This window comes from Oncorhynchus keta, chromosome 30 (assembly GCF_023373465.1).
Source record: "Oncorhynchus keta strain PuntledgeMale-10-30-2019 chromosome 30, Oket_V2, whole genome shotgun sequence".
NCBI lineage: Eukaryota > Metazoa > Chordata > Actinopteri > Salmoniformes > Salmonidae > Oncorhynchus > Oncorhynchus keta.
Genome location: NC_068450.1, coordinates 57,510,092 through 57,798,449, shown reverse-complemented (window position 1 = coordinate 57,798,449; position 288,358 = coordinate 57,510,092). Strand labels below are relative to the sequence as shown.

At 44.2% G+C, this 288,358-nt stretch overlaps 5 protein-coding genes and 2 long non-coding RNA genes across 19 annotated transcripts; 2 read left to right on the top strand and 5 right to left on the bottom strand.

Moving 5' to 3' along the window:
* Window positions 1-1,193: 1,193 nt before the first annotated feature.
* LOC118363805 (ras-related protein Rab-9A-like) lies at window positions 1,194-11,990 on the bottom strand. 8 transcript variants are annotated; one of them, XM_035745040.2, is made up of 4 exons: window positions 11,716-11,990; window positions 4,690-4,809; window positions 2,773-2,810; window positions 1,194-2,272 (listed from the first exon to the last, which is right to left on the bottom strand). In XM_035745040.2, the coding sequence occupies exon 4, from the start codon at window positions 2,122-2,124 to the stop codon at window positions 1,519-1,521; it is 606 nt and encodes a 201-aa protein (XP_035600933.1). In that variant the 5' UTR covers window positions 2,125-2,272; window positions 2,773-2,810; window positions 4,690-4,809; window positions 11,716-11,990; the 3' UTR covers window positions 1,194-1,518. The 8 variants fall into 8 exon arrangements, with proteins under 8 accessions (XP_035600933.1, XP_035600935.1, XP_035600930.1 ...); XM_035745042.2 differs by having other exon boundaries at window positions 1,194-2,205; XM_035745037.2 differs by having other exon boundaries at window positions 1,194-2,209; window positions 11,716-11,986.
* A 46,906-nt stretch (window positions 11,991-58,896) lies between these two features.
* Window positions 58,897-70,645, bottom strand: LOC118363803 (ribose-phosphate pyrophosphokinase 2-like). The gene is made up of 7 exons (XM_035745036.2): window positions 70,342-70,645; window positions 65,456-65,639; window positions 62,451-62,549; window positions 62,081-62,205; window positions 61,576-61,749; window positions 60,839-60,998; window positions 58,897-60,576 (listed from the first exon to the last, which is right to left on the bottom strand). The coding sequence occupies exons 1-7, from the start codon at window positions 70,461-70,463 to the stop codon at window positions 60,484-60,486; spliced, it is 957 nt and encodes a 318-aa protein (XP_035600929.1). The 5' UTR covers window positions 70,464-70,645; the 3' UTR covers window positions 58,897-60,483.
* A 1,287-nt stretch (window positions 70,646-71,932) lies between these two features.
* On the bottom strand, window positions 71,933-138,102 carry LOC118363173 (FERM and PDZ domain-containing protein 4-like). 2 transcript variants are annotated; one of them, XM_052488639.1, is made up of 16 exons: window positions 137,939-138,102; window positions 89,995-90,111; window positions 87,899-88,062; window positions 86,110-86,212; window positions 85,092-85,137; window positions 84,869-84,973; window positions 81,885-81,992; window positions 81,510-81,641; window positions 79,900-80,019; window positions 79,379-79,515; window positions 79,088-79,214; window positions 78,645-78,734; window positions 78,220-78,402; window positions 77,626-77,761; window positions 76,412-77,446; window positions 71,933-76,188 (listed from the first exon to the last, which is right to left on the bottom strand). In XM_052488639.1, the coding sequence occupies exons 1-16, from the start codon at window positions 137,980-137,982 to the stop codon at window positions 72,653-72,655; spliced, it is 6,183 nt and encodes a 2,060-aa protein (XP_052344599.1). In that variant the 5' UTR covers window positions 137,983-138,102; the 3' UTR covers window positions 71,933-72,652. The 2 variants fall into 2 exon arrangements, with proteins under 2 accessions (XP_052344599.1, XP_052344600.1); XM_052488640.1 differs by lacking the exons at window positions 89,995-90,111; window positions 137,939-138,102 and adding an exon at window positions 89,249-89,439.
* On the top strand, window positions 97,587-98,923 carry LOC118363141 (uncharacterized). The gene is made up of 3 exons (XR_004821360.2): window positions 97,587-98,148; window positions 98,394-98,528; window positions 98,781-98,923. It is a non-coding gene; the product is annotated as an uncharacterized LOC118363141 (long non-coding RNA).
* Window positions 138,103-149,967: 11,865 nt separating the features above from the next.
* Window positions 149,968-159,522, bottom strand: LOC118363802 (male-specific lethal 3 homolog). 2 transcript variants are annotated; one of them, XM_035745034.2, is made up of 12 exons: window positions 159,270-159,522; window positions 158,485-158,567; window positions 157,922-158,017; window positions 157,721-157,818; window positions 157,521-157,621; window positions 157,253-157,375; window positions 156,808-156,968; window positions 156,378-156,536; window positions 155,793-156,106; window positions 155,280-155,489; window positions 154,866-154,950; window positions 149,968-150,966 (listed from the first exon to the last, which is right to left on the bottom strand). In XM_035745034.2, the coding sequence occupies exons 1-12, from the start codon at window positions 159,366-159,368 to the stop codon at window positions 150,867-150,869; spliced, it is 1,629 nt and encodes a 542-aa protein (XP_035600927.1). In that variant the 5' UTR covers window positions 159,369-159,522; the 3' UTR covers window positions 149,968-150,866. The 2 variants fall into 2 exon arrangements, with proteins under 2 accessions (XP_035600927.1, XP_035600928.1); XM_035745035.2 differs by having other exon boundaries at window positions 157,253-157,372.
* Window positions 159,523-162,196: 2,674 nt separating this feature from the next.
* On the top strand, window positions 162,197-248,127 carry LOC118363172 (rho GTPase-activating protein 6-like). Of its 3 annotated transcripts, none has more exons than XM_052488635.1 (13): window positions 162,198-163,121; window positions 226,670-226,829; window positions 229,347-229,418; window positions 236,294-236,571; window positions 236,705-236,900; window positions 239,089-239,144; window positions 240,802-240,952; window positions 241,481-241,629; window positions 242,791-242,970; window positions 244,856-244,947; window positions 245,135-245,388; window positions 245,585-245,656; window positions 245,743-248,127. In XM_052488635.1, the coding sequence occupies exons 1-13, from the start codon at window positions 162,570-162,572 to the stop codon at window positions 246,351-246,353; spliced, it is 2,823 nt and encodes a 940-aa protein (XP_052344595.1). In that variant the 5' UTR covers window positions 162,198-162,569; the 3' UTR covers window positions 246,354-248,127. The 3 variants fall into 3 exon arrangements, with proteins under 3 accessions (XP_052344596.1, XP_052344595.1, XP_052344597.1); XM_052488637.1 differs by lacking the exon at window positions 162,198-163,121 and adding an exon at window positions 198,638-198,990; XM_052488636.1 differs by lacking the exon at window positions 245,585-245,656 and having other exon boundaries at window positions 162,197-163,121.
* Window positions 237,736-238,439, bottom strand: LOC127914027 (uncharacterized). Of its 2 annotated transcripts, none has more exons than XR_008087655.1 (3): window positions 238,392-238,439; window positions 238,170-238,206; window positions 237,736-237,800 (listed from the first exon to the last, which is right to left on the bottom strand). It is a non-coding gene; the product is annotated as an uncharacterized LOC127914027 (long non-coding RNA). The 2 variants fall into 2 exon arrangements; XR_008087654.1 differs by lacking the exon at window positions 237,736-237,800 and adding an exon at window positions 237,810-237,874.
* Window positions 248,128-288,358: the final 40,231 nt, after the last annotated feature.

Below are 288,358 nucleotides of genomic sequence, written 5' to 3'. Positions count from 1 at the left end.
GGCTTCGGGGGCACTCGTTCGCATAATGAGTGACTGTAAATAAATTAAAGCTAAATGTTTTTGTAGCTAAATAAAATCTACATGCTTCAGTGAGCTGACATTCCTATTGAACACACATTAACATGGCTATAAAAAGGCTTTTGACGGTTGATCTGGAAATGGGATGAGATTAAAATGTTAAAGCTCTAACAGTCATTATGAATGCTGGACATACTTATGGATGTTGATGGGAGTCCATTAGACGTTGGTCTGCACTATAGACCACGTGATCCAGCCAATGAACGGCTTCGAATTCACATCGCCCATCAAGTGAGAATAATCAGAGCACTGGTTTTAACTGGAATCTTATTTCCATTTGGACAATGATGGAGACTGGACAGAACCATCTGGTTTTACCCCAACACATACTGTCGTTCAGTTAGCCTGTGTACTGAATACCACCACTAACGTTAATTCAAAATACGATTTAACAATCAACAATATTAATTTGGCACATTCAGCCCATTTAATAGATGGGATGACAATGTAATATTTCCCATGCGGCTCAATTGGCATAGCATGGCGCTTGCGGGGTTGTGGGTTCGTTTCCCATGGGGGACCAGTATGAAAAAGTACATCACATGTACTGCACTCACTACTGTAAGTTGCTCTGCATAAGAGCGTCTGCTATGACCAAAATGTAAATACTTAGTCATTACTTGATTACTGTATGTGTCTGTCAGCACAGTAGTAGTGCAACTCTTGGGAGGAGGAATGCACAACAAAGTAATCTCTTGATCGTAGTGGTCACTGATAACACACACACACACACACACACACACGCACACACTCTCTCTCGCCAGCACAAAGGAATGTCAAATAGCAGGCCCAACTATGTACACTCCCGTGTATGATGAAACTTATATAGCCTAAGTGGGTCGGTGTGTATGACGTTATGAACAGGCTGTGTGTCCGCGTGCACATGCAATCGTGTAAACCAAGGGAGGAGCACAGAGCAGAACGAATGCATTAACCACAGCTAAAAAAGGAGAATTGGAACCAAGTGGCCGTTGATATCATCAGTACTCACAAGTTACAGCCAATTTGGCCAGAATTGGGCAGCAGAAGTTCAACTGAGCTCCTACTGTCTCTTTAAAAAGGCCCAGTGCAGTCAAAATTCATATTGTATAACAGCTGATTAAACAAACACTAAAAACTGTGAAAAAATGTGATCAGTTTATTTCCTGATAGTTGGTGGTTGAAAATACAATCTCCACAGGACATTATAATCAGCAGGTATGCATGGGCGGGAGTTTCAGCTTTCCATGGTGACATCACTATGCGGTTGATTGGTTAATAGACCAATAACAAAGACAGTTCCAAACCCCTCTTCCAATAACAGCTAGTTTTCCCATTCTTAGTCATATTCTTGCTTGAGAAATATTTGTTTGCTAAAAATCCATTTTTGCCCATTTTAAATTGAGATAAACAGCTTCATTGGGCCTTTAAGAGTCAAATAAAGGTAATCACCCCTACATCTCAGCAGCAGGAGTCGCCAGAGCGCGGCTTCCTGTGCAGGTCCATTGTGTCCGTCGGGATGAGGTGCTCCCCCCCTTCCTCCTGCGCCAGCACCCTCCTCACCGCCTCCTCAAACGCCGCCGCCACGTTGGTCGAGTCCTTGGCGCTTGTCTCAAAGTACGGGTGGCCGCCGTTGTCGCGGCACCACTGGCGGGCGTCCTCGCCCGAAACCTGCCTCTCTGGCACATCCAACTTATTACCCAGGATCACGAATGGGAACTTCTCGGGTTCCTTGACATCAGCGTAGTAGGCAAACTCCTTCTTCCAGTTGTTGAGATTGTGGAAGCTCTGGTTGTCATCCATGCTGAAGGTTAGGAGACAACAGTCGGAGCCACGGTAGAAAGGTGTCCGGAGCGAGCGGAAGCGCTCCTGGCCCGCCGTGTCCCAGATTTGGAGCGTCACGGTGCGCCCGTCCACCTCCAGCTCCTTGTTTAGGAACTCCACGCCAATGGTGTGGAAGAGATGCGTGTCAAACTTGTTGGTGACGTAGCGGTTCATGAGAGAGGACTTGCCCACGCCACCGTCCCCAAGGAGGATCACCTTGAGCAGGGACGACTTGGCTGTCATGGCTGGGCTTGGGCTTGGGCCTGGGCTGAAGGGTTGGTGGAGTAGCTGGCTAGGGGGGAGATGGTCTGGGAAGCGCTGCTGCTACCTGACAAATAGATGACAGTCATTCAGGTTAATCAATCAACTGATTGATTGCTCTGTTAACCGTCTGTGAAAAGAAAATGAGATTAACACAGATTAACAATATGAACGCAGTAGCTCATCTGTAGTCAGCTAAAGTCAAATCAGTCACAATGCTATACAGTCTAGTAGTTGATATCTTATCCAATGAAGACTTAGCATTCTCCTGCCCGACATTAACTGTTGTAGGAGTTGTAATATTCTCAGCATGTGTCACATGGACAATGATCAGATGAGCAACTCTTAGAGAATCACATTAGCAAAGCTGTTGCCAGAGGCCACACACACACACACACACACACCACGAGACCGTTTTGCATGCATAAAGCTCTGCTTCAGAGCAGACACTTTGCATTAAATCTGCAGGGTGAGTTTGGCCGATCGTAAAGTAGACAACGATAGGTCTAAAACTTAGTTTATCCTACCACAATACAGTAGTACAGTTGAGTATAGAATGCATTGTGTAAGGACACAAGAGACAGTTCCAGTAATACATTCTTAATTGTTGCAACACATGCCATTTCTTACCGTTACATATCAGGGCAAACCATAGCCTAATTCAGCACCTGTTAGGAAAAACAGAAGGCATGATGTCAGACTAATTCCATGATGATGAACATGTCAAAGGATTCCATGACGTGCATTTAATGAAGCCTTTAAGTTCCTGTAATTAGAATGAATGTCGTTCATTTCAACCCTATTAGTCTAATGGATGTCTGGTATGGGTATTACAATTCCAGGTTGTCGTAGGCCTTGGTTAGTAATCCAGTAACACGCAAACACACTGACGGGTTCAATGTTTCTGCTATTAAGCAATGACCGACGTTGCACGCTGCTGAGAAAGTAAAGAAGAGTGTTATCCTTAAACAAACAAAGACCCAAATTTAGTCCAAGAGACCAGGTGGGTCAACCCACTTGCAGTTCTATGAATTATATTTCTATTTTTTCTATTTTTATGTATGAGAAGAAACAGAAAATCTGATCATCAAATTCCTGACATCCCTGTGAGACCTGTTTGAGCCTTCTTCCAGAGTGACAATTTTAAAACAGGCCTCCACCTGTTATCTGGTTGGTGATGAAGGGGTTAGAATGTGTAGAGAAATATGAGCTTATCACCCCCTCAATGCCTCTCCATCACATAATCGATCAATGTCTCGTCTCGGATTGAGGTAGTGTTCAGCAGGCTCCTCAAATACTGTGACAATACTGTGTCACTAAATTGAAATGACTTGCACCACTGACCTCTAGTCAATGGAGTTAACTACTTCAGAAATCTTCTCTAGACCTCTATCCATTTCCATAATGATCTAATAACATCCAAAGGGGTAGTGAAATGGGCAAATCAGCCCAAGTAGGTCAGAGACATAGGTAACAGACGCACATCCTGTTCGTCAAATTGGTTGAAGACTTTGCCTATTGTTAGCCGCCTCAGCCAACTACAGTGAATTTAATGTGCCGGAATATATCTGGACAAGGGAGGACACTGACTGACTGCACCTTTGTTATGCAGCCTTTCTGCAGCTGTGGCACACACAAACACACTTTTTAAAAGGGGAAGTAGGCCAACTGTTCAGTTAGAAAAAATATACACTGTTTGAGCATTATCATCAGCATGGTAATCAATGGTATTCTGTTTTACTATGTTAAATAGATGGAGCGTTACCATTTACCAGAGAGCCCTACGAAAATATCACACCACTGATTTGTAGAACAAGCCAATCTGGTCCTATCCCCAGCATTACATATATCACTAGCCAACAGAGAATTTGGTTGGATAGGACATGCGCAGAAGCTTGGAATGTTTGCTTGATGACACACTTGGATAAAAGTGAACACCTATCCATCGCGAAGATGATCTGAAAAGAGACGTAGGCTATAGCTATAGGCTATTTGAAACAAACTTGCTTTGGTAGTACTGTAGGTTGATTAGTAGGTAAACAACAAGACTGTCGTATGGAATAAGTATAGCGGACTTCCATGGCCTAAATAATAAACAAACAATATGAATAAAGACTGCTAGTAAATATACAGTTAATCTGTCCGCGTTCAAAACAACTCTGAACTCGGACATCCTTGACTTCAATGCGTCCAAGACAACTGGGGAAAAACGAGCTCTGACTTGGAAATATCGTTTTGAACTGTCATCCAACTCGAAATTACAATTCGGAAACGTGGGCAGCTTTTTTAGAGCTCCGACTTTCCGACCTGAAGATCATCGACTCATGGTTTAACTTCGTTTTTTTCCAGTTCCCAGTTGTCCCGAAAGCACCAAATGCTCGCTTGCCATGAACCACGTAGTCTGAGATCATGCGCGTCGTTTAAACATCAACTGGCTTAATGTAGCTGGCTAGGCTAATTGGTTAAAAATATATATATATAGTTAACATTACATGTGAAAGTCTGAAATATCTAACTACGAATAGTAGCACTTGGTTACAACTGTACCTTGCTGTTTATAATGTACTTCGGCGGTGCCATCCCTTTACCAAATCCTCACGAGCGGCCGAGGTTTCCCGGTGACATGGCGCTACTGACGCTCATATGACCGATCGTTTGTCACGCCTACTGTGGGCAAAATGGATAAAAGGAAGATATTAATGTGTGTGTAATTGTGATTTTACTACTGAAAAAGTATATGAAAGTATAGCAGGAAATTGACATTCTAAACACTGATGCGTCATGGCATTTGAATGTGGCCATGGCAATGCCCATACAAAACAGCTCTGGCAATATTGTGATGACGTCACTGTAATATTCCATACAATGGGCGCGTTCCTCTGCCCAGGAGTTGCTTACACATATCAGATCTTACAACGCAATGGGTCGTTTAAAAAAAAATCTAATTACATAATATGTTATAGCAATCTTTTAGTCAATGACACAGTCAATCACTCAAACGCTGCACTTTGTCAGGGATAAGCCAAGCCCCATTGTGACAAGAACACGGTTTCCACTAGATAGCAGAACCACAAAGTCAAAATTGTCTACAAAAGTCCAAATTCAGGTTAGGGTTAGGCATAACGTTAGCGGTGTAGTTAAGGTTAGGTTTAAAATCAGATTTTAAGAAGATAAATTGTAGTATGGGGTAAGTTGAGCCCCGGGAGAGGGTAAATTAAGCCGTCTACAAATGTCTGTACTGAATTAAATATTACCACTACCTTTTTAAAACCATGTCTACACAATTCACATTGCAGGCTGAACACCTTAACACTTTTAACATAACAACAGGGCCTGGTCTCATATCTCATATCCAAGCGATAATGCCTTGCATTATGCCTGGAACGAAAACACTTCAAGTTGCTCAACTTGTGATTGGCTCAACCATTGGCTCAACTTACCCAAAGGCAAACATTTGACTATTTTAGCCCACACAGCTTCAAGGGTGCAATTTCATGCTAGGTTTAGGACCTCATATTGACCCCAAATGATGTATAGAACAGTCGTAAAATTATCTACTTTGGTCCTAAATATTTGGTAAAAATATACATTTTGTGTATGGTTTCCCTAGAAACAAAGGTGGCTCAACTTACCCCTTTGGCTTGAACTTATCCCACTCTCCCCTACATTGTATTCTGCTGTACCTCAATGTACAGTATCAGCAATAGTGTGCTCTTTGAAAGATAGGAGAATGTGGACTTTCCACTTGATAACGTTTATCTATTGTAATATTATCAGTGTGGGGATGGGCAGAAAAGCCTGCATAAACTATGTATTAAACAGTGTGAATGTGAATGATTGTGAAGGTGTGTATATTTGTAAGTACCACCATGCACAGTACACACATACTGCCCAACCGCGCACGTGTGTGTGTGTCTCAAAGAAAGAAAGTTATCAGACAACGATTGAAAAGTTAAAGGCTATAAATAGGGAGACTATCAAAAAGATAGGGAACTGCATGGACTTTGGAAAAGCCACTCCTTGAAAATACATTTGACATACTGACAGTGAAACACAAACTTAATTAAATTGATAAAACATAATGATATCTCCAATGACTCTGATACAGATGTCTCTGTAATGTGTACAGACACATTATAAAAACACAGAGGAGAACAAATCATATACTATAATCTTACATTTCCTGCTGTTCAATGGTCATTTCAATGAAAGATATACCCATTTAGCAATGTAACCACTCATTATAATCTTATCTGATATGAAATGCTGCTACCATTCCATATATCTTCAAACCCCTATCCCTGCCCACGGAGAATAACTCATTAAGCTAACTTTGTCCAACTGTCATCACAATGATGGGCTGCTGAGTCATTAGCACTGGCTGTGGGCTAGAAAGTGAAGGATCATGGGAGATCAGCAAGCCCCCGGTCAGAGGGTTTTTTCTGGATCTCAAAATTGAGATCGTAGCAGGTTAGGATAATTAGGTTGTTTCAGAAAACAGATAGCTAAAATAAAATACAAATCTACTTTTGACATCAATTTGACATAAGCTGTATCCCTTCTAGACATGACCCTGCCGGAGCTGTATCTTGGGCTGATTCATGGGTCACATGCTCCTTGTGCTGCTCACAGGGTCACATGACAACAGGAAGGCCACATGGGTCTTACTCTGCAGCTCAACAGAAATGTCAACATAGGGACTACATCTTGTGTTCTCACACACAGACAGACCCCATGCTAAACACACGGTACCTATTAATGGCAAATGAGAAAGAAATTGTAAAAGAAAGAGAAACACTTTTGTATTACAGTATGTAGCGCAGCAAGTTTAATGACAATGTAATGCATACAACACATGTGGTAAAATGTTAAATGGAATTCTTAATTTTTGTCATTAAAACATGACATTATTCCGTTTGATAGGGTGAAGACATATCAGCAGGATCTCGACAAAAACAAAGCAGGCATTTTACATGTGGTGTGGTGAGGATGGCATATCAGAGGCACACCCAGACGCTGTGGTACCACTGCTCCCCACACCTGCTACAGGTCACAAAGGTCATGGCATCCTGGTCTGCAGTGGTCTGGCGAACCCACGCTGGCAGAAACAGTGTGCCCCGGGACACCCGCGTCACCCTGCAGTCCGACCCCTCGCACCGCACCTTCTGGGTGGGTGTCCCCTCCAGGTCCTGGGGGAGCTGCCTATCACTCACACCCCACGACGAGTACTCCTCCCTTTGCCGCTGGAGCACCTCGTTGGCCATCTCCTCCACAGACATCCTGGCGAAGACTTACAGCCCCAGGCTGCCGCCCAGGAGACCACACCGAAGGTGGCCGTTTTTGGGGTTTGTTAAGTTGGCCACCTTACCCCTGATGCAGGCCTTGTATTTGGCCTCGTTTGCACGGTGCAGCGCGTGGATGTGCACCTCTATGACGCGGGCTGCACATCCGCGTCATAGAGGTGGATGTGCAGTCCTCCTCCCCTCTGCCTCCTTGGAAGTTTCTGGATTGAGGGCACCAAGGAGGAGCTGGATGCACTTTGTCCTCAAAGCCAACTCAGAGGAATCCTTACAGGGGGAGGGTTACCCAGGGAAGTGGTGGCAGGAGTTTCTGACTGCTTTGAGAGGGTGGGCAAAATTGACTCCGAAGACAAATCACCAGCTGCCTGCCATGATGTCACCCCTTCTCCCTTAGCTCTCCCACACTTGGTCCCATCTGTGAGTGTTCTGTCTTCGGACCCAGTATGGAAAACCACATGTTCACAAGACGCACCCAACTCCACTGGTTTACTAGCGTCACCAGCAGCTAGGCCACCTCTGTCTGCCAGACAAGCTTTATCAGCCAGCATACTCTCTCCAACGACAGTGAATTCTTCTCTGCTTCCCTTCTCCTTTGAGATGTGATAGGGGTGGCTGTAGAGTTTCTTCCATTTTGACAACAGGTGCTTGGCAGTTTTTTTTCACTGAATGGTCTGAGCAGGTATTGAGGAGTCTGTAAAGGACCCTGACGATATCTGTGCCTTGCAGCTGCTCACAAGTGACACAGGCATTATCAAGGGCAGTCAGGAGAGGCATAATGTTGCCATAGTTGCCTTCCCTGTTAAATTTGTCCATTTGGAGAGCATGATGAGTTATCTGTTTTGTGCCCATGGTATGGTGGTCATATTCTTAGAGACTGGCCGGAGAAAGACTGATATGTAAATGCAATTTAGGCTACAGCTTTTGTAGGGCCATGACATTTTGTTTGATATTGGCATTGGAAACCCTTGGGCCTGCAAACATTTCTGCAGTTAATACATTTTTTATGCAATGCTTTGAAGTGTGGCAGACACATTTGTACAGAATTTTGAAATCACATTCTAAAATGCAGCTAATGCACTTCAAGACAGGCTACACTTAAAAAAAGAAATTTATTTCACCTTTATTTAACCAGGTAGGCTAGTTGAGAACAAGTTCTCATTTGCAACTGCGACCTGGCCAAGATAAAGCATAGCAGTGTGAACAGACAACAGAGTTACACATGGAGTAAACAATTAACAAGTCAATAACACAGTAGAAAAAAAGAGAGTCTATATACATTGTGTGCAAAAGGCATGAGGTAGGCGGATAATTACAATTTTGCAGATTAACACTGGAGTGATAGATGATCAGATGGTCATGTACAGGTAGAGATATTGGTGTGCAAAATAACAGAAAAGTAAATAAATATTAACAGTATGGGGATGAGGTAGATAAAATTGGGTGGGCTATTTACCGATAGACTATGTACAGCTGCAGTGATCGGTTAGCTGCTCAGATAGCAGATGTTTGAAGTTGGTGAGGGAGATAAAAGTCTCCAACTTCAGCGATTTTTGCAATTCGTTCCAGTCACAGGCAGCAGAGAACTGGAACGAAAGGCGGCCAAATGAGGTGTTGGCTTAAAATGTATATTGGGAAACGGAAGCTTTGATGCAATGTGTTGGGTAAATTATATCACATCAAATATAATTTAAAAACCCCAAACGTTATTCATACCCCTTTTCGGTTCGAAAATTACACCACAGACTTCCACTCGAATCGAATAGCAGTTCTCGAGATGTCAACCGCCATTTGTTCTGTTTTCCAAACCAGATTTCTGAAAGAGGGCGCCGCTCAGCCAGGCCGTGTCCAACTGTTACTTATTGCAATATTTTAACAGGAAGGAAGAGGCTAAGCGAGAAGGTTTACTCCGCCCAAAATATGTCCAAGAAAATAAGACATGAAGTGAAACATTTTTATCTGGAGGTCAATGAGAGTGTTGAATTTGCTAAAACAAAAAAAATAATATATACTTTGCTACGTGAATCTTAATTGATAGAATATAAGTTTCGTAATTGTTATTTTGTTACAAATATATTGATACAAGCGGACGCACATGGAATTTATTTAAAAAAAAACAACGATTTTATATCAGAGTTATTTATCCCTGTTGTTCACACGCGTGAATCTGCCCTCTCATTGGCTAGAATGGTCCCACCTGATCGTGACTCCTCCCGCTTGCTTCCATCTTTGAGGAAAAGTATCTCCATTGTTAGAGCGTTCACTCGACTATCTTGTCAATATAATAGAACATCTTTGATTGTAATATGTCCATGTGACTTTTTGCCATGTTTGTTTACATTTCCATTATATGAAATATATTGTAGGCAAGGTTGAAAAACGTATTAGTTGGAAAATACATAATAATAATGAATATTCTATAAATAAAGCCATATCTTCCCATATCACATTGTTTTAAAGTATTGTTTTGAGGTCACAACTTGGTCAGCCATAATAGTGTTTGTTGCGGAGTTGTTTGTGGAGTAGATTACATGTTGCTGCCAACACACTGACTCAACTCCAGCCACTTTAATAATGGGAATTGATGTAAAATATATCACTAGCCACTTTAAACAATGCTACTTAATATAATGTTTACATACCCTACATTATTTATGTCATATGTATACGTATATACTGTACTCTATATCATCTACTGCATCTTTATGTAATACATGTATCACAAGCCACTTTAAAACTATGCCACTTTGTTTACATACGTATATACTGTACTCGATACCATCTACTGCATCTTGCCTATGCCGCTCTGTACCATCACTCATTCATATATCTTTATGTACGTATTCTTTATCCCTTTACACTTATGTGTATACGGTAGTAGTTTTGGGAATTGTTAGCTAGATTACTCGTTGGTTATTACTGCATTGTCGGAACTAGAAGCACAAGCATTTCGCTACACTCACATTAACATCTGCTAACCATGTGTATGTGACAAATAACATTTGATTTGAATAAAATTCCCTTTGATTTGATTTGATGTTGGCAAATTCTCTCAAGCAACAGTGCTGAAACCAGTTACTCTTTCTGCAATGCGGCCAATGAACGAAAGCTAAGACAAGGAAGTATTACAAGCAAGATGAGGCAAGTCTGTCAGTTGTGAAATGAAATAACTTTATGTTATGTAATAAAGTTAGAAAGTTGAGGGAGAACTGTGGAAATGGGCACATGACATCTGGGATGTGAAATTGTGGCTAGCAAGTTTGCCGCCAGGCAAATAGTAGAACGGTTCAAGTAGAATAGGCATGAGGATCTTTTCCCCTTCTCTCGCTTGAGAACTTTCAATGCTAACGGTTTGCAAAGCGACAGGTGTTAGATGAATGGGGTTTGAGCTATTCCCTGTTTGGTATGACAAAGAAGAAAGGCAAATGTTTGTGTTGCATTAATATTGGCAGCCACATACTGGTAGGTCTACAGTTCGAGCAGTAGGCCTTGCTAAGGTGTGGCATCGTACAGTAAACCTGTACAGTAAACCAGGATCAAGTTTAACACACAATGACTCTGAATGTGGCATACATTATATTATTCATGTGTTATAATTTTGATTGATTTGATTTAACCTTTATTATTGATTGGGCAGTGTGTTTAATGGTATAACTTACCTAGGCTACATTACACAAGTAGCTGTGCACAATGTGTTTAGTCTGTTAACAGAGAATGGTTTGTATGTAACTACTGACTTTTTTTTTTTAAATGTAAAAGAACAAAAACGACAATAGTAAAATAAATGGGAGGGAAAAAAACTCTGACTTCAACCTTTGGCATTGCTTTTCCATGACATGGTTTGCATTGAAGAGAAATAGATTTTTTATATTCATGCCGTTCTGCTCTTGAGCAGGGATTCCCAAACTCGGTCCTGGGGCCCAAATTTGGGAATCATTGGCCATAGAAGTTAAGCAGAGTAAAGGTATTGGGAACCTGTAATTGGTGTAGTGAGCCCTTGTGTTGTGGGGATTTAGCTCCATTTTTTACTTTGATTAATACAAGGTGACCTTTTCAATAAACTAAGGGAGAGTTTCACCTTTTCTCTGAAAGCCTACATGCAGGTGATAGTTACAATACTCAATGTTCTCACGAAATCTTGCCACTCCTATATGTTTAGGCCTCCTATGTACTGTTTACAGCAGGTATACAGAGGTTATGTGTATGAATACTTTTTTGTAAAATACAAAAGATCAGTGGGGAATAAAACGGAATTCTCAGAACACGTTAAACTCACCCTTATCATGCTACAGTATGGGGAAGGAGATGGGTGGAGTCAGGTTGGTCTGTTGATTAGTCAAGGGGAAAACCAGCTGTAGGCCTACCACAACATCGACTGGCCCCAGTGTGCTGATCTAGATCTAACTGCAACCAGGAATGATTGGACTTTCTAAAAACCCGCACCAGGCTCCTTTGGATCTTATTGAATAATTTGCTTGGCCCGCTACCGCAGTCCGTCCTCCCTGCACTCGTGCGTTCCTTGTACGAGGGAATGGAATTTTACCAGCTGGTAGTGATGATGATAATGATGCTCAGATATGTTATGGCCACAAGGAGGCGCTCTCTGCCTTATGATTATATCAGATAGACGTGATGGCGTAATGTGCTTTGTCACATTGTCTCCTCCTCCATCACACAAATGCGCACACACAACCACATCCACCGTCTCTGCTTGACACCTCATAAGGAGGGAACTTGTTTTAAAGCATGAAGATTCTCATACAGAATGAGCAGGAAGAAAAGGAATGTGGCCAGTCCCCAAGCCCCCATCCCTTACACCCAAATATTACCATTGCCTGCACCAAGGTACCTCCCACAAATGTTTCATTTTCTCCCTGCTGCCAGCTTGCTCAAGTACTCTGACAGTAGTCATTCTTTAAAAAAATGCAACCTATTCTGAAAAGGATTTATGTTATTTGTTAATCACATTTAGTGAAAGGATTGTGTCTATGTTGAATGTGTCACGTCTGTTAAGCCAGTTCACTTTAGACTCAATTACAGCAGTGATATAACGGCATCATCGCTGCATCAGTCTGTTAGGGGAGACTGGAGAGATGGATTCAGTCAGTATTGCAGACAACACAGTGTACAGGAAGGGAGGGGGAGGCTGACTGTTCCGGCCAACACACACACACACACACACACACACACACACACACACACACACACACACACACACACACACACACACACACACACACACACACACACACACACACACACACACACACACACGCACACGCACACACGCACACGCACACACACACACGCACAGTGACCTTGAGAGCAGACAGACAACAGGGATGGGGAGGGCGTGGGTTAGTGTGTGTGAAAGATTTTGTTATCCCACAAGGGATTCACCCCTGCTCGCCGAGCCTGAACTCTACGCCTCCGTGTGTTTGCTAACAAAGAGTCTCACGAGACACTAGTACATCACCTCAGGATACTATTGGACCGCCCGTCTGTTACTGTATGTTCATAATTCAGAAGACGATATCGAAACAGTTCATGGGAAATCTCGGTGAAAGTATGACTAATTTCAAGTGCGCTGCACAATTGATTAACATATTCCATTACTCCCTTGACTGAATGCATGTATACAGATGCTTACTGCCTTTCCATTGTCAAGTGAATGTGAATGATTGCACTTAGTATCGAAAGTATGGATCTCTGCCACTCTCACATTGTTTGAATTATGTATTTTGATCCATCCTGCTCACCGTAGGCCTCGGATCACAGTAAGGTATTTTCTGGGAAGGAAAATGTTGATGATGTTCCTGCTCAGCCACTGCTGTGGTTTTTAACATATGTCCATCCGACTGGCTGTACAGTGTATTTACGATTTGCCACTGTGGTGACTCATAACATTGTTTTCCCATGAACTCCCATCGGAGAGATGATTGGTCTCACGGGAAGCCGGAGCCCACCAGAGTCCTTATAGACACAATCGCCCACATCCTCCCACAATGCTTAGAGGTATCCAAAAAGGGCATGCAAAGGAAGTTAGTAATGCCTCCTATGACTGATGGGTTGGATAATACTTTTCTCGTTAATCATCTTGAAAAAAATGTATACTTAAAAATGGGAAATCAACCAAATCCTTCATCGTTAATAAAATGGAAAGGTCAAATGCTTTATTATCTAAATGTTGGGTGTGAGTAGGTGTGATGTCGTTGATGTTTGTGTGCGTCTGTGTGCTGTTGTTTGCATGCGTTTGTTTTGTATTGTTTGGAAAAATATATATAAAATCGTACACAAAGAAAGGTAATGCCTCCAATGCTCGTCATATGATGTATCCAGAGGTTTACGGTTGATTCATGGTCACTGTGATGTGGTATGAATGAAATGCTTTAGGGGGGAATCTGTCTGGTACTGTGTGTGTATCAGGTGTCTGTTTATTTTGCATACTCCAACCATAGTGAGACCACAGGCACCCTTATTGTTTCAACAGACACCCAGTCTACTGTTGCTGCAAATTACAACAATACTTTTCCCACACTCAAGTCATTTGACACTCATTTGACACTCAAGTCAAATAACAGGAGCCATTAGGGTTAAGATTTCTTTCACCTAGGTGACTGGGATTTGAACCAGCGACCTTTCGGTTACTGGCTCAACGCTGTAAACCGTTAGGCTACCTACTCTTACTACACAACCTTCACTTCTCCTAACTTGAAGAGAACAGAAAGTCCAGTGACATAGAAGGACCTTTATCAGTTGTGGTAACACATTTACATATATGAATGTGTGTACACAGGTGTGATAACCAAGGTCTGATAAGAGGTCTGACAGTGGCACTTTGTTTTGTACGGTCACACCCTGTGTGTCATAGACTATTTCACTACAAGTAACATGGTTGTTGTATTATGGTTTGCATTGGCCCGTTACTTACAGTCACTTTAGAATGCAAGCACATTTTATATTATATATTCATACAGTATGAGGTATGAGTAACAGGGGAGGGGGTTGGACTTCAAATACCTTTGTGGGCAGTGTACTTGAACATATCAGAATTTGCACACATAAAAGTGTTACAAAATGTTTATACTGTAGGAGCTGTAAGCATTAGATGTGTGAAGCTGTATATGATGACTGTAGAACATACAGATTGAAAGGTATCTGTCTGTATATCTAGTACCAGTCAAAAGTTTGGACACACCTACTCATTCAAGGTTTTTCTTTATTTGTACTATTTTTTACATTGTAGAATAATAGTGAAGACATCAAAACTATGAAATAACACATATGGAATCATGTAGTAACCAAAAAAGTGTTAAACAAATCCAAATATATATATTTTTTGAGATTCTTCAAAGTAACCACCCTTTGCCTTGATGACAGCTTTACACACACTTGTCATTCTCTCAACCAGATTTATGAGGTAGTCACCTGGAATGCATTTCAAATAACAGGTGTGCCTTGTTAAAAGTTAATTTGTGCAATTAATGCGTTTGAGCCAATCAGTTGTGTTGTGACAAAGTAGGGGTGGGTATACATAATATAGCCCTATTTGTTAAAATACCACATCCATATTATGTCAAGAACAGCTCAAATAAGCAAAGAGAAACGACATTCCATCATTACTTTAAGACATGAAGGTCAGTCAATCCGGAAAATTTTGAGAACTTTGAAAGTTTCTTCAATTGTAGTCACAAAAACTAATGAGTGCTATGATGGAACTGGGTCTCATGAGGACCACCACAGGAAAGGAAGACCCAGAGTTACCTCTGCTGCAGGGTATAAGTTAATTAGTTACCAGCCTCAGAAATTGCAGCCCAAATAAATGCTTCACAGAGTTCAAGTAACAGACACATCTCAACATCAACTGTTCAGAGGAGACTGCGTGAATCAGGCCTTCATGGTTGAATTGCTGCAAAGAAACCACTGGTAAAAGACACCAATAATAAGAAGAGACTTGCATGTGCCAAGAAACACGAGCAATGGACATCAGACTGGTGGGAAAACTGTCCTTTGGTCTATTGAGTCCAAATTTGAAATTTTGAGTGTCTTTGTGAGACTCAGAGTGGGTGAACAGATGATCTCCGCGTGTGTGGTTCCCACTGTGAAGCCTGGTAGGAGGAGGTGTGATGGTGTGGGGGTGCTTTGCTGGTAACACTGTTTGTGATTTATTTAGAATTCAAGGCACACTTAACAAGCATGGCTACCACAGAATTCTGCAGCGATACGCCATCCCATCTGGATTGCGCTTTGGGAAAGGGGGATACCTAGTCAGTTGTCCAACTGAATATATTCAACGGAAATGTGTCTTCTGCATTTAACCCGACCCCTCTAAATCAGAGAGGTGTGGGGGCTGCCTTAAATTACATCCACGTCTTCAGCGCCCGGGGAACAGTGGGTATTGCTCAGCATTGCTCAGGGGCTGAACAACAGATTTTGGGATTCGATCCAGCAACCTTCCTGTTACTGGCCCAAGTACCTAACCACTAGCTTAGTGGGACTATCATTTGTTTTTCAACAGGACATTGACCCAATACACCTCCAGGCTGTGTAAGGGCTATTTGGCCAAGAGGGAGAGTGATAACCTGGCATCACAATCACCCAACCTCAAACCAATTGAGATGGTTTGGGATTGTCAAGTTCTCCCTAGGGGAGGTGGGTGTGGAGTCAGGCGCAGGAGAGAGCGAATTGCAAGAAAGGATGTTTTATTTACAAGTCCAAAGAACAGGAACTGGACCACAACAGTAGTCACAAAACAACAGTAACGTAGTCCCGAAAAAAACACGTTTTCAGCAGAACAAACCAAAACGCAACCAAAACAAATGACAGCTACACGAACAACAAGACAGATAAATCGAAAACTAAAAAGAAAAGGGATCGGTGGCAGCTAGTAGACCGGCGACCACGACCGCCGAGTGCCGCCCGAACAGGGAGAGGAGCCACCTTCGGTGGAAGTCGTGACAGGGATGAGTTGGACCGCAGAGTGAAGGAAAAGCAGCCAACAAATGCTCAGCATATGTGGGAACTCCTTCAAGCCTGTTGGAAAAGCATTCCAGGTGAAGCTGGTTGAGATACTACCTAGACTGTGCAAAGCTGTCATCAAGGCAAAGGGTGGCTACATGAAGAATCTAAAATATATTTAGATTTGTTTAACACTTTTTTGGTTACTACATGATTCCATATGTGTTATTCCATAGTTTTGATGTCTTCACTATTATTTTACAATGTAAAATAGTAAAAATAAAGAAAAACCCTTGAATGAGTAGGTGTGTCCAAACTTTTGACTGGTACTGTGTATATATTACTTTTCTCAAGAGGACAGGACAAAGGCTGAATGTACTGTACTGCTGTCTGTTTTGCCCCCCCCCCCTTCTCTTTCATGGTGATTTCCATTGGGTGATTGCGCATGAAAACCAGATATCCCACAGTGAGGATTCTTTGGCATGCATGTGGCATGTGTAGGACGCTACTCAACCGCCCCTTCCCTCCATCTCTCAGCACCCCCAGCCTTCCCTCCACTGCAGATTTCCCAACTGTGCATTCCTTGGGCCCCTGTTATACTCCCAGCACCCCTCCTCTCCTCCACCGGCAGATCCATGCATGATAGACAAACATGCAAGAAGAAGAAAAATGGAAAAAACAACAGACATTCACGTGACTTAACAGGGTTGGTACAGTGAAATAAGAGAAGAAAGATAGTGGATAGGGAGGGGTTAAAATAGTGTTTTGAAAAACAAGGGGAGTGAGTATGAAGGGAGAGAAAAGGGAGAATGAGAGAGAGGGAGAAACGGAAGGTGGGGAAATTTATTTCAGTTGGACTGGTTCTTCACTTTTTGATGTAGTTTCTAGGGCCAATCGTCAACTGGGCAATGGTATGCGTGTAGTAGGGAGGAGCTTTGTTTCGTGGGTATGTGGCGGAGAGTTTGTTTGGCTTGTCTTCAATGCAACTCCATCTGCACACACCCTTCCTAGCCACTATGAGCACATCATATTCCTGCTTGCTCATGTGGCAAAGGCATAAACAAAGAGGAGGAGAGCCCTCTCTCTCTCCTCCCTGAGTGTCTTCAGGAAGGACCCTCAAAGATGTCCCACTCCTGCACCAGGCCTACCAAACACAGCTGGTGTGTGTGTGTGTGCTAAGGGGAGTTTAGCCTTCTGGGGGTAGTAAAACAACTCAGGAGGACATCCAAAGACACATTACGTCTTACCATCTACAACCAGTAACCACTTCAAGCTCTCTCTCAAATGTATAGATACCTCTGACCCAGTGTTAAGGCCATCTGTCTCCAAAAAGGACTAGTAAACAGACAGAACACGTGTTCAACTTAGACAATCAGACATGTTGTTGGGGTTGGGTTTTGAGTAGATGGGAGAATGGGTTGGATGTACAGTATTGGTAGGATGTAGGCCCACTGTACCAATCCTCACTTCTCTTGCATATCTCTGGACTGAGATCAGTGTTTGGAACCGTAAACACCAGAGCCAGTTATGAAGATTTGTCTGATCTCTGTTCTCTCTGTTCACTCCCCTCATCAGCACTTTGCTAATTTCAAGGGAGTCACGTAGAAGTGACAAGTTTCATTTAGAGAAGCCTCTCTCACTCACTTCCCTGTGTGAACGTTTCACATGCAACCTCATCTCATCGCCGAACTGGAACTGAGATGATCAAGTGAGAAATCAACATCTCATGTTTAAGGAGAATCGTTAATGCTGGTCTATAGTAGCCTACATATAAACTACTTCGACTAGGCAGATCATATGCCCGTAGGGCAGAGAGAAATGGAAGTGTATGTATGTTAGGTGTTCGAATGGCCAAGTCAAAGTCCAGACCTGAATCCAATCGAGAATCTGTGGAAAGAACTGAAAACTGCTGTTCACAAATGCTCTCCATCCAACCTCACTGAGCTCGAGCTGTTTTGCAAGGAGGAATGGGAAAAAAATTCAGTCTCTCGATGTGCAAAACTGATAGAGACATACCCCAAGCGACTTTCAGCTGTAATCGCAGCAAAAGGTGGCGCTACAAAGTATTAAACTTTTCCACTTCATGATTGTGTCCCACTTGTTGTTGATTCTTCACAAAAAAATACAGTTTTATATCTTTATGTTTGAAGCCTGAAATGTGGCAAAAGGTCGCAAACTTCAAGGGGGCCGAATACTTTCGCAAGGCACTGTATATATTTTTATGCAAACGCCAACCACAGGATCCTGTTTTGCTGTGGAACAGAGAGTGATTTTAGCCGTTTCAAAGCGAATTACCTGCAATTCTACACATTTTGTCATGACTTATGCCATGTTAATGATATCTGAGTGTTTTTTTTAGAGTGAGAGTGACTAGCAAAATCAATACGGGCCCCCTGGAGGTAAAATCAATCAAATCAAATCTTGCCATGCGGTTGGTATTCGGCCAAGTTTAGATAGCTGGCTTTACTAACTTACCAATCAAAAAATTGTTAGCTGACAAGGATAATTGGGTGACTGTCAGTGACTGACATAACAAGAGAAAAACTGCTGATGCACAAAAACATTTTGAAATGACATCTTTCGGAATATCCTACTACAGACACACATTGTGCAAGACTAGTTGTAGGGCCACTTTTCCCCAAACCCAGTCAACACTCTCCATTTTCCTAATTAAGGCTTTGTTATAAAACCGTTTTTAAGTGGAAATGCAAACTCTGCCCAAAATAAAAATATGTCTATTTCTTGTTGACGTTCTTTACTCACACATAGAAAACTAGTGAAACAGAGCAACTGACTGCGGAGTTGAAAAGGGGAAAAAGAAAGAAACGTTTTCTCTGAGCAGTGCAAAGGTTCACTATCTCCCTGGCCAGTATAACAGAGTTACATTATACAGAACATGTAAAAATGCGGGACAGAGGGACAAAAAGGAGGGGGGAGAGGGAGAGAAAGAAACAACAATGTCATTCATTTCATTGTACGTGGCTGGGGTCATATATCATAGCCAGCAGGGAAAACAGTGAACACACACACATAGCTTCATATTTCAGCAAATGTGGTAAGCCCAGGCCATATTTGGCATCATGGCGGAGAGGAAGGAAGCTCCAGGGAGCCAAAACTCCACCGCAGGTTTTTTTCAAACCAAGAGGAACTTAGCATTAGTTAGCATAGCATTAGTAGCCTATAAACCCAAGCCTTACCAAGGGGTGTCTGCCGAGCCTAGGACTTAAGAATGACATACCCTGCGCTATCCGGATCTGGCATCTTAAAGAGCACAATAATTACAGTGTGTTTGATGTCATAACATGGCTTCGGGTTAGGCCACTGCATACCCTAAGAAAGATTCTTGACCTCAGTTAACTCGGAGTGGTCGACTGGGTTAATAGCGACAGCTTTGAAGTTGTGTCTTGACTGGCAGAGTGACTAAGGGATAGGAGGGGGCAGGATGGTTTAAGGCAGGGCGGCACAACTTAAGTGCGCGAGTGCCAAAGTCCCGCTGGGTATGATTTCCCTCTGGCTCTTAATTGACCGTTTAATGGCCCTGCTTAGCCAGGTCTGTTTTAACAGACTGTGGCTGTGCCTCGAGGACAAGAGTTGTGCATCAAAGTTTTAAGAGAGTGAAAATAAAAGTGATATGGTACAAGGTACAATAGGACACACACACACACACTACACACTACTCCGCTGAGCTAGTCTGACACTATTTCCTGTGTGAATCCAAATTCTGTCAGTGCAATACACCAGACAGCCTTTCTTCACATGACCATATGAGAGAATCAGCCAATCTGCACAGGGCATACGAGAGACAATGCCATTTCCTCCTCTATTATCTTGTCTGATAAAGGGTTTGAACTTTGAAGCTGCACTACTGGTTTCTATTAAATAGTGTCTATCACATGTCTACCGGGTCCAGGCGTCAGAATATTGCAATCCTGCAATCCACTCTAACACAGCAAAACACCACCCTTTGACCTATCTCAAACTATAGTCCATCTGCTGACAAGCAACAAACAGGAAACATAAAGGACACATCTCTGCCTACCCTGTGGTCAGTCCGTCTGAAATAGTCACCCAGTATGACCCCTACGTCACACTTCCTGTAGCTCTGCCGCCTGCTGTGGCACAAGGGGTTCTGGGTAGTAGAGGAAACGTGGCGTTCATCACCGCGACAGGAGGTCATTGCTCCTATTTCCTCTGCAGCGGTGAATGCAGAAGTGGACAAGGCTCGGCCACGAGGGCTAGTGTTCTCAGTTCTCCCTCCAATCCTTCTCTTCTTCCTCCACCTTCTCCCTTTTGTGTTTACTTTTCAGTCATGTGCACGGAGAGGAGTTTGTGAATAAAGATAGGCTACTGCATAAAAATGACTATGGCAGGTTTGGTTGCACCTTCGTTCAATATAACATGTTCATGAAATGCAAGAGAATATTTGTGATGGACAGAGTACACCATTTCAGTAATATTGTACCATAGACTATCACCATCATCATTAACAGTTTAAAACATCCAATCCTTTCAGGTATTTTTTGATAAGGATATTTGTAAAAGTGGTTACAATGTTAATCGCACTGATCGAGTTAAGAAAGGTGGGGGTGTGGCTATATATGTAAAAACTAAATTCCCTGTAAGTGTGGCAAAGTCTGAAACTATTTGTAAACAGTTGGAATTTCTTGCTTTGAATATTGAAGTTTCAAAGGGCCTCTCTATAACTGTGATTGTCTGTTATAGACCCCCCTCTGCTCTCTATGACTGTGATTGGCTGTTATAGACCCCCCTCTGCTCTCGGTGATGCATTTTCTTCTCTGATGAACCTTATGTCTAAACTTCTTTACAGTGAAATTATCTTGATTGGTGATCTCAACTGGTGTTGGTTAAAGCCGGTGTCTGATGATTTAAAAATGTTTTGTAATTCTATGAATCTTACCCAGTTGAATCTTACCCATATCTTAAATGTCCAGTAAAACCTACCCTGATTGATTTGATATTGACAAATGTTCCACATAAATATTCTGCGGTTGGTGTTTTTTGTAATGATGTCAGTGACCATTGTGCTGTTGTTGCTGTTAGAAATACTGAGGTTCCTAAAACAAACCCATGTTTTATTCGTAATAGAAATTTGAAGTGTTTTAAGTGTTTCCTTCATAATTAGTTTTATTTTGACTGGAGCAAGATTGAGCTTATCCCTGATGTGGAAACTGCCTGGAAATTCTTTCATGATGGTTTTACCCAAATAGTAAACAAACATGCCCCAATCCGCAGGTTCAGGGTTAAAGGGCGGGATAATCCATGGTTTTCTTCTGAGCTGTCTTGTATTATTCACGATCGTAATCTATCCTGGGCTAAAGCAAGGAAATCATGTTCTGATGCTGATTGGCTTGTTTTTAGGTAGCTACGAAATAAGTGTTATTTTCTTCCCAGGAAGGCCAAGTCTGAATATTTTATGTCTGTTACCACTGATAACCTGAATGACCCTAGAAGGTTTTGGAAGGCTATTAAGTCTATGTCTGGTAACAGTAATGTTAATGAATTGTCGTCGTGTGTATTGAAGGATTTTGTTGCTGTATATGACAAGATTGAAATGCTGAATTGTTTCAATGAGCACTTTGTATCATGGTAGGCTGTTTGATTCAGTGTCCTCTGTCTCTGTACAACCCTGTGTGGATGAACCAGTGAGAGCTGGTCAAACTTTGAGCTTTTTGCCATTCTCAGTGCAGGTGGTACATAAAGCCCTGAAATCCTTAGATCAGAGAAAGCCTGCAGGTCCTGATCTTTTTGGATCCCTGCTTTTTAAATTTGGCAGCTGATTTCATAGCTTAACCACTTACATATCTGTTCAATCTAACCCTGGAATGTAATGAAATTCCAAAGGTCTGGAAATCAGCATTTGTCCAACCACTTTTAAAAGGGGGAGATCCAACTCTCCAACTCTAATTATAGGCCAATCACAAAGCTGTCACCCCTGGTGAAAATACTTGAAACCCTTGTGAGTGAACAGCTAAAATAGTTTTTATATACTAACTCTATTTTATCAATGTACCAATCTGGCTTCAGGAAGAAGCATAACACGATTACAGCAGCCATGAAGGTTTTAAATGATATCACTGAAGCCCTTGACAAAAAACAGCACTGTGTCTTACTTTTTATTGATCTCTCTAAGGCTTTTGATACAGTTGATCATGCTATACTAAGGCAGAGATTGTCGAGTGTAGGTCTTTCGGAGCATGCAGTTGCATGGTTTGCTAACAATCTGTCTGATAGAACTCAGTGCACTCAATTTGATGGGCTCATGTCTGTTCAATTGTCTGTCTGTAATGGTGTGCCACAAGGCTCTGTACTTGGTCCTTTCTTATTCACTATTTATATAAATAATGCACAACTTCATTTTTATGCTGATTATACTGTTATTTACTGTTGTGCCTCGTCTCTTACAAAAGCTTTCCAGAACTTGAAAAATTATTTTTATACTGTTCAACATACCTTGTGTCAATTGAAGCTTAACCTCAATACTGACAAAACTAAACTAATGGTGTTTTCTAAAGCAAGAAACAGACTTCTGAACTTTTCACCTATTCTTACCTGTCAGGGCATTGAGATTCTTGACAACAAGGTTGACGAAATCCGAGCAAGGGTGGCATTCCAGAGGGACATCAGAGACTGCAACGTTCTCTGCTTCACGGAAACATGGCTCACAGGAGAGACGCTATCCGATGCGGTGCAGCCAACGGGTTTCTCCACGCATCGCGCCGACAGAAACAAACATCTTTCTGGTAAGAAGAGTGGCGGGGGCGTATGCCGCATGACTAACGAGACATGGTGTGATGAAGGAGACATACAGGAACTCAAATCCTTCTGTTCACCTGATTTAGAATTCCTCACAATCAAATGTAGACCGCATTATCTTCCAAGAGAATTCTCTTCGATTATAATCACAGCCGTATATACCCCCCCCCCCCCTCCAAGCAGACACATCGATGGCTCTGAACAAACTTTATTTAACTCTTTGCAAACTGGAAACCATTTATCCAGAGGCTGCATTCATTGTAGCTGGGGATTTTAACAAAGCTAATCTGAAAACAAGACTCCCTAAATTTTATCAGCATATCGATTGCACAACCAGGGGTGGTAAAACCTTGGATCATTGTTACTCTAACTTCCGCGACGCATATAAGGCCCTGCCCCGCCCCCTTTCGGAAAAGCTGACCATGACTCCATTTTGCTGATCCCTGCCTACAGGCAGAAACTAAAACAAGAGGCTCGCACGCTGAGGTCTGTCCAACGCTGGTCAGACCAAGCTGACTCCACACTCCAAGACTGCTTCCATCACGTGGACTGGGACATGTTTCGTATTGCGTCAGATAAAAATATTGACGAATACGCTGATTCAGTGTGCGAGTTCATTAGAACGTGCGTCGAAGATGTCATTCCCATAGCAACGATAAAAACATTCCCTAACCAGAAACCGTGGATTGATGGCAGCATTCGCGTGAAACTGAAAGCGCGAACCACTGCTTTTAATCAGGGCAAGGTGTCTGGTAACATGTCCGAATATAAAAAATGCAGCTATTCCCTCCGCAAGGCTATTAAACAAGCTAAGCGTCAGTACAGAGACAAAGTGGAATCTCAATTCAATGGCTCAGACACAAGAGGCATGTGGCAGGGTCTACAGTCAATCACGGACTACAAGAAGAAACCCAGCCCAGTCACGGACCAGGATGTCTTGCTCCCAGGCAGACTAAATAACTTTTTTGCCCGCTTTGAGGACAATACAGTGCCATTGACACGGCCTGCAACGAAAACATGCGGTCTCTCCTTCACTGCAGCCGAGGTGAGTAAGACATTTAAACGTGTTAACCCTCGCAAGGCTGCAGGCCCAGACGGCATCCCCAGCCGCGCCCTCAGAGCATGCGCAGACCAGCTGGCCGGTGTGTTTACGGACATATTCAATCAATCCCTATACCAGTCTGCTGTTCCCACATGCTTCAAGAGGGTGACCATTGTTCCTGTTCCCAAGAAAGCTAAGGTAACTGAGCTAAACGACTACCGCCCGTAGCACTCACTTCCGTCATCATGAAGTGCTTTGAGAGACTAGTCAAGGACCATATCACCTCCACCCTACCTGACACCCTAGACCCACTCCAATTTGCTTACCGCCCAAATAGGTCCACAGACGATGCAATCTCAACCACACTGCTCTAACCCACCTGGACAAGAGGAATACCTATGTGAGAATGCTGTTCATCGACTACAGCTCGGCATTCAACACCATAGTACCCTCCAAGCTCGTCATCAAGCTCGAGACCCTGGGTCTCGACCCCGCCCTGTGCAACTGGGTACTGGACTTCCTGACGGGCCGCCCCCAGGTGGTGAGGGTAGGCAACAACATCTCCTCCCCGCTGATCCTCAACACGGGGGCCCCACAAGAGTGCGTTCTGAGCCCTCTCCTGTACTCCCTGTTCACCCACGACTGCGTGGCCACGCACGCCTCCAACTCAATCATCAAGTTTGCGGACGACACAACAGTGGTAGGCTTGATTACCAACAACGACGAGACGGCCTACAGGGAGGAGGTGAGGGCCTTCGGAGTGTGGTGTCAGGAAAATAACCTCACACTCAATATCAACAAAACTATGGAGATGATTGTGGACTTCAGGAAACAGCAGAGGGAACACCCCTATCCACATCGATGGAACAGTAGTGGAGAGGGTAGCAAGTTTTAAGTTCCTCGGCATACACATCACAGACAAACTGAATTGGTCCACTCACACTGACAGCGTCGTGAAGAAGGCGCAGCAGCGCCTCTTCAACCTCAGGAGGCTGAAGAAATCCGGCTTGTCACCAAAAGCACTCACAAACGTCTACAGATGCACAATCGAGAGCATCCTGGCGGGCTGTATCCCCGCCTGGTACGGCAACTGCTCCGCCCTCAACCGTAAGGCTCTCCAGAGGGTTATGAGGTCTGCACAACGCATCACCGGGGGCAAACTACCTGCCCTCCAGGACACCTACATTTATATTACATTTACATTTAAGTCATTTAGCAGACGCTCTTATCCAGAGCGACTTACAAATTGGTGCATTCACCTTATGACATCCAGTGGAACAGCCACTTTACAATAGTGCATCTAAATATTTTAAGGGGGGGGGGTGAGAAGGATTACTTTATCCTATCCTAGGTATTCCTTAAAGAGGTGGGGTTTCAGGTGTCTCCGGAAGGTGGTGATTGACTCCGCTGTCCTGGCGTCGTGAGGGAGTTTGTTCCACCATTGGGGGGCCAGAGCAGCGAACAGTTTTGACTGGGCTTAGCGGGAACTGTACTTCCTCAGTGGTAGGGAGGCGAGCAGGCCAGAGGTGGATGAACGCAGTGCCCTTGTTTGGGTGTAGGGCCTGATCAGAGCCTGGAGGTACTGAGGTGCCGTTCCCCTCACCTACACCACCCGATGTTACAGGAAGGCAATAAAAATCATCAAGGACATCAACCACCCGAACCACTGCCTGTTCACCCCGCTATCATCCAGAAGGCGAGGTCAGTACAGGTGCATCAAAGCTGGGACCGAGAGACTGAAAAACAGCTTCTATCTCAAGGCCATCAGACTGTTAAACAGCCACCACTAACATTGAGTGGCTGCTGCCAACACACTGTCATTGACACTGACCCAACTCCAGCCACTTTAATAATGGGAATTGATGGGAAATGATGTAAATATATCACTAGCCACTTTAAACAATGCTACCTTATATAATGTTACTTACCCTAAGAGCGTCTGCTAAATGACTTAAATGTAAATGTAAATTATTCATCTCATATGCATACGTATATACTGTACTCTACATCATCGACTGCATCCTTATGTAATACATGTATCACTAGCCACTTTAACTATGCCACTTTGTTTACTTTGTCTACATACTCATCTCATATGTATATACTGTACTCGATACCATCTACTGTATGCTGCTCTGTACCATCACTCATTCATATATCCTTATGTACATATTCTTTATCCCCTTACACTGTGTATAAGACAGTAGTTTTGGAATTGTTAGTTAGATTACTTGTTGGTTATCACTGCATTGTCGGAACTAGAAGCACAAGCATTTCGCTACACTCGCATTAACATCTGCTAACCATGTGTATGTGACAAATACAATTTGATTTGATTTGATTTGAGATTGAGACTGTAACCTCATATAAATATCTTGGAATTTTAATTGATGACAGCCTCTCTTTTAAATTGCATATTCAACAACTTACAAAAGAATTGAAGCTGAAATTGGGATTTTATTTTAGGAATAAGGACTGTTTTTTTTAAGCCAGAAGGAGGCTAGTATCAGCTACATTTATGCCTTTACTAGACTATGGGGATATTTTATATATGAATGCTTCCGCTCAGTGTTTGAGATCAATTGACACCCTTTACATGGCACTTTGAGATTTATTTTAAACTGCAAAACCCTTACGCACCACTGCACTTTGTATACCAGGGTTGTCTGGCCTTCTCTAGTCACTCGTAGGCTCAGTCACTGGTATACTTTTATTTACAAAGCCATTTTTGCATTTACTACCTATTTATCTGGGCATTTTTATTGTTCAGAAATGTGGTGGGTACTCTCTTCGTTCGCTGGACATTATCCTGCTAACTGTTCCAAATATCCGAACTGAATTTGGCAAAAGGGCTTTTATGTACTCTGCGTCATCGTCTTGGAACGCCTTACAAAATACTTTTCAACTGGAAGAACTCCCGATTGGTATTTTTAAATCACTGACTCCCTGACCTGTCAATGTTTTTAATTTACTGTGTTATGATTTTGTTACACTCTTGTAAATTCTATGGTTTTTACTAGATTACTTGTAGTTTTTCATGTTGTTTGTCTGTAATTTTTGTAATGACTTGGTGCTGCCTATCTTGGCCAGGACGCTCTTGAAAAAGAGATGTTAAATCTCAATGAGCCCTTCCTGGTTAAATTAAGGTTTAATAAATAATAATAATATGGTGAAGGTGAAAAAGAGGGGACAACGTTTTGAAGTGAAATGCTGCCTCATGGTTTCAGCATAATGCCCTCCTTCTAATCCAAACATGTTCTGAGGAGGCGTGCTCTGCTGCTTACGACTGCACTACAAACTAACAGCTGGAACAGAGCTGCTGTGGCAAGCCTCTCACCAAGATTTTTCTCTAAGCGGGTATAGAGTGGGGCTCGTGTGTCTAAACTTTAAACCAATCACTGTAGGTTTAAACGATGAAGTCAGAGCTAAAGAATGTGGGCCGTCCTCATTATTCTGAAAGTCGACAAAACGGATCTGTACAACCTGTCCGTTTTAGGGACTGTGGTTTACCATGGTTGTGTCCCCAAAAGTAGTGCACTATGTAGGGAATAGGGGGCCATTTGGGACTCAGGCTACTTGTAACGATGTCAACAGAGGTTTTATCTCTGGTCTGTGGGTTACAACACTGCTGATTTGGTCAAAAGTGCATTATATTTGGAAGAATGTAGGAATGTTGTGTGTTTGGACAATGACAAGAGAGCTTCCTCACTGTTCTAGATCTACCTAATTTCATCCATGTTGCTTAGACCTAACCTGTCCTATCAGATCTGTGAAGAGGAGGGAAGGAAGAAGGAAGGGGACAAGATTTTGGCATGAAATCCAGGCTCAGACCCCTCCCTAGATCTCTTTCCCTTGGTTTCTAATATTAGTGCCTAATGGAATAATATGTATCCATCTCCCTCACTCGCTTTCTCTTTTCCAACTCTCTCTCTCTCTCTCTCTCTCTCTCTCTCTCTCTCTCTCTCTCTCTCTCTCTCTCTCTCTCTCTCTCTCTCTTTCTCCACTTTCTCTCTCCCTCTCTATGCCCCTCTCCTTTCTTCTTCTCCCCTCTCACTGAAACACAGTGCTGGCTCTTGTACCCAGCCAGAATGATCTGTTATCATCTACACTCTGAGTACTGGGAGATAAGGAGCTGAACTGAGAAATTCCTGTGCAGAAAAGGGCATGTTCTTTCACATCCTAATATGGCTGTGTGTGTGTGCTAACACTTGAAGAACCAGACAGGGGCAGAGAGAGAGAGGGGGGAAGAGAGAGAGAGAGAAAGAGAAAGAGTTGGAAAGAGCAAAGCAATAGGGCTACAGCTAGCATGTGACGTTCTTAGAGCCATATGTTTCTTCGAGCTTGGTGAGAGTGTGGTTGTCCGATAGTTATTTTGCATACAACCTTCCCATAATGTTTCCTACAGGTTTTCTCATGGTTCTAAGAAACGTTAAGTAACAACGTTCTTCTGTGAGAATTTCAGTCCTTCAGCATAACGTTTTCTACGGGTTTCCCCATGATTCTATTTAAGCTCATGTTCTCAGAACAATCGGAGAACATTAAGAAACAACGTTCTTCTGTGGGAATTCCAGTACTTAAGCATAATGTTTTCTACAGGTTTCCTCATGGTTCTATTGAAAGGCATGCTCTCGGAACATTATGAAAACTTTCCATTAAAACCACAAGAAAACATTAGTAACATTCAAAGAACGTTCAAAGAATGTTATTTAAAAACATATACATTCTGCATCGACAAAACTCTCTCTATCCTCTATCTTGTGTTTAGGTGTGTAGGTTTTAATGAGTGCTTGTTTCCTTTGAAACAGGGTCCGTTTAAATAGGCAAAAATGATGTGTATGAGTACAAAAAATAACATGGCATGCTAGCTCCATCCTCGTGGCGCAGTTGACCAATTCCATAGATAGAGAGCAGAAGATCCTAGGTTTGAGTCTCACAGACACCATGCCACAATAAACAAATGAATGTATTCACACGATTAACGCCTAATCAAATACATTTATATCTGTGAGATTCAAAACAGTTAACCCAAATTATGCTTGCAGTGTAATTAAAGGTAAAATAACCTATAATTTCTCAGCAAAAAATTCAGTGAACCATAGAAAGACGTTCTCAGAACCTCCCTGCAACCTGAAAATATAAGCTCCCAGAACAGGCGACATTTTCACTTCAGTTCTCAGAACGTTTAGAAAAGTACATTTTAATGGTCAGGAAACTCATGGCTTAATTCCCAGAACAAATGGGAAAACAAAAACGTACGTTCCCACAACTTCCAAGGAACCAAATGTGCTACCTGGGGAGAGAGAGGAAAAGAGCAAGAGAGAAAAGAGACACCAGAAGTGAGAAGTGAGAAGGGAGATTGGAGCCCATGTGGTGAATGTGTTCCACTCAGGCCTCCCAGAGGAAAAGGTCAATTTAAACTCCTACCCCCGAAAACAAGGGAACAAGTCTGTGGCCTCAGATGTCACTACAAAGAGTGTTGAAAGAATCTGAAAGGGTGTTGAAAGGTGGAATACTCCAGCTGCTGGATAATCAGTATGTTGGAAAAACAACTGCCTGCATCTATTTTCAGTTGGTCAAATGCCCTATGCTTCCCCCTGACTCTTTCTCAATCTCTCTCTCTCTCTCTTTTTTACTTACACACACAAACGCACACATAAACACACACACACACACACACACACACACACACACACACACACACACACACACACACACACACACACACACACACACACACACACACACCACACACACACACACACACACACACACACACACACACACACACACACACACACACACACACACACACACACACACACACACACACACACACCACAACACACACACACACACACACACACACACACAAACCCACACACAAACACACACACACACACACACACACACACACACACACACACACACACACACACACACACACACACACACACACACACACACACACACACACACACACACACACACACACACACACACACACACACACACACACACACACACACACACACACACACACACACAGTAGTAAAAATGAAAAGCATCAGATTTAGCTTTGAAGCCTCCTAGAAATGTAAAACAATTATACGGGAAAAAGAGAGACTGGACTGACAGCATGATGCATGATGCTTTACCTGATAATTCCCACTGTACTGTACTTTGTGGTTACCTTGTTGGGCGATTGAAAAATAACTATGTGCATCAGTAATGCACATTTATAGTGCATCATATGCACTAAGGTTAGGTCACTGTTCTGACCTAACCTTAATTGGACAAGTCTCCCACTTCCATACATACATACTATGAGGACGTCAGTGGAATAGTGGAAGTCCTGCTGAAGCTTTAACCTGAGACGCAGGCCTGGGTTTGTGGTGTAATGTTAGTAATTATATCTGGCCTGAGCCAGGCAAAAGTGTGTGTGTGTGTGTGGTGTGTGTGTGTGTGTGTTTGTGTGCTGACTGCTGTACTATTGGAAGTTTTGGGTACTGTACAGAAACAGTCATTCCCCGTTCCTAGGCCTCCCACACCAACGTCCAGGGCCTCTCATTCACAGATCTTTTCAATTGAAAACAATTGAAGTCAAACACTTTTAGGCAGGGGGAACAGAGCTAGGGAGTGTACAGTACAATGGTATGGGAAATAACCGACCCAGCATGTCCAGCAAAATAACCGTGGAACAACTACTGTCCAACTATTCCCACTAAGTTAGCCCTAGTTATTCCAGGAGCAGCTGTGATAGCCACAAAACTCAGCAGAGTAAGTCACACCCACATTACTGGAGAAGAGATTCGAACCCATGTAGCTGGGTGATAAAGACAGTAACACCTGTGCATACTTGCTCTCCCTCACATACTCTAACAGACTTGGGAAAGAAATAGCCTGTGCAGGCTGTGTAGAGAATAGTCGTGCACTCCTCCCTCTCTGGTTCGAACTGTAAGCAAGCTAGTGTGTTGACACGCTACCACTGATTTCACATGCCATCTGTTGTATGTTGGCTCCATATCCAATATCCATTCCCATGGCAACACCGATGCATAGAAAGATATAGGCTACTAATTCAACCCCAATGGAATCTGTTCACTATTCGCTAAACAACTAAGTCTCATTTCCATCACCTCCTTTTGTAAAATGTATTTTGTAATAAAATATTTGTAATTGATAATGTGATTGGCTCTCCATTGTTTTTCATAATAGAAGACGGATTTGGCTGTCCTCCCCTCTTTTCCCACCTGAGGAATTCACGATGGTAATATGCAGCTCTTCAACCAGCCGCTTGCATGATAAGATGCAAACGATCAATAATAAACCACTTACAAACTATTGTGACTCTATTGCAAGTAGAACCTGCTACAAAGGTGACCCTATTCCAGATTAGGCCAGAGACAGCTAAAACAGAGGTGGGAAGCCAGAAGGAAGTTCCTCTTCGAAATTCCTCAACGGTGATTTGCATAAAAAATGTGAATGCATAAAAACCAATACAGTATACACTGCATGTGGAAATTGAATAGAAACGATACTCTCTCACACACTGCTCAGTAACAGAGGCTGCATACACGTACGAGCATGAGAACGAAAAAGGACATGCTTATTATTGTATATTTCCTGTAATGATATAGAATGGAAACTTCTGAGCCTTTTAAATCCGGAACATTTTACTAGCATACTGACTGAGCAATATAGTTGATTTGCGTACCGTATGCTCATGTCATCAATATGACATGCTCCCTCGGCAAGTTATTTGAATTCATTTGCCCTGACGACCTGGGACATGCATTTGCCCATTGAGGTTGCAGTGGCAACGCCCAATGCCGTATACCCCATCCCTATTGAGTCTCTCTCTCTCAGCAGAGAGAGGGCACAACGTTTTCCACCACTGCGCTGGCTTCATCCATGACCGCTCCGCTGTTTATAACCCGAACCACAGTGATGTAGATCATTAGGCAAGGAGACTGCTCTCCTCTCCTCGCCACAGGCCAGAGTAAACACTGAGCAGAGTAAACACTGAGCAGAGTAAACACTGAGCAGAGTAAACACTGAGCAGAGTAAACACTGAGCAGAGTAAACACTGAGCAGATAAAACACCTAGTAGATAAAACACCTAGTAGATAAAACACTGAGCAGAGAAAGAGGCTTAACCACACCTTCGAAAGGGGGAATAAAGTCACAGTGAGTTTCTGAGTCAGCGTTAGTCTCATGTCACCTGTTTAGTCTCCACCTCTCCTTTGTTACTTCTGATTGGGATTCCTGGTCCGGTCACATGGTCAGGGAAACCTCAGGGCCTCTACTAACTTAGAATTGATATTTATGACAGGCTATTTGTACACCATAATCACTGTAGAGTGAAAATTTGCACATCCATTGAATGACACTTTGAGGTGTAGTCTAACCTTAACCGCATTTTGATTCCTATTTGCACTGGGACTATTTTCTTCATGGCCGTGCTAAAAGTATCACCGCGCCAACGGGGGTGGGGATGGAAGGGGGGATGTTTGTGTCACATTTGGCCTGTGAGGTAGGAAATAAGATGACAGAGACATACAAGATTGGAACCTTACCAGGGCAAACCAAAACGTTACTACTCTCACAGCAGTTCCCATGAAAAAAGAGTTGTTCCCATTGTGATTACATCACTTCCTCTGACCTTTCTCTTCCTTTATCTCTTCACAACCTTGTTTTCCTACAGGGTTCCTCCTCTACACCTTGTTTTCCTACAGGGTTCCTCTTTCACACCTTGTTTTCCTACAGGGTTCCTCTTCCACACCTAGTTTCCCTACAGGGTTCCTCTTCCACACCTAGTTTTCCTACAGGGTTCCTCCTCCACACCTTGTTTTCCTACAGGGTTCCTCCTCCACATGTAGTTTTCCTACAGGGTTCCTCTTCCACACCTAGTTTTCCTACAGGGTTCCTCCTCCACACCTAGTTTTCCTACAGGGTTCCTCCTCTACACACCTTGTTTTCCTACACCTTGGGTTCCTCCTCTACACCTTGTTTTCCTCCTCCTCACACCTTGTTTTCCTACAGGGTTTCCTACACCTCTACACCTACACCTTGTTTTCCTACAGGGTTCCTCCTCTACACCTTGTTTTCCTACAGGGTTCCTCCTCTACACCTTGTTTTCCTACAGGGTTCCTCCTCTACACACCTACACCTTGTTTTCCTACAGGGTTCCTCCTCACACCTAGTTTTCCTACAGGGTTCCTCCTCCACACCTTGTTTTCCTACAGGGTTCCTCCTCTACACCTTGTTTTCCTCTACACCTTGTTTTCCACAGGGTTCCTCCTCCACACCTAGTTTTCCTACAGGGTTCCTCTTCCACACCTAGTTTTCCTACAGGGTTCCTCCTCCACACCTAGTTTTCCTACAGGGTTCCTCCTCCACACCTAGTTTTCCTACAGGGTTCCTCTTCCACACCTAGTTTTCCTACAGGGTTCCTCTTCCACACCTAGTTTTCCTACAGGGTTCCTCCTCCACACCTAGTTTTCCTACAGGGTTCCTCTTCCACACCTAGTTTTCCTACAGGGTTCCTCTTCCACACCTAGTTTTCCTACAGGGTTCCTCTTCCACACCTAGTTTTCCTACAGGGTTCCACACCTTAGTTTTCCTACAGGGTTCCTCTTCCACACCTAGTTTTCCTACAGGGTTCCTCCTCCACACCTAGTTTTCCTACAGGGTTCCTCTTCCACACCTAGTTTTCCTACAGGGTTCCTCTTCCACACCTAGTTTTCCTACAGGGTTCCTCCTCCACACCTAGTTTTCCTACAGGGTTCCTCCTCCACACCTAGTTTTCCTACAGGGTTCCTCCTCCACACCTAGTTTTCCTACAGGGTTCCTCCTCCACACCTAGTTTTCCTACAGGGTTCCTCCTCCACACCTAGTTTTCCTACAGGGTTCCTCTTCCACACCTAGTTTTCCTACAGGGTTCCTACTCCACACCTAGTTTTCCTACAGGGTTCCTCCTCCACACCTAGTTTTCCTACAGGGTTCCTCCTCCACACCTAGTTTTCCTACAGGGTTCCTCCTCCACACCTAGTTCCTCAGGGTTCCTCCTCTACACCTAGTTTTCCTCCTCCTCTTCCACACCTAGTTTTCCTACAGGGTTCCTCTTCCACACCTAGTTTTCCTACAGGGTTTTCCTACAGGGTTCCTCCTCCACACCTAGTTTTCCTACAGGGTTCCTCCTCCACACCTAGTTTTCCTACAGGGTTCCTCCTCCACCTAGTTTTCCTACAGGGTTCCTCTCCACAGGGTTCCTCCTCCACACCTAGTTTTCCTACAGGGTTCCTCCTCCACACCTAGTTTTCCTACAGGGTTCCTCCTCCACACCTAGTTTTCCTACAGGGTTCCTCCTCCACACCTAGTTTTCCTACAGGGTTCCTCCTCCACACCTAGTTTTCCTACAGGGTTCCTCCTCCACACCTAGTTTTCCTACAGGGTTCCTCCTCCACACCTAGTTTTCCTACAGGGTTCCTCCTCCACACCTAGTTTTCCTACAGGGTTCCTCCTCCACACCTAGTTTTCCTACAGGGTTCCTCCTCCACACCTTGTGGGGTTGGGTTGAATGAGGAAGACACATTTCAGATGAAGACATTCAGTTGTACAACTGACTAGGTATCCCCCTTTCCCTTTCTCCACACCTTGTTTTCCTACAGGGCTCCTCCTCCACACCCTGTCATAGGTGTGAATGGTCTCCAGTCACTACGATTAATACCTTTGTGCTTCTGTGTATGTGTGTGTGAACTTGCGTGTGTTCGCAAAGACTGTGAGTGCATGTGTGTGTGTCTGTGTGTGTTTGGAAAATGGACGTCCCTTCCATCTTTCAAATGAAGCTTGGTCAAATGTGAACGTCAGACTTGACCAGGTAGCAGATTAGCTATAGCTAGATGTACTATGTTAGCTGACACTCCCCCTCACGAAGGGTCTTTCTATAAGCTTAAATACAACAGTTATCTTCCTGGTCGGGTCATTTGGGCCCCCGAGTGGTGCAGCGGTCTAAGGCACTAAATCTCAGTACTAGAGGTGTCACTACAGACCCTGGTTCAATTCCAGGCTGTATCACAACTGGCCATGATTGGGAGTCCCATATGGCGGCGCACAATTGGCCCAGCGTCGTCCGGGTTCGGCCATCATTGTAAATAGGAATATGTTCGTAACTGACTTGCCGAGTTACAGAAGAACACCAGGCCCTAGCAAAGCTTTACTGTATGAGTAGGCAGTCTCATATGGCACTGTTTGAAACAAAGGCCCATTAACTTGGGTTCAACAGTTCATTCAAAAGAACAAAGATTTTCCACTTTGTTAACACTTTACATTACAGTGTCCATGTTACAGTGTAATGTATTAATATTGCTATTCACAGACAAGCTGAGTTGAATGGGGTTATGTTTGACTTTCGGGAGAGTTAACATACCCTGCCTCAGGCTCATGGATCCAGCCTGTCTATTATGTAACCTGTCGGTTTCCACCCAATTCTAAACCCTCGGGAAGTATGGAAGTTTGAGTGACGTGTACGACTTGTGAAGCGTGCCATCCTGCACCATGAGAGCTGTCGGTCTATCTGTCATGGTGCAGGATGAAACGCTTCACACTTCGGAAAATGAACGCCATGTCAAAATAGAAGCGCTTGAACACCAGATCAGATGAGTGGGAGAGCGCAAAGTAATTAACACGCAAGCCTGGAATTCCCTTGATTAGATCTGAAAAATTCATAAGAACCACTTGGCATTCTCTCGATATTTGATGATAATAACACTCTGGATCGTTTGTATTTAAAGACAACTCTTGAGGAGCGTATTAAAACTAAAGATAGTGAACCTCCAAACACCAACGTCCAAACTCCCAGACATGGCAGAAAACAAGGTTTAAACATGGAATTGTTTCACTTATATTCAGACTGAAATTACATTGTTATTGTAGCTATAGCAACACCAGTTGCCCTATATTACTGAACCGAACACTCAACTAACTCAATGACCCCTCTGGGTTCTAGCAGCCTTCTAACTGTACCCATCCACCCTGACACTGCCATCACATCCAGAATGTGACACTGGGTGGACACATTTAACAGGGTTTTTCCCATCCCTGTGCAAATTGATTGGGTTCTTAATAGGTCTGAATGGATGTTCAGTGGGTCTATCTCCATCTATCTGACTACACAATGCAGGAATGCCAGAGGCGGCTACCAGCCAGCTAGCCCATAACATTAGACCATTGTTTCAGTATCTCATAGTGCCCATCTGATAGAAACGGATAGAGACTGATAAAGAATGCATTGTGCTGGATCTTGTTGTGACTTGGTTAATCTCATATACATATATCTGCCATGGGACTGTTCGAAGAAATGGAGTTAGGAGTGTTCATGAACATGTTGACGTCCACACTTGGGCCCTGGGACGAAAAAATGCCAATGCACGCCCACCGCTCCCTTCTATTGTATTCTGTTCTATTCTATTCAGTTCTATTCTATTCTGTTCTATTGTATTCTGTTCTATTCTATTCAGTTCTATTCTATTCTGTTCTATTGTATTCTGTTCTATTCTATTCTGTTCTATTCTATTCAGTTCTATTCTATTCTGTTCTATTATTTTCTATTGGTTGGTTAGTGTTGGTCTACCTCTCTGCTGTTTAAAGTACCCTCTTTGTAATGCTATTGGAATCTCATGTCTACGAGAATGTCAGCATGCAATAACTGAGGCCTTTTCAACCCTGTTACTAAAAAAGGACTCAACTTCAAGGAGATTTGTTTGACACATTCTAGTTTTTCATGGACATCTTGGAGGAGGTCTTGCCCTGAAAGCTTGTTTTACCTCGTAAAATGAGTATGTTTGATATGTTTTTCGTATGATTATTTTTTATTTCACCTTGATTTAACCAGGTAAGCTAGTTGAGAGCAAGTTCTCATTTACATCTGCAACCTGGCCAAGATAAAGAAAAGCAGTGCGACACAAACGACAACAACACAGAGTTACACATGGAATAAACAAGCGTACAGGCAGGTAGATTGGGTATACAACCTTACATTACTGGAACACCACACAAGCCTCTGTAAAATGACCTTTGGTATGACCCCGGCCTGCCAAGATGTTAACCATTACACACATTCGGTGAAAAGTGTGAACGGGAGGGACTGAGCAGTCCAGCCCACGGCCTCTGAATGCTTGTGGCTCTAACAAGCACACACACACACAAGACACATGCACATATTTGCTGTTGCTAAAGACTAGCTATTGCTAAAGTACCTGCAAATGGCTGCTGTGGTTTCAAACAGACAAATATATGCCCATAGTCGTGCACAAACATAGAAACACATGATGAATTCCACATGAAACACATGATGAAACCTTCGTAATAAAGCCAGTTTAAGTGGACTGAGTCGGATGAAGACTAGTGCGGTAGCAACAATATGAAATCACAAATCCTCACCAGATGGTTTTGATTTAACATTGGTCCACACTTCCTGTTTTCCACGTAGTACACATAGTGTGGTAATACAACCCTAATGTTTGTATGATCCTGTCCTAAAACACATTAGAATTCAGTATTATCCTAATCAGTATTCCAGAGCTTTGTTATGGAGAGCTGTGGAGGGTGGTACCGTTTCTGTGAAGTAACCCTGAGTCTGACCTCCCTGAGAGAGAACATGGGGGTTTGGAAGAATGCTCTTTGGAGGGAGGGAGGCCATTCTTTCAACTCACTCTCTCTCTCTCTCTCTCTCTCTCTCTCTCTCTCTCTCTCTCTCTGCTAATCCTCTGGTATTGCCTGTAGGTACTGGATGCAAATTAATGTTCCAAACCAGGAGCGTATCCCCAGCCAATCTACTGAGAAATACACTCAGAAAATCCACAAAGGCTGTGCTCTCTGGGATTCACTCAAAGTTGATCTGAAACGCTTCAATTATGTTTGGCTCAAGGAGTTGGTACACAGCAGACTACTCAAGTCGACTTCAGTCGTCAACTGATGCGCTCTCTAGAATATCAGAACATCTCATTCTGAACCTCACATTTGATTGAAAATATATCCCCTGAAGTCATGGGGGGACTTGAAAGATGAAATCATTCTAACACTGTCTGTGTAGCCCACAGCTGAGGCCTCCCAACACTCCACTCCACTGCCTGCACAGACATGTACAGAATCAGCTACCTTCAGGGGACAGACAGGCCGTGAGACCTCATCCTCTATCTCATTTGTCATCTGTCTCCTTCGTGCTGTGAGGTGCCTGGGAGAAATATCTGTTGCAACACCTCCCTGTAGGGTTCTCCATGGCTGACGTTCCCTCTCTTCCACCTTTTTCTCTCTCTTCCACCGTATTCTCTCTCTTCCACCTTATTTTTTCTCTTCCACCTTATTCTCTCTCTTCCACCTTTTTCTCTCTCTTCCACCGTATTCTCTCTCTTCCACCTTATTTTTTCTCTTCCACCTTATTCTCTCTCTTCCACCATATTCTCTCTCTTCCACCTTATTGTTTCTCTTCCACCTTTTTCTCTCTCTTCCACCGTATTCTCTCTCTTCCACCTTATTTTTTCTCTTCCACCTTATTCTCTCTCTTCCACCTTATTCCCTCTCTTCCACCTTATTCTCTCTCTTCCACCTTATTCCCTCTCTTCCACCTTATTCTCTCTCTTCCACCGTATTCTCTCTCTTCCACCTTATTTTTTCTCTTCCACCTTATTCTCTCTCTTCCACCTTATTCCCTCTCTTCCACCTTATTCTCGCTCTTCCACCTTATTCCCTCTCTTCCACCTTATTCCCTCTCTTCCACCTTATTCTCGCTCTTCCACCTTATTCCCTCTCTTCCACCTTATTCTCGCTCTTCCACCTTATTCCCTCTCTTCCACCTTCTTCCCTCTCTTCCACCTTATTCCCTTTCTTCCACCTTATTCTCGCTCTTCCACCTTCTTCCCTCTCTTCCACCTTATTCCCGTTTCCCCCCATATTCCTATTATTATACTCCACTGAATCTTATCTGGATGCTTCTATGTTCTCTCTGCCATACATGTCACCCCCCAGACACACACCCGGTAGACTACTCCCTCTCCCCCAAGCCATCCCTGTTAAATTGATTTAATATGAATGGATTGAAAAAAGTAATTTGTTTAAAATGAAACAAAAGACCCAATTGGCGCAAAGACCCTTCATAACTTGACTGTGTCCGCTCCGCACTCTCCTGTCTCTCCTTTCTCTCCTTTCTCTCCTTTCTCTGTCTATGCTTGAGTGGGTAGCCTATTGTTGTTGGGGACAGTCTGGCACCGTGCCCACATTGGGATGGGGTTGATGGGGGGCATGGGGGAGGGGTTGGGCAAAGGGAACAAGTGTTAGTGGGGGAGTTTGGAGCACGGCCCGTCGGACCAGGTGCCAGACCGGGTCATGCTACAGGCCGGCAAGCAAAGAGGGCGAGTTGGGCGCAGAGTTTGACGAGAGGCCGGCCCCGGGGGTTGGGAGAGAATGCAGGCACACGTCCGACCTAAGACCTCTCTGTTGATGGGGGGCTCAATGGACAAAGAGATACACAGGGGATGCCTGTTTTACCCGCCAAAGCTCAAGGTATCTGGATTCCTTTCACCGAGGCAAACCTTGTTGACTTTCTTTTAAAATAATTAACACATGCTTAATTCATACATTAACAGATGCATGCTGGAAGCTCGTTTGCAGTGGTGTAGAGTACCTAAGTAAAAATACTTTAAAGTACTACTTAAGTAGTTTTTTTGGGGTATCTGTACTTTACTTTTTATATTTTTGCCAACTTTTACTTTTACTTACTACATTCCTAAAGAAAATAATGTACTTTGTACTCCTTACATTTTCCCTGCCACCCAAAAGTACTTAAGTTTTCTTTACTTTTACTCAAGTATGACAACTGAGTACTTTTCCCCCTACTGCTCGTTTGTAGTGGTAGACGAAGTACTGTCATCATCAACCCTAGAGTGTACCATTTGTTTTGACTCACTCTTGTCCCTGAAAATCCTTCTTTTTTTTTTATCGTGTGGGGCAATTGAGTATTTTTAATCTCGGCACCCAGAACCAGCTACTTGATTATAATGTTGTAATGTTTGACCCACTCTGTCACAAGAGACTTAAGTATCTGAAGTTCTGAAGCGGGTTGGCCAATGCTCAGTCGACTGCACAACCGTTCAACAGTGTCTTCCTCCCAGCATGAGCCACCTGAGTCACCACCTCTGTAGTGGTTTACATTTTGATATTTAACAAGGAGGAAACTGGTCCGAAAGGAGAACAGCTAGGTGGCCAAAGAATCTCATCCAAAACAGGAAGTGCAATCAGCTCCTTGAAGCCGACTTCCTTGTGCAGAGACGACAGAACTTCAGACACCTCACAGTGCGTATTGTTTTAAATGCACACAGAGAGGAACAACAAGGGGCTTCTCAAGCTCACAGTCACACAGACCTGAGCTCAGGAAGTCTAGAGGAGGACCAACCTCAAATCAACAAAACCTCTCAGAGAAACAAAGTACTCAATCACATTACTCGCTTTGTATCCATGTAATCTTGAAGAGCAGGCAGGATTCAGGATTCAGGTTTTTTAGCAGGTTTTTCACATGGGAAAAGATACTATCTGATTCACCTTATGCATTATTCAAACTCAGTGGAGGCTGCTGAGGGGAGGACGGCTCATAGTAATGGCTGGAACGGCGTATATGGATGGAATGGCATCAAACACATGGAAATCACGTGATTGATGTATTGGATACTATTCCACCAGTCAGTACCAAGAGCCCCGTCCTCCCCAATTAAGGTGCCAACAACCCCCTGTGTTCAAACTTCATTATGTTAAGCAATGCCTTATCAGTGTAGCACGAATAGTTGCAAATCTAATGATTTCAATACCAGCCACACCCTGACATAAAGTGTATCATTGGTTTCACAACGGTTCTGAATATGTGTACGGCAGAGGAGGCTGGTGGGATGAGGTATAGGAGGATGGGCTCCTTGTAATGGCTGGAATGGAATGAATGGAGTGGAGTCAAACATGTCGTTTCCATATGTTTGATGTGTTTGTTACCATTCCATACTGCTCCCACCAGCCTCCTCTGGTGCACGGAGTCAGGCACAGTCTTCCAGTCTTACCTACATTGATATCAGATTGGCCTACATGGCTGCTATATTGTGGGACAGTGAGTTCCAGTCTAAAATAGATTGCCTTATCAATTTCATAGTCAATGACTCATAGATAGGCCTACTTGTAATGTTGCCATCAAGGTGAATTAACGTATCACGATAGTGCATGGTGTATACACTGAGTACACCCACTGTTGCCCTCAGAACAGCCTCAATTCTTAGGCGCAAGGACTCTACAAAGCATTCCACAGGAATTATTTGTATTTAAATATTTTGATTTAACTAGGAAAGTCAATTAAGAACAAATTCTTATTTACAATGATGGCCTAACCTGGGCAAACCCAAACCCGGACGACACTGGGCCAATTGTGTGCCGCCCTATGGGACTCTCAATGACGACCGGTTGTGATACAGCATGGAATCGAACCAGGGTTTTTAGTGACGCCTCAAGCACTGAGATGCAGTGCCTTAGACCACTGCGCCACTCGGAATTGAAGCCGATGTTGATTCCAATGTTTTCCACAGTTATGTCAAGTTGGATGTATGTCCTTTGGGTGGTGGACCATTCTTGACACACACAGGAAACTGTTGAGCGTGAAAAACCCAGCAGCGTTGCAGCTCTTGGCACCATCAAACCGGTGCGCCTGACACCTACTGTCATACCCTGTTCAAAAGTCACATATATTTTGTGCCTTGCCTATTCAACCTTTGAATGACACACAAACACATATCGAAGCGAATTCAGACGGGTTCACACCTGAAATGATTGCTCCACCAGGTCAGATTAAATACATTACTGCCCCCAGGCCTATCACAGCTATCAGATTGAGATGCACATCATCAACACGTCTTGAGGGGAATAGCTGGTCTGTTGCCATGGAGACAGCACTGAGGCCCAGGCAGTCACTCTACGGATCTGAGAGGAGATGGGCAGTGACACAAAAAAGGTCAATTTTGGAGCTCCACTGCTGTGCAACTTCCTGTTTTGCCTCCTATGACACTGGCGTCTTTGAGAATCACTCCACCCCCTCTGAATTTTCTAACTTGAATGTCTTTTGCTTCTCGGGAATTATTAAAACATGCAGCATTCCGTGTGTTCCTTTCCAATGGACCGCACAACATATAACATATAGCGCAATTGCGAACTGTATCTGAATAGCTCCTGTTACTTTTAAACTGTTCAACTGATATACCCTGAGAGGAAGTGATATCCTGTACTTCTTCTTTTTGTTTAGATGGAGCTGACAAAAGGCCTCATTCATCTGTGATGGAGGAAGAGAGAACATTCAGTCCTCTGGTGTGAACGGAGGAAGCTCAGCAAGACATGAGAGAGAGAGAGAGAGAGAGAGAGAGAGAGAGAGAGAGAGAGAGAGAGAGAGAGAGAGAGAGAGAGAGATTATTTCAGTCACACCATATAGCAGCCATGTGGGTTTTTACTTTTGTATATATGCAGTTTTCAAATACTGGTAAACACACTTAGGTTCGTTTGAAAACTTTAAAGTGCACATTTAACTGGCCGGCCTTCTGACAGACAGTAGACGATTCTCACTGGTCCTCTTGATAAAAAGCATGGTGAGGTCAGCAAACACCATTCATTATGGACCAAAGATAACACACGGTGTGTCTCAAACAATTGCAAACTCCAACTCAATTTCAGCAACAGACACATTTCTAAGGAGAACATGTCCTTGAATGTCTTCTGTGGTTAAATTGGGTCCAGCTCTATGGCCAATTCCCACAACGTCTGTGTGGATCAATAAGAGAATTCACTGACCTCAGAAAAAAAACAAAATGTGGCTGAAATTCCTAAAATGGCTGCAAAGTAGTGAATGAAACATTGTGTATACGTTGTGTGTACGTTCTGTGTGCAAACGCGCACGTACATGACCTTGAGCGTGATGAGAGGTTCAGGAACCGCCAAGGCTGTCCTTGCAGAGAAAATAGATCAATTATCAATTCTGTTTATGTTTACCAAAGCCGGATAAATATTTACTTAGCAAGACCCTACTGTAGATTAACTAAGACAAATCCAACATCTTCATTTGAGTATTTTATCGTCCAAGTTATCTACTGGACAAGAGATTTCCTTGTGCTGTTTCTGGAGGCCCATCATTATACAGCCTACCGTTGGTGACTTAATTTGAGGTAATAAGGACAATGTGCCCCTCTTGGTCCCTTGCCATGGCGTACCCATGGTGTGTGGGTGTGTTTGTGTCCGTGCATGAGGTGCGTGTGTGCATGTGTTTGAAGAGTGGGCGGGGCTCTAGAAACGTGTGAATATAATCAAAAACATCTCCTTGATGCAGCTAGAGATGAGAAACAAGATATAGGAGATCAATGACATCGTTGTTTTTCTTCCACTTGCTCCCCTGTCTCCTATTTCAAGATTTATGTGAAACTTCAATAAACCTCACGAGGGTGGTGTACAAATTGACAGCTAATGAGAAAAATATCTGCTAATGTCCCCTTTTAAAATCTTTCATGCAACACAGCCTGTGCGTGTGCCTGTGCCTGTGCGTGTGCGTGTGCGTGTGCGTGTGCGTGTGTGTGTGTGTGTGTGTGTGTGTGTGTGTGTGTGTGTGTGTGTGTGTGTGTGTGTGTGTGTGTGTGTGTGTGTGTGTGTGTGTGTGTGTGTGTGTGTGTGTGTGTGTGTGTGTGTGTGCGTATGTATGTATGCATGTGAGACATTATGTACTTGCTGCATGCTATACAATCCTTCTCACATTTCTACCTGGTTTAGTTTAGTGCTGTTCCCCTTCACTCTGCATGCACTCCACTACAGCTAGTTACCGCTTAGTGCTGTTCCCCTTGACTCTGCATGCACTCCACTACAGCTAGTTACCGCTTAGTGCTGTTCCCCTTGACTCTGCATGCACTCCACTACAGCTAGTTACCGCTTAGTGCTGTTCCCTTGACTCTGCATGCACTCCACTACAGCTAGTTACCGCTTAGTGCTGTTCCCCTTGACTCTGCATGCACTCCACTACAGCTAGTTACCGCTTAGTGCTGTTCCCCTTGACTCTGCATGCACTCCACTACAGCTAGTTACCGCTTAGTGCTGTTCCACTTGACTCTGCATGCACTCCACTACAGCTAGTAGTGGAGTGCATGCAGAGCGCACGCACGCACGCACGCACGCACGCACGCACGCACGCACGCACGCACGCACGCACGCACGCACGCACGCACGCACACACACACACACACACACACACACACACACACACAAATGCATCCGGAGTATTCTGCGGATGATCCCTCCTGGCAGAATACTCCGGATCCATTTGGACACTTTGATGTCATTGTATACAGTTTGCTTAAGGGCTCCCATCTAAAATCTAGAAAGTCAAATCTTTTCTTCCTCGTGTGTGCGTGACTTACAGCTGGAATCCTTAACGGTGAAACAGCCACGTCCGTTTGCGATATTACAACTCCTAGTTCTTGTGCTGTGAACAACAAACACAGTTTTTTCTCCCTCTCGGACATCATTGCACACCTGATAGAAGAGCAAAATATGTATGTACCGCAACAAATTATGTACTATGATGTGCGACGCTGCTCAGCTCGGCAACAACAACTATAACAACGGTGGTGGGGCGGTCAGTGGCGCTGCTTCACCCTACTGTGGATTCCAGCCACATGACTCAGGGATGGCCTCTGGCGTTGTAGTCCGTTGTATGTATACATTTGAGGAGACCAATGATATACTGTACAATACATGTCTTTCAACACATCTGTCATCCGTACGGCCCACACAAGTCCAATTTTTGATGTCTTAGTCAATGAATGAATTATGATTTCAGACTTGACATGCGAATGAGAACGTTATCAACCTCTTAGCTCAAGGGCTCTGGCAAGAGATGATTCATCGATAAGGAGCCACACATAAGGCAGTTTTATATGTCCCTATTCGTCATCATTACACTAATAACCATCCCCAGAGGCAGCAGACAGAACCAGGCTGAAACATATTCGACCTAGACAGAGATCAACATGAACACATACCATTGAGCAATGTTTGGGCCAACCATGTAAGACTCCTGGGTTCCACTGCTTTAGTTAAAGCTACAGTTTGGGATCTGGGAATCTGTTCAACCAAAACAAGTGAATGGTTGGTTCGCTATTCTGCTCTACAACAAATCCCAGATCGGAGCTTTAAGGGATAAGAAATAGCACATGGTTCCAAACAACAGATTCAGGCGGATTGATGCCTAATACTTATTCCTAATTGCAGGAAGAGTGTTATAAGGGAACATAATAGCATTTTGTGGCACATAGTTTGTGTTATAAATCACAGAAACTTTGACTGAGTATCCTGTAAGACTGAATGATTGGATCACCAGTTAGCGCTTAGTGCTCCTGCCCACACAAGGAGACAGTAGCATTCGAGGTGAGCAATGCTACAGTGGGTTGACACAGTATTTGCCTTGACAGACAAAACACACACCACACATTCATGTGCACAAACAGGCACTCAGACAATGGAAAAAGGGCCCCGTTTTATCCTTTGGAAATGCTCATAGTGAACGTTCCAGTTCCACTCAGCTGTTCCTTCACATATTCCCACACCAGCATGGCAATTCTGCTAGTTGTATTATCCCAACTGTTAGTGGTTGAGAGTCTCCACGCTGTGTCGATCCGACGGCCAAGAGATATTCTGGTAATAGTTTGAGTGTTAAGCAATCACACGAGACTTTGTCCACTGCTGTATGTTAACTAAGGTACATAGCACTTCACTTCAGAAAGCATTCACACTCCTTGACCTATTCCACATTGTGTTACAGCCTGAATCCAAAAATAGATGACATATATATTTTCTCACACAATACCCCATAATGACAAAGTGAAAACATGTTTTTAGAACATGTTGCACATTTTGTGAAAATTAAACACGGAAATATCTTATTTACATCAGTATTTACATCCCCCGAGTCAATACATGTTAGAATCACCTCTGGCAGTGATTGCAGCTGTGAGTCTTTCTGGGTATGTCTCCAAGAGCTTTGCACACCTGGATTGTGATTCTTCAAGCTCTGTCAAGTTGGTTGTTGATCATTGCTAGACAGCCGTTGTCAAGTCTTGCCATAGATTTTCAAGCCAATTCAAGTCAACACTGTAACTATGCCACAGGAACATTCAATATCGTCTTGGTAAGCAACTCCAGTGTATATTTGGCCTTGTGTTTTAAGTTATTGTCCTGCTGAAAGATGAATTCATCTCCCAGTGTCTGGTGGAAAGCAGACTGAACCAGGTTTTCCTCTAGGATTAGCTCTATTACTTTTCTTTTTATCCCAAAAAACTCCAGAGTCCTTGCCGATGACAAGCATACCCATAACATGATGCAGCCACCATCATGCTTGAACATATGAAAAGTGGTACTCCAAACATAACGATTTGCATTCTGGACATAACATTAAATTCTTGGCCACATCTTTTGCAGTTTTACTTTAGTGCCTCATACAGGATGCATGTTTTGAAATATTTCTATTCTGTACAGGCTTCCTTCTTTTCACTCTGTCATTTAGGTTAGTATTGTGGAGTAACTACAATGTTGATGATCCGTCCTCAGTTTTCTCCTATCACAGCCACTAAACTCTGTAACTGTTTTAAAGTCACCATTGGCCTCATGGTGAAATCCCTGAGCGGTTTCCTTCCTTTCTGGCTACTGAGTTAGGAAGGACACCTGTATCTTTGTATTGACTGGGTTTATTGATACACTATCCAAAGTGCAGTTAATAACTTCACCATGTTCAAAGGGATATTCAATGTCTGCTTTTTTTTTTTACCCATCTACCAATAGGTGCAATTCTATAGTGAGGCATTGGAAAACCTCCCTGGTCTTTGTGTTTGAATCAGGAGTTGGCACCAGGGCTGGTAATTAACCAGAGCTCTCTCTCTCTCTCTATCCTTCTCAGGCCCTACTGTGACAATATAATTAATACTGTGCCTCCACAGTCTCACTGCAAACCCAACACCAGACACACAGTCTCACTGCAAACCCAACACCAGACACACAGTCTCACAGAGACAAATCTGAAAGTGAAGTGAGCTGCATTGTCTCAGAGGAAGAAGAAGTGAGAAATGGCTCAGATATCTCTGTGGTTTGAGGCATGAACACACAAACACTGGCACACACTTATTTTTAGCGTGTCGGGCACAGTTTCCTGCTCAGTGGAAATGTCATCACTGTCACTCACTGCAGTTATAAAGAGAGATTGTTTATGTTTACACCTCCCACCTCTTAATGAGGAGTGGAGGAACAACGCAGGCAGGCAACGCAGGCAGGCAACGCAGGCAGGCAACGCAGGCAGGCAACGCAGGCAGGCAGCGCAGGCAGGCAACGCAGGCAGGCAGATGTTGCTAAATGTGACTTTTACACTTGAATGCAGAACATGAGACTTGATCACATACACATGTTTACATGCAGAGGCACAGACATACTGTACAGAAGGACAGACAGACATGCGGGGGGGGGGATCAAGATCTTTGAGTCAACATCAACATCAAAGTCAACATCTTTGTGTCGATAACTACTGTCAGCAGCACCAGCATGCCACTTCATCAAATCACCATGAGTCGATCTGCCATGGGTGGACTGATGCTGTGCTTAGCTTTGCTGTCCAAGCAGTGCCCATCGATTTCCCCTCTACTTCAGCTAACGCATTACAGTACAGACATGGAATGGAGAACAGTCAACACCACTAGCCATCATTGATCTCCAGCCCACTGGGGCTAGTCTAATAGAGTAGGGTGTAGTCTACAGGAGTGCGGCACATAGTTCGGCAGCAATCTCTTTACTATAGCCAACTATATAGTACCACACCCAGCATGTAGAGACAAGGGCAGACCCAATTCTCCCCGACTTGTTCTGCAGAGACAAGCATTAACACACCTTTGATTCTTGGGGCAGAGCAGAGAAAACAGAACATATCTCTTATCTATGAGACCAGAGCCAAGTCAGGATACAACTGATTGCAGAGATGAAGATGTCAGTCATGACTCCTGCTTAAGTCCAGGACATGGTTTTAAAAATGACATTTGATGAGGAAGACACAGACAATCAATGACACGGTGACAGATACTAGATTGATAAGCGGTTGTATCACATAGCAAAGGAACGAGGGTAATAAATGCTGACAACAGTGAAGCCTCAATTTCCCAACTGCATTGTAAAGGGGTTGTATAGCCTTGCCTCCCTTTTTTTTTGCATGAATTCACATGATGAAAATACCTATCACCTGGCAAGACAAGGATTACTGGCAGATCCCTGCAGTTCACATGTCTTGAAAGGGTGTACGAAGTCACTTCCTGTGTTCGCAAACCAACATGACCTTCGACCCCATGATGGCATCCTACATACTGAAGCTCTTATCAAGGCTAATACCGTACAGCTCAATCACAATCTATATGAAAGAGACATGTTAAACATTAACCAGTGATGTTGTAATCCAGGTAACAGTCGCTCTAGACAAGTAGGCGTAGGTCTTGCGGAGTGCAGAGCAGTTCACACTGTATCTTGGTAGATGGATACGGATCCATCTACCAAGATAGCGCTACTGTCAGGTCTTTGGACGAATGCAGTGTACTTCCACTTCAGAGTCATTACTGATACATACTACTGGGCATACGACTGTTTGCTCAGACATACTGTCTGGGTGAGGCGATAAGAAGATAAAGGCCTCAGACAAATCAAATCAAAGTTAATTGGTCGCGTATACAGATTTATGCAGGTGCATCGAAATGCTTGTGTTTCTAGCTCCAACAGCGCAGTAATACTTAGCAATAATAATGATAATAACGCATAAAAAAACGATACACCAAAAAATAAATTGTTATATAGGACAAGCCATGACTAGAATACAGTATATACATACAGTGCCTTCAGAAAGTATTCACACCCCTTGACTTTTCGCACATTTTTTTGTGTTACAACCTGAATTTAAAATATATTAAATTGTGATTGTTTGCCACTGGCCTACACACAATATCCCATAATGTCAACGTGGAATTATGTTTTTCAAAAGGTTGACAAATTCCTTAAAAATTAAAATATGAAATGTCTTGAGTCAATTAATCCCTTTTGTTATAGCAAGCCTGAATACATCCAGGTTTTAAAATGTGCTTAACAAGTCACATAATACGTTGCATGGACTTACAATAAATTGTGTTTAACTTGATTTTTTGAAATGACTACCTCATCTCTGTACCCCACATATACAATTATCTGTTATGGCCCTCTGTCGAGCAGTGAATTGACATTGAATATCCCTTTGAACGTGGTGAAGTTATTATCAATACACCCAGTCACTATAAAGAGAGAGGCGTCCTTCCTAACTCAGTTTCCGGAGAGGAGGGAAACTGCCCAGGGATTTCACCATGAAGCCAAAGGTCACTTGAAAACAGTTACAGAGTTCAATGGCTGTGATAGGAGACAATTGAGAATGGATCAACAACATTGTAGTTACTCCACAATACGAACCTAATTGACAGAGTGAAGAGAAGGAAACCTGTATAGAATAGAAATATTCCAAAACATGCACCTGTTTGCTACAAGGCACTAAAGTAAAACTGTAAAAAATGTGGCAAAGAAATTAACTCTATGTCCTGAATACAAAGCATTATGTTTGGGGCAAATCCAACAAAAAACAGTACCACTCTTCATATTTTTAAGCATGGTGGTGGCTGCATCATGTTATGGGTATGCTTTTCATCGGCAAGGACCAAGGATGTTTTTTTATGATAAAAGGAAACGGAATAGAGCTAAGCACAGGCAAAATTCTAGAGGGAAACCTGGTTCAGCCTGCTTTCCAACAGACACTGGGAGACAAATTCACCTTTCAACACAAGACTGGAGTTGCTTACCAGGGCGACATTGAATGTTCCTGAGCTGCCTAGTAACAGTAAAAATATGTAAACAATATTAAAGTTACCAGTGTTCAATGACTCTATGTACATAGGGCAGCACACTCTCAGGTGCAGGTTAGAGCAGCGGGTGGTAGCTGGTTAGAACAGTGACTAAGGTTCAGGGTCATGTACTGGGCGAAGGCCGACCGGGGGTGACTTTTAACAGTCTGATGGCCCGGAGATAGAAGCTGTTACTCAGGCTCTCGGTCCCAACTTTTATGCACCTGTACTGTCTCTGCCCCTTAGATGATAGCGGCGTGTACCGGCCGTGGCTAGGGTGGCTGAGCTCTTTCATTATCTTTTTGGCCTTGCTGTGACACAGGGTGCTGTAGATGTTCTAGAAGGTAGGCAGTGTGCCTCCGGTGATGCGTTGGGATGAACGCACCACCCTCTGGAGAGCCCTACAGTTGCGGACAGTACAATTGCCGTACCAGGCGGTGATACAGCCCAACAGGATGCTCTCAATGGTGCATCTGTAGAAGTTTGTGAAAGTCTTTGGGGCCAAGCCACATTTCTTCAGCCTCCTGTCTGTGTGGTTGTCAGCGATGTGCACGCAGAGGAACTTGAAGCTTTTGACCCTCTCCACTGGGATCTCACCTTATCCCTGTAGGCTGTCTGATCGGTGTTGGTAATCAGGCCTACACTGTTGTGTCGTGAGAAAACATGATGACTGAGTTTGAGACGTGCCTTGCTACGCAGTCACGGCTGAACAGGGTGTACAGGATGGGGCTGAGCACTCACCCCTGTGGGAGAGTTGCTGCCTACCATCCTGTCAGGAGGTCCAGGACTCAGTTGCACCGGTAGGGGTTCAGACCCAGGGACCTAAACTAAGTGATGAGCTTGGAGGGCACTATGGTGTTGAAGACATTGACTGTAGTCAATGAACCACATTCTTACATAGGTATTCCTCTTGTCCAGGTGGGATAGGGCAGTTTGCAGGGCAATGGTGATTGGTTTGTCTGTGGATCTGTTGGGGCGATGTGCAAATTGTAGTGGATCTAGGGTGTCGGGTAAGGTGGAGGTAATATGATCATCAACTAGCCTTTCAAAGCACTTGATGACAGAAGTGAGTGCTCCGGGGCGACAGTAATTTAGTTTAGTTGCCTTTGCTTTCTTGGGTACAGGAACAACACAGTGGGTGACAACAGACTGGGATATGGAGAGATTGAATATGTCCGTAAACACTCCAGCCAGCTGGTCTGCACATGCTCTGAGCACATAGCTTGGGATGCCGTCTCGGCCGTCAGCCTTGCATAAGGTTAACACGCTTAAATGACTTACGTCGGCCACAGAGAACAGGAGCACACAGTCCTGGTGAGCATCTAGAGGCCTCTTCGGCGGCTCGGTGTTGTTTTGCTCGAAGCGGAAGCAGGCGTTTAACTCGTCCGGGAGCAAGGCATCGGTGTGGCTGGCTTTCCCTTTATAGTCCGTGATGGTCTGGAGTCTCTGCCACAGACGTCTTGTGTTGTCTTTGAGGAGAAAGAAGTCAAGCATCCATGAACAATCATTGTACGATTAAAAACGGATTGTTTGTTATTTATCATTATCTCAATGGAGCATGTCAACGCTAGCAAACACAAATCAGCCAAATAGGTCACAATGATATGACATAGTTGAACACATTTTATTGCACACCATCTACAATCATATTCTGTAGCCTACATACCATCTTACAGTCCCCAATAAGTAGCTATGCCTGCCTATGGCACAACAACACTGCTCTTGAGAGAGAGAGAGCAGCGGGTGCTGTTCGCTTGTGCTGCCGAGCATCGACACCCACTCTCACACCCATCTTCATTTATCTATTTAGTGCCCGCTGTCCCGGACATTAAAGAGCACCAACCTTGTGCAACCGCCTGTGAAGAGCTAACTGGCCTCCCATTGGCCTCTGCAGGGTATGTCTGCAGCCAGGGAAGGAATGATTGTACAGGGACCATTAATGAATCAATCTATCAATCCATCAATGAATGTGGCCATCGCTCTATCTGTGCCCAGTTTCAAACAATAGATGACTTCTGTGGAACTGGACCCAAGGAGGCAGTCCACAGTGGAGAGAGGGATGAATTTAAGAGATGGAATGAGCTCGTTCTAGATGGGCACCCCTAAATGTTTGGCTGTGTATTTCTTTCTAACAGAACTCTTTAAATTACCAATATGGGATATTTCCTGCTGTTCAATGATCATTTCAATGAAAGATATGGGACTACCCAACCCATTGACTGCAGTTGGAATGAAACATAAATCCAGATTGTGGCTTTAAAATGGGCAGAAATAACAATAAAGGTTTTTCTATTTAGACTGCAAACCCATGGAATGTGCTTGGTAGGACACTGTGATCATCCACAACAAGCATCAGAGTGACAAACCAGGAAATTACTCAGCAGCAGTCCCATGCAGTTGTTACCATGGGTTATGGGGTAGGTCATCCCGGCCCCGTCCTCAGTCACCCTGGTGACACATCTGGCCCGATGTACAGCCCTGTCCCCTTTCCGCCCCCACCTCATTATGCACGGCCCAAATGCACATCACATATGTACATACTAAGACATAAGATATGAGTCACCACACTATTGGATTGCTAATATTACTTCGAGATTATTATACAGTACATTCATCTTGATAAATAACGTCCTTCAATAGGGTTGGTCAGTTGGTGACTACGAACAAAGAGAGAGAGAGACAGAGAGAGACAGAGAGACACAGAGAGAGAAAGAGAGAGAGGGAGAGACAGAGAGAGAGAGAGAGAGAGAGAGAGAGAGAGAGAGAGAGAGAGAGAGAGAGAGAGAGAGAGAGAGAGAGAGAGAGAGAGAGAGAGAGAGAGAGAGACAGAGAGAGAGAGAGAGAGAGAGAGAGAGACAGAGAGAGAGACAGAGAGAGAGAGAGAGAGAGAGAGACAGAGAGAGAGAGAGAGAGAGAGAGACAGAGAGAGACAGAGAGAGAAAGAGAGAGAGAGAGAGAGAGAGAGACAGAGAGAGAGAGAGACAGAGAGAGACAGAGAGACAGAGAGAGACAGAGAGAGAAAGAGAGAGAGAGAGACAGAGAGAGACAGAGAGAGAGAGAGAGAGAGACAGAGAGAGAGAGAGAGAGAGAGAGACAGAGAGAGAGAGAGAGAGAGAGAGAGAGAGAGAGAGAGAGAGAGAGAGAGACAGAGAGAGAGACAGAGAGAGACAGAGAGACACACAGAGAGAGAAAGAGAGAGAGAGACAGAGAGAGAGAGAGAGAGAGAGAGAGAGAGAGAGAGAGAGAGAGAGAGAGAGAGAGAGAGAGTTAGTTAGTTAGTTAGTTAGTTAGTTAGTTATGGGGTTAATCCAGGGAGGTCACGGTGCCCATGCATGTGAGCAGCGTGAGGCGTGAGAATGAGGCTCTGGCCTACTCTCTCTCTCTCTCGGACTGTCTCAAGAGTCGTCAGCCTTGTCCAGCCCGGGCAGCAGATTAAGGCCTTATTAAGAGTAACTGATTTAACATCAATCTACTTACACTGACGTGTGATTAACCTGCTGTTAGGTTTTGGACATCTTTTGTGGACACTGCAGGCCGGAATGAGGAATGGATTGAAATCCTTATACAGTACTCAGTGTTCTTTCTCTTTTCACCAGCATATGGCCGATGGACAGAGATGTCCACAGAGTAGACTGCAGTATTCATCTCAAGATTTCATTATTTTCAGTCATCGTAATTGATTGCAGTTGCAACATACAATACGAACAGTGTCATCATTAAAGGCCCAATCCGCAACTTGTCTTTTTTTTTTATATTGATAAGGAAGTGGAACAGGCCTGGGTTGTGTATGGATGGAGGTGAGTATGTTTGTCATCGGTCTGTCCATCTCCAGGAAGTGGAGTGTCTGATGTCATGATAATACCATTAGGCTTTGCAGGGGAACACTAATTCAAGCTGAAGGGAGTTGGGCTGAATAAATCCCCAACTTAGAGAGGCAACACCCTATTGACCCCACCGAGGACAAAGAACTGCTAACTCATACAAAATCTAATTGAGAGGTGAATCTTACTCACGTTTATTATGAGCTTATTATATTTCTTTGAACGTTTAAAAATAGTCTTCTGTCAAGAGTTTACATCTACACTGTGCCACAGATATTTGTACATCCGTACACACTTGTTCACATGGCTTACAAATACTCTATAAATGTGTCTTTCATGAATAACAGTAGATATGAACGCAGCCACTCCTTTCTTCACTCAACTAAGTGTCTACGATGCCTGAGCTGATACCGAATGTGTGTAATAGTCAATGCCGAGTCTGAGATGTCTTATTCCCCAATAAACATGGCATAAAAGGCCTTAATCATCATGGATCTTTCTGGAAATAGAGAACTGCATTCTTAATTGAAATGTCCTGGATATGCCTTTAAAAAGGGTACATTTACTCAAACTCTCTTTAAAGAAAAAAAAAGATGTGTGTTAGTTCACTGTTGATAGTCCCAAATATTTTGCATGTCAGCAGTCAAGTTTTCCAGATTTAGGATTTTCAAGAAGCAAAGTGTCACCTGCCACATCATCACGTTGATTCATTTTGAAAACTTGACTGCTGACATAAAAATGTTGGGACTGTATCAACAGTGGACTAATGAGTAAAATACCCAAAGATATTGGGGCAGCAGGTAACCTAGTGTTTTAAAGTATTGGCCAGTAATTGGATCGAATCTCCGAGCTGTCAAAAGTAAAAATGTGTTGTTCTGCCCCCAGAACAGGGTTGTTAGCCTACTAGGGAGCAGGTTGTCATTGTAATGAACAATTTGTTGTTAACTGACTTGCCTAGTTAAATTTGTAAAATACACCAATCAAAATATTGTGGTTTTTGAGTGGATTGTCCCAGTGCAAACAGCCTCATAGCCTTGCAGGTTCAAGGGTCATCGCCCATGGGTTGTGTAGAGCACGAAATGTGGGTTAGTCGGCAGACCAGAGATTTGGCCTTAGTTGACACATACAGAATGTGGGTGGTCCACCAAGTTTAAAAAAAATGCATGGATAAAGAAAGCATGTCGCAATTCACTTCATAGAAACAAATGTTTTTTTATTACAACATTTCACTGTTTCCATTATTGGTAATGGTATGTGGTAGATTAACATGACTGCTGGGAATTTAGAAAACTCCAAATAATTTGATCGACTGCAGAACACATGGAATTCATTTCCAGTAATGATCTTTTTTCCTTACAATATTAAACAATTCAGAGACAGGGTGCAACACAAAAAGCTTTCCCAAATCACATCGATAAAAAAGGTCACCGTACAATAAACGCTTTAAAAACATCGACGTAAATAAAGTCCACACGAGTATCTCCCAAGACTAGATGGATTATGTTTTTTCATCCTTGGTTTGATAAAAAAAATATCTGACAGAAAACTTGTATTAACCGATGGGTATGTTAATCATATTACCAGTGTAAAAACAAAAAAAGGTTTTGCATTTTTCCGAAACTAAAATATAAAAAGCCAGAGACCGTTGGGGCGTGTGTTACCAGGTCGACAAGAGGCCAAACAGGAAATTGGATGTCGAACAAGAGATGCAACTTCCTAGATCCAAGGCCACGCCCACATCCTGTAGCCCTCTCTACCCCCGTATTGATGTTTGGACACTACACCCGACAACTTTGGTACCGTTCACCGTACCGCCCCTGGTTGGTTGGTAGTACTTCCTCATTCCTGGCCTGGCGAGGGCCTGCTCCTCTATTGGTGGAGGTGGTAGGAGGGGCGGGGTCAGCTCCTGGATGGTCATCCATCGCAGTGCAGCTTTGTGTTGTTGGTCGGTTTTTTCTTGACAAGTTATACAGCTAAAAAGAAGTGAGTGAAAAGAAGGCAATGCAGGAGGAGGGGGTGTACAGTGCATGACGGAGGGATGGTCTTCACGACGACGCCTGCTTCTCCTGTTCAATGGCTGGGAACAGTGAGAGAGAGAGACAGAGAGACAACAAAAAAAAGTGATGAGAATCTCACTGGCAACACCCTTGAGGCATAAATGGTCTTTCACTTACCCTAGGCCTGTCATGTCTACTGTAGCATAGCTTAGACACACAATGTTAATATTGAAAAGGTAGGATTATATTCTATCTATTCTATCGGAGTACCCGTAGGCCTACAGTAGCCTTCTTATGATGCATCCCACTGGGCAGACATTGGTTCAACAATTTCATCGAAATAACGTGGAATCAACGTTGATTCAACCAGTGTGTGCCCAGTGGGATAGGTCTATTAAGAAAAAAGAAAAAAAAGACAAAAGTTTTAAAATATAGTATTCATGTGTCATATCATAATGTCAGACTATTGCATAAACGTCTGTATCCTTACTTTCTTTAGTCGGCAGCGGATTCTTCTCCTGCGTCTCGGTCTTTTTCAGCTTGGTCTTGTCGAAGCTGGCGACCTCCTCGAGATTTGGCTTGTCAGACATGATTGCGAAGAATCTGTCAAAACGAGAAGCATTGTTTTAATTAAACATATGCGCAGACAGTACTGCAGCCACAATATATTTTCCTCAAGTGCGCAACTAGGGACGTGACCAAAACGTGCAAGTAGTGCGCCTGCAATTCTTTTGTTTGCCTCAAGCAGAGCCTGGTGCAATTTGCCTCACATCCCGTTACCCAATTCAGGGACCATGTCACACACAGGGGCACAAAACCGCACCCCACAATGAATGGCGCCTAATATTCCCCAAAATGAACATTTACATAACAATACGCGTTCCCATGTTGAGAACGCCGAAAAGAGAAAAAGCGGTTGGCCACACATAACCAACTATGCGTTCAAATCAACCGTTAAAGTATAAAGATACTGCATATATTATATGCATTTAAAAAATATTTGTCTACAATGCTGATCAGACGTCAATTCCACATGTTTGGTCTAAGACTCGCCTCTCCCCTGGGCAGCGCAATCTGGAGAACCACCGCCCAGATCCGCTTTACCTTCGAAGATAGGCTCCCAAATTGTACCGCGACTCCCTCAAATAGGCCCATTCATGACTATACGTGTGATAACATACTATCTAAAAGGCACATTTCAAATGTTATTACGCATGACTTAGACAATTGACTGTAGCCTATCGCCACCACAAACAATCTGAACAAAGGATATAGACTGATATGGCTAGTGTTACACAACGAACCTCAAATAGAACACATATCCAGTCGTTTCTATGTTACTAGTTAGATGTTTATTTTTAAAAAAAGAAAAGAAAAAAAAGAGGTTGCACCCATCCAAACATCTTTCTCGTCGCACCTTTTGTCCTTGGCATGGTACAGGTTAGAATGTTCTCGCAAGGATAAATTCAGGTTAGTTACACTATTCTGGCAGCATTTCAGCAGATATCAGGTATCCTACTTTTATATGACCAATACCATAAAGTTAATATGAATATCAGTGCTTACCAAAGTTGGGACTGATTGACTAATTGTACTTCTCCAGGCTTCGCGTTGCAGCAGTGTGTCCCGCCTTTGCGCAAGCATAGGAGATATAGTGAGCAAAATGCAAATGAGTCTGACGTCACACAGCTTCCATCCAGGAGCGATTTGGAAATTAAATACGTGCTATATTAAAATTAGAATACAACATTTGAACCTCATTTTTCAACGGCGGGAATTTGAACAAATTATGGAGACGTGATACGTGTCCAAAATTTCAGATGTGTTTTTAATCACTTTATTCATCGAGTTTCAGGCACCACAGAGAGAAGTATGCACAAGACGCCACCTGTCGGAAAATGGAGGTATGTACCACATACTGTATTTATCACCATTATCATGTGACCTTTTCTTACACCCTTTGATTTCTAAAAGAGAAAAAAAACGTCCCTTCTATTAACTCTGTTCGATCCAGTAGTTATATGGTCTATATGAACAAACGCTTATGATTATTCCCACTGGCAAATTGTATCTATTGTTAGTTATAGCAACTAATAGCACTTATGTCTTATTTGCACCTGATGATCCTTTGTGAAGTATGTTGTTATGGTTACGTGATAGTTTGGCCTGGTTCAGATTAAATACCTAATAAGCACGTGGACGCCAGCTATAGATCTTTTCATCAGCCACTATCCATCACTAAGGAATATAAAATGAGTCCTTATGTCTGAGAAACTGTTGCCAACTCCCCATACAGAACGTGACAAGGCAGTATTAAGGCAACCCCCCACCGTCAGGGTAGTAGGCATATATACATATATTACACACACACTATATATGGCTGTAGCCATCAGCCACACCAACAAGCATCTCCCTTGTTGGCAGTTGTCTCAGTCTAAGCCTAAGCAAGGATATTCGTTCTGGTTGGTCCTTGGATTGGAGTCCATGGCAAAGCGTCTCAGACTCGGAGTGCTGATCTAGTACCAGTTTAGCCTTTTAGATCACAATTAATAAGATTACATGGTCAAGGAGGACCTGATCCTAGATGGTGGTTGGGTGGTAGTGTTGCATGCCCAGTTTGGTTAACTTGCTTTTCTAAAGACCTGCAATTAACAAACATTAATTCAACCAAGGTCCTTGCTCTCACATGGCACTGCAATAAGATTATGGTGCAATGAGTAGCAACACATGCTCCTCAAATGGCCACCTAATTACTCACATCTTCCAATGGGATCACCCCCCCCCCCAAATAGGGAAAATAACAGTGTACTATAACAATTCATCTGAGGATCCTCAGTAACCAAAGGTGAAAGAAAAGAGACAGTCAGCATTACATAATGTCATTGTCAAAGTTTTTATTGTCAATGAAAACCCTGGTGGTGTAAAAAAAAATAAAACGTGTGGCTGCCTGTCCGCCAGCAGCTTTCAAACCATCCGCTAATTCATTCTGAAGACTGCCTTCGGCGCACACTCACCGTACAACAGGAGAAAATGAACGCAGAGGAGTTACATTATAACTTTTTTCTCAACTAATACTTGAAAAAAAACAAAAAACATTCAAGACATGAGGAAAGTAGAATTTGTATACTTCATGACCTTATGGGTGTGGGTTGTTCGACCAATCACCCTTCGAGAAGATGGATAAACTTGATATACAGAGGTACTGTCCCCAGTTTTTTCCAAGTTATCGGATCGGATTTCAGCAATCGGATCGGATTAAATTGACATAAATACAGCGGGTGTATCATTGACTTGAATTTGGATACCCGTTCTATTAATTTCATCCTATCCGATTGCCGAAATCTGAAAAGATAACTTTTGAAAAACTGGGCAGCAGGAGATTAGTAGTGGTGTTGGAGTAGTAAATGAGCAATTTCAAGATGGTAAATCAGAAATAGGAAAGTGAGCATGAGGCCCTGCAATGACACCAGTCCGTCACAAGAGGGAGTGCACCACCAGGGGCATACTAAAATGAAGGAAAATAAAATGGCAAATCAGATTTGGCCTTGTTACGTGGCACTAACGAAATAATGTTTTAACTTAGAATGCCAGAAATTGTGGAAATGCTTACAACGGTCTCTCTCATATCTCAAATTCAATTCCATGATTACAATATTGGGACGTTAAGAAGACAATGCTAGATGCTTAAACATTATGTAGGAATCTATTTGCTGGTTGAACAAATACAGCCTCTACTCTGGGTCCCACACTAACCAAAATGTTGCTGGTTAAAGAAATAAACTAATCAAAAACAAATCAGCTGTTGATGACTAAACAACCCTAGGTGGCATTGATTAGCACACACACCGTTGCAAAAAATCCTGCAACAGAAAATGAAGACAGGCATTTCTTATTGTACAGATAGTCCCTCCCCATTTGCTACAGTTTTTAGTCTAGTGAATAGGACCCTGGTATTTCGTAATCGGCGTGTATTGATGAAACAAAGGTGCCTCTAAATCCAACAGCGTTGCAGATTCTCCAGAGCAGGTTAGAACAGTCAGATGAATCAAGAAGTGACATCACACAATGGAATGCTTTCATTTATAGTGAAATGGAAGGAAAATTAGGTAAAAACAGGAACATCGTTAGGCAATGGACCTTCGGTTAAAACGACAGCCAGATGCCTTGGGTGGCAAGGCTGGCAAAGCATGATATTGAAACAAACACAGTAAGGAAATCTTAACATAGTAATACGCATAAATAGAAACTTGCTGGTCTAAGAGGAGGTGATACTCTTTCTTGGGTCTCCACACGGAACAGAGCTGGGAAAGTGGGCGTGGCCTTTAGGAATTGGTCACATGTAATTGGCCCAAACCGTCAGGGTTTAAGGACTTCCGGGAGGGCGGGGATCATTGAAGGTGCGAGCTGATTGGACCATGAGGAGAGGAAATGGCTGCTGTGGCCTCTGCTCGTGGCCATCCTTTACAAGGGAACGTGGCTGAAGAGGTAGGACACCGACTCGCCGTTGTGGGTTCTCCTGATCGCCTCGGCCAGGATCATGGCTATATCTATGATCTGGTGAAGACCATAGAAATACATCATAATAGATACATCACTATAGCAGACCGCCATCAACCAGTGCCTCAGGTCAGGTAACCTATAGGGCAGCCAATCAATCCTGGTTGGAATGGTTAGCTCTAACAGCAGCAAGCTAGTTTCGAGACATGGGAGAGGCAAAATGCTGCATGTATCAACAAAGGGATTCCTCAAACCTCATTGGCTAAAAGGTACAAGGACGAGTGAGTAAACAGGAAGTGCCCATCTGGACAGTGGGTACCTGTATCTTTGGGCATGACTTCATCTTCTCCTCCTGGGGTATGGTGTTGGTGACCACCACGGCCTCGAAGGGAGCATCGTTGATGCGCGTGATGGCCGGACCGGAAAATATGCCGTGCGTGAGGATAGCATAGACCTTGATCGCACCGGCATCAATCAATCTAGAGAGAGATATGAGCGGTGTAATATAAAAAACAATGTGACAGTAATATGGAAACTGCATTTGAAAGTCAGATAAAATAATGCATATGAGCAAAGTAGAACAATGAAATATGCACAAGCATCAAATAGAAGAGTGAAATGTTGAAGAGTTTCAGAGAGACAATGAAACGGGAACCATGGTTGAGACTGGAACAAACGATAGACTTCCAGGTTTTTCCCCCTTTTCAAACAGTAAAATCAAAATAGCAGAAACCTTGCTTTAAAAACAGCTACGTGTTGTAACTGCAGCAAACAGGAGGGCTTCTACATTTGGGCAAGCCCCCATTCTGATGCAGAAAAAAACCCTGAGTGGATTTTGAGTCTCCACATCACTCCTCACCCTCTACATAATCTATCTCATTAGGTTTGATACAGTGGTTCAGGTCAATAACCAATACGGTGATTTGAGATCAACGGTTGCTCAACAGATGAGACTACATAGCAACCAGCTATAAATACTGACTTGTATTGACACCACAAGCCAAACACAAAAACTAGATCAAGGCCATGGTAGAACACACACACGTGGTCGCTCACTTCTCAGCAGCTTTGCAGATGGTACCGCAGGTGTCGGCCATGTCGTCGACCAGGATGGCCACGCGGTCCTTCACGTCTCCGACCAGGACCATGCGGTCCACCTCGTTGGCCTTCTTCCTCTCCTTGTGGATGAGGGCAAACTCCACATTCAGACGGTCAGCGATGGAGGTCACTCTGGATACAGGAATTTAAAACAAAGAAATATGAGAAATATGAGATCTGCATGCCAGCGCTCAGCTGAAGTGGCATCTCATTCGCATGACCTCCAGAAGTCGAGCAAAACTCATCTAAAAGATGGACAAGTACAAACAAACTCCAATGAAAGGTTAAACAATGGAGGGATGAACAGGTCCAAACATTTCTGACTTTCCCCATAGCTTTTCCACATTGTTGAAGACCTCAGGACCAGCCGTACCTGGTTCATGTGACCCTGCCACATTGTTGAAGACCTCAGGACCAGCCGTACCTGGTTCATGTGACCCTGCCACATTGAATTGGTTATTACCGTTTGGCTCCTCCAGCGTCAGGGGACACAATGCAGCTGTTCTTCCACTCTGGAATGTTCTCCCGGATCCACTGGAGGACCGCGGGCTCTGCATACAGGTTGTCCACGGCGATGTCGAAGAATCCCTACAGAGAGAGATCAGAAAAAGTTAAAAACATTTCCCCTTTAACATAATATCCAGCCTCTCCGATTAGCCCAATATTGAGCAAAAACATAGCGACAACTTCAGACTTCACTGCAATAACTTGGAATGAAACTAAAATTGAGCAACTACTACTAGTCGTTTCAATTCAATATAACTTGATTTAAAATCGACAGGGGAAACTGCACCCCGCAATTGCATTGCTGTGACGTGTCGGATGCTGCCTACCTGGATCTGCGAGGCGTGGAGGTCCATTGTGATGATGTGGTCGGCGCCGGCTACAGACAGCATGTTGGCCACCAGCTTGGCTGAGATGGGAGCACGACTCTGGGACAGAGGGAGTTACAGGCTCTTTCAAATGAAGCACACAATTTAATTATTCAGCGTGGCAACAACTGTAGTACTACAGTAAAATGCCCTGGACTTGAATAACTAATGAAGTCTAAATCCTCTGCTCCTCCACAAGGAGCACAATCCTTGTTGGCTACAGGTTGTCACGTGTTCAACACAGACATCTTAGTCTTCTGTGGTTAATGCACACACAGCCCTCTGTAGCCAAATAGCAGCACAAGGTGACCGTAGAGATTCTAGTTTCAGGGGACAAATCACAACTCACAGGTTACTTTATTTACACACACAAGTTCAACTCTGGAAAGATGCTTGTTTCAACTTGTTTCAATTTTGTACTAGGTCACATTCCAAGGTGGATTTAACATGCCTCGGGGAAAGGACAACATGTGGTATTAAACATCCATCATTTGGTATAATCAAACATACACCGTCTAAATCCTTCTTGTATTGAACTTTGATTTACAAACGTAAGTAAAGCCTCTGTCAGAAATCTGTTATGTCCTGTTCTAGAACTTGTAGTTCAGAGTGTTTGTATAGGCTACAGATGTATTTCCCAACTTGTCCTCCAGTAACCCCTACAGCACACATTTTTGTTGTAGGCCCAGACATGAACACCTGATGCAACTAATCATCAAGCCCTCAATGAGTTGAATCAGGGTTTCTAGATGGGATGCCCCTGATGTCAGAAGTGACTTTTCAAAGCAGGTTAGGAACATTGAAGTAAGGTTAGGAAAAGGGTTCGCTAAACTGCTAAAAAAGTTATGACGTCACTGACATTAGCAGGATTCCTGCTAGACATGACCTTGAATCAGTTAAGTCAACCCGGGGCTACAGCAAAAATGTGTGCTGTTGGGGGTAGACTGGAGTACTGGAGCAGGGAGAGACTGGGCTACAGTATGCCACTGCGATAGAGGGGCCTTTGGGGTCTGGCACGTTACACCTTAGAAAACATAACAGGGCTCCCGAGTGGCGTAGCGGTCTAAGGCACTGCATCTCAGTGCCTTACTAGTACCTGGTTCGAATCCAGGCTGTATCACATCCGGCCTGTGATTGGGAGTCCCATAGGGCGGCGCACAATTGGCCCAGCGTCGTCCGGGTTTGGCCGGAGTATGCCGTCATTGTAAATAAAGGTTAAATATGCTCCAAAACGTTAAGAGATCTCATGCTTAGGGTCTCACGATAGTAGCTGGTGCTTGATACACTGTCTTTGGGTTGATGGAGAGAGAAAGAGGGAGAAACGGTGGAATGTTGGATAGGCCTCAGAACAACTGGCTTGCTACATGAGGAAACTGTTGTTACTTTATTAACTGGAACAGTGTGTGACAATCATTCACCAGATAAGCGGTGGTCTGTGAACCCTTTCTCCCCTCTTGGAATGCCCGACGTCAACTTTCAGTTAAGTAACATTAGCAGGAACTGTTAACGAGAATTAGGCCTAATTGTTGTTGGGTGATGAACCATGCTCTGATTCAAACCTACAGCTATATTTGGTAGATGCTGTATTTCTCATATGCTTTTTGTGTAGTAACACAGAAGTTATTGGATGACATTCACATCTGAAGAATCTCAAAGTAGCTACCCTTTGCCTTGATGACAGCTTTGTACACTCTTAGCCGTCTCAACCAGCTTCACCTGGAATGCTTTTCCAACAGTCTTGAAGGAGCTCCCACATATGCTGAGCACTTGTTGGCTGCTTTTCCTTCACTCTGCAGTCCAACTTATCCTAAACCATCTCAACTGGGTTGAGGTCGGGTGATTGTGGAGGCCAGGACATCTGATGCAGCACTCCATTACTCTCCTTGGTCAAATAACCCTTACACAGCCTGGAAGTGTGTTGGGTCACTGTCCTGTTGAAAAACAAATTATAGTCCCTCTAAGCGTAAACAAGATGGGATGGCATATTGCTGCAGAATGCTGTGGTAGCCATGCTGGTTAAGTGTGAATTCTAAATCAGTGTCACCAGCAAAGCACCCCCACACCACCTCCATGCTTCGCGGTGGGAACAATACATGCAGAGATCATCCGTTCACCTACTCTGGGTCTCACAAAAACACAGTGGTTGGAACCAAAAATCTCAAATTAGGGCAGATTTCCACAGGTCTAATATCCATTGATTGTGTTTCTTGGCCCAAGCAAGTCTCTTCTTAGTAGTGGTTTCTTTGCAGCAATTCAACCAATAAGGCCTGATTCACGCAGTCTCCTCTGAACAGTTGATGTTGAGATGTGTCTGTTACTTGCATTTATTCAGTCCTCATGAGAGCCATTTTCATCATAGTGCATGATGGTTTTTGCAACTGCACTTGAAGAAACTTTAGAAGTTGGAAATTTTCCGGATTGACTGACCTTCATGTCTTAAAGTAATGATGGACTGCCGTTTCTCTTTGCTTATTTGAGCTGTTCTTGCCATAATATGGACTTTTACCAAATAGAGCCGTCGCCTGTATACCACCCCTACCTTGTCACAACACAACGGAGGAAGGAAATCAATTCCACCATTTAACTTTTAATAAGGCACACCTGTTAATTGAAATTAATTGCAGGTGACTACCTCATGAAGCTGGTTGAGAGAATGCCAAGAGTGTGCAAACCTGTCATCAAGGCAACGGGTGGCTACCTTGAAGAATCTCAAATATATTTAGATTTGTTTAACACTTTGTTGGTTCCTACATGATTCCATATGTTATTTCATTGTTTTGATGTCTTCACTATTATTCTACAATACAGAAAATAGTACAAATAAAAACCCTTGAATGAGTAGGCGTGTCCAAACTTTTGACTGGTACTGTAAATATGCTACGTTTTTCACTACATACTGAACACCACACAGTGAATCATAGTCGTGACTTATTTGTGCCTAGGAGCAGCCCGGAAGGTAAGCTTACCTTGTCTTTTTTATCCTGCCGGGCGTAGGGGAAGCAGGGGATGACGGCGGTGACGCGGGACGACGAGGCGATCTTGCACGCGTTGATCATGATCAGCAGCTCCATCAGGTTGTCGTTGATCTCGCCGCAGCCGCTCTGCACAATGTAGACGTCCTCGCCGCGCACGCTCTCCCCGATCTCCACGCTGACCAAGAGAAGCAGCATTATTATTTAGTGGCATCTTAAGGAAAGGACGAGGATCATAATTCTTACCACCACCACGGAACCTCACACTCACCTCCACACTGAGGTAGAGAAGATCAATCCTTCCTCCTCCTCAGGGGCTCTTATCGCTCTACGCCTATTGCTCCTAAACCCTGACGGAGAAGGCTGATCATAATCTTCTCACCAAGGCCCTTTATCAACTAGGCCATCTCCCCTCCCCCTACAAGGTATGCTTAGAAAAAAGGGCAACTGCTACTCAACTCATGAAAGATACTGCACCAAGAATCACTTTCCAACAACACAGTATCATAACTGCACACCAAAAGCGGAGGACTGATGGAGGTCTGGTACAGTAAATTGGAGTGACCGGAACGAGCTTAACTTTGACTAACTAGCCTCACATGAGGACTCTCATTTGAAAGTGCGTGTGGAAAAGCAGACTTACGGGAATCAGTGCACACACACACACACACACACACCTCCACAAGCTGCAGGCATCAAAACAAGTAAAAAAAAGAAACGTCAAACATTCCAGACAGGACAACCCCCTTTCCCTACCTCCGCTGGAGTCATGTGCTCACATCTGACCAAGAGAGGCAATTAACGCAACAGTCGGTCTACCCATCTGAACCACCCAGAAGAGGAGGCACGAGGGAATCTGTGTTCTAAGGGGAGAGCGTAAGCAAGACGTGAGGAGACACGAGACCCACCGCTACTGTACAGACTAGGACTGTCGCAGAGTATTCCAAAAAATGTGACCGACCGAGAGTGTTCTTTCGACCAATTGATTGGTTTTTAAAACGTGTATTTCTCCCATATATAGGCACACCCTAAGTTAATCAAATCAACAGTATGCACTGAGCTTGTCTGATGCTTTAAGCGCACTGTTTGATTAAATAATTAAGACACAGAAGATAACCAGCTAAAAAACCTGTTCCTGACCTCCCCCCAAACATAAAAGGTTAAGAACTAGAGGTCGACCGATTACGATATTTCAATGCCGATACCGATTATTGGAGAACCAAAAAAAGCTGGTTAATCGGCCAATTTGTATTTATTCATTTGTAATAATGACATTTACAACAATACTGAATGAACACTTATTTGAACTTAAATGTAATACATCAATAAAATCAATTTAACCTCAAGTAAATAATGAAACGTGAAAATAAGGAACGGTGGGTTAACTGCCTTGCAGTAAGCCAAGGTAAGCTGCGAACTAACATTAAAATTATCTTATAAAAAACAATAAATCATAATCACTAGTTAACTACACTTGGTTGATGATAATACTAGATATTATCTAGCTTGTCCTGCGTTGCATATAATCTGAGCATACAAGCATTTAAGTATCTGACTGAGCGGTGGTAGGCAGAAGCAGGCACGTAAACATTCATTCAAACAGCACTTCCGTGCGTTTTGCCAGCAGCTCTTCGTTGTTTGTCAATCATTGCGCTGTTTATGACTTCAAGCCTATCAACCCCCGAGATGAGGCTGGTGTAACCGAAGTGAAATGGCTAGCTAGTTAGCGCGCGTTAAATAGCGTTTCAAACATCACTCTCTCTGAGCCTTCTAGTAGTGGGTAACGCTGCTTCGATGGTTGTCATTGTGTTGCTATACTGTTACACTGGCAATACTAAAATGCCTATAAGAACATCCAATAGACAAAGGTTAATAAAATACAAACAGTATAGAGAGAAATAGTCCTGTAATTCCTATAATAAACTACATCCTAAAACTTATTAACTGGGAATATTGAAGACTCATGTTAAAAAGGAACCACCAGCTTTCATATGTTCTCATGTTCTGAGCAAGGAACTTAAACGTTAGCTATTCTTTACACGGCACATATTGCACTTTTACTTTCTTCTCCAACACTGTTTTTGCAATTATTTAAACCAAATTGAACATGTTGTTTCATTATTTATTTGAGACTAAATAGATTTTTATGCATGTATTATATTACGTTAAAATAAAAAAGTGATCATTCAGTATTGTTGTAATGGTCATTATTACTTATATATATATATATATATATATATATATATATATAAAAAATGGGAATTTTTGGGGGGGTCTCCAATAATCGGTATTGAACAATCATAATCGGTCAACCTCTAATATGAAGTGCAACTGGCTCATCCATGGATGTACGGAGAAAATGCCCTTGTTTTAAAAAAATATACTTTTTGTTAGCTCCCCACGCGGGGTTTGTGCTCTCTGATTAGCTCAGTCAAATTGAGGGCCACTGACGAGCGTTGCGATTCTACAAGTAGAATGAGTAGGTTCGTAGTTACAGGTTCTGTTTTTGTTCTTGCAAGAGAAGGAACGGCCTCCCACTGTGTTAAGTACCTATAGGCAGTGAGATTCTCGGTGTGTTTTATACTTTATTTATTTAACGAGGCAAGTCCGTCAAGAACAAAGTCTTATTTACAATGACGGCCTCCTGCGGAGGCTGGGATGAAAAATGACAACACGACAAGAGACACCACAACATAGGACTCTCTATGACAACACAGCATCGTAGCAACACAACACGGTAGCAACACAAAACATGGTACAAACATTGGGCACAGACAACAGCTCCAAGGGCAAGGTAGAGACGACAATACATCACACGAAGAAGTCACAACTGTCAGTAAGAGTGCCCATGATTGAGTCTTTGAATGAAGAGATAGAACTGTCCAGTTTGAGTGTTTGTTGCAGCTTGTTCCAGTCGCTAGCTGCAGCGAACTGAAAAGACAAGCGACCCAGGGATGTGCGCTTGGGGGAACTTTAACAGAATAGGATTGGCAGAACAGGTGTTGTATGTGGAGGATGAGGGCTGCAGTAGATATCTCAGATAGGGGGGGTATGAGGCCTAAGAGGGGGAGTGAGGCCTAAGAGGATTTGATAAATAAGCATCAACCAATGGGTCATGCGACGAGTATACAGATATAACCAGTTTACAGAAGCCTATAGAGTGCAGCGATGTGTCCTATGAGGAGCAATTGGTGGAAAATCGGATGGTCGAATGGTAAAGTATATCAAGCCGCTCGAGAGCACCCTTACCCGCCCATCTATAAAATCACATCTCCGTAATCTAGCACAGGTAGGACGGTTATCTGAATCAGGGTTAGTTTGGCAGCTGGGGGAAAGAGGGGTGATTACAATAAAGGAAACCATGTCCAGATGTAACGTAAACTATGCTATGTGCTGAGTGAAGGACAATGTACCATCTAGCCTTACTCCCAAGTACTTGTATGAGGTGACTACCTCAAGCGCTAAACCCTCAGAGGTAGTAATCACACCGGTTGGGAGAGGGGCATTCTTCCTACCAAACCACATGACCTTTGTTTTGGAGGTGTTCAGAACAAGGTTAGAGGCAGAGAAAGCTTTGGTGTAGAGCATTTAACACAAAATCCAGGGAGGGGCCAGCTGAGTATAAAACTATCCCCGGCAATGATCTCAATAGTTATTAATACTATGTCCTTGCAAGGAGGACATCCCACAATAAGATCTTATTTAATAGGTGTCCCACTATCAGGCCAATCTTTTTCCAAAAGTATCCACAAAATGCTAAAGCAGATTATTGTATTAATACAGCTGATAAATACCCACTATTGCACATAGGGGACAAAGTCATGTAGCTTGGCTAAATCAATAGGGGACCTTAGCTCACCTTGGTTCATGGGGCAGTGCAGTGAACTCACTCTCACCCATTGCATCATATTGCAAGTATTGTAACGTCTACATGCACCAGCGCAGGTTTATGTAGTTACCATATCTACTGAACAATTAGGTCAGTTTGCTTACTGGCTGGAAATGAACCTAGATTAAGCGCGTGACATCATTTAGGCTAAAATGAACTGAGGGTGGCAACAGGGCAAACAATTATAGGAATAAATCAGATAAGGAAAATGTATTAATGAAAAACATTTTATTTTCGAATCATTTTAGCAGAGGTACATATACAGAACAATTTACAGGTGCAATTAGGATGAAGTGCATGACAATGTAGGCGGAAGGAACCAGGGGTGGCAGCAGGGCAAACAATTATAGGAACAATTCGGATAAAAAAACAAAATAAATAATCATTATTTTAGCAGAGGCTCTCTGAAGGTACAATTAGGGCACATCGACCGATTTTTCACTTAGTCGGTTAGGGGATTCAAACAGCCGACTTTTTGGTTGCTGGCCCAACCCTCTTTTACCCACTAGGTTACCTGCACAGATATCACTCATTTTCATTACATTTTGTAACTGCAACGTTTCAAGACGTTTGCATACTGAACGTGGCCTTGTTCCCTGTTGCTGCGGAAGTTGGTTCTGTTTACACGAACTGTTGGCTATTATCAAGTCACGTGAGTCTTTTCGCAAACTAACTAGCATGTATCTTTCAAAGTTACGACTCAACAATGAACACCAGCATGCGCGACCATTTGTGATTACATAACTAGATATAACTAGCCAATTTAGGGATTGATGTAATAACGTCAGCAAGCTAGTGTTATTCAGTGACGTTCGCATAGCTGGCAAACTTACTACTCTTGCGCACATGTGCATGCATGACCCAGGCTGCAGTAAGTTAACGTCCAGCGCCTGCGAGCTTGCTAGGCTAGCTCAGCTAACGCAGCTGGTAAATTAGCTAATCATGCACCTATCTAAAGACAGACGAGAAATGAGTAAAAAAATAAACCTACCATGTTTCTTGGTTGGAGAATTTCTTCGTTATCACTTTCCCCAATTCCAGTCCGAGGCGATCAGCCACTTTTTGTGACAGGTCTTGGTGGGAGCTCCCGCTGAAAAGCACGATGTTCGGCATGTCCTAAATATTTCTGTGCAATTTGGTTATGCGAGTAGGAGATTTTGGATGCAACAATTATCCCTCGAGGGGCAAGTTAGCTAACAAGTTAACTTATTATCGTTGTACCCCACGCATAGCAGATCAGCACGAGAGGAGACCTAAAACTGAAAAGGAAGTGAGAATCGTGTTTGCATGGTAGAGCGGAAATGCCGCTTCCTAATTCTTCTTCTTATTATTTGGGATTGTTTTGGCGGCTCGCATCCGATTTAAGGTGCATGCACTGCCACCTATTGTACCGGAGTATGAGGCTATTCACGGCGTACCTACATAAAATTGATTTGTGATACAGTAGTATACAGTCGGGGAAAAGGAAACATTATCCTACCAACTATTAGCCCTTAATAAAATGATAAAGAAACACCACCCTATTCCACTATTTACCCTATCTAATCCTACTCAACACCCCCTGCAACCTTACAAACCCAAGTATTTCTCTGCGGCTGCCATCCCCTTCCTCATTGGACAAAATCGATGCCTTTCTTCTTAGGTGTTTTTTTTCTGCGGTTGGCATCTGACGTTATGGTCCATGCTATTTGGAAGACCAAAACTCTTTTCAAACAGTTTTTATACTAAAATGATATGATCATAATTTTCACAATTTCACAGTATTATTCCAACCTCATACTGTGGAAATATATATAAAAGTGGGGGAAAAAGTGTTTTGTCTGCACTGGGCATTAAAAAATAATCATGTATTTGCTTGTCCTGCCACATATACATCAGGCCTACTATGACTTGACTAACGCCTCAATCACACTGACAGCGTCATTGCATTTTGGTTACACCAGAAGTACATTCAATTCCAAGTAACGCTGCGTTTGCCTTGCAGAGGCATTTGCAGTGCGTTCTGTGTGGTGCATATGTTGGATTTATCGAACGTGTGCGTCAAACTGTATGCATAGGCGGCTTAACAGAAATGGTTGCAGAAGGTGAGGGTTGTACTTTTGTTGCACACATATCCAAATGATGACACTATTGGTGGGATCAAGGCATAATAGTTACAGGTGTTGGTTGAAAAGCACATTGGCCAGAGAGTCGGAGAGGAATGGTCCCTTACAGATTGTGGTCTTTCAAAATGTCCTCACAGCCCCCCTTTACCCTTTAAGGCTTTTCGATCTGTGTGTTTTAACTTGATTTAACTCTGAGATTGTAGTCAGATGATACCTCAAGTGCCTCTTTTATCCACACACAGAAACCTTTGTCAACGCCTTGGTGATACACTCCCTCTTACTATTCTCACATGAGAAGCATCACGCTAGGAAAGAAGGGCCTCCTGTTCATTTTAAATTAATAGATTGTTTTTATATCCAAATGAATAAGACGTCATTCAGAATGAAACATTTTCCATGTTCAAAATGGCATGATCATTTTGTTTTTTGTAGATAGAGAAAGCTACTAGGCCTAGGGTGTAGAAAAACGAGGCAGTGCACAAGTGAATCTTTTATTTTACTGGAGTTCTTCTACAAGATATTAGTGGAGCAAATGAAATAGCAAGTGAAGACACACCATGACCCTCAGATATGTAAAACGTTTTAATGGGTCAGAGAAGCTGAACAAAATATTGAGTGGATTTTTATGTTTTATGGTCGGGGAAATAAAATGCAGTCTGATACATAAATGTTGAAGGACACCATTTAGTCCAGAGAGGGTCATATTAAAACACATACAATGAAAGGCTGTAAAAAATGATGAAACAATTACACACCTGCCTGATCGACTTAAAAGCTCTTTAATAAGATACTTGCCTACTTATTTGATATCTTTTCAGTATAGTTTTATGCCCTCTGTATTTGTTTAAAAAAAAAAACATGTCAAAATAATTTAGAAATAAGGAGTATTAAATGCAGTACAGGTTCAGTGCTGTATGTCAATCCTCTCTCTCCACACTGCAACCTAGAACTGCATCATCAATATCACATTAAAGAGTACATGTCTTCCCAATGACCTCTCAAAATGTCTATAGCAATTTATATATTCATATAGTGTATCATATGTACTGTATGTACATTATATACATGGACAATAAATTGTACACAAGAAGTAGGGTGTCTATAATAACATCAGTTCTTATTACAAAGGCCGGGTCTTGTATGGCTTTGTATAATGTACATAACACTAAAAGACGTTGCTGTCGGCTGGACGTCCTACTACTTGCTAAGCAGCGTTTTGAGGGAGCGGGTGAGTGCGTTGGCGATGGCTGACATGGTGCTGGAGTGGCGGACCAGGGCATTGACGTTGTGGTCGCTGGGCGCTCCGATGGACGCCGCCTCGGCTGCGCGCAGCAGGCAGATGTAGTTCATGACCAGCTCGTCCACCTTGGCCACCACCTCCCTCTGCTGTTGGGCAGCTGATGCCCTCAGGCCCCTCACCAGGCACATGCAGGCCTCAGACAGGCAGCACAGCACCTGGAAACTGCAGGTGATGGCCAGCAGCATCTCCTCTGGGCTACCGTGGGCCTGGGCCATCCTGCGACATGCCCGCCCCAGCTCTTTAGACTCGATGGACAGCAGCTGCTTGTATTGGGACAGGTCGGCTGTGATCTGTGGCACCTGGCCGCTGCGGTCCCCCCTGCCTACGCTTGAGCGCACTAGGGCGATGAGCTCGCTGGCGTCGCGGCGTACATCCGAGAAGCCAACGGGGAAGATGTACATGCGGTCTTTGAGCGTGTTAATGCGCGACAGCCGGTCGCTGAAGCTCATGTTGGTTAGGACCTCGCTGTAGAGCTGGTCGCCTGCTGCGTCCGTGGCCAGGCCGTATATAGACGCTGCTTCCTCCATTTCCCTGCCATGGCAGCGCCTGGAACTCTCGCCCCTCTCGCCCATCTCACCCCCCTCTACCTCATCCTCCTCTGCCTGGCTCTTCCTCTTGAAGAAGCAGTAGCTGAAGGGACCGTTGCACCTCCAGGGGCTGCTCGAGTCCATCTTCTGCGAGCCCTTCATGTGCTTGGCGTCCTTCTGCAGGGGAAACATCACTGAGGCCCTCCGGCTGTCTCTGCCCCCAGCCGACCAGCACGTGGATGCTACTGAGCCCTGCGAGTAGCTCTTCGACAGCCTCTTCCTCGTGGGTCTCCTCTGTAGTTTGGGGTCAACTGGTCCTTGCTGGCACTTGGTTCTGCCTTTGTCGAAGAGCACCTCCACACTCCCGGAGCCCGCCGTTACATTACTGGTGCTCCGTCTGAGCTCCCTGCCCCGCTGCAGGCTATTGATGCTGGGCTCCCTGTCCCGCTGCAGGCTGTTGGTGCTGAGCTCTCTGCCCAGGTGGAGGCTGTTTATGCTGGGCTCCCTGCCCAGGTGGAGGCTGTTGATGCTGGGCTCCCTGTCCCGCTGCAGGCTGTTGGTGCTGAGCTCTCTGCCCAGGTGGAGGCTGTTTATGCTGGGCTCCCTGCCCAGGTGGAGGCTGTTGATGCTGGGCTCCCTGTCCCGCTGCAGGCTGTTGGTGCTGGGTTCCCTGCCCAAGTGGAGGCTGTTCATACTGGAGTCCCTGCCCCTCTGGAGGCTGTTCATATTGGGCTCGCACTGGTGGTGGAGGCTGGCTGTGACTGACTGGATGTGGTTTTGTCTGTATGTGATGGTGGACTGCTTTGGCACAGTGGAGTTGTGGGTGCTCATGTTGGCTGGTAGGGGAGGTGGAGGAGGTGGTGGAGGAGGAGGGGGTGGAGCCGTGGCACAGGCTCGGGCCTGCTTAGTGAAAGCTGATGGGTGATCTCCTGCTTCCGCTCCCAGTGATGTCCCCAGCTGCTCTGTGCGAGCTACACTAGGGGCAGTAGAAAAACAGAGATAATCATTAGGAGTCTGTCGGATGGCATGCTTTGTCCTGCAGTCAGATCTGAGCCAGTCCTCTGGGCCACAGATGCTGGCACCGCTTTGGGACATCACACTCCGCGCCCTGGAGGGGGGCCTGTGGACCATGCCCCCACCCCCACCCCCTCCATGGATGTTGTCCCTCAGGGACAGGAACCGCTCGACCTCAGGGTCGATGGCGCCCCTCTCTAACTCACTCTCGAGGCCCGAAAAGGAGCTCCTCCTCTCTGTGCCACTGGGCCTTACTTCAACACTGTCAGCGGGTCTCTGAGCATGCAAGTCAGGATTGCTCTTCAACTTAGCGGGCAGGGTGGTGGAGTGATAGGGCCGGGGGCCTTTGTCACCCCGTGAGGTGACTGCATTGGGGTTCACTAGACTCGGGCTGAGGAAGGGTGACGAGGACGAGGGGGGCATGCAGGGATAGCGGTGAATGGTGTTCCCTTTACTCCTAACCATCTCTATCAGTTGGGGATTACTGGTAATATATCTCCTAGTGTCCTTCCTGACTCCCCCTCCCAGGCCTGCACTATGCAACCTGCCTCCCTGGTGCATCTGGCTCACTGTCAGGTAGTTAATGAGCTGTCTATAGGACTCGTTCCCCTCCTTGAGGTTAGCACCCCTTACACAGGCTGTCTTGGCATGCAGATCATTTTGAAGGTTACTCCTTTTAGCTATACTACCTGTGGTTTCTTTCATCTTGGCCGACCGGAGGGAACCCTCTATGCTGATGTCTGACCCAGGAGGGTGTATGTTGGGCAGCATCTTCCGCAGGAGTGTGGGGTCTGCTTGGGGGTGGAGGTCCCTGCCCACAGGGATCTGGCCCGGGGTGCCATGGGGAGCCTTGTCCTCATAGGTGAAAACCCTGAGGGATGTGGAAGATTCGGAGAGCGGGTGGTGGTTGCCGTCGGGGGCACAGAGGGGCGAATCCGTTGGGGTGCCACAGGCGCTGCTCCCCGTGCTGCAGCCCGCGTCCAGTGATGAGCACTGGGAGCCCTGCAGGGAGTTGTGAGCCTCGCTCTGAAGGGACGAGATCCGTTTGGCTAGGTGGTACTCACACAGCCGGGCAACCCCTTGCCTCACTTGCTGCCGCTGCTCCCCTGGGGCATCTCCCTGTCCACCGGGGGGGTCCCGGGTCTTCTTGGTAGGGGAAGAGGGGAAGGGACCTGCCGCTCCCCCCAGGTACTCTTCCTGCTGGCCGCCCATAGCCCCAGTGTCCCCCACTGCAGCCTCCCCCGGTTCCTCCTCAGGCTCTGTCCGTTCAGGGTGTGGGGGAGGGGGGCGCGGCAGCCTGCGGTGACTCTTTGGCAGGCTGTTCACCGCCAGGTTCTCCGCCATGATGGAGATGGAATTCTCTGGTAGAGGAAGAGGTGGCCTTCTCTGCAGCCTATCGCAGAACGAGGTACGCTCCACATCCAGCTGGCTCCCCCTGTGGCCGTCTCTGGTACTGAACGTGTTGAACTTCCCGTTGGTGTCGGCCAACTTTTTTAGCCGTTTCCCTCCAACAACCACGGAGTTGGGTCGCTTGCTGAAGCCGGAGGAGAGGTTAGTCAGAGAATCAGTGGTTTCTGGATCCAGCTCTATGTCATCTGGATGGAGGGTCTGTTTAGGGAGCGCGGTGGACGACGGCGGCTCGCCGTCTCGATTGTGGGAGGGGCTGTGGGCTTTCTTTTGGGTGGCCACTCTGGGCGAGATGGGGAAGTCTGTCTTTTCCTCTGTCAGAGGCTGGTAGCCTTCGGAGGTGGCGATAAGGAGGCGCCTGTGGTTCTCGTGGATGAGTTTGTGGGCGGCGGCCTGCTCCATGGTCTCGGTCATCTCTGAGGAGTTGGTCTCATTGCCCGAGTCAGAGGAAGACTCAGGACTGAAAGCTCGAGACATTTGCACACCTATGTGAGCCAGGGAGAAAAAATATATAATTTGAGCTTTTTCAACAATTCTGTTACATCACTTTTGACAAAGTTTAACATATAGTTTGAAGAAATCCTAATTTGGGCCAGGTCTGATCACAAAGCACAACAGTGAACACTGAAAAACCAAAACTCAAGCAAGGCCATGACACTGTGTGCACAACAGCTGTAAACTATAAGTGGTGTTGGTAGTAGTAAAGACCTGGGTTAGTGTTGGGCTGTGGTCGCTGTGGGCGTGGTGGGTGTGGCCTCTCCTCAGACACGGTCAGGGCTTCCAGTGCCTGCAGTGTTGTTACCATGGCATCCTCCAGCCTCCTTTCCCTGCCGCTCCCCTCACCATGCGACCCCGTGGGGACAGCGGCGATCAGCGACACGGGCATGTCATTGTTGCCGGCAGTGGCCAAAGGGCGACTCTCGGGACTCTCCTCATCAGAACTGTCTCTGAACCCCGGGGGCGGGGCGGCAATGGCGAGATTTAGCGAATGGAGGACACCGTCGGTATCATCATCGTCATCATCGCCCCCCTCGGGGGGAGGAAGTGAGGTCAGGTCGATGATGTCATCGCTGGAGCCCGAGAGGGTGAGGATCGTGGCTTTGCTCGCCGACGTCGTGCCACCCCCTCCACCCTCCCCCCCTCCCGTCCCGGTAGAGTCTTCCTCACAGCTGGCGTCGTCCTCATCCTCGGCGTCGTCCGTGGTGTCTGCATAACAAAGGTCCCTTAGCAGCGGTTCCTCCACCAGCTCCTCGCCGATGTTGCTGTAGACCACATGCGGCATGCCGTCGGCGAATTGGAAGGGCACGGGCACCTGGGCCCTAAAGTCCCCCGGGTTGTTGACGTTGTTGTGCAAGTAGGCTATGGGCCTGTGCTCGGGCACCTCGGGACTCTCATCCATCAGGCGCTCGTAGCCAAAGTTCTGGGGGTTAACAGTGTTCAAAGGGGGGTCTCCGAAGATGAAGGAGACCTTGGCGCTCCGGGGGGAGTCTTGGGGTTTGTTTCTGGCAGGGGGGAGAGGTGGGGGCTGGGGACTCCTCCGCCCCTCCGACGGCCTCTCGTTCTGCTGCAGGGTTAGGGTATGGTGTTGGCGCTCGGGGATGTAGGGAGAGATGTTGTTCTCTCTCCCTCCATTGTTAGAGAAGTCCATGTCACTGCTGTAACGCTCGTCCTGGCCGGCAGCATTGGGGTCCTCACAGTTGTCTAATGAAGTGCTGTACGGCCACTCCAGAAGATTGTCCTGATCTGTTGTTTAATAGAGGAACTCAATTCAACAATTTGACAAAATACTGGATATAATTGACATGTATACAGAAGCACACACACACACACACACACACACACACACACACACACACACGCACGCACGCACGCACGCACGCACGCACGCACGCACACACACACACAGTACTAGGTTGACCAACCCATTTCTTCAGCGATGCTGTTGCAGTGGGCCATGTTGAAGATAGATCTCCTAGAGTCCACTAGGAGTCGATAGTACCCTGCTGTCAGACACGCCAGGTTCATAGCATCACTAGACTCCATTATCAACGTGATGGGCTACAGATCAAACATAAAGAAATAAAAACATTACAGAACACAAGGATATGGTCTTGCAAGAATAGTATTTATGTACAAACTGGTTTTTCTACTTATTAGCCTGCTAATATTGCCTTATGGGTATCTGTAGATTTTTAGGGAAAGGCGATACCTTGTCAGTTGCGCAACTGAATGCATTCAATCAAAATGTTTCTTCCACATTTAAACCAACTCCTCTGAATCAGAGAGGTTCGGGGGGCTGCCTTAATCGACGTCATCGGTGCCCAGTTGTTGTTTGGGGTTAACTGCCTTGCTCAAGGGCAGAACGGCAGATTTTTACCACCTTGCCGGTTCGGGATTCGAACGAGCGACCTTTCGGTTACTGGTCCAATGCTATTAATTGCTAGTCTACCTGCCGCCCAAGCCTCAAGCCACCCACTTAACAGTGCCAACTCGACACGTCAGGCCCCACTCCTTACCCTGACATCCATGACGTGTAGCTCCACGCGGACGTTGATATCATCCTCTGTGAGGATCTCGATGCGGTTCACGTGGCTGAAGTCTGCCAGCAGGGCCATCAGGTTGGTCTTGGTGTTGATCACGTGACTGATGCCGTACCTGGGCCCCACTAGCAAGGTCACCTCTGTCTGCTTCTCCCCTTGCTGTGAGGGTGTGTGTTGGGGGTGAGGGTGTGTGTGTGTTGGGGTTGAATTGTTGTGTGTATGTGTGTGTGTGTGTGTGTGTTGGAGTTGAATAGGGGTGTGTATGTGTATTTGTGTGAGTGAGTGAGTGTATAAAAGAGAGAAGGCATGATATGGATTTGGAACAATATCTATGTGGATACCGATTGGTTTTCTATTTCACCAATGGCTGAAATAGGGACAGATACAACTAGTGGTCTTACCAAAAGTATGGATTTGAACACTCTCCCTCCATACAACCTCAGCTCACTGAGATACTTCAAGTAGTGCACTTTAGCCTGCAATGCAGTCAACTGCAGGAAGAAAAGACAGAGGAAAACATCTCGAGGTTAACAAAAATACACTAACGGTTTATGGCTTTGACCGTATCTCAGTCTCAAATACACAAATGACATCATAACTGATGATGAAGCAAAAAAAAGAAAGCAAACAGACAGCTACACTCCTCTAGAGGGCAGCTCTGCTAAGCACACGAGAGAGAGACAGAGGGAGGCAGAGAGAGACAGAGGGAGGCAGAGAGAGAGAGAGAGAGAGAGAGAGAGAGAGAGAGAGAGAGAGAGAGAGAGAGAGAGAGAGAGAGAGAGAGAGAGAGGGAGAGGGAGAGGGAGAGGGAGAGAGAGCTGTGACGGTGGAATCCATACTGTACCTTTTTTCCCGGAGGCACTAGGTTCTGATTGGTTTTGAGGATGTGCGTCAGTGCTTTCTTGATGTTCTTCTCCTTCATGCTGGTCATCACTGCTGGTGGGATGAAAAGTGTCAGACCCCACTCCTTCCTGGAAATTAAGAAGGCATTTGATATTCAAGGGCGTGGAAATAATGCAAATTAGGGTTCACCTTTCTATCAATGATTATTATGCACCTGTACAAAGACTCCTTTTGAGCTGCGTCGCCCATGTTTCAGTGGAAAACAACCACAACAGTAAGGAGCTGGACTTACTGGATGTATTTGAGTGAGACCTTCTGCAGCTGTCTGGTCGTCATAGTGAGGACGTACATCTGCAGAGCGGCCAATCGTAGCGCGGCGTCGTACTTCAGCTCCGAGCCAAAGCGCTCCAGAACCACATCGTTACAGCTCTACGGAAGACCAGGAGGGACAGTTAGAACCCGTGGACGACTCAAAGCCATTCAAAATAGACACATTTTGTTCTATTTACAAGTAGAGGAAGGCCAAGCTAGAAACCGACATTGTTGTCATTAACATAGAAGCAATATTGCTTTGAATAGTCAATCCCAAGAGAGCAGCAAATATTCTGAAGTTCTGGAATGAGCCTCAAACCTTGGACAACCAACCAATTTTGGATGGGAACCTTGAACTTGATATGTATGCATTGATCAAAATGCCCTTATTGACATGCTTTGGTCTCAATGCTTGTTCGACAAGTTTACCCGAGAACACAGGAGTGCGGTCTTGTGTTATGCTCCACTGTGATTGGGCGAGGTCTCCTGTGGTGCTCTCACCTGTACGTAGAGGTATTCAAATGCCACGGCATCCCGTCTGAGCAGATCCACCGGGTCCTTGGGGACGAAGCTGATTCTGAAGAAACATTTCATCTTATCGGACCCCGGCCTCTGTGTCACCTGAAACGAAAAAGAGGACGAGAGAATGTGATGAAAAGGAGGGGGGGGAAAGTGTGAAAGAGAAAATGTTCAAGTGTTTTACTGCGCCGTAAATGTGTACTGATGTGACACATCGGAACGGAAAACATCAAATGCAAGGTCCCTCAAGGTGCTAGGCATGATGTCAAACTTCATCAAATGGTCAGGTAAATTCATTCCTAAGGACATAATGGGATGGTAAGGTCTGTGCTAAGGACAGGGTGAGTCATTGTTGCAAATACAAGTCGGGCAAATTTACATCCATTGGACAGGTTCTTGGCCTCTGTCAAGGGACAGGAATTCATTAAGACACGCAGAGGGAGATATATTGTACGTGCTACACTGGTCAGTAGTTTGCCCTCGTTCCCTATTTCCTTCACGGGTACACTCTTAGAAAAAAAGGCTTCCAAAAGGGTGCTTCGTCTGGCCCCATAGGAAAACCCTTTTTGGTTCCAGGTAGAACCTTTTTGGGGTCCATGTAGGAGCCAATGGGTTCGACATGGAACCCAAAAGGGTTCTACCTGGGACCAAAAAGGGTTCTTCAAAGGGTTATCCTATGGGGATGGCCCAAAGAGCCCTTTTAAGTTCTAGATAACACCTTTTTTCCCCCAAAATGTACCGTCTTGAGCATTGAGTTTACAGATTTCAGCCCCTTACCAAAACCATAACAAAACCTATTACATAACTCTTTTCATCCTTGAAAATAATCCAAATTTGTTATTCATCGGTTATTTCCATTATTGATTATCATCACAGGGCTGTCTATGCGGGATGAGGGTGATGCATATTAGAATATCCTCACTATGATCGCAGTACACTTTCATTAAAACATTGAACGCAGAGGCGCCCCTGCTGTGCCAGACTTGATAAATCACGCTGTGTTCTTGAGTCGCTCTATGAATACTGAGCAGGAAGTGTTTGCGCACGTCCCAAATGGCACCCTATTCCCTAGGTCACCACTTTTGACCAGCGCTCTATGGGACGCTCTATGGGCCCTGGTCAAAAGTATAACGGGAATAGGGTGCCATTCTGGATGTGTACTTTGTGTGATTGTGGTGTAGTGCTGGAATAGAATTGCCTCTTACCTATAGGATACTAAGTGAAGAGGCTGAGGTGGGAGTGCTTTAAGGAAGCAGAATGGGATCACTAGGGTGACTCTGGGCTAGCAACATATGAATGACTTTCATTCTCTCTGGGATGTTGATAACCTGGACCTGTAGCTAGAGAGCTCCATACTGAGACCTATCCTTCTGATATGGCCAAGGGGTGTCTAAGTTCAGTTACTTTTATGATTCTCTTTCTTCCACTCTTTTTCAAATTATTAAAGGACTTTATAAATTGATTGATTGATCTCTGTCATGAATTGCCAAGGTATACTTTACATAAGAGGTCGCTTGACCTCAATGGGACTTCCTGGATAAGTAAAGGTCAAACCAATGACTTCGCGTTAGCATGCCCACAGTAATTCCTACCCGAGTTAGCATCTCCTGCTCATGCAAGAGTAGCAGCTTGCTGCCCGATCCCTCCGTCCGCTGCTCCAGCATCAGGGAGAAGTGTTCAATGCACTTGATGGACAGCTTCTCTTGTAGGGTCATGATAACATCCTATCACACCATACACAAAGGTCAACTTCAATGTCATAATACCAAATGATAAAACAAATAAACAAGACTATCTTTTATTTGTATCCTCGTTTTCTGCCACCGTGTAGCTGAGATGGATAGAATGCAATTGCATTTCAAGTCAAGGTTGAGTCCCCACGCCATATTCCATTAATTTCCTCCCATTTCGCCACAGTAATTATGGAAACAGGGCCACTCTAATCCCCCCCAAAGTGTCACGCACACCTTGATGGATGTGCTGCAGTCGAACCGAAACGACTTGGTCTGCCCGTTCTCCAGGTACACCTTCAGAACCTTCTGCATGAAGAGGAGGGAGTTGTCCTTCACTGTGTTCTGGGTGGAAAGGAGACACGGAAGAATGATACACAAAGCATACAGTAGCCTACATGAAGAGGACAGAGTTGTCCTTCACTGTGTTCTGGGTGGAAAGGAGACACAGGAGTATGATACACAAAGCATACAGTAGCCTACATGAAGAGGACAGAGTTGTCCTTAACTGTGTTCTGGGTGGAAAGGAGACACAGAAGAATGATACACAAAGCATACAGTAGCCTACATGAAGAGGACAGAGTTGTCCTTCACTGTGTTCTGGGTGGAAAGGAGACACAGGAGTATGATACACAAAGCATACAGTAGCCTACATGAAGAGGACAGAGTTGTCCTTCACTGTGTTCTGGGTGGAAAGGAGACACAGGAGTATGATACACAAAGCATACAGTAGCATACATGAAGAGGACAGAGTTGTCCTTCACTGTGTTCTGGGTGGAAAGGAGACACAGGAGTATGATACACAAAGCATACAGTAGCCTACATGAAGAGGACAGAGTTGTCCTTCACTGTGTTCTGGGTGGAAAGGAGACACAGAAGAATGATACACAAAGCATACAGTAGCCTACATGAAGAGGACAGAGTTGTCCTTCACTGTGTTCTGGGTGGAAAGGAGACACAGGAGTATGATACACAAAGCATACAGTAGCCTACATGAAGAGGACAGAGTTGTCCTTCACTGTGTTCTGGGTGGAAACAGGACATAAAAGACATCCAGTACAAATGAATTACCTTATATTTCTTGCTAGCATTGTTGACCTGTCTGGATGTACTCAGATAAACAAGTGTATACCAACACAAAAACTATTCAGACCCTTTGACTTCTTCCACATGTTGTTACAGACTTATTCTACAATTGATTGAATAGTTTTTTTCACCCTCATCCAGCTACACACAATACCCCATAATGACAAAGCAAAACCTTTTTTTTTTTTTTTTGAAATTTTAAATTGAAATATCACATTTACATAATTATTCAGACCCTTTACTCAGTACTTTGTTGAAGCACCTTTGGGAGCTATTACAGCCTCAAGTCTTCTTGGGTATGATGCTACAAGCTTGGCACACCTGTATTGGGGAGTTTCTCCCATTCTTCTCTGCAGAACCTCTCAAGCTCTGTCAGGTTGAATGGGGAGCGTCGCTGGACAGCTATTTTCAGTTCTCTCCAGAAATGTTTGACCGGGCTCAATTCCGGGCCACTCAAGGATATTCCGAGACTTGTCTCGAAGCCACTCCTGCATTGTCTTAGCTGTGTTCTTAGAGTTGTTGTTCTGTTGGAAGGTGAACCTTATAGCCCCAGTCTGAGGTCCTGAGTGCTCTGGAGCTTGTTTTCATCAAGGATCTCTCTGTACTTTTCCCCATTCATCTTTCCCTTGATTCTGACTAGTTTCCTAGTCCCTGCCGCTGAAAAGAATCCCCACTGCATGATGCTAACCAGCATACTTGTCACGTATTCTCCCTCTCCGGCCTCTAGGTCATCAGGCTGCTGATTATCCTGCACACCTGTCACCATCATCTCGTGCACCTGCGCCTCATGACACTCACCTGGACTCCGTCACCTCCTTGATTATCTTCCCTTCCCATCACCTCCCTGGTTATCTGTCCCTCCCCTTGGTTCTTTCCTCAGGTGTTATTGACTCTGTTTTCATGTCGGTGCGTTGTTTGTGTTACGTGTTCGTTGTTCCTTTTATTTATTAAAACACTCACTCCCTGAACTTGCTTCCCAACTCTCAGCGCACTCGTTACAATACTTCACCGCAGGGATGGTGCCAGATTTCCTCTATACGTGACGCTTGGCATTCAGGCCAAAGAATTCAATCTTGGTTTCATCAGAGCAGAGAATCTTGTTTCTCATGGTCTGAGACTCTTTAGGTGCCTTTTGGCAAACTCCAACTAGGCTGTCATGTGCCTTTTACTGAGGAGTGGCTTCCGTCTGGCCACTCTACCATAAAGGCCTGATTGGTGGAGGGCTGCAGACATAGTTGTCCTTCTGGAAGGTTCCCCCATCTCCACAGAGGAAATCTGAAGCTCTGTCAGTGACCATCGGGTTTTTGGTCACCTCCCTGGCCCTTCTCCCCCGATTGCTCAGTTTGGCTGGGCAGCCAGCTCTAGGAATAGCGCTGGTAGTTCCAAACTTCTTCCATTTATGAATGATGGAGGCCACTGTGTTCTTGGGGACCTTCAATGCTGCAGAAATGTTTTGGTACCCTTCCCCAGATCTGTTCCTCGACATAATCCTGTCTCAGAGCTCTATGGACAATTCCTTCGACCTCATGGCTTTTTGCTCAGACATGCACTGTCAACTATGGGACCTTATATAGGTGTGTGCCTTTCCAAATCATGTCCAGTCAATTGAATTTACCACAGGTGGACTTTAATCAAGTTGCAGAACCATCTCAAGGATGATCAATGGAACCAGGATGCACCTGGGCTCAATTTCGAGTCTCATAGCAAAGGGTCTGAATACTAATGTAAATAAAGTATTTCTGTTTTTTTATGTTTAATAAATGTGCAAAAAATTCTAAAAACATATTTTCGCATTGTATGGAGTATTGGGTTTAGATTGATGAGGAAAATGTTTTCTTTAATCCATTTTCCCAATTAGGCTGTAACGTAACAAAATGTGTAATAAGTCAAGAGGTCTGAATACCAATTTCCATTCTAGCACACCATTTAGAATGCATCCCCAATACATTGTTTCATTTGAAGTGATATGCTGGTGTGGATATTAGAACAGAATCTTACTTGTACAAAAAAAAACCAAAGTAGATATAATTCATGTGAACCAAATATACACAAATCACTTTTGACAGTTCCATTGGTGGTCAAAAGGTCAAATGGATAAATTCAAAGGTCAACCATGTGACAGGAGGAGAACTTACCGGAACCTGACCGTTAATGATGACCTCTTCTGCGAAGCGCACTTTGACCGGATTGGACTTGAGCTTGGCTTTTTTGGCTGCACTGATGAACGCTGATTTGGGCGACTGAGAACAGAGAGATTTAGCATGGAGGTCAGGATGAAACCAAATCCCCGTGTCGGGTGTGCAGCAATGTTACATCCTGTTATTATAACCAGCAGTTCTAAAAAATAAAGATACTCACAGGGTACGGCTGGACAACAGTCAACATAATGGACTCCTTACAGTTTCTGGAGGGAGAAAAGCACATCTAATTGACTGATAGTTACAGTGAATGACTTCAATTTAATGTCAACGTAAACAGGAAGCCAATGATTTCCAATCCAATGTAATGAACTAAGGGACACGCAGGCGCACAGAGGCACAGACGCGCGCACACACACACACACACACACACACACACACACACACACACACACACACACACACACACACACACACACACACACACACACACACACACACACACACACACACACACACACACACACACACACACACACACACACACACACACACACACACACACACACACACACACACACACACACACACACACACACACACACCATATTCTGGTATCTGGGGGTGTGAGATATTATTAAAAATATTCACATCTCCACAAACAAACAGGCAAGAACACAGCCTCACTTCAGACTCTGACATTTATCCATTTCATAAGAAATGCTACATAATTGTAAATATAATCATATAATGTAAATACAATTACCCAAGTCTTTGGCAGATTTGTTCAGTAATAATTGGATAGGAATACGTGAGAGATGCCAAATCAAGTAATGCAGTCACTAAAATGCAACGTTCACTTTTCAGAGTTGAACACATAAACGACCGAAAGCCTTTTGAGAAAGTCTGGTCATCCCTCAGAAATACAACGACTGGCATCCGTGTTTACGCTCTACACAAGACACATTTCTGAGAGCCTAATCACAAAATAAAAACTGGACAGGCCTGGATGTGTCGTGGAAATTACAGCCATCAACTCACTAAATATTTTGTAACGTCTTGACTTTGTTAAGGTGACAGAAATAGTTGGTCATGAAATTTTTTTCTCAAAGCAAAAAGTACCTGAAAAGTCTGGTGCCTGAAGGGCCACGGGAGATGATAGCTGTTGGCACAACTGGACATAGTTACCCATGCTGAAAACCCTAGATAAACAGAGACAATAAGTCAGACAGGGTTACCTGACGAGGTCGATGACTCGTTCCCTGGGCGCTGAGCTGACTGCCTCGTCGTTGATCATGATGATCTCATCTCCTGGGATCAGCTTTGCCTCCGAGGGACCTCCTGCAAACATACACACAGACACGCACAAAACGCACATGAATGCACAGACACACACAGATTGTCAGCGATCTGTACATACATTTGTAGTAAACAGTGCCGATACACTGAGACGTTTGGACTCCATGTTCACGTTTTCTTGGGTTCAAATCTGCTTTCAAACATCAGCGCTGCCCGCTAACACCAAAGAAAACTCATGACTTTTTTCTCAAAAGCTCCTGTTCCATCAATTCCCAGGTGTGACACAAAGTCTCGGTGTCCCAATCTCTCCTGTGGAGATTATGAGCTTCTCAGCCGGCGCTGGCAATTGAATCTCTCTCCTCGTGTTGTAGAGGCACAAGACAGATGAAGATGGGCCATTGTTCCCGATTCCTGCACCGATCCTAATTATTTTCCACATGCCACAGGAAAGCCTGTTTCCCATGATAGTGGAGCGCTGAATAAATGGATTGACGGATGACACTGGCTGAGGAGAGGAGACGTGGGGAGAGAGAGCGTAGGGGGCTTCAGAAACTCTCCAAACATCTGAATAGAATAGAGAGGAGCTGAGAGAGAGTCCCTCGGCCTCACCTAGTCATAGAATGCCAACTGTTTTGTGGTCTCGGTCTGTAGTCACACTAAGCATCGGATGAGCGACGCTCATAACGTCGACTGATAATGTTTGATGTGTCATATTCTTTCAGTAGATTATTGGGATGAAATGAAAACAACATGGAAATACCTAAATGATCGATTGTCCCACATCCTTCATGTAATCCATCAGCGATTGGTGTTTCTCAACGACTAATAATCACTATATTTAACTAAAATTGTAATAGGGGAACAAAAAATAATTTGATTGTTGTCACCGCATGTCCAATTGCATTGTGCCATTGTAATTAACAGTGAAAAGCCACCACTACAGCACTCTGTTTCAGTGAGCTCATATACAGCAGAGTGGAGATTCAGTTCAAGAGGTAATTGTTATGTCAAGAATTCATAATTGCTTAGAGGCTGCTATAGGCAAAATACAATCCATGGTCGTGTGCCTCATGCATTTATTTAATCAGACAGATAGGCGACGTCACACCAGGGCCGAAAGTCTCATTAAAATGAACACGACCCTCATATTCCTTAATAATACTCGACCATGACACTAGTGGTTATTGAATTGTATTGTTGATCAAACAGTGATTATTGATATACCCCCTAGGCTGATAGAGATGTGACGAGCTTGGGGCCGAGAACCACCGCTAACAAGTGCTAAGCGCGAAAAGCCCTATGGCATCAATGTCATACTACAAACGTGTGACAACGAGTGAACTGCTCTTATTAACCAAAATACAGACAAGGAAGTGTTACTGACCCTTGAAAGGTCGGTGGGAAAGACAGAATTAACCCAAGTATGTAAAGGTATCCGTGACACATACACCACAATGTTATTTGGCTTCACTAAAATGTCTTTGGACACTTTGTGCCAATATCATGTTCAGTAGATTTCTGAACTTCATGTAGGGATAATAGCTGGATATGATCCCATGAAACAGCTACGGCCCTGTTCTGACATGAGTGTCATGTATATTGATGTAGCTTTAAATTCCAGCTCTTCAGGCGAGTTCGGTCAGTGATTATCATGGGAGATGTAGGCGGAGGGATATACCAGGAGGGGTCATGGGAGACGTAGGCAGTTGGTGGGACATTGATGCATACCAGGCGTGACGGAGCGGACCACCACCGGTTTTTCGCTTCCGGCCACGAAGCCGAACCCCAGGACGGGGTCCCGTCTCATCTCCACCAGCCGGGGGGCAGGGGGCACCTGCTGCACCCCATCCAGACGGTGCACCTCCTCCAGGGAGCTGCTCTGGGACACGTGGCTGAGAGGAAACAGGAACAGGCAACGCATCATCAGAGACAGACTCAAAAGAGCAGCCTCTCAGTCCTAACTGATCCAACAGGAGACTAAGGACATAGGACTGTCTTGACGAGAACAGTGTTTTCCCTACTATTGGGTAGGCCTCACAACGAACTCTTTTGTTCCCTGCCTAAAAAAATGGCTCCAGTCCCACAACTGACAGAAACCAGCGAGAGAGCAGTGGGATCAGTTTGGAATTGGGCCCCAGAATGATTCTGTTATTATCTCCAGTAATTTTGTAAATTTATTTGACCTTTATTTACACAGGTAAGTCAATTAGGAACACACTCTTATTTACAATTACGACCTGATTCATAAAACCAATCAGCAGTCTGGCACCCTGTATCAGGGTGGGGTCAACATTCTACAAATAGACACTTCCCACGTAGATAACTTGCACATCTAATTTACACTGTGCTAAATAACACTCCTAAACCAACTGACACGCACACGCACGCACGCACGCACGCACGCACGCACACACACACACACACACACACACACACACACACACACACACACACACACACACACACACACACACACACACACACACACACACACACACACACACACACACACACACACACACATCCTACATTTGTGATTCTGATGTACCCACTGCACCATACCCACAGTCCACATCCTCCATGTTCATTGGTTTCTGCCCTCTCTTTACCTATTCCAAATGGTTCTGACCAGGTAATCCATACATGGGTACACCAAGGGCACAGTAAACACTGGAATGTCTCATACTCCCTGGATATCGAAGGATCATATCAATAGTGTGGACTGTCTGGGATTGAGGATTCAGAGGGTTCTGTGTATTATCATTATCCCAAGTGCACAGAGAGGGTGATGTATTTGAAATCCACTCAGTCATTTATGCCCAATAGGAAGACCCGTCTATTATACTCTGGCCAATCAGAGAAATATATTGCCACAAAGCCAGATATATTGCTCTGAGACCAGCCATATATTATCCTCCTAATACCTGTCTCACATCTCAGATGGTGCAGCTCGCACACACACGTAGGCAGGCAAGCACGTACATTCCCCTTTGCCATGAAGGAGAACAGCAACATTTACTAAACCTGTAACGGTACGTTATGCTAGGTTAGGTTAGGAGAACAATCTCTTCTGTTTACCTGTCCTCATCCATTTATTTCTCGCGCCTAGAAATCCAATTGTCACGCTCCCTTATCTGCACTACGGTGTCATCTCTGTGAACGCCACCCCATCCTCACTTGGGATCAAAGAAGCCTCCGTGCTAGTGACACGTCTAGAGATAGGAGACAGCACCCTTTCCTTGTTCAGAACTCCTGCGTCACTCAGGGGAGAAAAGGTGTGTTTTATGCGTCCACAGAAGTAGCAAAGGAAATCAGTATTCCGAAAGAATTCAAGACACTGAGGCAGTCTACGTCAGACAGGGATAAAGGGATGGAGTTGGGGGGGAATCAGTATTCCATTGGCATACTGTTGATACAGGACACGGGAGAACTTGACGTGTCTGGAATTTCCAGACAAAATTGGAACGACTGACCTTTAAAAACACCACACTAGTCCTCATAATACTTAGGAACCTCCATTACAGCGTACGCGCTCACTAGCATCTGTCATAACTGACGTTTTGAGTAATCACACTTTGTCACGCCCTGTGAAGCATGTTGGGGGGAAATTTGATTAGAGGATCATTTAAAGTATATGTCAGGACTATTAATCAAACAATGTATGTGATCACAATCACTAATTATATTGTGAGGCACACTCACTGTGCAACAATGAGAATGTTTGAGAATGTTTGCGCATTATAGGTGGACTTGAATTCTGCGGGGCGGGGGGTTGGGCCTGGACACTGTTGTTGTACACCCCCCTGGGGAAGGATGGTACTTACTTGCTGAAGTAGTCTCGGCCGTCCCTGGAAGAGCCCATATCCCAGCCATAGGGTGTTCCCGGCAGGGTGCCCCAGGATCCAGAGGGGGGAGGCCAGCCCGATGATTTGGTCTTGTGGCTGAAGCAGAGCAAAATGAGGTATAAGGATGATCGTATGGATGTCTTATTAATTTGTGATGTTGCTCTGAGCAGCACCTTTCTCGCTGCCTACCCACTACTGGACTATGGGACATTCTTTTTTCATGGTCCTTCGAGTTGGATATCTACATAATTGGCTGCTACGGTCATTACATAGCCACTGTAGCCAAGTCCTGCCACGAAATTGTGTCAAGAGTGTGAAGGCATGAGACGGTTAGAGAACCCCGAGACGACCGTCGGACGGCTCACTGTAAATGAAATGAATGACGCAAAATCGAGACGTCAAAGCACAACGGGCTTCAAACTAATGCCAGAGATCCGTGAAATTGGTTTTGTATCAACAGCACTAAAATTGGCACCCTCGCTTGGACAAGCTTTTGCATAGAGTGTGCCTAGAGTCAAAACGTATCGTTGCCACTCTCAACCCTTCACAGGGCCAAATCATACAGCACATACAATAGACACCATCTGTTGATTTTTGTTTCACATACAAAAGATTGGCCTCGAGACTAACACTCTCCAGTTGACTTTGAAACCGTGAGGTAGAAATGACATTGATGTGACAGTGCAACGACAACGCCAAGCCAGGGCGCGATGGAACAGGGAGGACGTCAATGTCAGGAACACACAGTAGGTGACAAACACCCACAGATTGATGTGTCACAGTGTGTTCGGTCTCACTCTAGCCTTCCAGCCTCCACGCTGCATTGACGTCTGCTGTACAACGTGGTAAAGGCAACATAACAATCAAGACAAGATCAGAAAACACGTTTTTATTATCAGTAGCCTTTCTTTACGGACACAAAACCCCAGTGAAAACAATTTAGCGTGGATTTTAAATCAGCTGATACTTAAATAGCCCTCAAAAAATATCACGCTTAAGCCATCAGTGGGACAATATCACCCCCATTATCCCGTCGACATGCTTGTGTCTCAGCTTGTGTCTCATTGTGTTGAAGAGGCTTTTGGTCTAAACTCGAAATCAAACTGCTGTGGTGGATTCAGAGCTGGGGCCTTCATCTCCTAATCCTCCTCATCAGAGCCAAAACAAATCCACCACTGTCTGTGTTGTGTGTGTGTGTGTGTGTGTGTGTGTGTGTGTGTGTGTGTGTGTGTGTGTGTGTGTGTGTGTGTGTGTGTGTGTGTGTGTGTGTGTGTGTGTGTGTGTGTGTGTGTGTGTGTGTGTGTGTGTGTGTGTGTGTGTGTAGTAAGAGGATTTATAGGAAGAAGAGGAGGAGAGGGAGTGTATGAAAAATGCCATTCCACTAGAGATCTGATGTCATAGACTAGCAAGGAGCAGAAGGGGGAGACTGTTCCTCAAAAACAGTTGATGTACGGAAGGGAAAGGGAAAGGCTATTGATGTGGGAACCCTGTTGTCTCAGTGCAAATACGCTCATTGTTTTTGCAGGAAGGAAAAGTTGTGGGAGGGATTTAAAAAGAGGAGAAGACTGATAATAAAAGATTCAAATGATCAGTTCAATGATCAACATCATCACCATCATCATCATAAAACAGAGCGGCTGTACTTTGCATGAATAAATAAAGCAACCATTCAACCCTGAAGCCTGTAATCAATATGAAACGTGGGCATGTAGCAACACTTTTCAAGGAAATCGAAAAGCACTTTCCCTTTCAGAGGTAGAATTGGTATTTTCTGAAAAGCTTTTGCTGCAACTCCCCCAAAGATAGAACCACTCAAGGCCTTGAATCAATCATTCGGATTCAACTCCAAAAGCTCCCAAAGAACTAAAAATGAGCAACAAATTCAAAAAACTGAACAATTATCTCTTGGCCATTCTGAACAGAATGATGGTGAATCGAATCAATTCCTAAAGTTGTTTAAAGATCCGGGCTTCTAGCCTAATGCCTAGCTGTGAATGACAGCCAGTCTCATGATGACACATAGTCTGTTGTATGATGGTCATAGCCTCCTGAATGAAGTCGTACATCCTATTGCTTGGTTACACCTTACTTCCATTGATTTCCCCTTCTTTTGATCAGGTCCGTAAAACACTTGAAACAAACAATGGCCTACAGTGGCAAATTACACAATCTCCCTGCACTGGATGTGTGTGTTGTGCGTGTGTGCGTGTGTGCGTGCATGTGTGTGTGTGTGTGAGCATTGGGAGGTAACAAGTATTCTGGTCTCTGGACAGTTTACTCATTGTGCAGCGAAATATCTTCGCTATGTCTAACCTACGTGCTTTGAAAAGGACCACGCACAGTCTCCAGCTTTCCCCAAAACATGTCTGAAACTATCTCTGTTGGAGAAGAAAGGTTTTCGCGAGGATGGAGTCTAGATTTGTCCTATTCTTCAAGCAAGAAGTGTGTCAAAAGCCATTTTCTTTTTCCTGAGTGCTCCCATCCTCAAATACCCATCTAGTTGTGGACTATTCTGTGGAACCACCGCCAGCTATGATCGTCAGAGCAATTAGTGCTTGGTTCAGAGGATCGCATTCTTGTCAAGCTCTGATGGCTGAGGAGACCTCATGCCGTTAGTGCTAGCAGGCTTTCGTCACACTTCACACAGCAGTATGTTCAGCTTGGACGGCTCCTCACTCACCATGCTCCAGCAAGCAGGGGTAAAGAGGCTAGACCGAGAGAGAGAGAGCGAGAGAGAGCGAGAGAGCGAGAGAGAGAGAGAGAGAGAGAGAGAGAGAGAGAGAGAGAGAGAGAGAGAGAGAGAGAGAGAGAGAGAGAGAGAGCCCTGGCTAAAACCCCTTTCTCTTTCTCCCCCCACCACCTAGACCTCTACCCAGACATTCAGCCACAAACACACAAGTTAATAGCTTTTCCATGATGTTTTAGTCTCCATTAGCACAATGCCAAAAAAAAATGCTTACAATCTCCCTTCCCCAGGCTCTGCCTCTCTTTTTACACTCGAAGGAATAGCTAGGCTAATACCCCCTTCGCCCCAAGACTGGGTGGAGGGCATAGAAATATTAAACGACAAGAGAGCACCTCAGTCATACAATTTAATTTTTAAAAATTTTTTTTATTTGACCTTTATTTAACCAGGCAAGTCAGTTAAGAACATATTCTTATTTTCAATGACGGCCTGGGAACAGTGGGTTAACTGCCTGTTCAGGGGCAGAACGACAGATTTGTACCTTGTCAGCTCAGGGGTTTGAACTCGCAACCTTCCGGTTACTAGTCCAACGCTCTAACCACTAGGCTACGCTGCCGCCAATTGAGACGAGTCTCGACCTCGGTCTCTTAAGGAACCAAAATGAGCACGTTTGGGGACAGGAAACATTAACATTTGAGAAAAGTCTATGTTGTGTTTCTTTACAGCATATTTTCACAATATAGCTGTTTTTCATTATTTATTGGCTAAAAGGCCTCCCTTGTTCGGCGAGAGTTCTACAGTTGCAGAGAGCAAAGGCTAAAGTGATCCTGAGTGTATTTAAGGCTTTTTTCCCCCAACAACCTACTCTCCCTCCATCTGGGGATCTTCCATCTAAAGTGTGTAGAGGTTTGGCTCCATGCCATGAATTATAGAAACAGACACAAAGGCAGTGGCTAGAGAGCATCAGTGTGTCCCCATGTGGTTCTACAACGTTCCCTGTGGATGACTAAAACACTCTGCCAGGAGCCATTTTATCACTTCTGCACTCTGCTCCAAACCGTATAAATAGACATGGCAGAATGGAGAGGACTTTAAATTCTACCTAGACGGCGTACATCTTCACAGGTCATGTGGTCAGAATGTGGTATAAAATCAGTCAGGCTAGAGATACTAATAGCCCCACCGATATAGCCGCCGTCGGCAACGTACAATGCAAGTTCTACACATTGTCAATCTATGATCTTGACTTCATCTCCATCCGAGTGCTGTGACTCAAGGCATCCCATGAACTTTTTTCCCCACCACCAGCAGCCTACTAGAGATTCCTCTCCCCTCCCATGTCGCTCTGTGGTGCTTCAGAGAGTCATAAATGAAACATCCCTCCACGTCTTTAAAGGATGCCCTCAATGTGCTCCCTATTAATACAGCATGGCTTTCTGAAGATGACAACATGCTTCAGCTCTCACAGCGATGTTTCATGTAACCCGGCCATACCACACCCCGTGCTCTGCTCTGAACATTTTGTCCAGGGAGGATACACCATAGGCCTAGACGAGGGAATGCCGAGGACCACATAAAAACTGCAGGCGTTTCGCAGAGGCAGCTGTCGTTAAAATGCAATGTATGGAAGCTTTTGAGTTGTCAAAAATGTGCATTTTAAGTGGATAACCTTGCAGTTTTATTGGGATTTTGTTTCTCAGAGTTAATTGCTATTCATTAAGGGTTCATTGCGTTAGAGTATGGGAAAAGCATGATGTTCCACAATGTAAAACAAGGGGTTTAGGTTTCCATTCAGCACCACCAGTAGCCCTGAATTGTTCAGCACCATGGACAGCACTAGTGCTCAATCCATCCACCCTACTGAAACCGCACTCAATGCAATCGCCTTGATGCAGCAATTTACTAAAATGGAAGGTCAAGAAGCACGTTGCTGGAATGACAAAGCCTGCAAAATCTCTTTCTTCACTGTCACTTAGTGACTCTCTCTCTCACTCACACACACACACACACACACATAGCCCCTGAGACTTTTGGCCTCCTTGCCGGCATACACAGACCATGTTAGGCTACGGTTCCCAAAGGCTTCCCCATGCTCTTAATCTGATTGCTATTCATTCGTGGCTCTGCTATATATAATGATGTATGTTAATTGGGTAAATGAACAGTCTTGATACTCAGTAACGAATGCAATGATACAGTTACAGCTATCAGCTACATTCTCTAGGTGACGCCACGATTCTCCTTCGTTTACGTGTAGTTTACAGTCACATCAAGTCAAGTGTGTGTATATTGCACACGTGCACACACACACACACCTCCATCGATGCTGATTGCTCTGATCTTACTATAAATGACATAACCTGTTTTGACATCCCCACACCTATCACACTGCGCTTCAAGGGAGCAGAGATCAGAAGGAGAAGAACATGAAAGGCAGAACAAAACAAAGCCATGGCCCTTCTTCCTGTCCCTGAGTGACAGTAGCAGGAAACACAAAGAGAGAGAGAGAGAGGGTCCTGGGGGTGTGCACGCTGTAGGAGGCTGCCATAGAGCCTGCTGGTGGTAATGGTGGTAGTAGTGGGGGTTGATGTTTTAACTCTGGCACATGGTCTGGCAGGCAGCCCACAGCACTGCACAGTACAGCATGACCCTCTGCAGTAGAACAGTAAGGACAGCACACCCTAAGTTGGCTCCACCAGCCAGCCAGTAAGACTCACTCACACAGAGGGAGGGAGACTATCAGTACTCAGTTCAAGACTCAAAGGCTGGCTCTGAACCCTTTGAGATTCTGTTCTGAAGTGTGGTTCCCTAGGGAGCTGATCCTTTGCCCTTAGTCTTATGGCAAGTGTGTGTGTTTAGTAGTGCTCTCTCTATATTGTTTGTCCTAGTCCTTCAAACAATGATCAAATGGGCCAAATGCCCTCTTCAAGGGGTGTCCTTGAGTACTGAATGATGTGGAAAGGAAATATTCTACTAGGGTATTTGGCTTGACTTCCTATAATCTAGAGGCACCTGTCCATTGAATATTTCAACCTGTATCATCCTTCATTTAAAGAAAGCATTAACATAAAGTTATGACATTGCATTATAGCCAATTACTTGGCCCTTTATTTGGCCAGCTGACACACACCTCACTCATTAACAAAGTGATTCATAGAGCTAGGTCACATGCATCTGTGATAGTTTGCAACGGCCGTGTTAATTCTGAATAACACAAAGGTCATTCAAGAGGGATATTTCAAATCCACAGATTAGAGATAAATAATCGCTGTCATTTTTGTTGTTGATGGAAAATAATTTAATCCAGCTATTTCTCACATTATTGTTCTCCTCCCACTTCAATGTGCTGGTAATCCTGAGATAACCTGATAATTTCTATGATTTTATTTTAATTTGATTTATTTCACCTTTGTTTAACCAGGTAGGCCAGTTGAGAACAAGTTCTCATTTACAACTGCGACCTGACCAAGGTAAAGCAAAGCAGTGCGACAAAAACAACAAAACAGAGTTACACATAAACAAATGTACAGTCAATAACACAATAGAAAATTCTCTGTACAGTGTGTGCAAATGTAGAAGAGCAGGGAGGTAAGGCAATAAATAGACCATGGAGGCGAAATAATTACAATTTAGCATTAACACTGGAGTGATAGATGTGCAAGTAGAGATACTGGGCTGCAAAAGAGCAAGAGGATAAGTAACAATATGGGGATGAGGTAGTTGGGTGTGCTATTTACAGATTGGCTGTGTACAGGTACAGTGATCGGTAAACTACAGCTGATGCTTAAAGTTAGAGAGGGAGACATAAAGACTCCAGCTTCAGTGATTTTTGCAATTCGTTCCAGTCATTGGCAGCAGAGAACTGGAAGGAAATGCGGCCAAAGGAAGTGTTGGACAATGTTAGTAGTACAATGTGGACATGATTTGTATAGATTACATTGTTTACTTAATTGATATATTATAAGTTGCAGAACAAGATGTTTTTGTAAATGTTCTCTTTTCTGCCCAAACTGATGTTGGAATTAAATAGAACACATTCCAGACAGTATGATTCTAGCCTAGACCTGGTCCCAGACCTGTTTGTGCTAACATGTTTGGCATGCCAATGAGTGACAGGGAGTTGGCATGATAGCCAGGCTGGCACTTAGGATATTATGATTAATTTCAGTATGAAAACTGACAAAACATATCCCACACATATGGAAAAGGGAGCGCTTATATTGTAGTCATGTGCTGTAGACCTAGATCTTCTAAATGGCTCATAAAAGCTTGTTTTGAGATTCACCCATTTTAATAAATGCTCCGGGTTGCCAGATTAGGTTCTTAGACTTTCTTAAACAATTAGGAAACACGAGTCTCGTTAAGCGATCATTAAGAGATCTGTGCAGATTCTGGTTGACAAAGCCCCAGCTGATGGTAGCAGCTTGAGAACATACATACAGATTTTGTGGTGGGGTTGGGGTGCATCACGTTCGTCCAGTGTTAAACACAGATGAATGCAACATCTGCATTAGCAAAACACTGGAGCACAAACCCCACAGAACAAGCATCACTAAATACATGACAAATACAGTTGAAGTCGGAAGTTTACATACACTTAGGTTGGAGTCATTTCAACCACTCTACAAGTTTCTTGTTAACAAACTATAGTTTTGGCAAGTCGGTTAGGACATCTACTTTGTGCATGACTGTCACGCCCTGACCTTAGTTATATTTGTGTTCTTTATTATTTTGGTCAGGTCAGGGTGTGACTATGGTGCATGCGTATGTTCTTTTTTTAATTGTCTAGGGTGTTGTGTATATCTACGGGGTTTTGTAGTCTAGGTATATGTAGGTCTATGGTGGCCTGAATTGGTTCCCAATCAGAGGCAGCTGTCTATGTTGTCTCTGATTGGGGACCATATTTAGGTAGCCATTTTGTCTAGGGTATTTGTGGGTTCTTATTCTATGTTTAGTTGCCTGTCTGCACTACTCTTATTTCCGTCACGGTTCATTCGTTAAATAAAGAAGTATGTACGCTTACCACGCTGCGCCTTGGTCTCCTCCATACAACGAACGTGACAATGACAAGTCATTTTTCCAACAATTGAATTCTACAGATGAGGAACCATATGTGACATTAAAAAAATAAAAAAATAAAAAAAGCTATACATAAAATCATTATTGGATACCCATTTTCTATAGTGAACTGGTTTCACAAGGTTTCCACGCGCTAATTAAAAATAATTTAAAATTTAAAGATAGGCTCTCGTGGAATAACAGTTTCTGTGCACCACTCAGAATGGACTGACAAGCGCACAACTTTTCTGTTGCTGATGAAAATCGCCGAAATGTGGGAAAGAAACATAAAACTACAAGAATGGAAAGACTGGCAAAGGAAGATCTTGCGGGAAAACCCTATACAAATCGTAAGGGTCAAGAGAACTGTGAAAAGCTGTCCAAAATAGGTATGTGGAAGAACCGTATATCAAGCTAGCTAGCTATAGAGTACAGTAACATGTGTGTTCTGGGTTGTCTAATTTCTAACTATAGAGAACATATTAGCTGAAGTTCGTTGGCTGCTATTTTATACATTATCGTTACAAATGTTATTGGTAGATTTATAGAAGTAACATAGCTAGCTACTTTTTCTCCATCTACCGGATGTTTCGACATGGCTACAGTAGCTAGCTAGTTACACTGTATCCTGCAGGGAAGAGCGTGTTCCACGACGTGCAGAAAGGAGTGTGGAAAGTTGACTGATGAGCGCAGGCTGCATCTTTTCAACAGTTTCTACACTGTCCCATACGAGAAACAGCAAGCGTTGATTCTCTCCGGCTTAGAACAGGTTAGAAATAAGACAAAACGCCTATTATTATAAAAGCTATATTGAACACTTGCATAGTTTAACTTTGACAGTAATGATACGTACATTAACGTTAACTCTAAAAGTGCAGTGTTGCACAATGGTGCAATACAAACTCATTCTGTGTATAGGTTGGGAGTGTGTGTGAAAGATGGAGGTCCTGATCACGCTTTACCCTGAATGTGCTACAGTACGTTAAATTCTGAATTTATCATTGTCATTTTTTTATTGCAGCATGAGGTGAAACGGAGACGTAAACCTGAGGATACAAACGACGGAAACGAACCTTCAAATACCATGTACAGCAAGCAGGCCAGAGATTGAATGTGTGCAAGGTCACTTTCATGTCTGCGTTCCAGCTAACCAACAGCCATCTTCAGGCAAGTGAAAATATGAATTAATGTCTATATGAATATCAATTACAAACGTAGTATTCTCTGTACTCGTTTAAGAACCTGTTAATTGAAATGTAATTGCTTTGGTCAGGTTGTTCAGGAAAAGTTAGGAGTTCAAGCTGAGGCAGGTGAGGATGCAGGGTCTCCATATCAGGCTACTGAGGCTAGGTCTCCTTCAGAAGAGGGAAGCATAGTAATAGGTAATGCGCTATGGATTCCAGCCTGGATTATTTCACTATTGCAGTGCTCTAAACAATCTTCTAAACATTAACAGAGTATCAAATGGATGAATAGCAAATTCTGAAACAAATATAAAAATGTTGGTAACTAAGCTGTCCAAGTACAACCTTAGCATTGAGGAATGAGTGCCGACTACCTTCCCCCTCCCACCGGACAGCACTGGCCTAATTCTCGCCGCCCTTCAGGACCCCCGGCCACAAACTGCAATGGCGCGGTCGGGATTTGTACCCCCGGTTATAGCGACAGTTGCACTCTAAGGCAGGTCCCTAGACCATTGAGAGAATAGTAGTTTAACATCTTGTTGTCTCCTTACAGGCCACATCGGATACATGCTACAGTGAAGAGGGCACCAAGGAGCACATTAGATCTCTTCCAAGAACCCAGAATCACTACTCTCAGATGAAGGGGGATGTACACAGAATACATCAGCCCTGATCTGAATTTGTTGCGACTGTACTGACTCTACAAAGAATACCACATCTGCAAAATTCTGTGTCTTTAAGGACAATTTTCAAACGGCAGTCTCAATTTCAGCCAACCCAGGAGTGACACCTGTGGCAAATGTGACACCTTCACTAAGATGTCAGCAGCAACATCTGAAGAGGAAAAAATGAAGATTGCAGTTGAAAGTGAGTTGCACCATTGAAAAGGCCTACACACGGCTTCAACGTGACTGAGTGGGCTAAAGCCAATGCTGACAACCATGTCATTTCTGTGGATCTACAGGGGGTGATGTACACCCCTAACCTCAACCTCTCTATTTTGCAAGCCACTACCAGAGAAAATATGAGAGTCCTCTGACCATCAAAAAAAAAACAAGTACCAAGATCTGATGACCATGCTCAACTACTTGCCAGCTGCTGCACGCTCTTTTTATAAGTCACTGCAGAGTGAATCATTTGTTTAAACCAAGCTACATAATTAACTGTTTTTTTCTGTGAGTTTATGATCCCCTGAACCTGTATAGTATGTTGAATCTGAATACATTTCAGAAGACATGTCACCCCTATTGTCAGAAATTAAATGTATTGTAGGTGTGTTCTATGTGAATGAATTTGTGTATGATTTGAACCAGCGCAATATATTGAATTGATTTAATTTTAAGATGTTGTTCCTAGTGTAGACGATGTGTTCTGTTGAATTATTTTGCGTGATCATTTGAACCTTAATCTGAATGAATTAAAAACAAATAAGTCATCACATACAGTATGTGAATATTCATTTGATCTTGATTCCCTTTATTCATTACAATATACAGTACATCTCTCAGTCACCACATTTAGCATGAACTCTAAGCAGTTAATACTTATTTACTGCTGTCACCTCAGTACAGGACATTTCTTGCCTTTAGCATGGGTTTAACGCAATTCAAAACTTAATTGCAAAGAGAATGGTTTTGTAATATTGACCTTAGGGACCTGCATAATGACATGCATATTGGCACATCACATTGATCCATGTTTGATATGTGAAAGTTGTGCCTGTTATGATTGATTTGTATTTTTGTAGTTCTATGGTATGTTCACATTGAGGGCTTCATTTTAAATGACACTAAGATTTCATGACTAAATTTACGAGAAGTCATCAGTGCTAAAGTTGATAGACCACCTTTAACTGAACCTCCATACAAATGAATGAATAACATACTGCATTTAAGTTATTTACATGAAGGGCATCTGTACTCGAAAGTACTTAAAACAGGTGTTAAAGGACATCTTACTAGAGTCATGCAAAATATCACATGCTGTTCTTCCACAAACACATCACTGGAGAAACTGTTCTACATTCTAAAAATGAACTGCAATGAAAGTATTTTTGAAATGATAATTGTTGGAAGTTATGGGTATGGTGAATTATTTGTTAACCATGAGACCCCTGAGGTACACAAAATAGTTTTATCTTAAAATTGAAAAATTGTCACATTGTTCTTCTGTAGGAATTGATTGTTTACAGACAGCTTATTTCACTATCTCAATTCCAGTGGGTCAGAAGTTTACATACACTAAATTGATTGTGCCTTTACACAGCTTGGAAAATTCCAGAAAATTATGTCATGGCTTTAGAAGCTTCTGATAGGCTAATTGACATTTGAGTCAATAGGTGTACCTGTGGATATATTTCAAGGCCTACCTTCAAACGCAATACCTCTTTGCTTAACATCATGGGAAAACCAAAAGGAATCAGCCAAGACCTCAAATTTTTTTGTAGACCACAAGTCTGGTTCATCCTTGGGAGCAATTTCCAAATGCCTGAACGTACCACGTTCATCTGTACAAACAATAGTACGCAAGTATAAACACCATGGGACCACACAGCTGTCTTACCGCTCAGGAATGAGATACATTCTGTCTCCTAGAGATACACCTAGAGGGTACCACATGAGGGAGGAGGATGTCTTCCCTGAAACGCAGTGTTGAGATTGCCTGCAATGACAAGCTCAGTCCGATGATGATGTGGCATACCACCCCAGACCATGACGGTCCCTCCACCTCCAAATCGATCCTGCTCCAGTGTACAGGCCTCGGTATAAAGCTCATTCCTTCGACGATAAACACGAATCCGAGCATCACCCCTGGTGAGACAAAACCAAGACTCGTCAGTGAAGAGCACTTTTTGCCAGTCCTGTCTAGCGGCGGTGGGTTTGTGCCCATAGGCAACGCTGTTGCCGGTGATGTCTGGTGAGGACCTGCCTTACAACAAGTCTACAAGCCCTCAGTCCAGCCTCTCTCAGCCTATTGCGGACAGTCTGAGCACTGATGGAGGGATTGTGCGTTCCATCCTGCACCTGTCCCGCAGGTGTGATGTTTGGATGTACCGATCCTGTGCAGGTGTTGTTACACGTGGTCTTCCACTGCGAGGACGATCAGCTGTCCGTCCTGTCTCCCTGTAGCGCTGTCTTAGGCGTCTCACAGTACGGACATTGCAATTTATTGCCCTGGCCACATCTATAGTCCTCATCCCTCTTTGCAGCATGCCTAAGGCACGTTCACGCAGATGAGCAGGGACCTTGGGCATCTTTCTTTTGGTGTTTTTCAGTCAGTAGAAAGGCCTCTTTCGTGTCCCAAGTGCTCCAAGGTTTCAACTGTGACCTTAATTGCCTACCGTCTGTCAGCTGTTAGTGTCTTAATGACAGTTCCACAGGTGCATGTTCACTATTTTTGTATGGTTCATTGAAAAAGCATGGGAAATAGTGTTTAAACCCTTTACAATGAAGTTCTGTGAAGTTTTGGGATTTTAATGAATCATCTTTGAAAAACAGAGTCCTGAAAATGGGACGTTTCTTTTTTTGCTGAGTTAAAAAACATAACAAGTGAGTTTTCCCGTCACTGTACTTCAGCACATTTAAAACCAGACACTTTTAGACTTGACTCAAGTAGTATTTTACTGTGTGACTTTCACTTTTACTTGAGTCATTTCGTATTAAGTATGACAATTGAGTACTTGTTCCACTACTGTTATTCAGCAAAGAGACAGGGGATATGTGTGTGTGTGTGTGTTAGTACGTAAATGTGTGTACCTCCATTAAGTATGATATGTTACGTTACATTAAGAACAGTATGGTTACAGAAACAAGATAAATGACAGAAACGAACACTGATTGACAATACATTTCACATGCTGTTGTGCAAATGGAATAGACAACAGGTGGAAATTATAAGCAATTAGCAAGACACCCCCAATAAAGGAGTGGTTCTGCAGGTGATAACCACAGACCACTTCTCAGTTCCTATGCTTCCTGACTGATGTTTTGGTCACTTTTATGCTGGCGGTGCTTTCACTCTAGTGGTAGCATGAGACAGAGTCTACAACCCACACAAGTGGCTCAGGTAGTGCAGCTCATCCAGGATGGCACATCAATGCGAGCTGTGGCAAGAAGGTTTGCTGTGTCTGTCAGCGTAGTGTCCAGAGCATGGAGGCACTACCAGGAGACAGGCCAGTACATCAGGAGACGTGGAGGAGGCCGTGGGAGGGCAACAACCCAGCAGCAGGACCGCTACCTCCGCCTTTGTGCAAGGAGGAGCACTGCCAGAGCCCTGCAAAATGACCTCCAGCAGGCCACAAATGTGCATGTGTCTGCTCAAACGGTCAGAAACAGACTCCATGAGGGTGGTACGAGGGCCCGATGTCCACAGGTGGGGGTTGTGCTTACAGCCCAACACCGTGCAGGACGTTTGGCATTTGCCAGAGAACACCAAGATTGGCAAATTCGCCACTGGTGCCCTGTGCTCTTCACAGATGAAAGCAGGTTCACACTGAGCACATGTGACAGACGTGACAGTCTGAAGACGCAGTGGAGAACGTTCTGCTGCCTGCAACATCCTCCAGCATGACCGATTTGGCGGTGGGTCAGTCATGGTGTGGGGTGGCATTTCTTTGGGGGGCCGCACAGCCCTCCATGTGCTCGCCAGAAGTAGCCTGACTGCCATTAGGTACCGAGATGAGATCCTCAGACCCCTTGTGAGGCCATATGCTGGTGCGGTTGGCCCTGGGTTCCTCCTAATGCAAGACAATGCTAGACCTCATGTGGCTGGAGTGTGTCAGCAGTTCCTGCAAGAGGAAGGCATTGATGCTATGGACTGGCCCGCCCGTTCCCCAGACCTGAATCCAATTGAGCACATCTGGGACATCATGTCTCGCTCCATCCACCAACGCCACATTGCACCACAGTCTGTCCAGGACTTGGCGGATGCTTTAGTCCAGGTCTGAGAGGAGATCCCTCAGGAGACCATCCGCCACCTCATCAGGAGCATGCCCAGGCATTGTAGGGAGGTCATAAAGGCACGTGGAGGCCACACACACTACTGAGCCTCATTTTGACTTGTTTTAAGGACATTACATGAAAGTTGGATCAGCCTGTAGTGTGGTTTTCCACTTTAATTTTGAGTGTGACTCCAAATCCAGACCTCCATGGGTTGATAAATTTGATTTCCATTGATCATTTTTGTGTGATTTTGTTGTCAGCACATTCAACTATGTAAAGAAAAAAGTATTTAATAAGAATATTTCATTCATTCAGATCTAGGATGTGTTAATTTAGTGTTCCCTTTATTTTTCGAGCAGTGTATGTAGCCCATATATCTGATGCTGTCTGGACAGAAATAGTATGACATGTCATACTATTTTGGTCCAGAAAGCATCGGATTCATGGTCAACACATACTGAGACAGAGCGGCGCTGTTTCGCTCTCTCGGATGCTTTAACTGAGATTGATAAGTCTTTCTGTCGTCGTGCGTCTCGGTCAAATAAATGACCAATGTTTCAATATTTTATTTGGATGGGAAAGAGATACAGAAGTTCAGGCCAGTCCTCTAAGGGACTACAGGAATCGTCTAGCAAACCAAAGGTTGCTTGTTAGAGGGGAACAGTACCATTTTTGCTAACCCTTCCCCAAACTTGAACCTAATTCACCGAATCTGCTACGTACATTCTCCTAACTTTTGTTGTTAGTTCTCCTTACCAGCAATGTAAATTCTCCTCTGAATTTGTCTTTGTTGTTACAGCGCAACAAGCAGCCTGGTCTCAAAGAAAGAGGTATAATAGCATATGTCCCTAAATGTATAATACGTTACATAATCCAATTCCTATGATATTGTACGACCGGGTAAGACGTATGATACTATAATTTCTCGAATTCGTATCCTATTGTACGACCACTATTTCATTCATAGTGTAACTTAACGTAATATGTCATTCTAAACGGATGGAAAGCAATGTATCATTGTGTACGACCACTATTTAATTCATAGAGTAACTTAATGTAATATACAGTATCATACTCAATGGATGAAAGAAATGTACGTACTAAATCTTACAAATTGCCCTGAGGCCAGGTTGGTTGAGCACAGAGTGCCAATATGTCCCTTAAAGATGATTGTCTCTCTTCAAACATAGAGGCTTATTTATATATCTTACTTTAGCCCACCACTCAGAGAGGCATTTTCTATGTACTCTAAAACAAGAAGTTCTATATTTTTAAAGCCACTACCTGAATATCCTCAGAACTGAAGGCTGTGGTTGTAATCTAACGTAGAAAATGATAGCACCCACTTAATTGGAAAACACCCAATTGAAATGTGACGGTCAACGTTAAAAACACTCTATATTTTCCAAACAGGATAACTCTAAGTTGATCAGTGCTCAGGAGCATAAACACTGCATTCTCCCCTCCACACTCCACTGCACAAATGCATGGAAAGTAAAACAGAGAGCAGCTGGAAATAGCATCTGCTAAAAGGCACTACCCGAAGAGCATGTTAAGTTTAGCCAGAAATCGGACAATTACTTTGACAGAAACTGCTGTCAAAACAGGGCCTAAAAAACACCAAAATGGACAAACATCTAAACACCAAAATGGACAAACATCTAAAAGTAACCAGAGGACTTGGAACCCAAAGTTCAGTTCTGTTCCGTTCATTTGCTTGGTGCGAATCACCATGTAAGTGGTTAGTCAGCGCACTCTCCCCGAAAGCTCATTTATTTTCCTGCCAGAGCAGCGTGAGCTAGAAATGAAATTGAAAGCAAAAAAAAAAGGTTGTTTGCTTTTCTTTATTTCCATAATTGATCTGGGGGAAGCTGGTGATAAATGGAGGAGAGGAGGGGAGATGAGATGAAAGGATGTGCTTGGTCTCTTCAGTGTAACCAGAAGTTAGAAATGCTACTGTATGATTAATCCTCTGTCTATACAGGCTATTGTTTTCAAAAAGTAGTCTCTTCCTCTGCTGTATTTGTCTCTTCGACACCACATCTGACAAGAGGTTTAAGACTTGGTGGCTTCTGCCGTGACTAATGTTGCTTCCGTTAAAAACAAAACAAGCAAACTGATTGGTTCCGTACAGTGGACTTAATTTCCTGGCTGAAGATGACTTTCTAGTTTCAATCAATGCGTTGGAGCTCCACCCCCACGAGATCATGATTTGTCAGAGAAGGCTGCTGCTACCTATTTGTTGCTCTACATCACCGGAAGGTGGGTGGGAGATTCAAACATGAGTTTCCTTCTTGTTGCTTGGCAAAGGAAAAAACAACAACAATGGAACAGATAATTACAATACCTTCATTTCAACATATTGCGAAAACCACCAAAAGCCCAGTAGCCATTTTCTATTGCAAGTTTCTTCTTACAAACATATAACTTACACCAGGGTTTCGGTACACGTTTTGGTTTTTGCCCTAGCACCACACAGCTGATTCAAATAATCAAAGCTTGATGGTGAGTTTCCTTCTTGTTTTTTTGGCAAAGGCAAAAAACAACAATTAAACAGATAATAACATTTCTTATTGGCTTGAATAGGCTTTCTAGAGCGTGCATTATTTAAATGATAATGCCTGAGAAGCCGTCGAGAGCCAGTAAACCGTGCCAATATGTCCTCCAAACAATCTTCAAGGGCGTTATCACTTTTATACAATGGGTTACCACCATATTCAAATATTGATTGACATATTTTAATTGAAAACATTATTTTTCATTAATTTATTCATACTATTTAATCTTTCGACAAGATATAGTCCCGATAAAAATCTAGGGTTGCTACCCAAGCCGGATGGTTGTTCGTTCTATCGGTTCGGTTGCCAGAGACACGACCCAGTCGTTCAGTCTTTTTTTTCCTGTATCTATAGACATACTGGCTGCCAACTTTCTTATCCCTTGCTTGCTAGCAAGCAAATTACATCAACAGTGCAGCCAGAATAACAATAGTAGCTGCATTAGCATTTGTTTAAGCAGTTTTGTATTGACATTTATTTGGATACATCCATAACAATGAGCTAATGAGGCGCGATTTCGCCTGGCATAGAAAATGTGCTCTCTCGTAGGGACACTATTGTTCAGAGGAGCTAGCCAACAACACAACTAACAGAATCACTTCAAACTGACACTGGATAGACTGCAAACTAGCGGCACTTTGTTTCGTTTGACCTTTTTTTCAATTAACGTTTCTTTGTATAAATCCATAAAAGCGATGCCAGCTGATTCATGATGTCGACTGGCTGAGAAACGTTGCCTGCCTGTCTGTCTTGTCCCGACTCCCAACACGTTCATTACTATAGGACAGCTGGAGATCGAATTTGAATTTTGAAACAATGTTGCAAATGTCGGAGAGACAGACAGCAAGGTTTATACAAATCTCTGCTATTTAAATCTAAATATTAGTCTAAAATAAATGTGAGATAATGTGTAGATGTTTTTTATAGTGGAAATCAAGTTTATAAATTGCTTGGCTGGGCTGATGAAACAGTGGATTGCGCAGTCAGATGGAACAGAGTAAATAGGCATTTTAACGTCATGGATTTAGTCAGTGGTAACTTGTGGAATAGATGCCGGCTTGAATGCGGTTTTAACCAATCAGCATTCAGATTTAGTCCCACCCCTTTTATAATTACCTGTAACACAAGGTAGAATTCAGTGGCTATAGTTCATTCTTACATATTGGGTTTGAGCTGCTTTTTAATGCAAACGTCGAATTGAAAACTTTATTGGTACTGTTGAATTTGATTTTCATAATAGGAAGCTAGGACTGATGGTTTGGTTCGCTAAACCACGGCAACAACTATAGCTATCAAGTTAACTTGCTAGCTACTTTAGTGGATGTTGAACACATTTCTACCTGACAATTAACATGTTTCTAGTGACAATTGTGTTCAATTATAGCAATGCTATAAAATGGATAATCAACTCAGAGCTCTGTGTTCTCTGGAAGAATAATAGAATAATGCCACTCCATGGAAGGACACACCTTCCACGTTGTCACAGATCAGCTCAGCCTCACATCCAATTTGCGCATATATGTACAACATTTATTTCAGCAGATTTCGTGCGTTTTTGTGCATTTTTGTGTGGTTCAATTCGTTCGAAAATACACTAATTTATGTGCTACTTAATTCGTACGAAAAGACACAAATTTAACCAGTAGGCACACAAGCCTTTGCAACAACCATATACGCGACTATACCTTACCTTAACCCTAACCTTAACCATTCTACTAACTATACCTAACCCTAACTCCAACTGGACCTAACCCTAACCCCCACCCTACGTACAGACGACTCTTTAAGCCAACCAATGGGTCAATCTACAAGTGGGCAACCATGGGGCACACAACTTCTGCCGGCCGCCCCCCGGACCCCTCCGGCCTACTCGCATATGTGTGGAGTGCACCCCCTCCCTTCCCCCCTCCAGTTTCCACGTGTCAGAGATGGAAGTGGATCAACCGACTCAAAACTTGAAACCAAACTCCTAGGTTGCACTATGCTTTCCACATCCGTTGACAAGCAGACCTAGACATCATGACCACACCACTCGATATGGACACATGGCAACCAACCGAGGACCAAACCTGCATAAGGTGCGCAACTCAAGGGATTTTGCCTGATCCTACATCGAGTTTAAGAACAAAAATTAAATATAAACTATCGCGTCTATATGGTTGTTGAAAAGGCTTGTGTGTAGCCTACTGGTTAAATTTGTGTCTTTTCGCACAAATTAAGAAGCACATAAATTCATGTCTTTTCTCACGAATTAAGCCAGAAAAACGCACAAAATTTGCTGAAATGCATTTTGTACATATATGCACGAATTGATTGTGAGACTGTGTTGCACAGATAGAACAAAAAGAAAGATATTTCCCTGGATGTATAAATGGGAAGCATCCGGGTGGTGTTTCCACCCACTACCAAGCATGGTAGTGAGAGGAAGCCCACTGGCGGGCAGTGGGAGAAGATGGAACGAGATGGATATTGGCAGACATTCTGTAAATGTTCGCATCAATTAAACATTTGATCTAAATACATTTTTCTGTTCCCAAAACTAGAATTTGTTATTATGAACAGAGTGGACTTTACCCTTTGCAAAAGTAAAACAAAAAAATGCACTGTTTAGAATGAGTGCAAAGGCAAATTGAGTTATTGCACACACACACTTCACAGAGTAGGCGTTCCCTGACGGAAATATGCAGATGTATACTAGAACGTGTCATTAGCATATCGCTAGCGCGTGCTAGGCTCTGCCCACTATGATTCATTTGTTCACATTGGAAACGACAAGCTGTGGTCTATCTTGGTTTAGTTACAAAAGATCTCTGACGTCGTTCATTATTTTCCATAGAACTCATAGCCCCTCGTTGATTATCCCTTACGTAGACTCTACATAATCAACACTAACTACCCCACACAACATGTGGGTGTCTTTACAGTGTCCCGACTCAGAGCTCCACGAGCAACAACCTCCACTTAATATCCCTCAATCTTTTCTTTCATAATACAACGCATTGTGGATCCCTGTTGTGTATTTATTTGTTCCTCTATTCTTGTTTGTCCTTCCTTTCTCTCTCTCGCTTTCCTCTGACCTGACTGACTGAAAGACACACGGACAGAGGGAGACATGCTGCAGCGATTTCATCCAGTTGAATGAAGCGGGGGTCATGTGTGCCGCGGTGATCACCCGTCAAAATCCCTTGGGGAGGATTATTGCGACTCAAATCAAGAAAATCGTGCAACTTTAAGGGTTGCATGGAGAGCCCGTTCTGGCTGGTCTGCCTGTGCTGACCGATTGGTTTCTCCCAGCTGGCTGCCTCTCTGATTTCTATATTCAAACATATGTGTGACGCTGCTTGCACCTTGCTCTGAGAAACAGCAGATTCATAGAATAATTCAACAGTCGACTGTGGCGGTAAAACTTTAAATTATCGTTGTGATATTTTATCGATGAAACCAGCAAAACCTGACCTGAGAATTCAAGGTGCACTTAACCAGCATGGCTACCACAGCATTCTGCAGCGATACGCCATCCCATCTGGTTTGCACTTAGTGGGACTATCATTTGTTTTTTAACAGGACAATGACCCAACACACCCCCAGGCTGTGTAAGGGTTATTTGACCAAGAAGGAGAGTGATGGTACTGCATCAGATTACTTGGACTCCACAATCCCCGACCTCAACCCAATTGATATGGTTTGGGATGAGTTGGACCACAGAGATAAGGAAAAGCAGACAAAAAGGGCTCATCATTTGTTGGAACTCCTTCAAGACTGTCAAGGCAAGGGCTGATTTCAAGGTTTTACTGCTAACCTACAAAGCATTACATGGGCTTGCTCCTTACCTAGCTCTCTGATTTGGTCCTGCCGTACATACCTACACGTACGCTACGGTCACAAGACGCAGGCCTCCTAATTGTCCCTAGAATTTCTAAGCAAACAGCTGGAGGCAGGGCTTTCTCCTATAGAGCTCAATTTTTATGGAATGGTCTGCCTACCCATGTGAGAGACGCAAACTCGGTCTCAACTTTTAAGTCTTTACCGAAGACTCATCTCTTCAGCGGGTCATATGATTGAGTGTAGTCTGGCCCAGGAGTGTGAAGGTGAACGGAAAGGCTCTGGAACAACGAACCGCCCTTGCTGTCTCTGCCTGGCCGGTTCCCCTCTTTCCACTGGGATTCTCTGCCTCTAACCCTATTACAGGGGCTGAGTCACTGGCTTACTAGGGCTCTTTCATACCGTCCCTAGGAGGGGTGCGTCACTTGAGTGGGTTGAGTCACTGATGTGATCTTTCTGTCTGGGTTGGCGCCCCCCCTTGGGTTGTGCCGTGGCGGAGATCTTTGTGGGCTATACTCGGCCTTGTCTCAGGATGGTAAGTTAGTGGTTAAAGATATCCCTCTCGTGGTGTGGGGGCTGTGCTTTGGCAAAGTGGGTGGGGTTATATCCTTCCTGTTTGGCCCTGTCCGGGGGTGTCATCGGATGGGGCCACAGTGTCTCCTGACCCCTCCTGTCCCAGCCTCCAGTATTTATGCTGCAGTAGTTTATGTGTCGGGGGGCTAGGGTCAGTTTGTTATATCTGGAGTACTTCTCCGGTCCTATCCGGTGTCCTGTGTGAATTTAAGTATGCTCTCTCAAATTCTCTCTTTCTTTCTCTCTCTCGGAGGACCTGAGCCCTAGGACCATGCCTCAGGACTACCTGACATGATGACTCCTTGCTGTCCCCAGTCCATCTGGCCGTGCTGCTGCTCCAGTTTCAACTGTTCTGCCTGTGATTATTATTATTTGACCATGCTGGTCATTTATGAACATTTGAACATCTTGGCCATGTTCTGTTATAATCTCCACCCGGCACAGCCAGAAGAGGACTGGCCACCCCACATAGCCTGGTTCCTCTCTAGGTTTCTTCCTAGGTTTTGGCCTTTCTAGGGAGTTTTTCCTAGCCACCGTGCTTCTACACCTGCATTGCTTGTTGTTTGGGGATTTAGGCTGGGTTTCTGTACAGCACTTTGAGATATCAGCTGATGTACGAAGGGCTATATAAATAAATTTGATTTGATTTGACTGTTGGAAAAGCATTCCAGTTTAAGCTGGTTGAGAGAATGCCAAGAGTGTGCAAAGCTGTCATCAAGGCAAAGGGTGGCTACTTTGAAGAATCTCAAATGTGAAATATATTTTGATTTGTTTAACACTTTTTGAGTTACTACATGATTCCATGTGTTATTTCATAGTTTTGATGTCTTCACTATTATTCTACAATGTAGAAAATAGTACAAATAAAGATAAACCCTGGAATGAGTAAGTGTGTCCAACATTTTGACTGGTAGTGTATATATATTCCCCCCAGTCGGATAAACACTCCAAACAGTCTCTACCCGACTGCTCAGAGCCATCCTCATGGTCCTAAAGCACACCGTTGCATCGCTTTTTTAAAATCACATTCCAATAATAAAACTGGGGGGGAACAAAAATGCAATTTCAGAATGTGCCCCCCGTCCCCAGTGAAAGTGGTGCCCCTGGAAACAATACAAAGACATCAATAAGCATCGATGACCCCCGTTTGAAACTTTTCCAGCCAATAACAGCACCAACTAGTTCCAATGAGCTGCCTAATCTCTCTTAAAGTAATCCCTCGAAGGAACCCAGAAGATCCCGGGTCTCTACAAACTTTAGGTGCCGAGCTACGCCTCACACTCCCACTACTTTACAAGAGAGAGAATGATTCATTCCAGCTGTAGTTCTCTCTCTGTGTGCTGAGGTTTAAAAGATTTGTTTTGAGCCATGTTTAGTGGGTTTAGTGTTGCGACCCCACTCAAGGGGAGGGATCATCCCAACGTCTGTGTGTGTGATTGTGTTACAGTGTTTGTGTGTGCTACATGCTCTGTTTGCATGTGTGTGCGTGTGTGATTGTGCTACAGGCACTGTGTGTGTGTGTGTGTGTGTGTGTGTGTGTGTGTGTGTGTGTGTGTGTGTGTGTGTGTGTGTGTGTGTGTGTGTGTGTGTGTGTGTGTGTGTGTGGACTAGAAGCAGGGTGACTGGAGTGTAAAGTCACAGAGATCAGGAAGAATTGTGTTCTGAGCTATTCATCATTACAACAACATTCTACTTATGGAACCTCCTCTGTTTCAATTCAATTCTCATTGATAGTGAGTTTCTTCTCTATCCCTCCCTCCTCCGTATCTCACCACCCCTCACTATAATTTTCACATTCCCTGTTGGGCCTCCTCCTCTTTCTGCTTCTGGTCACTTTACTTACCTTGCTGTTCTTCCTTTCCTCCTCCCTCTGTAGCTCTCTGGTACATCATCTCCATGTCTGCTTTCTGTCCTTTCTCACTCACATAAATTATGACTCCTCTCTAGTTCACACACCTTCCCTTCCCCTTAGTCTTTATCTTACTCTCTCTATGTCAAACTCTCTCTTGCAACTTATCTAACTCTCTGGCCAAACACAGTCGCTCAGCTCTCTCTCTCTCAGAACTTTTTGGATCAGCCACAAAGCCGTGGCCTGAGTACTGAATCACTGCTCGTGTTGCAATCCACACTCGGCTCCCAGGCACAACAGACTGCTCGCTCATTGGTCACACACTCCTTGTTCCTATGCAGAGACAACCTCCGCCACCCTCAACCCCTCCCCGCGCGCCCGCTTAGTTTCCGTTGTCCCAGTACAGTACACACACTCACCCTGACAGCTTTGCCATCTTCGCGAAACCAAAGACGTCCATGCGTTTGAGTTACGGCTGTAAAAACTCAGGCACTCGAGATGGCGATTAGATCCAGATTCAAATCCAGAGTAGGGAAAACCACATTTTCACTATGTCCATAATTAGGATTCAGTAAGTAAAGGTGCCAAAACATTGGAGAAGTCCAACAAGCAGAAGTGTCATTCCTTGCTGAAAGCGCAAAGCATTAAGACCTGTCCTGCCTATCCAGAGTAAAGCCCTTGAAAGGGTATAGGGTGGGCCAGTGAAGGACCCCCCTCTGACTAGCCAGTCCGCTTTATCCCGCTCTCCCCCTGGCCGTGGTGGGCAACGCTGAGCCCTCTCTGGGTGGTCTCCATCTCAGCTGAATTGGAAGATTGTGCCGGTCCAGAGCTATATGGAGAATAAAAGCAAAGAAGGAGAGGGAGGTGAAGGAGGGGGGATGGAGGAGAGAGGGAGGGGAGGGAAGGGAAGGAAAGGAGGAGGGACTCAAATCACAAATCCCAGCACCCACACATCCTCCGCGGAGAAGAAAGGAGCCATCCGTCCCCCTGGTCTTCACCCCTTTACGAAAGTGAGAGGGGTGGAGAGATATAGGGAGGGATGCTCAGAATTGCCTGGGGAGGGCGGAGTGCAGCAGAGGAATGGAAAGAGAGAGACGTGACGAGCGTTGGGAGAGGAGAGGAGCGCTGACTCTGCAGAACGAGAGAGAGGAAGGGAGGCGAGCGGGAGCAGGACCCTGTCTCTCTGGTTTATTTGTGTTGCTAAGTGAGCCACAGCAACCACACTGACATATAGAAAGAACACCAGCACACTGCTAACTTTCATATAATTACAAACCTGAAACAGAGCTATGCCTAACGACTCTTTGATGAGCCTCAGAAATATATGTAGTTACATATGAGCAGAGACACAGCCGTTAGGACTGTTTGCGTTTTGTGTAATTACTCCTTGACATGCTTTGTATGCATTTTATGTACTTCGATTGCACACCTCTCTCTCTCTCTCTCTCTCTCTCTCTCTCTCTCTCTCTCTCTCTCTCTCTCTCTCTCTCTCTCTCTCTCTCTCTCTCTCTCTCTCTCTCTCTCTCTCTCTCTCTCTCTCTCTCTCTCTCTCTCTCTCTCTCTCTCTCTCTCTCTCTCTCTCTCTCTCACACACACCATCAAACAGGAACGCATAAGTCCATTAGGACCCATCCTCATTCACCCTGAAGCAGTGACGGTGGTCCTGCAGATGGTCCGGGGAGCAACAGGATGCTCTACCTTCTGTGAGTCAGCCCGCAGGGGCCAAGGACAAAACATGGCAGCCATATGAACGTGCCTCTCAGCAGCAACACACTGTAATCGAATTCAAAACAGCCTAAGTCTATTTTACCACACCATGTAATACAATTCAACACACAAACCCAATGTAACACAACCAAAAGGCAAGTCTGTTCACTTTTGCTCTGATTGTTTCTGTGCTGTGGTGTTTTTACTGCATTTTAGCCTGGGTGTCTGTTTCTACTCACTTGCCAACTCCTTATGGAATTGTCAAGCGTTTTTTGGCATGACAAAGAGTGACCAGTTTGGCATGAAAGCACAGACACACTGGCATTCAGGCTAGCCTTCCGTTCAATTATATTGTTCTAATTGTATATTTTATTACACCATATTATTTCGATCTTTCCTCATTCCTTTTCGACCTATATCCTCTTTTTCCTATATTGACTAATAGCTTAGATCTGTTTCTGATGCCCTGTACTGTGTCATTCTGTTCGAGGGTAGAATCAGGGGTGAAAGTAAGCTGGAACGGTCCCATATGGAGCACAGGCAAAATAAATAGTGGGGTAACCCAAACCGGTGACACGTGAGTCTATCACAATAATTAAAACAGATTCCCCAAAAACTGTAGGCTATTACAGTATTTATCATTGCCCGCATGCGAGATGTGAGTCGCATGAAAAATGAGCAAATAGAACTGGTGGAATATGCTCCAAAATGCAGTTGTAGTTTGTGTAGTTCGATTATGTGTAGTTCAATTATATCAGTGAAATGTTGCCAAGATGAGTGGCCGATATCACTGAAATGTTGCCAAGATGAGTGGCCGATATCACTGAAATGTTGCCAAGATGAGTGGCCGATATCACTGAAATGTTGCCAAGATGAGTGGCCGATATCACTGAAATGTTGCCAAGATGAGTGGCCGATATCACTGAAATGTTGCCAAGATGAGTGGCCGATATCACTGAAATGTTGCCAAGATGAGTGGCCGATATCACTGAAATGTTGCCAAGATGAGTGGCCGATATCACTGAAATGTTGCCAAGATGAGTGGCCGAGACCGCAGCAGTGTGTGTACGCATCAATACAGGTTACAAGACTTGTGTGGGCTTAATTAATGGATGACAATCACAGAAAGTCATAACACTTTTTGGCGTTTTGTAAGTGGTCTCTGAATTTATCAAATGGCACTATATGGATGGATGGTAACCTAAGTAACCTAATAGTTGGATTAGTAACTGTCTTGATACAGACTGTAGGCCTCACATGTAGCTTATTATAATATTAACTGCTGTGTTCCTCATGGTAAACATGATAGACCAAAATGGTCCTTTTGTCTCGGGAACAGGGTTGGAGAATGAGTTTTTCTTGCTCTTTCAGCATCTTGAGAGAATGAGCGCACGCTTAGGGACCTGTTGTATAGCCGAAGAAGGCCATTTCTTTCAATGACATAAAAGATGACAGTATTTCAATTTCAACCACATAAAATATGCAACCAAGATGAACCGAAATACGATCAGAAATATGTTGGATCGTTTTCAGTTTTCCTATATGTAATCCCATGATTAGGAGATGCACTCTGCTGAAATCGCTCAGCTATTTCGTGGTAGCTAAAATTCTAATAGTTCGCCTAATTTCAGTTTATGTGAAAAAACAAGCGAGTATAGCATAGATAATCATTGTACAATCTAAACCGCTGTGAAATATCTTTTCCATAACCAAAAATATTGTATTTTCAGCTTAAGAAAGGGAAGCATAGAAATAGCACACATAGAACAGATCTACCGTTTCTTAGACTTGCTTTCAATGAGATTGACAGGTCTATAACTCATAGTTCTATGTGAATTTGATGGGGCTGCTCTAAAAGTTACATATTGAAGCTTTAAAGTGTGCGGGCACATATAGCTCATCTCCTCAGCACCAGAACACACACCCACCACTGTTCTGGGTTCAGTGTACATTCTCCATCCACAGTCAACACAGGCTATGTTAACATGTTCAACCTGATCCCAGACCTGTATACCTTTTTTTGACCTGGGGTTACTTTCAACAAAGTCAAACTGATCTCACACCTGTATGGGACTCTATGGTGAAAGTGACTTGTTACGCCAAGCGGTCCAAGGACTTGCTGAACTTTGAACTGCTCCTGGAAACAAGGCGGCAGAACCCTTCATTCATCCCATGGAGGTTGATGGCTCAATGCTGTATGCCGTTCTCTGCGTCCCCCCGTGAATCAAAGGCGCACTAAGAACAGAGCGTCCCTTTTCTAAAAACAGACATTTAAGTCATTTAGCAGACGCTCTTATCCAGAGCGACTTACAAATTGGTGCATTCACCTTATGACATCCAGTGGAACAGCCACTTTACAATAGTGCATCTAAATCTTTTAAGGGGGGGGGAGTGAGAAGGATTACTTTATCCTATCCTAGGTATTCCTTAAAGAGGTGGGGTTTCAGGTGTCTCCGGAAGGTGGTGATTGACTCCGCTGTCCTGGCGTCGTGAGGGAGTATGTTCCACCATTGGGGAGCCAGAGCAGCGAACAGTTTTGACTGGGCTGAGCGGGAACTGTACTTCCTCAGTGGTAGGGAGGCGAGCAGGCCAGAGGTGGATGAACACAGTGCCCTTGTTTGGGTGTAGGGCCTGATCAGAGCCTGGAGGTACTGAGGTGCCGTTCCCCTCACAGCTCCGTAGGCAAGCACCATGGTCTTGTAGCGGATGCGAGCTTCAACTGGAAGCCAGTGGAGAGAGCGGAGGAGCGGGGTGACGTGAGAGAACTTGGGAAGGTTGAACACCAGACGGGCTGCGGCGTTCTGGATGAGTTGTAGGGGTTTAATGGCACAGGCAGGGAGCCCAGCCAACAGCGAGTTGCAGTAATCCAGACGGGAGATGACAAGTGCCTGGATTAGGACCTGCGCCGCTTCCTGTGTGAGGCAGGGTCGTACTCTGCGGATGTTGTAGAGCATGAACCTACAGGAACGGGCCACCGCCTTGATGTTAGTTGAGAACGACAGGGTGTTGTCCAGGATCACGCCAAGGTTCTTAGCGCTCTGGGAGGAGGACACAATGGAGTTGTCAGGAAGAGCAGCTCCGTCTTGCCGAGGTTCAGCTTGAGGTGGTGATCCGTCATCCACACTGATATGTCTGCCAGACATGCAGAGATGCGATTCGCCACCTGGTCACAGAAGGGGGAAAGGAGAAGATTAATTGTGTGTCGTCTGCATAGCAATGATAGGAGAGACCATGTGAGGTTATGACAGAGCCAAGTGACTTGGTGTATAGCGAGAATAGGAGAGGGCCTAGAACAGAGCCCTGGGGACACCAGTGGTGAGAGCGTGTGGTGAGGAGACAGATTCTCGCCACGCCACCTGGTAGGAGCGACCTGTCAGGTAGGACGCAATCCAAGCGTGGGCCGCGCCGGAGATGCCCAACTTGGAGAGGGTGGAGAGGAGGATCTGATGGTTCACAGTATCGAAGGCAGCCGATAGGTCTAGAAGGATGAGAGCAGAGGAGAGAGAGTTAGCTTTAGCAGTGCGGAGCGCCTCCGTGATACAGAGAACAGTTGAATGACTAGTCTTGAAACCTGACTGATTTGGATCAAGAAGGTCATTCTGAGAGAGATCGGGAGAGCTTCCGTTCAAGAGTTTTGGAGAGAAAATAAAGAAGGGATACTGGTCTGTAGTTGTTGACATCGGAGGGATCGAGTGTAGGTTTTTTCAGAAGGGGTGCAACTCGCTCTTGAAGACGGAAGGGAGCGTAGCCAGCGGTCAGGGATGAGTTGATGAGCGAGGTGAGGTAAGGGAGAAGGTCTCCGGAAATGGTCTGGAGAAGAGAGGAGGGGATAGGGTCAAGCGGGCAGGTTGTTGGGCGGCGGCCGTCACAAGAGAGATTTCATCTGGAGAGAGAGGGAGAAAGAGGTCAGAGCACAGGGTAGGGCAGTGTGAGCAGAACCAGCGGTGTCGTTTGACTTAGCAAAAGAGGATCGGATGTCGTCGACCTTCTTTTCAAAATGGTTGACGAAGTCATCTGCAGAGAGGGAGGAGGGGGGGGAGGAGGATTCAGGAGGGAGGAGAAGGTGGCAAAGAGCTTCCTAGGGTTAGAGGCAGATGCTTGGAATTTAGAGTGGTAGAAAGTGGCTTTAGCAGCAGAGACAGAGGAGGAAAATGTAGAGAGGAGGGAGTGAAAGGATGCCAGGTCCGCAGGGAGGCGAGTTTTCCTCCATTTCCGCTCGGCTGCCCGGAGCCCTGTTCTGTGAGCTCGCAATGAGTCGTTGAGCCACGGAGCGGGAGGGGAGGACCGAGCCGGCCTGGAGGATAGGGGACATAGAGAGTCAAAGGATGCAGAAAGGGAGGAGAGGAGGGTTGAGGAGGCAGAATCAGGAGATAGGTTGGAGAAGGTTTGAGCAGAGGGAAGAGATGATAGGATGGAAGAGGAGAGAGTAGCGGGGGAGAGAGAGCGAAGGTTGGGACGGCGCGATACCATCCGAGTAGGGGCAGTGTGGGAAGTGTTGGATGAGAGCGAGAGGGAAAAGGATACAAGGTAGTGGTCGGAGACTTGGAGGGAGTTGCAATGAGGTTAGTGGAAGAACAGCATCTAGTAAAGATGGGCGTATTGCCTGCCTTGTGAGTAGGGGGAAGGTGAGAGGGTGAGGTCAAAAGAGGAGAGGAGTGGAAAGAAGGAGGCAGAGAGGAATGAGTCAAAGGTAGACGTGGGGAGGTTAAAGTCGCCCAGAACTGTGAGAGGTGAGCCGTCCTCAGGAAAGGAGCTTATCAAGGCATCAAGCTCATTGATGAACTCTCCGAGGGGACCTGGAGGGCGATAAATGATAAGGATGTTAAGCTTGAAAGGGCTGGTAACTGTGACAGCATGAAATTCAAAGGAGGCGATAGACAGATGGGTAAGGGGAGAAAGAGAGAATGACCACTTGGGAGAGATGAGGATCCCGGTGCCACCACCCCGCTGACCAGAAGCTCTCGGGTGTGCGAGAACACGTGGGCGGACGAAGAGAGAGCAGTAGGAGTAGCAGTGTTATCTGTGGTGATCCATGTTTCCCTCAGTGCCAAGAAGTCGAGGGACTGGAGGGAGGCATAGGCTGAGATGAACTCTGCCTTGTTGGCCGCAGATCGGCAGTTCCAGAGGCTACCGGAGACCTGGAACTCCACGTGGGTCGTGCGCGCTGGGACCACCAGATTAGGGTGGCCGCGGCCACGCGGTGTGGAGCGTTTGTATGGTCTGTGCAGAGAGGAGAGAACAGGGATAGACAGACACATAGTTGACAGGCTACAGAAGAGGCTACGCTAATGCAAGGAGATTGGAATGACAAGTGGACTACACGTCTCGAATGTTCAGAAAGTTAAGCTTACGTAGCAAGAATCTTATTGACTAAAATGATTAAAATGATACAGTACTGCTGAAGTAGGCTAGCTGGCAGTGGCTGCGTTGTTGACTTTGTAGGCTAGCTGGCAGTGGCTGCGTTGTTGACACTACACTAATCAAGTCGTTCCGTTGAGTGTAATAGTTTCTACAGTGCTGCTATTCGGGGGCTAGCTGGCTAGCTAGCAGTGTTGATTACGTTACATTGCGTTAAAAGAACGACAATAGCTGGCTAGCTAACCTAGAAAATCGCTCTAGACTACACAATTATCTTTGATACACAGACGGCTATGTAGCTAGCTACGTAGATAGCTACGATCAAACAAATCAAACCGTTGTGCTGTAATGAAATGAAATGAAAATGTGATATTACCTGTGGAGCGAAGCGGAATGCGACCGGGTTGTTGAGTGCGGAAGTTCTATTCAGTAGACGTTGGCTAGCTGTTGGCTATCTAGCAGTGTCTCCTACGTTAAGGACAACAAATAGCTGGCTAGCTAACCTCGGTAAATTAAGATAATCACTCTAAGACTACACGCTCTAAACTACACAATTATCTTGGATACGAAGACAGCAAAGACAACTATGTAGCTAGCTAACACTACACTAATCAAGTCGTTCAGTTGAGTGTAATAGTTTCTACAGTGCTGCTATTCGGTAGACGGTGGACGTTTGCTAGCTGGCTAGCTGCTGGGCAGATAGCAGTGTAGACTACGTTAGGACGACGAAATACGAAGTTGCAATAGAAGTGCTGACTGTTTCACTTTGTTGTCCTCTTTCTTTTCTTTTTTCTTCTGTCCTTCTTTTGTCCTTATTTTGTCTTCCTTTCTTCTGTTAACTAGATATTTTTTGTTGTTATTCTTTAACAGAGCATCGGGAAGCGAAGTTAAAACAGCGCTTTAAGTCAGGCAGTGGAGAAGACAGCTTTGATGTGGGAGAGAGGCTCTTTTATGTCACATCCATTTTTTATGAGGACCCCAGCGTTTCCTAAAGAGCTCTACCTGTGTTTGAGCGCTGTCTCCAGAGGCCGCCGTGACAACCCATCTCAAAGACGAGCCTGAAGCATAAAACTCTTTCTCACATCTGTAGCCTGTTCCTATCTTTTCAAACATAGGCAACACAGAGAGTGTCATGTAGATTCCAAGAGGTTAAACTTTCTTCTTGATGATGTTTTCTGTGTTGAATGGGTGGGATGCAGACACAAAGCATATTTAGAGACCATATTCAGACCATATACCAAGGGTGCAACTTTACCTGGGGACATGCCTCCCCCACATTCTGAAATTGCATTTTTGTCCCTCCCAGTTTTATAATTGGAATGGCTTCGGTGTGCTTTAGGACCATGCGGACGCCCCCGAACGGTCGGGTAGGCTGTTTGGAGTGTTAATCAGATTGGATACAAATATTTTTTTATATGCCCCCCCTATTTCTAAAACCAAAGTCACGCCCCTGCCATAGACCACACCATGAAAGTCAACTCAGCTTTTGGAACTTCTGCGATCCAAAGAATCCACCCATACAGGAAGCCAAGAGCCTCTACATCAAAGTTACACAAGACACAAGAGACCTTCTAGCACTAAGCCCTGGACTTGGGTTTAATAGACCGCCTGCACTTATTCTAAACCTTATAGGGCCAAGGGACGTGCTCAACGGTGCTCGTCTAGATAGAACGTCAATGATGCTTTGTGTTGCAGGGAGATAAGGAAGACATGATTGGCTACACTGTCCACAGGGGGAAACCAATATACCCAAGGTCACAACGGGAGACTGTGTGTGTTTTATTAAAAACCACATTAGTATTTTGCTTTGGTATTCTCCTTGTGACCCAGGGGATGGTCCAGAATGTTGAAAACTGAAAACAAACAGCTATGGGCCTGGGAAAAGAGTTATAGATGTATGTTATTGTAGAGTTGCTATAATATGCATGCAAGGTTATATAGCACTATGAATTATATCAGCTCACACACACAGGGATCGTATGTAGTTGCAGTAGTAAAACCTGAACCTTCAGATGCCTGATGATGTGCAGGAAGGTTATAGCAATACAAATGAACACAGACACTCAGAGTAGATGTGCTGATCTAGGATCAGTTTCACATTATTATTATTATATGTCGTAATGAATAACATTACATGGACCTGACCCTAAATTAGCAGTCCTACTCTCAGACGCTTTGAGGATACGGTCCCAGGTCAGGTAGCTACACTTTGATTGTAATATAATTCAATAATTACAAGTGATAAAAGAACAACCACAAGATGAACTATTCAAATACCGTAGTACGTCAGCTTGCAACAAATGCTCCTTTTGTAAATCTTTTTTTTTTCTTCCCCATGAGGGGGGTACTGAAAAGCCAAAGTGACTTGGAGCATTTCTTAACGAGACATCTATTGTTTGATCAGGATGACTTTGTAATTGTCTCATGCGATTGACAGAGGCTGATTCACTTCTACAGCATTACGTAACAACGCCCCAAGCTCCCGCATCTTATCCATAGTCTGTCAGTTCTCCCTCCAAATGGGTGTATTGAAAATCACATTTAAAGACACAGTCTGTAAGCCTTCCAGTCATTTCAATGAAGGACGTATAATGTGATGTACACTAATAGGATCTGTATGAACTCGTCATAACTAAAGGACCTATATTCCCCGTGTTTTGGTTGTCAAGTGCTATTTGCATGTGAAAATATCACGGAGGACACATTTGCAACATTGTTGGTGGTCCACTCTTTTGGATTGGTACAGTATGACCATCCTACAGAGTGCGATTTTATAGTGGCATTCAATTAAAGAGCAGTGCTGATAATGAATGTTAACAAAGGAATCAACACAATGTCATGTGGCTAATTCATCAGCAGTGACGCCTTGTCTCTGCTCTTACGTGACTGGCTGGCAGCGCTCTCTCACCCAGAGTACTGTACATATCACATATCTCTCCATCTTATGATTAATCAGCTTTACTATTAACATAGCATAATGTACACTGAAGTGTCCTGTACACTTTGTACTGTAGCTCCCAAATGGCACCCAGTTCCCTATATAGTGCACTACTTTTGACCAGAGACCTACGGGCCCCAGTCAAAAGTAGTGCACTACATAGGGAATAGGGTGCTATTTGGGACACAGCCTAACTCTACACAGTGGAACTGCAATGGGTACTGTGTGGTACCAATTCTCCATTAACTAACTGGTTTCTTTGGCGTTGGATCATCAACAGTGTATTGGAGTAACTGCTTTGCTTTCTAAACCTCATAGTAACAATACACTTCAAATGATTGAGAATGTCTTCCAGAACAACTATACAACTAAACCCACTAAAGTAGTAGCAGCAGCTGTATTAGACGTCTGGGCCCAGATCTGTTTGGGTGACTGTGTGAATAGCAACATGTTTGACATGACAATGGCCATAGCAGTTTCCAGCACAAATAGATCTGGGACCAGGCTACAGTAGTAGTCAATCAATCACATTTATGTATAGACCCCTTTTTAGTAGTCATAATAGTAGTAGTAGTAGTCATAGCCGTGGGAAGATGTTTGGGGGCGGGGGTTACTACAGACGGCTATATCGGTCCGCTAATACACGACTACTAAAGGCCCAGTGCATTAATTTTGTGAAGAAAATAATAATTTTCAGGGGGTGCTGAGGGTGCGGCTATGGTAGGTGCTATCTAGAATCTAAAAGGGTTCTTCGGCTGTCCCCATAGGAGAACCCTTTTAAGAACCCTTTTTGGTTCCAGGTAGAACTCATTTGGGTTCCATGTAGAACCCTTTCTACATGGAAGCCAAAAGGGTTCTACATGTAACCAAAAAGAGTTCTACCTGGAACCAAAAAGGGTTCTCCTATTGGGGAAGCCAAAGAACCCTTTTGGAACCCTTTTTTTCTGGCTTCTCTGAAGACCCTGCAGTAATTATTAGGGATAAAGTGTATGTCGGCCTTCTGTGTCCTGTCTAAACAATAAAATCATAGATTTGCGCACCCCATCTCCCGTAATCCAAGCAGCAATGTATTTTTCCTTATCAGGAAGCCTGCTGCCTAATCCCCAGACAACACTGTAGCCATTCCCTCCAGAGAGATAGAGTGGGAGATGGAGAGAGAAGTAGAGGGGGGGGGGGCATCCAAACAGTGCTGCAGTGATTCTCAGCTCCCCTGACAGATATAAAGAGAAGGATCTCATGTAGTCTGGGAGATCCCAGACCTAGGGCAACAGTACTAGGTCTGGGTAACATGGTGGGTTTTCTGGACCATTTCGAGATGGGATTTTAAAAAAAAACCCTCATGGGGAAGGTGCTCTTCAGAAAGACAACTCCCATCAAATCACGAGTCTGCATAGGCGGTGTTTAAAATTAGAGCGGGAATTGTGCTGTTGAAAAATAATCCCCTTGAAAACATGACAGAGACAAACACAATGTGGACGCAGATAGCTAGACTTATTATAGCCACAGCCAGTCAGTGGTTGAACGCTTGTAACACTAACTTTAGCTGTCTTGGCGCATCAAAAAATAAATAAACACCCGCTTGCGAAATACACTCATTGAAAATATCCTCCACAAGTGCCAACTAGCTAGCTACCAATTTGATGTCTGGTGAGGATGTTTACACCAGGGCACATACGGATAAGGCTCTAGACGGGTTTCCGGCATGTCCGTTTCCACCTGGCCCAACCGACGATTGTACCTGTGGACACGTGTATGCTGGAACATTGTTAATGTGGGAGACAACCTGTCTACCTAGAGAGATCGAATGCCCTATTCAAGACCAACTCACCTGTCTTTGGCAAAAATGATCTGACCAGCCAGCAACTTTAGAGTAATATAACGTAGACTGGGCTTAAGAATAGGCCTGTGACTGGTATGCCATTACCTCTGTCTGACCACAAAAAATATGCTGGGTCCATGCTTATGTCTGAGTCCAGAGCACTGTGAATATATTAACACTACCAAGAATGTCTAATGGAAGGAATGTTTTGATTGCAATTGTAGGCTACCGCGAAGACCATTTCAAATGACAAAACCTTCCAGAAATAAGCTATAGAGTAACGCTTCAGTACCAGTTATGGCCTCTTGTCTAACTCTCTGTGGATTGATCGTCCAAACACATCATAACACTAAAAACCTCTACCTGTCTTGAATGAAAGAACAACTTTCATCTCTCAATCTCTCTTATCTCTCTATTCAAGCAAATGCACATCAATAAATTATACCTGCAGGGAACGAAAAGCTTTTGATCCTGACTTGGCAGTAGAGTCAAGCGAAAGCTATAACTTTGTGAATTTCCCTCTTGGAGGGAAAGTATATCTTTTTTTATGGATTACCGGCGTTCGGGGCCTTCTCTCTCTCTCTCTCCCCTGACTCATGCAGTCTGTGACATCGAGGAGGGTAGATCAGCGACGTATGGTTGCTGTCAGAATACTAAATGAATAGCAGAGCTCCATGTGGCACGTTTAGATACTACAGAGTCACAGCCATTTATCACTGCTTCACAGTCTGGATGAGAGTGTCACAGTCTGTTTGTCACCCCACATTCAGAACCACTGCATAGGAAGAGAGGGTACACACACACACACACACACACACACACACACACACACACACACACACACACACACACACACACACACACACACACACACACACACACACACACACACACACACACACACACACACACACACACACACACACACACATGGAAGCAGGGGACACATGCAAACACACACATTAATTCAGAATGCATGTACACACATAGACTCTAAGACGTGCACATACTGACATTCCCTAAATACTGAATCTAGACCTGCTGTATGTCAGACCAATGCCAGACTAAACATGTGGACACTCTCTCTATATGCTGACCCCAGACCAGAATCTGAATGTCAGACATTGTAATTCTGGGAAAAAACATGCTCTGTATTCAGAGCCAGTTGGCGGTGCTCTCTCTGCATGTCAGCTCTCCACTTGAGAACACTTCATTTTGCATTCTACACCAGGGGCTGGTTCTCCAGACTATGTTTTGATGTCTTTATTAAAATCTTACTCAAGGACAGATTTACGCTGGACCCATTTGGTAGCGATGAATTGAAATGACAACCCCAACAAAATACATTTTTTTGTGCCGGAGAAGAGTATATTAAGGCAAGAGTTGAACCTTTGATCTGGTTTATTGGTGGCAAATGAGGCTATATGATCCATTGTGTGAGAACCAGACGAATCATGGTCTGTTCTGCCTCATGAAAAGATCAGTTTGCAAACATCAGGAGCCTTTCATAGATCGACACTGTAAATCCCCACTTAGCATGAGTTGTAGACCCATGTACGCTATTGACTCCATCCGTAAGGCTGACATGGATGCTAAAATCCTTCTTACTGGAAGATTATGATCACGGGACACAGGAACCCATCGGCTTGCCATTGTGTGGATACACTGTTTCCCCCGTCGTCATTCATCTCAATCTGTCCTTTTTCCTACTTATCACGGGAACTGTAATGGGCGCTCTTATTGCATCCATGGGGGACTGAGAAGACTATGATTGGCTAATGAGAGTGTACACACAGTGTCATGGGAATGTTAAGCGAGTACATCATGTATTTGTCTAATCCCACACTTCTAAAATGATCATGTTGTTGGTGATGTATATAGAGATGCTGTTTCTTTTGTTTAGGAAAACTGCCATTTCGGGGCTACTTAATATTTGTTGTGGCATATGAACTCTGGAAGGCTTCTCTTTTGGGGGTACGATGAGTGAGTCAGATGTTCCCAACACCTTCCTATTGCCCACAGCAATCACCATGTTGAAATGACTTTCGCTACGTCAAACACACAGCCACCACACCAGAAAGAAAACAATATCTCGTCCCTGTTAGCTTTTGGATTAGCACTAGGTTAACAAGCTCTGTAGGGCAGACAACCACAAGCGCTCCGTGCTAATGAGTGACAAGCGGGCTAACCTGACCCCAGCATGTCTGTGTAAGCCAGCTCTATAGTATTGACAGTTCTGCGAGAGGCTGCACTCCCTAGTGATTCAGTGGTCAGCATGGTCAATGTGTGGTCAACAGCTTTAACCGCGTCAGGTCCAGACACCATGACGGTTCACAAACAGGGGGAGGAGTTCGAGGTAAAGAGACGCTGACTGTGTTCGGATGTGGTGTAAACCAATCGGCCTTGACCGCTTTGGCCGCCGGCCTGACCCGGCGACATCTAAAGCAGCATCCCATAATGCACCAGGCTCCAGAGCCGGACAGACATGGGATTAGGGGATGCAAGATTCAGCGCTATAGATGCCTGCCAGCTCTGTGGCGACATCCATGTGTCTGGAGACACTGAACAGTTGGGTCTATTGAACGCCCTCCTGTTTTACACGTTTTATAAGACATGTTTTATGATAAATGATCAATCAATTATTAGGAGTTATCAATGTGTCAACACATCTGCATTTCCTGTTGAAACTACCAATGGTAGAAAGGAGTGAAACAAGAAAGAGAAATGGCTGGTGACTGCCCTTACACACCTTTAAAATATCCTCACAAACAATTCAGGTACCCACGCGCACATTTCATTTATCTGGTTTCTAGGCCACATGTTTCATGGGGAGTAACCCTTCACCCAATCGTTGTAATCCTCCACAACGATGTGTGATCTCGCAATCTCTTTTTCAAAGTCATGTGATCAAGAACACTGGTGTGTCCTGTACTCTGTGGTCTTGGTCATATTATGTAACCTATGGTCACAATCCTACCGGATGTAACCACATGTCACAAGAATAATGTTCTTGAAACATCAAAATATGTCACTGGTTATGATTGAATATCGGGACAAAGGTTTGGCATTATTCCAATAATCTACAGTATATTCACATATTCCTATTTTACCCCTTCATTGAACTGAGATAAGTCTTTGGACATTGCCAATATATGTAGCTCTGAGATTTATGTTTCATAAATACAATGACCTTTACAGAAAATATAAAATGGGTGACTCTAAAGGTCAACATATACTATATCCACAAACATGGTTTTTACAAATTGATGAAATGTTAATTCTAAAGTGATTAATATACAATACCAGTCAAAAGTTTGGACACACCTACTCATTCAAGGGGTTTTCTTGATTTGTACCATTTTTTACATTGTGGAATAATAGTGAAGACATCAAAACTATGAAATAACACATGGAATCATGTAGTAACCAAAAAACTGTTCAACAAATCAAAATATATTTCACATTTAGAGAATCTCAAAGTAGCCACCCTTTGCCTTGATGACAGCTTTGCACACTCTTTGCATTCTCTCAACCAGCTTCACCTGGAATGCTTTTCCAACAGTCTTGAAGGAGTTTCCACATATGCTGAGCACTCGTTGGCTGCTTTTCCTTCACTCTGTGGTCCAACTCATCCCAAACCATATCAATTGGGTTGAGGTCAGGTGATTGTGGAGGCCAGGTCATCTGATGCAGCACTCCATCACTCTCCTTCTTGGTCAAATAATAATAAATAATACACATCCTTGAGGTGTGTTGGATCATTGTCCCGTTGAAAAGCAAATGATAGTCCCACTAAGCACAAACCAGATGGGATGGCGCATTGCTGCAAAATGCTGTGGTAGCCATGCTGGTTAAGTGTGCTTTGAATTATAAATAAATCACTGACTGTGTCACCAGCAAAGCACCCCCACACATCACACCTCCTCCTCCATGCTTCACGGTGGGAACCACACATGCAGAGATCATCCATTCACCTACTCTGCTTCTCACAAAGACACAGCGGTTGGTACCGAAAATCTCAAGATTTCCACCGGTCTAATGTTCATTGCATATTTCTTGGCCCAAGAAAGTCTCTTCTTATTAGTGTCCTTTAGTAAATCAAATCAAATTTTATTAGTCACATACGCCGAATACAACATGTGTAGACCTTACAGTGAAATACTTACTTACGAGCCCTTAACCAACAATGTAGTTTGAAAAAATATGGATAAGAATAAGAAATAAAAGTAACAAGTAATTAAAGAGCAGCAGTAAAATAACAATAGCGAGACTACGTACAGGTATATACAGGGGGGTACCGATACAGAGTCAATGTGCGGGGGCACCGGTTAATTGAGGTTATATGTACATGTAGGTAGAGTTATTAAAGTGACTATGCATAGATGATAACAACAAAGAGTAGCAGAGGTGTAAAAGGGGGGCAATGCAAATAGTCTGGGTAGCCATTTGATAAGGTGTTCAGGAGTCTTATGGCTTGGGGTTAGAAGCGTCTTGGACCAAGACTTGGTGCTCCGGTACCGCTTTACGTGCGGTAGCAGAGAGAACAGTCTATGACTAGGGTGGCTGGAGTCATTAACAATTTTTAGTGCCTTTCTCTGAAATCACCTGGTATAGAGGTCCTGGATGGCAGGAAGCTTGGCCCCAGCAATGTACTGGGCCGTTCGCACTACCCTCTGTAGTGCCTTGTGGTCAGAGGCCGAGCAGTTGCCATACCAGGCAGTGATGCAACCAGTCAGATGCTCTCGATGGCGCAGCTGTAGAACCTTTTGAGGATCTGAGGACCCATGCCAAATCTTTCCAGTTTCCTGAGGGGGAATAGGTTTTGTCGTGCCATCTTCACAACTAATCCATGGCTTCTGGTTAGGATATGTACGTACGGTCACTGTGGAGACGAAGTCATCGATGCATTTATTGATGAAGCCAATGACTGATGTGGTGTACTCCTCAATGCCTTTGGAGGAATGACAGAACATATTCCAGTCTGTGCTAGCAAAACAGTCCTGTATCTTAGCATCTGCTTCATCTGACCACTTTTTTTTAATTCTAGTCACTGGTGCGTCCTGCTTTAATTTTTGCTTGTAAGCAGGAATCAGGAGGATAGAACTATGGTCAGATTTCCCAAATGGAGGGCGAGGGAGAGCTTTGTATGCGTCTCTGTGTATGGAGAAAAGGTGCCCCCCCCCCTCTGGTTGCACATTTAACATGTTGATAGAAATTTGGTAAACATAATATAAGTTCCCCTGCATTAAAGTCCACAGCTACTAGGAGTGCCACCTCTGGGTGAGCGTTTTTTTGCTTATGGCGGAATACAGCTCATTCATTGCAGTCTTAGTGCCAGCCTCTGACTGTGGTGGTATGTAAACAGCTACGAAAAAAATACAGATAAACTCTCTAGGTATATAGTGTGGTCTACAGCTTATCATGAGATACTCTACCACAGGCGAGCAATAGCTCGAGACTTCCTTAGATATCATGCACCAGTTGTTATTTACAAAAATACTTTGTGCGCCGCCCCTTGTCTTACCAGACGCCGCTGTTCTATCCTGCCGGTACAGCGTATAACCAGCCAGCTGTATGTTGATAGTGTCGTCGTTCAGCATTGATTCCGTGAAGCATAAGATATTACAGTTTTGAATGTCCCGTTGCGCATAGGTCATCGATTTTATTCTCCAAAGATTGCACGTTTGCTAGCAGAATGGAAGGAAGTGGGGGTTTATTCGATTGCCTACGGATTCTCTGAAGGCAGCCCGCCCTCTGGCCCCCTTTTCTCCGCCTCCTCTTCATGCAAATCACGGGGATCTGGGCCTGTTCCCGAGGAAGCAGTATATTATTCACGTCGGGCTTGTCAGACTCGTTAAAGGAAAAAAAGGATTCTGCCAGTCCGTGGTGAGTAATCTCAGTCCTGATGTCCAGAAGTAATTTTCGGTCATAAGAGACAGTAACGGCAACATTATGTACAAAATAAGTTTTTTTTAAAGTAACAAAAATGCAAATGCAGTGGTTTCTTTGCTGCGTGAATCAACCATGAAGGCCTGATTCACGCAGTCTCCTCTGAACAGTTGATCTTGAGATGTGTCTGTTACTTGAACTCTGTGAAGCATTTATTTGGCCTGCAATTTCTGAGGCTGGTAACTCTAATGAACTTATCCTCTACAGCAGAGATAAATCTGGGTCTTCCTTTCCTGTGGTGGTCCTCACGAGAGACAGTTTCATCATAGTGCTTGACCATTTTTGCAACTGCACTTGAAGAAACTTTCAAAGTTCTTGACATTTTCCGGATTGACTGACTTTCATGTCTTAAAGTAATGATGGACTGTCGTTTCTCTTTGCTTATTTGAGCTGTTCTTGGCATAATATGGACATTGTATTTTATCTTCTGTATACTACCCCTGATTGGCTCAAACTGATTGGCTCAAACACATGAAATTATATTTGATTTGTTTAACACTTTTTTGGGTACTACATGATTCCATGTGTTATTCTACAATGTAGAAAATAATAAAAATAAAGAAAACCCTTGAATGAGAAGGTGTGTCCAAACGTTTGACTGGTACTGTACATGCTCACCAAAACAAATATACAGTGGTGGAAAAAGTGTCATTCACTTTTCAGAGAAAATCTCATATGCCCTCACGTTTTGGCTCCAAACTTGAAGCCCTGCTTTGAGATGCAAAGCAAGTGATTTATACATTGTTACATCACCCTTACAGTAAACAAAACCAACTGGTTTCTTATCAGAACTATGTGAGTAACCTTAATCCAACCTGTGACTTCACTGTAAATCTAACTCAAAACTACTGCCCCTCTGAACCCAAGCCAAGCCAACACAACCCTGACCCTGTAACCTGTCAATGCTTCCCGACGCTTGGGCTAAACCCTAATGCCATGATGTAATCACGAAAGTGTGCACTGTAATTACAAAGCCGTCAAGTCTTGTGGTTTTGATTTCTGTGTCTTACGCAATTGCTGAGAATGTGCCACGTTTCCATACATGATTTAACCCAGTGTTTTACCCGAAAGGCTCAGACTTCTCTGTTTCCATCTGCGCGGGCCGGCACCTGTGTCTCACTGGGTCAGGCCACTGGTACTGATCAGCTGGCAGTTACACAACAATGGGCTAATTGTGAACTGTTCTGATTATGCAGAGGTTGTTGGTTCTGATCTTCACAAGTCCTCACTGTCAGACCTAGCTATGGAAATTCAATGTTTCTAGTATAATATAAGGGTTATACACTCGTGTAACACTGGTGTTACAGCCAAAATGCAAGTAGCCCCCTGACTCTTCCCACCATAGAAACATGAACGCTTCTTGTCCCCTGATTCCTCCCACTATAGAAACATGACCTGTGTTCAAATGGTAATTTATGTATTTAATTTAACCTTTATGTAACTAGCCAAGTCAGTTAAGAAAAAAATCTTATTTACAATGACAGCCTACCCCAGCCAAACCCTAACGACTTTGGGCCAATTGTGCGCCGCCCTATGGGACTCCCAATCACGGCCGGTTGTGATACAGACGGGAATCGAACCGGAGTCTGTAGTGACGCCTCTAGCCCTGAGATGCAGTGTCTTAGACCCCTGCGCCACATGGGAGCCCATACTCATACTAATCGCTTGAATCGTACTAATTGTGACTTAAATTGAGTATGTAGTATGTTTATTGGTCATAGAATGGATATAGTTAGAATTCCAAACGTCCCCGGATGTCGTTCTAAATTCGCCAAAATACGAAATTTTCAAGCAGTGGACACTACTTCTGTGCTTTTAGTGCCCATAATACATATCTTCAGAGAATGGATGTGACTTCACAACGGTTTCAGATTTCAAGAAAATGGCGGAAAATATGCAGCTGAAGTAGCATAGACTGGAATATGTCCCGGGATTCATCCAATGACATTGAGGAGTACACCACCTCAGTCATCAGCTTCTCCCTTCAGTGGGGTTTAGTTACCCACTACCTCTCATCGCGACGCGGTGGAATCATTTCACGGAGCACAGTTTTTCACAAAACTGGATCTCAGGAGCGCGTATAGTTGTTTCTCTTTGCTTATTTGAGCTGTTCTTGGCATAATATGGACTTTGTCTTTTATCTTCTGTATACTACCCTTGATTGGCTCAAACTGATTGGCTCAAACACATGAAATTATATTTGATTTGTTTAACACTTTTTTGGGTACTACATGATTCCATATGTGTTATTCTACAGAAAATAGTAAAAATAAAGAAAAACCCTTGAATGAGAAGGTGTGTACAAACTTTTGACTGGTACTGTACATGCTCACCAACACAAATATACAGTAGTGGAAAAAGGGTTATTCACTTTTCAGAGAAAATCTCATATGCCCTCACATTTTGGCTCCAAACTTGAAGCCCTGCTTTGAGATGCAAAGCGAGTGATTTATACATTGTTACATCACCCTTACAGTAAACAAAACCAACTGGTTTCTTATCAGACCTATGTGAGTAACCTTAATCCAACCTGTGACTTCACTGTAAATCTAACTCAAAACTACTGCCCCTCTGAACCCAAGCTAACACAACCCTGACCCTGTAACCTGACAGTGATTTCAAGAAAATGGCGGAAAATATGCAGCCGAAGTCTGACGAGAGCGGATACAATTTCATTGCTTTAAATAATTATGACAAATGTTAAGAAATTTTGAGCAATGTAATAATGTCATGACTTTTCAAATAAGTTACTTTGGCTGACAATTTGTTAGCTACGCTATCCTTACAAACCACAATATATCATTACAGCAGTATGTACCGGTATATTAGCTAGCTTCTTAAAACGTTAGTTGGCTAGTACTAATACATCGAACTTGCCAGTATATTAACTATATGTCATTCTTAGCTTAGCTAAGTGGTATAGTCATCATGCGTTCTCAATGGTCATTGTTAATTCGCTCTGGCTATCTACTCCGATTTCAAAGCATTCTCGCCTGAGTGTGCCAGGGGAGGACAGAACAACTAACGAATTTACAAACAATCAACACCCGCTGAATATGGCCGGTGTCAGTTAACGTCGGCAAAAAAGCATAATTAAATTGTTGCCAGCAGCACAGTTACATGAAAACAGCCTAACCAGCTCTGCTAGGGCGAGTAAAATGGTCAGAGTGAGGTGTTGTGTCTGGAAGTAGCTAGCTAATGTTAGCCAGTTAGATTGGGTGCTTGACTGACGTTTTGAGGTCAGAACGCTCGGATCAACCCTACTCCTTGGCCAGAGGGTCCAGCGTGTGATCAAATCAAATCGTATTTGTCACATGCGCCAAATAAAACAGGTGTAGACCTTACAGTGAAATGCTTACTTACAAGTCCTTAACCAACAACGCAGTTTTAGAAAAACAAGTGTTAAGTAGAAAAATAGATAAGTAAAAATTAGATAAGTAAAAAATAAAAGTAACAAGTAATTAAACAGCAGCAGCAAAATTACAATAGCGGGGCTATATACAGGGGGTACCGGTACAGATGTGCGGGGGCACCAGTTAGTTGAGGTAATTGAGGTAATATGTACATGTAGGTAGAGTTAAAGTGACTTTGCATAGATAATAAACACAGAGTAGCAGCAGCGTAACGAGGGGGGGAATGCAAATAGACTGGGTAGCCATTTGATTAGCTGTTCAGGAGTCTTATGGTTTGGGGGTAGAAGCTGTTAAGAAGCCTTTTGAACCTATACTTGGTGCTCCGGTACCTCTTAACGTGAGGTAGCAGAGAGAACAGTCTATGACTAGGGTGGCTGAAGTCTGACAATTTTTAGGGCCTTCCTCTGACACTGCCTGGTATAGAGGTCCTGGATGGCAGGAAGCTTGGCCCCGGTGATGTACTGGGCCGTTCGCACTACCCTCTGTAGTGCCTTGCGGTCAGAGGATGAGCAGTTGCCATACCAGTCAGTGATGCAACCAGTCAGGATGATCTCGATGGTGCAGCTGTAGAACCTTTTGAGGATCTGAGGTCCCATGCCAAATCTTTTCAGTCTCCTGAGGGGGAATAGGTTTTGTCATGCTCTCTTCACGACTGTCTTGGTGTGTTTGGACCATTCTAGTTTGTTGGTGATGTGGATAACAAGGAACTTGAAGCTCTCAACCTGCTCCACTACAGTACAGGAAGGGACTGAGCATGCACCCCTGAGGAGTTCTCGTGTTGGGGATCAGCGTGGCGGATGTGTTGTTACCTACCCTTACCACCTGGGGGCGGCCCATCAGGAAGTCCAGGATCCAGTTCCAGAGGTAGGTGTTTAGTCTCAGGGTCCTTAGCTTAGTGATGAGCTTTGAGGGCACTATGGTGTTGAATGCTGAGCTGTAGTCAATGAATAGCATTCTCACATAGGTATTCCTTTTGTCCTGGTGGCAGTGTGGAGTGCAATAGAGAGTGCATCATCTGTGGATCTGTTGGGGCGGTATGTACATTGGAGTAGGTCTAGGGTTTCTGGGATAATGATGTGAGCCATGACCAGCCTTTCAAAGCACTTCATGGCGACAAACGTGAGTGCTACGGGTCGGTAGTCATTTAGGCAGGTTACCTTATTGTTCTTGGGCACAGAGACTGTGCTTGAAACATGTTGGTATTACAGACTCAGACAGGAAGAGTATTGAAAATGTCAGTGAAGACACTTGCCAGTTGGTCAGCGCGTGCTCAGAGTACATGTCCTGGTAATCCGTCTGGCCCTGCGGTCTTGTGAATGTTGACCTGTTTAAAGGTCTTACTCACATCGGCTACGGAGAGCGTGATCACACAGTCGTCCAGTACAGCTGATGATCTCATGCATGTTTCAGTGTTGCTTACTTCGAAGCGAGTAGTATGAACGCTCCGAGAGCGAAACACTGAATTTACGAACGGACATTCTGACAATGCTCTGAATTTACAAATGCCCAGAGAGCACTCCAAATACAACCGAAGTCGTAAAATATCTAGGTAGTAATTTGCTATGCTAACAAACAAGCAAGAGGTTCCATAGCAACAGAAACAACTTCCGGTAGACAGGCGAAGTATGCTCAATTGAAAGAATACAGTTTGTTTACAGTACACTAAAATGAACTACTAGTATGTAGTATATACGCATTAAGTATGCAGTATACAGTATGTTAGTATGGGTATTCGAACACAGCTACGGACTCTTCTAGTCCCCTGACTCTCCTGATTCCTACCATTATAGAAACACAGACTCTTCTCGACCCCTGACTCCTCCCACTATAGAAACATGGTTTCTTCTAGTCCCCTAACTCCTCCCATGATTCGTCCCACTATAGAAAAATGGACTTCTAGTCCACTGACTCCTCCACATTTTGTTTTTTGCCCTAACACTACACAGCTGACTCAAATGATCAAAGCTTGATAATTCGTTTATTATTTGAATCAGCTGTGGAGTGCTCGGGCAAAAAGAAATGCAGAAATAAAAAACCTGAAGGAGATTTCTCAATTGAATTGAATGACCAAAAAATAAGCAATGATGGACTTACACACCTCGATGCCATTGCTCCTCCGTGGCTTAGGTGAATAGAGTATCTGTGATTCTGTCGTCTGCAATGTTGCAGATAAGTTGTTGTAGATGTCCAACTCATATTTAACCTTAAAACAATGTAACCAAAACCTTAACATAACTATTATATTCACATCAAGAATTTGATAAAACACCCCTCACACTACATACTATTAAGCTCCTACTTGAGAATACCTTCCTTTCTTTTAGCATGCAGCCCCTCGGAGCTAGATGAGACTCCATTATATTTCCTATCATTTGCTTTCCCTTTCCAATAGGAAAGGCACGTGTGCATCTGCCTGCATAGACAGTATCATTGATCAATATTAGCCACTTATAATGCAGCTCAGGAAAAACGCAATGACAGATGAAATGACCATCAGACCATCTTGCATACCCAACATGCCATGCAACAACAACCCTGCCCTGATTGGTTTGGGTACTGATGGCCACAGAATATCTCTTAACAAGCTTTAAACGTCCTACTGTTGATACGGGAAATATTGACTAGTGAGGGGTTGGATTGTACCCCATGATGACTGTTACCGCTCAGATATCAAGTGCCAATACAGCACACTACATTACATGCTGCCTTCCTATGAATTGTTCATTGGTTTATGGATGGTTAATTAGTTTGATTAATAACGCCTTCAAAGACCAACTGAGGTTCGAGATGGTTGAGGTTGGGGTTTGTGCATGTTTTAGTTTGCTGGTTTATGTTCTCAGGACGTGTACCTAAAGCATGTGGAATACTGCTGCCATCTTTTTCAAAGCTCAGCAACACTATGAAATCCAACTCAATACTGCTGCCATCTTTCTCAAAGCTCAGCAACACTATGAGATCCAACTCAATACTGCTGCCATCTTTCTCAAAGCTCAGCAACACTATGAGATCCAACTCAATACTGCTGCCATCTTTCTCAAAGCTCAGCAACACTATGAGGTCCAACTCAATACTGCTGCCATATTTCTCAAAGCTCAGCAACACTATGAGATCCAACCCAATACTGCTGCCATCTTTCTCAAAGCTCAGCAACACTATGAGATCCAACTCAATACTGCTGCCATCTTTCTCAAAGCTCAGCAACACTATGAGGTCCAACTCAATACTGCTGCCATATTTCTCAAAGCTCAGCAACACTATGAGATCCAACCCAATACTGCTGCCATCTTTCTCAAAGCTCAGCAACACTATGAGGTCCAACTCAATACTGCTGCCATCTTTCTCAAAGCTCAGCAACACTATGAGATCCAACTCAATACTGCTGCCATATTTCTCAAAGCTCAGCAACACTATGAGATCCAACTCAATACTGCTGCAATCTTTCTCAAAGCTCAGCAACACTATGAGATCCAACTCAATACTGCTGCCATCTTTCTCAAAGCTCAGCAACACTATGAGATCCAACTCAATACTGCTGCAATCTTTCTCAAAGCTTAGCAACACTATGAGATGCAACTCAAGGATAAAACAGAACATTGTCCATCTTGGCAAAGGCAACAGAAGGCTCCCTGTCCAGCACAACCTGACATTTTGGAAAGACCCGTACGGGAAAAATGTGAATAGGTGAGGTGTTCCAAAACACGTTTTCATGTGATAACCCGTGATCTTATGTGAAGTTAATGTGGTAACATCTGACAACATCTAGAGAAACATGTGATAACATGAAACTGCACATGTGGAACATTTCCAAATACACGTTTTCACATGTGAAATTTCATGTGAAATCACATGTTTTTTTCTGTAAGGGGAGGAAAAAAAGAATTATAGTTCTACTGAATACAGCACGACAGTTTGGTCTCCACCGCCACACATCCTCAGAGGGCCTACAAACCTCCCCGTTACTCTACCTAGTAGTTCAAACAAGATAATAGCTGGACAAAGATCATTCAAGGCATAAAGGAGGACAACAACACATGCCTCTGAAGCAGAAAGACCAGAGTACGGTACTCACTGGATGATGGTGAAGACCCCTAGTTCATCATCACACCGTTCCATCCCTTCAGACGGACGGACGGTCACTCCAGCCCGCTAAAGGCTCAAAGGGGAAAGTGCTCCAGTCCCTTTCCCTGAGGGTCCCTCTGAAAATCCACTTCCTCCACTGCCTGGTGTTTGCGAACGTTGTGTGTTTTTTGTTCACCTCCCTCCCTATTGGTCCTCAGCTCAGTGCCAAATGTTCCAGCTTAGCATTCGCTGCGCAGCACCACTGGTGATGGATTTAGCCTGGGCATCTGGGCTAGCCGGGATAAACCGTTCAACACACACACACACACACGCACACGCACACACGCACACACACACGCACACGCACACACACACACACACACACTTACAGTGTCATGCTGTGCGAGTTAGGGGCCAGTGCCCTTGGGGAGACAACCTCCCCCACCCTGAATAATGACACAACATCATCACATTCCAGGCCAGTGCTTAAAGCGATAGAGAGACAGAGAGAGAGCGAGAGAGCACAATGACAACAGAGAGAAAGAAGGTTGGGATTGGGATGGGGAGATCAACACAAACGGGGATCAATGCGGGAACAGATGTGTGCCAGCCAGCGAACTCCAAAGCCGTTACCAGAGGCAGAGACAGGAGCGGCAGTTAGAGACAGCTGTCTGATGCCAGTATTATTGGTTATTGGATAACTGTTTTTTTTGTTTTGTTTTTTAAATCTCTGCCTTCCTCCCACACACAGTACCTAAAATAACCAAGCATAGAGCATACTGTATTGACAAACCTCCAGGAACAAGAGAAAAACAACTAAATTAGTTGGCTATTTTCAGCTATTGCTAACGGTATAAAACCAATTAAAACAAATCTGCATGTGAAAAGATCAACACAGCATCAGTCAACCGGGGCTAAACTGTGATCTGTGAACTAGGATGACTGAACATCACTACCCTGCATATGGACTCTGTAGCTTAATACTACTTCCACCGAGCAAAGCTCTCATTTAACGCAGCTCAGCGGTGCCCCATGCAACACGGCGCATTGACTGTTCACCAAATTGCTGTGCCTCTAGTCTGTGGCAGGCAGCATCCATCTGGAGTCGCTAGGCCCTTACGTAACTGGCCGTTTACTAGGAAAAACAAGATGAAGCGTCTAGTAAGTTAAAGCTATTTATTTTTTTATCCACTTATTTGAACCATGAGCCTACTTTACATAATGTGGCTCGGCTTGGGAATGCATTTCCTGATTTTCGCCTGATTGGCCTATATATCGCTCGGCAACCTAAATGACTTCCCCAAATCGGCACTTGATTGATCATTTATTGTTCAGATCTTCATTCCAACAGGGTCACAAACGTACATGTATTTTAACTTCTCAAAGTCCTCCTCACTCTATGTGACTTGCATGTTGAGTAGATAACATGAACACAGTATTATTAACATACTGTAGTTCATGGCCCATGCTAATTTGATGTGATGACATGGTGGATGGCGCTGTGTGTATGGCGATCTCCGCTCCTGCCTATTACAGGGCTTTGTCTTAAGGGGACAGATGCTGGGCATCTCTGCAGTAAGCTGACTGCCTCTAATCTAAAAGGATAGGTTAGCGAATCTGTCCATAGCCAATGTCAAACATGCAGGTTTCTATACTTTCTGACATTGCTGCTGCATGACATCATCTTGACATTGTAAAACAAAAAATATATATATATATATATTGGCATTGTGTGATGGTAAGGGGGCTCAGCTCACAAGCACTCCAGCTTCACCGTTGAAAGCTGACTATTTTAGCCAATGAGCACAAGCCAGAATTCTATAGCATGCTATCCATCAGGATGTAGTGCTCCAACCGGAACTCGTCTGGTCATGTGACCTGCCACAGGACTCTGGGGCGGGATCACCACTGAGGTAGAAGCCCCATTTTTTTCCCCATGACATACAAACAACACGATTGAATGGTGTGTGTATGTGTGGAGGACAGCAGGCTAACATGGGCATAATACACAAGGCTACTGAGAGAACTCTGCTACATGGCATAGACCAAGAGGACAGCCACACAGTATGGACAACATGCAGAAACATTGAAATTAACCATGCTTAAACCCTCTGGTCATCTATCCATCAAAAGTTTATCAACATTTACACGCAGACACAAAGGTATATCGATTTTACTTCGAAGTGTAACAGTGTCGATGACTGTGCCTTTATCTGAAATTGATAGACTACCTCCAAAATTGTTTCAAAGAACAGGCATCCTGATTTGGTGTACAGGCCACAGGTCTGGCAGTATTCATGTCATTTTCATGTTATATAAAACCAATTAAAAGCTTAATTACCGTCTCTATGGAAGGTAATGGGGTTGTTGGATCAGCTGGAACTAAAGGCAGTACACCCGGAGGAGCTATGAACCCGCTGTTTCATTGCAGAAAGAAACTGTTTTCTTTTTTAATAATTGCTCCATATTTTACAAGCACACAATGTTTAATGAGATGATGTGGCCTACGGATGTGACCAAGTTTGTTGTATTCATTATTTGATTTCCACACCTCATCTCAAATTTAATCTCCGGTAGTTTCTGGCAAAAATGGCTTGTAGATTATACCCAGGTTAATTGGCAAATTAACCTTTGTCACATGTTCGTTGTGATTAAGTGTTGCCTACGCCCGCAAGCCAGTACTACTGTACATTGTAGCTCATTAAGACATGCCTGTTCAAGAGTGGAGAAAATCGAAATCCGAGTCAAGACCAAGACCGGAGAAAATAGAGTCAAGAGTCAAGACCAAGAGCGGAGGGGGGGTGGGACCGACCTGCGTGTGCAGAGGCACACATTCACAGAAATGCACACACAGACGGCAGTGTTCTAGGTCTCCAAACCATTTATTGTCTCGGTCTTGACTCGGCCTCGGACAATGAGGACTACTAATTTCTTCCTGAGACCAGTGGAGTACAAAAACTAAATTATCAGTTCCTATTCAGTCATAAAATCACTTCGCCAGGCCAAATATAGACTCCTTTTATGACACATTAACATTGTCTTGGTCTTGACTCGGACTCGATTTTCTCCAGTCTTGAACCGGTCTCGCTTTAGGTGGTCTTGAACACAACACAACCAGACAGACAGACAGAGACACACACATACACACATTTTCACATCATTAAAGAACAAAAATCCCTCACTCCAAGTAAAGATGTATCCTTACCTCATAACTCAGAGTATCATCCTGCAGCGCTCCCAGCTTCTATACCCTGATCCTCAGGGCTGGTCAAAAGGCCACGTCACATGAAAAAAAAATCTACAGCAGCTAAATCACTCTGCTTGAGCCCAAGAAGGAGATGAAGTAATTACAACGGGTGTCAAAAAGTGTTGGAAAATAAATGCACGATAAATGCACGAGTATGATTGAGAGAATGTGCGGTAGGTGTGTTTGTGTGAGAGCTGATGGGGCTCCGGTGCATTGGGAGGGCTTAGGTGGGAGTCAGGGGGGGACTATTCAGTTAGGGGCGCGGTGTGAGGCATGGCGGTATCCCTCCACGGACACATCTGGAGAGAGAGTGGGAACGTTTCACCTGGCTCATCCCAGCCAGCTGCGGGTACAGGCACATTCCAGATGGCTCAATCAGATTTAAACTCTCCCGACCACTGTAACCTCTTTAGACTTTAAATACAGTGCAAGAACATTAACTGTTTCCTTGTGCCGGGGTTTAGACACAGAGACAGAGAGAGATAGAGATAGAGAGAGAGAGAGAGAGAGAGAGAGAGAGAGAGAGAGAGAGAGAGAGAGAGAGAGAGAGTCTTGATGAATACTGCTCTGTCACATTATCTGGTTCAGCATTGGATACAAGACAAGGAAATTCATAGAGTGAATGAGTGTGCAGAATGAGAGATAGAGAGAGAGGTGGGGGGATGGCGAGGGCATAAGAGTGGGACAAGGGGTGACTGAAAGAGAGAAAGAGAGAGCAGTGGGAGGAAGAGGATAAGACTGCTACAAGGTTATGGAAAGTGAGGATGCGTGGGAATGAATGACTGCAATAAGGGTAGACTTTGAAGGGATAAGAGAGGTCAGTGGTTGAATCGACCCCATTCATCAGAGATCTGAAGGAGCTTTATGTGTACTACATTCACATATGTATGATATTTGATTGTATAATTACTGTACTTGTCAATCATAAGCATTGGTGGCGAGGTGGTGAGTACAACCGCAAAGGTTTCTGTTCAAATTAGAGACGCAATGTGCTTCACAGACATCTCTTGAAAGCTTCATGTCCACACGTGTTGAAATTAACACACCACTGTGATGTAAACAGAACAACTGACATCTTCACTTTTACCCATCAAGATATTTGCAATCCCTATTCTCACTTGCTTTCTCCCCGTTTCCATACAGCACTTTAAACTATACGCATTTTACATTGAACACCTTCTCACTGCTTCATGTCAACCTGTCAGAGGGATGACAAATAGTCAAATCTGGAGTTCAATGAAATACCGTATTTTACTTAACGACGCCAAACGCGTTACACTATATCAGCTTTCCTGTCTCAGTAGGACTGAGTGGGGTCCTCCCATGGGGCAGTGGGGCGTACGTGGATGAATACAGACCGCGCCGTGATGTATGAGCTATCAAATCCACTGTGGCGTCCGGCTATGCTTGGACACGCCTCTCTAATAATGATCACTGGCGTCCAGGGGAGGGGTGAAAAGTGATTAAAGCAAGATTCAATTCATTGGAATGTAGAGCAGGATGTTGAGTGACGGTTGATTTTTGCCCTTCTCTCTTTGCTTTACCCAATAAGGGGGGTATGTGGTTTAGAATTGTCCAGGACTACCTACAAAAGGTGGCTTGGGAATCTGATTCCCAAATCAGATTTTGACACCAGATCCGTTGCGTTACACAACAACAACAACAAAAATGTGTCATTTGCGAGACTTCTCTTTGAGGCCTACAAGTGTTAGTTGCTTGACTCTGCCAAACCATAACTCTTACGGTCTATCCCAATATCCATACTTACACCCAACTCTGTGTGCTCTCCATCCCCACCATAATACTTCAAAATAATCTAAGTATTTTAGAATGGAATTTAATAGAAAAAAACACAAACAAAGAAGACTCTGGATCAGTAGCAACTATCCAGGCGCATATCACATCCAGTGGCGGTCGGTGCCGGTTAAGATGAGGGAGGATGATTACTTTTATTATGAGCATGGCCTTATGTCTATTACAGCATATTGGATGATTGCCATTCATATTCCGTTAAACCAGTTCAATGTAACATCGATAGGTTTAGGCTAATACATGATAGTCAAATGTTCCCTATACCCGTCATGAAGTTGCTACAACCTAGCCTATGAATGAAGGTTTACAATGTTTACAATGTGCACAGGTCAAGAGAATTTTGAGTAATCAAGGTGACAGACCGTTACAAATTCAATACTGCCTTGCACACTTTTGTCTGCATCTAGGATGTAATCATTAGTCCAACAGTTGCAAATTAGAGTTTCTATTGTACAAATTCAGGTATGTTTATCCCTGGAATGAATACACCCCTGATTCACATAAAAACAGCATGATCACTTTGCTCGTTGTATATATAATTCCTTCTCGCAGCTGTCTACGCGCTCTCCTCCTCTCATATTTTCCCTTCACTTGTGGACTTCAGTGCACAACACATCAGTTGTCTGTGACCACGTGAAAAAACCTTTCCAAGTCAAACCTTCATATCATGACCGCTAATCGCTACACACAGCCTACATTGTTGACACTTTATGTCAACTAGAACTAACGAGCTAGTAAACCCACTACACTCATGCAGTACAGTGGACAGTGGGCCCCGGTAGGAAAACAAATTATATGACTTGGAAGAGTTCCAGTGTTGGATAGCCATAGCCAGCTAGCTAACATAACATCCCTCTCTGTTTGAGCCGGGTGTTTGAGTATGCTAAACTAGCTAGCTGCATTTGCTAGCTAAGTGAACTTTTTTTTTTAAATACAGCCAAATATAGCTAGCTATTTCTCTCTCTCTGTTGCTTCTCCTTAATTTTGGAAGAAATGAATTAGTTAACTGTTCAACTATTGTCTTTCTCTCTCTTTGAGTCAACTACTCACCACGTTTGATGCACAGCAAGCTAGCGGTAACTTATCTTAGCTTTCAGTTCTAGATTCATTCTCTGATCCTTTGATTGGGTGGACAACATGCTGCAAGAGCTCTGATAGGTTGGAGGACGTCCTCCGGAAGTAGTCATAATTACTGTGCAAGTCTATGGAAGGGGGTGAGAACCATGAGCCTCCTAGATTTGGTATTAAAGTCAATGTACCCTAAATTTTATCAGCATATCGATTGCGCAACCAGGGGTGGTAAAACCTTGGATCATTGTTACTCTAACTTCCGCGACGCATATAAGGCCCTGCCCCGCCCCCCTTTAGGAAAAGCTGACCACGACTCCATTTTGCTGATCCCTGCCTACAGGCAGAAGCTAAAACAAGAGGCTCCCACGCTGAGGTCTGTCCAACGCTGGTCAGACCAAGCTGACTCCACACTTCAAGACTGCTTCCATCACGTGGACTGGGACATGTTTCGTATTGTGTCAGATGGAAATATTGACGAATACGCTGATTCGGTGTGCGAGTTCATTAGAACGTGCGTCGAAGATGTCGTTCCCATAGCAACGACAAAAACATTCCCAAACCAGAAACCGTGGATTGATGGCAGCATTCGCGTGAAACTGAAAGCGCGAACCACTGCTTTTAATCAGGGCAAGGTGTCTGGTAACATGTCCGAATATAAACAATGCAGCTATTCCCTCCGCAAGGCTATTAAACAAGCTAAGCGTCAGTACAGAGACAAAGTAGAATTTCAATTCAATGGCTCAGACACAAGAGGCATGTGGCAGGGTCTACAGTCAATCACGGACTACAAGAAAAAACCCAGCCCAGTCACGGACCAGGATGTCTTGCTCCCAGGCAGACTAAATAACTTTTTTGCCCGCTTTGAGGACAATACAGTGCCACTGACACGGCCTGCAACGAAAACATGCGGTTTCTCCTTCACTGCAGCCAAGGTGAGTAAGACATTTAAACGTGTTAACCCTCGCAAGGCTGCAGGCCCAGACGGCATCCCCAGCCGCGCCCTCAGAGCATGCGCAGACCAGCTGGCCGGTGTGTTTACGGACATGTTCAATCAATCCCTATACCAGTCTGCTGACACCCTAGACCCACTCCAATTTGCTTACCGCCCAAATAGGTCCACAGACGATGCAATCTCAACCACACTGCACACTGCCCTAACCCACCTGGACAAGAGGAATACCTATGTGAGAATGCTGTTCATCGACTACAGCTCGGCATTCAACACCATAGTACCCTCCAAGCTCGTCATCAAGCTCGAGACCCTGGGTCTCGACCCCGCCCTGTGCAACTGGGTACTGGACTTCCTGACGGGCCGCCCCCAGGTGGTGAGGGTAGGCAACAACATCTCCTCCGCGCTGATCCTCAACACGGGGGCCCCACAAGGGTGCGTTCTGAGCCCTCTCCTGTACTCCCTGTTCACCCACAACTGCGTGGCCACGCACGCCTCCAACTCAATCATCAGGTTTGTGGACGACACAACAGTGGTAGGCTTGATTACCAACAACGACGAGACGGCCTACAGGGAGGAGGTGAGGGCCCTCGGAGTGTGGTGTCAGGAAAATAACCTCGCACTCAACGTCAACGTCAACAAAACTAAGGAGATGATTGTGGACTTCAGGAAACAGCAGAGGGAACACCCCCCTATCCACATCGATGGAACAGTAGTGGAGAGGGTAGCAAGTTTTAAGTTCCTCGGCATACACATCACAGACAAACTGAATTGGTCCACCCACACTGACAGCGTCGTGAAGAAGGCGCAGCAGCGCCTCTTCAACCTCAGGAGGCTGAAGAAATTCGGCTTGTCACCAAAAGCACAAACTTCTACAGATGCACAATCGAGAGCATCCTGGCGGGCTGTATCCCCACCTGGTACGGCAACTGCTCCGCCCTCAACCGTAAGGCTCTCCAGAGGGTAGTGAGGTCTGCACAACGCATCACCGGGGGCAAACTACCTGCCCTCCAGGACACCTACACCACCCGATGTTACAGGAAGGCCATAAAGATCATCAAGGACATCAACCACCCGAACCACTGCCTGTTCACCCCGCTATCATCCAGAAGGCGAGGTCAGTACAGGTGCATCAAAGCTGGGGCCGAGAGACTGAAAAACAGCTTCTATCTCAAGGCCATCAGACTGTTAAACAGCCACCACTAACATTGAGTGGCTGCTGCCAACACACTGTCATTGACACTGACCCAACTCCAGCCACTTTAATAATGGGAATTGATGGGAAATTATGTAAATATATCACTAGCCACTTTAAACAATGCTACCTTATATAATGTTACTTACCCTACATTATTCATCTCATATGCATACGTATATACTGTACTCTACATCATCGACTGCATCCTTATGTAATACATGTATCACTAGCCACTTTAACTATGCCACTTTGTTTACTTTGTCTACATACTCATCTCATATGTATATACTGTACTCTATATCATCTACTGCATCCTTATGTAATACATGTATCACTAGCCACTTTAACTATGCCACTTTGTTTACTTTGTCTACATACTCATCTCATATGTATATACTGTACTCGATACCATCTACTGTATGCTGCTCTGTACCATCACTCATTCATATATCCTTATGTACATATTCCTTATCCCCTTACACTGTGTATAAGACAGTAGTTTTGGAATTGTTAGTTAGATTACTTGTTGGTTATCACTGCATTGTCGGAACTAGAAGCACAAGCATTTCGCTACACTCGCATTAACATCTGCTAACCATGTGTATGTGACAAATAAAATTTGATTTAATTTGAGGAGGACAGAAGCTAGCTGTCCTCTGGCTACACCATGGTGCCACACTAGAGTGCTGCTGTGTTTTAATAAATTATTTGGTGACATAAATATATTTAATATAGTTTATCTAAAAAGTATAACTTTTTTCGATGTTTCACTATTTTTATTAAATTTACTGAGGAGGATCCCCCCCAGTAAGTGTCTTTGCGGGGGGTGTAGTGTTTAGAGCCCATCTGAGATTTAGAAAGTGACACCCTGGGAGAAGTTAGCGGAGCCAGAAAAATCGAGTCAGGGACTTGGTTACGAGTAGCAACAATAGCAGACAATCTGAGGACAAAACGTTCACAACAATAGTTTGAGATTCAAACGGTTTGATGGTTTGGTGGATAACTTTGATAGTTATTTAGGTCCAAACTATTTCTGACGTTACAACATTAGGAATTTAAACCAATACTTGCTGTACAGTACAACCCTAATGACCTTCAACACTCAATTTCTACTCCTAAATATTAGCATTGCTTGGAACCAGCATCTACTGAGAAAACAGCCCGAGGAAAGTAGGGTTGTTCTCACTCTCTGTCATTAGAGAAGAAACCAAACCTCAAGTGCTAGCTAGAGGCTACTCACTCTGCAGGCTGCTGGGTAATGGCTGTCTCCTGCCACCCGACATCCATCACTGACACGTCAACACTGGGGTTAGTGTCCATCTTCTCTATTTTCTCCGCCTGCGCTCATCACCACCCTTCATGATGCCCAGACAGCCACACTGGAGACTGATGGTGAGATGAAGGGATGAGACTAAGAGAGAGAAGAAACTAACAAAAGAGGTGAGGAGTTGTGTGAGATGAGTGTTGCTATCTTCTTCAGGTGATATCACACACACGGCTCTCCAGCCAATTGAATCAGTTGGTAAGTGGATATCGAGAGGGTGGAACAGAAATCGATTTATTGCGGCTGAGAGACGGAGATTCTTGAACACAAAGCTCTATCCTGGCCATATGATACCACCGAAGCAGGGTGTTGATCTCGGATTCCAGGTAGAAGTGGTTGATTACAGGACTCCATTCTATCCAAAAAGCATTAGCGCTTACCGCTAGACCCACTTAGCCTCTGTAATGGTAGCAATGATAACCTCCCTAGGGCTGAGGGTGCAAAGAGCATAGTTTTGCTATGGAAACCCTCCTAGTGTATTGAGTAGAAAGCTTCAGCACTGCACCGACTGTAGCCAAAGTAATAACACGTGATAGTCTGCCACATGGCAATCGTGAATGGAAACAAACTAGTGTGTGTCTGACTCAAAATGTGGACAATATACCTGTCCCTGTTTTCATTGGTGAGTGTCAAATGTGTACGTGACAAGTATTGGGATGAAAAAAAAGCAGTGTATTTTCAAACTGAAATCTGATATGAAAACTATGTAGGGGGAATAATACATCAACAGATATCACTGGAGGACAGCCAGCAAACTTGTGACATTTTGAGTTGTAAGTATGACTCCCCCGAGGACTGAACCCCTAACCTTCCATTTTCTGGGCAGACACTAACCACAAGGCAACAGCGTTGGTTAGGCCTACATACTGTATCCTATCATTGCAATCCATCACATTTGCCAGTGATTCCAGAACCTTGGTGTAGTTATCTGGTTGTTCTGAAGAGGATCAGGGCTGGGCTAGCCGGTGGCGAGATGAGGCTCTAGTCATTCCCTCTGACCTAGAGATGTTGACCACATGATAGGACTGTAATCACAAGTCAAAGGCCACCTTAAGCATTTTCCCTCTGAAAAACCCCCAAACACTCCATCAAGTCCTCAATCTCTGGGCCTCGCTGCCAGTTAGTCCTTTTGAATCATTCTTCCCCTTTAATCAGGGAGACCAGGTGGGTGCAATTAATTATCAGGCAAAACAGAAAACCAGTAGTCCAGACCTTGTAGGGTCAGAGTTGAATACCCCTGATTTAGAGGCAATGTGATAGCTTGAGGGAGGGGTTTCAGTCAGAGCAACCAGAACCACTGGAGTTGTTCAGAGGCAAAAATATTCTGTACGTCGATCGCAACACTGGCCTTTACACTCAAGAACCCATATTCAGAGGCAGTGTGTGTGTTGGTCAATGTTAAGAGGGTTTCTACAGCAGGCAGCTACAGCAGAAGCGGACAGAGGGGAGGCATTGTTTACGGCAGGGTTCCCTAACTGGTGCGCGGGTGACTTTGGCCCTGCGGGTGATTTTATTTGGCCCCTCACTTTAAAACTTTTTTTTTAAATTGTTGGACACAAGACTAAAACACCAGCAAATCAGCTTAGTGATTTTATTTCAAATCTGTTCCAACGTATTCCCACGCATAACAGACATACCGTATATGTGATTGTATACAAATGAAAAGGGGTGAAATTTCGTTTTAGACAAATATTAGATCTGTTTTGTGCTTCTTGAGGTCAATTTGCAGTCTACAAATTCTTGGAAATTATGTTCCGTCCCTGTCCATCTAAAATAAAAAATACAAAACTTGGCCTGCCGCTGAACCTAGTTGATGATCCCTGGTCTACGGGTACTGTGTGTTGGCAGGAACTCTGGCACCTCAAAATCAATGGAGCAGCACCAAAATCCAGTGACTGACCGACAAGGCACAACCCAAAACGCTGTGTGCTCATCAAAGGAGGCTGAAGTCATCCTCTGAAGAACACTACCTTCGGTCCAGGCTCCCTCCTCTGGTTGCCCTTCTCAAATCTCTGATATCACACCTCTGAGACCAAAGGCCCCGTTCAAACTCAAACCGTAGCAGATTCACCATGAGGATAAACCCAACGATCTTCCCTTGTAATTTTCTGTAGTTTAGAACAACCTTTATATAGTGTCAAGAATGTCTCTTTAAGGAAAAGGGACTCAACTTGAAGGAGAGAAGAACAGCAGAGAATAGGACCAGGATCAAACGCATGGCGCGTTATAGCACAGCGATCTACACAGCCGACAATTCACCTTTTAAAAGGCAACAACATTCGCAGAGATTACATGCACGGTAAACATTGTGCAGTTCGGCTCAATTGTAAACCACCTGTTTATATTGTGCTGCCATATAACATGCCTTGCATTGAATCCCGGCCTAGGTCTTTATGAATCAACAGAACAGCAATATTCATAAACCACATGCAAAAAAACATTGCTCAAACTTTTATTTCAGATAATACTAATAGAAAACAGACTGAAAGTTGATATTTTCACATTTCCACCTCCGCAGTGTGTTCCTGTTCGAGTCTACAAGTTAACAGTGTAATAAAACAAACAGAATAAGGCATTTATACATCAACTTGACCTTCTTCAAACATTGAGGGTAATGCCATGACAAATATAAATATGAACACACAGTGCCCATAACATCACAGCCCCTCTAAGCAAGAGGAACACAGATAGTAGACATTACTAGAGGAATGACATTCTACAAGCATTTAGAAATTGCTTAAATCGACAACACACACTGAAGCGTGGCTTGGGGCAGCAAGCATGGCGAACCGAGGAGAAGCCAAACAGTCTCCAATAGCCACACGTAAAGCAAACGTATCAAATAGCCCTTCTCTCGATGTATGCTTGTCTAGGCGGACGGAGAGAGAAGGATCAGAAGCCGGCGCTGCTAGAGAAAGAGATGGCCAAACGTGGTCCTTGAGCGCAGAGCGAGAGAAAGCAAGACAAAGTCAGCATTGTGGGAAAGACCCAAGCAGGGGGTTAGGGTCTACAGCCTAGGATAACAAGTAGCCGTCCATGCTTTGGGTAATCATTGCATCCAGGGGGGTCTGTTCCTAAGGCCAGACTGCCAGGTTGGGGGCTGGGGAGCGTGAGGTACTGGGCCGATCAGAAGCCAAGACCCTTGCTTTATTTATTTACGAAAGGCCGGGCAAAACCACATCGCCGCATGGGTTGGATTTAGGAGGGCAAGGGGTGAACATAGAGAGGGATAATGGCGCAGTCTCAGAGAGGATGTGAAAGGGATGGTTTGGGAATCAGCTTGGAGCTCCCCTCCCAGCAGTGCAGTTCAGGGCGAGGCAGGGTGAGATAAACGGGGTCAGGGAACAGCCCGCGGGTGCTTCATGCAGTATTGGGCCTCCGATGACGACACATACGCCGACTCCGGAAAAAAGTCCTCGTGGAACTCAGCCAAAAACCTGCCGAGCAAAGAGAGAGAGATGGAGGGACAGAGAGAGAAGATAGATATAACACCATAACAGGGTCTAATTCACCACACTGAGTAGAAGTCTGAAGTTAAGGCTAGTTAACACAGCATGGCCATCAACAGACAGCTAATGCATTTGAAACAAAGACCACTGTGGGAAATGCATCACTCCCCCGACTCCTGTGGATGTCACGGACCAGACTAGTTACTCAGCACTCCCAATCCTGGCATCTTCCTTCCAACAGGGGGCTTGTTAACACCCCTACCACACTCCAGGCCTGCAGTCAGTCAGTGCTTTTAGTAACTTGCCTTAAATAACCCAATTCGCCAGAGTTGGAGAGGGAAAATCTCCCTGTCTAATCAGTAGGGAAAATAATCCAGAATGTTCTTAGTAACCGCTGCTCAGCCAAATCCTCTAAATCTTGCCATCTCATCTGCAAACAAATTATCCTCATCAGAGGGCGAAATTAAGAGGCGCTTTAACCGGCGACAAATGATTATGGTCGTTGTGGCGCACCGAACTAGTCAGTACAGACCACGGGACCGTGGCTACAGATATATTTCATTATTTATTGGTCGTCCTATCTATTAGTCAGTGAATATGTAGAGCAAAGGCTGTAAACTTGAACCACATTTCTCTGCAGATGTTAGATATGGACATTTTCATGGGAGTGCAGCTGCGCGGACACAGGCATCCTCGTTCTCATACACATTAGGCACTCCCTCGCTCTCCCTCCCCAGTGGTGGAAAAGTACCCAATTCTCATACTTGAGTAAAAGGAAAGATACCTTAATAGAAAATGACTCAAAAACAATACTACTTTAGTAAAAGTATGAAAGTATTTGGGTTTTAAATATACTTTAGTAGCAAAAGTAAAAGCATAAATAATTTTAAAATTCCTTATATTGAACAAACCTGATGGCACAATTGCCATTTAAAAAATATATATTTATGGAGAACCAGGGGCACAATCCAACACTCAGACACAATTGACAAATTAAGTACTTGTGTTTAGTGATTGCGCCAGATCGGAGGCAGTAGGGATGACCAGGGATCTTCTCTTTATATGTGTGTGAATTGGACCATTTTCCTGTCCTGCTAAGCATTCAAAATGAAATGAGGACTTTTGGGTGTCAGGGAAAAAGTAGAGTAAAAAGTACATTATTTTCCTTTGAAATGTTGCGAAGTAAAAGTTGTAAAAAACATAAATGGTAAAGTACAGATACCCCCCAAAATACTTAAGTAGTACTTTAAAGTATTTTTACACCACTGTTCCTCCCTCTATCACAGAAACACACCAGACGATTCACGATTCTTCCAGAGATCCGTCCGTGTGCCCAATCCCGGCATGCACTTCTCCACTTTGCTGACAGTCAACATCCAGTAAGGTTTTTTTTCCTTCCCGTCTCTCACTAGTCTGAAGAGACCTCCTTTCTAAAGATGCTACTTTTCAATCCGTAGCAGACTAAAATAAATGGGTGTGAACAGCTGAAGTTAAATCCCATCGTAGGCAGGCATCAATATATTGCTTAAAGCATCCAACATTATTTCTCCTGTATTTTCAGACAAGTAACCAGGTATCTATCCAATTAGTGACAGATTTTCATGAGAATATTCCAAAATCTACACAAAGCCAATGTGCATTTTCCCACCAGCAGTGTGTTTCCACCAAATTGACTTGTCGCGGATAAAAACCAATACACAAAAAATGAATCACATTTTCAACCTTGTCAATAGTTTTATGACAAAAACTGTTGCGTTAAATAGCAAATATGCCTAGTCTGGTCTTGGCACGTGTGGTTTAGGCAACAACTTGCCGATAGTGCTGGTAGGCTAGTCTACATGAGAATAATATTTTTATTTGTCAAATGGCAGTCAAGCATCGATCATGTCACCAGAGTAATACATTTGATATTTATTGGAAAGGTGCATCAAGATCATATCGTACATTTTCACCACCCTGTGAAGTTCATCACAGCTTAATAAACCGCATGGTTTCCCCAGTCGTATTGGGAGGACCCCACACCATGTCATCGCGTGACTCCCAAGTTTACTTCGAGATTATAGTTATTATATCAATATTTCTGCATAAAGGCCTTTCCACCTCCATTTCTCACATAATTAATTTTACTGACACAAAAAGATCCCACCATATATAATGAAAAATTCATAAAATTATACAGAAACTTCCTGTTTCCATCACAGCTGTCACAATTATTTCTAAATGGAATGACATCACTTGCATAAAACACTGTGGATGGAAACGTGGTTATTGTCAATAAAAACATGACACTAGTGGAAGAAGCCCCTAATAGACTATTGAGACCTACCCAGCTGCGAGAAGGAGTCATATGTCCCTCTGTGTGCAACAGCGCAGAGCGGTGGCTGGAGGGGAAACTGCAGGCGTTTCATTAATAAAAGGAGAGAGAATAAATCCCCTAGGTTTGGGGACAGCTGAAGATCGCTGGGCAGGATTTAAAGATTAGAATCGCAGGCTTGTGTAACGCCCACTCAACTCCCTTCACTTTAATGTAGTCCGACAGTCTCACACACACAGACAGATGCAGGTGCACACACACACAGCAAATCAATCCCTCTGCATAAATAACATCTCAAGCCATCGTCGACTGATCACATCCTGTTAGACGATATTATGGCTACATTAACCGTGGCAGGCATGCAGGGTGAACCAGCTTACAGGTCAGTGAGCACTTTTTCCACTCAGTGAGCTGCATGAATCACACAGAGAGTTGCTACCTAATAGCATTACACCACAGTTAACTGCCCCGGTGTATGCGCTACACTTCAGGTGACGGGGCTAACACTGGATAGGCGGAGAGGATTGTGTGCGCGTGTCAGCAGATCAATGCAAACTGCACTCCCATTGCTCCCAACAGGGGCCCCCATTCCTTTCTAAGATATACAAAAAGCCCCCTGGGGGAAAAACCCATCTCTCTATTCTCCGGCTGCGCTGTCCAACTATTTTTTTTTATAGGCTAATGTTCATGTTACAGCAGAGGCCCGTCAAGCTGCTGCAGTGTCCAAACATTTCTGCATGCTAAGCTAACGTTAGTACGTCAGAGGCCCATCAAGTGGAAACCACTCACCAGGCTAGCCAAGTGAGCACGTCCAAAGAAATGCTGACGTGGGCAGTATCGCGTTGCAGTGACCAAAGGAAGTCTATCATGGAACTGTCGTCGGCACGGCAACTAAATGGCAGCCTGTCCCTTCCTGCAAGGCGGCCGGCCCAATTATACACCAGGCAGTGATTGACTGGGGGATAACGGGCTTCGCCCAGTCAGTGTCACTGATCCTGGAGACTGGTTTCTTGTGCATCTTCGGTTCCAATGTACGTTAATTTGGCTTGAGGGGTAATTAAAGGAATAAGGCCTGAGGAGGTGTGGTATATGGCCAATATACCACAGTTAAGGGCTGTTCTTGAGCATGACGCAACGTGGAGTGCCTGATTACAGACCTTAGCTATGGTATACTGACCATATACCACAAACACGGAGGTGCCTTATTGCTATTATAAACTGGTTAGCAACATAATTAGAACAGTAAAGAGTAATTTGTCATACCCGTGGTATACCACAGCTTTCGGCCAATCAGTATTCAGAGCTCAAACCACCCAGTTTAGAAAATGTGATTTATGACCTTTATTTAACCAGGAAGGTTAATGAGAAGACATTTCCTTCTTAAATAACCACCTGACATTGGCTTTACGGCAGCACAAGGAAACGTTCCAGGCCTAGATTGTATGAGCTATGGCAGCCAAAATAAGAGATTATTGTAGCCCTGGTTCTAGCCTAGTTATGGTGCGTGGCTGATCACTAAAAGAAGAATGAAAGTAAAGAAAACATGATTATTCTATAATAAGATGGGAGGTACCTGAGGAAGAGCTCCAGGTGTTTGACCAGGGCCCTTAGGTTCTTCTCTGGGATTTGCATCTTCCCTAGGATCTCTGGCAGCTTCACTGTATGAGGGGAAGAAACCAGATTGAAAGAGAACGAGTGACTGGAGGCTATATTGAACTAAACAACAATCCCTGTTTCCCCCACACACACACACACACACACACACACACACACACACACACACACACACACACACACACACACACACACACACACACACACACACACACACACACACACACACACACACACACACACACACACACACACACACACACACACGAATACACACTCTAACATACACACGAACACACACACACATTGTAATGTTATGGTATTGTGGGATTTATGGTATTGAGAGAGAGAAAGGGTTTAGGAGGACACCTACCGAAGAGGCGTAGGAGGTGCTGTGAGCCGTACAGGTAGGAGGGTGGGGGAGGCTGGTCACTCTGGGGATAGTTATCAGGGGTCAGCTTCCAGCTCAGGACCTCGTTGAGCTCATTGTTCCGTCGGCTCTCCAGGCCGGAGAAGACGCCACTGCCCTCCTTACTGGGCGTCTGGGGCAAAGGAGAGGACGAGCCACTGTGGACAGGCGTTTCTGGGAAGGGGACAGGGGGGCAGACGGCAGTCAATCAACTGATAGTGTGGGTGGAGGACAACATTGGCATGGACACTTAAGAAACAACAGACATTTACTGTGTGCTGTAGGACTGAGAAGCTGTGCGTAGACTATTCCATGTGTTTGGGAGAGTACTATAATGTATGGCAACAGGGAAGAGTGCCATCTAGCGGATGGATATGGTCATTACAAAAACAGAGGCAACGAGTAACATTGCATAAAGTAAAGCACTACACGATCAACTGTTTATTCTGTGATTTAGTGTGTCCTCTTGCCACTCACTCTTCTCCAGATTGAGGAAGAACTTGGGCAGCTGGGCAGGCGTGTCAAGGCGGCGTTTGGGCTGGGGTGAGGTCGTAGCGCTGCCGCTGCCCCCCTCGCCCGCCATCCGCTCGCCCCCCGAGGTGTGGCGTGTGGAGCGTCGCAGGGACTGGGGGGCGTCGGGGTCGGCTGCGGAGGCACAGCGCCGGCGTTTGGGTGTGGTGGTGGGGTTTGCCGTGGTGGTGGAGGCCTCGCTCAGGGCTGGTTGGCTGTCCGTGGACTGGGGGGTGGAGGGGTTGTGGCCCGAGGGGCTGGGGGTGCGCTCACGCAAGGTCCTGGGACAGGAAGGGAGGGTGGAGATGATCAAAGAAAGACCCGTTTGGTAATGACATCCAACATCACAAAAATCAAAGAAAGGTACAATAATTTGTCACTGGAATTTTCATCTTAGGTCAGCTATACAAACTGAACAAATGGCCTAATGTACTTAGCGTCTTCCAACAGTAAAACGTTTTCAACTTCATTTTGTTTCTTCTTCCGACCTGAAAATGACCCGATGTTAATTATTCAAGAGGATTGCATACATAGCCTGATGGTCGGTCTTACTTGCTGGAGCTGGCTGTGTTGTCCCGGATAGGCAGGAAAAACTTGGAGGAGCTGACTTTCTTGAACTGAGCGTGCTCGTTGGGGTACAGGAGGATCATGGGAAGGGTGAAGTCAAAGGTGATTCTCAGGCCGTCCACCATCTCCTTGCAAAGCTCCTCACTGAAACAAAATGGTGACTTCTAGCTACTATCAAAGATCATTTCATCCACGATGACCATGTTTTAGAGCATCGAATCTGTGCTGCATTTATTGGTAATATTGTAACTGACATACTTGATCTACAAATAACACTGAGTAGTTATTTATGATGCAAGGTGATTTGTAGATCAGTCAGTTGGCAGGTGCCTGCAATGTAAAAAAAAAAAAAAAAATTGTGTAGCCTATGAGAGGCAAAAAGGCTAATGGGAAATGTTGTACTTTGGGGACTCACTTCTTCTCTGGAGGAACATAGTGAAGACTGAGGCTGGTCTGGGCGGTGCTCTGGTGACTTCTGTACCTCTCATTGGCAGAGAAGGCTGCGTTGAAGGCAAAGTGCTTCACATATGATTCCAAGATGTTCAATATGTTCATCTGGGACGGAAGCTTCACCAACTGGGGAGAAAAAGAACAGGGCCCTTCATGATCACAGCTCATTGGCAGGTAGATGTTGAACTGTCAAAAGTTAAGGGTTGCCTTCAGTTGGGTACATGGAGGCAAAAGAAATTGCAACAGAAAATGACAAATCTGTGTTCCTATTGGACTAGTTCAGTTAGTACCTCCCCGTTTTTATACGTTTTGTCCCTACTGAACATGACCAATATCTCGGGATTTGGAGGATTAGGAATAGGTATACGGAACTACAATAAAGCGGGTGTTATCTTTGTTTAATGACACACCTTCTTCCTCTTGTTGATGTAGTAGCAGTCATCCTCCAGTTTCTTCTTGAGAACCTCAGGGATGTCTATGTTGATGGTCTTGTCCTCACTCTCCATCTTAGCGTGAGCTTCCTGCTCTTCCTGCTGGAGATAGATAGGCAAACATTCAGATCCATCCAGCCATTTGGTTAAAATGTGTATTTCAGACAATGTCAATAGAACAACCGAGTCGATAGGTTATGTATTAAGAAAACATATGTCTGTAGTACTCTATAACTCAAAACACTACCATTTTGTCCAAATCTTCAGAAGAGTCGCTCTCCTCGCTTTTCAAAGATTCCGGATCCTCGGAATCGTCCTCGTCACTGTTGTCTGAAGAAGTAATCAAACCTGAAAGATACCCCCACCAAAAAGCACATGTCATTTTAGCTTGAAAGCCATTTCCAATGAAAATGAAAAACCATTCCGATAAACTACAGTCAAACTCACATGCGTCATCACTCTCTTCCTTCTCTTCAGGAAGTGTCTTCAGAGATGACTCAACACCGGGTAGACGACGACGTCTCTTCCCCCATCCCTTTCTCCTCCTGTGGGTTGAAGTGGACATAGTTCGACAGGACACTTGCACCAAAATATGCAGTCACGCCTACTGCTTACTTTTCCGATGTTCTCCAATGGAGACAAACTTACATGCGAGCCACAGCTTTACGAGCCAGTTTACGTTGTAATTTGCGATTTTCGTCAGTTTCCCTGAGCACATGGTCTTCCGCTGCCAATCGATCCCAACTGTAGCATAAAGCAACAGATGATGAGTACCGCCCCTTCCAATTCAAGCTGCATGCAGTCGGCATGAGAGTTTTGTCTAAGTGATATCAAGGACAAAGCTCCACTGAAGGTTTCTTTCCACACTCAATGATTTCCACCATATAGACAGCTAAAACCATAGACAACTACGTACAGTTTAAGGGATTGTTGAATAAAAGTTACCACTATGTTTAGCCAACCTTACAAGGTTTCGACCAGTAGCTTGCAAAGTAAATATTATCAGCTAACAGTCTTGGAAAATGAGCCCTTTTGCTGCTCGACATACAGAGCCCACAAAGGATGGGGAAATTAACCTAAACCACTCATAGAAACAGGGAATGACCCTCCCATCCGCCCCCCAGGAACACAGCGAGAACCCTCCTAACTGTCCCACCCAGTAATCCCTTCTTCAAGCCCACCACCTCAGACTGTCTAGTGTATGAGTTTACCTTCTGTTCCAACCATTGAAGTGAATCAGGTATTCTGGGACTCGCTTTCCACGTTCATCTTTGCCAATTACAACATCGACGACCTAAAACATACAATTCCAGAAATTAACGTTAGCGGTAGCCGACAAAACTCAAGTTATCGTGTAACAGACAGCAGGAAAATGTATCACCACATCTGGACAGCTAGCTAACAGTACGCATTAGTTAGCTAACTTCACATTACTAATTGGCGCTAGCTAATGTTATGTAAACAACGGGTTGGCTGATTGTAATTTGTTGCCCTGGCCTTGCACTGAGGCTAGCTAACGTTAACTCATTATATGTTAATTCACCGTTGGTGTTTAACGTGAACGCTAGCTAGTTTAACGTTACTTCCAACGTTAGCGGACAGTTGTTATGACAATTAACGTTAGCTACTTAGTTGGCTAAATGTAGCAGCTACGAGCTAGCTAAGAAAATATATCCGAGCTAACTTGGCTACCTACAGTATGTGCAGAGATTAGCAACAAATAACACGGCTGCAGCCATTATTGATGGCCTCCTTTTTGCCATAAACCAACCAGTTAGCCTAATAACAAACGTTAGCCTTTTAGCAGCTAGCTAGCATGACAACCTCGGTCGGGCCTTCTGTGGTCTATCCGGATATATTAAATAAACATAATGTCGAACTTAGCTACAGTATTGGATAAAGCCATAAAAACTGGCAATCAAAATGTTTGGGAATTGCATGCGGTATCAGTCTCGTGACCGCAAACAAACTCTTGGCTAAACAACAAGCCATTTACCTTTGCATCATAGAGTACTTTAGCTTTCGTAGGGTCAGGTTCGAAACAGAGGACTTTTTCTCCTTTGTGGAATTTAAATTTCATTCCCCGGGAGTTCATTTGTTCGTCATAGCGAGCAGGAGAGGAGGCATCTGGACCCCCCGCTCCTTAACCCTTTCCCTGCCGGGCTGTATCCAAAGGGGTCTTTGAAAAAAAATATGGAGATGGCGCTAGGACACAACTCATCAAACGAATCCGTAATAGGGAATTTCTAGTTTGTTCCTTCGTGGACGCCGTAGAAATAAACAGTACATAAATGTACCTGCAGAGGGCGGCCGTTATTCAGATTTGATCTTACTAATATTTCTGTTTGCCAGGGTGCTGAGGTGACAAGTAGCCCTCCCTCCCTATAATAAATCAAAAGTTTAGTGTGTGCAAATGAATTAAGTAGGTAAGGCAAAAAATAGGCCAATAGTAATGACAATTTAGCAATTTATACTGGAGTGATATATGCGCAGATGAGGATGTGCAGGTAGAAATACTGGTGTGCAAAAGGAGCAGAAAAACAAAAACAATTATGGGGGTCATTATTTTAATGAGACTCATTATTTTCTAAATTTGGAGACTGAACTAGCACCATTTCAGATTTCAGATGAGAAAACAGAGAGCGAGAGAGTGTGAGAGAGAGAGAGACTGAAGGAAATCCCTCTTTGTATAGCCTAGCTGCATTTGTGTGTATGATGCCTTGTATGCTCAACCTCTTATCAGTGCCAGTGTGTGCTTTTTTCCATTCTGACTGAAAACATCAGGCTATCTCTGCTGTCACATCTGTCACCGCACCGACGTGTGCCACGAAGAAGACCTGCATTCACTGTGCAATTCTAATGAGTGACACATTTAGCTCAGTCAAGTCACAAGGTCAGGATTGTATGTCATAGCCTACTTAATTAGCCTAACACACTACATATGTTTACCGGTGGCCAGAGTAGGTTACTGATTAAGTAGGCTACCTATTTCTTGCCTTATGGCTAGACAAGTGACTTCTCCAATTATAATGAATCAGAGCAGAACAGTTTCTTTGTTAAAAATCTTTACTTTACAGCCAATTGGACTGCTATTATCTATAAACACATTTTTTTTAAAGTGTTTTTTAAATTATATTTGGTTTCTTGTGGCTGGTGCCCACTAAAGTATATTAGAAACCATTCTACTTGGTCCCTTCCCAGCGCCCCTCTCATCCTAATTTAACCCCTGCAGGCTGTTTTAGCCCCATTTCTCTATGAATTAAATATGTGGTTTTATTAATCACACAGACTAATGGTTGGTATCTACGTAACCAGAATAAATAGACGTATCCAATGTTACATTGATGTTTGAAAGGGGTTAGAAGTCCAAAACGTGCCTGCGTTACGGTGGGACTCATTGGGTTAACTCACATGCACATGTGACGAGGATGATTTCTACCTCTGGTACACACCAACCATACACTGTGTCTGGTTTTACAACCACTGCAGCCGGGAGGTAGAGCAGCAATAGATTGCTTCTCTCTGACTCCTTCTCACCAATCTCTATTCCTCTACTGCACTTTCACCTTTATTTAACTAGGCAAGTCAGTTAAGACTATATTCTTATTTACAATGACTGCCTACCCCGGCCAAACCCTAACCCAGACGACGCGGTGCCAGTTGTGCACCGCCCTATGGACTCGAACCAGGGTCTGTAGTGACACCTCTAGGACTGAGATGCAGTGCCTTAGACCGCTGCGCCACTCGGGACCCCAAAATAATGAGAAGGGATGAATAATTGCCTTGCTTGTGTGTATGTGTGTGTGTGTATGTGTGTGTGTCTGCCTTTCTGTGTACGTACATGCATACCTTCATTCATGTGTATGTGTGCATGCCTGTGTACCTGCGTGTATGTGTGTGTGAAGGTATGGGGAAAATGCTGCATCATGGGAGACTGGAGGAGGGGGTTGCCCTGATAAAGCTGCTTATGAAGCTACACTGCATGACACTGATAACAGCTCAGTCAGATTTGACCAGCCTAAAAACAGACGGGGGGAACGGATGAGATAAAGAGAGAGAGAGATCCACAAAGAATTTGAAAACGCTGGGGCTCCTCCCTTTTGTACTTTAACTATTTGCACATCGCTACAACACTGTATATAGACAAAATATGACATTTGAAATGTCTTTATTATTTTGGAACTTCTGTGAGTGTAATGTTTACTGTTAATTTTGATTGTTAATTTCACTTTTGTTTATTATCTATTTCGCTTGCTTTGGCAATGATAACATATGTTTCCAATGCCAATGAAGCCCATTGAATTGAGAGAGAGAGAAAGAGAGAGAGAGAGAGAGAGAGAGAGAGAGAGAGAGAGAGAGAGTGAAAGCGGAGAGAATTATAGAAAGAGGAAGCCATGACCCTATAACCCTGAGATTCTCAAAAGACACCATCGAAATGTCCATTTACAATGGAAACACTAAGAGAGTTGGGATGGAAGGAAGCGCCAAATCTGAGCTCCTTCTGGCCAAACGTGCTGCACAGCAGCTAACCCATATATAGCAACATTGCGGTGCCTGACAGTCTTTCTCACGACTTCTGAGAAACTTGTGGTGCGAAAATGCAGAGAGAAAGATAATCAGACCATGATATTTATTTTGTGCGAGTAAGACACAAGTGTGCCCCAATGTAATGCAACAAAATGTGAATAATAGTAAAATAGGCTAGACTATAGGATTAATCCTAATTTATGGATTATGGTTTTAGGTCGATGAATAATCTTTATGCCTTGTCCTCAATCGGCCAGCTTTAGTTGTGCTTTATTTCAACAAAGTGAAAGTTAGGCTATGCAGCTATAGGCCTATGCATCACATAGGCCCAACATATGTAGGCTATACAATTAATGTATGGTACAAACTTGAAAGATGCAGGTAAAGACCCGGGGAAGACACTTGTATGCACTGGTTTTGCTCATTGGAGCAACATGAGAGCGCAGTCTTAACAGCCACAGGAGCGCATTGGACGGATTAGAGGAGCGGCCGCGAGGGTCATCAGTTGCGAAACATCTCTCATCCTGCCGTCCGCTCTGAGTACAGTTTGGGAATGAGCTGAGCTGCATGCACAATAACACCGCACAGAGAATTGGATACATTTGCGCGCTGTCTGTCTCTCGCTTTATCTGAAGCAAAGGCATTCTGGCGATGACATCATAAAAACACGTGGACCAAGGGTTTACTGTCAGAGTATATTGATGGGACTTATCTCGTGTTTTGTTTCTTTATGGCGCTCAAACTAAACTTCTGAGAAAAGTTTTTTTTAATGCTGCTGCGTTTGTGCAGAGGGGAGATAGAGATGTCATCTGGACAAGGAATATTGAACGTCTTCTCCTGCTCCACTCCAGCCTCCAAAGCAATCCCCAAAAGGAAGTTGCGACAAACTCGGAGCCTGGACCCTGATATTATAAGGAAATGTGGCACAGAGACAGATGGAACCCGTGGGGACCGCTTGGGTTTACCGGGTTTGCGCGTTGAGGATGCAGGTGCGTTTTCATCCTCGCCAAGCTCCCCTGAGCACCAGGTTGCGTTGAAATCAGATCCCCGTTCCAGAAATCTCAGGGTGAAACAACCCCTTTCGTCTTTATCTGGCCCCTCCACACCCTTGGACATCTCCCCGACATCAAACTTTCCCTTTGACTATGACGTGACTGTGAGGGGCACAAAGCGGAATACCGCGTGGGATTTACCGTTTCTGGTGAGGAGCCCCAGCGTCACTCCAACTGGGAGCACGAACACATTATTCTCACCGCGGAGATGGCTTCAGAAGAAGCAGCAACAGTCCAGTTCTCACGCCTATATCGTTTGGAAGTCGGAGGTAAATATGACGACGCGTGCACTCCACGCAATAAAAAAAATACGTCTTCATGGTATTTAAGAGGAATGATATAATGACAACCTACTTTTGTTTTTGAAGATTTACAGTGCCTTCAGAAAGTATTTACACCCCTTGACTTTTTCCCAAATTTAGTTGTTACAGACTGTATTTAAAATAGATTAAACTTAGATTTGGTGTGCATTGGTGTGTTTGGACCCCAGGAAGAGCAGCAGCTAATGGGGATCCCTAATAAATACAAAATACAAATACAGAATAAAAAATATTACAAAACATGTATCCTGGTTGCAATAAGGCACTAAAATAAAACTGAAATGCAATGTGTATGTTTGGGGCAAAGAGTACCACTCTTCAAATTTTCGGCAAGGACTAGGGAGTTTTTTAGGATAGAAATAAACGGAATAGACACTGGGAGATACATTTTCCTTTCATCAGGACAATAACCTAAAACACAAGGCCAAGTGGCTTAGTTACAGTTTTGACATAAATCGACATAAACATCTCCGCAAGACTTATAAATGGCTGTCTAGCAATGATCAACAATCAACTTGATAGAGCTTGAAGAATTAAAACAAATGATCAATTTTCAAATATTATACAACCCAGGTGGGCAAAGCTCTTAGACTTACCCAGAAAAAAAATCACAGATGTAATCGCTGCCAAAGGTGATTCTAACATGCATTGACTCAAGGGTGTGAATAATTATGTAAATTAGATAGATTATTAAATGTCTAAATACATGTTTTCACTTTGTCATCATGGTGTTATTGTGTGTAGTTGGGTAGAAAAAGAAGAAGATTGAATCCATTTTGAATTCAGGCTGTACCACAACAAAACGTGTAACAATTTAAGGGGTAGGAAGACTTTCTGAAGGCACTGTATAACAGACCGGAGTTTTTACGTGTTTTTATTTCCCTTTCTTGTCTTTTAATAATTAGAGATTGTTCGTTTAATATTTTTTTACAGTTAATAAAGGAGCGAGTACCTGCAATATTAGGCCTTCCAAATTAAGTGTACATGTAACAGGGTCTGCAGAGTGTGTGCAGCAGTCAGACCCATAATGAAATCCTTACAAAAACATACTTGGGACTTATTTTTAGCAGCGGCTTCATTGGCTGCATATTTGGCAGCTGTCCACATGCTGTCCACATGCTCCAGTCTAGTTGAAAAGTATAATGATGTTTTTCCCCCCATCTCTTGTGGACTCCCTTGCTATCCGGGATCCTTGGGACGCTCATACCTAAAGTTTACATTTAAAATGGTTAAGGTAAGGGCTAAAGTTAGGGTTAGGTAAGGGAGAACGATTTAGGGACGACGGCTCATTATAATGACTGGAATTGCATCAAAAACATGGAAACCATGTGGAAACCATGTGGAAACCATGTGTTTGATGTGTTTGATACCATTCCACCGTTTCCGCTTCAGCCATTACAATGAGCCCATCCTCCCCAATTAAGGTTCCACCAAACTCCTGCGGTTATGGTTAAGGTTAGGGTTGGGCTCTCCAGCCCTCTTCCTGGAGAGCTACCATCCTGTAGGTTTTCACTCCAACTCTAATATATCGCACCTGATTCTAATAATTAGCTGGTTGGTAAGCTGAATCAGTTACAACTGGTTTTGGAGCGAAAACCTACAGGACGATAGCTCTCCAGGAACAGGGTTGGAGAGTGCTAGGGTAAATGTAGGGGTTAAGGTTAGGGTTACTGTTGGGACATCCCAAGGATCCCGTTTAGCGTTAACCCGGGAATTAAGCTCATGTAGCGATGCTTTGGCAGCACGTGACGACGAGTTTTGATGGCACTGAGCTGGTTCTCAAGAGTGTGAACTGAACTGTCACGGGTTCAAAGACAGACACATGAAAAAAATGAGCTATCTCACGATTTGCGGACCCCTCCCCATTATGTTGTTGTTCCCCAAACAGGGCAATGAATGTGACATAGACCTATGATTCAGGAAACTCAGTCAATGTGAATGGTGGGAATTTCCAACAAGCCTGAATGTGATTGAATGTAATGTAATTGTATGGAATATATATTTAAATCCATTAAACCGAGGCAACAGAAATGATTCCTTTTTGTGCTGACAGTTAAACTATGGTGACTTCGATGCTCTAGGATGCAGGAGTAGAGGTAGTATCTTACCTGTGACTGGTATTATCCCTTCGAGCTACACTACACAAGTAAGTGGACACCTGCCTGTCGAAAACCTTATTCCAAATCATGGGCCTTAATATGGAGTTGGTCACCGCTTTGCTGCTATAACAGCCTCCACTCTTCTGGGAAGGCTTTCCACTAGATGTTGGAACATTGCTGCAGGTACCTGCTTCCATTCAGCCATAAGAGCATTAGTGAGGTCGGGAACTGATTTTGGGCGATTAGGCCTGGCTCGCATTTGGCGTTCCAATTAATCCCAAAGGTGTTTGATGGGGTTGAGGTCAGGGCTCTTTGCAGGCCATTCAAGTTCTTCCACACCGATCTAGACAAATCATTTCTGTATGGATTTCACTTTGTGCATGGGGGAATTGTCATGCTGGAAAAGGAAAGGGCCTTCCCCAAACTGGAAGGCCCTTTCACTGTATGCTGTAGCGTTAATATTTCCCTTCACTGGAACTAAGGGACCTAACCCAAACCACGAAAAACAGCCCCAGACCATTATTCTTCCTCCAACAAACTTTACAGTTGGCACAATGCAATCGGGCAGGTATCTTTCTCCTGGCATCCGCCAAACCTAGGTTTGTCCGTCGGACTTCCAGATGGTGACGCGTGATTCACCACTCCAGAGAATGCGTTTCCGCTGCTCCTGAGTCCAATGGTGGCGGTCAGCACTTGGTGGTCCTGTTCTGCTTGTGTGACATACCACTTCGCGGCTGAGCCGTAGCTTCTCCGAGACATTTCCACTTCACAATAACAGCAACTTACAGTGCACCGGGGCAGCTCTAGCAGGGCAGAAATTTGTCGGAACGGTGGCATCTTATGACGGTGCCAAGTTGTTTAAAATACTCACTCCCAAATCCAGCGTTTCAGGTTTACTGGGTTTGTCAGGCATATGGCAACGGAAAGGACAGGTAGTTCATCATTACCAGAGGTTCTAAACTAGTTGACATCAACAGGATATGATGTACCATATAAATTATTGTGGGTCTCTGATTCATTTAGTGTGTGGAAAAGTTTGTTTGATTTGCTATCTAATATCTCTAGAAGACTCCTTTGAAGTCTACAATCAATCGTCTACCTGGGTGTAATTGGGTGTTGCCTCCCTGGGTGTGTAATTTCCCATCCCGAATTCAACCAATCAATCAATAAATCAATCAAATGAATTTATCAAAGCCTTTTTACATCAGCAGATGTCACAAAGTGCTTATACAGAAACCCAGCCTAAAACCAAAAGGGCACCTATTGAGAGTACAGGGAACATTAATTGCAAACTGAAAGTGGCAAAGGTGGTTTGGGATTTATGGTTTTTGGATCACTCCAATCATATTATACACTAACAAGGTCGTAACTCTGTTTTTGGATATCCTACCACTGCATACATTATGTATCATTGAGATAAAGCAGGGTTGCTTCTTCATCTCCACATTATTCAGATACGGTAGTGGTATCCCACTAGTCTATTCCTACAGACACTGGCAAGCACAACTCGTGGATTCATGTTGTCGTGTTTTCCGTTCTTTCCAACATGCTGTTGTCACATCATATTTAGTTTTGTAGCTTGCTTATCTTGTCATAAATTGCCATTTGACAGCCTATCTTTGGATTCGCTTCGTGGGTGTTGGGTGTTGATTAGTGGGTGTTGATTCTGCATGGATTCTGTGTCAGAGAGGCCTAATGAAATCACAAGATACCGAATGGAACATTTCGACCAACCCCTCAGCTAAGAGATTCAGAGTAAAGTAATTCTTATCTTCCGATGTGATCCACGAACAGGAAGTGAAACCAGTGTGTTGACGTTTGTGAGGAACTAGGTTTACATTCGGGAACTATTTTTGGACATCAATTGTATTAATGGTTTAAGAGTGACCGAGTGGAAAGAAGAAAAAGAGGGAAGAGGAGGAGAAAAGCAGTAGCTAGGGCGTCTTAGTTTATCTTATTGAGTCCATCGACTAAAGACGCCCGCTTGGAGCTTCAGTCAGGCTATAACAAGAAAAGTCCATTACTGGACTGAGACTCATCCAGGCCTATATTACTTAATTTAATGCACATTCTGTAGAGTATAGCATAAGAAGAGTTTATTTCCAATATGCTTTATCCACCTATTTTTCACATTTGTGTTTTTCATCAGAAATGATTGCTAATGGGTGCCTTCACCTGTGTGTGTAATATATTACTGTTCTCAAATGTTCAATTCATAGATTTTAGATGTGTATAGGAAATTGTTTTATTTTTGGCAAAACGCTATATATCCATTGTTTAGCTGGAATGGAATGTTCGTATCCTGTATATTTGACTGTGATATGCAGTAGTCTAACCTAGCTATCTTAAGATGAATGCACTTAACGTAACGTCGCTCTGGATAAGAGCATCCGCTAAATGACTAAAATGTCAAGTGTAAATGTTTTAAATAGAACATCTCATATTACTGTATTTAATGATGCATATACAACAAAAATGATGTATATTTTAAATATGGATGTCAATTTCTTTTGTCTTATGTGTTACATTTGACTGTGTAAAACTTAGCAACCCGACTTATTTATCTGAGAGTGATGAGGATATGTAGCATTTTGAAAAAAATATGATTATTGCTCCCTCTGAAATGAAACCAAATACTGTACATGTCTGTCAATTAACAACCCCATGCCATGAAAAAAAACACACCAATCTCTTTTATAATTTGTTAAAACAATATCAATCAAATTCAATCAAATGTATTTATAAAACCCTTCTTACATCAGCTGATGTCACAAAGTGCTGTACAGAAACCCAGCCTAAAACCCAAAACAGCAAGCAATGCAGGTGTAGAAGCACGGTGGCTAGGAAAAACTCCCTAGAAAGGCCGGAACCTTGGAAGAAACCTATAGAGGAACCAGGCTATGAGGGGTGACCTGTCCTCTTCTGGCTGTGCCGGGTGGAGATTATAACAGAACATGGCCAAAATGTTCAAATGGTCATAGATGACCAGCAGGGTCAAATAATAATAATAATCACAGTGGTTGTAGAGGGTGCAACAGGTCAGCACCTCAGGAGTAAATGTCAGTTGTCTTTTTCATAGCCGATCATTCAGAGTAAACCGCTCCTGCTGCCTCTAGAGAGTTGAAAACAGCAGGTCTGGCACAAGGTAGCATGTCCGGTGAACAGGTCAGGGAGCCGCAGGCGGAACAGTTGAAACTGCAGCAGCAGCACGACCAGGTGGACTGGGGACAGCAAGGAGTCATTTACATTACATTTACATTTAAGTCATTTAGCAGACGCTCTTATCCAGAGCGACTTACAAATTGGTGCATTCACCTTATGACATCCAGTAGAACAGTCACTTTACAATAGTGCATCTAAATCTTAAAGGGGGGTGAGAAGGATTACTTATCCTATCCTAGGTATTCCTTAAAGAGGTGGGGTTTCAGGTGTCTCCGGAAGGTGGTGATTGACTCCGCTGTCCTGGCGTCGTGAGGGAGTTTGTTCCACCATTGGGGGCCAGAGCAGCGAACAGTTTTGACTGGGCTGAGCGGGAACTGTACTTCCTCAGTGGTAGGGAGGCGAGCAGGCCAGAGGTGGATGAACGCAGTGCCCTTGTTTGGGTGTAGGGCCTGATCAGAGCCTGGAGGTACTGAGGTGCCGTTCCCCTCACAGCTCCGTAGGCAAGCACCATGGTCTTGTAGCGGATGCGAGCTTCAACTGGAAGCCAGTGGAGAGAGCGGAGGAGCGGGGTGACGTGAGAGAACTTGGGAAGGTTGAACACCAGACGGGCTGCGGCGTTCTGGATGAGTTGTAGGGGTTTAATGGCACAGGCAGGAGCCCAGCCAACAGCGAGTTGCAGTAATCCAGACGGGAGATGACAAGTGCCTGGATTAGGACCTGCGCCGCTTCCTGTGTGAGGCAGGGTCGTACTCTGCGGATGTTGTAGAGCATGAACCTACAGGAACGGGCCACCGCCTTGATGTTAGTTGAGAACGACAGGGTGTTGTCCAGGATCACGCCAAGGTTCTTAGCGCTCTGGGAGGAGGACACAATGGAGTTGTCAACCGTGATGGCGAGATCATGGAACGGGCAGTCCTTCCCCGGGAGGAAGAGCAGCTCCGTCTTGCCGAGGTTCAGCTTGAGGTGGTGATCCGTCATCCACACTGATATGTCTGCCAGACATGCAGAGATGCGATTCGCCACCTGGTCATCAGAAGGGGGAAAGGAGAAGATTAATTGTGTGTCGTCTGCATAGCAATGATAGGAGAGACCATGTGAGGTCCTAGGGCTCAGGTCCTCATAGAGAGAGAGAGAGAGAGAGAGAGAGAGAGAGAGAGAGAGAGAGAGAGAGAGAGAGAGAGAGAGAGAGTATACTTAAATTCACACAGGAAACCAGATAAGACAGAATAAATTCTCAAATCAAATTGTATTGGTCACATACACATGTTTAGCAGATGTTAATGCGAGTGTAGCGAAATGCTTGTGCTTCTAGTTCCGACCATGCAGTAATATCTAACCAGTAATCTAACAATTTCACAACAACTACCTTATACACACAAGTGTAAAGGAATGAATAAGAATATGTACATATGGATGAGCGATGGCCGAAAGGCATAGGCAAGATGAAGTAGGTGGTATAGAGTACAGTATATACATATGAGATGAGTAATGTAGGGTATGTAAACATTATAAAGTGGCATTGTTTAAAGTGACTAGTGATACATTTCCAATTTTTAATTGTTAAAGTGGCTAGAGATTTGAGTCAGTATGTTGGCAGCAGCCACTCAATGTTAGATATAACAGACTGACCCTAGCCCCCGACACATAAACTATTGCAGCATAAATACTGGAGGCTGAGACAGGAGGGGTCGGGAGACACTGTGACCCCGTCCGATGATACCCCCGTATAGGGCCAAACAGGCAGGATTTAACCCCACCCACTTTGCCAAAGCACAGCCCCCACACCACTAGAGGATATCTTCAACCACCAACTTACCATCCTGAGACAATGCTGAGTATAGCACACTGAGATCTCCGCCAACCCGGACAGGAAGATCACGTCAGTGACTCAACCCTCTCAAGTGGTGCACCCCTCCTAGGGACGGCATGGAAGGGCACCAATAAGCCAGTGACTCAGCCCCTGTAATAGGGTTTGAGGCAGAGAATCCCAGTGCCTGTAAAACCTTATTTACCAACATCTCAGAAAAATTGCCATGTAGCATTTTGGTATGAAACTCTTCACATAGTTCTGGTTGGAGCATGTGCATTTCACTGATATGTCCACATCATACTCATTTAGTATAAGTATGTATTCATTTAGTTACTAGACGTTATCTCAAAGAGGTATTCACAAACTGGCACCCTGTCGTTACCCCATCCCTCTTTACTTGTGATTTATACTGGCAACCTATTGGTCCATTTAGCTGCAGTTACCTAATGGTTTCTTCCCACTGCTATAAGGTCACAGTAGGATAACAGAGTATTCTGATATACAGGATGGCAGGTTGCAGTTGTCCATATTCAATATTGTTCTGATGGCAGCTCTGCCTCGAGGGCAGAAACAAATGTGAATGTTTTATTTAAGCGAGAAATGTGACAGGTTAAGTTTAGACATGTAATCTCAATTGTTTAAGGTTAGGGGTGCGGTTAAGTTTGTGCAATCACTGTTAGTGTAAGATTGAATAAGGAAAACTCCTCTGAGCTACAGTTTGGTTGATGCTCAGTTCCGCTATAGACAGTTTCCACTGTATAATGCACGTGTTCTAGTCTAGCTGGCATAGACAGAGACAGACACCCAGAGGTACATTCTTCAGTCAAGTTACCGAGAGAAGATCTCCAGTCAAAACAATCGAGACCATGTGTTCAAAGACCATTGATAACTGCCCGTACCTGTTCAAAGACTGCAGACTGCAGGCCAAACTGCCCGTACCTGTTCAAAGACTGCAGACTGCAGGCCTAACTGCCCGTACCTGTTCAAAGACCGTAGACTGCAGGTCTAACTTCCCGTACCTGTTCAAAGACTGCAGACTGCAGGCCTAACTTCCCGTACCTGTTCAAAGACTGCAGACTGCAGACCTAACTTCCCGTACCTGTTCAAAGACTGCAGACTGCAGGCCTAACTTCCCGTACCTGTTCAAAGACTGCAGACTGCAGGCCTAACTTCCCGTACCTGTTCAAAGACTGCAGACTGCAGGCCTAACTTCCCGTACGTGTTCAAAGACTGCAGACTGCAGGCCTAACTTCCCGTACCTGTTCAAAGACTGCAGACTGCAGGCCTAACTTCCCGTACCTGTTCAAAGACTGCAGACTGCAGGCCTAACTTCCCGTACCTGTTCAAAGACTGCAGACTGCAGGCCTTACTGGATGCATGTGTTCAAAGAAGGTTAGGTAGATATTACTGTACTGGACGTGTGCTGAGTGTGTCTCCTCAGTATCGTCATCGCGAGGTCTGTCTTTCAGCTATAGTGCTGTTTAGGCGAGTCCAGTTGATTGACAACACATTGTAAGGGATCACACTGGGATCGTTTAGGAAAGGGTTTTGATTTCAATGCCATCTTGCCTAAAAGCTACCCCACCTTACACTCTGCATGTGCGCACACGCACGCACACACAGGCACGCATTCACACGCACACACACACGCGCGCACACACACAGTTTTTAAAGATGTGTCGGGAGGGTGACGACCTTGACAGAGACATCTCCGGGAATGTTTCTCAGAGTGTGTGTAGTAGCGTCTGGATTGGTTCAACCTGCCATCCCCTTTGCCCACTTCGCTTTTTCACGCAGTGCTGAATCGCAGCTCTGTTTTTAGTTCGGAGAAGAAGTCTCAGTGAATGTCATCTGACAATTCTCGTTCCCTGGCCGGACTTCAATCAAATGTTGAAGCTGCCCGGAGAAAGAAGACAGTGCGTCTGCATGGCACACCAGCAGAAATAGCTGGTTCGCATTTTTCCCCCCCCTCACATAATTCTCCTTGGGGGAATCAACCATGGATTTGCGTCTGCGGGTCTGCTGCCGCTAGAGTTCTAATCTAATTTCACGCAGAATGTAATTTGTTGCGGTAGTTGTTATTATCGACCGACACCATGCTATCTAGGTCAGATTGTTGTTGTTTTTTAGAGTTGTTGCTTGCGTTTCATATCTCTATGATGTATCAGTCAATTACAGATGCTATCTGACTGAGAAAGTGGACTTAAGACAAAGAAAATCCTAGAAGTGAAGATAGCGTGTTATTGGATTTGTGTATGAAGGGCACTATTTGTTGGTTTATCAGGAGACACATTGACACACCATTCCTACAACTACTAGCCTGGTCCCAGATCTCTGTGCTCTTCGGACTCTTCTCCTATGACAAGACAGCACATAGAGATCTGGGGCCAGGCTATGCAACTACTGCTAGCCCACCATCACCACTAGGCTATTGACTTTTGGCCTCTGCATTATCTCAAGATGGCTCCCTCAGGAGATACACAGAGTGAAGTGCTCCTGCTGTCTTTGTGAGAGAAACAGTGGAATGTTTATGCAGTAGAAAATCACATCACACATCTCATACGAGGATGATGTTTTACAGCTTGGAGAAATGAAAATGGCCATCCTCTGATCTCCCTGTCAGGAGAGGAAAACATTCCAAACTGTGGGTTTGTTCAGTTGGATGCCACAAAGGACACAGGTTGGATTCCACAAAGGACACGGGAGTTGGATGCCATGACAAATATTATCTGGCTGAGGGTGATCATGTTGTTAGTTTGTAATTTTGAATGCTGGATTTTTGTACAATTTTCAGTGCTTTAAAACGTTTTGGTTGCTACGTTTCACAACTGTAGTGGGAAATGTATACTGTTAATTAGCAGTCATTTCACCAAACAAATGGAATTTTAGGGCATGGTTTGGTTTGGTTTTTGGTTTATTATTTGTCTATATGGAAAGGGTCCTCTCCTTTGAGAAAAAGGGGCATATACTGAAATAGAATCACATGCAAAGTAAACATTAATTTAGTTGACAAATCTCAGTGTCTGTTGCCAATTAAGTCTCCCCTACAAGGACACACACATTAATGTGGTCAGTCATGGGAAAAGCATGTATATGATTTAAGCCATTTCAAACCCTCACAATCCTCCGATATGACTGTTTGTACTGGGTATTGGGTTTATGAATCCAATGTATTCATTAATTTGGTTGAATATAAACTGTGGCAATCTGATATACAAAGGCAACATTTTCACATGGAGAAATTCACAAGTGATAGACCTGGGACCTCATTTATAAACGTTGCGTCGGCACAAAAGAAGGCAAACTTTGGGAATTATAAAAAACAAACTTGATGAGAGAATGTGCGGTCCTCCACGGACACTTTGACCCATACGTGCGCACATAAACTGGAGAAATGAGAAACTGCAACTCCGGTGGCAGAAGGATGAAACTCGAGAAATGCTTTGAAATTGATGCCATTGTGTAAAATAAATCAAAATATTACATCTCACGTATTATATATGAAGAGTTCCCTGGAGTGCACGCAACCCCCCACACACACACAAAGACAAACATGATTTAGGATAATAAATACAAACGGCGAAAAAATAGCCCCTCAAATATGTTATACAGTTTAATCGGGAATCATATTTCATTGGATCTGTAACTATTAAACAATATTAGCATGTTATGACATTTATTCTAATAAAAAACAGTAGGGCAACTTACGTTTAAACTGATGCCGTTTTCGATGCCTTTTGTCGGGCAAATAAGAGTACACAGTTTCACATATTTCATACATGTTTGTTGCGAAGAACTGTCAATGTGATTTTGGCCCAGTCATTGTCAGTTCCAACCAGGGTAATTACCACATCTGAAGGTGTTACGCAACTGGGTAGCTTTGACAATCCAATGGGTGGGTATAAAAAGGCATGAAATTACAATGTGTAAAGACGCACAATGGCTGCTGTTGGAAGATGTGGCGAATGGAAGAATTCAGAGAGAGACAAGTTTCAGAGACCTGCCAGATTTACTGGCCAATAATGAGGAGTGGCTTATGAGCCGGTTCCGATTTCCAAGAGCTGTTCTCTTGGATCTCTGTGCTGTAGTGGGCCCAGATTTACAGAGAAGCACCCGCAGAAACCAAGCCGTGCCTGTCCCACTTCAACTCTTTGGCAACCTCGTTAATGGCGTCGTTGGTGTCCCTTTGCGTTTGCAGGACTGCATCTGTGAGGACACGGCCGACGCCGGGGCAGGGCGCACTCAGCTCCTGCTCAGCTGCAGCACCACCGACCCCGCTGGAACACGCAGCGACTAAAAACAATAGAAAATGACACAATTGTTTGTCCCCTATAATACCGGCAAGTCAATGGGGTTGAGCTCCGGTATCCCCTTTTCCCCACCGGTGGCACAAACACTTTGTCTGTGTAAGGCCATGCGCCTCTTGGCCTCCACTTTTTTGTCGGACCACTTCTTTTTTTTTCTTCTGAGGGGGTCCGACCTTCTGAGCCAGCAGCATTCACAGCGTCCGCCACATGCTGCCACTCTTAACGCCTTTTTGGCATTTGTAACGCTCACACTGTGTCCACCAAACAATCGATTTTTTCATTGCTTCAACCTCCCCTACAAGAACTTTCTTTTTTTTAGCCTTTCTGTGAGGATGTGCGGTCATTGTTGTCATGCAGTCAGTATGGATGAATATTAATTAGGGACCTTTCACTGACAAGACGCTTGTTCACGTGCGCCAAATTTCGAGTTGATTGTGATTTATAAAGTGAAACCGGGGTGGAACGTGCGTGGGCACTGTGTTATAAATCAGAATATTTTTGTGCATAAGCACATTCTGTGTTTCGTCCATATGCCACCTTTTTGACGTGAATCCTCCTCACAGTTTTATAAATGAGGCCGCTGGGCTTTCAACCCATGTGAAATAGAATAGTGGCTGTGGAAGAGGCCCTCCGTTCCCATCAAGCCAATATTACTGTTTGCAATGTTTGTGGCTGTTCAATAGAACACCTTATAGACTACCTACACACTTGCTCAAGATCACAAAGCTTGGAGAGTTAGACTCAGGTATTTTGCTCTACTGTTATTGCCATCTTACATGTCACCTGACGACTAGTTTAGAGGTGCTGCTGTTTCTCTGTGCCTCTGTTCATCTGTAATAGAGGGCTGTACAGGCTGGCCCTTCTGCCAGCAGGACCTGTAGACTATCAGGCCAAGGAAGTCGAGACGTTTTCATTTCCTGTCTCTACTAGAGAATGAGCCCGAAGGAAGGAAGTGTTTAAGAGGCCAGGTCTACTTCTGTTGGTCAGGAGAATTTAATAAGAAATATTCTATTTGACACACAAGTTGTGTGTCCACCTATAGTAAGTTTCCATTTCACTATAGTCTACTGGTGGTTGGGATTCACATATTGTTTCAAATGACTTTTGGAGAGAGAAGCCTGAAAACAACTGTCATTAGCAAATTATTACAACTATAAGTCTTCATTTACCTTGTGCTTTAATTTCCATCTAGGATTTGTCTGTGTTAGAACTCTCAACATTGGTACAGTTCTACTCAAATGAGATAAGATCGGCATAAGCAGAAATGATTTGTGCTTGTTTTTCGAGAACATGAAGTTTGGCATCTAGTTTCCTTTCGCATGCCGTTCCTACTGAGACTCAGTAACACTATGAGGGAGAAGTAAGAAATCACTTTTAAGACGGGATTACCACTCCCACATCCAAGAATTCCATATTTTGTGCTTAACCTTTTGAGATACAATCATTCCTAATACAGTCATTCCGAAAAAGAAGAAAGAAAAGTGTTCTTGGGTGCAGTAGGTTATGTTTTACGTGTCCGAATCATTCCGTTTTTTTCTGTACACTTTCATAGTAGATGAGGGAATGAAGCTCGTCCATTACTGCTTCCTGGACCCATGGCTGGTTTCCAGCAACACTCGTCCTTGCTTCCTAGCTTCCACCTCACTCTTCCACGGCAGCCATTCTAGCTTCATCCTCACTCATCCATGGCTTCTTACTAGCTTCAGCCTTAGAGAAGGGTGGAAGAGTTGTTTGGAATTCCAGTCCATTGATGCATGGGACCCTGTCGAAAAAGGGTGACTGCCCACAATTCCCAATCCTCTGGCTTCACACTCAGCTAAATTCCAGCTATTTCTGCTTTATTTTTTCACCCTGCTTTCCCAGGCCTGTTGTTACCTAGAATAACCAAGGCACTGGTGTCTGAAACACACAGTAGTCTGAATGGCATATGGATGTTTATGCTACAGAACTACTAGGTCCCCTTCATTCAGTTATGTCTATAGGAGCCTTGGCTCACTGTTAGAAATAATAATATGGATCGTTTTGAATCTGATTCCACGCTTCAAGACTGCTACGATCACGTGGATTGGGATATGTTCCGCATTGCGTCCAACAACAACATTGACGAATACGCTAATTCTGTGAGCGAGTTCATTTGAAAGTGCATCTCGAATGTTATATCCATGGCAATGATTAAAACATTCCCAAACCAGAAACCCTGGATTGATGGCAGCATTCGCACGAAACTGAAAGCCAAACCACTGCTTTTAACCAGGGCAAGGTGACCGGAAACATGACCAAATACAAACAGTGTAGCTATTCCCTCCGCAAGGCAATCAAACAAGCTAAGCGTCAGTATAGAGACAAAGTAGAGTTGCAATTCAACGGCTCAGACGCAAGAGGTATGTGGCAGGGTCTACAGGCAATCACGGATTACAAAAGGAAAACCAGCCCCTTCGCGGACCAGGATGTCTTGCTCCCAGGCAGACTAATTTGAGGACAATACAGTGCCACTGACACGGCCCGCTACCAACACCTGCAGACTCTCCTTCACTACAACCATGTGAGTAAAACATTTAAACGTGTTAACCCTCGCAAGGCTGCAGGCCCGGACGGCATCCCCAGCCGCGTCCTCAGAGCATGCGCAGACCAGCTGGCTGGTGTGTTTACGGACATATTCAATCAATCCTTATCCCAGTCTGCTGTTCCTACATGCTTCAAGAGGGCCACCATTGTTCTTGTTCCCAAGAATGCTAAGGTAACTGAGCTAAACGACTACCGCCCCATAGCACTCACTTCCGTCATCATGAAGTACTCTGAGAGACTAGTCAAGGACCATATCGCCTCCACCCTACCTGACACCCTAGACCCACTCCAATTTGTTTACCACCCCAATAGGTCCACAGATGACGCAATCGCAACCACACTGCTCACTGCACACTGCCCTAACCCATCTGGACAAGAGGAATACCTATGTATTCATCGACTACAGCTCAGCATTTAACACCATAGTACCCTCCAAACTCGTCATCAAGCTCGAGACCCTGGGTCTCGACCCCGCCCCGTGCAACTGGGTACTGGACTTCCTGACGGGCCGCCCACCACCTGGGGTAGGTAACAACATCTCCACCCCGCTGATCCACAACACGGGGGCCCCACAAGGGTGCGTTCTGAGCCCTCTCCTGTACTCCCTGTTCACCCACGACTGTGTGGCCATGCAGGCCTCCAACTCAATCATCAAGTTTGCGGACGACACAGTGGTAGGCTTGATTACCAACAATTACCAACAATGCCGAGACGGCCTGCAGGCAGGAGGTGAGGGCCCTCGGAGTGTGGTGTCAGGAAAATAACCTCACACTCAACGTCAACAAAACAAAGGAGATGATTGTGGACTTCAGGAAACATCCCCATCAACGGGACAGTAGTGGAGAGGGTAGTAAGTTTTAAGTTCCTTGGCGTACACATCACGGACAAACTGAATTGGTCCACCCACACAGACAGTATTGTGAAGAAGGCGCAGCAGCACACACAAACTTCTACAGATGCACAATCGAGAGCATCCTGTCGGGCTGTATCACCGCCTGGTACGGCAACTGCTCCGGCCACAACTGTAAGGCTCTCCAGAGGGTAGTGAGGTCTGCACTATGCATCACTGGGGGCAAACTACCTACCCTCCAGGACACCTACACCACCCGATGTCACAGGAAGGCCATAAAGATCATCAAGGGCAACCACCCGAGCCACTGCCTGTTCACCCCCCTATCATCCAGAAGGCGAGGTCAGTACAGGTGCATCAAAGCAGGGACCGAGAGACTGAAAACAGCTTCTATCTCAAGGTCATCAGACTGTTAAACAGCCACCACTAACATTGAGTGGCTGCTGCCAACATACTGACTCAACTCCAGCCACTTTAACAATGGAAATGGATGGAAATGGATGTAAAACATGTATCACTAGCCACTTTAAACAATGCCACTTAATATAATGTTTACATATGTAACGGATGTGAAATGGCTAGCTAGTTAGCGGTGGTGCGCGCTAATAGCATTTCAATCAGTGACGTCACTTGCTCTGAGACCTTGAAGTAGTGGTTCCCCTTGCTCTGCAAGGGCCGTGGCTTTTGTGGAGCGATGGGTAACGATGCTTCGAGGGTGACTGTTGATGTGTGCAGAGCGTCCCTGGTTCGCGCCCTGGTCGGGGCAAGGGGACGGACGTAAAGTCTATACTGTTACACATACCCTACATTACTCATCTCATATGTATATACTGTACTCTATATTATCTACTGCATATTGACATCTTTATGTAATACATGTATCACAAGCCACTTTAAACTATGCCACTTTTATGTTTACATACCCTACATTACTAATCTCATATGTATATACTGTACTCGATATCATCTACTGCGTCTTGCCTATGCTGTTCTGTACCATAACTCATTCATATATCTTTAAGTACATATTCTTTATCCCTTTACACTTGTGTGTATAAGGTAGTAGTTGTGGAATTGTTAGGTTAGATTACTCATTTGTTATTACTGCATTGTCGGAACTAGAAGCACAAGCATTTCGCTACACTCACATTAACATCTGCTAACCATGTGTATGTGACAAATATAATTTGATTTGATTGACCATTTGATTGATGTAGACGGGAGGATACAGTTTAATCCTATATCGATATAGGATCATGTTGACACTATCAAGTCCACAGAATGAGCTTGCTGAATAAGTGATGGTTATGCCTAGCAACATTGTCATGTCGCCGATTCCATATTCAGATGTTTGAGTTGGGCATCAATTCATAGCTAAACAAACTCCACAGGGAGCCTGTGATATGGTTCAGTGCGTTCTTATCCAAGTGAACATAGAATCCAATGTTCTGTCCGAGACAGCTCTCTGATTGACTCGGGTCAAAAGAGGGGTAAGTCAGCGTGGGGAGGCATGAGGCCCAAGTGAGGAACCCCGTCTAAACTCATCAGCCTGATATTATATGCTCATCTGCATGCTACCTCTACCATGTTGAAACTGCTGATATTAACTCACTGCCACTTTCATGCTACTACATCTACTTTTACCACTAGCAAATTATACTGTTTACCACTACTTTTACTGATGTTGTCATCGGATACACATGTATCTGTAATAACAACAGGCAGGCCCGTCATGCAACCGAGCAGACAGACCTCTCTACCTCACCCCTGGAGTCTCTCTCTCTCTCTCTCTCTCTCTTCTCCACTCCCTCTCTCCGTTCTGTCTGTTCAGTGCTGTGACCTGACCTCTGGTTTCCGTGGCAGCCAACTGGGCTGAGTCCTCCTCCTCCTCCGTATCGTAGTGTTCTTCACCGCACTTAATCACACGGACGAAGCTCACAAACAATTCCTAGTTGTGGGTCGAGAAATATCAGAGTCCGCCTTACTCATCAACCATGTGGCAGTTTTATTAAATCAAATAGTCCGGCTAACTGACAAGCTCTATCCAGTTAAATGCACCCCACTGCTACCAGTACATTCCAAAACAAGCTAACTGCAACCCCTGTATGACAACATATAGCTAGACCCCAGCAATCATTGCACCCATATGTCCTACCTGAACAGATTACAGAGCCTGACTAACTTGTCGTTCTTGTAGGCCTATCCATCCTAAGCAATGATGGGAGATAGCAACTGTGAGCTTTGGTGTCAGACAGGCAGAGCCCAGGAGCTGAAGAATCTCCACATTTAAACACAGGGATGTTGCAGAGCTAGTGAACTAACAAGACATTACTCAGCGAGGCTACAGTGTAGCTAACTCTATCGCTCCTGAGAGAGGACCTTACCAGTGTGTTCCCCCTTCACTCCCCTTGGCCGGCAGAGTTCAGAGGAGACAGGTTTATCTGCTGTTGTACAGACTTGGTCTTAGAAATAATTTAGCAATAACGCACGGGGTGGGGGTGGGGGTGTGGTATATGGCCAATATATCACGGCTAAGTACTGTTCTTATGCACGAATGCCTGGATACAGCCCTTAGCCGTGGTGTATTGATCATATACTCCCAAACTCCCATGGTGCCTTATTGCTATTATAAACTGGTTATCAGCGTAATTAGAGCAGTAAAAATACATGTTTTGTCATACCCATGGTATATGGTCTGTTATACCATGGCTGTCAGCCAATCAGCATTCAGGGCTCGAACTACCGAGTTTATAATTAATAATTTAATGTCATGGTCATTAGAGACCATGACAAAGTATTGTAGTAGCTATTGTAGCCATTGTAGCCGAATCGTTATGTGATTGCTACTCAGACATCCAACAGTAGCGGTGTCCAAGCAAGATGGCGTCCGATGTGAAACAGAAATGTGCAAAAGTGTTTGGGATTCTAAAAACAAGAGGCACGTATTTGCTTGGGTTTTCTAATTCAAGTCTGACCTGAATGCCTCCCAGAACAAAATAGTAATGGTTGTGTAAATATGGCGCCTCAGACGTAGGCCAAACAGACTCTCCAACCAGAAGACCTTTCACCCTGAACTCTCTCAGACAGCAAGGAAGCAGAACAAAACATGAGGCAAGAGGAAAATAGCTTTCGACTATGTTGTTGCTCTCTCCCTGGACGGCCTACGTTTGAGAAACAGGGCGATGTGTTTAGTGTGTGTGTGCCAACTACACGGTACATGTCCATGTGAACGTGGTAGTGGGTGCAGTTGGTATCCATATACAGTAGGTGTTTCTTTGTGGAGTCGTGTGTGTATGTGTGTCTGCCTAATGTCACAGGCCAGCACACACTGGAGGCTTTGTGAGTAGGACAGGAAAAGAACACCTCGTTATAGAGTGTGTGTATGCCCTGTCACACAAAAATGCATTCGAGGAGATTATCCATCGACAATAATTGATTAACCCGATTCCAGATAGTCTCTTCTGGAGTGCTCCTCTGTGACAATGCGTCTGAAAAGGAGTGTCTTTTCTCTCATTTGGCAATGCAACCCTTCAACTCCACCTGGTGGTATTCATTTCAATGTGGCTGAGTTGGGAGTTTGACTGGACCGCATCCAGCGTGCAAGAAACAAGATGGAATGTTGAGAAATAGGTGTAGGTTGCTGTGTTAACCAGACGGGGGTGCTACTGACTTTCCCCATCCCATATTACAGCCTCACTCAAAGCTTGCTGAACTGTGTGCTGAGTCGACAGCTGCAATGACATTTGGTACAATCCAGCAAAACACAGCCAGGGTGAATGAGCTGAGCTCCCGGGTGGCCTGTGGTTACCGTGGTACCCAGCTGCCTGCCCTCCCCTCCTCTGGCTAACCTGCCATGAATATCTCTCCCTGCTCTAACTTGGTGGTGGTAATGACTCATTGGATCATAACCCCTATAAATGATCATGCTGTTACAACATAATACTCTTGTTGAAGAGTGTGAACTATGGTAATACTGTGGCCAGAAAATAAAGTACTAACGAGTTACTCAGAATGTTTAGACATCATATCCAGGCATGGATCCCTTACCCTACTGCTGGGTCCCTTCCCAGAAGCCTGGTGCTGTGACGTGTGTGTGTGTGTGTGAGTGAGTGAGTGAGTGAGTGAGTGAGTGAGTGAGTGAGTGAGTGAGTGAGAGAATGTGTGTGTGTATAAATGTGGTGTGTATCCTGGCCTCTAGATGCGAGAGCAGTGTAGGGTAGTGATGGGGGAAAAGATCGCTACAGTTACATATCGGGATATTATTTTTTGATGATATATTGTATCTTTTTGACAAAATTTAATATTATTTTTGCACTAGTTGGCTGTAGCTGCACCAAAACGTCACTATTTTTCCCTCATAGCTTGTTCTCCATTGTATTTTTAAATAGGGAGCCAATTCATTTGCAGCGCTTCTATTTCCATGACTGATAAAAAACTATCTTGTCCCTTTGCAGGAGACATATGGTGAGCAATATGCTTGGAATATCGAATCGCAATAAAATCACAGTTTTGAATCGCGATACATATATAATCGCGAGTATCACAATGCATATCATATCGGCACCTAAGTATCATGATAATATCATATCGTGAGGTCCATGGTAATTCCCAGCCCTAGCATAGGGTTGAGTTCACCAGGGTTAGGGTCGAGTTCATCAGGGTTAGGGTCGAGTTCATCAGGGTTAGGGCTGAGTTCACCAGGGTTAGGGTCGAGTTCATCAGGGTTAGGGTCGAGTTCATCAGGGTTAGGGCTGAGTTCACCAGGGTTAGGGTCGAGTTCACTAGGGTTATGGTCGAGTCCACCAGGGTTAGGGCTGAGTTCACCAGGGTTAGGGCAGAGTTCACCAGGGTTAGGGTTGAGTTCACCAGGGTTAGGGTCGAGTTCATCAGGGTTAGGGCTGAGTTCACCAGGGTTAGTGCTGAGTTCACTAGGGTTAGGGTCGAGTTCACCAGGGTTAGGGTCGAGTTCACCAGGGTTAGGGCTGAGTTCACCAGGGTTAGTGTTGAGTTCACCAGGGTTAGGGTCGAGTTCACCAGGGTTAGGGTCACATTCACGAGGGTTAGGGCTGAGTTCACCAGGGTTAGGGTCGAGTTCACCAGGGTTAGGGTCGAGTTCACCAGGGTTAGAGTCGAGTTCACCAGGGTTAGGGTCGAGTTCACCAGGGTTAGGGTCGAGTTCACCAGGGTTAGGGTCGAGTTCAATAGGGTTAGGGTCGAGTTCACCAGGGTTAGGGTCGAGTTCTTCAGGGTTAGGGTCGAGTTCACCAGGGTTAGGGTCGAGTTCAATAGGGTTAGGGTCGAGTTCACCAGGGTTAGGGTCGAGTTCACCAGGGTTAGGGTTGAGTTCATCAGGGTTAGGGCTGAGTTCACCAGGGTTAGTGCTGAGTTCACCAGGGTTAGGGCTGAGTTCACCAGGGTTAGGGCTGAGTTCACCAGGGTTAGTGCTGAGTTCACCAGGGTTAGGGCTGAGTTCACCAGGGTTAGGGTCGAGTTCACCAGGGTTAGAGTCGAGTTCACCAGGGTTAGGGTTGAGTTCATCAGGGTTAGGGTCGAGTTCACCAGGGTTAGGGTCACATTCACGAGGGTTAGGGCTGAGTTCACCAGGGTTAGGGTCGAGTTCACCAGGGTTAGGGTCGAGTTCACCAGGATTAGAGTCGAGTTCACCAGGGTTAGGGTCGAGTTCACCAGGGTTAGGGTCGAGTTCACCAGGGTTAGGGTCGAGTTCAATAGGGTTAGGGTCGAGTTCACCAGGGTTAGGTTCGAGTTCACCAGGGTTAGGGTTGAGTTCAGCAGGGTTAGGGTTGAGTTTACCAGGGTTAGGGCTGAGTTCACCAGGGTTAGGGTCGAGTTCACCAGGGTTAGGGTCGAGTTCAATAGGGTTAGGGTCGAGTTCACCAGGGTTAGGGTCGAGTTCACCAGGGTTAGGGCTGAGTTCACCAGGGTTAGGGTTGAGTTCACCAGGGTTAGGGTCGAGTTCTTCAGGGTTAGGGTCGAGTTCACCAGGGTTAGGGTCGAGTTCAATAGGGTTAGGGTCGAGTTCACCAGGGTTAGGGTCGAGTTCACCAGGGTTAGGGTTGAGTTCACCAGGGTTAGGGTTGAGTTCACCAGGGTTAGGGTTGAGTTTACCAGGGTTAGGGTTGAGTTCAACAGGGTTAGGGCTGAGTTCACCAGGGTTAGTGTTGAGTTCACCGGGGTTAGGGTCGAGTTCACCAGGGTTAGGGCTGAGTTCACCAGGGTTAGGGTTGAGTTCACCAGGGTTAGGGTTGAGTTCACCAGGGTTAGGGTCGAGTTCACCAGGGTTAGGGTTGAGTTCATCAGGGTTAGGGCGAGTTCACCAGGGTTAGGGTTGAGTTCACCAGGGTTAGGGCTGAGTTCACCAGGGTTAGGGTCGAGTTCATCAGGGTTAGGGTCGAGTTCACCAGGGTTAGGGTCACATTCACGAGGGTTAGGGCTGAGTTCACCAGGGTTAGGGTTGAGTTCACCAGGGTTAGAGTCGCATTCACTAGGGTTAGGGTTGAGTTCGCCAAGGTTAGGGTTGAGTTCACCAGAGGTGAATAGATGGTAACATGGGGAGTGACTATTACTATTGCACAAATGAGGGGTGGGGGAGTCCGTTGAAACAGGACGAGCAGGGTAGCTGAGGTAACAAACCGAAAACCTTCAGTATGTTGTTCTACTAACACCGATGGAGGGCTATTTTCTTATGTCAACATAGAAAAAGAAGCGATATGGCACACTCATTATGGTACGGTCTGCAACCCTGTATGTATTCTAATATGGGTGCTTGAAATATTTAGTTGCTTTACTTAGGATAATGTATGGATATGTCACCTTGCTGTATTGCATTGTATTCTAACACCCTTTCATTGTCCACCTTTCCCCCTCTCCTCCTCTCAAACCTTTTATCTCTCCTTTTCCTCCTTTCATCTCTCTATCGGCCATCCCTCTCTTTATTCTGATGGCATGTCCTCCTTAAGTCACAGGATGTGCCACAAATGGCACCCTATTCCTTATATAGTGCACTACTTTTGACAAGAGTCGTATGGCCCCTTAATGCACTGTATAGGGAATAGGCTGCCATTTGGGACATTGCCACAGTCTCCATGTTAGTAGCTAATTAAATAGACGGCAGAAAGAAGCTGTCCTTTTGTTATCTTGGTTACAGAGGTAAACATAGCGCCTGTGTCTATTCCTCTTTCCCTCCCTCCCTCCCTCCCTCCCTCCCTCCCTCCCTCCCTCCCTCCCTCCCTCCCCTGCACTCACACTGTTTTGGAAGGGAGCAAAGACCCTCGTCATACCAGAGCAGGGTCTGAAGAGCACTGACGCATTTCAGTGTTCTGTGTGTGTGTGTGTGTGTGTGTGTGTGTGTCTGTTTTAGCAGTTGGATACACTTGATGATGTGCTCATGTCCTGGCCAAGTGCTTAATAAACCTTTAAATGCCCTTGTTATGATTTAGAAAAGACTAGAGCCATAGATTGCTCTAGAGTCTAAAATGTCATCATCCTACCCAAAGCCCAGTGCACTGTGGGAATGTGTGCAGAATAAACACACTGAAAGAGTCCCCTTAGTGGCCACTTTACTGTGCCTAGTCTGACTGGCTTTGTCCATGCTGCTGCTCCTGTCTCTCTCTGCTTCCACATCCCTTTGTCACGTTGTATCACTACACCCACACCCCACTGGCTCCACTCAGACGAGAACAGTCTGCTGCTGGACTGGAGACATCACAGGAATAAGCATTTTTCTTTCGGGCCCTTTCGGGAAACTCGAGCTGCCGTGGCAATGGAGGAGTATTAGGGAGAGAGGCAGACGGCTTCAGGGGTAGAGAGAGGAGAGGGAGGGAGGGGCAGGGAAGGAGTAGGGAGAGGAGGGTGTTACTACAGGGAAAGGAGTCTGAGTTCTCGTTATTCAAAAGTCAGAGTCATTTGAATCAAGACCCCCATGGGGTCATTTACATTAAGCAGCCCAAATGATGGGCGAATTTCAGTTTAGAATAGCCTAATTGTCTCTGGATAATTTGAATGAAGGAAATACATTCGGGAGGCTTGTTGAAACAAAGAGGGGAGGTTCTTGTGGTCAATCTAAAAAAAAAGAGGAGCCAACACTTTAACTAGGAGTCTAGATCATTATATTAAGACATTAGTCTGAGCTTTAATACGATCGTAAAAATGGACGTCTCCTACTAATTTGCAGCAGAAGGCTGAATTCATTTTCCTGGCTACCCAAACTTGCTTAGGCCAAACATGAGTTTATTCTCCGCAATGGGTCTGAGTACCTTCCAGACGATTTCTAGAACGCGAACACATTCTAACCATTCTGATTGGCACCAGAAACCGATGGGTTGGGCTAGAGCCATAAAACGTGGGTGAAGCAGCATTTTGAAAATGTGTCATTGGCTTTGATACTCTGATTGATTAGAAATGACCCAATTGCAGGTTACTTTGTTTTGTACAACATCCCTCATTTTGACATCACCACAAACGACTTCAACGATGGCAGTCTCAGACTGAAGTATGGAGCAAACATAGAACAGTCGAAGAACTCAGTTTGAGTCGCCAGGCAATGAATGAATCATAATTTGCCCTAAACTGAGAGGAGGGCGGTTAACAAGCCTCAAAGCCCAGGGGTAGCGTGGGAAACGGAGTTCTGGGTAGAAGCTGCTCAGCCTGAGGCCTGTTTGGGAGCTGTGGTTGTCTGGAGCCACACCTGTGTCAGATTAGCTGAGCCAGCAGGGAGGGCTTCCCTCTAATGGAGACTTAATAGGCTCTGAAATGACTTGCTGCTGCCGCTGTGTGAGGAGCAAAGCACTGTCTTACTGGGTTCAGTTTGAGACAATGGCTTCCATGTAAGACAGTGGGTTTCATGTTAGACACAGACAGGCAGGCAGGCAGGCACACACCCAGCATGTACACACACACACACACACACACACACACACACACACACACACACACACACACACACACACACACACACACACACACACACACACACACACACACACACACACACACACACACACACACACACACACACACACACACACACACACAACTGCATTCACTCATACCAAACTGTCCCTTCTCAACTCCTGTTCTTCTGTTTGCCGACAGACACAGCACATTTGGGTTAAACCTGTACTTCGTAGATTAGTAGCATGTGGGTTTGTCATCGTCACTGTGTTGCCAACACTGTTCCATTGTAGTGCAGCAGCAGAGCGACTAGAATATGCCCTCTACTGGCCAACACTGCTACCAACCAGCAGCCCAACATTCTTCTCTCAGGGGGCTGTCCATCCAAGTTTCTGTAGCTTAATAAACTCATCAGCCTGCTACTGTATGCTCATCTACATGCTACCTCTACCATGTTGAAACTGCTGATATTAGCCCACTATCACTTTCATGCTACTACATCTACTTTTACCACTAGCAATTGATACTGTTACCACTACTTTTACTGATGTTGTCATCGGATACACATGTATCTGTAATAACAACAGGCAGACCCGTCATGCAACCGAGCAGACAGACCTCTCTACCTCACCTCTGGAGTGTCTCTCTCTCTCTTCTCTCTCTCTCTCTCTCTCTCTCTCTCTCTCTCTCTCTCTCTCTCTCTCTCTCTCCCTCTCTCCCTCTCTCTCTCTCTCTCTCTCTCTCTCTCTCTCTCTCTCTCTCTCTCTCTCTCTCTCTCTCTCTCTCTCTCTCTCTCTCTCCCTCCCTCCCTCCCGCTCTCCCTCACTTTCTCTCTCACTCTCTCACTTGGTGTCGGCTCACCCCTATGGAGCCAAGAACAGCTGGAAGCTCTCAGAGCAGGAGGACACACGCTCCTAACCTCTCACTGAGAGGACACTCGAGACGAGGGCCTGTGGTGCATTAAGACTCAGGGAAACGGACTGACCAGTGAGTGGCCACTGTCCTCTAGGTTGACCATCCACTCTGACTCAATAGATGGAGGGTTACAGGACATGGTTCTAAAATGAAGTACCCTTTTCACACCATCATGCCAAACTGAACCATACTGTACGGTTCCAGGAACTATGGTAGTGTGAAAAGGGCAGACTAAGGAGTGAAATCCAAGGACAGTACTCAGTTGGGCAATTCTTTAAAAAAAATATATATAAGAAAAATATTGGATTCTCCATCTGATAATAATGTAACATTTTGTACGTGGTTAGTTAGGTCGTCGAATGTTGCAATAGCCAAGCAAATGGTAGGACCTAAAACGGTACAATTTGCCGGATATACGTTTTGCTTTTGCGTAATCCCCAACGGTGATATTTCCCCACACACTCTTCTCTGCTTCCTCCTGCGTGCTATGGCGACCATGGAGTGTTGTAAACATTTCTCGTGACCCTGTCTGTAGGAGGGTGAGTACGTAGGGTAATGCAGAAAAACGGTATTGGACTAAAGCCTCTGAGATGTCTCTATACTGCATTTAGTCCCAGAGTGGTTACAGCATCTTTACAGGTTCTATAAACCAGAACGTGGACCAATTACACTCAGAGAATATTAAAGGCTCACACACATAGCTTACAGTATAGGTAGGTAGGCTGTAATGAACAGGGGCTACATTTGGTTGTGAGGAACAAGTATATCCACCTCCTTTGGCTATTATAGGGGCCAAATAAACCCCTCAGTGTCTGCCCGTTAAAGAACCATGAATACCACCTTCTCCAGAATTCCACCTCAAGAATACCACCTCCAACACACAATGTAACATCCACATCAGTTTGAACCATCTCTTGTGCTGTGGTTAGTTGAAGATCTCATCTCGGTGTGTTTTATTGCAGTGCTTGAGGAGCCTGCTGGTTTGAGATGGAGGGAGGATGGAGCTGAGGGGTGGGGCACATGGGGGAGTCTGGGTACGATTCCAGACGCATTCCGGAGCTCCCAGGGAGGGCAGAGGAGCCGGGATGGATCTTTCAATCTCCACCTTTTCTCCCCCTCCTCCCTCATTCCCTCATCCCTCTCTCTCCCACAATTGCCTGCAGAAGCTCAAATAGAAGGGGAACACATAACTAAGCTTTTGGAAGGAGAGTCAATTCATGAGATAAACCTTTAGAATCGTTCTCCAAAATGTAGATGTTTCAATTGTCAAATCCTCCGTGGGTTAGTGTAAATGTTTACAGAACGTCTGGAAAAGTACAGTTTGGACCTAATGCTGCAAACAATGAATTCAATATTGTTTACAGTAGTTTTACGCCGACTGCCAATAGACTATATAAACAGTGGTGGTTTGTGTTCACTCATCATTAATGCCACATGCTTCATACTATGGATATACAGTATGACGTGTAAAATAGTATAATATGATGTGTAGTGGAATTCCCCACAAGCTGATGTGAGAGAATGTATAACCCATTATGGTCGTGTTTGCTTCAAAGGTCAGGTGAACGAGGTCATATACAACAACACTATACTATGGGTAGGCGAAGATGAAACGTCATGAATGTTTTTGGGGTCTTTGTGCGTGTGTGAGCGTGTGTGTTAATGTTGCGGTGGCCTAGTGTGGTGTAGGTGTCACGGATAGCTAGGAGTGGTGGGTGTGGAGTCAGGCGCAGAGAGCAATGCTTCCGACGCATACATTTATTCAGCTGGGTCTAGCCAACAACCAGGCAAAATGACCAATAAACAGGTGTGTCCCCAAAACCGGGGAACATAACAGACAGCAAAATACGTATAAGCAAAACAATTACACCACTGACAGTAAGAATAAGCCTGCACAAAAGCAGGCGGGCCCTGGACGTTTAAATAGGCCAATAATTAGCAACAAATAAGTAACAAGGTGAAAACAATCAAGACAAAACCAACAGAAAAGAAAAAGGAATCAGTGGCAGCTAGTTGACCGGTGACGACGACCGCCGAGCGCCGCCTGAACAGGGAGAGGAGCCACCTTCGGTGGAAGTCGTGACAGTAGGAGGTGAGATAGCAATGTCATGGTCCAGTCTACGTTGTGTTTGACAAATAGGGCACTCTGACACAAGAAGAGGCGGCATGAAACCAAAACGATATCCTCGGTGCTTGCCCTCTCTCTGCTTGCTCCCTGTCCTTCTTCTAACACATACAATGACCCCGTTTTTACAGCTTGCAGACCGGGTTCTCAGAACTATGTGTTTAGAATCCAACATAAATATTTAGGACGAGAGCGCAAAGGAACTGGAGCTTCTCGGTTGTGCGACAGATAAGGGTTTCGATGTGTTCAACGTCAAGACTTGATAACAACAACAAAAAATCTTAGAAATGTATTATGAGCAAAGTCACCAAATATGTCCTGTATGTTTTCTTTGTAGAGTAGTGGGCTGTTCCCAGCTCTCAGTATAATATAGTGGGTTGACTGGGTTCACTGGGTTGTGATTCCTTTAGAGAGGATGGTCGGTTCTCCCCGGTGGTGCAGTGGTCTAAGGCACTGCATCACAGTGCTAGCTGTGCCACCAGAGACTCTGGGTTCAAGCCCATGCTCGGGAGGTCCATGGGACGATGCACAATTGGCCTAGCGTAGTCTGGGTTAGGGAGGGTTTGGCCGGTAGGGATATCCTTGTCTCATCGCGAGCTTTTTCAAGCAGAAATTTGCTTCCTGCAACACTAACTCAAAAAAGTTCTGGGACACTGTAAAATCCATGGAGAATAAGAACACCTCCTCCCAGCTGCCCACTGCACTGAAGGTAGGAAACACTGTCACCACTGATAAATCCACTATAATTGATCATTTCAATAATCATTTTTCTACGGCTGGCCATGCTTTCCACCTGGCTACTCCTACCCCGGTCAACAGCACTGCACCCCCCACAGCAACTCACCCAAGCCTTCCACATTTCTCCTTCTCCCAAATTCCAGTCAGCTGATGTTCTGAAAGAGCTGCAAAATCTGGACCCCTACAAATCAGCCGGGCTAGACAATCTGGACCCTTTCTTTCTAAAAATTATCTGCCGAAATTGTTGCCACCCCTATTACTAGCCTGTTCAACCTCTCTTTCGTGTCGTCTGAGATTCACAAAGATTGGAAAGCAGCTGCGGTCATCCCCCTCTTCAAAGGGGGGGACACTCTTGACCCAAACTGCTACAGACCTAAATCTATCCTACCCTGCCTTTCTAAGGTCTTCGAAAGCCAAGTCAACAAACCGATTACCGACCATTTCGAATCTCACCATACCTTCTCTGCTATGCAATCTGGTTTCAGAGCTGGTCATGGGTGCACCTCAGCCACACTCAAGGTCCTAAACGATATCATAAACGCCATCGATAAGAAACATTACTGTGCAGCTGTATTCATTGATCTGGCCAAGGCTTTCGACTCTGTCAATCACCACATCCTCGTCGGCAGACTCAACAGCCTTGGTTTCTCAAATGATTGCCTTGCCTGGTTCACCAACTACTTCTCTGATAGAGTTCAGTGTGTCAAATCGGAGGGTCTGCTGTCCGGACCTCTGGCAGTCTCTATGGGGGTGCCACAGGGTTCAATTCTTGGACCGACTCTCTTCTCTGTATACATCAATGATGTCGCTCTTGCTGCTGGTGAGTCTCTGATCCACCTCTACGCAGACGAAACCATTCTGTATACTTCTGGCCACTGTGTTAACACTGTGTTAACAACCCTCCAAGCAAGCTTCAATGCCATAAAACTCTCCTTCCGTGGCCTCCAATTGCTCTTAAATACAAGTAAAACTAAATGCATGCTCTTCAACCGATCACTGCCTGCACATGCCCGCCTGTCCAACATCACTACTCTGGACGGCTCTGACTTAGAATATGTGGACAACTACAAATACCTAGGTGTCTGGTTAGACTGTAAACTCTCCTTCCAGACCCACATCAAACATCTCCAATCCAAAGTTAAATCTAGAATTGGATTCCTATTTTGCAACAAAGCATCCTTCACTCATGCTGCCAAACATACCCTTGTAAAACTGACTATCCTACCAATCATCGACTTTGGCGATGTCATTTACAAAATAGCCTCCAATACCCTACTCAACAAATTGGAAGCAGTCTATCACAGTAAAATCTGTTTTGTCACCAAAGCCCCATATACTACCCACCATTGCGAGCTGTACGCTCTCGTTGGCTGGCCCTCGCTTCATACTCGTCGCCAAACCCACTGGCTCCATGTCATCTACAAGACCCTGCTAGGTAAAGTCCCCCCTTATCTCAGCTCGCTGGTCACCTTAGCATCACCCACCTGTAGCACGTGCTCCAGCAGGTATATCTCTCTGGTCACCCCCAAAACCAATTCTTTCTTTGGCCGCCTCTTCTTCCAGTTCTCTGCTGCCAATGACTGGAACGAACTACAAAAATCTCTGAAACTGGAAACCCTTATCTCCCTCACCAGCTTTAAGCACCAACTGTCAGAGCAGCTCACAGATTACTGCACCTGTACATAGCCCACCTATAATTTAGCCCAAACAACTACCTCTTTCTCTAATGTATTTATTTTATTTATTTATTTTGCTCCTTTGCACCCATTATTTTTATTTCTACTTTGCACATTCTTCCACTGCAAATCTGCCATTCCAGTGTTTTACTTGCTATATTGTATTTACTTTGCCACCAAGGCCTTTTTTTGCCTTTACCTCCCTTATCTCACCTCATTTGCTCACATTGTATATAGACTTGTTTCTACTGTATTATTGACTGTATGTTTGTTTTACTCCATGTGTAACTCTGTGTCGTTGTATGTGTCGAACTGCTTTGCTTTATCTTGGCCAGGTCGCAATTGTAAATGAGAACTTGTTCTCAACTTGTCTACCTGGTTAAATAAAGGTGAAATTATCACGCACTAGCAACTCCTGTGACGGGCTGGGCGCAGTACACGCTGACCAGGTCGCCAGGTGTACGGTGTTTCCTCTGACACATTGGTGTGGCTGGCTTCCGGGTTGGATGCGCGCTGTGTTAAGAAGCAGTGCGGCTTGGTTGGGTTGTTTTTCGGAGGATGCATGGCTTTCGACCTTCGTCTCTCCCGAGCCCGTACTGGAGTTGTAGCGATGAGACAAGACAGTAACTACTAACAATTGCATTCCATGAAATGGGAAGAAAAAGGGGGTAAAAAAAAAGAGAGGATGGTCACGCCAGAACAGCCATTCCAGACATTGTCACTCTACTTGTTCTGTTATGTCTACTGGGTTTGGGCTAGGTCAGGCTTCAGAGGCCTGGTGACCCTGACAATGCCAGCAGAGAGAGGGGAGAGACAAGGAGAGGGCTGGAGGATGAGAGAGACAATTCAGTGCTTGTCTACGACCACGTACATGCATGTGTGTGTGTGTGTGTGGATGCGGTCGTCTCACTCTGGCTTTATCTCTGTCTGTGAGACCAATTCATAAGACCAAACGCTATGCTCAAGCTTCAGTTTTCCCTAATGGTCCAGAACACCCATAATCACACAATGACAGTACAGAGCAGACCGTGTACTACATCCCCAACAGCGCAGGGCAATATAATCAGCTAATTTAAAGTAGCCATTCCTCTTCTTGCCTGTGTGCCCATTTAGACAACCCTCCTTTTGAGGGAGGACAATTAAGGGATATTTAGCTGTGCAGAAGAGGAGTCACTTGAGAGACATTAGCCGGCAGTGAGTTGGTGTTTTCTCTGGGTCTGCCGTCTCTGATTACTGTCGGGTGAGGCATTGGCTTTATTGAGGAGGAATTCAACAAAGGAGCCCTCAAACATCTCTCTCTCTCTTCTTAGACACAGCATCACAGGAAGGCATTGGAGCCAACAGTAGGACTCAGATAGAAGGGGTTTAGGGAAAGGGAGAGAAGGGGACGGATGGAGGTAGGGATGTAATGTCTAAAGTGCTTGATAATTGTAGTTAGCATAATTTGTCCACATCATTTTCAAGCAAATACCATCTGTCAAACTGTCAGTACCAGATGCAATGCATGCCCGTTGCTGTGTTTCATTTCAGTCAAGTAACCCTCAGTCTGTCCTCCGTCAGCTTTAGTGTATGTTTCATGTGACGAACAATGCGCTGCGTGACACTGACATTGTATGGACATCCGTAGCATTGTGCTGTCTCGCACAGCTGGCAGGCCGCGACGCCATGGCAACAGTCGTCAACGGTGGTCAGTGGAAAACATGTAGGTGCGTAGGTGGAGGATGTCTGTCTCTGTCGCTGTGTAAAAGCAGCGTGAGCCGCACATCACATTTCCCTGTCTAGGTCTGGTTTTCGCCTGTCTTCAGTTCCTCTGTTCCTCTGAGTCCGCATTGGTTTCTACGGGACTAGTGTTGCCCCTAAGGACTGTCTGACATGGAGACATTGAAGACACTTCGCAGAAGGTGCAAGCCTTCTCAAACTACCTTTGAGGTCCTTAACAGTTCACACGAATGTCATTCCAACTACATCATTTGCCATGGTTTTAAAAGCCTCCCGAAGCCAAGGCACAACAGAGACATTTCTTAAACTGTGTCGTGAGCTAAATAGGAAATAGATAATGCCATATTTTAAGTGAGCTAAACAGGGAATAGTTGATGTGAGTGGCCCTGTCTACATGTAAAACTTAAGGGGAGAAATAGAGCACAGTGTTATGCGTGTACCCTGATAAACGTCACTCCCAATCCGTCACAGGCCAACTTAATCCTAATTTGTATCATACCACTGTGCTGGAGAGTACAAACTGTGCAGTTTCGCCAAAGAAGCCTAACTTCATGACGAGATCACTGTGAGGCATGTGATGTAGTATAGCCAGCCATCAGCAGACAGATATTCAGGCGAAGACGGTGTAACTAGGACACACTGACCCCCCCCCAAAAAAGCATGCAGGTCTGGATTCCATCTCACTGCCATGGCCTTTTGTCTTCTGAAACACTTGGATTTGATTCACATTTTACTTCCTTCCTGCTTTACTTTTAACTTGGAATTTTAGAAAATAAATTCTGCCCATTTAAGCTTTAGCATAGGTCTTGAACAGCTCTTGGATGGGACAACTGGAGTAAACAATATGTTTTGAATTCCTGTTCACCCTCAGGACAGAAATGGATTCAGGGCAAGTGGTCCCTGTTGCCTGCTGATTGATGCCTGGTGATTGAATCCAGACCAGGGGGGGTTGTGTGTTTGGGATGGGGTGGATGCGAAATAAGGGTGTCTTAACCCTAACCCCTCTTCCTCTGCAAGAACTCATGTTCGTACAGGTGACGTTGTCCGAGGTCCTTGAAGACGTCAGCGAGAGACACAGTGGTAATAAGCAGCTGTAAACAAGTGCGGTAAATTTGTCCAGGGTGAAATATGAATGATTTTTCTATTGCAGTGTTTCATTGGCTCTTTTCTTGTGTCACGGGAGATATCCAGATGAGGAAAGAGAGTCACATAAACAAAAACGAATCCACCAAACGATCACCGAAAGGGCAACAACAGAACTCGTGCAAGTATTTCATTCCGAGTTTCTTCTTGCGAATGTTTATTAGACAGGTCGTGACCACTTATGGCATATATAGTCATTCATTGGATTGTCATCAAGGCTTTTATGGGAGATGTTCCATACGATTCAGGGATTTCAGTGCTGAAGGATGTAGTCACTTGTCTGGATAAAGCGGGCGCGTAGTAACTGATCGATGTAAACATTTGCATTTTGCTCCACGCTCTGAGTTTCCGATGACAGAAGGCATTAGGATGGCCGCCGATGAGTGCATTTCATTCTTTAGTATTTTTCCAGATGCATAAGCCTGGGAGAAACAACTGAGGTAGTAAGTAACGTCACACAGATCCAGGCATAGGAATAAACAATTCAACTACCAGTTTCAGAAACAAACACATGGCAGACAGTAGAATATGTCAGGGTTATATATACACCGTACGTTGCACTGTAGTTGAATCACAATAAGCAATTGTCCGTACAACCAATGTACACACAACCAGACATATCAGAGGTGTGAGGCACAATGGAGCATGTGAAACATTATTAGATGTGTGCGTTTATGTGTCATGTGTTGGGGAGTAGTAACAATCCACATTCTGTCCCACTGTTAGTCTTTTTGTTAGTCTTTTTGTTATGAATGACTTGACTGTGAAATATGTCGCTCATCAATAGGATCATTCTATGCCAGAATCAACGGTGGGAAATATTAAGCACCGTGCTAAATATGATACCAAAAGAAAATGGCTCTGCCGCTGAACGTGAGCACAGGAAGCAGGTGTTAAATCCCAAGGCTCAAGATGTATGTGCTCGAGATGACTCAGGTCAGACTGGATATGATGACTATCATGGTCCCATCTCGGAGCTGTACACTTTCAAAGTTTTACGCCGTGAGGGAGGAAGCAGGGAGGGACCTGCACCTTTTAATGATTATTTCTCACTTGTTGGATTAGGCAATGTGTCTCTTTGACGAGCTGTGAGTAAATTGCAAGAAGAGCTCAGGATAATATGTATGTAGGCTTCATCCAGACCGTATGTAACATTATGGTCTTTTGGTTAGGTTGCCATTTGCAGACACATTTATGAGGCATTTGTTCTGCAGCAACTTGAAGATGGAATGTATAGTGTCGAGCATTCTGAAAGTATATCCTACTCACTAACCAGTGAGCAGAATGAAGTGGATTGCTCCACATAACATAGCAGTGGCCAGTTTGGAAGTGAACTGGCAACCTTTTCTCAATAGAGGTGTGGGAGCTTAAACATGTCTTCTGTTTCACTTAATAAACCACTGCTGCTGACCTTTTCTTCTTGATCAGCTTTCCTTCTTGAGTTAAACTATCTCTCTCTCTCTCTCTCTCTCTCTCTCTCTCTCTCTCTCTCTCTCACTGCCAGGGCTTGAACAGTGAGAGCTCTGCTCAGTTGGGACAAAGCGCCCCATGTTGTGTGACGCAACACATCTGGAGTTTTGGGATGTTCTGCCACGTTCCTTCCTCCTCCTTCTTCCTCCTCTGCAGCACAGGCCGCTGGGTCAGCGTGTCAGCCACAGTCACACTGGGACTATCAAACTGCCATTTTAGGAGACAAAGGACTTCTCCAGGGGGATCACCAAGTGGCTCCTTCAGATATGAACTCATGTTTACCCAGTGGAGTGAACTCAATGAGTGGCATTGGAAAAAACCCCGTAAATAAACTACTTCATAATTGTTTCATTTGGACAGTGCCACAAGGTCTATGTTTCTTTCAGGGAGCAGGGTTGGCCAACCTAACACGTTTCCCAGGTTCCATACTGTAACAAGATTGTAACAAGTGATGACGTCAGTTGATCGTGATCATGCACTTTGATATAGCTGTACTGTAGTGTAATGCAAAAACCCTCCTTTCCTTTTACTCAGCAGATTTCACTTTGCTGTGCCTCACACATTCTTCAGATGTTTACACGTCTCGTTCTGATTACACCGGTATTCAGCCTGTTTGTGTGTGTGTGTATGAATGTGCGTATAGCCTACATACCCTAATCATGTGCTGCATGTCATTTTCAATCGAGTCCCCTGAGGTTTAACCATGCCTCCGGGCCGGTTCAGTATTAATGTCCCCTATAAGAGCTCTGTACATGAGAGATGGACAGTGAAGAAAGTTTCCCAATAAACCCTTGGTCAGCTAGCAAAGTAAATTGTTTGCAATAACTCAAGTGAATATGAGTCTGGAAAGTGTATTGTAAACCCCTCACAGGAGGCCAGTATTAGTCCCTGTGCACCGTGACCCGATGAAACCGCCTTATTTCATTTCTGTGTTTGTAGAAATTGCAGGCAAACCTTGGCCAGGATTGCTCAAATCTGGTCTCACACAAAGCATTGCACAAACTCAGCAATGTCCCCCTAAAGCCCTCATGGGCTTTTTCATTTAGAGTTATTTTTAGCCACTAGTTAGTTGTCTTTTAATATCATTTTAATAGTAGTGTGACACATAGCCATCGTGTATAACTGTAAAGTCTGAGTGTCTCATCTATAGCCCCCCCTCCCCTCCCCACCGCAAACAATGTACAGAAGGGGTTTTGCGTAGTGATGAGGTCACAACACATTCATTGGTTTACAGGCATTTCCCAGCGTCCATACTCCAAAGGCTGTTGATTCTTTGTAAGTTTCTGTAGAAGCAATGGGGTGAACTGTTTATTTGTTTTTTAAATCCAATTACACACCGCTGTGACAACCATGCCTAATACAGCCTACAATAATTGTACAACGGGAGGGTGATTGAGTAAACAGCCTATAACAGCCTATAACAGCTTATAACAGCCTATAACAGCCTATAACAGCTTATAACAGCCTATAACAGCTTATAACAGCTTATAATAGCCTATAACAGTCTATAACAGCTTATAACAGCTTATAACAGCTTATAACAGCCTATAACAGCTTATAACAGCTTATAACAGCCTATAACAGCTTATAACAGCCTATAACAGCTTATAACAGCCTATAATGTCGGGACCTGTGGCCCTGACCCCCAGTCACTCTCACACAGATATCATGAACATGATGAAAACATATATATAACTGCAAGAAATGTGCTTTAAAACAGCAAAAGTGTCTCACTACCCTATGGCAAAATGTGTAGAATTGCAGGAAATGCATGTTAACACTGCAACAACAACAAAAAATGCACTGAATATCGGTATGTTGTTGTTGGATTGGTCGATCATCTCTTTTACTTTCTCCACTCGCTCTCCGTGTGCTCCCTTGAGGTGCCCCGCCTTTAGCCTCTTCTCTCCCTGACTCGTTTCCTCTGTTCAGAACGGCGGCGCGACATCGCTAACTTCATCAGTAGGTCCACTACAGAGCGGAGTAGCCAGCATGGAGCGGGAGCTGTTGCGCACTGACACCGCTGTCCTCCGCGGCACGCATAACCTCCAACCGTACAAGTGTTGTCCTATTCGTGGATTTGAATATTCAGCATAAACCTGTTACAAGGTTTTTTTTGTTGTTGTTGTAGCTTTCTTCTTTAATCGAAATTGATGATACAGCGAGTTGTGAGGATATAACGACAACGCTCGGTCCGTTACTTTTGCAAGGATTCAAATAACATTTATTTTATTTCCTCGTTCACCTTTGGATAGACAACTGTATATGTGGATACTTGTTCTGAACCATGGGCGACTCCGTATTCTTGGAGAGGCACAATTCTTACCTTGTAAGTATTCTGCCTTATGCTTCTCTCATTACAGCCTGTGGTAAAGAAGTACGGTAGTTGAGACATAGGCTTTCTCCTGTATTTGTTCATGTTAGAGGACAGAGATGGGAGCATATTGGTTTCCTGAAAGGAAATGACTGACACATTGTGCAGCATCGACATGAATCCAGGCTATGTGCTATGCACGCTCGTTTTTATTCTTCCTCCACACAGTAGTGTTTTAGCCTCACCTTATTTCAGCTGCTATTCAAATGTAATTCCCATAGAAGCATGCAACTAAAATCGGTTAGTTTCACACCATCCAGTGTCCTTCCCGATATCAAAACAGGAGAGGAGAAAGCCAGAGGCAACTAAGGTAGTAAGGCAGTGGTAGGCTGCCTCATGACTCCGGAGAGTTATGTGGCTGGCTGAGTGGATGTTACCACAGAGATGAAGAAAGAACAGTACAAGCAAAGCCAGTCTATAAGTCTTCTTTTTCCTCACTGTCAGCTCAGGGCTCCAGTGCAGTGAGTGCACTCAGGCTTCACATAGAGCTCCGAGCATAGAAAGCAACAGGTTTTGTGTAGCCTACAACGAACGTCCTGTGCTTTTGGAACCTCAGTGTTTCCAATATTTCATGAACTGAAAATGTTGTAGTTTCCTTCCATCAGCCCACAGTCTTCCCTCTTGCTAACTTCACATTCTATGATGCTTCTTATTAGAGAGAGAGAGAGAGAGAGAGAGAGAGAGAGAGAGTCTAATGATGCAAGGGTCAGAGAGGCAGAGTGGAGGATAGAGAGGCACGCACGCATGCACGCACGCACACACACACGCACGCACACACACACACACACACACACACACACACACACACACACACACACACACAACACACACACACACACACACACACACACACACACACACACACACACACACACACGCCTTGCACCTGTCAGAATGTGTTGCATGTTTGCTTAATCGCAGCATGCATTAGGGCTCATTCCAAAGTGACACATATGGAGATAACCCTTCATAAACAGGTTTATTTACACGTTTATGAGACTTAAAAGATAGTGGGTTACGTAATACAATATAGGAGCTCTGAGACCCAATGACCCCGTGTTGCCACAATGGTGTTTTGATGTGGTTAAGTGGTTGACTCCATCAGGCACCACAGAGGTGTTAGATAAGGACAAATCAAGTCTATTCTGTCAGTGATCACAGAAAATACCTGAACTAATGCAACTATAGCCTCATTAGAAATTGTGAGTGGTGTCTTTAGTTTACGTAGTGGAGTCTTAACCAAATCGTAGAGTGACAAAGAACTCTTCTGCTTGTAAATCCTCATGGGTGGTAGAATCAGCGGTGCGGGTTGCTGTCTTTCCCCTTGGAAATGATGTGGGGTAATTTCTCCCCATGTGTGAGTAATCTACTGCCCACTGAGGCTGTTCGGTGGGTCGACTTCACTTCATGAGCTATGTTTTCGCAGCGAAGACTCATAAAAGTGCGACCAAAGATTGAAAAACAATACAGTTTTCTTTGGCTTCGCTGGCCCACACTGTGGTCTCCCAGCTGACACTTTTTCCTGAGGGGCATGAAATGTAGTATGTATGAAAAGCCCATGCAAGTGTGTAGCCTCTCATTTGTGGTATCACACATTTTACTTAGATAAACAACATATCCGCTTCTCTCGCCCGCAATTAATTGGTCGTTCAACTTCAACTGTCTCTGGAGTTATGAATGTCATGTGGAGTGTAAGCAACACATTGCACATATCATATTGCAGAGTGCCTTGGTTTTCGTTGTAACTATTTAAGCAGACTCCACCTAGACTTAGACACAGCAACCTGAGTGCTGCTTCCTCGAGTGTGTAGGAGTGGTTTATGGTTGGCTGTTGGTCGTGAACTCTGGCATTCTGACGATGCAGTCCAAGGTTAATATCACTGCCGAAGGATCCCAAAGTTGGAGACAAAGCGTGGAAAGGAGGATTAGGTCCGCATTAGCTTTCCCCATCAGCCTTCCAATAAACAAATTCCATATTCCGTCATTCTGTCAACTGTGTATAAATATTCCAGATTCCAGTGTTATACTGGTTGGAGACATTGCGGATTTGAAGAGGAGAGAGCAGCACCATGCCTGTTGCCAAGGCATAAACTTTGAATCTGTCTTGTAGGCAGCCATGTGGCTCTGCTCTGCTAGGCTCTGCTAGGTTCTGATTGGCTCTACTAGGTTCTGCTAAGTTCTGCTAGGCTCTGATAGGCTCTGCTCGCTTCGGAGTGATGCTAGCTCCTCCAGGTGTACTAGAGCTGGCGACCCAATACTCAACCAAGACACAACTCCTCAATGGGGCGGCAGGTAGCCTAGCGGTTTAGAGCGTTGGGCCAATAACCGAAAGGTCCTTGAGTAAGACACTTTACCCTAATTGCTTTTTACCCTTAGAGCATCTGCTAAATGACAAAATAATTTAAAAAAATTATCAGACCCCACAGGGTTGGTTTTCACCCGGTCACCCCTTTGTTCCAGACCATTCCCAGACGTGTGTCATTTCTATTTGTTGGGGTTTGAGGTTCCATGATGGATTCTCTCTTCATCATTTGGCCGAACATCCGCTGCCAGATTCCTCCTTGACTAAAATGGTGATGTGTTGATGTCATCTGGATGTCATCTGGTGGCTGGTTGTAGTGTCACGGCATTACACGGGATGGCACGTGTTTGTAGCATGGATAGGGGAAGTGCTGTCAACCTCAGCTGCCACTCACTCTACTGAGGCTGGTTCCTGCTGCTCCGACTTGTATCATTGTTGTCCGAAAGCTGCATCTTTACTCTCCCCTGGCTCTCCATTGTGTCTTTTAACCTTTTACTGCAGTGGGATAACTCAGGGTCACACAGAGTGCATCTTGGTAGTCTTAAACGGATCTACTTTATAACAAAAGTATATACCCCACACACATGGTTATGGGCTTAAAAAAAGAAGACACCTGAACCATGTCAGATATAGAGTTGAAATGTATTCAATTTTGAGTTTGTATCCCAATATTACATGTTATATACATCACATAAGCCTGAAATATAACAACATTGTTTGACATAGAAACAGACATGTTTTTTGAATTTTTATTAATTATGAAATTGTGAAAAATATTAATAACATTCCACCCATGAGGCCACTAGATGGCGCTTTGGTCATATGACTGCAGGAAAGGGCTACGGATATGGTACATTATGTGATGTAGCAACAGACCTATTGGCTACTGCGTGCATGTGACTGACTCAGAGAGAGGAAGCAGACAGAAAATCAGACACATTAACTACAGATCGGATTGTTTAATTGTTGATTAATTGAATGACTGATGACATACGTGCTGGTGTTGTCAGCTGACCTTCAAAATACTTCTGTGTCATAGTGGCTGGGCCTCTGTCTCTGTCCCCCTGTCCACGCACTCTCTCTCGCCCTCCTGCCTCTCCCCCTAACCAAGGCATCACTGGCCAAAAGGAACCCACATCCACCCTCTTCCCTATCCTGGAGACATTCAAGAGAGCCTCGTCTGTCTGAGGGCCATGTACCTGCCCAGACAGGCTCCAAATTCCTCTCATTGTTCTAGTACTAAGTAGATGTTTCGTAACGGGGTCTGGCCCCCTTACCTTTTTCCCGCTCACCTTGTCCTCGTTGTTTCCTGAAGGCTGTTTGCTTTGCCCCAACCACAACCACTCCCTCTGCAAATAGGACTCAGGTGATCGGCCGCACAAAGAAGGCTGTTTCAGGGCACCTGACTCCATGATTAAACACAGTCGGATCCTATGGCATCCAGGATGTTGCCCAGTTCCAACAGTGTTTGAGTAGATTTCTATTGATTCTGATTGAGTTAGAGTTGCTCTCGATCTAACATTTCTATTTCTATCAAAGCTTTACTTTTTTTCAGTTACCGGCGATTTCAGTAATTTCAGCCAACATGGTCAAACTAATGATACAGTATAACACGTTGTATTGGACTCTGAGGAAACAGATTCAGTGTGTTGGATCTCTACTTACGGTTCTGTAATCTCACCAGAACCTCACATATAAATACAAGGAATAAGCTGTACTGTTTAATATCATTTTCAAAAAACATTTGAAGAGGCCAGACCGATTTCTTATTTGATTTATCTCATGATTTAAGTTGTATTGCAGGATTAAAGCCGCCATAACAGCCCAACGGGGGACAAATGTTGGACGTTAAAATCGGATGCAGTTATTTTGTTCCAGTGCCCATTTAGCCTGGGACTGGAAAAATCCTGTGGTGTTACAGAGGTCATAGGGTCAAAAGGTGAGACAGGGGTCAGCACATCACTGTCATCTGATTAACTTTTCTGATATGTCTCACTGTGTACGGTCAAAGGTCATGGAGCTCACTGAACTGCAGCCAAGGCAATGTTCAGGATCGGGGGAGTGTGGCTAGGCTAAATCAACCAGCCAGGGGAGAGGAAGATTCAAAGAAAAAGCTTATGCAGCTACACTGAAAAACTTAGATGCATGGAAAAATAGTGGGATATGTCCAAATGAACTCTGGAAGATTCCCTGCTTCCCTGTAAATTCCCCTTGATATAAAAAGCTTTTTATATAATTCTCCCTGATCAAAAACCTGGAACTCCTTGACAAATTCATGTTCTTTGCTTACATGGAGCCAATTTCCTGCAGTGCCCAAGAAGGAGATTGAATGGATAGAAAGGACATTCCCACTTGATTTCACATCTACACTTGAATGCTCCGAAGAGTTATCGTTGCAAAGAGCGAATGAACATAGCACTTTATTGTAGACTGTAAAGTGAGTGTAATGGTTCTACGTTCAATTTCTATTCCTGGAAACAGAAGCACTGCCAATCTAGATGATGAAGAGCACATATTCTACCATATAAGGAGAATTCTGCAGACGACTTATTCACAGAAGGTTACAGGCCTAAGAGGGCTTGTGGTGATTTTATGTGTAAATGGGTGTTTACGCTTGAGTGCTCGCGTGAATGAATGTGTGTGTGTGTGTGTTGTGGCATTCACAGGTCTGTGTATGGGTGGCCATAGTTAATTCAAGCCCAGTGTGTGACCTCTTAGCTCATGCTGATGTGGCTGGTGACACTTTGCTTCTTGAAAATCCAATAATAATAAAATGTGACAGCTGACACGCAAAACATTTCAGGACTGTATCGACAGTGGACTACGGGAAAAAAAACACCAAAAGATAGTTTTTGAGTGGATTTTCCCTTTAAGAGTAGATAAGCTTGTTTCCATGCTGAGGTGAGGAATGTCAGGCCAACAAGTGTGTCTACGCATACAACACATGCAACACACACACACACACACACACACACACACACACACACACACACACACACACACACACACACACACACACACACACACACACACACACACACACACACACACACACACACACACACACACACACACACACACACACACACACACACACACACACACACACACACACACACACACACACACACACACACACACACACACACGCGTGCACACACACACACACACACGCGTGCACACACACACACACACACACACACACACACACACACACACACACACACACACACACACACACACACACACACACACACACACACACACACACACACACACACACACACACACACACACACACACACACACACACACACACACACAGCCCAGTGTGTGACCTCATCATCATACACTGAGGCCGAACAAGGTTAAGCATCACTGATTAGTGAATTTTCAACTACACTGACATTCCACTCAATATATTATATTTACCACATCAAAGCTCTGACATCAGGATGACATTCCTCATCATTACAGCTGAATGGCTACACCCTTCGCTTTCAACTGGTTGCGGTAAACATTGCATGTGGCTGAACAAAAAAGCAGAACGTGCTTGTCTCCCCCACTCTCCTGGTATGTTTGCTGATAGCTCACGGGATAGCTCAGAGGACTCCAACAGGCAGGGTCAGAGGTGCATGGCACAGACGAAACACCGACGGGATGAGCAGCGGGAGACCCAACAACCATCCGTCAGAAGAGATGTGGGGCTTGAGGGCTGTCTCCTCTGCCTTCAGTCTCCCTTCTATCTCATCTCCAGCGTGTGGACGTTTATCTCGTGTTGTGACAGCCTCGTGGGGTTAGACTGAGCGACTCTCTCTCAATGGACTGAGCGAGCAGGTTCCTTTCGGGAAGTGAACGTTGTTTGTCACTTTTCCCATGTTTTGAGTTCAAGAGGAAAGAGATGTCAGTGGTTAAGTCAATGTTCTGTAGTTGATGCCATGATGGACCTTTCCCTTTTGCCAGTAACGTCACAACATCAACCAAGGCCTCCTCGTTAGTATATATCCCATGTCTAGAGCTGGCTGTGTACTCCCAATGAGACCCCCCCCCACCAGACTCAACGCAGAAATGTCAAAGAGCTTCCCACTTTGTTTCACAGGGTTCCTGTGATGTCAGAGAACGAAAGAGAAAGAGAGAACAAAACGATGGTGTGTTCCTTCTTTTTGAGTCTCAGGTCTGTGAAAAGGCAGCAAGGCTACTCCCCCACCCTCTCTCTTCGACCCTGAGGAGGATAGAGCCCAGTTTGACTTGGAGGGTCCTTGTCTAAGAAAACATTCAGTGAAGACCGTTAAGGTCCAGCATTTTATCTCTTCCCTTGCCAAGTCCTACAGAGTATAAAAGTCTGGGTGGTTCTGGTGACAGCCAGCAGATAGCTGGATTAATGGCCAGACCTCCTGCTTTCCAAGAGGAATCTATTTTAATTGTGGTAAAGAAGTCCAAAAAGAAGATGAAATCATGCCAGAAAACAAGCTAAGTATTTAAAAAAAAAATGTGACCTTTATTTCACTAGGCAAGTCAGTTAAGAAGAAATTCTTATTTTCAATGACAGCCTAGGAAAAGTGGGTTAACTGCCTGTTCAGGGGCAGAACAACAGAACCTTGTCAGCACAGAGATTTGAACTTGCAACCTTCCGGTTACAAGTCCACCACTCTAACCACTAGGCTACCCTGCAAGTATACAGATACACTGTGTGATTAAGAAACTCAAAAATATCGGACTAAATTGTACTTTTAGAAAGGGTGGACCCAAATGGATTCGCAAAAGAACATTGTCAACAGGGATTGTCATTTCTTTATACAGCAGAAGTGCTCTCAAAGTTTCGGAGCTTAAGCTGTATTATGGCCTGTTGATGATTCACCAAGGAACGGATCTCTCCAGGAACTGTGTAGTTATGAAATGACACTTTTAGTGGAAGAGTCTTTCTAATAGGTTGTTTGGGAGTCATTTGTCACTATGAGGGATGTTGAGGAGGAAGTTGTGAGGGCAGGAGAACAGAATTAAGTCATTGTCTTATAAACACACCAATATATCACTATCTGGTGAACTATTGTGTGTGTGTGTGTGTGTGTGTGTGTGTGTGTGTGTGTGTGTGTGTGTGTGTGTGTGTGTGTGTGTGTGTGTGTGTGGAAGGAAAGCAGTGCATGTGTCGACTTGACAGCCTACCAGTGTTAGACTATGTTTATAGTGGAGCGATACCGTATATTATGCTAATTAAAAACACTCATCAACAAGAATTCAAACTGTTGAACGACATTCATCATCATGAACAAATGAATTGATTGGATAGAACACTGACTACACCCACAGTTCAAATGCCCATGGTAACACTCGGCGAAAAAAGGGAAAGTTGTCCACAACGCTGGACTCCGAAGAGGTCAGCTGAAGGTTGCGGTGCTGGAGGGAGGAGGTATAGAGCCGGGCAACTCGGATCGATAATTTGCCAGGAAAATCAATAAAGCACCAGCCTCCCAACCTTTGACCGAACCGACCTGACTGATGTGCAGGGCCCTGGTGCTGGAAAGCTGGGCACTGGGTGGCTTTTCTGTGTTGAAGGTGTTTAAAAGCCAAGGATTCTTTCCCTCGCTCACACACACACACACACACACACACACACACACACACACACACACACACACACACACACACACACACACACACACACACACACACACACACACACACACACACACACACACACACACACACACACACACACACACACACACACACACACACGCATACCTGCCGGAAGTGACACTTGTCTCACACTTACTGAGTGGAGAGAAATTAGCAGCAATGACTGACTGTGGCAGCTTGTGACGTTGTGAGTCATTGTTAAATCAAATCCAACTGGTAAATCAAACTGTGGTTGTGTTATTGTGCACAAAACAACTCAACTGCGGTAGAGATAAGGACATAATTATCTTTCGGCAATTTCAACATACATGCCACACACACAGCCTGCATACATATGAATGCACGGATGCACACGCACACAGATGCAATGACTGACAGATGTGCGTGAGTCGTTAAATCCCAACTGGTAAATCAAACACACAAAACAACAACGACATAATTACGCAATTTCAACACGCACGCACGCACGCACACACGCACACACACACACACACACACACACACACACCACACACACACACACACACACACACACACACACACACACACACACACACACACACACACACACACACACACACACACACACACACACACACACACACACACAGTCTAACAAAAGAATAAACAAACTCTGAAAAGCTTTTCTCTGAGGTGGAAGAAAGTGATGGTGACCTTTTGTGCCACGGTCAGATATCATCCAGGTCATACCGGGGCCAGGCATTCTCATTCAGCCATGGAGATTCTCTTTGTCCAAGAGAAAGTTCTGTAAGAAGTCCTTTCCTATTGGTCATTTCACCTACTGAGTGAACAGTTGGCAGGGTTCAAAGACAAACATTTCCTATACGTAGGCATTCATGACACAGTCCATGACAAAGTAGTGATGCATCAACAGCAACCCGCCGAGCACAGCCGTCAATTCAACGTCTATTCCACATTGGTTCAACGTAATTGAATTGAAATGGCGTGGACACAGCATTGATTTAACCAGGGTGAAGTACCTGAGGTGGTTTTCAAGTGACACAATGGAGGACACCATTTGAGTTCTTCCATTCTATAGATCAGGGGTTCTTAAACTTTTTCACCTCGAGACCCAAATGCATAGTTGACCGTCCTCCCGTGACCCAAATCCTCCTCCAACAACCCAAATTAAGAAGAAATAGTGTGTGATGTATTTTCAGAACTCGCGACCCACCTCTCACATGCCCACGGCCCACTTTGGCTCCCGACCCATAGTTTAATGAAACCCTGATGTATGTTAAATGAATAATGGCCCGTCGAAAGTTGACAGGAGAATTACAGGACAGGATAAATGTACTTTAATGACCTCTCCATCAGGACATCTGAGAAATGACTTTACAGGCCCCTTGCGTAACCGTTCTGGTTATGAATCGCCTTCATTTTCAGGCTGCTTAAGTCAGCACAGCCATAACACTCTGTAACCATCAATCACATTCTCATGAACGTCTGATGGCTTCTTAGAGTCTTAGCGTGTAGCGAGTGTAAACGGTGCCATGTGTCTCGTAAAGGGGCAGTGCCTGGTGCTCAGCCTTCCCCCTGTCACCAAAGCTTTAAACCAGCCCAGTGGAACCAAGCAGTGTTGTAATCCCTGTTTTTTTAACAGGGCCTGTCAAAGTGAGGACCAGGTAGCGGATGGAATGCAGTGTGACTTGGGGCTCGCTCACAGTGGGCTATTTTGAGCGTTTTTTAAGCGCTGTTAAAGAGTGGCCCATGCCATTTTGCTAAAGAAGCTCTCGTAAGAGCCAGAGCTGCCTTGACATCACATTAACAGGCCACAAGGGCCACAGATTTAGTCTGTCTGGGCTCGAGAAATGATGCGAGTGGTTCGCAGGGGGTGTGAAATGTCACAGCGAGTGTAGCGCGTCTGGAGGTCCCCGGTGTGTTTTTATCCGGTGAACAAACACTGGTTTCCTGAAAAGCGAGAGGAGAGAGGGAAGGAAGAGAGGAAAGGAAACGATGAGGAGAGGAGTTAGGGAAATAAAATGTTTCACTTTTCTGGCCCCCACAGAAAACGTCCAGTCTTGATGCTGGAACATTGTGAAATATTGTGTTGTTGTTTTTCTCTAGTTATTGGTCCTGAGAAAACCACCTTAGCAACCACAGTTTCTCCGAAACCAACTAGCGGATCATGTGACTCGATATGGTTGTTCAGCTTGATTGCTCCTGATTGATTCTCTATTTATTTCCAGACGTCCCGACTGAGGAGGATGATTGAGTGGCACATTATTTCTTGGGGAATGGGTTATGTGGTGATATGTTCTCATGCCGTGGGTATGACAGAGTGTTCTCTCGGAGCGATTTGTGGGAAACCAATGCCCAGTGGGCTAGATAGCAAACACACAGCCTACTAGACAGATGAAGCAGCTGAGAGGGGGAAAGACACCAGAAGCTGCTGGCTACCGAAGCTAACATCTGCTGTTAAGAATCCCTAGAGTTATTGACATGCATTGGAAGGCCATACTTAAAACATGCCTCAGCTATACTGTCATTACCACCTCTGATTTGGGCATAGTCTATAACTCACAGACACTATAATTAACTAAGTTGGACAAAGGTCATTTCATTCAATATCAGCCACTCCTCTTTCACCTAACCAAAACCTCATGTTTTTGCCTCGGGTCACATGTTTGACCACCCTGGTAGCTTTGACATCAAAGGACAATTGAAAACTAATGGAGTACGTCGTCTGTTGTAAACACAGAACCGCGGTGCCATTGTGGCCTGCGCAGTAAATTTATCGGAGTACATTTGACTCAAATTGAATACAATTATACTCAACAGAAGATAACATTTGGTCCCAGTCTAAATAGAATAATAATTACTCTTGTTGCAGAGTTCAATTTTCAAAGTTATTTCTACTTTATTCAGTGCTTATATTTAACGCCACAAACTGTAATTCACTCTGTTTAGCTTAACATGGAAACAACTCTACTGCCAATTCACTCAATATAGAATTGAATATTATCTGTGGAAAGTGTCATTTCTTACTCAAATTGAATACATTTTTACTCAACAAAGATAACGTTTGGTTCCATTCTAAATAGAGTGAAAATTACTCTTGTTTCAGAGTTCATTTTTTGGGGGAGTTATTTCTACTTTATTCAGTCTTTATATAACTCTACAAACTGTAATTTACTCAATTTTGCTTAAAATGAGAACTCAATTCACTCAATATAGAATTTAATATTATCAGTCAAGATTGGCATTTGTACAACCAAACTTAATGTCAATAAATCAGAAGTCCACATTTAACAGAGCACTTTATTCTTAAATGTAAGACACTTGCAGTACACACATCAAAATACTGATGATAATAAAATACAATTGTGGACTGAAATGAAATGTTGGCCACTTTAAATGAAATGAAATGGTTCACTTTAATACATGTACATAGAAAAAAAGCTCAATATTGAAATTCAATACATCTAACACTGACATGGAGGATCTTGTGAAACTGGCGTCTCGCACATCAAAAACACTGATGATAAAATAAAATTGTGGCATCTGTAAAATGACATTTTGGCATCTGTCCCCCCTTTATTAAAAGTAAATTAAAAAAAGCCTATATTGCAATACAATACATCTTGGTTTTAAAGAGCTTACTGTGCAGTTTTTAGAATCACAGGAAACAGTATGGGACATTAAACAAAGTTGAATTATCACAGCTGTAAGACATCTGTATATCAAATGCTTTGTGACAGAAAAGCTGTTTAACATCAACTACATAAGGTCCCTCTGTTGTACACCCAACTCTATACGCATTAAAGTGCTCATCAAGACATATTGTTTTGTAGGACAAATGTAACCAACCAGTAACCTCTCATCGTTAACAACAACATGGTGAATTTTCTGAAAAACTTGCATCTCACAATGAACTTTAAGACAAACAACTAAACCTGAACGATACATATTTCCATGGTTTTTGGCCCATTTAATATTCAAAACCATGGTGTCAATTGGTACCTGAAGAGTCTCAGCCATCGTACAGCCCCATTCTACCACATTTAAAGATAACATTTTACCTGGACCGATCATGACTGTTGATGTCAAATGTCTGCCAACAGTATGCTTTTTGACTTCGGTGATTTTTTGGCAATGTTTTAGTTACGTTTATTAAAGCTTTTTCATTGTTTTTTAAAGAAATTATGCTTAGCCTCATAGCGCATGCACCAGCTATGCAAAACCGGTCCAATTTTAAGCGTACGTGTGGGGTAATGCACCATAAAATGATGCTTCGGTCGCAGCCTCTTTTTCAGAAAAAATTGCTTGAATGACCTGTGGTGTTCTGCGATTAAGTTTTTAAAATGTATTATGTAACACCCTTTGATATCATTGGATAAAATATAATGTTTACTATCTGAAGCAACAGCAACAGTAAATACCAGTGTAGATCATTTGGACAAACTAAGTCTCCAAAGAGAAGTGGTAGATTGTGAAGTAAAACACCAGGACTGGATAGCATTTAACCCCAAGTCATCACAGTCCTCTCCTAACTTCACTGCAGGAGGTTTGTTGTTTTGCTCCATGTAACCATAGTTAAAGCTCGTTATTCTCCTGTCTATTTCATTTGATGTTGTGCACTTGTCTATCAAGTGCAGTATTATAGCAGTTTCATTTCATATTGGGCCACTCCCTCCAAGATATCATGTGTAATATCGACAGGGAAATGTTCACATGTATTGAAGTACTGGAAGGAGGTTAGAATGCAAGTACGTTTAACACCCATCACATAGGGAAGACTGGGATTTGTCTCCTTTTTTGGCAGTGTTCCGCATGAAGTGCTCGAGTTCGCATAACTATCTTGGGTGAATCTGGATCAACGTCTGAAAGCCCTCTTTCTCAGCAAGACAGAAGCGGCAACAATATCTGGCACTGAATGGTTTAACAAAAACAAATAAACAGTGAAGACCAAGGATGTCACCTGTAACTTGGACAATAGTTCCATACACTGGTTGATCATACAAGGGGACCATCATTCCATCCCTCGCAAGTACTTTAATATGCTGCACAACTGGGTCAAGTATTTTAGAAAAGCTACCTGCACACAGTTAGAAATATTTTAACGTCTTTGGGCATGAAATAAAGCAACCAAATTAATATTAAGCAGAAATTAGTTGAACTTTGGAGAACAATTCCGTAAGGTGAAATAGATTGCTTCTAATTTATGTCTTCTTCGTTTTGATCCAAGAGGATATGCAGTTTCAAAATCATCATAGAGAAGCTGTATCTGAAATGCATCTGTTTTGAAAATAGAGCGTGGCTCATGAACAGATCTCCATCACATCAGTCATAAGGTCTTCTTGAACTGGAATCGGTCTACATCATCTCCTTTATATTCAGGGTGTTTGCAAATAAACTGTCATGTTTTCAAAATTGGGATGTAAACAAATTTATCAGTAACAAAAATTTGATCATAGCCTCCAGTAGTCCAATTGCGTCGTGTATCAAATCTTGTACCAAGAACGTATTGAACTGGGTCGACCCTTCCCCACTTTTCTGTAAAATACTGCCTCCTCTTACTTTCAGAATTTAATATACCAAAAGGATTTTAATTTTTTTCAAAACACTGATCAATATTACACTCAATGTCACTTTTAATAGGCTCCTGTATAGACAGACACTTCTTCACAGATTCTTTAGCTTGATTTTGAATATCGTCAACTATCTCTTCCATGAAAATGACCCAAGAGTTAATGGTTGTTTCACCTACACCTGCCACTTTAAGTTCAGCTATGTTTGCAGCGCAGCTGTCTACAAGACTCTTATCGACAAGGAATGAGTCAGAAGAGGATCTTGTTGATGGCAAGTCATCAGAATGACTCACTGCTACATATTCAGCTGTAGAGGGGCCTTCACCATGATCAGAACAAGGTTCATGTGCTTTATAAAGATGCCTTCTGAACTCTGAAAAAGTGCCATAATCTTGTGAACAACCAGCCTGACCGCATTTAAAACAAAGTGTCTTTCTAGGACAAAGTCCGTGGACCAACTTCAAGTGTTTTGTCAAGGAATTAGCATTTGCCTGCGGGCTTTTGCAAGCAGAACACAACATTTTAGATGAATGATATCAAAACGTTTTCTGTGTGAAATGAAAAAGATTATTTCCAATGCTGCGTTTTAACCGTTTGTAACTTCAAAACTTTTAGTAACTCAAGGCAGCATCCGAGCCCTCAACTCTGCAACCCTAGGATTAACCTTAGCGCTATCAACATCAATTTCATAAATTGTGTTTTGCAAGAAGTTGCACACATTTATCAGATCCTGGTTGTACAAGGTACCGAAGACAAAAATAGCTTTGAAAAGATCATCAAAACAGACAAGAGATTCTGGTGACATACAAGGTATTGCATGTTTGTCAATCACAATGAAGTACTTGTGAGTCGCACTCCTCTGGGTCCCCACAGCAAGCTGATAGGGTTGAAGGGTTTCCGTGATGCTCTCCAGATGCCCCTGGATGCTGGTCCCAGTCTGTGACACAAGAACTTCATTAGTGTGCTATTAAAATGAGTCATGGTTCGCAATTTACAGTTTGTGAAAATGTAAATTACAGCTACACATGATCTTACCATGATTTGTCCATAATCATAAAAGTAGTAATTAGGATTAGGAATGGGGACAGAATAGTCAAATGTAACCTCACCTTGATAAACTTCACAATGTGGTCACTGGCGTGTCTGGATGAGGTGACATGGCAGAAGGTGGACAAGGACTAAAATAGATGACATGGCACTGTCCCGTCCTGAAAGTACACATTTTCACTGAAAGTTACATCATTCCATTTTGCTTTCAAAAACAATGCTCCCTTCCATTAGTATAATCATTTTATTCCAGCAGACCATTTTCCACTTCTGTTGTGGATTCAGCATTTTCAACCAGGTCTTGCAGGTCGCCTGTCTGTGTGAGGCCACGGCTTTGGTCAAATGTTTTATTTATTTATTTTAATTTCACCTTTATTTAACCAGGTAGGCTAGTTGAGAGCAATTCTCATTCACAACTGCGCCTAGCCAAGATAAAGCAAAGCAGTTCGATACATACAACAACACAGTTACACATGGAATAAACAAACATACAGTCAATAATCCAGTAGAAAAAAAATAGAAAAAAGTCTATGTACAGTGTGCAAATGAGGTAAGATATGGGAGGTAAGGTAATAAATAGACCATGGTGGCGAAAAAATTGCAATATAGCAATTAAACACTGGAATGGTAGATGTGCAGATGATGAATGTGCAAGTAGAGATACTGGGGTGCAAAGGAGCAAGATAAATAAATACAGTATGTGGATGAGGTAGTTGGACGGGCTATTTACAGATGGGCGAGGTACAGGTGCAGTGATCTGTGAGCTGCTCTGACAGCTGGTGCTTAAAGCTAGTGAGGGAAATATGTGTCTCCAGCTTCAGTGATTTTTGCAGTTCGTTCCAGTCATTGGCAGCAGAGAACTGGAAGAAGAGGTGGCCAATTGAGGAATTGGCTTTGGGGGTGACAAGTGAGATATAACTGCTGGAGCATGTGCTACGGGGTGGGTGCTGCTATGGTGACCAGTGAGCTGAGATAAGGCGGGGCTTTACCTAGCAAAGACTTGTAGATGACCTGGATCCAATGGGTTTGGTGACGAGTATGAAGCGAGGGCCAGCCAACGAGAGCGTACAGGTCGCAGTGGTGGGTAGTATATGGGGCTTTGGTGACAAAACAGATGGCACTGTGATAGACTGCATCCAATTTTTTGAGTAGAGTGTTGGGGGCTATTTTGTAAATGACATCGCTGAAGTCGAGGATCGGTAGGATGGTCAGTTTTATGAGGGTATGTTTGGCAGCATGAGTGAAGGATGCTTTGTTACGAAATAGGAAGCCGATTCTAGATTCCATTTTTGATTGGAGATGCTTAATGTGAGTCTGGAAGGATAGTTTACAGTCTAACCAGACACCTAGGTATTTGTAGTTGTCTGCATATTCTAAGTCAGAACCGTCCAGAGTGGTGATGCTGGACTGGCGGGCAGGTGCTGGCAGCGATCGGTTGAAGAGCATGCATTTAGTTTTACTTGCATTTAAGAGCAGTTGGAGGCCACGGCTTGTCTGGAGGTTAGTTAACACAGTGTCCAAAGAAGGGCCAGAAGTATACAGAATGGGGTCGTCTGCGTAGAGGTGGATCAGAGAATCACCAGCAGCAAGAGCGACATCATTGATGTTTACAGAGAAGAGAGTTGGCCCGAGAATTGAACCCTGTAGCACCTCCATAGAGACTGCCAGAGGTCCGGACAACAGGCCCCCCAATTTGACACACTGATTTCTGTCTGAGAAGTAGTTGGTGAACCAGGCGAGGCAATCTTTTGAGAATCCAAGGCTGTTGAGTCTGCCGATAAGAATGTGGTGATTGACAGAGTCGAAAGCCTTGACCAAGTCGATGGATACGGCTGCACAGTAATGTCTCTTATCGATGGCGGTTATGATATCATTTACGACCTTGAGCGTGGCTGAGGTGCACCCATGACCAGCTCTGCTACCAGATAGCTGAGAAGGCACGGTGCGATTCGAAATGGTCGGTAATCTGTTTGTTAACCTGGCTTTTGAAGACCTTAGAAAGGCAGGGTAGGATAGATATAGGTCTGTAGCAGTTTGGGTCTAGAGTGTCTTCCCCTTTGAAGAGGGGGATGACCGCGGCTGCTTTCCAATCTTTGGGAATCTCAAACGATATGAAAGAGAGGTTGAACAGGCTAGTATTAGGGGTTGCAACATTTTCGGGCTGATAATTTTAGAAAGAGAGGGTCCAGATTGTCTAGCCCGGCTGATTTGTAGGACTCCAAATTATGCAGATTTTTCAGAACATCAGCTATCTGGATTTATGTGAAGGAGAAATGGGGGAGGCTTGGGCGAGTTGCTGTGGGGGGTGCAGGGCTGTTGACCAGGTGTAGCCAGGTGGAAAGCATGGCCAGCCGTAGAAAAGTCATTTTTGAAATTCTCAATTATAGTGGGTTTATCAGTGGTGACAGTGTTTCCTAACCTCAGTGCAGTGGGCAGCTGGGAGGAGGTGCTCTTATTCTTATAAAACTACAGATGCGCCCATAGATGAATAATTGCTCATTCAACAGGTCTGCCCCTCGCAGTGCAGAACTTAACTGATTATCCTCGGCTGTCTTTGTTGTAGCAGGACTCTGCTGCAATATAATGGTGTCATCGGAGTTCCCCTCATTGTATCCACTGTATTTTGATAAGGAGCTGCTTGCAGAGGAGCTCAACAAATCTAGCACTCATGTTAACATTTTAACTGGTGTGATTAACACTGTAATTATAACACAATTTAGGTGGAAACATCCATTATTATGATTAGAGGCCTTCTGTTTAATGACAAGCGGAATGCAAAAATGTTACATTTTGAATTGATTCGGCCCACTACTGTTCTAAAAGGGGTGGGAGAGGTGAGCACAGAAACAAAGATCATTTTAAAATATCAAAATGAGAAAAGAAAAATCAGCAGATATTTTATTGGCATCTGTGTTGACAAAATGACAAAATAAGATTGCACAACCTTATTGATTAAATGTGTTGTGTATTTTTAGAGAAAAACCAGAACAGAAGACAGAAATCAAGAGGTCATCTTTACGTGAACATCGTAACCCCAAAACTGACTTAGTGCTCCTTTACACGTCAATTCCAATTATATGCAGCCTACAGCCTGTCTACTACTGCCACGTACTGAATTATTAGAACAGCAGTCTGAGTATTATAGCAATACGCCACAGGTAGCTATCACCACTGCGCTCATTGTAGAGGCATCCAAATGTTAGTATCACTTATTCTTTAAAACCATTAATGACCCGCAATGACAATGAGCGCAGTTACAGATGAGCATAATTAGACAACTCCCAAAACAGAAACTAATCTTTGACTGATCTGTGATTTGGCGAGGCGCAGGTTTGCGTTGTATTCATTATCAGCAAGGTAATTGGCAATGAATTTGACAGTAAATATAAAGTAAGCATATTTAATGTTTATCAGTATAAGTATGTTGTTCCATAGGATATTGTGTGAAATGTGAACCGTTTCACTCACCACAATTCAAAAAGGATTTGAAGGTCAGTTGCCCCTCATAACACATGTACTTCTGACAATCCCTGTACTTCACACGTACAGTCTGCATCCTTGATGACAAGGAAAAAAAGTTCATTTAAATAGCATTAACACAAATATGCACAAATTACAAGAAAGCAGTGCTCTGTTCAGAGTAAAACACACGTGTTGCATCGACCTGCCTGCCGCTAAATACTGTCTACTAACAGCTCTCTTTTCACAGTAAACGGCATGTGTCTTACCAACCAAACAGGAGCTAAAAACTGTCAACAGGTAACAGCTCTAAAGCTCAGAGTAAAATGCACGTCGCACCGACGAAACCGAAGCTAAAAACTGTCTAATAGCTCTAAATTTGAGTGAAACACACATGTGGCACAGACCAACTGCCTCTAACTGTCTGCTAACAGCTCGCTTTTCAGAGTAAAACACATGTTGCACTGACTAACCTGCTGGCAGTAGTCAGTAAAGTTCGCTAGCTACTGATAATAGCTAATACCGCTCTGTTGAACATTTAAAGCAGGTGATGCACCGATCCACCGGGCGTACATGCTGTCCATAAACCACTAAAAGTGGTATAACTTAATGTTACTGTAGCTATCTAGCTAATTAGCTCTAGCCAGATGCTCACATTAGCATCTGACTACGCAAATAGTGCTGTAACAGTTAGCATACACTACAATGCTAGCTAGCTGTAATGTTGCTCAACAGTTTCAATTTGCACACAAAGTTAACCAATAACAGTGCACTTACCTGGAATTCTAATTAAGTTTAGAAATGAAGAAATTCTGTGATTCTGTGAATGACTTCTGATGTTGGGCGGATCCTCGCTCTCGATCTGTCCACTCTTTCCATTCGCGAGACACTTGCAAATATATACGATGGCGGCAAAATCTACATTTAACCAACATTAGTGGGCGTGGTCATGCTGTTTCACAACAATAGAATTTAATCCGTATTTTTGCTCTCTCTCTATCGGCCGCTGGTAATAATTACACTCTAAAATGATTTAATTTGACGACTCGAGAGGAAAATCATTTTTTAACTGCTAAAAACACTCTCCAGTTTTTACTGTGTGCATACCTCGAGTAACAAGCGCTTGCGTATGAAGCAAAATCAATCAACCTATGTGTCAGGGAATCTACATAAACTGGGACTATTAGGACTTTAGGGTTTCCTCCCTCCAGTCAATAAATATGTGTAAATCTTACTATAAGGGTGGCTTTAAAGGGGAATGGCATTGCCCTGGCTGCCTTAACTCAGGGGCTTCTAGCTGGGTAGATTAGAAGCAGCAATTGCGGGGAGATGGAATACTTTCTGCAGCTGTGGAGCCTTTGAAAAAGGACTGTACCTTATATGATCAGTTGCTAATCCCAGGGCAGAGGTCAGAGATGCATGCGCACTTTGAAACACAATAGGCTGCGATGTGTTCAGCAGCGAGAGAGAGAGAGCGAGAGAGAGAGAGAGAGAGAGCGAGAGTGTGTTTGGTCGTGTATGCATGAACAGATATGTGCGGCCCTCCGTGTGAATGTGTTTGTGTGTGAGCCAGAGATTTTTCGATTATACTCGTTATCGTTTTGATTGTTCTGTGATTAGTCTAAGCATTTTGACGCAGGTGCGTTTGCTTATGATATGCACGTATTCGACTACATCATATTTACTTTGAGACATTGACAGGCCCACAAGAGAAAATGGAGACATTCTTAATGTGAGCTATAAAAAAAAAACATAACAAATTTTATTTTCAAGGTTTCCTGATTCAGGGCCAAATCCTAACTGGAGAAATGTGTGTGTAGCTCAGACGTTTGTGTAAATCATGCATTGATGTCAATGGGAGCGTGGCACGTACTTGTATCTCCAGTGAGGAACTCAACCATCACTGTCTACCCAGCTTCTAGTGGACTAATGAAAGAAATACCAAAAGATCGTTTTTGGGTGGTATTTTCCCTTAACATTATGCATCAATTTCCCTAAAATACACAGGTCCCTGACAGTATATACAGTGGTTAAAATGGGGAAACAAAGAGTAGTCATGCTATGTTGTAGCAATATGTATCCATTCATTGACCCTTGACATTGAATGAGATGTGAGAACATACAGTCACAATTTGTATGTATTTTCGATGTTTATGGCTACCACTTTTCAGGTTTTGAAACTATTATCCAGCGCCACACACTTCTTTGCGTTCCTGCCTCACATTTACGTGTTTGCGGTGACATCTTCATCTTTTGTTATTGTGCGGCCATTCGGAGGTCGCTACTACTACTTAAAAAGACTCCAATTCACCAAGAGTCGAGGAAAGGTCTTGCCTTCCTCTCTAGCTTTAATCACGCAGCAGCACTCAAGTTCAATTGCACATTTAAATTTGCACATTAATTTCACATATTTTCCCCCATTGACTAATCATTGAAAGCTCTGCATATGATATTGGAATCATTAAGAGCGTTCGTTAGCTCACAGCGCTGTTGATCTCTAAAGCTAGAGGATTTGCCTGCTGGCATGCATGGGAGATTACACACATTCTTTGGCGGTGGTGATCTCGGCTGTAGGGGAAGAGAGAGCAGGGAGCGCTTGCACCAGAGCCCCTTATTGTTTGGGCTGGTTGGCTGGATGGACAGGGGGGTGGGGTAGAAGAGAGAAGGAAGGAGAGAGAGGGGAGCGATCTGGGGTCATGCTATAGGCTGAATAGAGCAGTGGGAGGAGATGTGGTTTAGTTTTACATGAGGTTATATGATTAAAATATATGACACACACACACGGGCCACTCGCACACACATAAAGTTATAGCTGAAGGAAAACGTTACAGTACTTAACTTACACTAATAAAACTTTACAGTAATAAACCATTCAGTGATTGAATTTGTCAGTAGAAAAATTGGGCCGATGTGGTTTTGATTTAATTGAACCCATGTTGTCTTACTGGCCTGACTGGGGTAATGTCTACAACCTCTCCTTAACAGTCACATTTGCTAGATACCAGAGTTGTTTTGGTTCTATATGTTCTGTAACAATGACGTCATCTATACCCTCAACCTCAAGGGTTGAACTCAGTTACCCTAATGCACACATTCTTATGTAGTTACAGTTTGGAGTTTGTGCTACCCTAATGTCTTCAAAATAATCTACCTCCTATGACCCCGCTCCACTTGATTAGCAAGCAAGTATGTTTGTCACGAGCTGGAGCTGGTGTGTTGTCACAGTCCCACATATTTGCAATTTAGAATAGTACATTGGAAGCACACCATCCCCCTGAAGAAACACTAAATATTTTGTGATTGTTGACATGACCAGTGGTAGTAACCTCCCCTGCTTCACCGTGGTTTATTTGATAGTATAGTCTCTCCCTGACAGCCATGCTCGAGATGAGATGAAGGCTCACAATTGATGTGCTCGGATACTTAGGCATGTTTTTGCTTCTTACTGAATGCTTATGATACACGATCGTCCTCATTAGCCCCCCCCCAGTTGTCTTCTGATAACTTGACTTTTGCTAGTTGACGTATCAGCATGTTACCCGGGCTATTTTCTCTCAGCCAGCGAGACGGATGGACCGCGGCAGGTGGAGGGGGTCCATCAATCCTTTGTCTCTGACAGGCCGACCAGAGTTTAGCTAGCCCAGCGGCGCTGTAATTGCAGGCAGATGTTCGCCTTGGTGTGGATCCAGCGCTTACACGAGTAATCCATTACCCCGTCAGAGTCAACGGGACTTGTAAAACAAAAACATAAAGAGTAAAAACAATGACGTAAAAAGGAACATTCCTTTGCTGCAATCGCTTAACACATTTCCCTCTTTTTTTAAAATATATTTTTCGTGGGCCACGGTATCAGGCGGTATCCCTATGCAAAATTGGGATTGTGGGGCCTATTTGAGATTGGGATGTTTCCTCTTCAGATGTGCGATGTGGTATCCTCATCTGAGAGGGTTGGAGAGCCGACCGTCATTTTCAAAAGGCAACAGATGTTGCCGTTAGTTACATGTGCGGCCTGTCCTCTCTCTGTGGTGTGGATATGTTTGTGTTGGGGTGTTTCAAGGTTTGTTTTTACACGAATAGGATTCCATTTCATAATACCACATAGAATACACACGCCGTAACAATGGATTTAGAAAATTGGAAGGGGCGAGAGTTGATGACAGGGACATCAGCTGTCACTGATTTCATCTGTTCACGGTCCCATTCGCATGGGGTTGTTGTTATAATAAGAAATCCTCAAGTGAGGTCCGTAGCATAACGGTCAGTGGTGCAAGAAAGGTTGAGCAAAAGTTCACTTGGCAATATGAGGTGGTTGTCTTATTGTATGGTGTATACAGTTCCGTTTCATACTCTGTATAACGATTGTGACAGCCTCCTGTACCTTCAGCATAAGAAACAATCACACTGTTTGCAAATGTTCTCGTAGACGGATCCAAAGGTTTGGATTCTCATTCTAAAGTTTGACTTCGCGTGATTCTGTACAGGCATATGCATATGAAACCACTTGAAAGGGACCAGAGTGGTGTCAATAACCTATTATTGTCCCGGGGCATACGCGAGATTACGCGTCGGCCCGCTGCAGTAGAGGCTGCTGAGGGGAGGGCGGCTCATAATAATGTCTGGAATGGCGCGAATGGAATGGCATCAAACCATGTGGAAACCATGTGGAAACCATGTGTTTGATGTGTTTGATACCATTCCACCGTTTCCGCTCCAGCCATTACAATGAGCCCATCCTCCCCAATTAAGGTGCCACAAACCTCCTGTGGCCCACTAATTCATCTGACTGGTGAATTGCTTAGTTAGGTTCAGAGCATTCTGCATTGTTTGCTTGCTGTGGTTTAATGGGTGATGTCGTGATCTTTTGCCCTGCAACCAACACTATGGACATGTGTTGTCAATACAGTCATATCCGAGGATTCCTATTCAAGTCAACATTCTTTTTATACACTCTCTCACCTATTGAATTAGAATGACTAGAACGGACGTTCAAGTCGACATTCCGGCGGCCATATTGAGTGTACCCCTATTTCTATGCTCTCACCTATAGGCTATGACTGTGTGTTGATCCCTAGAGTGACATCCTACACCTCATTTATGGGCCCAGGTTCTTCTGGTCCTTTGGATCAGATGACTGTGTTCTCAATTAAAGCAGTAGGTTTGTACCTGCCAGTGTCTTAATAGAATGAATCTAATGGAGAGAGAGGAACATGTTGTCTTTGGCAGAGTGCCAACCAGGGCTATTGTGTCTTCCCAACTTTAAATTCACAGTTTTTTTATGCAGACAGCGTGTTATGAAAATCACCATGAAATGTTCGATTGTATGATGTAGTTGAAGTTACTGTGCATTTTGCTACTGCTGATGGTTGCTGAGTTGTTGAAGATGATTTTAGGTCACCGCATTTAGCTGAGAAATGAGAGAGAGCGTATGGAACATTCCAGTTGGTCTTCTAATATGAAAACATGCTCATTGATTCAACTGATGATGCGCTTTCTTTACTATATGTCCATTCAGTGAGGTCAGTAGCGTGGGCAAGTTTAGCGATTGAGCGTTCGTTGGAAGGTTGCCATGGTGATGCTGCCTGCATATCCCGGAACACTTGAGGCTCTGCGTGTGCGTTACCATGGAAACAAACATATTCTTTTGCTTCAATTTGTGCAATTTGTCCTCGCTCATTGAACAGAATGAAAAAGGTGCATATACGCCCACCGTATTAGCCGAGCCATCCCAAAGCTATTTAGACAAGGGCTGCCCTGACAAACAGTAACACTCCCACACTCCCACACAATACATCACATAGGAGAGAACAGAACCTATAGGTTGAATATTGTCATAAGTCAATAGATTTTTTTTTTCCAGCTCGGATTTGAGAGTCTGGAATAGCCATGATTAGATGAAGATGTTGATCCTCCCTCTTTACATTCTATACTTTGTTGAGCGAACCGTCAGTCTGCCTTAAGGCGCCATTGTAGACGTGTCCTTTATGTCACAGTAGAGTAATAGCCTACCCTGCATGACAGTCATTGGTACAGTTAACCTTTCTTCTTGCAAGACTTTAACACTTTTCAAAGCAATTGAATTACTACCTTAGCCAAGTTGTTAAGTGATATGATTATATTGACAGCAGCATGACAACCCGAATAAGATAATAGTTAGATAACAGGAAGTGTTTTCTTGCACATCGTCTGATGATTGGTTGAATAGAGATGTTCAAAGCAAATGGGATAACTCGATTGTAGTACACGACCATTTTACAATTCTCTTCTCATCCCGCTATTAAAGCGACCTCAAACATGATTGAGACCTATGACAATGCGCTACTGAAAGGCAAGGTATGAATCAACTTGCATACAGTAAGCTTATTGTTTCAGCTCTATGCAGTTGGCAAGGAAGTTGAATTGATTTCCTGATTTCACTGGGAAATCAAATGGAATAATGTGTTGAGGACAACTCATTCCGAGTGACAATTTGTACTCGTTGCCGGCCATGAGGTCTACCTATATATATATGCCATTTAGCAGATGCTTTTATCCAAAGCGACTTACAGTCATGTGTGCATACATTCTACGTATGGGTGGTCCCGGGAATCGAACCCACTACCCTGGCGTTACAAGCGCCATGCTCTACCAACTGAGCTACAGACGGACTACCTGTGTACCTGTGTCGAGGGTAAACATGTTTTCAGGCGCAGAGTGGATATGATAATATGTGAGTAGTGGAAAACACACTAAGAGTGTGGAGGGAGGCAGCCTGGTCGGACCCTGTCTTTATATCTTATATCTGGGACCATGTGGGACCCAGAGCTGGGGGGTGGAACAGGAGTTGAGATGGTTAACAGGTTTGGGAGATGTAGTTCCTAGTCAACTCTAGTCCTTAGCCAAGTGTGAAAAGAGCGATTATGAAACACAAACTGACCGATATTGATTGGTTCTCTGGCAAAGGTTTACCGTACGTACAGCGGAGAGGATAAAATTGGACAAGATCATTTTTCTTCCTAAGATTGTTAAGGGAGCAGCCATAGTATATATTTGACCCCTTTAATTCACCCAGTGGGTCATGGCTCTGACAAGCATGTTGAATTGTTTTGTAACAAATTAGTTGTGTACACTAAGCACTGTCAAAGTCAACTGGCTTTCCTGTTTACTGTATTGTAAATGTGCTCATAGAGACTAGAGTTAGAGTCTGAAGAGAACTCCCAAGTGGTGAGGACGGAGCACCCTTTCTGAGGTACCAGCGTTCCATAGCCATTCCATACATGATCCATAGATGGACTCGGGGGAATTGGAGTTCAGCCGTTGCATTCAGCCCCCCTGCCATGCCTAACAGCTCAAGAGAGTAGCAGCCCCTGCTTTTCCAGCTGTCCCCCCCTTCAAAGGTCCCCCTTCCCTTCACCCCTTACGGCTGTGTCCTGTGTGTGCAACCAGTGGAGGGGACTGGAACGGAACGAGCTCCCTGCCACCACCAGTGGGGTGGGGAACTCACAACAACACTGCTGTGGTTTCATCCACACAGGGCTAGACGCTAATGACTAACTATTGGAGCGAGTGCATCTGGCTGTTCCTCTGCGTGCTCGTTAGCTAGGAAGTCTCAGGGCTGGTGAGAAGCCTCTGTCCTCTTAGTACAGCTGTGTAGATCTTCTATTTCCACCTCCTTGTTTTTCACTGTTCTGGTGGATGATGCTGTTGTTCCTCTCAGCTGGCTGGGCATTGTTGTATCTTTAAGCAGGAGTGAATTCAAAGTTGTTGCACAAAACTAGGCCTGCATAAGAACAAATTACAACCTAAATGAAGTTCTATGACGTACTAAGGCCGGTTCAAGGAGGTGTGTGTGTGCGTGTGTGTGTGTGTGTGTGTGTGTGTGTGTGTGTGTGTGTGTGTGTGTGTGTGTGTGTGTGTGTGTGTGTGTGTGTGTGTGTGTGTGTGTGTGTGTGTGTGTGTGTGTGTCAGATTTAAGACTTTGTGACTGTGCCAGCTAGTGACCACTCTGCAGAGCTGCCTCCAGAACAAGATTCATGATGAGAAATGCTGACCTGCTCTGATCTCTGGCTAATACATCAGTACTCTAGCTCTGTCCTCTCTCTTCACCAGCTTGTAAGGATGACAGAGGGGAATGCAGAACCATAGACCCAGGGATTGAGGTGATTTATGAGTTCATCATGAAGCTCTTTTTGAGTTGACTGCTAGTCAAGCCATCCACTCTCGTTCCTCCCCTTTCCCTATCCCACCATATACAATACTGTCCGCTCCACTATGTATACAGTGCTGATGGAGACATACCCCAAGCGACTTACAGCTGTAATCGCAGCAAAAGGTGGCGCTACAAAGATTAACTTAAGGGGGCTGAATAATTTTGCACGCCCAATTTTTCAGTTTTTGATTTGTTAAAAAAGTTTGAAATATCCAATAAATGTCGTTCCACTTCATGATTGTGTCCCACTTGTTGTTGATTCTTCACAAAAAAATACAGTTTTATATCTTTATGTTTGAAGCCTGAAATGTAGCAAAAGGTCGCAAAGTTCAAGGGGGCCGAATACTTTCGCAAGGCACTGTATATACTGTATATACAGTGGGCTCCAAAATTACTAGCACCCCTGACTGGCAATGCATAAACAATACTTAAACAAATATAAACAATGTAATTTTGGAGATAAACTCAAAATACCAACATGTGAAAAATATTGTACTTTATTAATGTTTCAATGGAACCCGACAAAATCATTTATTGATTTAATTCAAATCAATGTCCTCCAAATCAAGGTTTCACAATGAATGACACCCTTAAATATTATTGTGAATAACATCTACCAAAATTAAACCAGGAATTAAATTCCACTTATTTAAGTTGATCTAAGTGTTATTAAGGAACTATATTGAGCCATAACATCACTTCCTGTTTCACTAGGGTATTAAAACGCAGTAACACGCGTGTAATATCCCTTTGTCATCCAACACCATGAAGAAAAGAAAAGAACTGGCAGTTCAAAAGAGACAGATGGTCGTAGACCTTCCTAAATCTGCTAATGGCTGCAAGAAGATCCACAAGTGATTGAAAATACCACTGAGCAATGTCAGGGCAATTGTAAAAAAAATAAAATAAATCAAAAGATATGGAACAGTTGAAAACCTCACGGGTAGAGGAAACAAATGGTCTCAATATGTCGTCCCTGTTAAAATAAAGGTTAAAAAAAACAAAAACAAAACAAATGCTGAGCCTAAACATCCATCAGCTTCACTGACCTGGGCTTCTCTTTCAAGCTAAGGAGTGCGCCTTTAGGACTTATTGCTCAGGCATAAAATGCTTTGGGTTGAGCTGTAGATGTTTGAATCTAAGGACAATCTGTCCCGATACTGTAGCATCTGTTTGTGACGATGGTCGAGACTTGTCCATTCCTTTCAGGGTGTTGCAACTTTACAAACAAGCAGCCTTCGATCATTATGGGCATCGCGGTCAATTGTAGTTATTGCAGACCCATTCTTCGAACAGAAATCTGACAACGCGGTCAGGTTATGGTGACAGTATCACTGATGAAAGTGGTAACAGTGGAGGTAGTCTTCAATAAGAACAGCTGGTGCTAGCCACTCGCTCCGGTAGCTAAGAAATGTTCCTCTGCCAAGTGACAGAATAGAAATCTCTCCCCAGGGTGACTTCACCTGGAACAGCCTGTCAGGGCGGAGTGTACGACTGACGCCGACGGCCATCCAGAGCCTGTCGGAGCTGGAACGGACCTGGTTACAGGAGGTAGCCTTCAACAGGCTCCATCAAGACTATGACCTGGGCTGTCAGATCACCATCCCCAAAGGTAAAGTATCGAGGTGTTTTTGTGTGTGTGTGTGTGTGTGTGTGCGTGCGCGCGTGTGTGTGTGTGCGCGTGTGTAAATGTCGCCTGTCTGTCTGTCTTCCTTTCGAGTCCGTCCATCCGCCTGTCTGTTCATATGGCTAGTCAGTCTGTGCCTGTGGCAATGCTACAAGCGTTTTCACAAACATATGCCATCAACATCCACCTTGGACCTCTCCGAGACCAACATCAAACTGTCTAGCAGACAACCGTGAGCTTCCCCTCCACAGAGTGTGTTTGGAGAAGCTTTAAGCACTGATGATTTGAGATGTAAACCTCAGTACACATGTTTTCCTATACAGTACATCTTGAAGACTCAGGAGTGAACTTCCTGTCTTATGTAGTGTCCCTAAGACACTTACACATGAAGATGTATAGGCCTTTCCACTCAGGACCATAGGGCCGGAGCCTGCTGCTCTGTTCTAAGTCATGCTCTGTGGAGAGCTGTATATTAGCCAGGATGTGCATTCCAGTCAAAGGTTCTACCTCTCCCCCGGATGATTTAATGCGTTCGTCTGTGTTCCTTATGAATTCCAGAACCCCTCAGGCATGTGTTACTGAGATATTTCAGCACACTGACTGTGGGTTTTGTTTATCTTCGCCTGGGGTTGGGTTCGCCGGTGTTTCGCTGAGGCCCGGAGATCCTTGAAAAAATAGAGAACAGAAAAGCAAATGGCTCGTTGGATCGTTTCACGAGTCGTTGGAGTGGGGAAGAGAGAGAGGACTGGAGATTCCTGGGATTACTGTCCAACTTTGCAGAATCAACTGACAAGAATCCAAACCATTTCCTCTTCTCTCTCTCTCTCTCTCTCTCTCTCTCTCTCTCTCTCTCTCTCTCTCTCTCTCTCTCTCTCTCTCTCTCTCTCTCTCTCTCTCTCTCTTATTTTCGCTCTCTCTTGCTCTCTCTCTCTCTCTCTCATACACCTTCCTCTCTCTTTCTTTCTGTCACACACATACTGTCTCCCGCTCCCTTTCTCTCATGGCATCTCTGTCTCATACCCCCCCCGCTGTCTTTCTCCCACTCCCTTTCTATTCTTCACTCTTGTTCTCTCGTACTCGGTCTTCAGATATTCCATAACGACATACATAATATGTCGAAGCATAGTTTCTTAGCAACCTGTTCTATGTACCTGTTCCAAGAACAGATTTGACTGAGTCAATGGGGGAAAACACTATCCTTGTTAAGATTATAAACCAATCATAAAAGAGCATAACCACGGGGCACAGATGTCAATTTAACATCTATTCCACATTGGTTCAATGTAATTGCATTGAAATGGTGTGGAAACAACGTTGTTTAAACCAGTGTGTGCTCAGTTATTAACATCTCGACTGTTTTGAAGACAGATCAATCGACTGTTTGATTAGAGGATTCTCTGGCTATAGACACAGTTTTGAGGTATTTCCCTAATAGAGTTCCAACCCCTGGTCCAAGCTGCCGGAGGTTTCCTGTGCATTAATCAAAGTTCTTGCTAGGAGTCATAGATCTTGTTGACAGCTGACAAAACACTTCTTTCCCTTCCTCATAACGATTCAGTCCTTTTCAAACTGAAACTCATATTTGGATCCACACTAATTCAAAGCATGATGTGAAATTGTCCAAACAGTCCACAGCTGGTAATATCTTTTCTTGTTAAGTGGTGTGCTGTAACCTTGATATAACAGTATAATAATATGCTATAAAATATATTTTTACCAGGTAAGTTGACTGAGAACACATTCTCATTTGCAGCAACGACCTGGGGATTAGTAACAGGGGAGAGGGATGAATGTGCCAATTGTAAACTGGGGATTATTAGGTGACCGTGATGGTTTGAGGGACAGATTGGGAATTTAGCCAGGACACCAGGGTTAACACCCCTACTCTTACGATAAGTGCCATGGGATCTTTAATGACCTCAGAGTCAGGACACCCGTTTAACGTCCCATACGAAAGACAGCACCCTACACAGGGCAGTGTCCCCATTCACTGACCAACCCTGCTTAGCTTCAGAAGCAAGCCAGCAGTGGTATGCAGGGCGGTATGCTGCTGGCCATTGAAGGGGCTCATTCTCTACTTTTCTCAGGGTTAAGTTTCACTACCAGGATTGAGCTCAGGTTAACTGGAGCCCTGTTTCCTTATTATAACGTGGGTGATTTGAGCCCTGAATGCTGATTGGCTGATTCCTTAATAATCCCTCTTCACAGGAAAGCCTGAGGATCAAGAGGAAATGAGAATGTCCTATGTTTCTTTCCTCTTGATCCTCTATTGATGAATCCACTGGACCAGAGGCTGGAGACACTCATCTGTCATCTTTATCGCTGCAGTGTTCTGATAACAATGCTCTTTGAAGCCACTGGCTTGTGATCATCTCCAAAATGTCCGACATACTTGCAAATGGAAAATATCACCTAATGTGACAGCAGGTCAATGTGTGGAATGTTATCAGTGTGTACAGATAAATGACAGTTTTCATTATTTTCTTTATTTTTCTCTCTCAGATGGACAGAAAAGGAAGAAGTCGCTGAGGAGGAAGTTGGACTCTTTGGCGAAAGAGAAAAATAAAGATAAAGGTATATTAACGTGAAGCCCTCAACATGGTTATCCCTAGTTACCACATCCACAAAGTCATAAACCCTGCCCATTTCTTCACTTTCTCTTGTTAAATGTTTTATTTTAAACCTAACCTTAACCACACGGCTAACCTTATGCCTAACCCTAACTTTAAATTAACCAAAATATAAACCAATTTTTATATAGCCACTTTTGACTTTGTGTCTGTGGTAACTAGTGGAAACCCCCCCCCCAGCAATGGAATGTTTATGGAAAGACGAAGTGCTTTGTACTGTACATTTTCCTGCTGTGACAAACCGTTCAAATTAATATAACAGATCTCTAGGCTATGCAAGCAGCATCCCCCTTGGTAATGCAATTAACACTGTTTAACAAGGCCGACATTGAAAGCGGTCCCTTCACTATTGGTGCTTCAAAATGGACTAAGGAGGCATAAGGATAGTGGAAATATTGGAAAGATAAGGATTGGGTGTCTTTTCAGATGCAAACTAGAACCCGGGGTTAGGGGGGAGCGCTCTAGTTGACATTTTTTCTTTGGGTTTTTCTTTTTTCTTTTTATGCTGTCACTTACATTTATGAAGACGTTTTCCCAGTCCTGGTCATTTAGTTTTCAGGGAAAACAGAACCTTGTCAGTCTCCAGCCCTACACTCTTAGAAGAAAGGGTTCCAAAAGGGTTCTTTGGCTGTTCCCATAGGAGAACCCTTTTTGGTTCCAGGTAGAACTCTTTTTGGTTCTGGGTAGAACCCTCTCTGGACTACATGGAACCCAAAAGGCTTTTTGCCTCTGAAAGGTTTCTCCATTGGGGACAGCTGAAGAACCCTTTAAGGTTCTAGATAGAACCTATTTTTAAAGTGCAGCCTCAGCCCCAGGTGAATAGCAGAGTGGCTATGAAAGCACAGACATATTTACTAGGGGAGGAGGAGGGATATTTTTAGCAAAGTGGAGCGACTCCTTGTAAGGGGACTGGGCTGAAATACAGCCACTGTGCCTGCATCACAGATGGCATATTTGGCAATGTGCTAACTACAGATCTGATGGAAGGTAACACTCCAATAGAGATGGAGGTAAAAACCACTCCAAGTATCTTCCACATTTGCTCACAAGCTGTGGGGAACTTTCCTTGCAGTCAGTTTATTCGACGTAAACATGCATGTATTTCAGGTTCTCTTTGATGCTGGTGGGCAACAGTAACATCAACGCCAGCTCTGCCCGTTGTACACAGCACCAGTCCAAAGTTTGGACACACCTACTCATTCAAGTGTTTTTCAATTTTTTAAAAACTATTTTCTACATTGTAGAATAGTAATGAAGACATCAAAACTATGAAATAACACATGGAATTATGTAGTAACCAAAAAAGTGTTAAACAAATCAAAATATATGTTATATATAGTAGCCACCTTTTGCGTTGATGACAGCTTTGCACACTCTTGGCATTCTCTCAACCAGCTTCACATGGAATGCTTTTCCAGCAGTCCCACATATGCTGAGCCCTTGTTGACTGCCTTTCCTTCATTGGGTTGAGGTCGGGTGATTGTGGAGGCCAGGTCATCTGATGCAACACTCCATCACTGTCCTTCTTGGTCAAATAGCCCTTACATTGCCTGGAGGTGTGTTGGTTCATTGTCCTGTTGAAAAACAAACGATTGTCCCACTAAGCGCAAACCAGATGGGATGGTGTATCGCTGCAGAATGCTGTGGTGGCCATGCTGGTTAAGTGTGCCTTGAAATCTAAATAAATCATTGACAGTGTCACCAGCAAAGCACCCCCACACTATCACACCTCCTCCTCCATGCTTCACGGTGGGAACTACACATGCGGAGATCATCCGTTCACTTACTCTACATCTCACAAAGACACAGCAGTTGGTACCAAAAATCAAGAATTTGGACTCATCAGACCAAAAGACAGAATTCAACCGGTCTAATCCCAGCTAGCAATGAAGAATCGGCCTAGAAGTGGCCCTCTTTCGGGGGGCTTGAATTGATTGAATCAGCCCGGAATCGGGTGTCGGACTCGGCCGTCTACTGGAATTCAGCCGACTTTGCAGGCATCTTACCAGAATCCCCCAGAAGCGGCCCGATGCAATTGTGCGTCGCCTCATGGGTCTCCCAGTCACGGCCAGCACGGGTCTCAAACCAGCATCTGTAGCAACGCATTTTGCACTATGATGCAGTGTCTTAGACCTCTGCTCCACTCGGGAGGCTCCAGCCACAAAGTTTTTAATGCTAATCAATTGCCTTGCAGAAAGTATCAAAACTATACTAAAATACTACACAGGACTCTTAAAGAATGCAATTTAAATGTTAATGTCACACCCTGACCTTAGAGAGCCTTTTAATCTCTCATGTGGTTAGGTCGGGGTGTGACTAGGGTACTCTAGTTTTTGTATTTCTATGTTGGCCTGGTGTGGTTCCCAATCGTTGTCTCTGATTGGGGATCATATTTAGGCAGCCTTTTCCCACTGGGTTTTTGTGTGATCTTGTTTTCGTGTTGATGCCTGTGAGCTCTACATAACGTCATGTTTATACTGTATTGTTTTGTTCTGTTACTTGAACTCTGTGAAGCATTTCTTTGGGCTGCAATTTCTGAGGCTGGTAACTCTAATGAACTTATACTCTGCCGCAGATGAAACTCTGGGTCTTCCTTGCCTTTGGCGGTCCTCACGAGAGCCAGTTACATCATAGCGCTTGATGGTTTTTGCAACTGCGCTTGAAGAAACTTACAAATCTCTCAACATTTTCCGGATTGTCTGAACTTCATGTCTTAAAGTAAATGGACGGTCATTTCTCTTTGCTTATTTGAGCTGTTCTTGCCATAATATGGACTTGGTCTTTTACCAAATAGGGCTATCTTCTGTATACCACCGCTACCTCGTCACACCACAACTGATTGGCTCAAACGCATTAAGAAGGAAAGAAATTCCACAAATGTACTTTTAACAAGGCACACCTGTTAATCAAAAGGCATTCCAAGTAACTACCTCATGAATCTGGTTGAGAGAATGCCAAGAGTGTGCAAAGCTGTCATCAAGGCAAAATGTGGCTACTTACAGTGGGGCAAAAAAGTATTTAGTCAGCCACCTATTGTGGGTACACTTCAACTACCAGCAACAGTGAGTAAAAACCTTGTGAAGACTTACAGAAAACGTTTGACCTCTGTCATTGACAACAAAGGGTATATAACAAAGTATTGAGATAAACTTTTGTTATTGACCAAATACTTTTTTTCCACCATCATTTGCAAATAAATTCATTAAAAATCCTACAATGTGATTTTCTGGATTTTCTTTCTCATTGTGTCTGTCATAGTTGAAGTGTACCTATGATGAAAATTACAGGCCTCTCTCATCTTTTTAAGTGGGAGAACTTGCACAATTGGTGGCTGACTAAATACTTTTTGCCCCACTGTATAACATATATTTTGATTTGTTTAATACTGTTTTGGTTACTACATGATTCCATATGTTTTATTTCATAGTTTTGATGTCGTCACTATTATTCTACAATGTAAAAAATGTAAAAAATAACGAAAAACCCTTTAACGAGTACGTGTGTCCAAACGTTTGACTGGTACTGTATGTAAATAATTCATCACAGCAGCAGTCCCATTCTCATTTTCTCATGTCATGTAAACTCACTGTGGGAGAGGTCGGCGGTCGATGAAACATTCCCCTGAGGTACTGGGTTAGAACCATAGTGGCTGTGAAGATGCCGGCTGCCAAATGCTTTGTCATTAGGGTGGGTGTGTGTATGTATTCATGTGCGAATGCATGTGTGTGTGTGTGTGTTTAAGTAAACATTCTCAAAGTGTGTGGTTGTAGAGAGAGTGGACTGTGTCACCTAGCATATATGGTTGTTTAGTACATGATGACTCGCTCATTCTCCCTCCCTGCTTCCCTCCCCCCTCTCTCTCTCACTCTCCTTACTTCCATCCCGCTCTCTCTCCCTGCTTCCTAGCCTCTCCCCTCTCTCCCTGCATCCCTCCCCCCATCTCTCTCTCTCCCCCCTCTCTATCCCAGCTGTCCTGTGTTGTCTCAAAGCTCTGGCTCAGTCTGTCACCAGAGTGGGACATATGTGATGATGTGGCATGTGCTGTGGTCCACTGGGTTGATGTGATTCCATACGGGCCTCTGGAGCAGCCTCTCTCTCAGCTGTTCAGACAACCATAGTAAATGAACTTACAGTAGGATACACACTGCGTCAAACTCACTCCTGAGAGGGATCTGCTTATAATGTAGCCTTCTACCACCAGTTTTGGAGACGCACTTGCTCTGAAGGATGTAACGGTAGTTGATTTTAGTGCTCATTTTGAGTACGCAAACTAAAACAGCTTAGTTTCTCTCCGAGACAGAGAATGAGAACAGGCCTAGAGTAGAGCAAGATCACACGGACGCTGTTAATTGGGTTTACGAGACTGCCGTGAGCCTGTTCTAAAAATGACTTGTAGCTGGACAGGCTTTATTGTTCACTGGGATCAAAGACCACCTGGCTAATGTGCAGAGAAGTCTTAAACAGACGTACTGTTAAGAAATGGTTCCTTGTTGACTTATTTATGGGACAATATAGGCTGGATGAGACGTTTTATGAGATTTAGTTTCATCTGTTTTATTCGTAGCATGTGTAGTAAACTCTTTTTGGCGTGTTCATCGAAACACAGATGGTATCTTGTAATGTTTAATTGGTGATTTGTTTCATGTTGATAATCCTGAGCTGCAATAAACCAACTTCGTAAACAGCAATTTGTTTTTAGCTTAATCCCTTCTCTTTCTGTAGTGCCAATTACATTTCAATGAATCCCTTCTCTTTCTGTAGTGCCAATTACATTTCAATGAATCCCTTCTCTTTCTGTAGTGCCAATTACATTTCAATGAATCCCTTCTCTTTCTGTAGTGTCAATTACATTTCAATGAATCCCTTCTCTTTCTGTAGTGTCAATTACATTTCAATGAATCCCTTCTCTTTCTGTAGTGTCAATTACATTTCAATGAATCCCTTCTCTTTCTGTAGTGTCAATTACATTTCAATGAATCCCTTCTCTTTCTGTAGTGTCAATTACATTTCAATGAATCCCTTCTCTTTCTGTAGTGTCAATTACATTTCAATGAATCCCTTCTCTTTCTGTAGTGTCAATTACATTTCAATGAATCCCTTCTCTTTCTGTAGTGTCAATTACATTTCAATGAATCCCTTCTCTTTCTGTAGTGTCAATTACATTTCAATGAATCCCTTCTCTTTCTGTAGTGTCAATTACATTTCAATGAATCCCTTCTCTTTCTGTAGTGCCAATTACATTTCAATGAATCCTTCTCTTTCTGTAGTGTCAATTACATTTCAATGAATCCCTTTCTTTCTGTAGTGCCAATTACATTTCAATGAATCCCTTCTCTTTCTGTAGTGCCAATTACATTTCAATGAATCCTTCTCTTTCTGTAGTCAATTACCAATGAATCTCTTTCTGTAGTGTCAATTACATTTCAATGAATCCCTTCTCTTTCTGTAGTGCCAATTACATTTCAATGAATCCCTTCTCTTTCTGTAGTGTCAATTACATTTCAATGAATCCCTTCTCTTTCTGTAGTGTCAATTACATTTCAATGAATCCCTTCTCTTTCTGTAGTGTCAATTACATTTCAATGAATCCCTTCTCTTTCTGTAGTGCCAATTACATTTCAATGAATCCCTTCTCTTTCTGTAGTGTCAATTACATTTCAATGAATCCCTTCTCTTTCTGTAGTGCCAATTACATTTCAATGAATCCCTTCTCTTTCTGTAGTGCCAATTACATTTCAATGAATCCCTTCTCTTTCTGTAGTGCCAATTACATTTCAATGAATCCCTTCTCTTTCTGTAGTGTCAATTACATTTCAATGAATCCCTTCTCTTTCTGTAGTGCCAATTACATTTCAATGAATCCCTTCTCTTTCTGTAGTGTCAATTACATTTCAATGAATCCCTTCTCTTTCTGTAGTGTCAATTACATTTCAATGAATCCCTTCTCTTTCTGTAGTGTGAGTTGAATTTCCGCTAATCCCTTCTCTTTCTGTAGTGTGAATTGAATTTCAATGAATCCCTTCTCTTTCTGTAGTGTGAATTGAATTTCAATTAATCCCTTCTCTTTCTGTAGTGTGAGTTGAATTTCCGCTAATCCCTTCTCTTTCTGTAGTGTGAATTGAATTTCCGCTAATCCCTTCTCTTTCTGTAGTGTGAATTGAATTTCCGCTAATCCCTTCTCTTTCTGTAGTGTGAATAGAATTTCCGCTAATCCCTTCTCTTTCTGTAGTGTGAATTGAATTTCCACGAATTCCTTCTCTTTCCATCGTGTGAATTGAATTTCCGTTAAAACATTATTTGTGATGTTTTTTTCTCTCACTATTATAGCTCACTATAGCTCTCTATTATAGCTCACTATAGCTCACTATTATAGCTCACTATAGCTCACTATTATAGCTCACATTAAGAATGTTTCCATTTTCCCTTGTGGGCCTGTCAATGTCTCAAAGGAAATCTGATGTAGTCGAATACGTGGATACGTGTGCAACAACACCTGCGTCCAAATATTCAATGAGTAATCACAGAACAATCAAAACAGTAACGATCGTAATCGAAAGATCTCTATCGTTCACACACAAACACATTCACACAGAGGGCGGCACACATCTTTAATCCATACACGACCAAACACACACTCTCTCTCTCTCTCTCTCTCTCTCTCTCTCTCTCTCTCTCTCTCTCTCTCTCTCTCTTCTCTAGTCTCAATCTACATTCTCTCTGATCTCTCTCTCTCTCTCTCTCTCTCTCTCTCTCTCTCTCTCTCTCTCTCTCTCCCTGAGAATATGGTATTTACATTCCTCTCTCTCCCTCCCCTTCCAGAATGCATCCCCCAGGCCTTCGGTATGGCCCTGTCCCAGGTAATCGCCAACGACCGGACCCACAGGCAGCGCCAGGACGGCCTGCGTCAGGACCCTCCTCACAGGGAGGAGCATAAGGACCCGTCGGACCTGGTGTCGTCCATCCTGCAGTTTGCCACCAAGAGGTCCACCAATAAGGAGCTGTCCAGCAGTAACTCCTCCCTCAGCTCCACCTCAGAGACAGCTAACGAGTCCACGTCGCCCAACACGCCCGAGGCTGCCCCGCGGGCGCGCAGGAGGGTGAGGGTCTCCCCCCACACACCTACTGTACCAACTCCATGCAAACACTCCATCGTTGTGCGTGTGTGTTTGTGTGTGTGTCTGTGACCTCAAGTAGACGTCAGCTTGATAATGCTCTCATTGTGGTCTGCAGGGGGGCATGTCAGTGGACTCCATCACAGACCTGGACAATAACCAATCCCGCCTGTTGGAGGCGCTGCAGCTCTCTCTGCCCGCTGAAGCGCCCAGCAAGAAGGAGAAGCACCGGGACAAGAGGCTGAGCCTCAACCCTATCTACAGACAGGTGCCTCGCCTGGTGGACAGCTGCTGCCAGCACCTGGAGAAGTATGGTACGAATGAACACAGCCCCTCTCACTGACCAGACCTGGCGCCTGTTCAGTAGGGCACAATATAGCAAAAGGTTTTTCAAAGGAAAACAAAAACGAGCACAGGAAGCACCTCCCTGTTTCAAAACGTTTCCTATGTGCTGGACACGGCTCTATTCCTGTCGTTAAAATCCTGGTCTTTGTCCGGGATCACTCACCCGATCTGACCCTACAGGGTGCAGTCTGTTAGAGTTTCCAGCCCCACGTCTTTACCCCGCCCTGCACTGCCCAACCAGCCCCACATCTTTACCCTGCCCTGCCCTGCCCAACCAGCCCCACATCTTTACCCTGACCTGCACTGCCCAACCAGCCCCACATCTTTACCCTGACCTGCACTGCCCAACCAGCCCCACATCTTTACCCTGACCTGCACTGCCCAACCAGCCCCACATCTTTACCCTGACCTGCACTGCCCAACCAGCCCCACATCTTTACCCTGACCTGCACTGCCCAACCAGCCCCACATCTTTTCCCTGACCTGCACTGCCCAACCAGCCCCACATCTTTACCCTGCCCTGCCCTGCCCAACCAGCCCCACATCTTTACCATGACCTGCACTGCCCAACCAGCCCCACATCTTTTCCCTGACCTGCACTGCCCAACCAGCCCCACATCTTTTCCCTGACCTGCCCTGCCCAACCAGCCCCACATCTTTACCATGACCTGCACTGCCCAACCAGCCCCACATCTTTACCCTGACCTGCACTGCCCAACCAGCCCCACATCTTTACATGACCTGCAGGGCCCCATGACCTGCACTGCCCAACCAGCCCCACATCTTTACCATGACCTGCACTGCCCAACCAGCCCCACATCTTTACCATGACCTGCACTGCCCAACCAGCCCCACATCTTTTCCCTGACCTGCCCTGCCCAACCAGCCCCACATCTTTACCATGACCTGCACTGCCCAACCAGCCCCACATCTTTTCCCTGACCTGCACTGCCCAACCAGCCCCACATCTTTTCCCTGACCTGCACTGCCCAACCAGCCCCACATCTTTACCCTGACCTGCACTGCCTAACCAGCCCCACATCTTTACCCTGACCTGCACTGCCCAACCAGCCCCACATCTTACCCTGCCCTGACCTGCCCAACCAGCCCCACATCTTTACCATGACCTGCACTGCCCAACCAGCCCCACATCTTTACCCTGACCTGCACTGCCCAACCAGCCCCACATCTTTACCCTGACCTGCACTGCCCAACCAGCCCCACATCTTTACCCTGACCTGCACTGCCCAACCAGCCCCACATCTTTACCATGACCTGCACTGCCCAACCAGCCCCACATCTTTACCCTGACCTGCACTGCCCAACCAGCCCCACATCTTTACCCTGACCTGCACTGCCTAACCAGCCCCACATCTTTACCCTGCCCTGACCTGCCCAACCAGCCCCACATCTTTACCATGACCTGCACTGCCCAACCAGCCCCACATCTTTACCCTGACCTGCACTGCCCAACCAGCCCCACATCTTTTCCCTGACCTGCACTGCCCAACCAGCCCCACATCTTTACCCTGACCTGCACTGCCCAACCAGCCCCACATCTTTACCCTGACCTGCACTGCCTAACCAGCCCCACATCTTTACCCTGACCTGCACTGCCCAACCAGCCCCACATCTTTACCCTGACCTGCACTGCCCAACCAGCCCCACATCTTTACCCTGACCTGCACTGCCCAACCAGCCCCACATCTTTACCCTGACCTGCACTGCCCAACCAGCCCCACATCTTTACCCTGACCTGCACTGCCCAACCAGCCCCACATCTTTACCCTGACCTGCACTGCCTAACCAAGATGATGTAGAAACAAGGCAGTAGTGTCTGGCCATTCATTCCTGACACTCAGTGAACCGACTTTTCAATCCTTCTCAACGTCAACCCCTGGGTTTACTCCCCCCGCTCTCCTGCAGTCTTTAAATCCTCACTTGCTGGACTGAGCGTTAGGAGCTAAAGTCCTCTAAGGCATGAATGGGCCACAGCAGCGTTGGTTTAGGTTTGATGGCTCATGATGTCTGTGTTGAAAGGAGGCTTATGGCGGCTACGTCTTCACGTCTCTTCCATCTGTGATTATTCGGCTTGAGTGTCTCTTTGACCAGTGGAGGATGATGCTCACTTATGTCCTCTGTCGTTTCTTCCTACAGGTCTTCAGACGGTGGGGATATTCCGAGTGGGGAGCTCCAAGAAGAGAGTGAGGCAGGTGAGAATCTGGGAGAGGCACTTTTTGATACCTCTCACACATTGCTGCACAAAGCTGTTGTTTCAGCTCACCACGAGTGGTCGGCGACACCTTATAACTTAATCAAGATCGTAGGTGATCTTGTAGTGTTAACTCAGTTGAAGCATTGGTTGTCATGAACTAGACATTTTATTGATTGACTGTTCTGGTTGACTATATGGTTTTATAAGTACTTTTTTTATTTGTTTTACAGGGGCCCATGCTAATTACATTATATTTCTGCATACTGTGATATAGATAGAAGCTATTAAAATTCAGATATGTTAACAGAATATATTTATATTCATGCATTGGTTTTGATATTGCCGCCGCTTCGGAGAATACACATCCACTTAGCATTAGTTCAGCGTATGCTATTAAAGGAAGCAGAGCAAATGAACTTGTCTCTCGGCTGAAGAGCCAGGCTCCTCTGTAGCCGTGGCCCTGCTCTACAAAGGGACGCAGTCGAGCCTTAATGCCATATTTGTAATTCAAGCAGGGCTTTTAGCATTCATTTCCATCCCAGGGCCTGTATTCAATTTCCATCCCAGTGCTGATCTAGGATCAGATTAGCCTTTTATATCATAATGAATCAGATTACATGGACAGGTATGTTTTGCCTATATCGTCCAGGTGTGGTTTTACTCTCTAGTCTTATTTTGCTCGCCATAAATTTCTTTCCCTCCTTTTTTTTAATATCAGTTGAACATTTGCTTTTGGTTATTGTGGCAGACAACTCCATTTGTTTTTAGTGTTGTTCTTGGACAATGTCTTTGTTTAAAGGAGATTTGAGTGTTTTCTGAGTTGTGTTCTCCGAGTTTGGACTTCTCGTGTTCTCTGTTTGCGTAGCTCATACGCAACGCTCACAATGGCAGATCTTAATCTTTCATTCAAGTCAGCAAAAACAAGCACTGGTGCCAGCCGGTTTCAGTCTCAGTCTTAAATGGTGTTGTTTCCGTTCTGTGGTGGGGAATTTATTTTTTTATTTTCAACATCTCACCGTTTGAGGGAATACAATGCTCTCAGCGAGTTGAATCAAATTGTCACCACGTGAGACAATTTTACATGACTTCTCACTGTAGTTTGCTGACTGGAAAAAGAACAGACTAGATCATCGACATCACTTAAGGTTACTTAAATCTCAACCATCTCTCACTTAAGGAAGTACCTATATTGGCCGGCTACTTCCTGACAACATTTAGATCTGTAACAAAGTTTGTTTAAAAAAAATCTAAAACACAAGCTATAATCACACTTCGATATACTGCTTAATCAAATACAATACTTGGTTATAATGCTTATCTTACTGGACAAAAGTGGACCCATTTTAATCCTGAGTAATGCTAGGGGTCAGTTTGTGGAGTAAGTAGGTTGATACAGTATGGGAACAGAACCGGTCGGACCAGGACTACCTGTGAGAATGTTTTCACCGCCAAGGTCACACCTGGTGTGTGCATACCTGTGTATATCTGTGTATATCTGTGTGTATCTGTGTGTCCCCGTAATGTGTGTGGAATGTATTTATGTGAATCTGTTTGAGTGTTTCTCTGAGTTCACTTTCTAACTGTAGTCGCTATAAGCAGTAAAGTACGTGGACTACACGGTATATCTCATGTTCTGTTTAACTCTGTACTCTTAGCTGAGGGAGGAGTTTGACCGGGGAGTGGACGTCCAGTTGGATGAGGAGCACAGTGTCCACGACGTGGCCGCGCTGCTCAAGGAGTTCCTCAGAGACATGCCTGACCCTCTCCTCACCAAGGAGCTCTACACTGCCTTCATAAACACCATGTGTGAGGACACATCAACTTCACTACTTATGAATACTACTCTCTGTGTGTGCAGTAGTAGACTCACTCTTTTCCCTAGGCCCGATCACCTTGGTTGGCCTCTTTCAGTAGGACACACCCTCAGATTGCACTAAACCCACACTTAAGAGTGTATACTTGAGTCAATGACACACAGACATGTTGTATGCTCTGTAAATGTTGGGCTTTAGCCTACCAGAGTGCACACATTGTGCCAAATGTTGTGTATGTGATTGTCGTTGTCTACATGTATGTCTATGCATGTATATTTGGCTATGTGTATGCACTGTATGTGAGAGTGTGACATATTTCTAATGATTTAGACCGAATCCTCACTCTTAACCCCTGACATCTAACCCCTGACCCCTGTCCTGTTCCTCTGTAGTGATGGACTGTGAGGAGCAGCAGAGTGCCACCCAGCTCCTGGTTTACCTGCTGCCAGCCTGTAACAGAGACACCCTGACCTCTAAACTCTAACCTCTAATCCCTGATTCCTGTCCTGTTTCTCTGTAGTGCTGGACTGTGAGGAGCAGTGGAGCGCCACCCAGCTCCTGGTTTACCTGCTGCCAGCCTGTAACAGCGACACCCTGCACCGCCTCCTGCAGTTCCTCTCTACCGTGGCCAACCACGCCCACGACAGCCAGGACAAAGACGGACAGGAGGTGAGTCGAAGACCCCCTCTGTTACCCCCACCACTCCCCATGATTCCCAAAACAACCACAAGCCCCTACCCCCTAGACCTCCCTAGAAACTAAATCTGAGAGGATTGTATAGGTGTGTAACCGGCGTCAAGCTGCCGTTTCAACAGTATAGCTTCCTCCCTCCATGACTCGCACCGAGACTACGTCTGTAACTCGCACCGAGACTAGGGGCACAAGCTCTCACCGAGACTAGGTCTCTAACTCGCACCGAGACTAGGTCTCTAACTCGCACCGAGACTAGGTCTCTAAGGGGTCGCACTGAGACTAGGGGGGTCTCTAACTCGCACCGAGACTAGGTCTCTAACTAGGGGCACTGAGACTAGGTCTCTAACTCGCACCGAGACTAGGGGCACAAGCTCGCACCGAGACTAGGTCTCTAACTCTCACCGAGACTAGGGGCACAAGCTCTCACCGAGACTAGGTCTCTAACTCGCACCGAGACTAGGGGCACAAGCTCGCACCGAGACTAGGGGCACAAGCTCGCACCGAGACTAGGGGCACAAGCTCGCAGGAACACGCAATCAAAACATTGTCATGTAATTGTGTCCCTCTGACGCACAGTGACTGATTTGGTCTCTTGTTCTTCATGGTAGTTGTCCAATCTGTTTAACTAGTTATTTTCCTGAAGCACTCAATGAAAATAAAAGGAAACTCAATATAGTATTCTATGAGGTCAATATAGTACTCTATGAGGTCAATATAGTAGTCTTTGAGTCAATATAGTATTCTATGAGATCAAAATGGTATTCTATTAGTATAGTATTCTCTGAGGTCAATATAGCATTCTCTTAGGTCAATATAGTATTCTATGAGGTCAATATAGTAATCTATGAGGTTAATATGGTATTCTATGAGGTCAATATATTGTTATATCTGGTCAAATCTTTTTTTTTTAATCAGGAAGTATAATGAAAAAGGAATTGTTTTCCATGGTGTGTCTCTTTGTTAAAGACAATCAATTGCAGTTGTTTGTCTAGTATGTGATTCCATGCTACTGTATGCAGGAATCACCTACAGGACACACTAAAACTGAATGCACTCCCTGTACTGTCAGTTGTTTAGATATAACTGTTTGATAAGCAGCTGGCATTATTGTTATTCCGATGTCCTCATCTCCTCCAGGTGACAGGTAACAAGATGACCTCTCTGAACCTGGCCACCATCTTTGGTCCCAACCTCCTCCACAAGCAGAAGAGTTCAGACAAGGAGTTCAGTGTGCAGAGTTCTGCCCGCGCAGAGGAGAGCACTGCTGTTATCGCTGTCCTCCAGAGGATGATCACAACCTTCCACTCCCTCTTCATGGTGTGTGGGGGGGGGGGGGTTCCTTGTGTGTGCGTGCCTGCGCACATATGTCTGTGTTTGAATAAAGATATAAACATACTGTGTATGTGTGTGTGTGTGTGTGTGTGTGTGTGTGTGTGTGTGTGTGTGTGTGTGTGTGTGTGTGTGTGTGTGTGTGTGTGTGTGTGGATATCCTACCCACTCTCCTGTTTAGTCACTTTTTATAATACAAACTTGCACTTGTATGGTAATTGGACAGGCAGGTACAGTAATGTATTACAGTAATGTATTCGTAATAGCCAGCAAACAAGCTACAATTAATTATCACTTTAGATTGGCCAGTAAGTAAGACTCCCTTGTGAGTTCATTGTATACACTACATACAGGTGAGGTGACGCAGTTGTAGAGAAGTTGCAACAACTGCATAACCTACATTGTGTAAACTCAAATCTGTTTATGTAGTTACCATGTCAAATACATGGGCTTAACACTGACACATTTGATGATCTCTCTATGTCCTGGGTCCATATACATCCATTCAATTTCCATTACCTCTGCCTGTCCTCTTTCATCCCTCCCTCCCTCCCTCCCTCCCTCCCTCCCCTCCCTCCCTCCCTCCCTCCCTCCCTCCCTCCCTCCCTCCCTCCCTCCCTAGCAGTGCCACTCAGTAAAATATACCTGCATCCCAAATGGCACCCTGTACCCTATACAGTGCACTACCTTTGACCAGGGCTCACAGGGAATACAGTGCCATATGGGACAGAGCCTGTGTTTAAGTTAGAGAATCTCCAGGCTTTACCAGACAATGGCTCTGTCTTATAGAATGAAAACAAAGCTCTGTGGGCCTTTGTTAGTGCTGTTAGAGTGGATCCTGGACCTGATTAAAGGCCTTTAGGGCCCAGTTCAGGACCACTACAGATCACAGACATCTGAGACAGTGCCAGAGGGACTTATGGGCCAATCCCTTGCACTGATTTTTCCGACACCACCACCACCATTTCCCTGAACAGAAGTTGTATCCGTTGAACTTTGCAGAGGTTGTTTTCCCCTCCGCTCAGATCATGGAATTCAGGGTAGAGTGGCGGGACAATGGAAAGAGGTCTTGTTAGGTTCTGAAATGTTATCCCTCGTGTTTTTCGACTGGGCTGGGTTGTTTGCTGAAGGTCCTGACGTAAACCTATAAAGATGTTTGTAGCTCTTTAGTTGGATGTGTTTGGACTGTCGTGCTTCATTGCCAAATCACTTCTTTTATTACCCTTGTATTTTATTGCCCATTGCCCAGACACTATACATCAGGGATGGGAAACTTGATGGGGGCAACAAAAAAACCGGGAACTCATTATGAGGGGCCGCAGTGGCTTGTGGGTCGGAGTAAATGTTATTTTTCAAGTTCATTTCCTGCAATTCCGCACATTTTGCCATGGGGCAGAGAGAAGATTTAGCAATTTTATAACTCATTTAATGTAATTCTAATCATTTTGCCATGGGGCGGAGAGACAAATGTGCAGTTTTACAGCTCATTTCCTGCAATTCTACATATTTTCCCATAGGATGGAGGGAAATGTTTGCAGTTTTTAATATGATAACTGATCATCAATGGGATAATTGAGTGACTGCTGATGCACAACCAAGTTTCGAATAAGTATTTTTGTTGGCCACCAGTTGCCCTTCCCTGCTAAACATGGATCCATAGACCGGTATTTAATAGGCTTCAATGTTATACTATGTGTTCATGTATTGATTGGCTTGTGGTCACTGAACGTGAAGATGGAAAAAGTTAAGACTCACTTTCACCATGAGGTTGTCTTGGACAATAGCACCCCCTAGTGCTCCATCAACTGCCATTACATACATAAACCGTTTTTTTTGTACATGTTTGGTTATGTCTGTGGTTATCTGTGTGTAGGTGCCCCCCGACCTGCAGAATGAGGTCCTAATGACTTTACTGGAGACTGATCCTGATGTGGTAGACTATCTGCTCAGGAGAAAAGCATCACAGTGAGTACATTGTTTCCACTGCACATATCACAGTCACACATTTTGAGTACTCATGGAAAGTAGTTGCTTAGGCTGGTGTTCATGTCTGTTGAGAGAAAATGAAGAACCCATTATCTATGGCAATATCTTTTTATTCTCTCTACCCATCCTTTTCTCTCCCTCATCCATCCATCCCTCCACTCCACAGGTGTCTGGACGTGTTGCGATCGGAGGATCCTTTCTCCCTGAGCGAGAGGCGCTCATCCAGTGACTCCAACAAGGTCTCCAGTGGAGAGCTGTCCCCCTATGACAACAACTCCCCCATCCTGTCTGAGCACCCGGGGGAAGGGACCAGCCCAGGGTCAGAGAGGCTCTTTCATGTCCCAGAACAGTACACCCTGGTGAGGCAGGTAGAAGGACGGACACGGAACCCCCATGGGTCCAATCCCTGGGTCTCAAAAGGTGAGAGGACTACTGTCCAGTCTTACTTAGCTGTGATTGATATGATCGTGGTGGTGGTGGTGGTGATAATTAAGACGATGATGATGATGATTGTGGTGAAGGTGATGATGATGATTATAATCTTGATAATGATGATGATTATGATGAGTATGACGGTCCCTAAACACGGTCATGTTCATTATGTCCTATATGTCAGAGGAGCATGCTAATATCTGGGGAGCTTGGCATTCCACTCTGAAACCAGGGCTGAAGGACCAGCCTTATGCAGGTAAGCTGTTGAAATGTAACAATCACAGTTTTGGACTTCTACTTATCTTCGTTTTCGGCCTTTTCCATTGACATTTGTATCTCCAGGTTCCCATAGCAACATGTCAGAGGGCAGCTCACGCAGCTCCCAGGAAGGACTTGACTGTCTCCAAGGCGATGCCAGGCAGGTGGTACGACCGACACAGACCTCGCTGGGCGTGGCTGAGTGCAGGCCCCACCCCCCTGTGACACGGGTCTGCAGCAGCCCTCACGGCGAGGCGGGACGGCCGCTCCTCCTGCTGAGCCTCAACCCTTTGACCCCACCCCATCCGCATGCCAACAGCCAATCAGCAGCCAGCAGCGCAGAGGACCTTCCCCAGGGCATTAGACACCAGGCTATCCCCAGCCCTAACTCTGCCCACTTGGGTCCCGCCCTCTCAGTGCGTCCTCCCCCTCCCCCGTACAACAGCTCATCCTCCAGGCTCTCCCCTGCTGCCTCTAAACCAGCCCAGCCTGCCTCCCCCTCCCCCGCCGAACCCCTTCACCAGCACCCCCTGCAGGGTGGGAGGCCAACGGTGCCACAGAACTCAGCCTCCCCCACCACTTACAGCATGGTACCCATGAGCCAGGAGTGGCAGGACTGGCAGAGGGACAGATGGCAGATCTGGCAACTCCTGTCCTCGGAAAACGCAGACACACTCCCAGAGACACTGGTGTAAGCTGGACCATAGGACCGTGGGGTAGTGTTAGCCATCCCTTCCTCCATCCCTCCCCTCCGTCCTTTCCCCCAAACATGGACGCCATGGGGTTGTTTACATGTGCAGCTGCTGCCTATACTACGGACTTGGTACGGAGTCACAAGTGTTTCCTGTTTGCTATGTATTGATCCGCGATTGATGTTGTATCCTGGGGACGCCTTTTCTTGTTATTAAATACTCTCTCTGAGCTGTTTGAGAGGATCAAAACTAACTGTCAGCAAGACATACCTCAAACGTCAAGTTTATCAATTTGATTCACAGTTATTACTGCATGTCCACATTTCGATAAGGCCCCAGTTTAAATTGAACTGAATGTAATATGTAGGGGTGACTTTTGAAGACGGGAAGGTTTAACATTTATGGCAACAATTTGATAAGCTACAGTCAATTTACATGACCAATCCTACCCTTATATATTTACTGAAGTCATCACATATATTAGTGATCGCTGCTAAATATTCAGAGAGTATTTACTTGCTGATAATACATCCCGGTAAGTATCGTACGAGTTTGTATGAACAGAGTTTTATTCAATGTCAGTCACCAAGTAACAGAGCCCACAGTACAGTTTTTGCAACAGTTTGTATATAAGCATTCTAATGAATTTTAGTTTTTTTTACAGGCTGTCTAAATGTTTGTGTTGTGTGGTTTTAACACGGTTTAAAAAGGTAACGTCTGTCAGAGCTTTACTGAACAAAGTTGGGTTCTAGAAGAAAACTATTATTGCGATCAGTACAGTAATGTGCCACGTGCCAAAGTTCCTTTCCTCTCTCTTTTCATCAAATGTTTTTTGGCCGTCTATAAAGTCTCATCTGCTTTCTCTCATTCCGTAGTTAACGTTGTTCTTTTAGCTTTTGGATTTCACTTCACCGTGGTTGCTACAGCATGGCTTATCGTTCAAGGTCAAATCAACATGATTCATTCCAATGATCTCCCTCATTCCATTAGGTGGTTGATGTCAAGGTTGTGGCTGCATAGGAGTACTTTTGGAAGCAGATTAAAAAGACAAGTTCATCGCTGGCCTGACAGGTTCATCGCTTTACCTCTCACTGTATTTGTCTGATTGATATGGGATTTTAACTAGATATTTGCACTCTGGGAATTGCCAAAGCTTTTTTGATTCCCCATTTTCAACAACAAAACAAACACGTCTCTTGCTTTTGTCATTACGTGCACTGTCTGCCTCTATAACTTACCTTTCTGCTCCCAAATACATTCGTAGTCTCCAATCATTTCCCAGTTTTGTGGATATTTGCTGGCAAATATTGCACACTTTCCAAATGGGAGTTTGGGTGGTTATGTTTGTTTCAATCCGTCCACATGTCAGAGGAGTTTGATGTGTGATAGACATTGGAATTATTTACAAGGATTCACACATTTCTACATGTCTTTGCAGTGTCCCACAAAATGACGGTACTTGTTTCGAAAATCTTTACTTCTATAAAAAACGCTTTCAACAGCTTGTGTTTCTAAGCCATAGATCCATGCTCTTTGAAAATGATTTGATTCCCCACATTGCTTTGTGGTTGTCAATGATTTTTTTTTGTAGCATGTCATCCAAGATTTTTTATCTATCATGTCTGTTCAGTACTGTAACATATGAAATAACAATTTTTTTACTCACCCAAAAAATCTACAAACACATGTATAAGGCCCGAGTTTTGACCTCATGTCAGATTTTGTATTGTGTGTCGTCTTAAATATGCCATGGTGGAATTAAACGTGAAAGAAGGTGTTTTGTGTACTTGGTTGGTTAACAGCTTGTGCCCTGATACACCTTTTACCACTGGCGATGTAACCTAATGTAAAATGTTTGACGGTGTAATAACAGTTTTGAACCAAAAGAGGGGACCCTAGATCTTTTTGCTTAGTCATGTTGTCCACAGGTCATTCTAAAGGTATCTAAATCCTCCACATCATCCTTTATCACCCAACGCTCTTTTAAAACAATTTGAATATAGTCGGATATAATTATTCACCTTGAAAGAGGAAAAATCATACGAAAAGAGAGAGGGGCGAGAGGGCGGAACGAGAGAGTGTGGAAGGGAGGAGGTAAGAGTGAAGACCAATACCTCCATGTTAGAAACCTGAGATGAGAACGTTCCACGCTGGCGGCTTTAATTCCCACTGAGCTCAGGAGAAGTCCTAAATCTGTTTACGGTGTAGAACAGACCTGACAATTCACTTCCAGGAGATCATTACCCACATCTTAATGTCCTGCTAATCCCGTGTGTAAAGTACAGCCAGAGAGATGTGGTCAGAAGACACAATGATTTTCCCACCGACGTCAGAGCAGCATGGAAACATGGTCGACTCTTTGATCATTTGACGATTGATTAAGCTATTCAGTCGGTCATTTCGTGCAATTACTTGCAAACCATCAACTAGAAGTATTTTGAACATTTGAAAATGAATCAAATCTTCTAGCTCAAAATAGTTAAAAGGGATGTTAAGCCTTCTGTGGAAAATTGCTTCCATAAAACAAAATCATTCTGATTTGTGCAATCAGACTGTATAATGATCTTCCTCGAAGATCGCTGACATTCAATGGTGCAGTGTCCCATGGACTGTTCAGAATCCCCTCTAGTTTGCCATCCAATCCGGCAGTCAAAGCATGTGATTCAAGTATTTCCTTTAAAGCCTGTGGTTCACCCAATCGGAATTCCAATCACTGTGTATCTGTAGACCACCGAATATTTCCCTCCTTTTTTTTCCCCAGAAGGCAGCGGTAGGTCTTTACCATCCTTACTCAATTTGGGCTCAATTTCCCCTTAACCTGGTGTAAGCACAGACACAAGGAGAGAAAGGATACAAGACACAATGAATCAATTTACTTGACTATTCAGAGGACCATCGGATTTTTTTCTCTCTCAAGTTATCAATGAGTACATCTTACTGACATCAACCACTTAACTAAGAGAGGGATACATGTTTCTATTAGTTCCCAGTGGATATATTAGTCTATGGAAAGCAGTGATCATACTCTACAGGTATGGAGCGGTGTAGCTATTTGCCCTTGTCCACCTGACATTAACCATGCATTGTAATAGATTGTCAGTGTTGCAGGACAAGCAGATACAGTGGAGGCAGATGATCACATGCAGGCCACAGTAATTCCCTCTGTCTCCGCGTTGGCTCTTGCAAAGTGGAACCATGGGGACCAGATGGTCCTGGAGCCAGACCCAAGGCTGACCTCAAACCTTAGCCCAGTGGAGGAGGAGTGGTTCTTGTTCTGAGAAGGAACACCGTCGGTGGTTCTGTTCTGTCTCTGAGGTCCGCCTCCGCTCTGCTACCCTGCCCACGCAACGCTGTTTCACGGAAAACACTCCTGGTGGGAGAGCGGGAGGGAAGGAGGGAGAGATGTGTGTGTGTGGGGGGGGGACTGGTAGAGAGAGGAGAGGGAGAGAGAATGGAGAGAGAGAAAGAGAGAGAGGGGGAGACCGAGGAGAGAGAGAAAACAAGTGAAAGTACGCTTCTTCAAAGAGATGAACACACACACTCCTGTGCCTTCAGGGAGAAGGTTTGACTGACTCTGTGTTCTCTCCTGAGTATTTCTCCACCTCCAGAAGTAATGTGAACTGTTTGGTATCTATCACAACTCGAAAGGAGTTGTACAACAAAAGCTCTTTTGTGGCCAAAAACCGACAAGCCCAGTAAGATCAAAGCTCAAACAATGACTACAAACAATGGCACACAATTACTTTTCTCCTTAGAAGCTTTCGTCTGTTACTGAATGCTTGCCCATGCATGGTTTCTGTTTTATTTCAATGTTCTAGTTATTCAAAGGAGCCCACCAAAGGATACCGTGAAAAGTCGCTATGCTGCTGACTGCTTACAGAATCTGTGATATAAAAAAGACTCACTGCCTTAGTAACGCGAGAGCGATGGGGACTGATGCTTGACTATCCCACTGGACACAGACATCAATTCCACGTCTTTTCCACGTTGGTTCAACGTAATTTCACCGATGTTGATTCAACCAGTGGGTGCCCAATGGGATGTGAATATTAGGCCCGGTTCTTTTGTCTTCTGTCTCTTTTGGGCCCGCAGGACACGTCTGTTTTCTGGATAGCAGCTTTGTTCAGAAGAGCCTTTGCATGGACTGTGAAAACAAATATAGCCAATACAAAGCAGCTTTCTATCTGAGCGTGATGACATGGCCTCCTAACAGAATATGCCGACTGGCCTTTGATTTCTTGCTGCAGGGGGGTAAACAGTTGGTTGGTGTGAGCTGTGGGAGGTCAAGAAACCGTTGATGTACTGGAGTGTTTAGTTAGATGGAGCATATGTGGATCTATTTTTCTACATAATGTTTGCATGTGTTATGGTGCCCACTGCATTAATTAGCCTCTTATCCTCAATGTTTTTCTCACCATCACTGTGTGTGCATGCGTGTGAGTGTGCATGTGTTGCACAACGAAGGGTGTTTGAGCCCAGGAGGACCTCATTAGCAAAAAGGACCAGCAGCTAGCTGTATGTTTATTATCAAGATTTCGGACCCAATTGTCCCTTATTGTTATCACACAGTGAGAAAATGCTAAATATAATGGATTTTCGTGTTCTGTTACAGTTTTTGCCAAGGAGACCCCACTAATATTTTCCACATTAACTAAATAGCCTGCATAACGCTGTGTACCTTGGGCCAGCATTTTGATTCAACCCTAAGACAGTTGTGAATCAAGAACGCTGGAATACTTAGTAAACAATCATCCAGATGTGTTTTACCACTGGCTCATCTGCATCATGTTTGAGGTTGTGGTGGTCGGGACAGGGAGGGACTCTGATTTGACTGGATGCTAACAGTGCCCAGAGTGGATGGGCACATCATCAGGGGGGCTGGGATGGAAGATGGGCGATTCAGAGCTCTGTTAGCTCTGTTAGCTCTGTTAGCTCTGTTAGCTCTGTTAGCAGCCAGAGGGGAGGAGGAGGAGGAAGAGGAGGAAGGAGGGGAGGAGGAGGAGGAAGGAGAGGGAAGGAGGAGGAAGAAGAAGAGGAAGGAGAGGAGAAAGGAGGAGGAGGTGGTGGAAGAAGAGTTGGAAGGAGGGGAGAAGGAGGAGAAAGGAGGAAGGAGAGGAGGAAGAGGAGGATCAGGAAGAAGGGGAGGAAGAGGAAGAGGAGTAGGAAAGAGAGGAGGGGTGGACGAAGATGAGGAAGAAGAGGAGGAGGGAAATGTATCCATCCGACCGTAACATTGTCCATGGGGGATACGGAGCAAACACGGACTACACATGTTCATACTGATGCTAACATACTGTACTGTACTTATGGAAGCACATGCAAACACACACATTCACACACACGTACGAGCAGAAGTGTGCACATACACACATGTGCACGCACACACACACACACACACACACACACACACACACACACACACACACACACACACACACACACACACACACACACACACACACACACACACACACACAAAATGTGTCCATGTTTTAGACAGTATTTTGATGTCACATCAATATATATGAAAAGAAAATCCTTAAATGTTCTCATTCAACTACATCAATGTTCATCTCCCATGCACAACAAAGGATAATGGGAGTAAAGGGAGCAACGTACTGTAAAAATAATGGAAACACCAACATGAAACGCAACAGAAATTTTAAACTTTGTTTCCATTGAACATGCCATACTAGAGGCATAATAAAGGCATTTGATGTAATTACATGAAGAGTGCCTCGGTCCTCCTTTTGTCACACCCTGACCATAGTTTGCTTTGTATGTTTCTATGTTTTGGTTGGTCAGGGTGTGATCTGAGTGGGCATTCTATGTTGGATATCTTGTTTGTCTATTTCTATGTCTGGCCTGATATGGTTCTCAATCAGAGGCAGGTGTTAGTCATTGTCTCTGATTGGAAACCATATTTAGGTAGCCTGGGTTTCACTGTGTGTTGGTGGGTGATTGTTCCTGTCTCTGTGTTTTGCACCAGATAGGGCTGTTTTTGGTTTTCCACGTTTATTGGTTTTTTGTTAGTTTATTCATGTCTAGTGTCTTTATTAAAAAACATGAATAACCACCACGCTGTGTTTTGGTCCACCTCTACTTCACCTAAAGAAAACTGTTATACCTTTCTTTTTGATGACCCATTTACCAAAGAGCACCTTCTGTCTGCCAAGATCTACTAATGTGTATCTTAGCAGCGCTTACCTTACTCCTGTAAGGGAACGGCCTGTTTTAATAGGCCGTTGGGCCACCACAAGCTACCAGAACAGCTTCAATGCGCTTTGGCATAGATTCTACAAGTGTCTGGAATTCTACTGGAGGAATGTGACACCATTCTTCCTTGAGAAATTCCATCATTTTGTGTTCTGTTGATGGTGGTGGAAAACGCTGTCTCAGGCGCCGCTCCAGAATCTCCTATAAATGTTCAGTTGAGATCTGGTGACTGTTACGGCCATGGCATATGGTTTACATCGTATCCATGCTCATCAAACCATTCAGTGACCCCTCAACACACACAGATACCCTGCTTACCCTTCACACACACACACACACACCATTGATGTCTAAGAGGCCAGCTCAACACCGATAGCCCTGAAACAGCTGTGATCCCTCCCCATGTGAAAGCACATGTGTTCCATATCCTGCTCTTTGTCTGATCAAAGCCTGCCGCGGGCCCTTACAGTATGGAACAGGCCTGTGTGAGCACGCTGAAAATAAAGGCCAACTCAGGTATGTCCTTCCTGTCTCTCTCACCTGAACACATATTGAATGTTCTGGGTGAAATCAATGTCGTGGGACAGTATCCTGTGTAGTTCTTGGTTTTTGGCTCAGTGGGTTCAGTGGGTTGGCTCATATGATTCACACCTTTAAACTAATCTAAGGTAACTTTTGCATTTTACCTCTCAATAGTAAGAGTAGGTTGGGGAAACATCTGCTGTAACTGGTCCTTTGAGATAACATTTATAAGCATAGTGAAGTGATTCGGTTTGACCTGAAGAACTGTTCTAAGGTCAGGATATATTTTTAAGCTTCCAATGGTAAGAGTAGGTTGGGGCAACATCTAGTGTACCTGGATCATACAGTAGGTCTGACAAGATTCTGCCTCTGAGAAAACAGTATGATAAATTACATTCTTCAAGGTGACAAACAAACAATGCACAAAAAACGCTCAACATGCTATATAACATATGACATAGAACTATGACAGACATAGATCATATGCGGTATGTCATTACATGTCATGCAGAGTCCCCTTGACATCCTTTCCCAGTCGTTGATCAGTCCCTGTCAGCAGCCGTGAAGCGTGACAATAGTGACTTCAGACCGTTGGTCACGTTCTCCATGGAGGTGTTTCCCCAGATCTCAGCGCTGTATGATGTTACCCATCATGCTGAAAACAGGAAGTGGAGGTCAGTAAGTGCTGAGATGAGGAAGTGGAGGTCAGTAAGTGCTGAAATGAGGAAGTGGAAGTCAGTAAGTGCTGAAATGAGGAAGTGGAGGTCAGTAAGTGCTGAAATGAGGAAGTGGAGGTCAGTAAGTGCTGAAATGAGGAAGTGGAGGTCAGTAAGTGCTGAAATGAGGAAGTGGAGGTATAACCCTCAAACCTCCTTTAGCCTTCCCAATGCATTTACTTGTACTGAAACAGAGAATGAATGAAGAACTGTTAGATGCTTGGAAGTAGCCCAGAGCTGCAAAGTGTAGTTGTCTCTGGCAGCCGTTGTCGAAAGGCCAAAGTATGTGTGAACAGATCTCGAACATTCAGATGCAACGAAATGCAACTTGATGGTCAACATTTGAAGTTCAAAAAACATGCACCTATTTTTTTCATTATGCAACAATCATGCCAGTATGTAGTATTTATTAGGATCTCCATGAGCTGCTACCAAAGCAACAGCTACTATTCCTGGGGTCCGAAGAGGATCAGAACACCTACATCAGAACAAAACACAACAACAGCCTACATCATGAAATAAATCAATACAACATACAAGACATTATTACAATTTGACTCTATTATTACAAATTACAATATAAAATCCCACAATACCATAACATTACAATGTGTGTGTGTGTTCGTGTGTATGTTAGAGTGTGTATTCGTGTGTGTGTGTGTGTGTGTGTGTGTGTGTGTGTGTGTGTGTGTGTGTGTGTGTGTGTGTGTGTGTGTGTGTGTGTGTGTGTGTTCGTGTGTATGTTAGAGTGTGTGTGTGTGTGTGTGTGTGTGTGTGTGTGTGTGTGTGTGTGTGTGTGTGTGTGTGTGTGTGTGTGTGTGTGTGTGTGTGTGTGTTTGTGTGTGACTCTTCACAGTTCGCATTGTTCCATGAGGAGTTGTTTCATTTTGTTTTGAAAAAAATGGATTTTAAATTGAGTTACTTGATGTGGAAGAGAGTTCTACGTAGTACCGTTGTACGGGTGTCTGAGCTGTGTGTTAGCTGTGTAACGCTGTCGCTTTGTGCCTTGAGGTGTTGTTTTATTCTGTTTTTTTTTTTCAATCGGATTTTACGGCTTCACATGAGTTACTTGATGTGGAAGATGTCTGAGCTGTGTGTTAGCTGTTTGTACAGACAGTTCAGTGTTTTCTGCATGTCAATATCTCTCACAAAGACAAATAGTGATGCAGTCAATCTCTCCTCTACACCATTCAGATTCACAGTCAAGTCTATGAACCATGCCAGCATGACATTGTAGAGGAAACAAATGATAGAGAACATTCCTCAATCATCTTGACACTCTCAAGGGTGTTCCCATGTGTTCTGTGGGATGAACAGATGTGATAAGCCAATTTGAAAAGCACCGCGTCACATCAGGGGCACACGCAGTGTCTTTCTGTTTCACTGCACCATCGGTTTCCTAGGCGACAGCCTTGCTGCATCTGACTGGCTGAGTGCAATTTCCTGTTTTGTTTTGATTGTGACAATCAGGTTGAATGGTCCCTCCAGCGGGGCAGCAGCAGGGAGATGCCCACTAGGAGGTTATTATTTCTGTCAGGGAGGATAGTCCCTCCAGCGGGGCAGCAGCAGGGAGATGCCCACTAGGAGGTTATTATTTCTGTCAGGGAGGATAGTCCCTCCAGCGGGGCAGCAGCAGGGAGATGCCCACTAGGAGGTTATTATTTCTGTCAGGGAGGATGGTCCCTCCAGCGGGGCAGCAGCAGGGAGATGCCCACTAGGAGGTTATTATTTCTGTCAGGGAGGATGGTCCCTCCAGCGGGGCAGCAGCAGGGAGATGCCCACTAGGAGGTTATTATTTCTGTCAGGGAGGATGGTCCCTCCTGCGGGGCAGCAGCAGGGAGATGCCCACTAGGAGGTTATTATTTCTGTCAGGGAGGATGGTCCCTCCAGCGGGGCAGCAGCAGGGAGATGCCCACTAGGAGGTTATTATTTCTGTCAGGGAGGATGGTCCCTCCTGCGGGGCAGCAGCAGGGAGATGCCCACTAGGAGGTTATTATTTCTGTCAGGGAGGATGGTCCCTCCAGCGGGGCAGCAGCAGGGAGATGCCCACTAGGAGGTTATTATTTCTGTCAGGGAGGATGGTCCCTCCAGCGGGGCAGCAGCAGGGAGATGCCCACTAGGAGGTTATTATTTCTGTCAGGGAGGATGGTCCCTCCAGCGGGGCAGCAGCAGGGAGATGCCCACTAGGAGGTTATTATTTCTGTCAGGGAGGATGGTCCCTCCAGCGGGGCAGCAGCAGGGAGATGCCCACTAGGAGGTTATTATTTCTGTCAGGGAGGATGGCGCTAACTAACATCCCCCAATGCAAACACTATGCCAACTGCCAATGTGATGTGTTACAGCTGGGATTTGTCCTTCGTGAAGTGTCTGCATGTTGTTTGCAAAGGTGAAATGTGTCCTACAACCAATGCCTCTATTTATTTTGTTTATGGAGTAATTCTAGCCTGTGATTGTAGAGCTCTGTAGTGCATGGTACATGTCTTCATACATTCATGAACTGTATGTATATGTCAACACATACTCATACACGTGTCGTGTATGACCTTAATATGATGCTAATCTACAGTAATGGAATGTCTCACGTGACATTTTCACCATGGGGTTAATCAAGTCGGACAATGTGAAAAGGACATGCCATCCAACAGTCAAAACCCATTAAATCAATACATCAACTACATCCGTGAAAGAAAGGGCTTGCAACTCTAACGCAGCCCATTTGTCCAGATGTTTGCATGCAGAGCGAACAGACTGTTATGAGTAAGATGTCCTTTTTTCTATTTTAGCTGCACTGGCAGAGAACCAAATGGAGACCGTTTGGCTCGTGGTGCCAACAGACCTGAGACAGACAGATTGTTTCTCTCCAATAAGAACTGTGACTACATGGGTGCGCCCCAAATGGCAGCCCATTCCCTATATAGTGGGCTATTCCCTATGGACCTTGGTAAAAAAAAAAGTAGTGCACTATATAGGGAATAGGCTGCCATTTGTGATGCAAGCCTTCTGTGGAAACATACTCAGTAAAATGTTTCGCATACCTATGTTGACAAATGAGCGAATGGAGGTGTATGGGGCCAGGACGGTCAGGGTAACTAGAGACAGGTACAGTCAGCTAATGGAAGTGTACGGGTACAGGACGGTCAGGTTAACTAGAGACAGGTACAGTCAGCTAATGGAGGTGTATGGGTACAGGAAGGTCAGGGTAACTAGAGACAGGTACAGTCAGCTAATGGAGGTGTATGGGTACAGGAAGGTCAGGGTAACTAGAGACAGGTACAGTCAGCTAATGGAAGTGTACGGGTACAGGACGGTCAGGGTAACTAGAGACAGGTACAGTCAGCTAATGGAAGTGTACGGGTACAGGAAGGTCAGGGTAACTAGAGACAGGTACAGTCAGCTAATGGAAGTGTATGGGTACAGGACGGTCAGGGTAACTAGAGACAGGTACAGTCAGCTAATGGAAGTGTACGGGTACAGGACGGTCAGGGTAACAAGAGACAGGTACAGTCAGCGAATGGAGGTGTATGGGGCCAGGAAGGTCAGGGTAACTAGAGACAGGTACAGTCAGCTAATGGAAGTGTATGGGTACAGGACGGTCAGGGTAACTAGAGACAGGTACAGTCAGCTAATGGAAGTGTACGGGTACAGGATGGTCAGGGTAACTAGAGACAGGTACAGTCAGCTAATGGAGGTGTATGGGTACAGGAAGGTCAGGGTAACTAGGGACAGGTACAGTCAGCTAATGGAAGTGTACGGGTACAGGACGGTCAGGGTAACTAGAGACAGGTACAGTCAGCTAATGGAAGTGTACGGGTACAGGACGGTCAGGGTAACTAGAGACAGGTACAGTCAGCTAATGGAAGTGTATGGGTACAGGACGGTCAGGGTAACTAGAGACAGGTACAGTCAGCTAATGGAAGTGTACGGGTACAGGATGGTCAGGGTAACTAGAGACAGGTACAGTCAGCTAATGGAGGTGTATGGGTACAGGAAGGACAGGGTAACTAGAGACAGGTACAGTCAGCTAATGGAGGTGTATGGGTACAGGAAGGTCAGGGTAACTAGAGACAGGTACAGTCAGCTATCTGTTTAAATGGTTATTAAAACCTCCTGCAACATTCTGTGCCCCATCACCTGGCTCCAATAAATGCATCATTCACCAGTGAAGCGTATGGAGAATGTGTGCTGAGTATCAACTAAATATCCCCAGGTTACTAGGTACCAATAAGCTCCGTGAAATGACATTTGATAAGCCGTCCTCTCCTCTCCTCTCCTCTCCTCTCCTCTCCTCTCCTCTCCTCTCCTCTCCTCTCCTCCTCTCCTCTCCTCTCCTCTCCTCTCCTCTCTCCTCTCCTCTCCTCTCCTCTCCCTCTCTCTCCTCTCCTCTCCTCTCCTCTCCTCTCCTCTCCTCTCCTCTCCTCTCCCTCCCCTCCCCTCTCCTCTCCTCTCCTCTCCTCTCGCACCCAGGCTAGCTTCCGGACCGCCACGATAAGGCACCTACATTTCACTCAGGATATTAAAAAGCACATAGATAAAATCCATGTAATATGTTGAGGTGTGTTAAGGGTTCTCTCTCCATCTGATATCGTTCTAAACTCATATTGCTAAAACAAGGCTTTGTATTACATGTAATAGCTGTCAAAACATATTGTACACACATTCTTTACCACGTCGTCTGCAAACACTATCAGCAGCAGGCATATTACCCTGGGGTTGGTATTGTACTTCATGACTTCACAACACCTTTCTGTTATTTCAGGGGAGGTGATTGGAGTTCTGCAATGACGGTATAGTCCCACATGGGAAGTACAGGAAGAATTAGATGTTATGACAGATTGTGCTCCCCTTGCTCTTAGTAACCTTTGGGGTGAGAGGCAACACTGTTTCAGAGATGATATTAATCCCAGCATGCCTCAGGAGAAGGGAAACCAGTTGTTTCAAGGTGCAGGTTTTTTCATAACTTTGTTTATATGACCGGTTCAGTGGAAAGTAAGTAACAGTAGGACAGCAGAAGCGTCTGAAGTGATGCTCTGGATCCCTTGTCACCATCTTGGCCCGGAAATGATGTCACTCAACATGGAATTCTGAAATCAACTGTCATTATTTGTATTGCAGGTGCAAAATGGTTGTAAAATAAATCTCTATTATGTCTGCATGGGTTTAAGATAGACCATCAACACATTCCCTCCCCTTCTTCATTGAATTCACAGTATGTTGAGAGATGGTTGTTTTTTGGAGGAGTAGGAAACATTTAAACTACAACTCTCTGGCAAGTAACATCATTTAAAAGGGAACATAGATAATTACAAATGACAGGACTGCTTTAGAGGACAATGTGGTACCTCCTGCTGACCTTGCAGTTAGTCAAACCGGATCTTGCCTCAGTGTGTCTATGGGGCAAAGCTAAACTGCACTATACACTCTTTAGAAAAAAGGCTCCCAAAAGGTTTCTCTCACGGGGACAGCTGAAGAACCCCTTTAGGTTCTAGATGTAACCTTTTTTTCGAAGAGCGTAGAGACTGTTCTGGGCACGACCGCCTTTAACCACATAACTATAGGCTCTCAGAGCAGGTTGTAATTATGCTGAAGCAGAAGTCCTGATTATAAGTAGGCTGTGTATTTGCTGAAGAGAAGCCTCTGAGTACAGGCAGGGTCATCTTGGGCCTATACACACACGCACACACGCGCACACGCACACACACACACACACACACACACACACACACACACACACACACACACACACACACACACACACACACACACACACACACACACACACACACACACACACACACACAGTGTCAATCATTCACTGAACATTCCTGAGCATGTGAGAGCAGGGGCAGAGAGGTGGCCGAACCGAACTTGGCCTCGGTCCTATGAGCAGCAATAGAAAAGCAGAACCGTTGGCTCTCCTCCACATTCCTCTGTCCTCTCTCTCTCACTGTACCTCCCTCTCAGTGAGCCTGTCTGTAAAAAGACTGCTGGGACTGGTATGCACCATTTACTGCGCAAACTCATTTTGCACAGCAGATAGCAGCAGGCAAATCGTTTAAGGATCAGCTAACGTACGCTTATGTAGACAAGCCATAAGTATAGTCACTAATGTCTGTTTTTCTCAAAACACAGACACATTTGACATCAGTTGTGCAGGTAACGGGGTTGAAATGATTGAACAAACTTGACTTTTAACTCTATACTACTTAATATAGTCCCAAAAGGTGATATGTTCTCTGTCTTTCCCTCGCTCTCACCTCTTTACAGAACGACTCCCTTGTTCCGCTTGATGACTTTGATGTCGAGGCTCAACACTCGCTCAGATTGACTGCCGCACGAGAATATAACTAGTCCATTTGTAATTAAGATAACGCGTTCTCGTTTTAATGAGGATGCTAATGCTGATGTTCTTGTTGAGCTGCGTTTGATTGAAGGGAGAGACACAGATCTGCTCTACTTAAACGAGTTTAACGGTTGCACATATTTTTAGAGCCATACCAAATTGTATATGACATTTTTAAAAAACGTTCAATTAATCCCACTTGAAGAGACGAGCGGAATGTATTTCGAGATACCTCCAAATATTCTCCCGTGGTCCACTGTGCATCTTTGGCATGGATGCCAAATCTGTAGTTGTGTGCCACTCCATATCTATTGTTAGAATGAATAAATAAGATTCACAAGAAATCTTTTCCAAGTTGTGATGTTTTTCAATGGCCTCCCGCTCAGTCTACTGGGTAGGCTAGTGATCGTAGATGGCCTTAAACATCATACATCGCCGCAGAGGTTTTGTGGATAGGAAAAACGGATGTTGAGATTCACTTATCTGAAGGTTGGTAAAAGTTGCATCCCCGTGTGCTATGTGTTTTACGTGGAGAGGAGAGAATGAATGAATAATGCAAGGTCAATGCCTGATGGGCATCTATTATTCTATTCCATTGTTTGGAGAGGTCTGAGCTTCAGCTGTCTTTGTGAAATATTGATTCCGTACTTAGCAGTCGTTGAGTGGAACGGTGGTATAAAGGCAAGATAGATTGTGGGGATTCTCTGGAAAGGCACATGAGGTCAGGACTTATCGGCTATACATTTACATTACATTTAAGTCATTTAGCAGACGCTCTTATCCTATACACAAGTGTGTATCTTGCCTTTCTTGTCCACCATCTTGGACGGGTCAGGCAATGACTTTATATTTTCTTCCTCCCCGTTTCATTCCTTCTTCTCCGTCCCACCCTTTTTTATTTTTAAATGTTTTAAATTTCACCTTTATTTAACCAGGTAGGCCAGTTGAGAACAAGTTCTCATTTACAACTGCGACATGGCCAAGATAAAGCAAACCAGTGCGACAAAAACAACAACACAGAGTTACACATAAACAAACTTACAGTAGAAAAGAAAAAGAAACACAATAGAAAAGAAACATGGAAAAATCTATGTACAGTGTGTGCAAATGTAGAAGATTAGGGAGGTAGGCAATAAATAGGCCATAAAGGCACAATTTAGCATTAATACTGGAGTGATATATGTGCAGATGATGATGTGCAAGTAGAGATACTGGGGTGCAAAAGAGCAAGAGGGTAAGACATAATATGGGGATGAGGTAGTTGGGTGGGCTATTTACAGATTGGCTGTGTACAGGTACAGTGATCGGTAAGCTGCTCTGACAGCTGATGCTTATAGTTAGAGAGGGGGATATAAGACTCCAGCTTAAGAGATTTTTACAATTCGTTCCAGTCATTAGCAGCAGAGAAGTGGAAGGAAAGGCGGCCAAAGGAAGTGTTGGCTTTGGGGATGACCAGTGCAATATACCTGCTGGAGTGCGTGCTATGGGTGAGCTGATCACCATAGCCACTGTGATGTACACAGTGCAGTGTATGCATGACTTAATTGTTCCCCTTTAGGAAATCTGTTTAATTTAAAAGTGAGTGAGGCATCACCACGTTCCTTCCTGTCCACATGAATGTTTCAGAGCTGGTGCTCCCCCCTTTTGTGTCCCAGGAAAAATGTCCAAATACTTTCCCCTCACTGCTTCTCTCAGTTACCCTCTCATAGCTATACTGAAATAAAGATTTCTTATGAATTACTTATGTCTATAGCGTAGGCGGGCTAAGGCTTATGTACAGTAGGTTTTGTCCATCGCCATAGAACTTCAGTTGTTGGGGTCATGCTCGCTCATGATCCTCTCCTGTCCAGGGAAAATAAATATTCAGCATGGATTAATATACAAGATCATATGCTGCAACCCACAAATCTGTTTACTAATGTTACAGGTGTACAAGGCAAGATCAGGACTTGATTTTGCCCAGACATTATGTTTGAATAATGCATCATTATAATAATGAAAGTGCATTGGTTATGTAATGACTGAATCCTATCAAAATACATGAAGCGACTAATGCACTATGGGCCAGTTGTATGAATTTAATGCGGAATATTTCTTTCTGTATTTTGGTTGGTTTGAAAATTGCTTTTGGGAATGATTTGCATTGAAATTGAATTGGGAGAAAAGTGGTTCAGACAATTGTGATGGATTTTTCTCAGGGGCGACCTAAGCGTACTGTCTACTCTGGTTGACTGATCGTAGTTGACAAACGGGTTTACTTATCTTTCATTTGTGTTCATTATTTCAAACGGAATGTTTTATCTCAAGGCAATGAATGACAGGAGAGCCAAGTGGACGTAAGCAATGCTGACCAAGATTACTCAATACAACAAACTAACCCAGTATATGTTTGTTTTGTCAATTTTGGGACAGACATAGTAACTTCTGGAAAACATGCAGACTTTTTCCACATTTTTCCACATTTTGTTACTTTACAACCTTACTCTAAAATGGATTAAATAAAACAAAATCCAAGGGACTCCCGAGTGGCACTGCATCACAGTGCTCGCTGTGCCAGTAGAGATCCTGGTTCAAGTCCAGGGTCGGTCGCAGCTGGCCATCACTGGGAGATCCATGGGGCGGCGCACAATTGGCCCAGCGTCGACCGGGTTAGGGGAGGATTTGGCCGGCAGGGATGTTCTTGTCCCATTGTGCTCCAGCGACTCCTATGGCTGGCAGGGCGCAATGCACGCTGACACGGTTGCCAGGTGTACAGTGTTTCCTCTGACACATTGGTGTGGCTCACTTCCGGGTTAAGCGGGCATTGTGTTAAGAAGCAGTGCAGCTCAGCTGGGTTGTGTTTCGGAGGACGCACGGCTCTTGACCTTTGCCTCTCCTGAGTCCATATGGGAGCTGCAGCAATGGGATTGGAAATAGGTAAATAAACCAAATCCTCATCAATCTACACACAATAGCTCATAATAACAAAGTGTAAACAGGTTGTTACAAAATGTATAAAAAAACTTTGCTATGAGACTCGAAATTGAGCTCAAGTGCATCCTGTTTCCATTGATCATCCTTGAGATGTTCTACAACTTGATTGGAATCCACTTGTGGTAAATTCAATTGATTGGACATTATTTGGAAAGGCACACACCTTAGGTCTGACAATGCAAAAAACAGGCCATGAGGTCAAAGAAATCGTCCGCAGAGCTCCAAGACAGGATTTTGTCGAGGCAAAGATCAGGGGAAGGGGACCAAAACATTTCTGCAACATTGAAGGTCCCCAATAACACAGTGGCCTCCATCATTTTTAAATGGAAAAAGGTTAGAACCACCAAGGCTCTTCCTAGAGATGGCCGCCCGGCCAAACTGAGCAATCGGGGGAGAAGGGCCTTGGTCAGAGAGGTGACCAAGAACCAGATGGTCACTCTGACAGAGCTCCAGAGTTCCTCTCTGGAGATGGTAGAAGGACACCCATCTCTGCAGCACTCCACCAATAAGGCCTTTATGGTAGAGTGGCCAGACGGAACCACTCCTCACTAAAAGGCACGTGACATCCCGCTTGGAGTTTGCCAAAAGGCACCTGTCACGTCTGGAGGAAACCTGGCACCATCCCTACAGTGAAGCATGGCGGTGGTAGCATCGTGTTGTCTGGATGTTTTTCAGCGGCAGGGACTGTGAGACTAGTCAGGATCGAGGTAATGCTTGGAATGTTTTGTCCTGTGAAACGCATTTAACAATGCCCACGTTATTTTCTACTCCCGTCTCATGTCCTTATATTGGTTTTATAGTAAAACAGTGTGATATTCAAACCTCCCCAAATACAGGTGTGCCAAGCTTGTAGCATCATACCCAAGAAGACTTGAGGCTGTAATCGGTCTGAATACTTATGTAAATGTCATATTTCAGTATTTTATTTTTTATAAATTTATTATGGGGTGTTGATTGAGGGAAAAAAATAATTTAATCAATTTTAGAATAAGGCTGTAACGTAACAAAATGTGTAAAAAGTCAAGGGGTCTCAATACTTTCCTAATGCATTGTAAAACAGACCAATTAAACACGGACACCAATTTAAACAGTTTTTGTACAGCTGCCTTTGAAATGATGGCATATTTCACTCCCAAATGTATGGGCTGGGAATAAGCCCTCATCTAGCGCAACACATACAAAGATGATGGTCTTGGTGGCACAGTTTGACATGGGATGATGGATTACAGGAATTTAGTCTCGGAACTTTACTGTCAATTTTGATTAAGGTGTAGTCAGTGCTTGATGTGGGCCGGAGCTGTCTGGAGCACCTTACCAGCACCTACAATTTTGGCATACCGGCTTCTCTATAATCACCAGCCCAGATTCACACACTGAGGCAAAAAAGCTTGATCAAAGCGAAATGAAGGCGAGATCTGCATTCATTCTTCAGGATTGGTGGGTCCCCTGCGGGACGGTTGAGCTAACGTAGGCTAATGCGATTAGCATGAGGTTGTAAGTTAACCCACCAATGCTGTTAACTTCTTCAGGAAGTGAACCCACCAAGTTAAACAGCAACAGACAGTGGACATTTCATTTCATGATTCCGCTTTGCTCAAGTTTATTTGCCGCCTAGTCTGTGAATCTGTGCGTAGTCTGTTTGAGATAGGGCAGATTGAAAACGCGCCAGCCGGAATACGAATGATTCGCTGTTCCAAGTTGTCAAATTAGGATTTGTAAGGTCATGGAAAAGTCATAGAAATGAGTTTTATAATTTTTGTTCATGTAATTCATAAAGGCACACTTTCAAATATTATGAACACAAAAATGATTAACACAAAAATCTAAATTCCAGCCATCATCTTCAGTGCGTGTCTATAGGTGCTGTAACTGTGCCGGCGGAGGCTGCTGAGGGGAGGACGGCTCAGAATAACGTCTGGAACAGAGTGAATGGAATGGCATCAAACCATGTGTTTCATGTACCTGATACCATTTCACTGATTCCTCTCCAATCATTACCACGAGCCCGTCCTCCCCAATTAAGGAGCCACCAACCTCCTGTGGTGTGCGCCAGTGTGAGTGGGCCGTTGCCCGAGGTGAGGGAGCATGGCATTTCAGCAGCAGGTAAAAAAATAATGACAAACAGACTAAACAGATAGCCAATTCAAAACAAAACTTGAAGCAGATATATCACTAGTTAACTATGGCTAACTAACTACTAATGTCGTTGTCGCCTTTCAACCAGCACTGTAGAAAACCTAAATAAATCTGCAACGGGAAACTGGGATTCCCATGTAATTGCGCCAATGTTACAAATATTATAAGAATGGCCTAATTGACAAATAACTTGCTGAAACAATATTTGAGCCTTATATACATGTCTAGATACCTTGCTATGAAGTAGCCTACCTCATCCATTGATCCCTGATTTATTGAATGAGGGAATTACTTCATAAAGACAAAAGAATTTGCTTGTGGGCCTAATGTTGCAATATTTTATATCACGGGTGGCGACCTTCCTCCGGGACAGCTACTGGGTGTGCAGGCTTTTGTTCAAGCCCGAATCTTTTTTTTTCCCACATTGTAGCTTAAACAACAGCTGCTCAACAGGACCTTCTGTTGGATCAAAAGCCAGGGCAGCACACCTGGGAGCTCTCCAGATGTAGGGTTGACCACATGTTGACAACATGTGACTAACAGTGCAGTACTACTTTGTTCGGGGTTAAGTGCCTAAATCAAGGCCACAGTGGCAGGAGATGGTAGGCCTATATGGGATCAGACACAGCAGCCTTCCAATGTCAATAATGCTTTCTTTTTCATGTAGGCTTTAATAATAATAATAATAGTCATGAACATTTGGTTGAAAGTCATTGAGACGTCATGGAAGAGCTGTATGAACCCGTGTGAGTGAATAATCAGAGGTCTCTATATCGTATAATGTAGTTTGTGAATTTCGGTGAACACAGTCTGATGGACTTGGAAAAAGACAGCTCCTGCTCTTATTTCATCCCAAGTCAAGCACTGGGTGTAGTATTACTTCATAGTCAGCCATATTGTTGGTTGTGTTGTTTTCTAGATGATCCAAAGTCAAAACTAAGATGAACAATATAGGGAGACGTTGCCAACACATTGAGTGCTGTCAACTGAAGTATGTCCAATTTTGCATTCATCTACAAATTGCAAGATTACGGTGGCCAAAGCCAGAAATAACTTCATCATCATCTGGTCCTCTCCTCTCCTGCCCTGCCCGCTCCGTGGGCAATCCCAGCCACAGGGCTAAACTGCACCCAGGTCCAACAGTGGGGTGGAGCTCCATGGATCTCCTTCCATTTCAGACAGTGGAACTTTGCTGAGGAACCATGGTATAATGCCTGGGCAGACAGTGGAAACTGTGACTCCAGCCAGTCCACTGTTTGCGTGTGGGTTCGTGTTGAGTTTCTTCTGGAAAACTGAGAGTCATTATCTGTGGTAATTAGTTTGGTTAACAGCTGCTTCGTTCTGCACAAACAGATTTGAGCATCATCTCTGGATTAGTTCATTTGCCTCGCTCCAGTGCTCCAGCCTACAGTACAGTATGACGGGTCCCAGCTGCCCTCGATGCTAACTTTCTTAGAGGAGTGAAGTGCACTGTATCGTACCAGGCCTGGGTCTTCGTGCCTCAAGCGAGAGTGCAACATGTTCCAATGAACAGCTGACAATCACATCTCCATGTGAAGGGAAAATACACACATCTAACTCTTTGCTGGGAACGTTTTTAGAAGTATCATTTGATTCATTCAAGTGCAACAGTAGAGGGGACAATATACAGCAGCCATGTGGATGCTGGTTGATAAAGTTGATTGATAGTAGGCCGCAGAATGTATGTAACTACCGCTATGTCATCCCAAGTTGTCCGGAGTAAGCGGGGACCAATGACCATCCAATGACTATCTAGTGGAAAATACTAGGCAAACATTGATTGATTGAAAACACTTTCAACTTGGCCATTTGCCCGAAAATCAGCTGATGTTAATCTACTTATGCACACTTTCGACATGTTTGTAAAAATCATTGACTTAGATGTGTGTGTGTGCGTGTGTGTGTGTGTGTGTGTGTGTGTGTGTGTGTGTGTGTGTGTGTGTGTGTGTGTGTGTGTGTGTGTGTGTGTGTGTGTGTCTATCTCTCTCTATGTGTGCAAGATTACCATAAATCTCAGCTGGATGAATCTCTATATATCTGATGGTGTATTTATGGAATGTTGTTTTGGTATAGCAGTCTCAGTCTGCCATAAGCCATTTCTGTAACTGAACTCACGAAAACACATTTCTTGCCCAGACTGACACTTGATATGCAGTGTAGCCATCTTGCCAGGGAGCTGTGAAAACAAAAATAGGGTAAGTTGTGTTTCGATGATAAACAGCCATGGCAACCACAACAGACAATTGAAGGCAGGAATAAATGAAAGAATAGAAATAATGATTTGTCCAAAAGTTATTGAAATAGTCAGTTGTCATAATTTGTGGTAGCCACAGGACCAAAACAGCAGAGAAGATGAGCCTCACACTTCAACGCTCTTAGTTGGTGCAGAAAGTGACCCACTATGCTGTTTACTTTCTGCATCTACTGTACGTCTGAGTCTACCTTCAATGGGATGCTTTGAGATTTTGTCAATGAGGCCCTTGATCTTCTTCCCCAAAGTTAGATGAACTCGTGGATACCATTTTGTTTTTCCTAGCATGCTAGTAGATAACCATAGAATTCCAGTCATTGTGCTAACGCTAGCTACCATTGGCTCGCGAGACTACCTCTGACTTTGTTCATACTGGCCACAGAGACATAAAAATGGTATTCTCAAGTTCATCTGACTCTGGGGAAGTAGATAAAGGGCCTCTTTCTCTTTTACCCTAATTTCAATGTTTGCAACCCTGGTTGAAATGAAGTAAACAATACTGGTTGCTTACTTTATTCAAATCCAATGTTTTTTCCACATTGATTCCACGTCACAATACTGGACAAATTAAGTTGAAACAATGTAGATTCAACCATTGTGTGCCGAGTGGGGCATTTGTGTTAACATATACACTTTTGTAGTTGATGACACACATCGCAAGTAACACACAGTGGGAAAATTAATTAATGAATTAATTACATTCAAAAAACAACTACTAATCTAAAGTGATGAAACTCTCGGTAAACCTTGCTCTGAGAGCTGGCTTTAGTCACAAAACAAAAAGTGTGCCAGAGATGTGTTTAAGTTTTCATGTGGCTCTGAAAGCTTTCAATTCCCTTAATTCCTTCAAAGCGTGATTGCTACTATTCGTCTGAGAGCACAAGGCTTCTTCTTAACGCCTCCTAAAGAGCTAAAACTGCATTGTTCAAAGACCCACTTGGCCAAATAAGAATATATATTTATATACAAAATGAGAGGTTATGAAATATGCATCAATAAAAGTGGATGCTGCGGTTTCCCCTTTTCTTTGAAAATGCCTCGACATGATCTCCTTGGGGAGAAATACATGCATTCGATAGGGACGATACAGAAGGGCTCTTTATGCTCTTTGTGGGAAAATACCCAGATGATGAATAGTTAATCAGCGGTGGACTAATGACAAGAGTTTCAAAGTTATTTCAGGAACACCAAATGATCTGAAATCATCAGAGTGTGTGGGTCTTTGCTCAGATCTTGCAGTAGAATGACAGTCCCTCTTCAAATAATTCACACCATGGTTTATTCTCAATTTCACCAAATGATCCGGCTCAACTCAATGTGCTGTCCAATCATAAGAAATGTGCCATGTAAAACAGCCGCTGGTATGTGCTGACATATTCAGGAAATTACTAAACCTGATACTCTCATTAACAATCCTGAGGTCTGTTGTGTTCCAAAAATCTATAGAGGCCTGTGAAAACACTATAAAACAAATCCCTATCCTGGTGAAACAATGAAACATAGAATTAATGTTTTTTGTGCTTCCCCGGGGAGATTAACAATTTCTCAGCATGAACTGTACTCTATGTGAACACATGCATTGTGCAGTATGGGATGAAATCAATGAAAAAAATACAAGACACATGTTTGTTAAACGTGACGGAGTATGAGAGGATGACCGACATTCTCTAATATAATCAGGGAATAGTTCTCCTTGTCCCGCTCTCTATTCCCCCTCTCTCTTCCCTCTGTCTCTCATTGATTTATCTCTGTATGTCACACCCTGATCTGTTTCACCCGTCATGTGCTTGTCTCCACCTCCCTCCAGGTGTCGCCCATTTTCCCCATTATCCCATGTGCATTTATATCTGTGTTTTATGTTTGTCTGTTGCCAGTTCGTCTTGTCTCGTCAAGCCTACAAGCGTGGTTTTTCCCGTACTCCTGATTCGCTCTAGCACCTTGTTTTTCTAGTTTTTCCAGTTTTGACCACTCTGCATGCGCTGAGCCTGCCTGCCGTTCTGTAGCTGTCTGACTCTACCCTGGATTACTGACCTCTGCCTGCCCTGACCCTGAGCCTGCCTGCCGTTCTGTAGCTGTCTGACACTGCCCTGGATTACTGACCTCTGCCTGCCCTGACCCTGAGCCTGCCTGCCGTTCTGTAGCTGTCTTACACTGCCCTGGATTACTGACCTCTGCCTGCCCTGACCCTGAGCCTGCCTGCCGTTCTGTAGCTGTCTGACACTACCCTGGATTACTGACCTCTGCCTGCCCTGACCCTGAGCCTGCCTGCCGTTCTGTACCTTACTGACTCTACCCTGGATTACCGACCTCTGCCTGCCCTGACCCTGAACCTGCCTGCCGTTCTGTACCTTACTGACTCTACCCTGGTTTATGGACCTCTGCCTGCCCTTGGCCTGTCTTTTGCCTGCTCCCTGTTTGGTCAATAAACATCTGTGATTCGAACTGTCTGCATCTGGGTCTTATCCTGAGTCGTGATACTATATCTCCCCCACTCTCTTTCTACCTCCCTCTCTCAGTAGAGAAACAACTGCACATTATATTTATTCTATCTAGCATTAGTCTCTCATGGAAAGGTTCTGGTTGCCCATCAGCATGACCTTAGTCCCAGGACATTGTCTGTCTGAGACGGTTTGCCAACCAATGACCTTTCAAAGGTTAGAAACCATGAGCCAGTGGACTACAGATTAGCCTACAGTGGTTAAGTAAATGTTCCCTCCGGAATTATCACCACTAAACACTGATATAAGACCACTGGGACTACTGACTATTATTAAATATATCCGTGTTGTTGTGACATGTGTAGAGGCATTATCTCAGGTATGACGTTTATCCATAGTATGACAGTGGACAATGTGGGATGCGGTAGTGGTCCGTCCATAGGCTACAGATGTAGGATCTTAATTTGAGCCAGTTTGCTACAGCAGGAAAAAAAATCTTTCAGAAACAGAAATTGTGGATTATAAATAATGGACATTTTAGTAGGGGCTGGTACATTTTTTGTAAGAGAAAATCAAGTCTGCAATCTCCAATGAGAAATTCCAAACTTCAGAAGCCTTTTTAAATGGCAGGTAGCTTAGTGGTTAGAGCATTGGGCCAGTAACTGAAAGGTTGCTGAATTGAATCCCCATTTCAGTTGAAGGCATTCAGTTGTACAACTGGCTAGGTATTCCCTTTTCCCTAAACCTCAAATGTGAGTCACTACCTGGATTTGGTCTTGTGTACAAAATGGGAAATTATGTTTTTTACATTGGATACAAGTAGAGACTCAGAGCTACAAAATGGTATATCATATGCTGCATTTGAGAAAATATGGGAAAGTAATTCTGCTTTGAAAGTTTATCAACTTGTAAACTCACTTTTGAGAAAATTGATTTTGAATGTCATGGAATCTAGTGAAGGGCTCTACACCCATTCATCATCGTTCCCATCCTCTTAAGCTTTATCCACACCCATCTCATTTTGCTCTCGGAGTGCACACTTGATGCTCTGGCCGGTGATTTGTTTACCTCTGGATAACATGAAAACAGCCTAACCATCTCTACTGGCAACAATTTCATTACGCTTTTTTGCAGTCATTTACTGACACCGGCCACATTCAACGGGTGTTGTACACACGTAACGTTAGCTAACGAGCCAGCCAGCTAACACTAGCTAGTTAAACAACAATGAACAAAGTGCCAACAATACCACAGTGCTTGGCGCTAACCAACCAAGTTCAATGTTAGCTAGCTAACATTAGGCTCGAACTAGAAAAGCAAACAGCTCGGGGAAACAAATAATAACGTCAGCTAGGGAGCCAGCCATTAGCTAGCTAACAGTACACTTTTGCTTGAAATGAAACCAGTTTCTGTCAAAATTAGAAATGTGTAATATTTGAAAATGTAGCTAGACAACGCTAGACTATCTTACCTGTATACATCATCATGCATGATGGACGCGTCTCCCTCCTTGTCAGGAATGCCATACCACGGTTGCCCGTAGTTTGAAGATGTAATCCGGAGACAGGTGTTTTCTCCATCTCTTTAGCGATCACTCTCTAATTTCACTGATTTCAAAACTTGATTCTCCAGAAAGTGGAGAGCAACACTTATGCAGCTCCACTACATAATACATTACAAAAAGCGGCACCTGTCAAATGTTGCAATTTGCAGTATAATATAAAACAACATAACATACCATAGTTAAGTATTCTCGGTTCAATCTGTGTCCTTCGCCACAATCGTCCCATAAATGAATTAGTATGATGGAAATATACAGTCATAACCTAGTTTTCACTAATGCCTGTAGCTACATACTTATTATATATGTTATCCCCAGGGTGGACTATTATCATGTTGCTCATATGAAGGTCACCAAGCAGGGTCATGTTAATTAGAAACCAAACAGAAGAAAAATGGATGGAAACAGGGACAGTCTACCTGAATGTGTCCAAAAAGTTAAATTTGTTTTCATGAATAGGACCCAGTACTCTCTACATCCATCCACACATCTGATGGTTTCTCTTCTCCAGATCATTGCACTCACTAGCTAATTAACCCCAATATGCAGTGAAGTGGCACATGGGAGATGGAGGCCATCTGCAATCTATTGAGTCAAAAATAATTCTGAGAAATCCAACTGTGTGGGTAGCTGTCCTGGAAGAGACACAGTATCACTATGACAGCATTTCAGAGTCCAAGAAGACATTAATGTTTACGCTCAATCTCTTGCATACAAATTCCCTTTGTTCAGAGCTTAAACTTTAAGAGTTTGTGAACTTGTGAAGGAGATATTTACTTCATACTTAGCAAATAAAAATTACAGAGGCGGATTTGAGTAAAACAAAAAAGCTAATCGTTTTGGGCTTGGGGGAGTACTGAGCTGGCTTAACTGTGGAGGAACAAAGACCAAAATGAATCACTCATTAATTGTGTTGGTTTTGTTCTTGGCCTTCTGGAACAGGCAGTGAATGTAATTAAAATTAGCATGCCCCCCAAAGAAGCAAATAGCGAGAAATCGCTTGAAGAACACAGTGAGCGAGACATGGCTCCAAACTGAATCCAAGTGAAACTATGCTCTAAGGACGCTTCAGGGTCCTGGAGGGTCTTCTGAATGTGTAGATAAAATGTTAATATATACTTCTGTCTGGAACAACACAGTAAAGTTCAGAGCACAATCTGCAGCCATTGTGATGTATGTACCGTCGCCTTCTGAGGTTCACTGCCGTGCTTATTGGTTTAGTTCACTTCCTGTACGTGACACCACATTTGCCACATTTCCCTCCAGAGGAAATGTAGGCTTTTTATTTTGTATTTTTTTAGTTAACCTTTATTTAAATAGGCAAGTCAGTTAAGATCAAATTCTTATTTACAATGACGGCCTACCCCAGCTTAATGGAGGCTATAAGGCTAACACATCGATCCCATCCAACCCCGCCCCCCTCCCCCGCCCTCCGAACCCCTCAGGGGCAGCTGAGAAAAATGAATAATTTTTCCAGGTCACTTCCCATGGTTGCTCCTTGCCTCGCAGCTGACTTGGCCTACTCTAATTACAAGGCCGACCGGGGGTCAAGGGGATGGAAGGTTTCTGAGAGTCGCAGTGGCATGAGGCGGTAAGTGGTCGTGGCATGCTTCTTCCCCACCCTCGCCCACACTGAAGCCCGGAGGCATTGCCTGGCGGGCTAGGAGGCTCGGAAACGAAGCAGTCCTACATATGACAGAAGCTCCAGAAGTACTGGAGAGCCTGCATGCTGCACTGACTAAATGGGCAGAGACTGACAGAGTTCAATGCTGGCTTCCGTCTTGGCACATGGCTTTGTTGGGATGTACTGTACAGTATCTCATTGCACAGTTCATGGCCACTGACATGGGTGAACGGCTGTTGGTCAGCATTGTTCTATGGTCTTGAGATGTATGTTGTATAAAGGCATTGGTGTCTCCTCAATTCTCTTTCAATATTCCGCTAAATTGCTAAGTATCTTTCCAGTTAACTTGCAATACCGTAGTTAACGATCACACTAGCAGTTTCCTGGCTACTGCGTCACAACTCTATCAATCTAGCAATAATTTTAGTGACCGACACAATACTCATGAAGAAATTTGACCTATTCTTTCCAAGCCAACAAATTAATACAGCAAATAATTCACCAATTTATGGAATAAAATGTATGTAGTCTAGGGGGAGAATATTGTCTGAATGATTTCAAATCCCATTCTATTGGTGCCCAATTAATACAGATACACCCCGGGGACAGTGTTTAGCTGGATGGATTTGTGTATTGTCCTTTACAAGCTGTCTCCATCTTTGATTCGGACCCATATTACATAAGAGCCTCTGGGATTGAGGAGGATGGAGGGGAGGATGGTGAAGATGGTCCACAGTTATGAAGGCTTGTGTTGCTCCACATGCAGAAATCGCATCATGTATACTGTGACACAAAGCATTAATGTCATGATCAGGCAGTCTTTGTTCAATGGCTTGTAGGTAACAGCATTGCCCGTGGACACTTTCCCCCATCCATTCCTCTGACACAGACTTGACCCTGAGATTTGTGCTGGAGAGTCATGCTTCCCCCCACCACTGACCTGTACCAAAGCAAGATGTATTACAGTGAACCTGTCACATCCACTTGTATACAAACTATTGCAATTCACTGAAGGGATGCTATTCTCTCTTCAGAGTTTAGTCCTGGCTTTGTTGCTTTTGCTCTGGCTCTTTACTGGGTGGCCACGGGTTTTGTGTTTTTGGCGCCACTATGTATTACTGAAGTAGCTCTGAGGGACCATCATTCCTCTGCCCGGGAGATGACTGCCGCACGGTGTCCATGTTAGCACAGGCTCAGTCTCAGCTGGACTTATTCTACTTCTGCTGTTACACAGATAAGAACAGCACTTTGTTGATACTAGCTTTAAAAGGCTTTGCAGATAAGGATGGACGACCTAAATGTCCCTTTGCCCCTGCCCACCACTCTGAGATTAGCGACCCAAGTATATGTGTACTATCTTGTCCTTTGCTGTTACTTAATTTACTTAATTTAAGAACTTCATGAGCAGTTACATCATTTAGGATTCCACTCTCACTGTTTAATGCCAGTAAATCCATAGATAGTGAACCTCGATTCCCCCCATTTTAACCATAAGTGATCTATAGGTGGTGAACCTCCATTCCCCCCAGTTTAACCATAACTGATCTATAGGTGGTGAACCTCCGTTCCCCCCAGTTTAACCATAACTGATCTACAGGTGGTGAACCTCCATTCCCCCCAGTTTAACCATAACTGATCTATAGGTGGTGAACCTCCGTTCCCCCCAGTTTAACCATAACTGATCTACAGGTGGTGAACCTCCGTTCCCCCCAGTTTAACAATAACTGATCTTGGTTTAGTCTCTTTGAAGAGCTTTTGTCCAGCTATATTCAATTATCTCTTTGCTCTAACCAGAGCTCGCTTATGCTGCTTGTTTAGCATTAGAGCAATACAATCACTGTCCCGATGGTAAACTTAGTGAGTCGTCTTTGTCTAGCTAGCCACTAGAGTACTTCTCAACCGATCCAGCTATCAGATTCCATGTTGCATCCCTACTGTCTAAAACCTATTATGAAAACAACCGTTTTACGTTGGGTGGGCCTATTCTGTTAGCTTTGTTGGGATAAGATTAAACCAATTGCAATCTAACTGAACACGTTGTTGGATTATCTCTCATGTGTCTGCACGTGTGGGTGGAGGGATACTAGCAAAATCAGTTCCACGTCCTGCCTTTAGGGAAATTGGGCTGTCTAGTTGCAGCTTGCCTATGCTCCTGATCTTGTAAGACGTTTGCACTGCTGGCACCGCTATGGGTAATTCAAATCCCCAGCCTGTGTCATCAGGGGGTACAAAATATTATTGCTTTCCCCAGATGTCTAAAGCGGTCGTTTTGGATCTCGCTCCAGAACTACAGGACATTAATTTGAAGCTCTGGTGGATAATATTGAACCCCCATCGTCAACCAAACTGCAGGCATGTTGGGGCGGAGCGCGCCTCATACTTGTAATTCAAAAATCCTGCAATCTGCTGCAAAAATATTTTGGCCTAGATTTACCCAGAGCCAATAGCATGTTTTCCAAGTCAGTGGGCGACGCGACAGAGAGCTTGATTATCATCGGGAACAATAAGGGAGACTGCTGTGTGTTTGTATGGAAAGAAAACCCCAGCTGATCCCTCTGCCTTCAAGGACTGTCTGGAATACCCCATGATACAGGGAGTTTACGCCTGTATTGAGGGAGTTGACACTTCATAGTCAGGTATAGTCAAGTTTACACTTTACAAAAACATATATTTTATGAAGGTTTACCTGTTCATTAGAACATTTCACAGTTAAGAGTAGGTTTATAAGAAGCACATGATAAATGTTCAGATTTAACAAGGGATTTAAAAGGGATCAAGCCCATGTAGGAAAGAGCTGGATCCACTGTCTCCTCCATGTCTATGAGAAAGAGTGATAGCGATAGTGGGACAAACCGTTGGTGCCAAGTCTGCTAAGTGTCAACACAATCAGTAGCATCTCCCCCCTGCGGTTTCCCGCTCTTTTGTGTCCCATTCTGAAGTCAACGAATGGGACAGTGGGAAGAGGGAAGGTGGTGGTGGTGGTGGTGGTGGTGGTGGGGGGGAGCAGGCAACTCAAAGTTCCGCATAATGGGAATGAGAGGTCCTAACCACATGATAAAGCACTCAAAGCACTGGTCTCTCCAGCCTGCTTCACGCTCTCCTGAGCATCTCGACAAGTATGAGTCAAGGGAAAGGGGGAAGGACAAGGAGAGGGGGGGAGAACAACAGAGGGAAAGACTCACTGTGGAGGCTTGATTACTCATGTTGTGTTTTGAGTGCCCGTTGGATACGTGGCTCCATCTCTCTCTCTCTCTCTCGCTCTCCCTCTCTCTCACTTTCTCTCTCTCTATATATCGTGCCGTGCTTCACTGTTTTCCCAGGTTGGTCATCCTATGCTTGTCTGTTCTCGGTTGGAGGATTACGAAAGAGTCTTGAATGTAAGTACTTCTTCATTTGTTCAGGGCCATCCTTGTGGGCTTTTGTTTAGTTAGTGGAAGATGCTGAGGCACTAAGCTTGGTCACACATGGGGGAGGTGTGTTTCGGGGGCTCCATGTGCTTGGGCATGGGTGCACGTGTACGTTGTTGTTATTCTGTCTGTGGCTTCCACTCTTCGGGTCTGACTTGGACTGGGATAGACTTCTAGAGCATGGCATTGAGATTTACTGCAAATTGATTCAGATTCAGTAAGTCAAAGTAATTAAAAGTACAAATACTTTGAGGTAACTATATGCAAATGTATGTCCAAAAACAACTTTGAAATGACTGATTGGACTGTATATATCGGAGACCACAAATACCATAGATTCAATAATACATAAACCTATTACATTGCTGATTAATTTTGCAGTACAGTTATTGAGAACAGTATAACACGTTCATTTCAATGGAAAATTGGATGTTCTACTACGGTGGCTGAAACAGGAAGCAGTTGCTTTCCATGTTGAAACAAAGATCCCAATGATGTTAGCTTTCATGCAGAGGACATTTTTTCAGACGAATTCTTCTTGGAACCATAATTCCAGTCTTGACTGACTGATGTCCAATATAATGTCCCAAGTCTTTGGAATAAGGCTTTGGCCTATTTTGTATTCTCACAGGCAGCAGCCAGAAGGACTCTGAAAAGGGCAAATACCCTTGGAGCAATCATATTTTGTGCATTTTTCAAGGGATTTGTCTTTGGAGGTTTGCCAGAATCAGGGTTTGCGTAAATATCACTTGAATGACATGCTGACTGCTGAATTGTATAACAATCTAATACAAGAATGTACAAGGTACATTAGAGTGCAAAATGGTTTTAATGTTGCACTCATCTGCAGGACTATGTTGTCAGGCTTTTTCCAAACACCTGCAACTGAGCTGGGATACATTTAGTCTTAGATTTTTAGTTGTTGGTAGTTAACATTTACATGACATTTAAGTCATTTAAGCAGACAATCTTATCCAGAGTAACTTACAGGAGCAATTAGGGTTAAGTTCCTTGCTCAAGGGCACATCAACAAATTGTTCACCTATTCAGCTTGGGGACTCGAACCGGCAATCTTTTGGTTACTGGCCTAAAGCTCTTAACCCATACTCTACCCAGCAACAAAGGAACATAATTCTGACCCTAATTTACCGTCTTTTTTGGTCAATTATAGATGAAAGATTGATCCTTTTTGAGTGTTATATTGTTTTTGTGCATCTCTGAGCAATGACCTATCAAATCTCGGGGTCATTTCATGTTTTCATGTATATCTAAGCTATTGCTGTTCAAGCAGGAAAAAAATCCTGCCACTAAGATGTAGCACTGCGATAAAGCTGCTCCCACTACACTTATGTTAATAGGAATATGACTTTTAGATTGTGAAAACATCTATCATACATGTCAGATTTCAATATTTGCCGATGTAATAACTTGGGAGGTTGCCTTCTCTCGAATGAGCCATTGGTCATATTTTTGCGATATTCTTACCTTGAGAAATGTGTAATTGAACAGGAGGTCCACCTAATTTCTCCTATTTGTCTGCCTCTTCAGTCCAGGGTGCCTTGCATGGTTCCGTTGTGAATGTCAGACTCCACTCTGCGAGGCACATCGATCTGCAGATTGAACATGGTGAGATTGTAGACTCCTAAATTGACTCCAGTTTGTTTAGGCGATTTTAAAGCTAACTAGCTACTCACATGTTGATATTGATTTTGTTATTATTGTGTGTCGCTATGTTGGCAGGCCAGAGAGAGTATTGTATTGTGGGTTTTGTAGTCAACTTGAGCTGCAACAAATGTCCACGATTTTTACATTACCACCAACTGTATTATAAAGAAAAAATGTGTTTGTGTTATTTAACACTATTAATTATAGGAAAGAGTGGTTTTGGGTGGATTTTTCCTTGAGGGCTGAAGCACTTTGAAACCCACAGGATACTGTATTCATCAAGGCCTAATTGTAAATTCCACATAGAACTACAAATGAATCATAAATGTCCCCGTGACCCTTTTCCACTTGGTTGTCATATAGGATGCTTTTCTAGGGGTATTTCGATTCAGTGCAACTCAAGGACATTTGAAGTGAGTTTCAGTCAGGACGACTGATGAATAATCCACAGTGTACATACATTTAAGCAATAAGGCCCGAGAGGGTGTGGTATATGGCCAATAAACCACGGCTAAGAGTTGTTCTTATGTGCGATGCAACGTGGAGTGCCTGGATACAGCCCTTAGCCGTCGTATACTGGCCATATACCAGAAACCCCTGAGGTGCCTTATTGCTATTATAAACGGGTTATCAATGTAATTAGAGCAGTAAAAATAAATGTTTTGTCATACCTGTGGTATATGGTCTGGTATACCACGGCTGTCAGCCAATCAGCATTCAGGGCTCGAACCACCCAGTTTCTAAACATCAATAATACACATGCTTGGTTCAGTATGTTTACAGAGTGCACATCAAATAAACAGAGTCCGAATTGGTGGCTGCGACCTAAGTTTTAATATTCATTGTTGGTTGTTTTTATGTGTGGCTTCTTTATACTTTTCACACGGTTCTGCCCTGGGTCCATTATTATAGCACGGCAGATTGTGTCCTAACATAAATATTGGATGACAAGATAAGTGTATTGGTGCAGGGGCCTGGTTCCTCCTTCCACCCCCTCATCTAAACATATAACACCATCAGCTAGTCCCAAGGGAGTGATAAGATACATTCTGAAATATTTCTTAACACTTCGAGGTCAGGAAGGTAATATGCTCTTGAGAAAAACCGATGAAAGGTAGGATAGCTGTCCGGGAACTCTGTTTACTTGTGAAAAGATGTACTTTCTTAGTCAGACTTCTCAGTTGACCTCGAGCTAATGTTTGTCCTCTGAGAGAAACTGTGAAATGGGACTGCTTGAGCTCAGACATATACTGTAGAAGTAGGATCTTCATTTGATCACTGTTTTGTTGCTGAGAATTTTCCTGCAATTTTCCTACACTTGTAGTGTATTCAAGGTTTTTAAAAAAGGCTTCTAAAGTTCCCAATTTCCACTTTAAAAGTCAAACTTGATTTGCCCTAATGACAAATGTATCAACCCCTACAAAAACGTCCATAAATTACAACCTACATGATAATTCACATTTCCTGTTGCTGTAGGAGTAATGTCCTACTGTAGCAAATTGACTCTACATTTGTATTTATAGATTTGAATAACTTCAGATTGCCCCTCGCTTTCAGAAAATCCCTGATTCTAGTTGACACGCAGAGTTGAGGCAGTCGTGACAAAGTCAGGGAGTGACAGTCCTGGACCTGAGGCCTGGAACAGAGCTGTGGTTGGTCACACTGCTGAGACTGCTGACATAGAAACACAGAGAAAGTGATGCTGTTATACCAAGTCTTTGTCTTTGTATACTAGTCAAATAAACTCCATCAGAAAGTCATGTCCACCCCCCAAACAGTGAAAACACAATGGAGAACTGATTCATATGACTTTGGTGGGATCAGTTTCAATACAAAAGTATTTATTTACTTTATTTATCTTTATTGAACCTTTATATAACTAGGCAAGTCAGTTGAGAATAAGTTCTTATTTACAATGACGGCCTACCGAAAGGCAAAAGGCCTCCTGCGGGGACGGGGGCCTGGGATTAAAATAAATAAATAAAGACAATATAAATACAGGACAAAACACACATCACAACAAGAGAGACAACACAACTCTACATAACGAGAGACCTGAGACAACAACATAGCAAGGCAGCAAACCCACGACGACACAGCATGGTCGCAACACAACGTAACAACTACACGGTAGCAAAACAACATGGTAGCAGCACAAAACATTGTTTAAACATTATTGGGCACAGTCAACAGCACAAAGGTCATGAAGGTAGAGACAACGACGCATCACACAAAGCAGCCACTACTGTGAGTAAGAGTGTCCATGATTGAGTCTTTGAATGAAGAGAGATAAAACTGTCCTGCAGCGAACTGAAAAGAGGAGCGACCCAGGGATGTGTGTACTTTGGGAAACTTTAACAGAATGTGACTGGCAGAACGGGTGTTGTATGTAGAAGATGAGGGCTGCAGTAGATATCTCAGATAGGGGGGAGTGAAGCCTAAGAGGGGTCAGAAATAAGCATCAACCAGTGGGTCTTGCGACGGGTATACAGAGATGACCAGTTTACAGAGGAGTATAGTGCAGTGATGTGTCCTATAAGGATGACAACACGGTCTCATTAAAGTGTAAAAATGGTGACATTTAACCTCTGTACCCAAGCTGACCTATTAGTTATATGAATGATACAGATATTCCTTTACATAGACTGCTATATGTTGTTAGACAAAGCCTACAAGGGAAGATACCACAATGGTTCCCAGTGGTCAACAAGGCAAAGGAGAGTTCACATCAGCACAGTCCGTCTTTAGGCTAATTACTGTGGTCCGATTTTAATAAACCAACTCCCTTGTTGCCATGGTAGAAACACCACCATTTCCAAGCAAGGCCTTGTGTCTCAGATCTATTCACGGCCAGCCAGTCTCCCAAATTCCTGCTGAAAATCTATCCTTTCCCCCTGCTGTGACTTCTAGTGTCTGGCAGCCATTCTCTGGCTCTTCCACATCACACAGTTTCCCACTTGAGTCAAGAATGCTGGAGTTGTCAATAGAACTAAAGTGGTTTGTTTGTGAGGGTCTTGCTTTTCTACGCTGCGGGGTTACTGGACCGTGTGAAGGGTGGTTTGTGTTCCGTGTGACTAGACATGACATTGGAACGTACCTCTTGGCAAAGACAGGCTTGAGAAAACCAAGTCGAATCCAATTTACTGTGGTGGAGGTTGGATATTTAGTTATTTTCTTCCACCCGCACCTACTCATTAAAGTGTGTTGGCTTGGGAAAGGTTCAGTGGCCACCCTTTTGCAGCTCTATGCTGGAGGACAGTAGCAGAGGACATACAGTCGTAGTATGTTTACCCCTGGGATGGTGTTGTGCAAACTTGTCTTTAGATTCAATGTCATGTCTATTAAACCAGCTATGACCCTGCCACAAATAAAATGGTCAATGACTTTACCCTGAGGCCAGTTTCACATCACTATCTAATGAAAGTGTTAGTGCGATGTCAGACTTTGGGCACGCAGGGACATGATAGGAAGCTGCTGTGGAGGCTTGTTGACTATAACACGGTTGACACCGTCAATATAGAGCAGAAACAACCATGAGAGAGATCTTAGAGCACAAACTGATAACTGCAAATATATTTTGGCTTGAATATCTTGACTTAGACCCAGGGCATGTCATTGACCTCAGAAAGTACCCGTATTAGCCTAATCTGAGTATCTGAGTTGATTTACAAGGGCCTAACGCCATCAGGTAGGTTTATTGTTTCTCAAGTGCACACTTGATTTGAACTGGTTGATTTTAGGCATTGTGCCAACATGATTTTAGTTGCATTGACAAAAGGCGCTGATGGAGTCTGTGTACACAGCTGTCGGCGTTAACTGTCAATGACGTTTTCAGTCAACGGCACCGCATTTACACAACAGAGCAGTAGATTTTATTTTCAAGCTAGGCTAGATGATAGCCCAGGATAAAAGAGGAGAGAAGCGAGTACAGAAAGAACAGTATTGATTGTCTCCTAGCCTTTAGAAAACACACGTTGACTTAAAAGGAAAGAAGATAATCAACCTATTTCCCTATTTCATGTTGTCACTGAGGTGAAACTACAGCAAGGTTACACATTTATTCTTACCAGAACTCGAGCACTGAAACATCGTCTTAGGTAACCGTCTACATGCTTTTTGCTGCAGACAATCTGCTGTGCTCTGTAATTATCCATTGTGTTTGTGGACTCATTTGACCCAGTCTATGGAGGGAGACCATAACAATACATTGAGATACAAGGTGTGTACACACACAGCTACGCCGTGTTTAAGCTCATTAATACAGAAAGGCCACTATTGGTCCTGGGGAAATATCATTTTGTTATCAATTTCCCCTAATCTCCACTAAAACGGGCTCAAGGGGACAGTAGTATTAAATGCAAGGGCTTTGGTGGACAGTCCTGGCACATTGGTTATATAATATAATATATATATATAATCAAAGTTAAATGTCATATAAATGGTCAATTAACCTAACGGAATCCATTTAGAATTCATATGGGGCAGGTTATGTTAACAGGGTATATTTCTGAAATTCAGGTAACACTATACATTAGGCTGCTCTTATACACGTTTAGTAACACCGCAATTACACTAGTAACAACATTGTTAACATGACGTTAACGCGCACAGTGTTTCAGCATTAGCACACAGGTAGAAGATCAACTTGATGCAATGTATTACAAAACATAACACTTATTGTCAAACGTCACAAGAGCAACCGAATGTAATGGGTTTACAAACATCTAGTCCAGGGAGGGTGACACTGTGCTGACTTGATCATGCTTTCACGCTTCTCGTTCCACCCTATCGACTATGGAAACGCTCTGTTGTCTCCACAGTTCCATGTGGCAACCCCTGAATGTTGTTTTCCATCCACACAATCCATCCGGACTAATTTGATATCCCCATCCCATGCATGAGCACACGCTGAGAGGAAGTGTCAAGGTTGCATTGCATCGCCACCAATCAGAAAGCGTCTTTCTTCGTTAGCGGATAGCAAGTTGTGAGACAGCAAAGCCACGGTGTGCCAAGGGAATTCATGTGAAATCAGCATGTGGCCTATGATAAATCGGCAATGTGTTTTAAGAACAAAACATCACATTATGTCTAGATAGAGGCCTACAATGCAACGTTTGCTGGACAAAGGCTATGCTGTCGGTGGTTTATTGATTTAGGTTTTCGATGTAAAAAGAATAGAGATAAGGCGCTTAGTTTGCCTTTAGTCTGAGTCAGAATCTGTTAAAGGCCCAGTGTAGTCGAAAACATGATTATCCTGCGTTTTATATATATTTCCACACTATGAGGTTAGAATAATACTGTGAAATTATGAAAATGATGATAATGCCCTTTTAGTGTAAGAACTGTTTGAAAATTCAGCCTGTTTTGGTGGAATTGAGTTTTGGCCTGCCTGGTGACATCACCAGGCTTAAATTAGTTTACACACTCTGAGAAAGTTTACACACTCTGTCCCCATCGGAGAACCCTTTTTGGTTCCAAGTAGAACTCTTTTGGGTTCCATGTCGAACCCTTTTGGAAAGGATTGTACATGGAACTCAAAAGGGTTATTTATACCTGGAACCAAAAAGGGTTATTCAAAGGGTTATCCTATGGGCACAGCCGAAAAACCCTTATAGGTTCTAGATAACACATTTTTCCCCCCAAGAGTATAGATCAATAAAAGGGAGTTTGAAACCTCTGCCAGAAAACAGCTAGTTTTCAGTTTTCCACTCCCAGACAGTCCTAGCTAAATTATTGCTTGAGAAATGTATCTTTGCTAAGAAGCTATATTTGTTTCTTTTTGACCATTCTAATGAGAAATATCACAGTAAAGTACTTAATTGTTACTCAGAAATGATTTGATATTGAGATAAAAACGGCTGCATTAGACCTTTCAGACTTAACTGTTCAGGGTTTAAACTATTTCAGGTGAAAGAAACCCATTGTTTGACTTCCCATTGAGATCCTTAGAACGTTTTGTTTAGTTTGGACCCTATTCGGAACTTTTGGAAGGTGAATGGAGAATTTAAGGAAAATTAGTCATTCGAGATTTTGATAGGATCCACGACTATAGCCTGGCTCGAGTGCGTATCAATGGATCACGCGACCTAATGGCCGCTCATCACCATTTTTAATTCCTCTGCCATAGCTAGCCCGTGTCCGCTCATGTAAAATGCATGGCTCTGATGAATGTTCCTACGCCTTCCTCTCTTAGCCCCATTAAGCATTTCTCTCCCATCTCTCTGTCTTTGATGCCTAAAGATGATGCATAACTTTCGTATTAGCGAAGAGCGAAGTGGGATATTCCAGTTCTGTGCTAGCCGAGGGTATAGACCTCTTGCTCTCTGTTTTGAAGGAGAGATAAATCACGCCTATCCCTGACGGGCCGTCACATTACACAGTGCACTACTTCTAGCTCTACTGTTAGGGGAACGGCGAGGTTAGAGTGACTGACGTATTCATGACTTATTCATAAACTTGCATTTTTATACACCTGGAGATTTTTAGTGTGACGTTGCTAGCAAGGGCAGGTGGTACAGGTGGTAGCCCTGTACCACCTGGGAACTTAGTCTTCTCCCATCCATATTCGTCCTCTTTGACTTATTCTTTCGAGTTGTTTCCGTCAAGTCGTTTGTTATAAATGATTACAAGACGTGTTTTAACTGTCTTATAAACCGTGTTATATATCGTATACGTTCAGATTGGCTGAACAAACCCCCAGTGCTCACTCCCCCACACTGGATATGAGTGATGCGTTCATTAGATATCATTTCTCTCTTTAACCGTTTCACCTCTAATAACTTCAAGCGTCACAGCTTACATGGTGTCACGCCTTGGTCATTGTATTTTGTGTTTTCGTTATATGTTTGGTCAGGCCAGGGTGTGACATGGGTTTATATGTTGTGGTTCGTATTTGGGTTTTTGTAATTATTGGGATTACGGCTGAGTAGGGGTGTTGCATAGGCTTGGCTACCTGAGGCGGTTCTCAATCAGAGTCAGGTGATTCTCGTTGTCTCTGATTGGGAACCGTATTTAGGTAGCCTGGGTTTCACTTTGTATTTCGTGGGTGATTGTTCCTGTCTCTGTGTAGTTTCACCAGATAGGCTGTAATTAGGTTTCACGTTCCGTTTGTTGTTTTCGTATTTGTATCGTTATTTCATGTGTCACTTTCTTCATTAAAGTCATGAGTAACCACTACGCTGCATTTCGGTCCGACTCTCTTTCTACAAACGAAGAACGCCGTTACACATGGGCACTCGACAAATAGTGCCTACATACGATATGGGTTAAAAAAAAAGGATTAGCTGGCTATCGGGATGGGTTTGACACATCACAGTTCCGCTGTAATCCATGCGAGTTGGTCATAGTAAATACATGGAACATATACAGTATGTATGCCACTAGATTGAGAACGTAGAGGATTATAGCACATCGCACCATCACAGGGTCCAAAACCTTATTTCACTCGATATGTTAGTTCCTTGCCGGAGGCTAGCTGGTGTCAGTGATGGGTGGGTTGAGGGCGGGAGAGGAGTGGACGTGTTTGACAGTTTAAGGCCTCTTTGTAATACCGTTCCCACAGTGATAAAATGGTGATGTTTTGTGACATGCCAGTGTTGTGGGTGTGTGTGTGTGTGTGCATGCGTGTGTGCGTGTGTGTGTACGTGCGCGCATGCATGTTTGTACCTATATGCGTCTGTACACATGCGAGTGTGTGAACTGGATGTCCCCCGTGTGACAGAGAAAGAGTTCAGTGCCGGGCGAGGGGCGAGGGGCATCGCCGCAAACTGTTTTCACTGTTCAATACTGGATTTGATTCAGCATCAGGATGTCTACTGAACCATAAAGACAAAAACACACAATTCATGATGCAAATGATATTGATGTTGTGTATTTCCTTTCAGCCCTTGTAGGCTATCTCACTGGCTTGTGTCCCCTGGCAGAAAGGAGAATGCACTATTCACTGGTTATAGTCACCTCTTCATTCGTCCCTGAGCGGTCATTTCATTCAGTTTGTGTCCAATTATTAGTTTTTGCCTAGCAACCACAGCAGACTCATAGGAAGTCCCTGAACAACATGGCACAGCTAAAAGAGAATGTCTGGTCCTTTCAGCTGAGACATGTCCTTTCCCTCGGTGTCTTGTTGAACCACGCAGCCAACAAGGTCACCTGTGGAACTTGGTGATTAGATCTAAAATATTTTCTAGGTGCCTGTGCTGAGAAGCCAAATGCAAACACTGGCCGTATATATCACCACAAAGAGTTAAAAAAAAAACTCTTTAAAGGCCCATCTGAACTCTGTTAAAGGGGCAAAGGTCACCAAGTGAAGAAATGTGTTTGGGATTTTCCTGGAGGCCATGACGCCTTAGAGCGTGATGCCCCCCGAGGCAGACGTGTACTTTTATTAAAGTGCCCTCCCTTTTCTGTGAGTGCTTTGTCAACAAAGCTATGCAGAGAGCTTTAGAGTTCCACTCAGCTTTATTACACTACCACTAACACGTGTAGGAGCTCCCCTGTCAGAACCATACCAGTTCATTGCAGGAGGGAGTCGAGATAGATGTGAGTGGTAAAGATGTTACGACAAGGGAGGAAGATGGGAGATGTTGATAAGAAGGGAGTGTGTGTGTGTGTGTTATCCATAGCGGCAGTGCCCTCTAAATAATCTGGTAACAGCCCTGGTCAGGCTTATCCCTTTAATGGGCTCACTTAGAGAAAGGAGGCAATCTCCGGAACATTCCAAGCATTCCACCACGTTAAAACCAAGGCTCCCAAAAACACATCCTAGAAAGAAAGGTAGAGAAACCCCATATAACAGCCTGTGCTAATAATTGATGTCAGTTTCAACCACAGTAATCATCCACACCCGGATGAAAGAGCTGGCATTTTTACTTGGCACACTCTGACTTTGCACTAATGATTCCACAGACATTGTGTAGGTTGATGATATTACTTCCACGTACTAATTCGATGGCGGTCCTTCCCAGGAAAGAACAGAGAAAAGAATAGAAGCAGAGTATCAATCAAATAAATAACACATCAAATCCTTTACATTGGAGGACGCAAGGCTCAACCTTGTTATAAATGACCTTCTTGACTCGTATAAGAGTCTCTTGAACACTGAGGAGGCTGAAGAACGCTGAGCTCCGCCTGTGTGCTGAGTGGCATGCATTGTGTTATTACAGCCCGAGCCGGGGGCTTTCCAGCCAGGCTGTGTGACTGGAGGTCTATTGTGGGCTTAATTAAAGAAAGAGTCTGTGCTGTGGGTATTCATGTGCTTTCTGAAGAGGCCTCTCCACCTAACAGCACATCCCAAAGCAGCAGCAGCTCTCAAAAGGTTGCAAAGAGAACAGGGCTTTTATTTGATTTTCTTTTTACTCGAAGGGAAACGGAGGATATCATCTTACTCTGGGGATGAGCACTTATTTACTGAGGCTATTCTGGCGTAGTGTTTTTCCCAAAGCTAGAGAAACCTCTCTCCTGCTCAAACCTGCTACATCGTCTTCGTCTTAAAATGTACAATATTTTGGTTGTTGTTGCATTTCTGCAGACTATACATCATGTTTCATCAACTGTGCTTCGCTGATATAAAAGTGTCTTTTGGGATGATACAATAACTTTGCCTTTTCAGTTAAAAGCTCAACTCTTGTCTAAAATGAACCTTAGATGGAAATGGATTTACTTGTCTTTCTCAAAAGTACATTTTTAAAACTGTGCCTTACTCATCCGGTTCCAACTCTAAAAATAAGAGCCAGAATCACTGCCACGGTCAGGGTGCTTAACTAGCCAAGCGCCCTGAGTCATTGATTTCAGCCCAGGGCTTGTCTTAAACTTCAACTCTTTCTGATGATTACAAACGTATTACATTCTTCTTCCAAACACGTTTGCTTTGAAATGCACAGATTCTAGAAGGGAGGTGGCAGATTTGAACTTTTCAAGTGACTATGGGGAATGTGACTCAAGATAAGGTCAGTGAGTCACTCAATATAATGCAGAAGTTGAGGGAGAACGAACGCCCTACTTGTCTCCAGAAGTAAATGACTGGGGCCAGAATCTTTAATCTAACCTTCTTTCGTTTGGGGAGAGAAAACAGCATGCTCCAATTAACTTTTGCAAGTGTGTGTGTGTATATGTGTATGTATGTGTGTGTGTGTGTTTGAGA

Bases quoted from the DNA above. Each gene is read 5' to 3' on its own strand.
- LOC118363173 (XM_052488639.1), bottom strand. From the start codon at position 137,982: ATGGAACGGTGTGATGATGAACTAGGGGTCTTCACCATCATCCA. The intron at 81,642-81,884 runs GTGTGCGTGACA...ATGGTGTGATAG, and splicing joins ACTGCAGCACATCCATCAAG to GATGTTATCATGACCCTACA. The intron at 77,447-77,625 runs GTTGGTCAACCT...ATTAAACAACAG, and splicing joins CAGCATCGCTGAAGAAATGG to ATCAGGACAATCTTCTGGAG.
- LOC118363805 (XM_035745040.2), bottom strand. From the start codon at position 2,124: ATGACAGCCAAGTCGTCCCTGCTCAAGGTGATCCTCCTTGGGGACGGT.
- LOC118363802 (XM_035745034.2), bottom strand. From the start codon at position 159,368: ATGAACTCCCGGGGAATGAAATTTAAATTCCACAAAGGAGAAAAAGTC. The intron at 158,018-158,484 runs GTAAACTCATAC...TTTATGCTACAG, and splicing joins TTCAATGGTTGGAACAGAAG to TTGGGATCGATTGGCAGCGG. The intron at 154,951-155,279 runs GTAGGTGTCCTC...CCCCTCATACAG, and splicing joins GCACCTCCTACGCCTCTTCG to TGAAGCTGCCAGAGATCCTA.
- LOC118363172 (XM_052488635.1), top strand. From the start codon at position 162,570: ATGCTGCTGCGTTTGTGCAGAGGGGAGATAGAGATGTCATCTGGACAA. The intron at 229,419-236,293 runs GTATATTAACGT...CTCCCCTTCCAG, and splicing joins AGAGAAAAATAAAGATAAAG to AATGCATCCCCCAGGCCTTC. The intron at 242,971-244,855 runs GTGTGTGGGGGG...ATCTGTGTGTAG, and splicing joins CCTTCCACTCCCTCTTCATG to GTGCCCCCCGACCTGCAGAA.
- LOC118363803 (XM_035745036.2), bottom strand. From the start codon at position 70,463: ATGCCGAACATCGTGCTTTTCAGCGGGAGCTCCCACCAAGACCTGTCA. The intron at 65,640-70,341 runs GTAGGTTTATTT...TCTCTTGGTCAG, and splicing joins TTCTCCAACCAAGAAACATG to CGTGGAGATCGGGGAGAGCG. The intron at 62,550-65,455 runs GTAAGCTTACCT...CCTCTGTCCCAG, and splicing joins GGCAGGATAAAAAAGACAAG to AGTCGTGCTCCCATCTCAGC.